This window comes from Mustela putorius, unplaced genomic scaffold (assembly GCF_011764305.1).
Source record: "Mustela putorius furo isolate JIRA1106 unplaced genomic scaffold, ASM1176430v1.1 tig00003853_pilon_pilon_pilon, whole genome shotgun sequence".
NCBI lineage: Eukaryota > Metazoa > Chordata > Mammalia > Carnivora > Mustelidae > Mustela > Mustela putorius.
In genome coordinates this window covers 52,716,823-52,966,207 of record NW_025422005.1, presented here as the reverse complement: position 1 = coordinate 52,966,207, position 249,385 = coordinate 52,716,823, and the positions used below count along the sequence as shown (strand labels likewise).

General features: G+C 40.7%; 2 protein-coding genes and 1 long non-coding RNA gene across 6 annotated transcripts; 1 reads left to right on the top strand and 2 right to left on the bottom strand.

Annotated features, from left to right (window-relative positions):
* Positions 1-9,087: 9,087 nt before the first annotated feature.
* On the bottom strand, positions 9,088-26,525 carry LOC101682924. The gene is made up of 3 exons (XR_006601779.1): positions 26,387-26,525; positions 11,763-12,126; positions 9,088-9,221 (listed from the first exon to the last, which is right to left on the bottom strand). It is a non-coding gene; the product is annotated as an uncharacterized LOC101682924 (long non-coding RNA).
* A 3-nt stretch (positions 26,526-26,528) lies between these two features.
* Positions 26,529-153,892, top strand: JAK1 (Janus kinase 1). 3 transcript variants are annotated; one of them, XR_006601778.1, is made up of 26 exons: positions 26,529-26,750; positions 104,615-104,697; positions 107,173-107,371; positions 110,830-110,953; positions 117,019-117,172; positions 120,963-121,126; positions 123,001-123,343; positions 124,861-125,046; positions 128,660-128,817; positions 131,040-131,163; positions 133,089-133,275; positions 138,301-138,407; positions 141,212-141,355; positions 142,134-142,221; positions 142,661-142,788; positions 143,381-143,516; positions 145,181-145,332; positions 146,237-146,387; positions 146,506-146,600; positions 147,613-147,805; positions 148,523-148,647; positions 149,007-149,179; positions 150,714-150,831; positions 151,744-151,854; positions 151,996-152,269; positions 152,657-152,773. XR_006601778.1 is itself a non-coding variant. In XM_004762939.3 (26 exons), the coding sequence occupies exons 3-26, from the start codon at positions 104,692-104,694 to the stop codon at positions 152,750-152,752; spliced, it is 3,462 nt and encodes a 1,153-aa protein (XP_004762996.1). In that variant the 5' UTR covers positions 26,530-26,750; positions 30,473-30,577; positions 104,615-104,691; the 3' UTR covers positions 152,753-153,892. The 3 variants fall into 3 exon arrangements, 2 of the variants coding, with proteins under 2 accessions (XP_004762996.1, XP_004762995.1); XM_004762939.3 differs by lacking the exon at positions 151,996-152,269 and adding an exon at positions 30,473-30,577 and having other exon boundaries at positions 26,530-26,750; positions 152,657-153,892; XM_004762938.3 differs by lacking the exon at positions 151,996-152,269 and having other exon boundaries at positions 26,530-26,750; positions 152,657-153,892.
* RAVER2 (ribonucleoprotein, PTB binding 2) lies at positions 153,889-245,533 on the bottom strand. 2 transcript variants are annotated; one of them, XM_004762941.3, is made up of 12 exons: positions 244,874-245,533; positions 224,270-224,336; positions 218,349-218,818; positions 214,869-215,060; positions 205,305-205,431; positions 196,506-196,588; positions 194,528-194,632; positions 194,264-194,375; positions 191,990-192,258; positions 182,747-182,858; positions 181,274-181,410; positions 153,889-155,916 (listed from the first exon to the last, which is right to left on the bottom strand). In XM_004762941.3, the coding sequence occupies exons 1-12, from the start codon at positions 245,111-245,113 to the stop codon at positions 155,770-155,772; spliced, it is 2,061 nt and encodes a 686-aa protein (XP_004762998.2). In that variant the 5' UTR covers positions 245,114-245,533; the 3' UTR covers positions 153,889-155,769. The 2 variants fall into 2 exon arrangements, with proteins under 2 accessions (XP_004762998.2, XP_044920605.1); XM_045064670.1 differs by having other exon boundaries at positions 196,506-196,591; positions 244,874-245,531.
* Positions 245,534-249,385: the final 3,852 nt, after the last annotated feature.

Here is a 249,385-nt window from a genome sequence, read left to right as displayed (position 1 = left end):
CTCTCTGTTTTTGTCTTATTTTATTTTTTCTTCCTTTTCCGTGCATTCATGTTTTGTTTCTTGAATTCCACGTGTATGTGAAGTCATATCTTTGTCTTTCTCTGACTTATTTTGCTTAGCATAATACTCTCTAGTTCCATTCACATTGTTGCAAATGGCAAGATTTCCTTCTTTCTGATGGCTGACTAATATCCCATTGTATATATAAACTACCTCTTTATCTATTCATCTGTCAATGGACATCTAGGTTCTTTCCATACTTTGGCTATTGTGAACATTGCTGCTATAAACATTGGGGTGCATGGGTTCCTCTGAATCACTGTTTTTATCCTTTGGATAAATACCTAGTAGTGCAATTGCTGGGTCATGGGGTAGCTCATTTTTAACTTCTTAAGGAACCTCCATACTGTTTTCTAGAGTGGCTGCAGATAGTTTGTATTCCTACCAACAGTAGGAGAGCGTTCTCTTTTCCTTGTATCCTCGCCAACATTTGTCATTTCCTGAGTTGTTAATTTTTGCCATTCTGACTGATGTGAGGTGGTATCTCACTGTGGTTTTGATTTGTATTTCCCTGATGTTGAGCATTTTTGCATGTCTGTTGGCCATTTGCATGTCTTCTTTGGAGAAATGTCTGTTCATGTCTTCTGCCCATTTCTTGAAAAACCAATTGAGTTTTTTAAAACCAGTGGATTTTTAGGTGGGAGGAAGTTACTGAGGAGTATTGAAAATGGAAGGGAGGAACAATGAAAGGATCAAAGGTGTTCTCTGAATAGAGACGTGGTGACCTAAGAGCCTGGTACATGTTCATATATTTGGGAAAATTATGAGTTGTCTTGTGTGCTTGTACTGAGAGTAGACTTGGGAAGGAGAATAGTGACAATGCAAAAAAAAAAAAAATTGCCTATTTTGTCATGCTAACAAGGTTCTGACCTTATCCATGTAGCAAATAGAGATCATTATTTATGGAGCCTCCTGATGAAATTGGATCTTACCACTTAACCTACTGAAGAGCACTGTCTTCAGTAGACCCTCAGAATCATTCCTTGGGGGAAGAAAAACAAACAATAGGAAAATTTGCAAAGGAAATATCCCACAAGAATGTTGAAGTGGAAACTGCAGAGAATCAACCAAATTCAGCAGTAGTAACTACCATGTCCATCACACTGAAGAGTGTGCTGTAGTAGTGGCCTTGATACTAGTGCATGGCAAGGGATTATTTCAGTTTCCTATCAGGAAAACAAATCCTAGACTGATAAATCTGAAGACATGTAGCATAGATTTTAGTACATGAAGGCCCCTTAGAAATTGTATAATGTTCAATGAAAGACATATTTCTGGTTTAATGAAAACCTTTTACTTATAGATAAGGAGTCCAAAACTTAAATGCCTGCTATGGCCAGGTAGATCATAACTTTCAATGATTGTGGAAAATTCTCAGCCATTATCTCTTTGAATGTTTCCTTTCCCTCATTTTTGCTAACTCCTCAGAGAATTTTGATTACAGGTATATTAGATCATCTAATTTTATCATCCAAGTCTTGTAATCTCTCATATTTTGTATCTGCATTTAGATAATTTTTTAGGATTTGACTTCTAGTTCACTAGTTCTTTTTTCAGTTGTGTCCAATCTCCTTTTACACTTTAGTTTTTAATTTCTATCGTTTTTTCCTTCTTACAAGTTCTGTGGGAAAATTCTGTATAGTCTCTTATTTCTTGCTCATATTTGCCGGCTCTCATTTCTTGAAACAAAGGTTCAAAGGTAAGCCAATCTGTCCCCTGGCCTATAGGCCTTCATCAGCAGGAAAAGAGAGGGATCTCTTGTGTAACCGGAGCTTCAGCTAAGATCATTCCTTCCCTACCTCTTATATAAGCTTTGGCAGGAGTGAAGAGGGAAGCCTGGGACTCTGTATGCTATTGAGAAGGGACTCTACCCCCTCTAAGGGTCTTACTGCCACTATCTGGCATTGCAGTCCCATTTTGCCTATGTCTCTGTTTATGTCAAGAGGTCCAGAATTCCCAGATCATCTTTCATACCTAAACCTAATCCTCATGTGGCTCTAAGGACAATGAGATACCCTCTACCATAGTATTTTGTATCTTTCTCCTAGCTTCCCAACCCCCACCTGCCATACTACATATTTTACTAGTCTCCCTCTTCTAAAATGTAACCGCTGGAAGAGCTGGGATATTTGTTTTGTTAGCTGCTTTGTCCCCAGAGCTTAGAATATTACCTGGCAAATAGAAGGTAATAAAAAAAAATTTGTTGGGTGAATTAATATTAAACCTTCTTTATTTTATATTCAGTATCTTGCCATTCCATATCTAAGGATTTTGCAAGTCTGATTTTCGTCAGCTGTTGCTGCTAGCTCTTATTTCCTTTGCCTTGTTTACTTGTGTGTTTTGTGGATTTTTACTCTAAGCTCATATTCCTTGGGTTTTATCTTTAGAAATTCTTTGAGGCATGGATTGAAGTTCATTTACTGAGTGATCATTTGTATTTACTTTGATTAGTTGTCTGGGGTAACTGTTTACTCAGGACCAAATGAATATCCCTGCTTGTTGTTTTTGTGTCTGCTTTTTTTTTTTTTTTTTTAACTACAAAGGTAGGGTGAATTGGGTTGTGAACCCATGTGTGTGGATATACATGATCAAAAGACAAATATTTTCTTCAAACAAAACAGGACAATGTTATGAAAGCAAAAGGTTCTTAGTTGTAAATAGGCTTACCTGCTGAAAACAGGTCCCCATGGTACAGATTTTGTGTAGACAATTTAGTTCTTGTAGCCCATCCAAAAAAATTAAATATTTTTTGAAGGCCAGGTATAGGCTATTTGGTGAAGACCTTGGTTTTTAAATTGCCGTAAGCACAAATATAGTAAGCTTGGAGTGTCTTCAGTTAGTCATTTGGACTGCCATAGAAGAAAAGGAAGTCAGATTGGTTTCCTCAGTCTTTCTTCATACTTGTAGTTCATGTTTGCTTGTCTCAGTCAAAGGCTTCTAATGTCCGACTGGTACTATTGTGCATGTACATGTTGTGCATGCTGTGTTGGTCTCCCTTCCTGAGGTGTGTTTGAGTAGATTTCAAGGGATACAAAGCTGCAGTTGGTCTCTGTTTGCAAGTCTTTGCACTTAGAAATAGTTTGGTGACTTTGCCTCAGATTTCCTAGGTAATACTGTCGTAGAGGAGAAAGTTGTTCTGTGTTATTTTATTTTATTTATTTATGTCTTTATTTTAAAGGTTTTATTCATTAGAGAGAGGACTCATGCAGGTGCACGCACGAGTGGGGGAGGAGCAAAGGAGAGGGAGTAGCAGACTCCCAGCTGAGCAGGGAGCCCACTCAGAGCTTGCTCTCAGGACCCCAAGATTGAGCTGGAGGCAGATGCTTAACCAACCGAGCCACCGAGGCGCCCCACTATGTTACTTTAAATTAGAGTAAAAGACAATTTTCTGCCCACCCAGAATTAGAAGGTAGCTTCTACAACCACTTTTCTGTTCACTTTGAGTTCAACTTCAGTTTTATTTGAATGAAACTTTCCCTGAAGATGCCCTCATATCACTGGGGATTAGTTATGAAAACCATGAAGATTAATGATTAAATTGCTCAGGCCTAGTGAGAGGAGCTCTCAGAGTCTAATCCCAGCAGCTTCAGTGTTTGACAGGAAGTGTCTGATGCAAATTCGAAAATTTCAGACTTGAAACTACTCCTTTTTTTCTTTCTGTGTTTTTGAACTGGGTGGCTCGTCATGTTCCTGGCTCCAGAGGGGTAAATAAAATTCAAAATGGCTCAGCAGCCAGGGGCCCCAGCTTTGCCTTGTGAATTGTGATGGTGCCTGAAGGTTTCACCGTTCCCCAAACTTCCCCATCCCACTTAGAGGCCAAGAGGCCAAAGTCCCTTCTGTGCTTTGACCTCTGTTCTACTGTGGCTTCACCCTGCTCTTCATTGAGGCTTATAAGCAAGACAGAAAAATATCTGGAGCGATCTTTACTCTGTTTCATTTCTTTAATCCCATAGTTTCTTATTTCTGTCCGATTCCTTTTATTATTTATAAATCTTCTCTTGAGAATATATTCTGTTTCTTGGTGGTTTAGAGATCAGATCAGTAAAGGTTGAAAGCTGCCAGCAAAGGCAGAGTGACTTTGAGGGTTACTTTTATCTCAAAGAGGTTGTGAGGGTCTGAGCCTCAGCTCTTCAGAACAAATTTTTAAAAGATTTTATTGATTTATTTGACAGAGAGGAAGAAAGAGAGAGAGAGCACGTGTGCGAGCGTACGTAGGGGGAGATGCGGAGGGTGAGGGAGAACTGGATTCCCCCACTGAGCAGGGAGCCCAATGTGGGGCTTCCTGGGGCTCACTCCCAGCACCCGGGATCATGACCTGAGCTGAAAGCAGGTGCTTAACTGCTTAACCGACTATGCCACCGAGGCACCCCCCCAACACTGTCTCAGATTTTTATCAGTAGTGGGTATGGGCCCATTTCAGAGATGAACTCACATTGTCGAAGCTTATTATATGCCTAAAGTGATATATAAATCTGAAAGGCTGATATATTATGGATGTGATCTTAGCAAATTCCATTAGAACGTAAGTTCCACAAAAGGCAGAGAGTCGATTTTCTGCTATATCCCCACTGATACAGTTTAGTGTGCCCTATGTTAGGTGCTCAGCAAATACTTGAATTAACGATTTAATCCCTAATTGTCAGTTTTCTCTCTGTACATTAAGTACCATATAGCTCATTGATTGTTTTAAGAATTTTGAGAACTAATTTAAAAGCACTTAGCATGGTGTGTGCCACAAAGTGAGCATTTCATAAATTTCTCATCAAAGATCGTTATCTATTAAGTTTTTCTTTTCTTGCTTACTTTACTTGAAATGAAACAACAATTAGAGTTGCTACAGTTATTTGTTTTACCCCTCACCCATGTCGGGGAAATTAGTTTGAGATATATAAATGTGTATTGAATGCTCAGTGTGTAGGTTACAATCACAATCTTTGTGCTACATAGAGGCTTTTCGTCCAATGATGGAGTAGACTTACAAAATGACTATATACGATATAAGGTTGCTTATGGAGCTGTAGAAAAAGCCACAGCATCGGTCCTGAGGGAGGGGCAGGCCAGCTGGTGGGAGGATGTAATGTCTGTTTGCTGACAAACCGATGCTTATGATGTGCAGGAAAGCAGTAGGAATGATATTCCTGACCCATGAAGGAAAAGTGACGGTTTAAAAGATGGTATGATTTTGAAAAGGTTATGGTTAATGTAAATTTTGTTTTCATCATCTCATATTCTAATTCTAATTCGGTATTATAATGTGTATAGAGTGTTGCATGATAACTCAGAATTAATCAGTGTTTAATCAGTTGGAATATTCTGTTTTTCAAACTATTTTAGACAAACACATCTTGAACTGTGTCCTACCAAGAATGATACAGTTCTACCAAGTGACATCCTTTCATTGTGTAAAAATAAAACTACACATAAATATTTGGGTTTTGGTAATTTATAATTTGATAGATGTAGGTGTCTCCTCCTCCAAGTGCCAAGGTCCAGACAGGCAAGTTTTTCCTTGTTGTCTCTGTGCAGCAGCTTTTTCTCCTGTTCCTCATTACACTGGAAGTATGGCCCCCTTCAGGTTTCCAGTTTCATTAGATTTCCCCATTTGGGTGGACTTTATAGCCTAAGCTGATTTCTAATGACCCAGTCTTCTTAGATCTTCAGATTTCTCAAGAGTAGCTTGATTTTTATGTGGAATCAGCAATCTTTAAATTTTGGCAAACAACTGAAACTTATTTGTTTTTCAAGTGTCACATACACACACACACACACACATACACACACACACACAATCACCAAGGGTGATATATGGGCTTCAGGCTATCAGTTTATAATCTCTGTTGTTCTAAACAGGCTAAGCAGTCAGCCCATCAATCAGCCAATGTGTGTTTATGTATACAATGTAGAATACATTTTGCTAGAATGCATCAGTTAGATCACAATATCCTCAGATTTGGAGAAAAAATGCCCAATTTCTGATTTCTTTTTATTTTTCTTTATAAATGTACATGTGTCTAGACTTTTTTGTTCAGGAAATATGGCCACTGGTACCTACAATATAAGGAAATGTAGGGCATAGTCCTTGCCCTCACAGAGTTTTTACATTCTGTGCTATAATAGAATGTGAGATGGACTGAAGTATCGAGAGATTTAAAGAAAGAGGAGCACACACGAATTTACTAGCTCAGTCTGGGTCTGCTTTAAAGGAGCTGTAGATTGAGGTGCCTGGGTAGCTCCATTGATTAAGGGTCCAACTCTTGATTTTGGCTTAGATCGTGATCCCAAGGTCATGATCTGAGGGTTGTGAGATTGAGCTTGTGTTAGGCTCTGCGCTCAGCAGGGACACTGGCTGAGATTTTCTCTCTCCTTCTCCTTCTGCCTCTCCCCTGGCTCAGTCTCACTCTTTTCTCTCTCTCTCTTTCTCTCTCTCTCTCAAAACAAATAAATGAGCTGCAGGCAGGGTGGGTGTGATGGCACTGGATGGAAACGGGCATATATCTGATATTTAGAGGAAGTTGTGACAGGAGTTGATAACTGAATGAATGTAGTATAAGACTAAGGGAGAAATAGTATTTGTGCTTCTGTACTTGGGAAAATTCCAACCAGGCATAGTTGCAAGACTATCCAAAGGGTGGCTTCAGTGATTATTTTGAAGGAAACAAAAGAGCTCAATGTCCCTTTCCTTTTGGTTTGTTCATTTCTTATAAACCAAAAGCAAGGCAGAAGGTTTTCTCATTTATAAAAGGCTCAAGAAATATAATCAGTTTTTACATAATAAAAAAAGGGGGGGGAATCCAAGTGTTAGGGGAAATATTTAAACTGATATATTTATATATATTAGCCTTTTTTATTACTTTCTCATCATTAAAGGATTGTCTTTCTCCTTTAAACTTTTTTTTTTTTTTAAGATTTTATTTATTTATTTGTGAGAGAGAGAGGGAGAGCACAAGCAGTCAGAGTGGCAGGCAGAGGTAGAGAAAGAAGCAGGCTCCCTGCTGAGCAAGGAGTCAGTCCAACAGAGGACTTGATCCCAGGACCCTGGGATCACAACTTGAGCCGAAGGCAGACGCTTAACCGACTAAGCCACCCAGGAGTCCCTGCCTTTCTCCTTTAATGAACAAAAAAAAAATGTGCACAGGTACATCAAGATTTTAAAGGATCTTAAACATGTATCTCACGTTGAAAAGCGTCATTGAAGTAGACCATCTGTATTCTCCTAAATCAATGCTATTAGTTCCACTTAGGGCATTTCACTGGCGTCTGATTGTTTGAAGGGGCTGTAGGAAAACTGATGACATTAAGTAAGATAGATTATGGATCACATTCAACTCTCATCTCTCCCAGGGCCTAACAGGCATAGCTTGCATTATTGCTAATGGGAGTTTAGAGCATAAGCCTTTATGTATTTAAAGAGCTTACCATTAAAAATCTATCAATCTCCCAATCCTTGCAGTAGAACGCAAATGGGCTTTAATTTTAGGTGTAACTTGTTAATTGGTTGAGAATAGCTTCATTATAAGTGATTGACACCCCACAAGTTCTTTTATCTCCTCTTCTACCCCTTTCTAACTCCAGAACCAAAGCGGATTTATCAGCAGTCTAGAATAGACAGCAGTAGGAGACCTGGGTTATTTATGTAGATTTAAAAGAACAGTGCAGGAATCCGGATAGGGTAACGTTTGCAGCACCGTGGGAATCAGCGAGCACATTCACATATATGGGGTCATGTTTGAATCTCATAGCAATTCTGTCCTGGGAGTAGGTTGGTCTCAGACTTTGTAGGTATTGCTTGGGTGGCTTGTCAACAGTAGAAATTTATCTCTCACAGTTCTAGAGGCTGAGAGGCTGAGATTGAGGTGCCAACCTGCTCGGGTTCTAATGGGAACCCTCTTCTGGGTAGCAAAAGGCCAGCCTCTTGTTGTGTGTTCACGTGGTAGAAACAGTGGTCCACCCTTGTGACCTGATCACCTTCCCAAAGTCTCCTCTTCTGATACCTTCCTGTTGGGGGTTTAGTTTTCAACATATGAATTTGGTGGGAGGGGGGTGCAGACTGTCCATTGAAGGCAGTTGGGCCTCCTGTTACACCCAGCAGAGGCCAATTATCAGAGTTGCCTTCAAGTTTCTCACCCAGTGTCAGAAAGCTTGCACATAGGAAAACCAGGACAAGCACCTAAATCTTACAGCAGCAAGTCCAGTGCTTTCTGTAGAGACCCCAACTGCTTCTCAGTCCTTCAATTTCACAAGTATTTCTTCAGAGCCCATCTCATCAGGTTCTAAGGGTGGTAAGAGTGCACAGCATTGCTACCTCCTCTCAGAGGACTAAAAGTTTATTATTTCAAAAGATTTATTTGAGAGAGTGAGTGAGAGGAGAGAGGATGAGAGAGAGATCAGAAGGAGGGGTAGAGGGAGAAGCAGACTCCTGGTTGAGCAGAAAGCCCAATCTGGGGCTCAATCCCAAGACCCTGGGCTCATGACCTGAGTCGGGGGCAGGCGCTTAACCAACCAAGCCACCCAGGTGCCTGATTTAGGCCAAAGTTTGAGGAAAAGGCTACAGCATCAATTTTATTTTCATTAAGTGTTTTCAGAATGTAGAGAAAGGAGAGATTGTGGGCTGTTCATTGGGGAAAATTGCATGAAGGACGCCTGTGGACTTTCATGGATGTTCTACAACAAATTATGTAACTAAGGAGTTCACTTTGAATACCAAGTCTGTGTTGACAACTGTATGAGGTACCTCTCGAGCGTACTTTCCCTCATTTAGACCTCACCATAATTGTCTGAGCTAGGTGTTATTACCCTCCACTGTACAGGGCAGACTTTTTCAAGGCGCACACAGTAGGGGCAGAGCCAGAGTTGAACATCTGAGGACACCAGTGCCTCAACTCTTAACCACCATTGTATACAATTTTACCCTAAGATTTAAAAACCAGACTTTTTACAAATGTACCTAAAAAATACATTTAGGCCTCTAAAGCAAAAAAAAGCAATTGGAGTTCCCTCTTCCTTGACTTGTTGGCAGACCTGGGAGATAGAACAGAGACCGGGGATCTATTACGTTGAAAGCTCTTACTTTATAAAGCAAAGTTCTGGCCCATGGAAAAACACCCTGGAGCTTCAAGATAACCGTGAAAAGACCAGGTAGTCAAGCAGACATTTTGCCAAACCTAGCAAAAACAAAATAACAGAGTGTAAATACAGAGGACATTAAAGGATTAGCACAATAAGGGCTGGTCTAAATCTTTTAAAGAGATCCAGTCGTTGTGGCCTAATATTTGGAGGGACAATCTACCCCAGGAGGTTGAGATGCCTTAGCTTTGTTCTCCAAATTACCCAGGGAGGTGATCCAGGAAAAAAGCTCATCTCTCTGCATAAGTTTCTAGAGCTATCCAGTGTGGTTTACTGTGCTTTCTAGAACTTTTATTCAGTGTACTTTTTATCCATACATATTTACACTACCAACATATTTTTGTACTCCTTTTAAAGTTCTTTCCCTGATACCCAGTGTTCTAGATCAGCACTTTCTGTCAGGGCGGTGGGGGTTGGCTGGCACGAAGGGCTGGTTGGTGCACACTTCTCCACAGGTGTTGCCAAATGTACAACATGGAGGAAAAAACAATTGGGAGAGAAGTAGGCAACATTAGGTCACTGGGCTCAAAAGAGGCAGAAAAGATGTTGGAAAATTCAGTGGACGGTTGACAAGAACAGTCTAATTAGTTTTTTTTTAATTGTAGTGAAATATATATAACATAAAAAGTGCCATTTTAGCCATTTTTAAAGTGTACAACTCAGTGGCATTAATTATTGAAAATGTGGTGTAACCACCACCATGATCTATTTCTAAATATTTTCCATCACCCCAAACAGAAACTCTGTACCCATCAAGCCAAAATTTCCTATTCCCTCTTCCTTCAGCCCCTGATAAACACTAAATGTACTTTTGTCTCTATGAATTTGTCTATTCTCGATATTTCCTATATTCTTATATTTCATACAATATCTGCCCCTTTGTGTCTGACTTTCCAGATTCATCCATGTGATAGCATGTATCAGACAGAACTTCATTCCTTTTTATGGCTGAGTACCTTAATTATATGTATCTACCACATTTTGTTTATCCATTTGTTTGTTGATGGACACTTGGATTGTTTCTACCTTCTGGCTATTGTGAATAAAGCTGCAATGAACACTGGCTTACAAGTGCCTATTTGAGTCCTTTTTTCAATTCTTTTGGGTGTATACCAGGAGTGGAATTGCTCAGTCATAGGGCAATTCTATGTTTAACTTCTTGAGGAACTGCCAAACTTTTTTCCACAGGGACAGCACCAATTTACATTCCCACCATCAGGAGATGAGGGTTCCAATCTCTCCATATCCTTTGCCAACACTTATTATTTCCATTTTCATTTTTATAACCATCCTTGTAGATACGACGTGGTATCTCACTGCGGTTTTAAGTTGTATTTCCAAATGACTAATGATACAGAGCATTTTTAATGCACTTACTGGCCATTTGTATATCTTCTTTGGATAAATGTCTATTCAAGTACTTTGTTTATTTTTTAATTGAGTTTTTTAGGTTAAGCTGTAGGAATTCTTACATATTTTGGATATTAAATCCTTATCAGATACATGACTTGCAAATATTCTGTCCCGTTTTGTGGGTTGTCTTTTCACTTTTTAAAAACATTAGCAAAATTTTACTTCAACTTTTTTTTCTGCTTATAAAAAAATCTTCTAAAAAGCTGATAGCTAACAGTTATTATCTAAAGGCAATGTGGAAACCACAAAGAATGTCTCTCAGACAAGAGGTAGTGTCCAAAATCTCCCCCACACTGGGGGCCAAGGCAAGAGGAGGGGGTAGAACTCTGCCATTAGGGTTGGTGGCCCCAAATGGGAGCCCAATTTCCCCCTCCCCTGTCTAAATTCCCTTTTTGTGGTAAATAAGACTCTGCCAAGCTGACAGCTTGGAACTCCCAAGCTGCCTGAATGTTTGGGTGTGTTAGAGGAAAATGCTGTGGTTTCAAGATGGCCTACATGCCAGCCCTCAGAGCCCTGAGCCAGCACCCTCTTCCCACTTCAGAGAGCCAAACTCCTGGCTCACTGGGGACTGCCGGGGCCCTAGAATAGGAGGCAGCCTTTCACCCCAGCATCCCTCCCTCTAATCACAACCCCACACCCTGGAATTTTTGTTGTTATGGGCCTCATGTAGTTTTGGGTGCTGCAGAAGCCTAGCTCTGAGAGACAGTGACAGTGGCAGGCAAAGGCCCAGGGCTGTGGCTGGGGTAGCTCTTGGCCCCTGGGATGCCTATACATTTATGCTTATTTCCAGACTGTGGTCCACTGCAGGGAGAGGTGGGTTGAGCAAGGTGCTGGCAGCCTTAGCCCTGTAGTGTGTGTATATGGCAGAGGAGAAGGAAAAGGACAGAAGGAGGGATAAGGAGTCATGAAGCAGGGACAGGGATGAATGAGAGCCAGGTAGGAACTTGCCCTGGCCAGCTGTGGCCCACCTGAAACAGAACTCTGCTCCCAAGAGGGACCCGTCAGTTCCACCCTGCTGGGCAACCAGGGCACGAGGAAGCCAGGTTCAACTTGGCCACAGTGTTAAACAATAATTGCAGGGGGTACTGAATACAGACAGGGTGCAATGATGTCTGGGCTCTGCATGTTGCCAGAGCCTGGCCAACAGAAGGTGAAGCAGTACTCACTGGAGTGGCCATGGGTTCCAGGTTGGACAGGCAGACATACTGGCTCATGGGCAAGAGCAGCACTTCCGGAGTGGTAGCTGGTCCCAGATCATCTCTTATTCATGAAGCACCAGCTGTAGTCTGAAGCTGCAGAGGTTCTTTCCTCCATGTACCAGAGCTTGAAGCAAGTGCAATATTCATTCCTTAGTTCCTCTAGCTTTGGCTGCAGCTTTGGTCCAGTCAGCAAAGAGCAGCTGGCACATGTGGTGCTCATCCAGGTCTTTCATTTAAGGCTCCAGTGTGAAATCATCTAATCTGGAGTTGAGGAGACATGCACACGGTCTGTTCTCATTTGCCAGTGGGAGTTGACTTGAGCGCATCACTTCTTTAAAAAAAAAAGTGTAAAGTACATAATTAGTGATTAATCAATAAGTATCATTTTCATTTGCCTTTAACGAGAAAAAAATAAAATGAAAATAGGATGATTCCTGAAAAGTCAAGATATATAACCTCCCTTTGTATTGCCTTATGTTCTGAAATGTTTTATATTCCAGGTACTTTGAAATGTTATCCTCAGATGGTCTATCCTCTGTGGGAATCGCATCTCATACCCACTTTCTATCTTTAGATCTTGCATCATTGTTTACAGTGAACATAATCACAGGGACAATGGGCCTTGCCAATGAGTCTGTTTGCCCCACTGGCAACTGACCACACCTGGAAGGGCCTGTTGCTCCTACCTGCTTAACATATTGACCTTGAAGACAGCAGGAGGACTTAGAGGCCTTGGCTCCGTGGTTGCTAACATGTTCTGCTTGATACTGGCCCTGCCAGGAGCTACCAGCCAGAAATGCTTCCCTGAAAGACACATACAGATTACCCAACCACCCCTATTAGGCAAATGATTCTGCAAATGGCATGTCCTCTACACTTGGGCTTAAGAAAATCTGTCAAGCAAACAAAGACTTACCTTCTATCCCAGGTACCTGGTCTTAATCCCTTGACCAAGTCACTGTGTTTTCCCATGTTGCTTATCCATCCATTCATCTATCCATCCACCCACCCATCATTCATCCACCCAAGATTTATGGAATGGCTGCAAATACAAAGATGATATATTGTCCTGGACTCCATAAATTCACAGCCTGGGATGTGGTTGATAGAATGGAGACAGGTAGGCAAATGAATAGTGGGAATAAGGTATGAGAAGGAAAAGTACAAAAGTATATGCGAAGTACTCTGTGAAACCAAAGAATGGATCCTGCTTCTCTCGGGTCACTGAGGAGGTTTTTTGCAGAGCAAAAAACATGCGGAGTATGTGCAGGTGACCAAAGGGTAATGAGTTTGGGGCCAGACTATGACAGACTTTGTATGCTTTACTGTGACACTGAACTTGATCCTCCAGCAACAGGGAGCCTTTCCTTTCCCCTTCTATTGCCTTGCATCTTAGGGCTCCAAGGCCCTGGTCCCTGCTAATAAAATAATAACCAACTCTTTTTAGGGCTTCCAATGTGCCACAGACTATAATTTAAATGCTTTAAATTCATTCTGTAACTTTATTTTCACAACAACCTTAGAAGACAGAAAATGTAACCATCCCCATTTTATGATGAGAAAACAGATTTTAAACCCAAAGTCTCACATCTAGGAATAGGCAGAGTTCTGATTCAAAGACCCAGTTCCAATTCACAGTCAAGACTGCTCCTAGAAACATGAGCCAGTAGGCTCTTGGTGTATGAGGGACTAGGAAGACTGGATCCATCTCCCCAAACAAGCCTCCAAAACTTCCCCACTTTTTTTTTTTTTTTTAAGATTTTATTTATTTATTTGACAGAGATCACAAGTAGGCAGAGAGGCGGGCGGGGGGCGGGGCAGCAGGCTCCCTGCCGAGCAGAGAGCCCCGATGCGGGGCTCAATCCCAGGACCCTGGGATCATGACCGAGCTGAAGGCAGAGGCTTTAACCCACTGAGCCACCCAGGTGCCCCTTCCCCACGTTTTATAATGCAAATACCTCAAACCCTCTTACCTCCTACTTGGGCTGATAGCAACAATCTGAAAGCACCTCCTGTAGGGGTCAGTCATAGTGGTTGTAGAGGAGGGCTTTCTATGATGCTGATGCCAGCTTACCTCCAAGTTCTGTGGCTGCTTCTGGGTGATGTTGAATTAATGATTAATCTGCTCATGTAGAACTCAGCTAATGCCCCTCCAAATAATGTAATATGTTAGCCCAATTAAAAACAGCTGCCCAACTAAATGAACTGTCAGAGCTGTCAACTCCCATTTTATGTTCTGCAAAAGGAAGCAGGAGTTCTACTTGCCAGACAGTGTTAGATTAAGATGTTAAATTAACTATATAATAAATAGATATATATGTAATTTAAGTTAGTGTTGATGTCATCTCTGTAAAACTGTGTGTACAAATGCGTAACCTGAAGCTCAGAAAGGTGAAACCACTGGTTCAAGGTCAAGGAGTCACTTTTCTTTCTACAACTCCAGGACTCTAACATTAGGGAGGTCTTTCGTTTGTATCCCATCAAATAACTGCTCTTCTTTTTAAAAATGAAAATTCAAATGATCCTAAAGGAGCATTATTATTTTAGCAATGTGATGTAGTGCAAAGAGCAGGAACTTGGAACCCAGATATTCTTGCGTTAAGCTTCTAGTGTCTGCTCTGAAGTGTGTGACCTTTGGCAAATAACCTCATCTCACCTGAAGAGATGATTGTGAGAAGGGCAGCAGGTCGCTGGCGCCTAGGGTACCTTAGTACACCTTGGTCCTTTTCGGTTCCTCCTCGGTGTAACACAAATGGACATCTCCAGCCATCTCAAGCTAATTGGTTACATATTAAATGCATCCTTAGAGATAATGTTAATTAATTAATTTATTTTTGAAGATTTTATTTATTTATTTGACAGAGAGAGATCACAAGTTGGCTGAGGGGCAGGCAGAGAGAGAGGGGGAAGCAGGCTCCCCGCTGAGAACAGAGAGCCCAACTCGGAGCTCGATCCTAGGACCCCGAAATCACGACCTGAGTCTAAGGCAGAGGCTCAACCCACTGAGCTACCCAGGTGCCTCTGTTAATTTATTTTAATTGAAACAAATTCCTGCTATATGATATTTTGGGAGAAAATCTGGGGAAGGTATTGTGAAACTAGGCAAATTATACAGCTCCCGCAAGCAGGACCTCCCAGACCCATCAGGGAGGCCCATGACTCATGAGAGTTTTGGGGTGAAAACAGAAATGCTGCTATCTTGGAGCCACAAAATTTCTGGTCAGAAACATGACACAGGGACAGATGGAAGGAGAGATAGCAATAGAAGGCAGCAGAAACAGGTTCCCCAAAAGTGATGCACATAGGACCTGCTGTATGAATGTGTGGGGGAGAGAGACCAGTTGGAAGAGGTCAAGGAACCCGCCATAACCCCCTCCTGCCCTCTCTCTTGCTTTTGTAATCCCATTGCAACTTTGGGAGTCAAACTCTCTAAGAGTCACCCATATCTTTCTCTTTGTAACAAGGTGGGGAGAATATCACCATCTCTTAATAGTTGGTGCCAAAATTCCTCCTGGGGCTAGACGCATCTATGTGTGGAAAATTGGGTATAATAGAATCTGTTGGAGAGCTTGAGGCAGAATGTTGGAACCTGAGGACCTGGATGCTAGGGGTGGGGATGGGGCACTTGCTGTGGGTACTACAGGGAGAATGTACAATTCTTGGGGGTGGTCTGGGATGGAGAGAGTGAGGCAAAGAGAGGAGGGAGGGCAGAGGGAAAAGGGAGAGAGCAGCTGTGATTTCTCCCTGCCATTCCCCGCGTCTCCAGCAATGACAATCGAAGCAAGGCACATTTGTGTGAGTGTCTTGATGGGAAAACCGGGAAGGGACGGAGTTTCATTTCCACATTGTGCAGAACAGATTAGGTGTGAGGAAGTGAAAGTGTCCTTTTGGATGTCATCCAGCTCTGGGAAGGGCTGTAGACTTCCACAGGCCAGATTAAGGGTTGGGGGTTCAAACCAAGTTTACCCAGATCTTTGAGAGGCAAAGGGGCCTCAGCTGATTTCCTAGTTATATCTCTGATTTCTTTCTCTTTCCTTCTTTACCTTTCCCTCCCCTCCAAAGCTTACCCAGTACTGTACTTGACATACAGTAGGCACAACGTAAACATCTGTCGTGCTGAAGTCTATAAATATTATGTGTGGTTTCTGCTGTCGTGATACCTAAAATTGAGTAAAGTCAACACACACATGTATTTCACCTCTAAAAATAAGCCTAATCCTAAAAATTCTGGGAAGGATATAAATACCATCTAAGTAGGCTTACCACTTTCCACCTCTTTGTTTTTTGGTATCCTTCAAGGTTCAAGTCACATCTCACCCTCCAAGAAGTCTACCTGGATTTTCAGGGACATTTCCTGTCTCTGAAATCTTATGCCATTTCCCTTCTGTGTCAACCATTTGAAACTTGATTGTTTATTTTTCAGAGGGATGTTTTGCCTTTTCTTCTCTATACCACAGTCTCAGGACAACCCTTGCTACAGGCTGAGTGTGTATCCTACACACATAGTTACTGAGTTGATTGTTACTGATCATGGGTATCTTGCATCATAGTCCCAGAAACTTAAGAGTTTCGTATGTACTTGGCATACACTGGTACTGAATAAATGTTGTTGAACTGAGTTGAATTGACCTCTGAGAATCTATGAGTCCTAGATATTACTCTGTTGCCAAAAAAACAGAAAATTAGAACTTGGGGAGAAATGAAATTTAATTCTCGTTAAACTAAAATTGATTTTTCTATTGCTCTTAAGCATGTAATTTAGGTTTTCCACTCCAAATGCAAATATGATTTATTGGCCAGTCACTTTTAAAAGGATACTGTGAGCTTAAAAAATGAAGATGCACAGAATTTTGATGTTGACAGATGTCATAAAATCATGTGCTCTAACTGAAGAGAAGTATGAGCTCAGAGAGGTTAAACAGACAGCCTTGTGCTTCCTTGGTTGGTCACAGAGCTCACTGGGCAGTTAGGTCCCATGCTTTATGATCCAGTGGCCTTTCCAGACTCTAAGGTTGGCTGTCAAAATGTGTTTTCATTATTAATGCAGTATACTAAGTCCCTGGGGTAGAATAAGCCCATTATTAGAGCTAGTAAGTCAGTCCAAAGCAATCTGATATTCCTAAAAAATGGGACAGATTTTGAAGTAAAAAAATCCTTGGGTTCACTGCCTTCCAGTGGGGCCTTCATCTCATTTATCCTATGTATATATAATATTTTATATATATATATATCCCATAAATGAACACTTCTGTATGAACATTCATTATAATAGTTTTATTGATTCCGTTATACAGTGCTATTAATTACATGACCACAAAAGCCTTCTGTTAGATTAAGCCATAATAAATAAGATTAGTAATACTCTGTATATTGAGTGCTTTTATGATAAATGGATGTTCATCTTTTCAGAAATTACTACATTGATGTCTTATAATTATATCAGATATTTGGACTTTTTTAATAAAAAAACTTGAGTGTCTTCTAATAACTAATGATATTAGTTATTAGATTATTCATCCTCATGATTATTCATCCTCATGATAACCCTATCATGTTAGGATTTTCCTCACAGGTGAAAAAATACAATCGTATAGAAATTTGGTATCTTGCCCAAGATCCCACAGTAAGGAAGGCCAAGACTGAACAAGATAATATATATGCACTTAGCACAGTACTGGGCAGATAGTGTGTTGAATAAATGCCATAGAAAGAGTCAGTAGGAAGTGAGCAGAAAGTTGAAGCTGTTCCAAAGATAGTACGTAAGATATATAATTCCTGTATATAAAACATGTATGACTGGGGGCACCTGGGTGGCTCAGTCATCTGACTCTTGGTTTCGGCTCAGGTCATGATCTCAGGGTCGTGAGATGAGCTTCCATCTAGCTCCATGCTGAGCTTAGAGTCTGCTTGAGATTCTCTGTCTCCCCCTCTGCCCCTCCCCCTGCTCCATGTGCTCTCTCTCAAATAAATAACTAAATCATTAAAAAAAAAAAAAAAGTACGACTAAAATTGGATTCTGAGCTTCCTAACAATCAACAGGGGAAATATAATCAGTTACACAAATGATAAGTAACCTTGCCGGAGAGCATTATAATTATCTGGAGCTCAGACCTAAGAGCTCTTTTTCAGGACACAGCATTTAACATCCTAACAAGGACCTGAGAGGATGAGGCAAACTCACCTCGGAATACACGGGATGGCTGCTTAGACGCCTGGAAAAAGGGATGGCCAAACCTGGGTGAAGTGGAGATGCCTGAGTTGCCCCAGCAGAAGGCAGAGGAAGGATTAAGAAGTTGAGGAAAGGGGCACTTAGAGTTAAAATATCATGTCAGACCAGAAGCCCCATGAGACAATTACGTTTCATGGGAGACCCAAAGGACATACCATTCACCAAGACTGTTAAGAATGTACTGCCAAGAGAAGTAGCAGAGTCACTAAGAAGTCACTTCTGAAGGTCTGGGATTAAAGGAGGAGAGTGGTCTCAGAGCTGGGCTCCTTAATAGCCACGGGCATGAGGGGGCTTTTTCTAAAGAACAGAGACCAGCTGGAAGTGCTTACCTATCAGAAGCCATGAGGCCATGGTACCATAATCACCAGTAGAGATAGAGGGGTGGCCACAGGGGCTCGGCCTGTAGGAATTATGGAATAACAGGATAAACAGGATTAACAGCTCATGGTGTCCCAAGGGTCAAGTGTGCAGACAACAAAGGTACTACATAAAATCTAAGAAAGAGGGGGCCTGGGATCACGTGATCCTCTGGCCATATATATCCCATATGACACCATCTAGAGCAGCAGACCTTGTAGAATGCTGGAGGCCTTGGAAAGGCACACTTGAAATGACAGATCAGAGGAAACTCTCTGAGAGACCGGGTTGTCTTCCTGTAGGATACGCTTTAAAGCTGAGACCTCTGTATGATTGTGTGTCCACACTTAGGAGGGTAACTGGATCCAGGAACCAAGGAATCAGAGCAGGCGTGGCACCATTTACCCTCACTCCTAATGGCTTACTGGGAAACTTTGCCCACATTCTGGTCTCTTCGAGTGTTAGAGGTCCTGGGCCCTTGCCAGGGGATGTAACAAGAGTCTTTTGGGCTTATGAATTATAGCTGTCACCAAGGCCCTTTGGATTCCTTGTCTCCAGGGACCAGCAAGGGAAAAAGAGTCAACCATTTATGGCAGGGAAAATCCCTCTTCAACAGCAGGAGGTAGAGTTCCTTTTATACATGCAGCTAGGGAGAAACATGGGTGGAACCCAGGAGAACCATTGGGGCCTCTTCAGGCACTCACTTGCCCCATCGGAACTATGACTGGAAGTGTTCAGCTCTCCTGGCCTGGGAAGGGTGTGACTGCAAAAGGCTCAGATCCCTCCAGAAGGAAGACTTGGGTCACTTCACCAGGAAAGCCAGCAGGACCTGCCAGACTAATAGCTAGGTATGAGAGGAATTTAGAACGGACAGAAGAGAAAACAAACGAACAAACAAAAAGAAGGGACAGAAAAAGGAGAGGACGTGAACCAGCTGTGGCTCTGAGACCAACACTAGTGACCTGGCCATTGTTTGCATCATTAACCACCTTTTCTATATTTGCCTGCAGAAAGACGGGTCCACAGACCTGTGGAGGTCCTACTCCCTGAAACTACTACAGATGCAGACCTGAGCAGTGTGATGGGTAGAATGTAGCCACCATGAAACTGTACGGCTCAGATGTCCTCCTGCAGGGAGCATGGCTGACGGAGAGTTCCAGCTCTTCTGTGTGATCCATTACCATGTTTGTGTGGGAACTGGGCTTCCCATGCCCACGACTGAGCATGGCAAGCATACTATGTGAGCGGCAACCACTTGGCCTGAGGACTCCCAAGGGGCTTCCCTGACATTTTTCTTGGAAATAGCCTCTATCTATCCCTTCTTCCCATTCCTCTACTTTCCTTCCACAGATATTGGAGCTGCAACATGGTTGGGTTGCTTCCCTCTCCTTCTCTTGCTTTCTCTCCTTTTACAGATATTTTCCCAATAAATCTCTTGCTTATCTAATCCTGTCGTAGTTGCTTCTTGAAGCACCTAAACTAATAATATATGCTCCCCAGTTAGTGACTAGAAAAGTGAGGGCAATCCATGCATCATATGTAGTTGAAACAGTGAGTGTGCATATCCCTTTTTACTTGATCTTCATAATCATTGAATGATACTACTTATTACCATTTTATATATGAGGAAACTGAGGATTAATTTAGGAGCTTGCCTGGGGTCTATAGCTGCTAAGTGGCAAAGCTGAGCTGAAACTCAAACTTAGATCTGGAGTACTCCTAAACCACCTTTACTGCTCAGCTATGGGACAGTTGGGCTAAGGGCAGAGTGGACATCTTAAGAGAGTTGAAGTCTTTAAGGAAGATGAACCTCGTGTCTTAACAGGAATGAGCCAAGGAAGTTCTCCAAATCAACATCAAGGTGTGTCTCAAGCAATAATTTTAGGGCAGTACTGATCCTCTCATAAAATGAATGATAGAAACATCAACCTTCTGGACAGTGTTCCTTCAATAATATTAGTCCAGAAGGTTTTCAACTGGACATTTACTGGACATCCTATGTGATTCCATTGTTTTCATCTTTTTTCTTTTTCTGAATTATACTTTAGCAAATATCTACTGAACTTTTACTCTACGTCATATATTATTCCTTCTAGGCAAAAATTTATATACATCCCTTTTGCTTCCCCATTACACTTAATCAGACTTCATTTTCTTACTTTCAGTCTATCATTATCAACATTGTTGAAGGCCTACTGTTTTCATGGTAGTAGGCAATGGGAAAGGATTTCTTTCCTGTAAGTGTGATAATTTCTCCACCTTAGAAGGAGACTAATACTTTTTTTAAAAATAAATTTTATTGGAACACTTGGTTATCCATGTACTAAAAAATCAGAGATTATACAAAAGTTTTTAGATATGAATTGAATCCGAGAACTTAAAGCAAGAACTGAAGTTATGAATTTTCTAGAAGAAAATGGATGAACATATTATCCTGGATTAAACAAAGATTTCCTAAATGTGACACAAAAAACATACATCAAAACCTTTTAGAAATTGACAAGGAGGATAATCAAAATGAAGACCTTTGTTGTTTGAAATGCACTCAATTTAATGCAATTAAAACAAAATGCAAAAATGCAATTAAAACGGCACTGCTATCTGTAGCAATTCGCATTGCTATCTATAAAACATGTCAACAATAAAAGACATATATCCGGAATAGAATTCATTCTTAAAGTGATATAAGAAGATAAAATACTGATTTAATAAAAAAGAGAATGACTTGACTAGACACTTCAAAAATAGAAGATACTCATTCATATGGCAAAGAAGCACATGAAAAATTCTCATCATTCTTTATTCTTTGGGACAACACAAGCGATCATTTCAAACCCACTGGAATTGCTAGAATTACAAAAAGACTGGTAATACAAGTATGGTGAAGCTATGGAGCCACGAAAATTTTATACATCACTGGTGGGCATACAGTAAGAGACTGCACTTTGGAAAGCCATTGACCTGTTTCTTATTAAGATAAGCGCACAATTATCATATAACCTAGAAGTGAAGGAGGCTAGTTCAATGGATTAGAGACCACATCTGTATCTGTTCAGTTACTGTCTAAATTCAGTTTAGAGGTGAAAGACCTAACATTTTATATTACTTTTCCTTTTTCTTTGGAGGGCGGGATAAGGGAAAGGTATTGTTAAATAAAGAACATTTATTGAATACTACATTTTCAATATAAATGACAATCTTAATTTAAAACAAATAGCATTTCAGACACCTTTTGGAGCAACAACTGAAAATTCAGATGGTTTAAATATCGGACATTTAAAGCACTGATCTGTATAAAACCCAGAGTAATGCAAAACAAACAATTGTGTCATCCTTCCTATCTCTTAAATCTCCCCCCCCAACCTCTTAACATATATCACTCTAGGACATTATTCTAATTATTGTCTCATTTTCTAGTTTTCAGCTATCCTCTCCAACTAGGAACTTTCCCTGTCTTGTTTCACTGCTGTATTTACAGTGCAGAATAGTGCCTAACACATAATTTGGTACTCAACAAATATTCGTTGTTTTCATTTGTCTAACCTAAGGAGAGAGGATGACTTCTTAAAGAGTTGCAGAGGAAACCACAATGCAAATAAACAAACAAAAACCCACAATAGCCAAAATACTTGAGTATAAGAAAATGGAAAACAATTTTTTAAAAAATATTTTATTTATGTATTTGATAGACGGAAATCTCAAGTAGGCAGAGAGGCAGGCAGAGAGGCAGGCAGAGAGAGAGGAGGAAGCAGGCTCCTCACGGAGCAGAGAACCAGATGCAGGGCTTGATCCCAGGACCCTGAGATCATGACCTGAGCTGAAGGCAGAGGCTTAACCCACTGAGCCACCCAGGTGCCCTGGAAAAATTTTTTTTAATTAAAGATTTTATTTTATTTATTTATTTGAGAGAGAGAGAGAGCACGAGCGAAGAGGAGAGGGAGAAGCAGGTTCCTTGCTGCCCAGTACCTGAGATCATGACCTGAGCTGAAGGCAGATGCTTTAATTCCAGGCACCCCTTTAAATTTTATTTTAAGTAGCCTCTACACCCAGTGTGGGGTTCTAACTCATAACCCCAAGATCAAGAGTTGCATGCTTTACCAACTGAGCCAGTCAGGTGCCCCAAATATGTGAATCATTTTAAAATGATATCATTTGGGGCACTTGGGTGGCTCAGTTGGTTAAGTGTCTGCCTTTGGCTCAGGTCATGATCCTGGGGTTCTGGGAGTGAATCCTGAAACAGGCTCCCTCTCCCTCTGCCCTGCTCTCGCGCGTGCTCTTTCTCTCACTCACTCTAAAAAAAAAAAAATAACGTTCATTGTTGCAGAACCCTACAATGTGTGCCAATATGTATCTATGAATCAGGACTCCAAAAATATGCAGTGCATTTTACTCAATAATTCCATTTCTGTAAGTCTCTCCTAAGAAATTGTCTAAATAGTATATATTTAATTATTATCTATTTGCATGAAGAAATTTATTAGTTATAAAGACTTTTGTAGTACCATGGAAAATGCTCATAAATTAAAATAAATTTAAGGAACAACTTATAAAATTACATGCACACCATGATTATACTTAATCAGGGCACCTGGGTGTCTTAGTGAGTTAAAGCCTCTGCCTTCAGCTCAGGTCATGATCTGGGGGGGTTGGGGATGGAGCCCCACATCTGGCTCTCTGCTCAGCAGGGAGCCTGCTTCCCCCTCTCTCTCTGCCTGCCTCTCAGCCTACTTGATCTGTCTGTCAAATAAATAAATAAAATTTAAAAAAATATACCTAGTAAAAAAAAACTGGAAGAAAATATATAATATGATCAACTATATATTAGGATTGTAAAATTACTATGATTTTTAAATCTCTCTTCTCTAGTTTCCAAGTCCTTGTAATTGAACTTCATGATCTGTACAAGGGTATTTTAGTTTTGTTCAGTTCAACTTTTTGAGGCAAACCTAACTGTTTGAATTTATTTCCCCGTTGTAATCTAACCTTTTCCAGAGAAGCAGACTGGTGAGCAAACACTTTTTTGATGAAGATTTACATGGGGAACCCATGTGTATGATTGCTGGTTGGATGGTGTTGTTTTTTTGAGAATTTCCCTGGTAAGAGCTTTCTGCTTCATTGCATTTGGTTTAGTTCAATTTATATGAATAGTTGTAGTAGGCTTGCAGGTTTTTTTTTTTTTTTTAAAGATTTTATTTATTTATTTGACAGGCAGAGATCACAAGTAGGCAGAGAGGCAGGCAGAGAGAGAAGGGGAAGCAGGTTCCCTGCAGAGCGGAGATCTGGATTTGGCTCCATTCCAGGATGCTGGGATCATGATCTGAACTGAAGGCAGAGGCTTTAACCCACTGAGCCACCCAGGCGCCCCAAGGCTTGCAGGTTTTATGCTATATGTTACATATCAGAAGGAAATATGGGTAGTTCTCTTTTTATACTCTCTCTCTCTCTCTCTCGTATGTTCCTTTTAGGGTGACTTTCCAATTTTTTTCTATTCTCAAACATAAAATTGAATTCCTTATCCAATTTAGTTGGTGTTGTTCTTAGTCGACTTGTCAACTAATTTGAACAATTTTGGTCACGTGAGGCTCTTCCTTCTGCCTCAGCTCCCACATCTAAATGAGTTACCATGCAGTTTATTCTACCTCTTCAGGCTTTGGACACTTTCATGTTTATCCCTCCCTAGTCCACTGCTTTAAATATTGATGTCATCACTTGTAGCCTGCAGCTCTACAATGCTATGGACATTAATTTTGTCTTTCAATCCGTCATCCACCTTATTTTTACATTAGTGGTTCTCAACAGGGGTGGTTTCTGTCCCCCAGGGAACATTTGGCAATGCCTGAGGACATTTTTGATTGTCATAACTGGGCCAGGAGGTGGGTGGGGGGCTGAGGGGCGTGAAGGAGAAGCGAGGGGGATTGCTACTGGCATCTAGTGGTTAGAGGAGAGAGATGCTGCTAGAATTCCTGCAATACACAGTAAGCATCCCACAGAAAGGATTTTCTGGGCTTAAATGTCAATAGTACTGAGGCTGAGAAACTCTGCCCTAAGACCACTCTTGTATAATAAAAACATGCTTAAATACCTCAAGAACACATGGTGTCTTTCAGATAAGGTTTGTGCATAACTCTCATCTTTTCCTCAGCCATACCACCTGTGTGTGTTACTATGTAAATAAATATGCCATGATCCCCGCCTGGGCTCCTGTGATTTATCTGCTGCTTGTAGTTTCTTCTTTTCTTCCTGATTTGCCAAGGGGAGGTTGGGTAATTCTCCTCTATGACCAGTTTTCGCAGAGCATGAATCACACTGAACACTCACCTGTTATTTCACCCCAATGTGAGCATCAGAGGTCAGGAACTGGGTCTCTTTTCCCAGAATCTTCAGCTCTTAGTGCAATGCCCAGTATAGGGAAATACACCCAACCAAGGCCCTCTGTCCTTATTCCATTTATATAGCAGTCAGATTCATTCTTGGGTACAATAGGGGTCATTGCTGCCGTCCTGGCTTTCCTTGATCTTTTTTCTTTGCCTTCCCTGAAATGTGGCCCTTTCATGTTTCCGTCTCCATTCATCCACTCCCAACTTATTCTTCAAGGCCCAGATCAATAAAGATGATTTATCAAGCCCACAACGTGTGCCAGGCCTGCATTATCTTTGTTTGTCTTCAGTATAGTCCCCATAAGGAAGATATCCCAATTTAACAGATGAAGAATATGATGGAAGAGCCCTGAGTGGCAGGTGAGGCAGCACATGCACGTAAACACCCACAAGTGGAGGCAACTGGGCCACGACCCTCCCTGCTTGATTCTCCTGTCTTCTCTGAATTCTTCTACATCCTTCCAGAAGGCTTTCTCTTTGGAGGTCTCTTAGACGGTCCTTCAACTTTTATGAGTAAGCTGTAAATTGTTTAGGGTATCTCAGATGGCTAATGGTGGTAGCCAGACCTAAATTCCAGAACTCTAGAATCAAATGCTCTCTTCTCACCAGGTACCACACCAGCACTTCTTGCTTAGTATTAGGTTAAGTAGTAGTAACCTACCCCAAGTTACCAGAAGTCCTCCAGGAGGATTAGTGAAATCAGGGCAGGTGGTGCAGCCTCAGTCCACAGTGACCTGAGCTGTAGAAGCCTGACCATGCCCAGAAGGATTTTCAAGGGGAAGGCGCTGGAGTGTTTCAAGCTCAAGAGCGGAACAGATTTGAACTTTTAAAAGCTCACTGTGGAAAATTAATTAGAGACTGGAGTGATGCAGAGCCTGGATTTGAGAGGTGCTTGTGGTCCTTCAGGTGAGAGATGAGGGGAGCTTGAATCACGTTGTTGAAATAGAGAAACAAAAGGACTGGAGATACCTTGGAAGCAAAATTGTCAGGATTTGGCTATAGACTATCTACAAGGATAGGAGTCCTGGCTGCAGTGTGACTTTAAGATAAGTAAGACTCAATTTGTTTTCTCATGGATAAAATGAGGATAATATCTACTATGAGAGATTATTAGTAAAAAAAAAAAAATGAAAAGCGCCTAATACATTAGGTATCAACAAATGTTAGCTAAGTTTTTTTTTTTTTTTTTTTTTTAATTTAAAGGAGCTCTTTACGGAATGCGTTGGATCTGCAGTTTTAGTATATGTGCTGCCGAAGCGAGCACTGCGTTGGATCTGCAGTAACTTGTCTTTCTCAGATAAGATTTATTTGCTTTGAAGTTGCTGGTAGTCAAGGCCACGCAGCTCACCTCTTACTCTAGCCTGACAACGGGCAGACGACTGTGGTAAGGGCATCGCGGTGCAGGAACATGTGGTGGAGGACACCCCAAACTTAGGAGGGATATACCTGTAGCCCAAACTTGACAGTTTTACTGTCTGCCTTGGCACAACTCTCGTTCCTAGACTGGTGTCTCCAGAAGGCGCGGTTAAGCAGCGAATGAAGGATGGGGGCATGAACGAAACCAGATGGGGACCGGACGGGAAGACAGGAGGCGCAGGGACCAGCTCCGCCGCAGAGCCTACGCCTACCTTGCGGCCTCCGCCCACTCTTTCCTAGGCTGTAGCTCGTGACATCACGAGGAGGCGGAGCCGGCTTCGGCCTGGGAGGAGGAGGCAGCGGCGGGGCGGAGCGGGGCGGGGCGGAGCGGAGGCAGCGGCGGGGCGGAGCGGGAACGTCGCGGAGCGCAGGCCGCGGCGGCCGCGGAGTAGCTAACAGCCGCAGAGAGCGCGGGCCTGCGCCGCAGCCCCGGTGGCGGCTCCCGCGCCCCCTCCTCAGCCCCCTGGCGCGCGCACGCCGGGGCCCTGCGGGGCTGGCTGCTGAGCGAGTCGGCAGTGGGACCTGCGCCGTGACCCGGAGCACTCCCCTACCCCAGCCTGGGCGCACACGGAAGTGGTGAGTATCGCGGAGGGGAGGTGGAGAACCCTGTGGCGGCTGCGGACGGCCGGGCGAGGGGCGCAGCGCCGGCGCTGGCGGGCGACGCGGCCGCCGCTCTTTGCCCTCGGCGAGCCGCGCACCCCCGGCCACTCAGCAAGCGCGGCGCTGGACCGGGGGCCTGGGCGGGCTGGGGGCGTGTGGGTGCGGGCGGGGAGCGGGGGATTTCCAGCCGAGCTGAGCCGGCCGGTGGCTGGGAGGTTGGGGGGGCGGGGGCCCCAGGCCGGGAAGCGGGAGGGGGGGGGGGTTAAGGCTCGCCGCCCCCTCCCCCAGAGCTCACACCAAGTTTTCATAAACAAGCCTGGAACGCGCTGACATCCTGTTTATACCACCCTGAGATACAGGCGCGGGCTTGAGGTCTGACGTCCCTCGCCCTTGCACCGAGAACTTGACCGCCAGCTCTCCGGCAGAACTGTCGTGGGGGGTGGGTGGGGCGAGAGGAGGTTTTCCGGCCTCCCTACGGAGGCCGAGGGTCGTCGTCGTCTTCCTCCTTTGCCATCCCAGCGAGGGAAAGTTTCTGGGCGTTGGGGCCATGTTTGGGGCTAGAAGAGGGTCCTCTGTGGAATCAGGAAATGCCCCCTCTCCTTTCACGTTCTTTTGGGACCCTGGCCCTAGGCAGCCAGCGAGACCGGCGAAAGACGACGCGTTCTGGGCGAAGAGGGCCAGGGAAGAGGAACAGTGAGAGCGAGCCCCGGGGAAGTGCGAATTCTACTGTAGTGGGACTGATTAATTGAAACTCGGGCTGGTCTCTGGCCTTCTGTCTTACTCCTCACCCATTCCACGCGTGGTCGCCAAGCTTTAAAGGGAGACGTCGCTTTAGCCGGGCTAGTAAACACCCCTCTCAAGTCACCCCCAAGGTTCCAGGGATGTGGGCGCCTTGGATGTCTCTTTACCAAGGAACTTTTTTAAGGAGACTAGATAAAAGGTGTGATTATTGCAGGTGTTCGCATTTTTCAAAAAACTGTGTATTTTCTGTGAATTCTTGTGTGTCCGTTGCGAAGAGGACCCTGCCACTTTTTCTAATATGTAGCTGTGAGCGGTCTGTCTTCTGCCCCTGTTGAATATATGCTATTAACTTTTTTTTTCCTTTTTTCTTTTTACGAGCCATAGGTTTTTCTCTCATGGCAGTAGTTCACAGCGGTGTATAATTGTCATTGCTTTCAGGAGAAACGCATTAAAAACCTTGTATAGTTAAGTGATGAGTAGAATGCAGACAATTAGATGTGATCATGGAGTCTTTGTTGGCAAATTTTTAAGAAAAGGATTCAAATCATGGGCATATACACAGTGCAATTTTTTTTTTTTTTAAGATTAGCATTTTACATTGATTAAATGTTTTTTTCCTCCCTTTCCAAAACCCCATTTTGTGCTGTTTCTTGCTTTTGTTTTTGGTGACTCTGGTATTTTTTTAAGACCAGGGAGTCCTTACTGAAGGATCAGTGTGTTCTTTTGTACTTTGTGGCGAAGGTTAATGGAGACCATAAGGGTACTAGACATTTGGGGTACAGCATACTGTGTATTATGGAGAAAAATGTCTATGTATATAGGTCCAGATCATGTTTAAAGACATAAGTAATCATACTGAGCGATTGTGGACACTTACGAATAGGAATAATCACAACCCCTTCTTAATTCTATATATCATATTAACTCAGCTCTTTCACTGTATCTTAATTTCTCTAAATAGCTGCAAAAATTATTTTTAAATCTGAGGATTGCCATGTGAGATGACACACTCCACACTGATTCCCAGTTCCACGATATACTAATTACAACCATTGGGAAATAATAGAGGGTAAATAAATTATACATGTATAGATAAAAATAATTCAAACATTTTCCAAAATATAATTTCTATAACTACATTTCAATTTGCTCTAATTTAAGCAGTCTTGTATCAGTTTGGTTAATGCTATACTTTGATTATCTTTCTAGTCTTTTGGTATCCACCCTTTACAGATTAAGGTATTAAGGTGAATTAGGCTGCAGAATTTTTGCAACTCAGGCATTTGTTTAAAAGCTGGAAAAATAAAGAATCTTGAGGGTGGAGTTGCTTTTGCAGGAACAGAGACTCGGATTAAATGGCATCAAGAAACTTAAACTGAGTGCTTTTAAGTCAAGATTGTTAGGTCTGCCAGTTTAGATTCTGGGTTCACAAACACTAGTGGTTTCAACTGCAGGCCACAAATTGTAGTGATGTTTCAAAGTTATCATTCAGTTTCTTCTGAATAGCTTTAGGTCATGCGTATATTAGGACAGAAACCCAGCTGAAGCAAGTATTGAGAACGTGTAGGTTTTTATTCACTTTTATAGGAGGAACCCTGATCTATAACTGAGTTAATAAGGTTTGTTTTCTAACTCCTCTGATAAGTGTTTTTTTCCCCTACATACACACATATTTTATATATTTTCCTTATGTATTTCCTTAATGTATTCTAATGAGATAATATGCCTTTAGAAGATATATCCTTTGAGATGTGAATATTTGTACAAGGAAATTTTTCTTGTTCATTTCCACATTTTAAAAATTGTTTCAAGTGAATGGGGAATTGGTTAATTGACTCAATGTCCCTGAACAAGCAACATCTGATGCTTTGTGATTTCTTGTGGCTCAGTGGTATATGGAGCCTTGTCATAGAATAGAGATGCCAAAAAGAACCTCTTGGATTCTTTTAGACCATTTCGCAACTGGGTATGATTTTGTGCTCAAAGAGATATTTGCAGTTTCTGGAGACATTTTTGGTTATTTTAACTTAGTGGGTGGGGTGAGGTGGGAGGAGGCAGTGTTACTGGCATCCAGTAGGTAGAGGCCAAGGATATTGCTAAACATCCTAGGATGCATGGGGCAGCCCCATACAACAAAGAATAACCTGGCTCAAAAGTCAGTAGCACTGGGGTTGAAAAATTCTGTTTTGGAATGCCAGGTGGGGAACAAGAAGATATGGGGATCTGTCATAGCAAATAGCTTCCCTTCAGTTCCCAGTTTTCCTCATCTGTAGAATGGAAATCAGAGTATTCACCATTTCAGAAAGTTGTTGGGGAAAATCAGGTAAATAACACATAATAAATGATGTGCCACACAAATTATAATTGTTATGGAAACCTATTTTAAATAAATTGTTAGATATACCAGTAGTTGAGGAGTAAAGAGGTTAAGGTTATTGAGTGAAAAAATTGGATGGTTTGGTATTATTGATTTCTTTGTTATAAATTTTTTTTGGGGTAAAGGATTTAATATAGTTTTCTTATTAGAACATGAACTTTTCAGCTCTGCAGGTTTTTTGAACGTAAGAATTGTTTTCTTAGCATAACAGGAGGGAACACTCCTAGAAAATCAGGAAATTGAGGAAAGGAGAAAAGTCATCGATGGTTTACTCCCTTTCCCATTTAAAGACCATCAGATCTTACCAATTTTCTTTTCTGTAAGAGTCCTTAAAATTGGAAGAAGAACTAATGATGGAAAAAGGGGGAACAGCTGGTGACCAGAGAAGTACTATCAGTTTCTATGCCCTTCGTTTTCTCTTTTTTTTTTTCATAATTACCATGGACAGGTAAATTACATTATGGGAGACATTAGAAAAATTTGTTCATTGTTTTTGTACTCTGTGGCTAACCTCCAAGCCGTGTTCTCATTTGGCATGTTGTTTCCTCTCTGCTTCTTGCTCTCCCCTATACTTGGCTAGGTGTGCCACTGTTGCTTCCTGTCTTGAAAACCCGATGGTAACATGGAGTTTTAAACAGCTGCCTTGTTGAAGTGACCGGGTTTCAGGGGCAGGAAACTACCTCCTGTGAGTATTCTTCCTTCTGAAGTGCACCAGTTTTTTTGGCAACAAGAAAGCATAAAACATTAAGTTCGTTTCCATGATATATTTACTTCTGAGGTTTTATGATCTGTGATTCTAAGCAGCTGGCAGTGGGCTCAAATTTTTCCTTGGTGCTCTGTGAATAAATTGCCCAGTCCCTAGGCAAGACCTGCTTTAGAAGAAAAATGAAAATTTCTTTAAGTCTACTCTAGCCAAAAGACAGAGCTGGTCTTTGTTAGGATATTTTTAATCTGTGGTAACCCAGTTTACTTTACAGTAATATTCACTCAACACTTTGTTCATTCTTCTATTCATTCCGTAAATACTTGTTGAGCCCCTGCTATGAATCTCAGGGTGTGAATAAACTGAACAAAACACGTAAAAATCCTTGTCTTTGTAGAGTTTACAGTCTAGTGGAAGAGCCTTGAAGCTGTTCATTCAGGGTTTCTCAGCTGTAGATTTTACACATACAAAAAAGTAAGTCCTACTTTGGGAATGCAGAATGTTTCCTAGGAACCTTCATGGCACTCCTTTAAAGTCTGAGGACTAAGAACTGGCTTCCTACCTTTGCTCCGTTTTTTTTTATGTTACAGATTAATTAGCTCTCTGTATAAGCAAGCATCTCTGCAGTACCTACTAATTTCTGGTAGATGAATAAGACAGTTTGTATGGAAATAAGCCTGTTGTATATAACTGTCACACAATGGGGGCAATGCTGTAATAGAGGTTGGAATTAAGAGAGTGCTTGGACCCCTGGGGAAAGCTAAACCTAGCTTGAAGCCCTGGCCACTGCTTTTTTGAAGAGGTTTCACTAGAGTTGGGCCTTGAGGAGTGAGTAGTAGTTCTCTCGTCTAGGGATGGGAAGGGAATCTAGGCAGAGATGGAACATGCAAAGGCGGCCAGGTATGTGGTGTGGGTGACAAATCTGGAGGTAGCCACTGTGATTAGAGCAGAATACGGGGAGGCAGCAGAAGGAGGTGAGGCTGGACATGTAGGATGGGGCCAGATTGTGAATGAAGACTGAGGCTGTCCTCAAGTCTTTGAGCAGTGTGATGTCAGGGGCAGTGGTCTGTATTGAGTGAATGGGGAGCCATTCCTAATTCTTGAGCTTAAGCATATAACATCATTAGCAAATGAAACAACTGTGAAACACTGAAAGGATCAGCTTCCATCCACCGATATCTTTTCCTCCCTGTCACAGAAAACATTTCTTACTTATCCACCCCTTATCAACTATCCAGAAGACTGCTAGGAGGCAGGAAATGTTTCGAGCCACAAGAGACGTCATGGAATCCATATGTGCTTTCCCGATAGTAGAGAAAAACCTACTTTGATTTGCTTGTAATTTATAAAGAGTTTCTTGACAGCCCATTTAACTGGTGTTCAAGTCAGTGGGAGATTAACTACTAACGTAAGAGACAGGAGTTACTAAGAGGATGACTCCAAGAAGGTACATTCTCTGAGACAGGCAGTGTTAATTTTTATCTTGGAAGTGAGTGAGAAGCAGAATGAAAAGCAGAACCATAACTCAAAAAGTGAAACAGTCTGGACGATGCCATTTAGTGGAGGGGCAAATGCCATTGTAAATACCCTAGTCGCCGTCACAACACAGGATGGTAATTGGTGTTGCTAATGATGACCAAGCCATTAAGAGGAGGCTGGGTTGTGGAGCATACACTGCAAAGGGCAGGTTAGATTGGTCTCTAGCAGAAAAGGGCAACTCTAGTGGTTGGGCTTTTGGGAGGTGCGCAAGTGGTGGGCTGGGATGGAGTAAGAAGCTGCTGTCACGATTGCAATAGGACAAGCTCAAAAAAGAGGTTTTCTTCAGAACGAGAAGCCAGTGAGGAATCTTTGCTCACAAGAGGTGCTTTAACTCTTCAGGGAAAGAGTTACTTAGGAATAACTTGAACCCAGCCGGGAAAGGCTAAATCAGTCTCAGCTTACTACATCTTGAGATGGAAAACGGAGTTACTGTGTTTTCGCCTTGTTTTTCGTAATCTGTGTTTTTGGTGGCTCGGGAGCCAGTCTGCTTGTTTTGATCCTAGCAGTGATAATGTGGGCAACTTAAGCTTGTTTCCTTATCAATAAAATGAAAGTAAAGAGGGTTTCTACCTGTAAGATTGTTTTGAGGATTGAATGACTACGCCTGAAGATTTTGGAATGGTGCCAGGTACATGGCGTAAGCTAAAGATGTGTTAGCTTTATTTTTTAATTTTTATTTGTTTTTTACTGGTGAATATACTTTGGACTGAAAGCAAAGAGCTCAGATTGTATTCAGGATGCTTTAAGATGGTAGGGAAAGAGGGCCTATTAAATACAAAACAGTAGCTGAAACATTCTGTATTAAGAAAGACTTCAATTAGAAATGGTTAAATCAAAAAAGTTTAGGCACTTAAAGTAGGCAGTTTCTCAAATCTAGAGTTTATTATGTAGACAGCACCAAAGGTGATACATTAGGTTCTGCTGTATTTTTAAGGAAAAATGAGAAACAAAGGTGCCTTTAGTTTAACTTAAAAGGTCACGCAAGGTATATAATTCAGTAGGAATGTATTAGACTTTCTGGGAAAGTCAATATAAAGGTTCTGTGTTGCTCTCACTGATTGAGTTTACTTAGGAAGTGGCAGAAACACAGGCATACCCATTTTAAAATGGTGTCTTCAGAGTTGTGTGACACTAAAAATCTTGTAAGTCAGATGATGTGTTGGGGAGTTTTGCTGTTTAAGCAATTAGAAGAGTTTGAAGGAACTCTGAAATATATATTCAGTTTCTCCTGAATGCTGTTTTATCAGTTTCTATTTCCATATATGTGCTTTCCAAAAGCAAATTTACCCAAAATATAAATGGTACAAGAAGTTGGCCCTTCCTCCTAATCATATTTTAAATAGGCATTTAGTTCCTTCTCAGTGTTGCATTTGTATTCTCAAGAACAGTTGCCACATAGTTGGAGTAGAGCTTGATCTTTTTATTCCATGTTCTTGGATGGCAAAGAAATTAGCTATATCTTCCCATTTGAGGATAAAGACAGTAAAACTCCCTACTTTGTATTTGTGAAAGAGAAGTCTAGCTCAAATGATGAATAGGTAGACCTGTAGGTACTTAAAAAATAAATTTAGGTTTATCATTTTCAGGTGTATTGGGTAATTCCGACAAGTTTGAATGTATATATGAAATAGAAATAGTTAAGAACAATTTGTAATTAATGCAACTCTTGTTTTTAATAGTGATTTAAAGGGCCTCCAGCTATTAGAACTGACAATAGTTCATTCAATTAAGCACAATTATGTCTGCAGACTTATTTGCACTGTTAATTTGCTCAAGCTGTAGCAAGGCTGTAATTCATAACATTTTTTTTTTCAATTACTAGAATTTAAAATCTTTTATTTATGGTGAGAGAAAAAGCAAAGTAAAAAAATAAGGAAAAAAAAAAAATAAGGAGAAAACAATCTGTCAAATGTATGTTTTCCCAGTAAAAAATTCTGTTATTAAACAAGATCTCACACAGGGAGGCAGACAGATGTGATTTATATAATAAAGAGATGCAATGGATCTTTTACTGTATACCTGCAAACTCATTTTAGGGCTGATTCACAAAACAGACTTAAAAGAAGTTAGATGCATCATGCCTAAATTTAATATTCTGGCTGTTTCTTTGTTTATTGTTTATTTATTTATTTATTTTCAGTTAAAGCCATTCTGTAAAACTAGGTAGGTCTCCTAATAACCACATATTAGTTTTCTAACTGGAAAAATCATTTGATATATGGTGGTATCCTCAAAGAATCCCATCAATTTACTTGGTTAGAATGACCATTCAGTCAAGTTGGTTAGAAGTGGGAGGGGGAGGTCAGAGAAAGCCAGTTGGCTGGAATATAAGTTACAAGCCCACTTGATGTATGTGGATTTAGGAAGTTGGCCACTTGAGATGCACAAACTAGCTGAGATTAAAAATGCTTTTAGGTTTTCATGTTTATTCTTTTATTTAATAATTACCTGTAAATCCTGTATTATGTGAGGGGAAGACCTGATTCCTGCCCTCAGGAAGCTTCCTTGCTAGTGGAAAACACAATAATTCAACAATTATACAGCTATTTGTTATAATTATGCTAAGTACCAGGAGAGATGTCTTAGTTTTCTATAGAGGTTGGAGCAGTACAAAGTGGGGGGGGGTGTCTCTGTGGTATATATTTTTTGGAAGAATGAAATCTGAAGGGTAAAAAAGTTAGCCAGGCTAAGAGGAAGGAGAGGGTTTTTTTTCCAAAGGAAACAGCATGTGCAAAGGACCTGGGGTGGAACCAACACTGCAGCTGGAACAGAGGACAAAGATTCAGGCTGCTGAGGCAGACAGGAACCTGATTAGGCAGGGCCTTGTGAGCCATATTATTTGGGGCCTTATAAAAGGGGAAATTGAAGGATTTAAAACAGGGCAGTGACATGATGGGACTTAAGTTATTGTATAAAAAAACGATCCCCTCCTCACTTGCTGCTCCTCTTGGAGCCCCTCTCTCCTCTCTCTGCCCACTCTCTGCCTAATGCTTTGAAAGCCTTCACTTTCTCCCACTCTCTCGTTCTTTAATTCTTTGCAACCTGCCACCTCCACACTCTTGAGCCTTCTTTGAGGTCACTGGTGACCTTCTTGCTGTCACACTTTGACCCTTTTTTTTTTTTTTTCTGCTCTTGTTATCTAAGATGTATGATGCTGTTAAACACCCTCTTCCTGAAAGATACCCCACAGCCGCACTGCTGTCTGGCTTCTGAAACAGAGTACCTCCTGTCTCCTTCCTGTGTCTTTGCTCTCTTCTCTGCCTCTCATCTCTCTCTTTCCCCTAGTGAAGACTTTTCCCCAAGCTGCTATGAATGGCAAGAGTCGTTTTGTTCCTAAAACTGTGCAGATGACTTGCTTTCTTTGAACTCCAGTTGTGGAGCAGCTTCAGGCATGATTCAAAGCACTGGGGATGCTTTAGAAAACAAAAGGCAAGGCCTTTCCTTAAAGAGCCAGCCTTCTAAGATGTCACAACTGTCCATAAATAAGATAATTTCTGGTGGTGATAAGTGCAATAAAGAAAATAAGGTAATGGGTAGAAATGTAGAAGTGGATGGGAGAGGGGCTTTCTCCCGAACAGTGACATGGGAATTCAGGCCTGAATAATGAGTAGGAGCCAGGCCATGTGGTGATCTAGAAGGAGAGTGTACAAGGCAGGGAGAGTGGCAGACGCCAAGCCCCATGGAGGGTGATCTTTGCATTTCGTGCTGGGCCCCCTTAACTGACTTTCTTATTGACACCTCCGATTTAACTGCTTCAAAATTGGTATCTCTCTTTCTGACCCCCCCCCCCCGTACCAATGGCAGATTTCTCTGTTCCTCTTAATACCATCTCTCTTCATCACCCTCAAAACCTCTTAGATCAGCAGTCAGAGAACTTTTTCCGCGAAGGGAAAGACAGTAAATATTTCAGCATTGAGGGCCAGGCCGCCTCTGTCACAACTATATAATTCTTTTGGAGAACTAAAGCAAATGTAGACAATATATAAACCAATGAGTGTGGCTGTGTTCTGATTTTATGTATGGACCCTGAAATTTGAATTTTCGCATGTCACAAAATATCATTTTTGCCTCAACTACTTAAAAATATAAAAATTTGTACAGCTAAGAAGCTGTACAAGTGATATAGGAGACAGGAGGACAAGTGAAAATAGGAGACAGAGTTTGCTGACCCTGCCCTAGACTCATCTTGACTCCTCCCCTTCCCTTCTCCCCACCCACAGACTGCAGTTTGCCCAGTGCTCTCAGTGCTCCCTCCCAGTATTTACACCTTTGCCTGCTCACCCACCAGTCCCTGCCTCTGACCCAGCTTTCTTTTACCAGCATGATCCCAGCCATCTCTAACATAGTCTCCCTGCCTCCAGCCCTTTCCCTCCAGTCTGTCCTCCACACAGACATTGAATAGTCTTGCAACTGGATTCAGGTCATAGAATTGTCCTGACCATAAGCCTTCGTCAGTCCCAATTGCATACAGAAAATTGTCTAAGCTCCACCTTAGCGTGGCATTCAGGGCTCCTCATGGTAAGACCTCAACTTTTCAGTTGCTTCTCCCTAAACATTTAGAGTTCAGTACTTTCTTATGAAATATTTTTGACAGTGTAAATCAAACTTGGTTTACTGTTGCTTTTTATTACGTGGTTATTAGATAACATGTCCTATGTTTACAGTGTTTGGATCTGAGTATACCAGATGTGTTGTGAAAAGCAGCCTGGACTTGGTACCAGGAAGAACTGGGTCTAAGGCTGTCCTCTGCCACTTGCTGGCTTTGCGACTTTGGGCTCATAATTGGTCAGTTTTTCTCAGCTGTAAGGTGGATTTAATGGTGCCTATCACAAAGGTGTTTTGTGAGGGTTAAATGAGGTAGAACATAGGGAATAGCTTCAGACAGTGCCTGGGCTTCAGCAGGATTCAGCAGCATTCAATAAATGTTACCCACTCTTACCTCAGATACTGAAAATTGAGAGGGAATCTGTAAATGATTACGTAATGTTTAGATGTTTATAAGTGGGAACTTTATTGATATTACTCAAGTTATGCACTTCTGATGCAGGAAACCCCCGTATGCAAATGGCTGGCTTCCTATTGCTACAAAAGCACCAGTATAACATAGTGGCTAAGACTTCCAAATCTGGAACCAGAGTCTGTGGGTTTGCATTCTGCTTTATTATACTAGCTGAGTGATCCTGGGCAAGTTATTCGATCTCTTTGTGTCGTGGTTTCCTCCTCTGTAAGATGAGGATAATAGTGGCACTACTTTTTAGGTTGTGAGGATTGCACAAGCACGCATGCGCGTGCATATATGTGTACGTGCGCCGGCACCCCGGCAGGACTTGTCACTACTGTTATTTATGATCCCTCCTGTCTTCGCCTCATTGTGTAGACAGCCCCTAAGTTCCTGGAAATTCCTTGGAATTCCCTGTCAAATTTCTTACCAGGAGGATCCCAATACATCTTATACATTACAAATCTGTCTTTTCCCTCTAACTTCCATCCCTTCTCAGTGACTTCATTTTAATTCAGGCTGTCCTTTTCTCATATACACTCAGCAGTCTTCTTGTACGTTTCTTATCTAGACACTTAAAAAATCTGGTTTTGTTTTATGTGGAAGCTAAACATTTTCTGACAATGAATGATTAAACCCAGCTATGCGTTAAGGGTACTTTTATGCCAAAGCAGATGAAAGCTATGTAGTTTCAAGCAAGTAAAAAAAATGTATAAACTACTTTATTGTGTATTGAATGCTTACTCTGTGCCCAACATTCAAAACGGTACAGGGAGGCTAAGAATGATTGAGTAACATGTTTAAAGGCATCCATTTTTTAAGTGGAGGCACCTGGATTTGATGAAAGTGAGGCCTACCTGGCTCTTGGTCTCAAAATTCCTGAGATTAGTTGTCTTAAAGCCCTCAGGCACTTCCTCACCACTCCATCTGCATCCCTCATTAACCTACACTCTGCTTACCCTTAAGTTCCAGCTTTCAAAATGACCAGATCACTCACAGTTCTCTTTGTTTTCTGCTCTCTTTGCAGGGCCCATGTTTCATATATGTTAGGTGTTAAATGGGTCTTTTGTGTGTTGGCTTGGAAACCTAACCACATTTATGCCAGTGTGTGTTGGGGGAGAACGGGCTTTAAATTTCAGATAACCAGCTGGGAATGAATTTTTAAAAAGGCAAAACCTTTCATAAACTAGAGAGTACCAGTGTGTTTGTTTGAATATATTACCTACAGTGATACACTTGAAAGGCTTATATGTCATGCCTGAATTATGCACATTCTGGAATTTATACACATTATTGCATTTATTCGCTTAGCTGTCTGTTCTCATCTGTGGCTGACCTTTGTATCCGCCACAACCATGGTGTTTGGCACATACTAGGAACCCTATGAAGAGACCTATTTAGTCCTCTTTAAAAAATCAATGGTTTTTTATACTTTTCTGTATGCTTGATATAGTTCAATTAAAAAAAAAAATCAATGCAGTAAGGTTCAGGCAACATTGAAAGAGGAATATTGCCACACAGTTACCAATCAGATGAAAATACTGCTTATGCTAGGCTGAATTGAGACATTTAAAGGTCTTTGGGAGCCAGACACTCAAGAGAATGTTGCTTTGATAATTGGGAGGCAAGGAAAGCAGTCAAACAAGTTCTTTCTCGACTTGGAGTCTTGTTTACTTTTCTCAGGTTAGAAGTGATAGCTCCAACGGTTTTAAGTAATTATGGAGACAGGTCTGTCATGAATCCCAGCATACTGGGTTCTAAGGTTATAAACATTTTCTAGTTGGTCTTGTTTAAAGGTTAATAGCACACAATGACCAGAAAATCTTATTGGAAGAAATAGGAGTCACCCAGGGATACTTCCCCAGTTTTATAACAGAGAAAACTAAGAATCAGAGCATTCATATGACTTGCCCAAGACTTCTGTGGGCCACCATTTTGTGTATTTTTAAAAAATACAGCCTCAGGCCACCTGGGTGGCACAGTCCGTTGAGCGTCGGACTGTTGGTCTCATCTCAGGTTTTGATCTGAGGGACATGAGGTCAAGCTCCGTGTTGGACTCTGTACAGAGCATAGAACCTACTTAAAACAACAACAACAAAACAACCTTGTGCTGGATTTGTGATTGAGTTATAAAATTATACAGAAGGTATTTACATGTAGAACTTAGGAAACTAAATGCCCATTTGTTGAAATAGTTGGGAGAAGTTTAGGATGTATTGGTAGGTAGAAGATTAAGTGATTAAGAAAAATTTGGATTATGTAGGATCCAGCCATTGGACACTGGACATTGTAAAGGGCAGTGTCTTGCAGGAGAAGAGAGGAAGGTGCTGTCTTTGGCTCTTGCCTCACTGGAAGTTCCAGAGGTTAGGGACCAAGTATTTCTTGATTATCCTTTAGTTCTAGTTCAGCCCTGTGCCTTCTATTGAGCAGATGGTCAGTAAGTATTATTGAACACATAAATGCTAATCATAAGATGCTGACTATGGGTTTGTGTTGTGAAAGGCCTATCTGATTTTTTGACTGGCATTTCTTTTTTTATGTTGTTCCTTTTATCAGGAGAGAAGACCCTTTACAAAGTAACCCCAGCATGTTAGACCTTAATGGGGGGGGGTAGCAATTAATACTAGAACAGCAAAAAGCAAAGTGTTGAGAGCTCATTACAGATAAAAAGGAGCTCTCCAGTATAACTTTCATTTGAGACTCAAGGCAGCCAAGATTCTGAGAGGGGAAGTGATTGTGAGCTAGACCCAAGCCCTGCACTCTCCCACTGGGCCCCAGGGCTGCACTTGACGGTTGTTGACTGGTTTGAGGGAACAGCATAGCCTGTAATGCCTGCTGCCACCCGACCCCCAGCGCCCCACCCCCACGTTGCATTCTGCTCAAGTCCAGCTGCTCCTCTGTTACCACCTGGCTCCACAGAGCCCCCTGGAGGCTTGGTCTTTATGTCTGCTGCCTTCTGGTCACAGTCAAGGCCTTGATCACATAACTGGGTCAGAGTGACCGCTCTCACCATATTTTTGCTGTGGGAGTGAAGCCTCAGGAAGTAATTGAGTCAAGGTATTTTTGGCTGAAACCTGGTGTGTCAAAGTAAGATAGTCTGCTCACCTTGACTTGGGCCTCTGAGGAGAGAAAAAATTTTAAACCTCTTCTGACCTTTTCCTTAAATCATTAAAAAGCTACAGCCTACAAATTCAAAAATAATTGTAGCCATTTGATTTTATACAAGAAGGATACATATTCTGTGGAGTCTTTTCTGATCTGTATCATGTTTAGTTTCTGTAGGTAGTAGGCACTTGCATTTTTAGTTGTTTTTCTAAAGAGTTATATTGGAATTTCAGATAAATTTTCCAGTCTGTGTTCAACAAGTATAGTTTCATACAGAATACATTTAGCCATTCTTTTGTTTACTTTCAAAGAAGTCAGGATTAAGCCTGATATTGGCGCTTCCTGGGCAGTCATTTGAAACTTGCTCTACCTCCTGGAGTCTTCTTTTAAAATTTTATTTAGAATTTTAAAGAAGTTAAATACTGTACTTGAATTTTAGAAAAACTAAATAAAAATTCCAAGACCTATCACTCAGATAAACATTTTTTTTTAATATTTTAGTGTTTATGATTTCAGACTTTGTTTCATGAATAATGACCTATAAATTAAAAAAAAATACAAGGAGATCGTAATGCTGTTTTGTAATCTGTTTTTTTCTTCTTTCCCACCAAATGATGGTAATAAATTTTGGCTAGATGACATAACTTTTTATGATACAGAGTTTTTCTTAGTGTGAATGAATGAAAGTTCATTTATCTGACCCTCTAAAGAAGAACATACATTGTTTTTCCTACTGTAAATAATCCTGTTGAAAACATCTTTGTGCCTCCATTTTTGTATCATTTTCTGATTATTTCCTTAGAAGACTGTAAATGATACTGTTTTCTGAATTTTTCTCATATTTTAAGATTTTGGATACTTATTTATGCCGTAATTTGAAAAACGTGTGCCTAGTCTAATGGCAGCATCTTACATCTGCCCAGTTGGGGGTTTTACAGCAGTAAGTTCTGTAGGTTCTTTGGTTGAATATACAGTTCTGGGGACTCTGGATGCCTAAGCAGTGTTTCTAACAGTTAGATTTTCCTCACAGTACCATAAGCATCCTGGGCTGCCAGATTCCAAGATTTACTTTGAAGGTGTGAGGTGGAAGTCAAAGAATAGGAAGAGAATATTCAGATAAGATCTCTTATCTGTGCTTCAAGAACTTGACCCGTTACCACTGTCTTCAACCCAGTGCTTCATTAACTACAGGTTCTCGTGGTTTGGTTTTCACTAATTACTGACACAGTTTAATTTTATCAAATACAAATCTAATTTAAAAAATGACAGGACTGCTTAGGTATAACGGTGCTTATATGAACCAGGAGGCATATCCTTCAGTAGCTGGAGGATAATCCTGTGGAAGAGAGAGGCTTTATTATTTTGTGTTTATCAGGTGTGTTGCAGTGAACTTTTGAAAACTCTTCCAAGTAAAATAGGGTCTTTTTTTTTTCCCTCCTTAATGATTAAACTACTGGCTGCTAGTCTGTCATGACAAAGATACCCAAAAGCAATTTCAGAGGATGGATCTTTTACTGATTGGTGGTTATAAAGATTTCACAATGGATAGTATTCTCAGTGTTCTGAAGTTATTTTATTGGTCAGATCTGTTTCTATGAAGTCAGCCAGTCTAGTTACCTCTGCAGAGACTTGTGACAACAAGCTTGTAGCTGCATTCCCTGGGGAGCATAGTATGCTTTCAAGATCTTTGCTTCAGGCACCTCCTCCATGTAGCCTACTGCTGTGGGCCTTTCAGATTCTCCATGTGAAACCGGTTTGATTTTAACTCATAGCATGACTGCTATTTAGATAGCCTCTCTGTATAAGTCAAAGTCTCCAGAGCTAGTGCTGCGCTCGCCATATTAATTTCTTTTCTTTTTATTTGCTCCTTTCTTGCAGGTTCTTCAGCTGGTCTAAAAATTAAATTGACATCAGATCAACAGGGGAAAGACAAATTTAATTTTATACATGTGGAAGCTCATAAAAATATGAGACTAAAGGAAGTGACCAAAGCAGGCAGCTTTTTATACCTTAAACAGTAAATTTGTGAAGAAGTGGCAAGACAAAAAGTCTGGGCTTGGGGTGTAAATTAATGTAGAAGTAACAAGTTACGTTTCTATAGCCTTCTCTACCCCGAATTTCCTATTTCTAGCAGTAAGGATGCTTTCTATCCTGTAGGTGCAAGGTGGATACCCTTTACATGGGGAATTTATTTCCTGTTGTCAGGGGGTACTGGCCAGTACTTGTACTGGCCATTTCTTAAGTAACTTTAATTTCGAAATAATCCATATGTCAGAGTGGCATTGTAGGGTGGCCTGCCTGAAACTCTTTCAATGTAGTATTTATCCTTTTGTGGTTGACTTACTTCACATAGCATAGTGTCCTCAGGAATCATCCATGTTGTAGCATGTGCCAGACTTTCCCTCCTTAAAACTGAATTCGTATGCCATTGAATATACCTACCACATTTTGTGTATCCATTCATCTGTCGACCGACACTTGTTTTGCCTTATGCCTTTTGGCTGTTATAAATAACCCTATGAATATGGACAGATACCTCTTTGAGACCCTGGTTTCAGCTGCTTTGTGACTTGACAGTTTTTAGACAACTCTGACTCAAACAGGACCAAAACTAAGTTAATCTTTCCCTTTAAAAATTGCCCTTCATTTTAACCTCTCTCTCTTATCACCTTCACTGGTCACCTAAGCCTGATCCTGGGGCTTTTTCGACTCCTTGCTCATGGACTGTTAGTCACTAAGCTTTACCAGTTTTTAACTTTTAAACATCCTTTTAGTCCAGTGCTTCGCTGAGTATGTTTGTTCTGAAGGTGTCCTGTGAATAAAGGATTTCGTGGTCAGGTTGAGTTTGGGAATTGTGTTGCTTAGTTTATCTCTTCTTGGAGAATCAGAATGTCTGTTAACAGACTGAAGTCTTGGGAAGTCTCACAGTAAAGAAACTATTAGACGTTGTTCAGTCAGCTATTTTCCGGCCATACTTGATCATGGAACCACTGTTTGACGTAACACACTGATAGGGACTGGAGTGAGAAGCGCAGCTATCCTCTCCTTGCTCTTCTCTCCCTTTTCTCTTTTGCTTGGACTGGAGCCCAAACCTTGGAAATCAGGGCTTATAAACCCCCCCCCCCCATCTCATCGATCCATTTGGCAGTCAATTGAAGCCTCCTTCTCTTGGAATGAGAGAACATACACAATTAAATAGATAGGGTTATAAATCATTTGCTGATCTGCTAGAGAAGGCTGTCCTCTGATTCATCTGCAGTTGCTGCAGACTGGGAATGCTGTGTGGACAGAGAGTTATGTGGTGGAGAATAGCGTGGGCAGTCGAGTTAGGATATTCTCTGAGGGCAAGTTATTTAACTTCTCTCAGTTTACTCATCTGGAAAACTAAGATAATAATAGTACCTACCTCATAGAGTAGCTCTGAAATAACTGAGTCCTATATTTAAAGCACTTAGAATGCTGACTGCGATATGTGAGTGCCCAATAGCTGTTAGTTGTTATTTCTCTCCTCTCTCCCCCTGTGGGGAGCATTGTTTCGATCATATTGCAAAAGACGATCCACAGTTCCTCTGAGATTCCTTATTTGGAGATTTGCACGCATTTCCGTAGTTCATCCCCCAATGAAGGAATAATGCATCTGATGACATCCGTAATTTGTTGGTGCTCAGTAACTGGAAAATATGGACCATCCTTTTGTTAGTGTAGAATGTTTGCTTTGTTTAACAAACACCTATTCTCAAAACCTAGAAAGCAGAATATTGGAGGAAACACTGTGGAAGGAAGTATGGTTATGGGTGAACGGCTGACTTGGAGGATTTTTATTTTTACTGAGAGTGAAATATTTTCCTTTGAGAGTTTCAGCAAGTAAGAGCATGAATTCCCATCATAGTCCTGTGACTGTGGGCAAGTCACCTAATGCCTTGCCACTAATTATGTACCACCATTTGCTTGTTTATAGAAATGGAGTTGGTTATACCTGCGAGGGTTAATTTGAGTATTAAATGAGATGACATATACAGAAAATATAGCCTCGGTAGGTAGTGTGTAAATCGTTTCCTTTCTCCTTCCAGGGAAGTAGAAGAGAATCACTGAGTGATGGATTGCTCAGCTCCATTGATCCTCACAGTGTGGGTGGCAAACCTCCCTCTTACCCGGGCTCACTTGGCAAGCCTTTTAAACATTATTATTGTTATTGTTGTTATTGGTGGTAGTGTTAATATTTTGTTTGGCATGGGCGCTGTGTTTACATGGTTCTCAAAGCCAACCGATATAACATGGTACAAATTGAGAAGGCTTACTCTTGTCCTTGTTCCTGTCAGCCTCCTTCTCTGCCTGCTTAAGTATCCTTTTACTAATTACAATTAATACACGTGTATTTTCTTCTCTAAAGGGTAGCATACTCTATATACTGTTCTGACTTTGCTTTTTTCATTTTGCGGTATATCCTTCTCACATTCCTTATTAGGGCATAGACTGTTTCCTTATTCATATGCATGCATGCAAGTGTGTGTGTATTAGAGCTCCAGAGTTTTCCATTATGAATGTACTGTTTTTACTTAACCAGTCCCCATACATGGACATTTGTTGTTTGTTTTTTTCCCTACATTTTTGCTGTTGCAAACAGTGCTTCTTCATATGTACTAGGTTGGACAAATTCCCAGTTGGTATTGTTGGATTAAGAGATAAATGTATTTATAATTTATATTAATATGGTCACTTGCTCTGCCTGGAGTTTGTACAATTTTGCATACATTGGCATGCATTTGTTTTTATTTTTATGTGTGTATTGGCAGATAGTTCTTACCCCTCCCTCTATACCTTTTTTGAGCTGCCATCTTGTTAATGTGGAGAGTATTGTACAAGTGAAGAGATCTCTTCCTGTTGTTCCTAAGTGTCCCTGGGCTGTTCAGATCCCGTGTTTTCCAAACCAGATACTCTGGCACAGGGCTGTAGTGGGGTGTGAAATGAGGCATTCTGCCTATCCTTATCTGTTCTTGTCCCTGTCTTGGGATGTGAGGATGGAATGGTTGGGTGTATTGTGTGCCTGAGGCACCAGGTGGGTCTGGGGAGACAGTCATTTGCTCTGATCATAAAATGTTATTGGCTATTGTCTCCCCTCCTTGAAAGTTACTTATTTTTTTAAGGAGTTATGTTCATAGCTTTATGCAAAAGTTGTTTCTGTTTATCGAAGATAGAATTAAGGGAAAAAATAAAAAACACTTAAAATCTCACAATCAGGGTGCCTGGGTGGCTCAATGGGTTAAAACCTCTGCCTTCGGCTCAGGTCATAATTTCAGGGTCCTGGGAAAAAGCCCCGCATCGGGCTCTCTGCTCAGCAGGAGCCTGTTTCCTCCTCTCTCTCTGCCTGTCTCTCTGCCTACTTGTGATCTCTGTCTGTCAAATAAATAAATAAAATCTTAAAAAAAAAACCCCTCACAATCATTGTTAATATTTTAATGAATATCTTCTCAATTTTATATGGTCATTGTAAGTGGTCATGATATATTGCATGATATTTTATAACCTTCCTTTCATTTATTAGTGTATTATGAATATCATTCTATCTTCCAATAATCATAAACACACATATGTACATGTTTTATATGTATGTGTGCATGTTTGTATGGAATTCTGTTGGATGGCTTCACCAAGATTCTGTGTTCCTTAGATGAACATTTGAGATTGTTTTGTCAGTCATTTTTATTTTATTTTTCATATTTCATTTATTTATTAGCATTAGCAGGGGGAGGGAAAGAGGAGGCGGCAAACTCTCTGCTGAGCCAGGAGCCTGACATGGGGCTTGATCTCAGATCATGATCTGAGCCGAAGGCAGATGCTTAACTGGCTGAGCCAACCAGGGCCCCGTTGTTAGTCATCTTAAACAGCCTTATAATGAAAATCTTGTAGCTAAATCTTGTATATCATTGTTATTTGCTTAGAAGAAATTCCTAGAAGTAGAACTGTTGGGTCAAAGTACACATGCAGTTTTTCTTCAAAGATGGCACACTATTTATATTTCTAAATGAGGATACTTGTTTCATCATATCTAATCAATTTGTGGACATTATAGTCTTTTAAAACTTGCTAATCTTTTAGTAAAAAATGGTTAACCTATATTTTACTCTCTAGATTTTTTTTCTTTTTTTTCATACTTGAGAATTAATATTTTCTTTGTGGATTGCCTTGTCATGCTCTTTGCCCATTTTATTATTGGTGTGTTTCTTTTTGATTTTTTAGAACACTGTAAATGTACAGGATAGTAACTTTTTCTCAGATATGGTACAAATATTTTTCTTCAGCTTGTTTGCCTATATATTTATGGTCTTTGGATAGAGAAGTTATATATTTTCATGTAAAATATATTTTACATTTTATATATGTATTTATTTATTAAATATTAAATGTTTAATTTAAAAATTAATTAGTTATTTAAATAATTAAAATAAATTAATTATTAATTTACTAAATATTAAGTATATATTATTATATTTATATTTAAAATATATCATATTTTATACTTATCTTTTATATTTTCATTTTGTATTTTCATTTCATTACTCACATCTATCAGACTTTTTTTTTTAAAAAAGATTTTAATTATTTGAGAGAGACAGTGATCGTGAATTGGGGAGGAACAGAGGGAGAGGGACAAGCAGACTCTGCGCTGAGTGTGGACCCTGACATGGGGCTCAGGCCCACGACCCTGAGATCATGACTTGAGCCAAAATCAAGGGTCGGATACTCAACTGACCCAGGGCACCCAGGTGCCCCTCTACCAAACATTTCTACTTTTGATGTCATGTTGGAGAGACCTTTTGACTTCCCTGATTGCATAAATATTTATCTCATTTAGACTAAGTAGTTGGTATACCTAAATGATGGGGCATTTATTTTATAGGATGAATGCTGACTTAATATTTTCTTCTGATTGGGCTATCTAGTTGTCCCACTGCACACATGCAAAATTATCATTCTTCCCTCTGATTTGAAATCCATGTGTTTAAAAATTGTTCTGTTTTTTAAAAACACACTTGAAAAGTTGTGTTAAAGCTCTATGGAAAGGGACATTAGAACTCTAGGCTGTTTTCAGGCAGTTGGTGTCAGGGTGATATTGAGCATGTAGCTTAACCTCTCTTTGACTAGATTTTTTTCGTGAAATCACATCTTACCATCCACCAGAGTTGTTTATGAAGATCTGACAAGATAATGGATATCAATAATAAAATTCTGTATAGAGAGTGTTTATAATGCTTCCAAGTAGGCAGGGCCAGGCATTCCTAAGAAACTATAACCGTAGTTAGAACTAATAAGACAACAAAAGAAAAGGTTACATTTTTTAGTTTTGGAGGAATTAGGAAAAAAAACCCCAACAAAATAGCTTCTCTGGCTTTAGAGTAATTTCCTATTAGCCAAATAGAAGACAATCACTAAACTAAAAATAAACATGTTATAACTATTTTTAAAAATTTTACAGGAATTAAATATAGTATTTAATTTCCTTAATGATTGAAAATAGAAAGCAAATATAATGCCACATTTAAATTTTCACATGATGATATTCTTTATTTGTTTTGGTCTTTTTCTTTCTTTTGAAAAAATTAAGACAGTTCCTTTATTTTGAAAAAGAAATTGTGTAAACAACCAAAAATAATGCCCCACAATATAGAGAGGTTCTTCCCCCATTGTATAGCATACCCCAAGATATGATTTTGGGAGGAAAAATATCATATTTTGTTAATTATTTTATTTATTATCAGGCATGGCATGGCATTTTTTGATATCTGGCTTAAAGTCTAAGAATCATGCCCAATTAGAACATGCTAAGTAGTTAACATTTTGGAAGATTAAACTTTAATTTAGATTAAATTTGAATGCATGTACTAACATAGAGCTACTGAACCACTATTCTTAATTTAACGAAAGAAAACAAATGTACTTGTCCATATTTTTGCAGTTTCTTTCATATAAAAATCAATTTTACTGTTTTTTTATTTAAAAATATTCTGATGAAATAGTCTTGCAAAGGAAAGATAACCTAGCTTTGTACAATAAAAAAGCAAAGAGTAATGTTTAATTTTCTGTTCAGTTATGTTTAGGACCTTTTCAAATAATGTATTAATCTCTAGAGAGCACAACTATGCTGCCGGGGCCAAAAATTTCGTATTCTCTCCTTGAGGGTCAAAATGGTCCATACTGGTTCTCCAGCAAACAGCCAGAAGATAAGATCATAATTCTTTTCATTCAGTGTGAAGCAGTAATGAAGTCCTACAAGAAGTGTTAGTGTGACTTCTTTTCCCATGAAAATCTGGATCCACTGTCCTCTTTACCTCTCATATCAAAATCTCCACTCCCATCGAAGAGATATCAGATTTCATCATCCAGTGTTCCTCAGAAAACATCTTAATTCTTTTTTCTCATGTGGTAGTTTGTCTTCGCCTGTGGTTATTATGTTTATCCGGGTGTGGTTTTCTCTTTTGGGGTTTTATCTAATTCTGGATTGTTCTCATGTTTATCACAGCCCATTTACTCGTAACAGATGCCAAGCTGATGCATTTGGGGCAGGCTGACTGGACTTTAGTCAGTAGGGGTTCCTCTGGCCCATGTACCACAGTTCCACCGTCTCCCCTGCCTCACCTGAAAATGAAATTCTGGGGGACACTGATGGGACACAGCTGACTTCACGCTCTTCAGTTGGTCTTTAGATTCAGACATCGTTACCTAGTCAGGAACCTGCACTTGTGTTGGGGTCTGCCAGTAACTGACTTTCAGACTACAGTTAAGTCATTTCATACTACTGAGCTTTGGTTTCTTCACCTGTAAAATGAAGCTCCTTTGTAGGTGTTTGAGCACAATGCCCCAGCTCTGAGGTCCCCTTTGCCGCCCCAGTTTCTCTGATAGGAGGAGCAGGGGACTCTAAGAGCAGGTCAGTTTCTTATATGCTAACCATGGGAAATTTGCAATAATTGCTAACTTCACTTATTTTTTTTTGTCCCTAAAATACAAATGATCTGTGTTTTACCTTTCATTCCTGATTATTATCAGGGTAATGAGCAGGTAAGCCTCAAAGCCCCACATTCAATAATATTGTTGCAATCTGTACTTAAAAATGTTTCCATAGAGTTAAGGAATGATTTTTTTTTTTTTTTTTTAATATGTGGATGCAGGTTACAGTACAAGTTACTTGCAATGTGGATGCGAGTTAAATTCTTGACTCTTTTCAAACCCGTAGGGATGAATCATTTTGGGATAGCCAAGTTTTCTAGATGGATGGGAGTTTATTCTTATAATCACCATATTTTAAAAACTTCAACTACTTTGATGAAAAAGTTAAACAGTTTTGCTGTGTCTTTGCACTGAGGTAATGGAGTCCAATTTATTTTTCTCTGTTAATCTGGTTCACTACGAACACACATTTTTAGGCTGAGCACTGCGCTTATAGGGGCCTAGCATGGGTTGGAGTAAAAATGCCTGGGTTTAAATTTATGTTTTACCACTTGTTGGCTCTGTTGTCTTGGAATGGCAAACCGCTTTTAACCGGACTTTCTTCAGCTTTTAAGAAATTGAGATTGAAAAACTTTGTATATAGTAGATCTTCCATAAATTACAGCTCTTAGTATTATGATAGAGATGCCCTCCATGTCCACCGAGTTGTGTATATACACAATACACACATACTCTCTCTTTCATTCACACACATACACACATGATGTATTTCTTTTTTAATTTTTTAAAAAAGATTTTTTTTATTTATTTAGAGAGGGAGAGGTTGGGAGGAAGAGAGTGAGCACAAACAGGGGAAACAGCAGAGGGAGAGGGAGAAGCAGATTCCCTGACCAACAGGGAACCCTGATGTGGGGCTCGATCACAGGACCCTGAGATCATGACCTGAGCCGAAGACAGATGCTTAACCGACAGCCACCCAGCCAATCTAGTGTATTTGTTTCATACTAATGAGTTTTGGACTAGAATTCTTGGGCTTACTGTAGTTTTTCTAACCACTTCTCTATTTTTACTTCTTAAAGTGATCAGTGTGCCTGTGTATAAAGCCTTATCCCAGAGGATTTACAGGCTTGTTAGCATCCAGGCACTCTTATTTTATGTACAACTCTAAGTGAAAGGGCTGGGAATATGTAATGTTCATGAATATTTTTCTGAAAATTCTGCAGCATTTCCTTTGGTGAACTCATATTTTATGTGTGCTCCAAAACAAGGTTAGCATCATTCAAATGTAAGAGTATATTTGCACAGTAGTATTGAGCCAGCCAGTGGGGAGACCCAGAGTCTAAGTGGTTCTATTATTTCCTCTCCCCTTTTCATTGGCTAGTGGTATAATACATCTGAGTTCCAAAGCACAGATTGAAACCATGTGGTTTTCTTTTTTTTTAAGTTTTGTATGGGTGTTATGTCTATGACCTTGACCTTATAAATTACATACCTTACTAAATGCCCAACCTTTGTGCACTGGATGATATCCCCATTTAAAGATGAGGAAACAAAGATTTGGAGAAATTAAGTACCTTATTCATTTTATAAATGAGTAACTCATGTCTGAAGAAGGTTCATGCTTTTTACCATAAAACCATCCTGTGTGTTGGTTCCACACTGAAGCTTATGTGAACTTGGGTGGATGTATTGAAGTTGGGGTGGGGCAGATATCCGTACTTTGTCCTATATAATGAGCAGTAGGCTGCCATCTGCTATTCTCAAGTGCACAGTTGCTTTTAGAGGTGTGTGTTCTCATATGTATACATTCATGCAAAGATCCATTGCTTACAGAACCATTTGGCATCTTCCTGCCTCTAAAAAAGAGGGCTGGTGACCTAGAGGGCTGATGGCAGCCAGAACAATGTGCCATGGCAAAGAGATCTTTAGGGGAAAATTTGTTATCAGCTTTCACATAGCAGTGCTCTAAACACATATGAGCCAACAGAGTCTCTGTGAAAAGACTGCTAGATGGATCTTTGGTTTTGTTCAGTTAATTTCTTTAATTATTAAACATTCAGTGAATTATAGCATTAAATGAGAATGCTGGAGGAGGGCAAATGACCAGTTCTGTTCTGGGGCCCTAGGAAGCATCTTCTGAGACTGTGTGATGCTGTCATCTGCCTCTGCCCCCATCATATTCTTGTGTAGACATAAAATATTAAGATGAGGGACTCCACAAGGAAACATTAGTTTTCCAGTTTCTTTTGCAGCAATCTGTTAGTTGTAGTGAGAAACATGGAATTATATGATCTGGTATTGATAAAAGAGTTTGCTTGCTAGTTTCATTTAGAGCTAATAACTGTTTTGGGCCTTGTAAATGGTTCTGGTGTTGAGGGGAGGGAAAAAGAGAAATAGTTCTGGTGTTGAGGGAAGGAGAGCAATAAAATCAAGCTGAGACATGGCCATTAAGCCCAAACTAATCAGATCATTTGTGTGTCTTCATGTAAGGCTGAATTAAGGACTCAGACAAGTACAAGTGCTTCTGGATTTTTTTTTCCCCCCTAACTGGGCCTAGTTTATAGGTCAGAGAAAGAGTCCATTATTACTGAGCTAGATAGTTGAAGAGTCTTCCTGTCATTAATGGAAAAAATGGCAAAATCATACAGTGCATCTAAAATTTTTGATTGAAGTTCTTTATTAAGGTTCATTTCTTGTGTCTTTGTATGATTGAACTTAAAAAATTTAAAAAATTTTTGTTTTGTAATAATTATAGGTTGGCAGGAAGTTGTAAACAATAGTACGGAGAGGGCCTGTGTTGTTCATTAAACTTTAGCACAAGTAATAGGCTTTTCTCTCTAGTTTTTGAAGATTTTAAACTTATGGAAAGACCTAAGATAAAAGATACTTGAAACTTCTTTTGAATTAGTTTTCTAAATGACTTCAGGTATAACTGGAATAATGGCTGAAATCCAGATGGCCCTGGTCAAGACTGTGACTGTGTCCTAAATGTGACAGGGTTTCCCTAGCGACCAGAAGCCCCATTTAGAAGGGGAAGAATGCTGTGGAGTTCTCTTGTCACTACAGGTTGGGCCTCTTGAGCCTTTTGAACTTCCTGTAGGTCCCTGGGGTTTTGCAAATGGTCCTAGTAACCCAGAAGCTACAGTTGTCAAAGTAACGGGTGGTAGCTGGAAGTCAGCTTGGCAGCCATTCAGTTCTGCAAATAGCTGGGGTTGCTCAACCTTCTCAAAGTCCTATAGACCAAACTGGGGGTAGGAGGATCAGCCCCACACAGATATTTGATCCCTTTTTTTTTTTTTTTAACAATTATTTGAAATCCCTTGCTTTGTGTTCTCTTTCATACCTATTTGATTGAACCATATGAAATCGCCATTTTTGTAGGTTAAAAAGAAAAAGCTAAATGTTGGAAGTTTGATATGGTTCAGTCTAATGTTTTCTCCTATCATGTTGAAAATTCTTATGAATGTGAAATAGCATATTTTCAAGGAGACATTGGCTCTTCCTCTGTCTTTGTGGAGGAAATATAGCACTTTTAATAATCCTGAGCTTAATCTTAATAATCTTATAGCTTAATCTTAATAATCCTGAGTTAGGTCCTTGTATTTTTCCCTCTCTTAAGATCACAGGTAGTGAGTGGTGGAGCTGGGTTCACACCCAGGCAGTTTTGTTATGGAGCTGCACTTCTTCCCAGCACATGTCGCTGGCCCCACCTCTCCAGTCATGCTTAACAAAAATCCTGGGTGTCTCGGCAGCTGATGGGCAGTGATGATGTAGGTGTTTATTTTTGACATCATGGGAAAAAGAACTTCATTGTCTCCTAAAAATGAATTAATTCTTCTACAATATAAGAGTTTTGGGGACTTAACAAGGATGCTCTTTCAGTCTTTGGAGTCTTGAATTGAGGATAAGAAAGACTTGCCATAGTAATGAGAATGAGATGGTTATTGCCGTAGAAGAGGAGGGTGGGTGTTTATTTATCCATTCCAACCTTGAAATCCTGTGGTTCTCTAATGAACCTCTGCCTTTTGTGTTGCTCAATCTCTGCAGTCTTGAGCTTGGAAGGAAAGGAAGTGCCGTAATGATGAGGATGTTTTATTTGGAAATTGCTCATTGGGCTCTTGCTTGCCAAGTCCCATATTGATATTGGTGGAGTGAGGCAGGGTGCTAGGAGACTAGGCTCCCTGGGAGCTTTGTGGATCAGGGAAAGGAGGGGTGTGTACTTGGGTCATCTGTTTCTGGGGCAGTGTTTTAGGTATTGAGACACACACAGATCTCTCCTACGACACTCCTACTGGATCCTGTCATGTCACACTCCAACCTTTCTTGATTTATTTGTACATCACTTATGGCTCTGACATCCATTGGATAGAATGTAGTGCCCTTCCAGGGACTTTCCCTCTTCCTCTCCTTTAGCATCAGAGATGAGCCATCATGGTTGTGGGCGATTCTGTCATCAGCATCTCAGATATTCTGTCACATCAGGAAAGGCTGGACAAACAGTGAGTGACTGCCAGAGACCCAGATGACTTCCCATTCAGGCTGAGTAGGAGAAAAGGATAGGTTGTTGGAGACTTGGTCTAGACTGAAATATGATCAGTCTTCTTGGTTGTATCCTTTTATGGGCAGAGGAGAGAAGAGGTCAGAAAACTATTTTATAAGTATTTTTCAATACCTTCCAAGTCTGGTGCTTTAGTCGTTCACAGTGAATATGAAACTAAAGACCAGTTTGATTTGTTCAGTGGGGTCATCCCCAAACATGTCAGCTGCACCTGCATTACCATTTCTAGAGGGCAGTCAAGGGAAAAGCTTCCTCATTCCTGTGTTAGAGAAAGTAAGGAGGGGAGTGGTGCATATCACCATGGCTAGGATAGGATTGGTCTGCAAGTAAGTTAGTTTCATAAGTTGAACATGAATCTTCCTGCAGAATGCTATGGCCTTGGGGACTCTGGATGGTCCTGCTGGTGGATATTCATTCACCCATTTAGTACCTATGTTATTATAAGCCCTGAATATGAGAAATAAGAAAAAATAAAGTGTAGCCTCAGACCTTGGTATGGTCTGGTGGGTGATATTTACAAGGCAAAGCAGGCTCAGCTTATAATTCCTATGTTTAATGAAGTGCTGTGGAGGCACAGAGAAGAGACTGACTGCATTTGTCTGGGGACGTCAGGAAGCCTTCACAGGGAGGGCGAGGCACTGAGCTGGACTTCTGGAAAATGAGATAGAATTCTTCAGGACCAATAGATGGGAGAACTTTCAGAAAAATCGTAGGAGGATGAAGCCTTGAGAACAGTCAGTTGAGGGAGCACCCATATAGGTCTATGACCTGAGGTCCCTGCCCATCTTGTTTTGTTACTGGAATGCCAGACTCTCCCTTTAATATGTTATTCTTAATTTTTCTATGGATTCATCATGATGAGTCACTGTAGCTTTTGTTTGCAGCGATGCCAGGTACTGCTGGTGAGAAGAGGGCCAAGCTCTTCACTGACTGAACCTTGGTTGTGTCCGCCCTCACCCTTCACCCTCCCTTTCTCAGAAAAAGCCTCGTGTGTTGTGTCTTTGTGTCACTTATTGGGCGTGTTTCTCAGGAGCAGACGGGACAACATTTGAGTGATGCCTTTTGGGATCTCACTGAAACCCTTCCTTACTGATCTCAGTTGGGAACCAGAACTCAGGCTGCTTTTGGTCCTTTCCCATTTCTCCATGTGTTTTCTGGCTTCTTGAGGTACGTCTGTCTTTCCTGGGTTTGGGCCAGCATTTATCTTTCCTCCTGTGTAGAACTCCTGGTAGTCTCTGCGTCACTTTGTGCCAGGACTCCAGTTCCAGAGGTGGACCTGAGTTAGGCCCTTGGCCATCTGTCCTGTTTAGTGTACTTGCATTGCTTGAGAGTCTTTCATAGTTATATAGTAATTTTACATTCTGTCATGCTTGAAAATCCTAAAGGCCAAGGCTGGCTTGAATGACTCAAAGTTAGTCACTTCATTCAATGAATGAAGCAGAGGGAGTCTAAAGCAAACCAAGAATTCTTTGAAAGCAAAAACTTTGTTTATAACTATGTGTTCATTGAAGTAAACAGATTGATTTTTGTGGTGCCAGTAATACACTATTCTCTTTTCATACTCTCCGTCTTGCTGTGTGGCCAGAGATAGGAGGATCCTTTGGAGTGAATTCTGGCCACACAGTTTTGTGGTGACCATCACTGCAACAGTGCAGCATGAGAACGGAGGCTGTCCAGTGCTCCTGGAATTCCTGTTGAAGAGTGAGAGTCACTCAGCGCGTTGCCTGCTCAGATAGTGAGGGGAGGAGGCAGGTGGGAGGTGGGTAACCTGCTGGGACACTGTGAAGACACACGTGAAGAGCCTTTTGGAATCTGCTTTTAGGCCGAGTTGTGCAAATCCCTCAGAAGTTTCCTCACTTCCCCGGGAACGTGTACAGAGAGTGATACGTCACTCTGTGAAGATTACTCAGGGGCCGAAAAATGCTGCACTTGCAAACAGTTTTGCTGAGCTGGAGATTGGTCAGTTCTGATGTTTGGATGATGGCCATGGTTATTAAAAATAGCTTCCCGAGTCTGGGAATCTAGGAATTTACAAGTTCAAAGCAGAGTGGTGGGAGCCCTATGTTCTCCCTCTTCCCAGGCAAGGAAGGTGTTTTACTAGCTGCGAAACTTTCAGTAAAACTTAGCTTTTTTTGCACTTGGGTTTCCTCAAAGTGGAAGTGATAGTGCTACCCACCTTCTGGTATGTTCAGGATTAAATGAGTAAGTATAGGTAAACGGCTTGGCATGATGCCTGGTACATAGAGCTAATGTGTTTACTTCTATTTATTTTCCTTATTCTTTCTTTCTTTTGTTTTTTAAAGATTTATTTATTTTAGAGAGTGTGAGTGCGGTGAGGGGCAGAGGGTGAGCAGTCAAGCAGACTCCCAGCTCAGCATGAAGCCCATTGTGGGGCTCAATCCCATGACCCTGAGATCATGACCTGAGCTGAAATCAAGAGTCAGCCACTTGGGCGCCTGGGTGGCTCAGTGGGTTAAGCCGCTGCCTTCGGCTCAGGTCATGATCTCGGGGTCCTGGGATCGAGTCCCACATCGGGCTCTCTGCTCAGCAGGGAGCCTGCTTCCCTCTCTCTCCCTCTCTGCCTGCCTCTCCGTCTGCTTGTGATCTCTCTCTGTCAAATAAATAAATAAAATCTTAAAAAAAAAAAAGTCAGCCACTTAAGACTGAGGCACCCCCTTATTCTTTCTTATTTGAGATTTCCCTGAGATTCTGTACTCATTAAAAAAAAAACCAAACAAACCATAACTTCTTCTATGGCTTTAGGATCCATCCCCACTTAAAACTTCTTCCTTCCCCTTGCCCTGGGGGTGGTACAGGGTAGAGGGTGGTGCAGAGTCAGAAGTCAGTGGGGAGCAGAGGTGTGTGGTTGCCCAGCTGAGGCCCTGACCAGAGCTACTTCCTGCCTCATGGTTAGGCTGTTGAGATTATTTAGTGATGGAATCAGTGATTTTCCCATTTGCCAACAACAAAAAAAAGCCATAGGATTAACGTTAGGAGAAGATGAACGGAGGCATAGAGGACTCTCTAGACTGTCTTTCCAGGTCTTAATTGGATTAATCTTAATTGGGTTAATCTAAAATTAATCCAAAATAAAAGTTTTTAAACATCGAGGGAAATGAGTTGCTCATGGTTATAGAGTTTCTGTCACGGAAGATGAAAACAGCAGCGTGCTTATAGTGAACAAAACCATAACATACCCTTAAAAATTGTTAAAAGGGTAAATTTATGGTAGGTATTTTTACCACAGTAAGAAAAAGAAAAAAGTTTTTTTTTTAAAGTTCAAAATAAAAGCTCCAGTGACAAAGCTGGCAAGCAGCGCCATTTTGGCACATTAGTAGATGCTTAATTGTTGGATATAAGAGTATGAGTGAGCTAGGTTTGAACTTGACCCTGACACTTGCTAGGTAGGTAGCCTTCAGCTCTGTTATTTTTCTTTTATTTTTCTGTTTATTTATAAAGTGAAATAATATCTACATCAGAGTTGGTGTGAGCATTAAATAGGATTAAAGAACCTTGTCAGAGGATCCAGAGTATAGTGGATATTGTGGATATTACTGATGATAGAACTGATATATTCTTGTTTGGATCCCATTTTTAAATCTACGCTTTTTTTTTTTTGTTACACTGAGGTTGCTTTCAAGTTTTTGCTATTGTAACTAATACTGTGATTAATAGCTTTCTAGCAAAATTTCTGTGTGCATACATTTTGTTTTCTTAGACTATAGTTCAGCGAATCACATGGTTCCTATTTTGCAGGCCTTCTTATTTCATTATCAGACTGCTTCCAGATAGTTTATAACTATTTGCCAGTCTCCAAAGCAGTTACAGAGAACAGATTTTTGATAGAGATGGGGGAGGGGAGGTGGGCCCTGTACAAAAGAGGTGCTCTCTTCACCGTAATGTTAAAAGTTGAGGGTTCCTCTGAATGTTGGCCTGAGCTCTTAGGGCGCAGGAAGCTAGTCTTGTGCCAAATACCTAGTGTCCACCACATGGTTCAGGTGAACTGAATGGCCCTCATCCTGGGGCTGCGGGAGGTGGGGACGTGGATGGTTGGCATGCAGGGTGGACAGCTGCCCCGGGTGTACAGAACCTTACTGTTGACAGATCAGGGAGCAGAAAGGGAGGATTTTGCTTAGGCCTGCACTCCCCGTGGGGGCTGTAGTGTGGGTAAGCAGGGTGGACAGGTAATATAGACCCAATTAGAACTTGCCTTCCCCTTTGAATATTGGAGTGTGAAGAGGACTTTGATGGTGGTTTTTGACTCTTTGGAAGCCAGGGAACTCTATTTCAAATTGAATCCCATATGGAACTTCAGTGTACTGAAGACACTAATTTCATACATTCAGACATACAGTATCATAACTTACCATATCATAGCAATGATGCTGAAGTTAAGAGAACAGCGAATCTGATTGTGGGCACTGAATTTTGAGTTGGGTTTAGAGTGGCAATCCCAGTCATCTTTCAGTTTTGTTACCTAATTTACTTAAGAATTTAGTTTTGGCTGCAGTATAGAAAAATCCGATTCACATGAATAAGTAATTGCGGAGTGTTTACTAATAACTAACCTTGCAGTTTCAGGATAGCCTTCAATTAAATTGACCCAGAAGGCTGAAAGAAGAATAGGGAGAACTTTTATCACAAAGTAGAATCATGACTGTTAAACAAATGTTTTCATTCTCTATAAAATAGTGCAAGACTGATAATAATGTGTGCTTCCTCTTTTTATTCCAATGAAACCTGTTATGAATTCATTTGTTACTACATAATTATTTCTCTGTGAGTGTGAGCCCAGCAGATGTGCCCGAGATTTGCCTGGCATTTGATTGAGCATGCTGCAAGTATGCTGTAGTAGTGTACTTGCTTGAGCAAGTTCAAGGGAGCCGACAAGTATAGGTCTGAATTTAAAGAATAGAGTTCCTGGGTGGTTCATTCGGTTAAGTAACTGACTGTTGGTTTCGGCTCCAGTCATGATCTTGGAGTCATGAGACCAGGTCCCAGGTTGGGCTCTGTGCCCAGTGTGGAGTCTGCTTGGGGTTCTCTCTCCCCCTTTCACCTCTGTCCCCCCCCACCCTCAAAGTCTCTCTCTCTCTAAAATAAATAAATAAATTCTTAAAAAAAGAATAGAGTTCCAGTTTCCTTGAGAACCAGAGACAAAAGATGTTCAGGATTGAATAAGGCTTTATTCTGAGGTCTGTAGAATATCACATTGGTGATCTTTAGTGGGTTAAAATTTGCTATCAAATTGAATTTGTGGGGCACCTGGGTGGCGCAGTGGGTTAAAGCCTCTGCCTTTGGCTCAGGTCATGATCCCAGGGTCCTGGGATCGAGCCCCGCATCGGGCTCTCTGCTCAGCAGGGAGCCTGCATCCTCCTCTCTCTCTCTGCCTGCCTCTCTGCCTACTTGTGATCTCTGTCAAATGAATAAATAAAATCTTAAAAAAAATTGAATTTGTGGGCGTTTATTATAATTTCAAAAATTGTTAAAATACAGTTGAAAAGCGAAATTTGAATATATCCCCCCCCGAATTTTATAGGACTCAGAAACATTTGGGTTGCTTAGAACATAGCTTGAAAGTTCTTGTCTGTAATATAGTATAGCCTCACTTGTTTGTCAGATGATGAAACTGAGGGGAAGTGACTTTCCAAAGGTCACTCTACAAGTTACTGGAAAAGCTGAGAGGAGGGATCCTTGGGTCTCTAGACTCTTCTCTATGTGGGGTCTCCAGACTGGGCTTGCCTTTCCTGGCAGAATTCCTTGTGAATCTGTCTCGCCCCCTTTTTTGCTGTATGAAAGCTTCATCTTCTCAGGACTTCACTTTCAGGCTTCTCTGCGTGGACAAGTAATAAAAGCTAATCCGATCAACTTGTCTGACTCGAAAGGTGGGAGTCACCTGACTGGCTCCCCCCTCCACCCCCGTTTTTTGAATTCTCATAAGCATCTCATGGAACACAATAACTTTCACCCTGACTGGCTGTTTCAGGGCCACTGGCAGGGTGAGAGGGTGTTCCTACTGGCGTCTTGTGTGCCCTTAAAAATCCCATGGCACAGAAACCCAGCCTTAAGAACAAAAGACTGGCCCTCCCCAGGGCTGCTGCTGATCTGTTGCTTTTGTGAGAAGCCGAAAAGAGCCCTGAACTGGCAGTGTGGCCTGGCCACTAGAAAGCAGGCAGTGGGATTTCAGCCATCACTCTTTCCCCTCCGTTGGGTATTCTTGGCAGGACTGCAGTCCTGATCTTCCCTGCTGTCTTCCAGCCAAATACAGTGACTTTATTGTTTTGCCTTATATAGAGAACACACAGATTTGCTCATTGTGGGTGCTTAATAGATGTTTTGAGTGACTGATAGTTCAAAGTTGATCAAACACAGAAAATGGCACCTTGCGGACTGACATCGTAGCAGCAGTAAGCATCCAGCATTGAAGGGTTCCATAGTTCATCATTTATTAGCTCAGCAGATGCTACTTGAGCACTTCAACTATGTAGAAGCAGGCAAAGTACCAACAAATATTTATTTAGCATGCATTATACACCAGGCTCTGGCTGGGTGAAGAAGATATAATACTGAGAAAGACAGACATGGTTCCTTCCCTAATCTGAAGTCAGGGAAGTGGACCCCAAACAAATACAGAGACCAACTTAGCATAAGTGGCAGAATTCTAGGTTGTGATAAGTGCTCTCAGGAAAAGAAACAAGGGTGTGGTAAGGGGTGGACGGGAGTAGGGGAAGGGCGAGGAGGGCACTCGAGGCAGGGCCTAGATGAATAAATAAAATCTTAAAAAAAAAATGAATTTGTTGAACTGGGTTGTCAGGAACATCCCTCTGAGATAAGCATATCATCAGACCCAAAGAATGGTAGCAGCTGGTGAAGGCAGCTTGGACAAAAGTATACAAAGGTATATTTGAGGCCCTCAAAGTATGGACTTGGAGCATAGAGATGAGGTTGGAGGCAGCACTGATAACAGTAGAAAATACTTTGTCCATATTCTCTGTGCCAGGCACGTGCTGAGTGCTTCCCATATGTTCTTTAAATGCCGAGAACAGTCCTATGAAGTACGTATTATCCTTGTTTTACAGAGGAGGAACTGAGGCACCGAAGCTAAATAACCTGCCCAAGACTCTACAGCTGGTAAACGGTAGAGCAGGGAGTCAAACATAGGCAGTCTGATTGCACACTGTGCTGGTATCCACTGTGGTGTAACACCAGTGGAAGCTGAATCCTGCCGGGTCTGTTTCCTCATCAGTGAAATTGGAACTAATATGTAGATTAAAGGAGCTGAGGTCTGAAGAGTTACTGGCACAGCGGTAGGCACTCATTAAGTGGACTTTCTATCTGGTGGTGGTAGTGTTAGTATTGGGCGCGGGGTGGGGTAGGAAACAAGGAACTACAGCTCTGGGGATGGGATGCATATATTGCCTGCTGTGAGGCAGGAGAGTGCCGTGAAGGCTGTAAGTGGGGTCATATATCTCCAGCTTGGGAACGTGGACAGACTTTGAGGCAAGGGAGGGTCACCTTACTGCAGACCTTGAAAGACGGGCAGGACTCACATACGCAGAGCAGGTAAGAGGGATATCTCCTCCAAGCTATTGGATAAGCAAAGATCTAGCATTTGCTCAGAGGCTTGTGAAGTCGGGCAGAGGGGCAACAGCCCTGGCCCTCCTGAGGAGAGAAGCAGAATCCAGCTACAGGCCGAGTGATGACGGGCTGGAGCCAACAGCAGGGCTTGATGCCATCCTGAAGCTTTGGGTCTTTATGTATCAGGGAACGTGGTGTCCTGGTATCCAAAGCTTGGTTGAAAGATCTAATGTGAGACTTCCCCCATGTCTCAGATTGGCCTCTGGCTGAGTCAGTGAGAGAGAAGGATCTTTTGTTTTGGCTTTTGACATGTTGTCTGGCTGTCCAGCTAGAGGTGCTGCCCACCTCCTGGGTCCATGCAGGGAAGTACCACTCTTGTAGGAAGCTTTATTACCCCACCTCCTTAGACAGGTCTTGTAGGTAGTTGCAGGCAGATAACTAGCTTAGGCTTTGGAGGTGGATAGCTGGGCTGGAATTTGGGCTTTGATTCTAGCTTTTGATCTTGGATTTTGTGTTTGGGCCTTATTTAGTTTCTTGTGAAGTAGAGATTTATACCACCTCCTACTGTCAAATGGGGGTCAAATAGGCAGTTAGTACTAGGTACCTGAAGCACATAGTAAGTACTCAGACGATAGTAGTGGAAGTTACTAGGTTGCGGTGTGGAAGGCTCTAAATACCCACGCGAGGTTCTTTCGGCTACGTATTGCCTTCTCCCATACTGCTGAGGCTGAGGAACCGAAACAGTTGGGAGGACTCATTGGAGCCATGTTGAGATGGATAATAAAGCCATTCCCAGGCTTGCTGGGACATCATGCCCCGATGTGTATTTGCTGTCCTAGTCTTAGGCTGTCATTTTGGGGCAGGAACAATAGCATCCTTTAAAGTGTTTCTGACTGTGAGTGCAATGTTGGCAGTTTTACATTTCCGGTTCAGTAGATGCTGTCTTTGTATTGACTGAAAATATTGACTCTGCTTTTCTGCTACCAAAGAATGAATTTTAGGAGAAATACCACCCAATTCCTCAGACTGAGAGCCTGCTTAGGAGCCAAGCATAGTTCTAAGGTCTGTACAGGAAAGACAAAGACAGTAAGACTGCACTTGGCTCAGAGCAGCACCCTTCATCACAGCTGGTCAGTGATTTCTGTGAGATTTTGTTGGTTGGTGGTGGGGTGGGTACCTTTGGCATTTAGAGGGAATAGCCAGAAATAATAACTGTCTTTTAATGTGCATAGGGACAGTCCTGTGCAAAGAAGAATTTTTCAGTAGCCTATGTGACTTTTGAATGTCTCTCCAGACATTCTTGTAAGTGGAAAATATGGTCATAATTTTATGGGCCTAGAACCTAAGTTTATTTTACATAAAGTGATTTTTGCATTATTTTGATATAACCTAAATTTTCTAGGAATGCAAGTGTTATATAAATTAATATATTATACCATAGAAAGATACTGTTTTATATTGTTTGGAACTTTACCAAACTCTGTTCACCATTTTTTTTTTAAGATTTTATTTATTTATTTTTGAGAGAGAGCACGCGCGTGTGCAAGAGAGCGAGAGAGAGCATGAGCGGGGAGGAGGGGTGAGGGAGAGGGAGAAGTAAACTTCATGCTGAGCACAGAGCTTGATCCCAGGACCTGAGATTATGATCTGAGGTGAAGGCAGACATTGAACCAACTGAACCAAATCATGTTATTTATGTCACCAAGAAGGACCTACCAGTGTCTGTATTTGTAGTTACTGCATTCATGGCTATTCTGGTGTTGCTGCAAGTATTAGACTACTTTATTATGTCTTCTAGTGGATCTATGACAGGAATTACACGTTGAAATACACATTCTTATAAATTTCTTTAAGTTCTCCTTTATTTATCATTTGGACATCATACTGATTCTTTTGAAATTTTGCATGTGAGTAGTTTATATTTGATTTTCACTTTAGGGTAGTAAGGGGAGCGATACAAAATATGTGCTTAGAAAAAGGTGAAGGAGACTGTCTGGTGCCCTGGTTTCTTGTTAATTCTTATCACTTATACCTGATAATATGCAGAGACGTCTCTGGGGAGAGTTCAACCTCCAGTCTGTTTTAAATCATAGTATGGGTAGCTCATTTGCATAAAGAATTGTTTTTAGCTGATGGTTTCGCAGCTTTAGAAAATGGGTATATCTGAGTGGATGTGAAGTGGTTACAGTGGTTTCGTCCCCAGCACCCTGTGCCTGAGAAGCTTAGCTGGAGGGATTCTAACTTGTGTTCTACTCATCACAACCAGCAAATGGGCGTGTCCCTGTGTGAGCTGAACCAAAGTGGTTTCAGAGAGCGGTCAGAACACTCATTTCAAATGTTAACATTATCTTTTAGTGTTCAAGAGTGATTTTGACATTTTGAAGCTTTTCTGATTCTCAGTAAATGGCACAGTGTCATTGCTGTGGTCTCCGTGTAGTTTGTAATCTGCGGGAATAATGAAAAGGTAACAAGACTGGAAGTTATAGAAACAGAGAACTCTTTCCCTGAAGGTCTTAAGTGGGTATTGGGACTGGCCTAGTAGTAAAATTGGAAAAATAATACAGTGTTTAATTAAGGACTGATCATGTTATGTGCCAATTATTTTAGGCCGGAGTTGATGGAGAGAGGTGGTGGAGAAGGAGGATGTTGGATTGGGTTAGACCCCAAAGGAGGAGAGTTGAGTATGAAAAAGATGTAATTGTTTTCTACCCTGAATTTCCATACTGTTATTACCCCAGTAGTTACACTGGCTTATATTCTGAATTTACATCCATAGGAATTAATGGGTATCTTTTATTTCGTACCTAATGTATGATTTCCTTTGTGCTTGGTTTTTGGTAACAATTAGATGAGATGGGAATCGGTATTATAGATGCAGAAACCTGAGCTCAGAAACTGAAGTGCCCACGGCCACATAACTCATAAGTGGCAGGGCCAGGATTGAAACTCAGGTTTGAGTGATGCCAGGAACCACGCCTTAAGGCTGTTCCATATCTTTGCTGTGGAGATGGTGATCATGATTAGCCTGTTTACTCACCATTTTCAACCCAGATTATAAGGCAGATCTCATTTGGCCCAAGTACGGAGATTTGTTTTAAGTTTTCGACTTGTAATCTGTGATTGTATTTAAATTAGATATGGTTAGAAACCTCCAGCCCAGTTAGTAATTTAGCAACTTAAAGCATTTGACTAGCATGGTTAACCAAAAACTTAAATCATACTAAATGTTTGAAGTGGCGAAGAGTAAGGGAGATTTTTCATATTGTTACTACTCTGCTTTTTAAAAAATGTGTTTGTGAACAGAGAAGCCTAGGTGATCAGTATTTATATAGTGATGTTAGATGGACTTTGGAAATTCCCTCAAGGTGACTTTTTTAAAATTTGGCTAGATAAACTGGCAGGGGATTCCAGTCCTTGTTGTATAATTAAAGGTGAGAATACAGAATGAATTTCTGTGTCTTCCACTCTCATGAAGTTAGTTGTAGCTGCCAATGAAACTGTCAGGTCAATGAAACAAATCTTGTTTTTAAATAGGGATGGTCTAGTTAGCTGTTCTCCACTGGTGATGACATGTAATAGTGGTTTTGTTTTGTTTCTTAAGAATGCTCTAATGAGGAACCTAACACCACCTTTGGCTGCTTAAGGAAATTTTGTCACTGAAAGTACTCCAGGAAGCCATGTTTCTTGGGAAGGATTACCACATGTCTAAATACCTTTGTGCGGAGAGAAGGTTGCAGGCCCTGTGCTGCTCTGTGATTTGAGGCCAGTTACTTAATTCCTCCTTGCTTCCATTGACTCAAGTCATGCTATAACTAGTAGTTTCTATTCTGAGAGTTGACCTCCCGGATTGTTGGGAATGGAAGAGGGGGACACATTGGGGTTCAGTCCAAACGGGTAGGCTGACTCAGTTCCTATCCTAACTGGCCCCTTTCCCCACCTCTGGGATTTCTACCCTAGCCTCCCCTTCCTCTTTTCTTCTGAACTTAATGGGCATGAACTGGGGTGGACTTAGCCATAGCTCTGTCACTAGGCCTGCTTCTCATTTGGGCTCTATCACTTTTTTGCCCTTTGGGGAAGTAGACGGAATTCACTCACTGGTGATGTTGAGGGTTGGGACAAGTTAGGGGTAGTAGCTTTTTTATATATGGGCTTTTCCTAGCTGCCCTTTCAAAGATTGAACTACTCTCATAAGTAAAGTTTACAAAAGTTTACAAAAGTTTATTTTCATTAAATAAAATCACAAGAGTTCCCAACAGGCTTTATTTCAATCCATTGTTTTCTTGTCCTCAATCACAAAGCAGTTTGGTTAGAAGAGCCCAGGTTTTGGTTTTGGATAACCAGCGTGCAAGTCCCAGCTTCATCACTTGCTAGCTGGATACTGTTGGGCAAGTGACTTAAATTCTCTGCGACACTTCTTTCTTCATCTGTTACAAAGGGTGTAGTAACGTCTGCTGTAGGCACTTTAGTGGGTCACTGGGAATCAGCTAATAGTTGAGGAAGTGCTTTGTAAACTTCTAAGGGCCTTATAAGCCTGAAGGATAATTGTCTTTACCGTTTCTAGTATCAGAAGTGGCCATGCTAGAGAGGTGAGAGAAGTCATATTTTGGGCATCTGACTGGGGGTCCTGTATTCTGAAGCCCAGAAATCCTCACTGGAGTTTTTTCCTAATGCAACAGTCCTGTGGTGGTTTTTGGAGTATGGCCAGAAGCACATGCTATACTTATTAAAGGGTTTTGGCACTCTAATGTGGGATTACTGGCACCAGAAGATAAAATGATAAAGGAACATCACAATATATTCAGCTGTGTGAGTCATACACATTTAGGAGTTACTTTAAAAAGTGGAATCATAATAGAGATGGGCATGGGTTCAACTTATATTATTTTCCCTGGCTTTAGCAGTTTTCAGGTTAAAAGTCACTGCATTTAACTGTCTGAAAGCATAGCATTTATTAAAAAAGCCAAAAAACCAAAAAAACAAACAACAAACAACTTTTAGAACTCAAACTCTGTGTGAAAGCACCTGAATTTGAAATTTTTTTGATCTTCCTACTAGTAGGGTATTAGAGACAGATTTTCATTGTACATGGCTTTCAGAGAGCTTTATGGACATGTGTTCTGCCTACTTGTTTTGTAGTGGGGAAAGCTGAGACCCAGAGGGGCTATTGCTCACTCAGTGCACCTGACACTGCTAACGCAGGGAGATAGACTCCAGGAAGATTTGGTCAGTGTGTTGGGTAAGAAGGCCCCCTTCACGACCACTGCCAGTTTATTCCATTTAAAACTCATGGTTTGATTAGTTTAACCTACTTGCCTCTGGTAGTTCTTTTCAGAACTAGAAATAATTTTCAAGGATTATCCTTTATATTATACGATTTCTTTATGCTTGAGATTTTTGCTTGATTCAATTATCCAGGAATGATTACAGTGACTTTTCCCTTTCCACAAGGGACTACTTTTCCATTAATCTGTTTACTCGTATTTGTCACTTTTCTTAGAACTTTTTTCTTCAGTAGAAGTTTGAGTTCTTACTCCATGCCAAGCCCTCTGCTAGGTAGTTGAAGTGAGTGGGGAGGCATTGAGTCATAGAAGGAAGGCCCTCATCTAAGAACTTGACTTTCTCTGGAGGATCGAGTGTGCCAGTCAGTCCCACCCTCATTTGACTCAAGGCCACCATGTGTTTTATAGTAGAGAATGGAAGGCTGAAAGAAGCACTCATTAGCACAAGTAATGATTAAAAAAAAAAACAATTCTGCCTAGCTAGGGAGATATACATTGCCAGTGAATAATGATACAAACTGGCAGTAAAAATCAAGGGGTTTATTGCATAGTCAGGGCTTCAGAAGGTTGCTGCCTTTCAAGATGGTCTTTAAAGTAGCTCAGGATTTGGATGACCGCAGAGGATAAGGTAGGTAATTGGTAATTAATGAGTGCCTAATAAAGATCTCTCATTGTAGTAGGAGCTTTAAATATCTATATAAGCCCATTTAATTCTTTGTGCAGGGAATTTTTTTAAGGAAGATTTTTATTTATTTATTTGTCAGAGAGCGCAAGCAGAAGGAGAGGGAGAAGCAGGCTCTCTGCTGAGCAGGGAACCCAGCTGGGATCATGACCCGAGCTGAAGGTGGATGCTTAACTAACTGAGCCACCCAGGTGTCCCAGGAAGGGGAAATTTAAAAAAAATTCTCAATTTTTAAATTGAAAAATGTATTAAATATATGGAAGAGTATACAAAACATATGTATAGTCAAAGAAGAATACCTATGTATTCACCATTCAGTTAAGAAGTAGAACATTGGGGCTCCTGGGTGGCTCAGTGGGTTAAAGCCTCTGCCTTTGGCTTGGGTCATGATCCTGGGGTCCTGGGATCGAGCGCTGTGTCGGGCTCTCTGCTCAGTGGGGAGCCTGCTTCCTCCTCTCTCTCTCTCTCTCTGTCTGCCTGCCTGTCTTCCTACCTGTGATCTCTATCTGTCAAATAAATAAATAAAATCTTTTAAAAAAGTAGAACATTATAATTATTTTTGAATTCGCCAAGTACCCCTCTTCATTGCACTCCTCTCAGAGGTATCAACCAGCCCAACCTCTGTTTTAATCAATCCCTTTTTCCCAGTGTAGGTGTCCCTAAAGCAAGCCAAACTCACATGTGTAAGGGAAGGATAGTGTTGCCATCATTCTCAAGAGGAGAGCTTAATGGCCTTAGTTTGAATTCTTAATCCTCTGGTTTAGAACAAAAGCTCTGGGTCAAGTCAAGTCTGGATTTGGAATTGAGAGGTTGAGGGACTTTTGGAAAAGTCAATGGGTCAGGTTGTTAGGGAGTTGTGGGACATGGGATGTTGGGAGGACTGCTGTGGGTTCAGCTCTTGGGAGCCTGAAAGTAATACTATAGTCACAGGGAGTGAGCTGCTCCATATTTCATTTTCACTTCTAAGTTCAGCCTGGTTTATGTCTAGTTCTCAGGGGCAGGCCACAGCAGGAGACTCCTCTGTGGTAATGTGGTCTACCGATTCAGACATCAAGATGCTGAGAAAAGAATAAGAACTTTATCAGTATCTAATTAAGAAGAGCCAAATTTCGCTAGGAATCTGATTCCTAGCTTGATGTCCCTTGATGCGGTCTTTGAGAATCTTGATGATGACAGAACTACACCCATCTATCTCTTGTGTCTTGCTGACCAAGTGTGGACAGATCATCCTCAGAGACTGGCTACAGCTCTCATCTTGAGATCTCTCTCCTGTCCTCCTAGGAATTCTCTTTGCCTCCTCTGTGTTTAATCTCTATTTCTTGTCTTGGAGCTTCTCCTCTATTTGCTTTTTGAGGGTGCATAGCAGGTAAGTTTTTTAAGATCTTGAATACCTAAATATGCCTTCATTTCTCCTTTAGACTTTATTGGTAATTTGGCAGGTTATAGATTTTTAGGTTGGTGTTGTTTCCCTTCAAGATTTTGAAGGCATTTGTCAGTTGTTTCCTTGCTTCATGCAGCTGTTAAAAAGCTACCCAATTATTAAAACAAATCAATTTTTGATCTTTTGAATTTGGCTTGGCTGCCTATAGACCCTTCTGTTTTCCCAGTGTTCCCAGTAATGCTCAGCAGGTCTTCTTATCCGTTGAGGCCTTTTCAGTATGACAAATGATAGCCTTCAGTCCTGGAAAATCTTCCTCAAATGATCTTGCGGATGGTTTTCTCCCTCCATTCTTTCTTTCTCTTAGGAACTCCTTTTACTCAGATGTGTGATTTTCTAGATTGGTCATCTTAATTAATTAATTTATTTCCTTCCTTCCTTCCTTCCATTGTATTTATTTGACAGAGAGCACAGCATGGGGACCAGCAGAGGGAGAGGGAGAAGAGGCTCTCTGCTGAGTAGGGAGCCTGATGAGGGGTTCAGTCCCAGGAACCAGGGATCATGACCTGAGCAGAAGGCAGCCGTTCAACCGACTGAGCCACCCAGGTTCCCTGGTCATTCTAATTTTCTTATGTTTTCTCTCTTATTTTCAAACTGTTATTTGCTAAGCAGTTTCCCAGATTTTATCCTCAAACCCTTCTATTGAGTTTTAAAAAATAAAGGTATGATTCATATAAAGTGCACCATTCTGAACGCTTATTTGACAATTGTCAAAACTAAGTAACCACCCATATGTAACCAGCGCCCAAAACAAAGTATAGAATGTTTTCATCAATATAGAAAGTTCTAGATCAACTTTTTTTTTGAAGTTCAGCATGGGGCTTGAACTCGTGACACTGAGATCAGGACCTGGGCTGAGATGAAGAGTCAGATTCTGCAGTCATCTGTAGTCATCTTTTTAATAATCAAGAACTCCTTTTTTCTTTGAAATGTTACTTTAAAAAGAATCTTATTCATGCTTCATAAGTAAAATATGTTTCTTTATCAGTCTGAGGACATTAATTACTTAAAAATTTTTTTTTCTCTCTGTAAATAATCTTTATTTATTTTGAGTTGTTTTTGTTCCTGTCTATGCTAGAGGCTTTCCTCAGACATGGGTTTATCTTGGCTGGCTGTTCATGATTAAACATGAGAAGAAAGCTGAGTGTGTATGTGGGACCTGTGAACTTTGAACTTCACTAAGGAGTGACTTGAATGGGCCATTTAATTGGGGAACCTCAGTGTTAGTATTTTAGGTGTGTTCTTGTGGGATAGTAACATTCCTCAGAAAACCATATTTCACTCTTGCCTGGAGGGTCAGAGAGTGGCTGCCAGTATTTCTGGAGCCATGTGGGGAAGAGGGTGAAGTTGCAGCATTCAGGCTGTCAGCATTCAGTGTGTCTGTAGACACCCCCCCCCCCCCCCCCCCCCCCCCCCCCCCCCCCCGCCCCCCCCCCCCCCCCCCCCCCCCCCCCCCCCCCCCCCCCCCCCCCCCCCCCCACCCCCCCCCCCCCCCCCCCCCCCCCCCCCCCCCCCCCCCCCCCCCCCCCCCCCCCCCCCCCCCCCCCCCCCCCCCCCCCCCCCCCCCCCCCCCCCCCCCCCCCCCCCCCCCCCCCCCCCCCCCCCCCCCCCCCCCCCCCCCCCCACCCCCCCCCCCCCCCCCCCCCCCCCCCCCCCCCCCCCCCCCCCCCCCCCCCCCCCCCCCGTGCGCTAAAGGCCCCTGGGCTTGGCCTGGCCTCTCTAGCCCCAGGATCCTCTGTCTTATCCTCTCCAGAAAATAAGCTTCTTGACCCATGCAACCCTAAAATGCAAAAGCCACTAGCCACATGTTGCCGTTTAAATTTACATTAGTAAACATTATATAAAATTGAAAAGTCAGTTCCTCATTTGCCATGGTCACATTTTAAGCTCTTGGTAGCCTCATGTGAATACCATACTGGGCAGAGCAAAGAGTGAGCATTTCCCTTTTTGCAGAGAATTTTATTGGACAGTGCTAGTCTAGACTTCTGCTGGGTGAAGGAGTAGGCAAGAGAATTGTTTCTCAGACATCGCTCCCAGGCTTCCTTTTACCTCAGGTGCTGGTGCTTCCAATTCCTGTGACTTTTGAGGCTTCTCTGGTATATATTTACTTGGTTCTTGGCTTTTGCCACTGTCAGTGTGGAATTTAGTCTTCATGGGTTATCTAAGTCATTTTGCTGCACATCTGTCTAGTTACCAGCTTCCAGAAGTCATTTGCAGAGTTCTCCTCTCCTCTTCCCCTTCCATATTTATGGTTTTGGTCTTAGAACAAAAAGGCTTCCTGTATATGCTGTTGTGTACACACACACACACTCTCTCTCTCTCTCTTTCTCTCTCTCTCTCTCACACACACACACACACACACACACACAGGTTAGCTGGGTTTCAAGAGGGGATGAAATTGTACACTTGGGTTCAGTCAGCCGTTTTCTAGTTCATTCACTCTTCATAAACCTGTAAGATATAGGCATAGTTATTCTCACTTTACACTGAAGAGAGGTGGGTAAAATAATTGGCTCAAGGTCTAATAGCCAGTTAGTGGGTTTTGAACTCAAGTCAGGTTTAGAATTCTGGTATCTCTTTCATGGAGTAGTAGTATGCCTCATCTTGTACTCAAGAAAGACTCCTCTCCCTTTCCAACGTACCCCAAGTTGCAATACTTTATAGTTGTGTTTTAATTATATTATTCCAGATATTTCTCCATTATCCTTAAACCTAAGAGTTTATTTAAGAAAAGAGGTCAATCTTGAGTAATTCCATCTCAGAAAGGTTTTCTTTCCCCAGCTGTTCATTTCAACTTTGTTCCAGGACTTCATGACTTCGAAACTTTGTGTTGGCATTCTCTTCAGCAGTTCTTGAAGTGTTTACAGTCAAAAAAGACTCTCTTGTTTAACTTAAGCCTTTTATTCAAACTATCTGTTGTCATTCTCATATACCGTTGTCCCTGTATTTATCTTTGGTTGGACCCCACTTTCCATAAGGCAGTGAGTGGTCCTGTTTATCTCTGAATCCCTTATATGAAGTAGAGGATTCATAAATGTTTGTCACTCTTGGGCTTGACATCATTTCTTATTTGGGCCATTGCATTGCCTCCCCATCTGCAGGTCTCTCTGCCCTCTACCTCCCGTTTGCCTGAGATAATCTATACAGATTGGTCTTTCTCAAATGCAGTAGTCATTGGCTTCCTCTAACCTTCACTGTAAACTCCTGTCTCCTCAATATGGCATTGAGGGTCAACCATTCCCACCACTTTAGGCCCACCTTGGCCCCACTGCCTTTCATAGAAGTACTATACCACCCTGCCTTTCATGGAAGGGTCTTTATATGCTCTTCAATCTGTGCCCTTTACACATGCTTTATTCTGCATGAGATGTGCTGTTGCTCTTTCCACCTGTTTCTTCTCCTGTTTAATATCTGTTTTCCTGCAAATCTCTACTCCAGGGTACTCGCCCCTGTGAAACCATGCCCGATCCACCCTTATATAGAGTTAGAGGATTCTGCTTTTTGCTCCCACAGTACCACATTTCAGTATACTTCATCCATCCACCCACCCACCCACCTATCCATCCATCCAGATGGGATCCTGTCATACATACAGGATCTACAGCTGGCTTTTTCATGTTGTAACTGTTAAATGACTGGTCAATTCTCCCTTCTGGTTTGGAGGGATTTGGTTTTCATATACCAATTTTTAGCATAGAGGTTGGCACATTGTAGGCACAAGGATTATTATTTATTGAACCAAATTGAGCCCTAGTGTTCAATGAGTTTATGGCAATTGATTTCTTCTTTGTTGTCTGAATTCTGCCATCATGGTGACCATAAATTCCATGTATGTCTGTTTTCCCAGGATAATTATGAATAGCCCCCCACTTTCACTCTTAAAATAGTCTTTCAGTTTGGACACTAAACTGTATGACCACCCAAACACATCCTGGTGGAAACCCATTTTTTCTTTATTTTTCTTTAGTGGAGCAACTAAAGAGAAAGAAATAGTTGGGATTTGAGATTACACTTGGAATATTGAATTTTGTTTCTCTCCACCCCGCTAGAGAGGAAAGCCCCAAATTACACAATGGAAGAGGCACCTTTGATGTACCTTCGAAGTCTAAATGTTTCATTTTCCAGAAGGACTGCTGATTCCTTCCAGAAGTACTTTTATAAAGAGCAGTTTATATTTCAGAAATGGACCTTTGCTTCCCTTTCCTGATGCTAATGTTTAGATTTTAATTGGTCTGTTAGAAAAGCCAAAAGCTTTTCAGATTCTTTTCCCATTGAGACCCCCGTGAAGTCCGGATTTGTGATGCACAGCCTGAATGGAAGCTAGCTTGAAGGCTAAGGGGACTCAGTAGCTTCAGCTTAGTTGGTGGTGTATTGAGAAGAGCTTGGGATTTAGGTTCAAGTCCTTGCTCTGCCACTTCCTAGCGGTATCACCTTGGGAAAGCTATTTTAACCTCTTCAATAATGTGATATGGGGATGGGAATAATCCCACTTTAAAGGGTTTATGTGGAGATTGAGATTATGCATGCAGAGCAGTTAGCACAAGTAGTGGCACATAGGTGCTTAGCAGATATCAGTTTTTATTATGACAATTATCTTTCCACAGGCTAATTCAGAAGATGTTTATGAGGGTGTTGGGGGAAGAGTGAAAAGGGTCAGCCCCACAGCTTCCCGCCTGCAGTGTGCATGTCCTCAGCTGCTGGTCAGTGCTGCATTGCAGAGTGGAAAAAAGAAAATTAAATAGAAAGAATTCATGTGGGTTGCAGAAGAGAGAACGATAGATGTGTGGTTGTAGTGGATGGAGTATTACCTGCATCTACCTTGAAGTGTTGGTTGGATTGGGATTAGAAGGGCTGGATCTCAGAATCACCTGAAGAGCTTAAAATTTTTTCTTCTCTGGATACCTGATCGAGCATGTACAGGGTACGATATGGAAGAATATATTTTTAAAAAGCTGCCAGGTGATTCTGATGTACAGCCGGATTTGAGAATAACTAGATTAGCTGACTATTTTACCCCCAGTAATTTCATAAAACATTTTCTAATCATTTGCTGCTTAATGTAGGGCAGGTGTTGGTACAGTAATAATAATTTTAGGGTCAGAAAACAGATTATTGTTAATGTAGTAAAATGGAGAGCCTGAGTTAACTGAGTTAAACTCAAATTTAAGCTTGTCATGCATCTGTGTTGTTTTCATCCAGGATTTTTGCCTATATCTAGATTATTTCAAATGAAGTAACAAGGAAATTTTGATATCAGAAACCATAAAAAAATGATCTTAGAAATATAAAATACGGGACGCCTGGGTGGCTCAGTGGGTTAAGCCGCTGCCTTCCGCTCAGGTCATGATCTCAGGGTTCTGGGATCGAGTCCCGCATGGGGCTCCTTGCTCAGCAGGGAGCCTGCTTCTCCCACTGCCTCTGCCTGCCATTCTGTCTGCCTGTGCTTGCTCTCTCACCCTCTCTCTCTGCTAAATAAATAAAATCTTAAAAAAAAAAAACGTAAATATAAAATACTCAAAAAATAAACCCAGTTATGTTTGCATTTCAAGCATAAAGGAAGGTTTTTTTCCTCTGTATTTGAAAACGTCTTCCGTTTTTTTATCCTTGATACTGGAAAAGAGAAAGACCTTAGGTCCACATCATTGATATCTGGCTGTTCCAGGTTGTTAGATTGTTTAGTGGAAAGGTGTTGAGTTAGGCGTCAGTAAACCCTGGTGGAGTCTCTGCTCTGATATTTCCCTTTATAAACTTGAATTAGTATCTAATCTCATGGGCATGTGCTTTCTTTATCTGTAAAAGGGGGTTTTATTGGCCTTCTCTATCCTATGTGATGTCATTGAGGGGTATAATGAGGAAATTTGTTCAGTAGTAATGTAAAACCCTGATGAGCTCACAGAGTGACCATATGTTCGGGTTTAGCTAGGATGGCCCTGGTTTATGCCTGTTGTCAGGTGTGATTATTAATAGCACCCTCTTTAACTCTCAGGTGTCCTAGTTTGGATGGTAAATTATTCGGTCACCCAGTATTCGTAACACCCAGCCATTGTTGACCATTACTTAATCTGCACAGTGGGAGGGTTTTTTTGGCCTTATTCTTATAGCCCCAAATCACTCAGGCAAATAATGTAGCATTTCTCCTGGTAATTTTCTTTACTTTTAGGTCCATCTCATCTCTCTGACTAGATTGATCAGTGGATAAAAATGTTTTCTCCACTCTTGAATTATTTTCTAGATTTGTCATAGTTTTAGCATTTTAGACACTTTAATTCCTCATTTCTGATGTGTCCTAAGGAAGTAGTATCTAAGTGCAAGTAGAAGATAGGAATCATAGAGGGGGAAGTGACTTTGTGGAAAAATACTAAAAAACAGAGATACAGTTTTTAGGTTGGTGTCCTTACTTGATTTTTTTGGAATATAAATGTCTTAGTTGATATTCCCAAGGGGCGCATAAATCTCTAAATAATTAGAAGAACTACAGAAGCTTCTAGAGATCAAATTTCAAATGCTCCCTCCCTCCTCAGGAAAATTTTGTTTTAGAACTAAGACCAGAAAAAATTTGTTTCTCAAGTAACTGGTGCATTTTCTTTATCCCTTTGACATTGAAAATAATGTATTTCATTGTTTCCTTTTTTTTTTTTTTTTGACCCCTCTGAATCTAGGAGCCAAATCCATGGCTCATCTGTTTAGAAAGCTGCAGCTTGCAAATAACTTTGTTTTCATCTTGACTTTTTATCCTGTTTTATTAATAATATTATAACATTATTTCAAATAACATAGTATTTCCTGGGACCTGGGTCTTATTTTTATTTATTTATTTATTTATTTTTAAGATTTTATTTATTTATTTGACAGAGAGAAATCACAAGTAGGCAGAAAGGCAGGCAGAGAGAGAGAGGGAAGCAGGCTCCCCGCCGAGCAGAGAGCCCGACACGGGACTCGATCCCAGGACCCTGAGATCATGACCTGAGCGGAAGGCAGCGGCTTAACCCACTGAGCCACCCAGGCGCCCCTATTTATTTATTTTTAAAGATTTTATTTTTTAGAATGAGAGGGCGCAAGCAGGGAGAGAGGCAAAGGGGGAGGAGGAGGGAGAGGGAGAGAATCTCAGGAGGACTCTTTGCTGAGTGCAGAGCCTAACGTGGGGCTTGATCCCACAACCGCAAGATCATGACTCTGAGCCAACCCGATAGTCAGACACTTAACTAACTGAGCCACCCAAGTGCTCCTGTTTTTATTTTTGATATATTTCTGTCTTACTAAATATATTCTTACCAATTGCCATGGAATCTTATGAGTTAAGTCAGAGGTTAAGTAAATAACAAATGTAAAGTCAGCATGTCGTTTCAGCGTTATTTTCATGTAACTGTTTGGAGTTGAGAAGGCTAAAGTTTTTGTGGCACAGAGACCTGTATTAACTCTGAATAATAACGAGTCTACGTGGATGCCCCATCCTACCAAAGAAGCCATCTCTCTCCCGTTAGAATAAGGGCTAAACAAAATACATCACCTTCTTATGTCAGCTCTTGGTCAAAGAAGCAAAACTAGTACAGGGCAGCATTAACTAAGAAGAGATAAAGACTGAGTCTTCAAAATACTGGATTCAAAACCTTCAAAAGTCTTCAAAAACCTGGATTAGGATATGCTTCACACACACACAAAACAACAACAACAAAAAAAGGATATGCTTCTCATGACCGTGTCTCTCCACATCTCTCCCTCTGTATCTTTGAGTTTCTCTTTCAGTTTTCTCACCTTCACTGTTCCTATCCACCGTTCCTTCCTGGTCTTGCCTTCTCCCTCCCTTTTGGTCCAAAAATCTTGAGGTTTTTTGGTATTTGGTCACCAGTCAGTTCCCTTTCCGCATAGTCTCCTCCCCTCTGTGAAACACACTGCACCCCCATCTGCCTTCCACCCTTTTGCCTCTAGGACCTTGTCTTCTTAATCACGTCAAACAGAGTGGTATGCGGGTGCCAGCTTGCTTGTCAGGCAGCTGCCATCGGAAGTAGCCCCCTGCTAACCAGCTACCCTCAAACCAGGAAAAGAAATACTCCGTCAAATACCAAGATGAGGAAAACAGATTGAAACATTAAATTTGATTGGAATACCTTACACTGCCCTTCAGTATTTTAATAGGAAGGAGAAAGAAAAACTTGGCAGTAGCTAGCATAATGCTAGACAGCAGTAAACCTCAGTTCTTGTGTTTTTTGTTCATTTATATATTGGTTCATTCATTTGTTCACTCAGCAGCCACTTACTCTGTGTCTGTTATGTTGGCAGTCACGGTTCAGTGATTTGGGCCTTTGATGCAGAGAGCTTGGGATGGGACCTCAATCAGGAAATTTAGTACTTGCTTGATTTTCGATCTGGAGAAAGGCCACCTCTAATTACGCAACTTTACCTGTACATAGAGGTTTGCCTTGGTCCACTGGACTGCTCTAACAAAATACCAGAGACTTACGAGATTTTTCAACAACAGAAATGTGTTTCTCATAGTTGTGTAGATTGGAAGTCCAAGATCAGAGTGCCAGCAGGGTCCGGTGAGGGGCTTCTGCCGGGTCATGCATTTCTCATTGTATCCTCATAGTTCAGAAAGGGCAAGGGAGCCTGGGATATCTCTTTCATGAGAGCGGTAATACTCATCATAAGGGCTCCACCCCCATGGCCTGATCACCCCCAAAGGCCCCACCTCCTGACACCATCACATTAGGTGTTAGAATTCCAAGGTGACTTTGGTGGGGGGGACACAGACATTCAGACTGAACAAGGTGATATTTACGCTGAATCTTCACTTTATTTAAACAAGGTGTGTATGTTTGCCATGAACATACAGTCTATTATATTGAAGTCTGTTGGCATATGCTTCCATTTTAGCAAGCTTGGAATGAAGTGCAGCAATTTGAATGTCTGATTGAGATTATTTAAAAGGAATTTTTCTAGTAAAAGGAGTAAAATTATTAATACTGGGAAAGATAGGAGCCTTAGCTACCTGCTTCTACTCTGAGGTCTTAGGGACCTTTTCCTTAATGCACTAATTTAAGCAAAACATAATATTTTATTTCTCCATCTGCGTAGTAAAACTTCTGCTAATTGGAACAAGTGGGAGGATTACTTGCCTGGCTATGTTAAAAGCTTGAACAGGGGAATATATATATACACAGGAATATAGAGGACCTGCAAATGGTAGCTCAGTAGAATGACCCCTAGCATGTTAAACTGAATAAGGATACAACCCAATATGTATGTCTTTTTGAGAGGCTCACCACCCCGACCGTAAGGACCAAAAAAACTAGCCTTAATAAGGCTGAACTAGGCTTAATAGAAATTTTATGTTAAGGATTTGATAAAAAAATTATTTGAGATTACAGTGAAGGATGTTTTAACCTGAGCCATGCTGACTTGACCTCATTTTACGTTACCAATACTATTTAAAGATAATTGAACATTTTTAGAGAAATATTCTATTAAAGAGGTCAGTAGTCTCCTTTACTTCATCATTACTCTTTTTCTTTAGCTTCATTTTGGACAGACGGTGCAGGCTAAATACTTTGGAATATGTCTCAAAACCCAAACTGGGAAAATCTGATTTAGAAGGATTGGGCTGATGGGAATAGCAGAGCAAAGATCATAATTACATGTCAGTCAGCGGACACACTTTGGTGTGAGCTGAGGTCTCCGAGCTTTTTTGTAGTCTTTACTGTCTGGTAGAAAAGGAATGTGTGCATTTCACTAACATGTTTTTTGCACTTGGAGGTAGCTCCTGTGTCTTCTTGGGGGCTCAGTTTAATAAGATTAGGGGAATCCTGGCATGTTCAGGCTGTGAGCACACTCCTAACACATCTTATTTGTATGGTTGTGTTGCACTTGAGGAACCCGAGTCTCAGAGAGGTACAACGATTTATTGTAGCAAAACCTGTGATGGGTCTGACCACTCTATAAATTCTACTTTGCTTTAGGTCTGATGAAGGCCAAGGGAGGTTTATTATGCTAGAAAAGTGTTATTCTTTCCTTCAGAGCCCAACCTTTTCATTTTCTAATAGCTATTCTTTACGGACATCCGGCGGAATCTGTAAGTGCCTTTAGAGAAGATGTATGTATTATATTGCTTAACTTTACAGAAGTACCCCCACACCCAAACTCTGTCCTGATACTTTCAGTTCAGAACTGGGGTTAGGCTACAGCAGCCTCTGTACTAGTTCCATTCCCCCATCATCACTGTCACTCTCTAAAACTGTTTACACTGCTTTACCATGCAGACTCGGCTTTAAAGTTGTTACTTGAGAGTTTACTGTACTTTGGGTCCCCACATGTGTCTCTCTTTTGTGTGCATTTCCCACTGAGTAGAGTAGAGGTTTTTTGGAAAAGAAGTTTTGAGTGTGTGCATTTGAGAAATAAAGGTGCAAGGGAAAAGAAAAGCACATGCAAGGATGAAAGATATCCCTTCATATATGGAGCCCTGACTTTTGTCATGAACTTACTCTGTGAGTCCTATCACCTCTCTGAGCCAATATTCATTTACTCATTAATTCTGAAGCATGTATTGTATGTCAAAACATGGCAGGTATAATCTAGAAAAACACTGACACAGCCTCTGCCTTCTTGATTGTTTATGTTAAGAAGGTGGTCACTGAGTACTGAAAGTGGTGAGAAGTTGTTGGATGTGTGAGATACTTCAAAGCTAACGCAGTTAGAATTGGTAATAGTTTGGATGTGGCGGGGTGAGAGAAAGATAGGTCAAGGCTGACCTCTGGGTTTTCTGCTCAAATGGGGTGTTGAGTAGTAGTGGCATTTACTGAGATGTTGAACACGGAGGAGGAAGGGAGTGGTTTGTGGTGTTGTAGGAATTAAGGGTCGCTTCGTATAGGGACTTTAAATGCTTATTAGATCCTAAGTAGAGAGGTTGAAGAAGTAGTTGAGTATTTGAGAAGGGAGTCTGAAAGTTTAAGTTTGAAGATGGTCAGCATGTAAATCATGCAGCTGGGGGGTGATTGCTATGTTTGTGAGTGTGATTAGAGAAAAGGTGTGAAGATCAAGGTCGGAGACCTGGGGCCCACCCACAGTTTGGAGACAGGGAAATGGAGGAGGTTCCAACTTCTGAAAATGAGGGTGCTAGAACCTGACCCCTCTTTCTCTCTCAAAATTGTTACAGAGATTGTGTAAAATACTTTACATGAGCACACACTGAAAATTCTTACCATCTAATTGCATGAATAAATATAAGAGTAGGGGAAGTTACGTAGGAAAATCATTTTCCTACTTGACTTTTCTTCTGAAAATCTATTTGTTATGGGATTGGGCGAGGTGTGCATGAATTTGAGAGATAGCAGAGGATCCCAGTGTGTAGATTACGTAACTGTGAGGGAAGAGGGGGTGGGCATGGGGAGGACCTTTGGAAAAGTTTACAAGAGGCCTATAACAATGACGTATGCTTTAAATATAGTTATTTCTGTTTTTATCCATTCAAGAAAATAAATTTGCAGCCAAGGGATCATGATAATACCCTTAACAGGGTTATAGTAGTAAAAAATATTTAACACTGATATCGACATATATAAAGGTATACCCATGCATAAATATCATGTGTGTGTACTCAGTAGGAATTGGATACAGCTAGAGTTGTCTGTTTTTCTGTCATCTTCCCTTCAGTGGGAATGAGGCAGGGTTTCCTGAAAAGTGGGCTCTCTTCTGGGAAGACTCAGTGGCAAGTTGCCAGTGTGTCATATAACTTATCCAGTCACATGGTGAAAGAGAAGACTTGCAAAAAGATAGGGGATAAAAACAGGAAAATCAAATGGGTCAGAGGAGAAAGAAGCAAGGCGGAGGCAAATGAAGGCAGAGGTTCATTTGGGACAGAGTTGGGGATAGGCACCTCCACAGTTCTATTTTTGCCATAGGTAAAATTAAGCAGCATTTCCCTGTTAACCAGTTGATAAAAGCTAAAGGACAGCATTTCAGCCCCTCACTCTTCAGTTACTTTGTCAACAATTATTGGAAAATCTCCTGTGCACTATGCCCTGTACAAGGATCTAGGGATAGAACATAAACACTGGGCATAAAAGTGCCTTTATTCACAGATTTGTTGTTCTTTTGTGTTACATCATATTAAGAGAGACTTGAGAATATTTAAATGATGATGAGAAGAATTAAAAGGATGAAGGTGAAGGTATGAAAGGGGGAAAGGATGATCTGTTGACCAATGGTCAAAAGATGGAGTAGATAGGCAAGAGATCTCCCAGTTAAGAGGGGTGACAGAGACTGCTGCTTCTAAGCCACTGTTCTTCCTCTTTTTCCTCAGTAATTTTTAGCTGTGCATGTGGACACTCACAATAAAGACTAAAACTGACAACCTCCTTTAGAGCAGTATGAAACCATGTGAGTAAGTTCTGGCCAGTGGGATATAAGCACATGTACTATGTAGCATCTTCTTCCCGAAAGGAGAGTATGAGATTTTTGCTCCTTTTTTTTAATCCCTTCTCGAAACATGCACATCCTCTGAACCTACATAAGGTTCAGAGCTTCTCATATGAGTGGGATAATGAAAGGTACCAAGATTGAATGGGAAAACAGGAAGCCAAGTGGTTAAGTACATGAAGTTTAAAATCACATACCTGGTCCTACTTCCGGCTTTTCACTCAGGACATACATCAACTTAGACATGTTCCTAAGTCTCTGAGCCCCAGTTCCTTTGTTTGTAAAATGGGCTTCAAGAAATGCCATTGGGAGAACTAGACAGCCACATGTAAAAGAATGATACAGGACCAAACTTATACCACACATAAAAAACAACTCAAAATGGGCTAAACACTTGAACATAACACCTGAAACTGTAAAACTCCTGGAAGAAAACAGGCGGTAAGCTCCATGACATTACTATTGGAGAGGAGTTTTTTGGATTTGATACCAAAAGTGAAGGCAGCAAAAGCAAAACCAAGGAACTGGGACTGCATCAAACTAAAAGGCTTCTGCACAGTGGTGGAAACCATCAGCAAAGTGAAAAGGGAACCTACTAAATGGAAGGAAATATTTGCAAATCATGTATCTGATAAGAGATTAATATCTAAAATATAAACAAAACTCATACAATTCAATGTCAACCCCTCCAAAATATGAATGTATACATGATTCCATTTATATGAAATGTTCAGAATAGACACAGACTAATGATCACCAGCGGATGTGGTAGGGAGAGTGGAGAGTGGCCATTAATGGCATGGGGTTACTTTTGAGGGTGATGAAAATGTTCTAGAATTAGGTAGTAGTGATGGTTGTACAACTTTATGAATACACTAAAAACCACTGAAGTATACACTTTAAAACATTAAAAAATATTTAAAGGTATTCCCAGAGCAATTGTAAGTTAACAGTATATTTTAAAGCTTTGTCTATGGTTTGGTGCACAATTTATCATCTTCTGTAATAGAAATCAACATATTTGGTCCATACCTACTGTGAACCTGAGTTTTTCCATTTACTGGCCCAGTTGGATTGATTTGATATACCATATTTGACTATCATTTCCATCCTAGGCAACTCCCAGCACACTGAGTAATCTGAATATGTTTTTCCTTATGAGAAAGAATAATTAGCTGTGGGCTCCTTGATGGGTACCGTGGTGAGGGGAAGATGAAAAATACAAAGTTGAATTGGTTTTCACAGTTCAGTTAGGCATATAACTACAGTGTTATAAAGGTTTTTGAAATGCAGAATGGTATATTGTGTTCACATAGACTAGGTGAGTACTTCTGGAGGGAAGTGGGATGGTCAGGGAAGGCATCCTAGAAAGGGAAATGTTTAAGCATTCCTTCCATGAGTAATTATTGACTGTTTGCTATACACTAGGCACTGCTGTTTGGTGCTACGTGTAACCTGTTTAAAGCTCACAGACAATGGAGAAGACACAATTCTATAGACAGTTACAGAGCAGGGTTATAAATGCTGCTGTAAAAGGAAGCATGGGATGTTTTACCTGGCAGATGTGTCAAGTCAGGGAAGCCTGCCTTCCTAACTCAGCACAGCTGGAGTCCAAGTACAAATGGTGGTAACCACAGAAGGTTAGATCACAAGTAGCCTCGAAGGCTGTCTTTCCTAAGAGAGGAGGAAAGAGGAAGCATAAGGTTTTTAGATTTGCAGTTTAGAAATATGACTGGCTACATTGTGGAGATGGGAATAGAGGAAATGAGAAGGATGGCAGGAACTTTTCAGGAGACTGTTGCCCTAATTTGAGAAAGAAATCACAGAATGATGCAGAGAAGTGGAGGAAGACAAAACAGTTAACAATGATTGGGGCTTACCAGTGGGACATGTAAGCAGCCTGCGAGTCCCAGGACCTCTGTCCACTGCACTGTTGTCCCATCCATCTCCGTCTGATCCCAGCATACCTCCCCAGTCTTATCTCTGCCTCTCTGCATGAATGTGGACGAGTCTTCTGCCAACTGCCCCCAGTGGAGGCTTGCTCATTTTCTGTGTCCTGCCTGGGATCACACCTTTATTTTCACCTGGAACGGAGCTCATTTCTCTTTACCTGTCCCGTTCTCTGACTTATGAGGCCTGTGGAATCATTCCATGCTCTTTCTCCTCTGAAATCATAGTACTTAGTATCTCTGTTACTCATTAGCCAATAGTTACATTTTGCCTTGTCACATCTCTTAATTGCTTTTGTTCGTTAGTAATTTCTGAACTGTTTTAAAATTACAGCAGGTAGACTGACATAGTGATATGATGGCCTAAATAGTAGACTATGAATCAGCTCTCCTGAATCCCAGTACCAACGCCCAACTCCCTGTGTAACCTGGCAGAATTACCCCCGCCCCCAGCCCCAATTTGAGTAGTAACATGTAGTTGTCATAGAATACTTGGAAAAATCTTAAAAAGCATGCAAAATGAATTAACCCTCAATCCACAGCACCTGAAATAATCACTGTTAACAGATAATTTTTTCCCATGCTCTTATCTGCTTTTATTTATTTATTATTTATTTTTATTATTATGTTCTTATTGTGTCCTTCCCATCCTCCATCTTTTTTTCTCACTCTAGGGTTATATGCATGTATCTCTGCAACATAGCTGGGACTATCCTCTATATGCTGTTAAGTAACCTGCTTTTTTCATTAATATATTGTGGGGTTGCTGAATCAAAGCACGAGGATTTTTTTAAAAAAACATTTTTAAAAAAAGATTTTTATTTATTTATTTGACAGAGATCACAAGTAGGCAGAGAGGCAGGCAAAGAGAGCGAGAGGAGGAAGGAGGCTCCCTGCTGAGCCTGATGCAGAGCCTGATGCGGGGGCCCTGGGATCATGACCTGAGCCAAAGGCAGAGGCTTTAACCCACAGCCACCCAGGTGCCCCAAACATGAGGATTTTTAAGTACAGATTGACATGTGGGGCCCAATTGTCTTCAAAGAAGTTTGCACCAAAAACTGAATAGTAGTTGTCTCTGGGAAATAGGGAGAGAAACTTCTGCTTTTCAGTGATAACTGTCTGTATTGTTGAATATATATGTTTATTAATATAAGTCTAAATAACTTTTATAGTTTGAACATGACAGTAATTTATACCTCTACTTAATCCAGGCTTGAATTTGCATTTAAAAACAACTACATGACCTTTACTCATCAGATGAATTAAAAAATGGCATCCTATTATTTTAATTTGATGATTGGTAAAATTTGACCTTTTCACCAGGATCATTTGTCATTTTTTCTTTAGACCTTTGATGAGTCACTTAGTATCAGTAGGCCTTAGTTTACTTATGAGTAATATAAGAGGAATGATATTTGAAATTATTGTGAGGATTAATGGAGATCATGTATGGAAGATGCTTTGTAAGCTGTAAAAAGTATATAATTGTATTTATTGCTTGTGTGTTTATTGATTTTATATTGATTTAGATTAGTTAATGGTTATGAACAGTTAGGCCAGCTTTGCTTTTTTGCATTCATTGGGAGAAAGGCTAAAAAGTCAGAGATTCCTTCATTAGTATTTATTTTCGTGCCATGTAGGATTCATGAGATTTGGCTTCTTAGGACTAGGTTTGTGCTGCATTTCTACTATTTAATAGCTATGTGTACAGGTGTAATAATGCATTGAACACAAACATTTCTTTGGTCAAGACCAGTAACGTTCAGGGAACATCTGGCCGGACGCACATCAGAGTTCTGTGCACTGAGAAAGCATTCATGCAAGCTCATGAAGACCATCTGTTTAAATGGATTGATAGTACAAGGAACCTTGTCTATGCAGATTCCACTAACTGGATTCCCCCCACCCTATTCCACTCCTCATAGTTTTGTGAAATGAAAATTGGTCAAAATCATGATTCTAAGGCCTTGGAAGGTTAGTCTGATATGTTCTTCTGAATTATCAAAGGCAGATTAATTTCCATCCAACATGGTTTTTGTGAATTCTATATTTAGCTCTCTGGTAACCTGGGTACCTTGTTTGTCATTATCCAAAACGCTGAATTCTGGATAATAGGGAAACAGGGCTGAGTAAACAACTCCACTGAGTAATAGATGACCTCCGGGCCTTTTATTTCTGACACTGTGTTCCCTTTTATCCAAGGACAAGATGTTACAAAAATAATTCAGAGTGACTCCCAAGGGTAGCCCTATGAACTCCTTGGACTGTATGGTGGAGGAGGGTGAATCACCACAGCAGAATGTTGATTCCCCCGGTGCTGTTAGTAATTGTCCCAGCCAGGCACTTCAGCGGTGAGGACACAAGCAATGGGAAAGTTTTTTCTGACTCATTCACAGTGTAATTCGCAGAAGAAAACGTCTAGCTTCTCTCTCTCTCTCTCTCTCTTTTTTTAAAGTTGCATGCGTGTGCCTGTAGTAAAATATGATGTTAAAGCATGGATCTCCCAAATGAATATTCAAACTAGCTCTTACCAGTAGCAGTATTTGGGGGTATTTTGTCAGTCAATTTTTATTGTTCTGGATGTTCACACTGAGGGAAGAGGGATCGGGAGTCTCAGTGTCCAGTCCTATATATCCATGATTCATTTCAAGTAGTTTAAAACAAGGGTATTACTTTTCCACAATGAATTTCAGGTGTCCCTGTGCCCTTTCTTATCACTCTTTGTGTCTGAGACCCCACCCCACCCCCACAGAACACACATTCACAAACCAGGGGACTTTCTTGCTTCAGAGGAATTCATCTGAGTCTGGGGATTTGAGTTCTTCTTGGGCATTGTCTCCTCAGAGGAAAGTCCACACTCTTTAGGTGGCATTTGTGGTCCACTGTAAATTGACCTCCGCTTTCTTCCTTTCCTCATTTCTTTCTGTTCTACACAGACAGTCTGTTTACTCTCACAAGCGGGACTCCCCCTTTCCCTCTTTTGATGTTTCTTCATGTTTCCTTAGTCAGCTCCCATTCTCATCCTGTTTGTATCTTCCCCATCCTGAAAGGCCCAGTTCAAATCCTACCTCCTCCATATCTATCATACTGTTATGTGGCTACTGTGAGGCAATTGTTCCACGAGACCTATGTACATTATTTCTCACAGAGTTGTTGTTGTTGTTGTTTTTTTTTTTTAAAGATTTTATTTATTTGAGAGAGAGATATCATAGAGGGAGAGGGAGAAGCAGACTCGCTGCTGAGCAGAGACCCCCGATGCAGGGTTTGGTCCAGGATCCTGAAACCATGACCTGAGCTGAAGGCAGACACTTAATCGCTTGAGCCACTGAGGTACCCTGATCACAGAGTTTAAAACAATCCTGAAAAATAATTACTTTTATTTTTATTTTCAGATGAGAAAACAATCACAGAAAATTAAAAAGTAACTTGAACCTAGGTACTAAATGGCAGAGCCACTGTTTGGGTTCGAGTCTTCTTGACTTAAATGTTCAACTCCACATGCTAGTTTTCCATGAAGCCTTCTGGATTGGACTAACTATACGAGCCCCCACCTCATACCTTCTCTGAACATGCTCTTTTGGCTTGGTTGGGTATGTCTTGTGTTTGGCAGTTAATCATGTGTTATTACCTGGTCACATTCTTGGGTTACTAATTCTTCTTTGATGATAAATCTTTTCTTGCCTTCTTTTCTTCCAGTATAGCTTTGTATCATAGGCTTTTCATGATGAGTTTTGTTTGTTTATAATGACTTCATGAATGAGGTCAGGGAGTGTTATTCCTCGTAGTTGTTATTATGTTTATATTTTTCTGTTAAGTCCAATCAGTTGTCAAATCCTACCGTAATATTTATCTCTATAATAGTTTTAGCAAAGTATCCTCCTCTCCTGTCTTTCTACATATTTATTCCCTTACCCTTTTATTTCCTTTCCGCTTTTCAACAGGAAAATAATTGTAATGAATGGGGGTGCTGGGTGCCTTGGTTAGGCTTCTGACTCTTCATTTCAGCTGGGGTCATGATCTCAGGGTCGTGGGGCCAAGACCCCTGTCAGGCTCTGGGCTCAATGGGGAGTCTGCTGGGCATTCTTTCCCTTTGCTCCTGCCCGTGCTCATGCTCTCTGTCTCTCAAATAAATAAACCTTTTAAATCACTATTTTTTAAAGATTTTATTTATTTATTTTTGAGAGAGAGCAAGCATCAGCACAAGCACAGGCAGGGGGAGTGGTAGGGGGAGAAGCAGACTCCCCGCTTAGCAGGAAGCCTGACATATGACTGGATCCCAGGATTCCCTGGGATAATAACTCTAGCCAAAGGCAGATGCCCAACCAACTGAGCCACCCAGGCGTCCCAAAAAATAAGTCTTTAAAAAAAAAAAAAAAGTAATGATTACCAGGCATTGCCACTGAAGAGTTTGCATTGAGATGGATGACAGTTTGCTTAAATTCAAGTGTTGTCTGCTAGACAAAGGCTATTTGATAAAAGAATTATGGATACAGTCAGGCTATGGATGTGTTTGGGACGAGGGGTACAAAAAAATGTTTCATCGAGGTTTACAGATTGTAAAGTGAGGATTTATCTTGAGAAAAGGTAGCTGTATTTATTTACCTTTTTCAGTTCACTGGTAGAGAAATATAATTAAAGTTGATACAAAGGACTCATAATCGAATCCATGGTATACGCCACCTATCATCTAAACTTTCAAGACCTGCATAACTCCCACTCCCCAAAAATTCCCATTGGTGGCCATACACTGAGTCCTTCTGTCCATTCATAATGGTTATCTACATGAAATATATGGAAAATTTTGCATAGATGAGAAGTAAACAGTGGATTTTGAATTCTTTAGGTTCCTACAAAGCATCAACTTTATTGTGATTATAAAATTTGAAACTGGGGACTATGGGAATAAATCGTGGGCTTATGAATAAATTGTGGGTTTTAAGAATAGTGGTTATTGGCAAAATTTAAAGCATAGATCTTCTGTGCTCTGTGGTTATAGTTTCTGTGTTTTCTAAATCTGTGGCATCATTATATAGATTTTTTTTTTTAAGATTTTATTTATTTATTTGACAGAGATCACAAGTAGGCAGAGAAGCAGACAGAGAGAGAGGAGGAAGCAGGCTCCCCATCGAGCAGAGAGCCCGATGTGGGGCTCGATCCCAGGACCCCGGGATAATGACCTGAGCTGAAGGCAGAGGCTTTAACCCACTGAGCCACCCAGGCGCCCCCATTATATAGATTTTGAAGGTAACCAACTAAAGAGCTTTCTGGGAGAAGAAACTATATCTGGAAACAAACATTATGAGTGTAGCTTTGTACAGTGGATCTCAGTGTGGCTGTTTGGGATATTCTGTATACTGTGGGAAAAGAGAAACGATCTTCTGGGAGTCAGGAATTTCAGATGAAATACATTTCAGTATTTTATGTTCAGCTGGGGAAGGCAGGCACATTGAATATAAACTCTTGATTTCAATTCAGTCATGATCTCGGGGTCCTGGGATTGACCCTCACATCAGCTCCACACTCAATGGGGAGTCTGCTGAGGGTTCTCTCTTTCTTTCCCCCTCGGGGCCCTCCCCTTGTGCACATTCGTTCTCTCTCTTGCTTGCTTACTCACTCTCAAATAAATCTTTTTTAAAAAAGAATATAAACAGTGACTGTAAAGTAAATATTGTTGGTAGTCTTGTAGAATCCTTTAAACTAGTGTTTTTTAAACTAGTTTGTTATTCATTAGTGGACTGTGAAAACTGTTTTGAGAGACTTGTTTAGCATTTTAAAAATGTATTAAATAGTATAGAATAGAAATAATATAGAATAGAAAATGGAATGAATTGTGTATAGTAAGTCTATCTTTCTGTCTTTCTGTGAAACTGATTATTTGTCACACACATATACACAAATATACTGGAAAATATATTTTTTACTGTGGCTTATAGTCAAAAAGGTTTGGAAAGATGTTGTAAAGCGTGGCTGTTCGCACAGGATCTCAGATAGTGATGTATAACTAACCCTTACTAGATTCTCAGCTGAGCTGGGACAGACCAGACAGGTGAATGAGCGGTGGCTCAGTGCTCTGAGTGTTGACCTAGTGGTCAAGTCTGCTGCATTGATGAGGACAGAGTGCATTGCTCGTTGTACAAGTATGGTCCACTGAAGAGCTTTGCCTGCAGTTTAAGATTGGAGACTTGGTCGGCAGACTGTTTCAATGCTAACCATAAGAACTGATCATAGTTTTTTGGTTGAGGAGAGGTATAGGGGACCATTTTTCCTGAGATTTCTTATTTTTCTCCCCTAACTTCACCTGTCTTTTGAGGTAATAGCTGAGTTTGTTGAGACTATAGACTGGACTGGACATTTGCCATTTGTCTAGCTCTGAACTCCCTTCATTTCTAGAGTGATCATGTGTTGTTGCTGTGGAAGCTGAAGGAAATTGCAGACACATGACTGGGTGAACTTGGTGCAGCCTCTTGGATCCCCATGCCACAGGGCTTTGAATCTGGAGGGAATGGTGTGAGCATGTAGTGGGGGCTTGAGATTGTTCAGGGAAGCAGCAGAGCCAGGAGTCCAGTTGTGGTAATGGCCAGGGACCTGTGGTAGCCAAGCTAGAATGGTGTCCTGATGAGACTGTTCCTGTGTTCTTATAGCTTTCTCTTAATTCATTTTTATCCTAAGGTGAGTGGAACTGGTTTCTGTTGTTTGCACCCAAGAACCCTAAGTGGTTAAAGAATTACAGGAAAAATGTTAGATTGGTTTTTGCCCTAAAACAGCTTAGTACATAATAGAGAAGGGGTAGGTTAATATGCAATAGACACACGAGTAAGTTAGTAAAAGTTAGCAAGGGGTGAGGGGATTCCGTGTTTCCTGTGTATTCTATTAAATTACAGTTACCCTCAAACTTTGTCAGATGCATCATCAGCAAGAAGTTGTTGAAGCATGTCGTCTTGGAAATACAAATGAATGAAAAATTAGCTGTATTAAGGTGTGGCATATTATGGTTTCAGACCTCCTATTCTTTAAGGAACCTTGGAGGTCATCTTGTATTTCTTTTTTTTTTTTTTTTTTTTTTATTACACAGTATTTCAGCTCAGGAGGCTTTGGAGGCTTGCTTAAGACCAGGCAGGTCCTGACAGAACCAGGCTGGAACCAGGGCTCCTATGGGTGGTTTCGTTTCTCTTGTTGCCCGCAGGAGAAAGCTGGCGTCCTCCTGTCCTCATTTGGACCCTCCCTCACCTTTCCCTGATTCCTGCCTCTTTCCTACATGGTCCCTCCTTCTTATAACCCATCCCTGTGATTTTCTTTTTGCCTGGCTCTTTTCCAGAACAGCCACACCCTTCCTTTCTGTCTTTTAAAATCTTCTGTCTTCCTCAAAGCTGGAAACCGATTCCACTCTTCCTGATCACTGCACAGCCCTCTCTTACTGACTCTTGCTCTTCCTGCTGCCTGTCTGCATCCCCCCACAACTGCTGTCTGGTGGTCCCCCATGGATCTGTTTATCTTTCCAGCTGTTAATGGATGGCAAGGTTTTGGTGGGCTCGGTTTTAATCGTGATGCTTCTTTAGATTCTGCCAAAGCCCCGTGCCTTGACCAAGGAAATGGGGCAAAGTGAGAAAAGGCAATGAAGTCAGAGGCCGAGAAATGTGTTTGAGCCCCATCTTGCCACTCACTTGACTGTGGGACTGTCTGAACCTGAATCTTCTCATCTGTGAAAGGGGCTGTGAGACTCAAATGTGGTTATAGATGTGAAAGCCCTTTTAAACCATAAAGAACCCTGCAAATGTAAGGTTTTATTGTGATGGCACAAGTGCTTAATATGTATTTTAGGGATGAATGATTGAAAAGCACATAAGGTGAAGACAGGTCATTCTTCCCACTGTGTTTGGAGTGTCTCCTGCCACCATATTCCTGACCCCTATATTCTGTGTTCTCTAGTGACATTATAGATGTATTAGTGGTAAAAGAAGAAAAGAAAAGTAGCAAAGCATCTTGATACAATGTGGCTTTTAGGAAAATACTTATTGACTTTAATTAGGCAGAGTACTATATTTGCTTTGATCAGAAATTGTCTGTCAGGGTAAGCAGGCTCATTGGGAGCTGTGCAGAGAGCCCTGACCCATCGAGTTGGCATTGATTGTTTGATCATCCCTAGCAGTTTATTGTAAATGAAGCAGCACTTACGGTTCTCGGTTATTCCTGGAATTGCTGCTATAGTTAGAAGTGAGTTATTCTGTGTGGCAGGAATGGCATATAGAAAAGCCATAATTCTGACTTGCTGACAGGAAAAAATAGCAGATTTTGTATTTAGATTATGTCGTCCTTTTGGCTGGAATCCATCCACTCTGCACAGTATCTTGTGATGCTTTCATCGGAGCACTTACTCTAGGTCTCAGCAAGGCGGGGGGTATTGGGAGCAACTGACAGAAGTCACTTCCAGAGTTCCGTGGGAGCAGAGTCTCTAGTGAGGAGACTGGAAGGGAAGCAGAGATGCTTTCTTTCCCTAGCCTGGTGCCTGTCTTAGGCCTCAAGGAGAGTCTGTGTGCATGCGGGCTGTGCCTGGGTGCTTCAATTTTTTTTTTTTTTTTAATGACAGCTGTTGGGGCGCCTGGGTGGCTCAGTTAAGTGTCTGCCTTCAGTTCAGGTCATGATCCCAGGGTCCTGGAACCGAATTCCGCATCAGGCTCCCTCCTCAGCAGGGAGTCTGATCCTTCCTTTCCCTCTGCCTGCCGCTTTGCCTACTTGTGCTCTTTATCTCTGTCAAATAAATAAATAAAATCTGTTTTTAAAAAAATCTGTTAAAAAAAATGACAGTTCTTTCAGTCTCTGGAGGGAAAAAGCCTTGGAATGAGTTCAGTCTCCTAGGTGGATGTTAGGCTGTGAGAAATACTAAAAAGTCAGAGAAGACAGTGATGTAGGTGATCGGAGGCATTTTAAAGTAACTTTTGCCCTTCAGAGGAAAGAGCGATTGAAAGACCCCCCCCCAGTCTTTAAATAATTAACTGCTCTTTTGTTGTGTAAGAGTACCCCTCCTCCCCTTGCAGTGAAAAGACCCTTCCCCCAGGGTTGAATTCAATGTAACTGCTCTTTTGCCTTTCTGTAACAGCTTGGCTTTTAGGGCATGACACTTGACTCCTGTTTGAACAAGATACCCTCTCCTAATAGCAGGGGCATGGTCATGTAGGCAGGGGGCCACATAGTCACGTAGACAGGATGTCTTTCTGCTGAGTAGTAAGGTCTAACTTCCCCTTTTTGTCTCCCCCTCCCCGCCGCTCTCTTTGCGCGCGCGGGTCCCTGGAGCCAACCCGCAAACTCCAAGTATGCCTTTTTCAAAAGTTCAAACTGTCCACCAATCGGTTGCGCCCCACCCGGAACTTGTTTGTACCTGTCTATAAAGACCCGGGCACCACCCCAGCCGGTGGTGCTCAGCTAGCAGGAGCTGCTGACCACCCGCAGGCGAGCGCTGACCACCCGCAGGCGCCTGCGTAACAATAAAGAACCTCTTGCTGATTGCATCCAGTGGCAGTGTTGGATTCTTGGGTAAGGGGATCCGCGGGTCTTTCATTTGGAGGTCCCACCGAGATCATCGGACTCCTGCCCACGGATCCAACTGACTCCCACCGGGAGGTAAGCTGGCCAGCATTCTTGTCTCCTGTCTCATGTTCTCGTTTGTATCCAGTCTCGTGTTCTTGTTTGTCTCTAGTCTTGAGAGGCCTCTGTTTGACCTATACTGCGGGTAGCGGTATAGTGTTTGTACAACAGCGTGCGTTGTTGGATTGTATTTGTAGGCAGCTTGAGAAGGAGCTGACGAGCTCGGACTTCTCCCCTGCCAACCCTGGGGGACGCTCCAGGGTGTCGAGGGGCCCAATTTTTTGGAGCCCCTCATTTGTCCGAGGGTTATATCCGTTTGTCCGTTCCAGAGGAACCCCTCGGCCCTGGACGGAATTTGTCCACCGCAGGGAGATCTCGAGGCTCCTCTGGGCCGGTGGAAACCTTGCTTTCGGTAGCATACCGAAACCGCGCAGCGACCTTTTTGTTAATTGTTTTGTGTGTTCTACTCGTTGTCCTTGGTGTTTTCTTTGAGTCTAAAATGGGGCTTCTCCCTCATTCACTTCCCGTGTTAATGGCTATAACTGGAGCCAACTGGGGTTAGTCTTACTCGAGACAGAGACTATAAGGAATATTCCCAAGCAGCTGCCGAAACTCTCTTTGTTTCGGGGAAGTTTCCTTGTGTTCTCTGGCCTGACTTAGACTGCTTAACTCCTTCCCCCTTGCTGGTGGGAAAGCATGATGTCTGCTCCTCTGTTGGGGCTTAGGAGCTCCAAAACTGGGAATCCTTTCTCTGCCTCCTGGCGGCACTTTGTTTCTTCTGTTTCCCCCTTACGTGTTTCTGTACCAACGTGTGTGCAGCCTGCATGACTGGCCTCTAGATCATGCACCACAGCTCCTTCTCTCTCCACTGTCAAGGAGCAAGAACAACACCCCCTGGACCTAACACCTCCCCACTCCAGATCTTCCCACGCATGTCTCAGGTAAACATTCAAAGTGGAGTGGGTCCAGGTTGAACGTAAATCAATGTTGAAACTAAGTTAAGTTTGTTGGTTTAATTAAGATAAGATGTGTCTTTGAAGTTACAGCAGTAATCTATCAAAGTTTACTGAAGATCAAATAAGCTTGTGTTACTTGTTAAAATTTGTTAGCAAAGGAATGACTAAACTGATGGTTAATTGTCTGTCTAAAAGTTCTAATGGGTAATTGCTGAAGTAACTTTCAAAGTCTTTGGTAACCTGAAAGTTTTTTAAAGTTTTGCTTGGATGACAAATGGAATTAAATTGTGGACATCTAGGTCCTAACCAAACAGGATAAAATGCTAAGTCTTTAATTAGTGGATGTAGGTTTGTGCTTTTGACTTCTTACTGCAAAGAAACTAAGAGTATTTAAATCTGTTGGTAAACTTGTTTGCCACTTAACTGATTCATAAATTGCCACCTGAAGAATTCTGTTGTAACAGTTCACAATTGGTTAATAACTAAAGGTGTTTCTAAGAATACAAAGTTCTACTTAGTGTAACTAAGACTGATGGAAATAAAAGGAAACTCTAGGAAAGTAGATGATATGTAAGAAAGAAAAACAGCCTCCAAGGTAATTTAGCACTCTCCTGACCTGCCTCCACACAGATTATACTTCCAAGTATAAGGGCCATTTGGCCTTGAGAGATTAAGGAAGCAGCCCGACCTTGAGGGACTGCGAAAACACCCTGTTACCATCCTCCATTGCCTGTAACCATAGAAACTCACTCTAATCTGTAAAGAGTGAAAGGGGAGACTGATCACCTCCCATTAGCCAGAGACGCCCAAAAGGGGAGGGTATCCAACCTGTTTGAATCTGAAGAGTGCCTGACTGTGTGAATGTGTCTGTATGGCTCCACCACTTTGGCTACGGAGTCTGAGGGGGCTGCACCTTGAGTCTCACGGGGTGTCATATGGCATAACGGTCATCTACTCCACGGAGTAGCCTGGTCCGGGGTTTATGCGGACAGGCCTTAGCTAAGACGCTCCTAAATTCCCGTGAGGGATGCAAACAGGACAGCAGGGGAAAGATCCCCCCCGCCTCCCTTGTCTGCGACATCATTCATGATAGGAGAGAAACCCAGAAAACTCCTATCTTAAGACTGCACACTTAGAAGTAAAATAAAAAAAGGGAAAGACACTGGTATAAAATGCTGGTTTTCTTTCTGTTTAAAAGGGGCAAAGTTTTCTTAGCTAATTGATCTGTTAAAAAGTGTAGATGGTTTCCTCTTTGCCCGCCTGAAAAATTCAGTTCCCATGTTTTGTTTTATCAGGTGTTTAACATCCCTAATTATATTTAGGCATGTGTTTTTAAACTTTCTAAGGTTTTAGCAATTGTTGACAAGATTTAAACCAGTGATAAACATTGGGTTACATTTGGGAAAATGCTATAACTATTCTAGAGATTCTATGCACTTCCTAAAGTTTTAATGTTTTGAGAGATCATCGCTTGATACTGTAATTATGGAAATGTTATGTATCACAGAAATAACCTGATTTCCTTGCAGCTAAATTGTAAACTCCCATGTCTCTTTAGCTCTAACCATATCCATTCTGAGTTTTTGTAATTTATAATTGTTTTAATTCTCTGGTAAAATGAGTTTTATCTTCAAGGGGATTCCTGTAAAGGACTTTCAGGACAAATATAGATATTTGATATACTTGAAAGTCCTAAAACTGAAATGGGTAAGAATTTCCAGAACTGACTAAAGCCACATTCACCAGATTTAGTAACATGGGACTAAATGAACTAAAAGATTATAGTGTTGTGTCTCTTAATGTTTTGTCTTATTTTAAACATTGCCGGTTCTCTCTAATGTTTGCTCTTCCAGACTAGGGATACTTTTTCTTAAGTTATCTGTAACTTATAGAGATGTATAAGTGCTCATTTGTAAAAGTGCTCAAAGCATTCAAGCTTTTCTCTCTATATGAACCCTCTGAAACCAAAAGGTCTTAGTAAGTATTCTTTCTTCCATGGCAATCAGTCATTTGCATAAGTTCAATAAGAATCTGTTCTCCTTGTAACAGGAAAGAATTGGAAACACCGGTTATTTTACCAAGGCTTTGACTGGGATGTCATATTTGAAAAGACTCAGATATGACCAGACAGTTTAAAGGAACTAAGGTTGACTTTATGAAACCTGGAGCCATAAAGCCCCTTGGGACTGTTGGCCTGATACCTTGCTTACAGAGTTCCCAGCAGCCCCACCAGGTGAGTAAAGAATGTCACTCCTTGGTAGGTGCAGTCTCGGGAAGAGGAATTCGCCCAAAGGTATTGCAGGCATGCCTGATGGCAAGTACAGGGCTTGGCTTCTGGCCCGGAGAGGCTACTAAAAGTTCAACCTAGAGATTCCTTATACAAAGTTCCAGCAAAGCAGATTCTAAAAGATCTATTGATCACAGTCACTGTTCTTGCTGAGCTTATGTAAATAATGGGCCAAGTTTGTTAAAACTGGATTTGTTTCACAAGTGAATTAGTCCTGATTTGGCTATCTCTGTAAATGAGGATTATTTTAGAGAGAAAAATTGTTTTAGTAACACACCTTTATGGATGTTAAATTCTAGATTTGATTGTCTTTAAATGTTTACCTAAGCTAAACAATTTGAGGTAAACTTCAGAGAAGTTGTACAATAGCTTCTTTAGTTGATCTTACTGTTTTGTGGGGATATTCGCAGACCCCACGGCACATGATTAAACAACTGGAAAATGGGATTGATTCCCCTACAATTGTATAACTTAACTAACCCCTTATGTGTGGCTGGGATAATGAAATTGCCTAAAAGCCAGCCTATTGCACTCCATAGGATCAACTATGGACTTGGAGGCACCGTGGATGACCCCACTTTCTTTATGAGTGGATTGAATGATCCATGGGGGACTCCCCTTATCTCTTGACAAGTTCTCTCACTTGCCAGTGATCCTCTGTAATCAGGATATTGTTAAGGCTGGACCACTCAAAGGTCGTCTTCTTGGTTTCATCCCTTTGTCATATTTATCCTAGAGGCCACCTCTGTTGAGGTGCAATTGCAAATAGATGCTTTAGCTAAGCATGGAACAGCCCTCCTATAAAAGTGCCTCAAACCTCACTATGGAACTGTCCCTGACTGTAATAACTTCACATCAGGTCCAGATTTGTCTTAGAAGCCAAAGACCACCAATGGATGATGGAGGCCGACTTATTAAATACTGGGCTACACTAACAGATAAGCCAGAAATAATACTTAAAACTTGTCAAACTTTAAACCTAGTTACCTGTATGCCTGAACCTGACTACTGTACTTCTTTCTCTATAGAGCAAAAATGTTCAAAGGTTATTGATCTTGCTTACTCTATCTGGCCAGATTTAAGATGCCCCTGTTAAAAATATGAATGACAGTTTTTTTTCTGATGACAGTAGTTTTCATAGAAAAAAATAAAGAAAAGCTAGGTGTGCCAAAGTGCTCACTAGCACTTTTCAATTGCCAAAGCCTAAAAACATTAACACTGACTCCAAATATGCCTTCCTGGTACTACATGCCCATGGAGCTATTTGGAAGGAAAGGGGATTGCTGTCAATCCATAACTCCCCAATCCAATATGGGCCTAAGTTCCAAAACCCTCCTTATCGCTATACTAAGGATGGCCTTAGATGTCCTGACAGCAGCCCAGGGTGGCACATGTGCAATTATCAAGACAGAATGTTGTGTGTACATTCCAGACTATCACAAAAATGTCACAGGACTAATAAAAGACATGAATGCCCAGATTAAGGCTCTACAAGGTCTATCTCTCTCTTTTAGTGATTGGTTAAGTTCCTGGTTTGAAGGAGGACTATGGCCAAATCTCCTTTTCGGGCTTCTCATTATCGCCTTATTAACCTTAATATGTTGCTTTGTTCAATGTTTCTCTACTTGGTGCCGAGACTCCATTGTTGCAATGACTTCACCATGACAGACGATCCTTGTCGCGTGAGAGGACGCCTCTTCGCTGTCAGCACTGGATTCGGCTGCCTCCGCCTTTCCTAACTCCCCTATACATTCCTCCACTGATCAATATTGACCCCAGTAGGTAGGGACAGCTCTACGCCCCTATTCAGCAGGAAGAAGTTACAGAAGATGAGACCTTCCACCTTCAACCACCTTAAAGATTTAAGAGTCAAAATTGTTCAGGGGGAAATGATGAAGGAGCAGGAGGCTGGCTGAGGATGGAAAAGGGGCTGATGCCTTGCACCCCCTCTCCACCCTTCTCCACCGCGAAAACTGGTTCAACAGATTGCCTTGGCTTACTACTTTGTTGTCATCTATAATGGGCCCTCTCATCATTCTGTTATTAATTCTAACTTTTGGTCCTTGTGTCTTAAACAGGTTAGTACAGTTCATTAAAAATCACCTGTCTGTTGTTCAGACTATGGTACTGACACAGCGATACCAACTCCTCAAGCAAACAGAGCCCCGGACTAGCTCAATGCAAGGGCAGGACATGCAAGAACAAGACGAATGGATATAAGATTCTATCCATGATCAAGAAAAAGGGGGGAATGAAAGACCCCCCCCCAGTCTTTAAATAATTAACTGCTCTTTTGTTGTGTAAGAGTACCCCTCCTCCCCTTGCAGTGAAAAGACCCTTCCCCCAGGGTTGAATTCAATGTAACTGCTCTTTTGCCTTTCTGTAACAGCTTGGCTTTTAGGGCATGACACTTGACTCCTGTTTGAACAAGATACCCTCTCCTAATAGCAGGGGCATGGTCATGTAGGCAGGGGGCCACATAGTCACGTAGACAGGATGTCTTTCTGCTGAGTAGTAAGGTCTAACTTCCCCTTTTTGTCTCCCCCTCCCCGCCGCTCTCTTTGCGCGCGCGGGTCCCTGGAGCCAACCCGCAAACTCCAAGTATGCCTTTTTCAAAAGTTCAAACTGTCCACCAATCGGTTGCGCCCCACCCGGAACTTGTTTGTACCTGTCTATAAAGACCCGGCACCACCCCAGCCGGTGGTGCTCAGCTAGCAGGAGCTGCTGACCACCCGCAGGCGAGCGCTGACCACCCGCAGGCGCCTGCGTAACAATAAAGAACCTCTTGCTGATTGCATCCAGTGGCAGTGTTGGATTCTTGGGTAAGGGGATCCGCGGGTCTTTCACGATCCTTGGAATCAGGAGTCCTGTGCTTGACTTCCCGTACTCCCACTGACTGGCCTCAAACCTCCCCCGCTTCTTATGAGAATTAAGTGGAAAGTGCCCAGCTCCTCTCATGAGATGTTGCTGGTGCTTTGTATAGACTGGAGTTTCCTCTCCTTGATTGGAACTGTGTTCCATCAAGATGTAATCTGTTTAACAGAAGTTAGGGCCAGAATGTGAATGCTTGCTGCCTGGTAAGCTCTGCATTAGGCTCTTTATTTGCATTAACTCACTTAACCCTTTATAACTGAGAACATGCTAAGTAGCTTGCTGAAGATGACAGGAGCTGGTAGGTGGGGAAGGCAGGATTCACACCCTGCTCAGGATGGCTCACTCTCTTCATGGCCCTGCTAGATTTATGAAGTGGAACTTCATTAATGGCCAGGCTTTTGCTCTGAATCCCTGTGTATTCTTTTGTTCTTCAGAGAGGCTCACAGCCCAAGGCCTTTGCCATGAAGCCTACAATATATTGCTTTAGCACTTAACACCTTTCTGGGTACTTCCACATCAACAGCCCTGTTTGAAAAAGGCATTGTAGGAGCTCAATGAAGACTTTTTGAAAGATCTTTCTGATCCTTTAGGCATGCTTCCTTTAGGATGTTTCCTCTCAGGTTGAGGAATCAGGAAACTGAGGCTGAGAGATTAAAATGTTTTGTCCAGGGGCACACTTGCTAGTTGTGTATCAGCTCAGTAATGTTGCTTACTTTGTTACTTTCATCTTTTCTTTAACAACTGCAGTTGATCTTTAAATAACAGAAAATTTTATTATTTGATAGACACAGCGAGAGAGGGAACACAAGCAGGGGGAGTGGGAGAGAGAGAAGCAGGCTTCCTGCTGAGCAGGGAGCTGGCTGTGGGGCTCCATCCCAGGACCCTAGGATCATGACCTGAGCCAAAGACAGATGCTTAACAACTGAGCCACCCGAGCACCCCCCCTTACGATTTTCTTGATAACGTTTTCTTTGCTAATTGACTTTATTATAGGAATACAGTATATAATATATAAAACATACAAATATGTGTTAATTGACTATTTGTGTTATTGGTAAGGCTTCCAGTTAGCAGTAGGCTATTGGTAGTTAAATTGGAGGGGGGAATAAAAAGTTATATGCTGATTTTTGATGTGGGAGCAAGTGTGCCTAACCTTTGTGTTGTTCAAGATTCAACTGTATTTGATTATTTATTGATTATCTAATATGTGCTGGTGACCAGCACTGACCAGGACAAAAGTCCCTACCCTCTTGGAGCTTGTATTGTTATGTTAGGTTTCCTCCCTGGCCTTAGGGCTGTGCCTGCTGAAATAGTTTTTTAAGGTCTAAGAAATTTAGTCTTAAAATTTTTTAGGCAGCTGATTTCAGGAAATATTTCTAAATTACATATTTTTCTTTTCAATTTTTCTAGGTTCATACTTTAACTTTCAACTTTTGTATTTTCTACTTCAGAAACCAAATTGTAAGGTTTTTACGGCGAGATAAACACAACACCAGGCAAAGTAGGTGCAAGGCAAGATTTATTAAAAACGCTCTCCCGCGAAGTTTCAGGGCTCAGGAGAAGGGGAGCCAGGAAAGTTGCACCGGGAGGAGGTGGGCACCCTCGGGCGAGGTTCTGCGACTCTGGAAAGCAGAGTGGGGGAAGTCGCACCCAAGGCATGGAGGAGGGGACTTTTAAGGGTCCTCGAGGGAAGTTCAGGGGTCTTTTGGCAAGGTTCCCTTATTTGGATATTTCACCTGCTCTTCGGGGTCCCATTGGTCCACTGGAGCCTGGGGCGGGGGTCTCAGATTCCCGCTTGTCAGGGTCCCATTGGGTTCCTGCTTGGGTCTTTGTTCTCCTGTCCAAGCTCAGGTTTTGTGGCGGGAACTTTCGCCATCTTAAGTAGCCCTTTCTGCCAGCCCAACACAGACCAAAAGCTTTGATTCCTTTAAGGTGTACATATAGTGACTCACTGTGTGTGTTTTAGTAAAAACAACCAGATACCCAAAGTGTTGTAGTCTGACTCTTGTCATTGATTTTTAACCATCATCCAGTCTGTTTTTATTGTGTAAATCTGACAGTGGCCTTTGGCCAAAAGCCATCCTATTCTGATCATACTTATGAATATTAACATGGTCTATTTCTATGTCTCTTCACTATTCAAAGTTTAATTGTATATTCTTCCCTTACACAGATACCTGTATTTCAAAAGATGTCCTTGACAATTTAAGAGGGTTTATCTTCAGACTAATAGATTTCTAGGAGTTTAACATCTTGGAAAATAGTTGTAAAATTCCTGTTGTAGCCAAGCCCTGTTCAGACCCACAGAGTTGTGTTTTGTTTCTGTTAGTTCTTCCTCATTCAGGAAGTATCAGACTTTGTCTCCTGTATGAGACTTTGTAAATCAAAGAATTGTGAGACCCCACAAAATTTCCCTGCTCCCCCTTTTTAATGAAAAGTAACATCTACAAGACCAGGAAAGCAGTCCTCTGATCATAGAAATAAAAGCAATTTTTTCAAAAACTTGAAATTTTGTAAGTAAATTAGTGTGGAAGAATTCACTGCTATTATCAAAGAGCTTTTGATTACTCACTCTTATTCTTCCCATTTTCTGAGCTTCTTTGCTTTGGGAATGGGACCCAGTGAATCTTATTATTTTTAAAGGGTATCATGCGATTCCTGCTGGTCAGTTTTTTTTAGCATTAAAGATTTTCTTTTTGTATCTGTAACAAGAAACTTAAATTGATTTCTTGGAATTATCCAGCGTATTTAGACACTGATCTTGCTCTTTCCTACCTGTTCTTAAAATAAATAGAGAGCATCTTGCTTGCTTTATGTGGAAAGAGATGTTATTTGAATGAAGCTTTTGCACAGTCTGTAGCAGCAAAAAACTCATCCTGAATGAGGACAGGTGTCATTTCATATAAAGTGGATCAGCAATTTTAGATTTAAGTACTGATAAGAGTGTCTAGCATGTCTTTTAAGTGCTTTATGGGTGTTTTTACATTTTTATCATTAGAGTGTCAGTTTTTTGGGAGCAGAGATTTTGTTGTTATTGAATCAGCATATAAAAACATCATAGTAGGGGCGCCTGGGTGGCTCAGTGGGTTAAAGCCTCTGCCTTCAGCTCCGGTCATGATCCCAGCGTCCTGGGATCGAGCCCCACATCGGGCTCTCTGCTCAGCAGGGAGCCTGCTTCCTCCTCTCTCTCTGCCTGCCTCTCTGCTTACTTGTGGTCTCTGTCTGTCAAATAAATAAATAAAATCTTTAAAAAAAAAATCATAGTAAATGTGTATTATCTAGAAATTCTGTTACTGATCCTGTTTTTCTTAAGAGTTTAATCTCTAGGGTAGTGCCACAAATCAATACCATTTTATTGTCCTGTCCAGTAATACTGGAGGTCAGTTTGAAAATTAAGTACTCTCTGATTTCAATATAGTGTGGCTTGCAGTAGAGAAGGCTAATGGAAAAAGCAAACTCTCCTTTACTATAGGTTTTCATATAATCCTAGTTCTAGAAAAACCTTGGTGATTTTTGGCTGACTCTCAAATCTTAGATGAGGCTCAGAACAGCCCTGTGACTTTTGAGTTCAAATTATAATATGCAATCTGATGGTGCATTTTAAAATCCTTTGTGAGTTATAAAAGGATTTATGCTGTAGTCTTTGTTAAAGAGCTGGGGGCTGGTGGAACCTATAGCTCTCTTCCCGATCTGAAAAGCTTTGAGTAAGTGTCCCTTTCCTGATTTGGGGCAGGCTTTTTTTTTTTTTTTTTAAGATTTTATTTATGTATTTGATAGAGAGATCTCAAGTAGGCAGAGAGGCAGGCAGAGAGAGAGAGAGAGAGAGGGGAAAGTAGGCTCCCTGCTGAGCAGAGAGCAATGCTGCTCAAAGGCAGAGGCTTAATCCACTGAGCCACCCTGGTGCCCCTGGAGCAGACTTCTTAATGCTTTAGAGCATGGAGTCCATCTGGTACATTTTCATTCCTCCGTGGCAGTAGCATATAATAGCATGCTTCCAGGAATACTCAGAGAGGCCCCAGACGTGTTGTTAGCAAATACTGCTGATGAACCAATAGTGCTGTGCTTTGCCCAGGTCAAAAAGAGTATTAGAGAGTTTTTCCCCATTTATGAAGCAGGAGGGATGAGACTAGCCCCTTCCTTCTACAGGACCTTTGCACATGCTAATCCTTTACTGTTTTCTCCCCACCTCCCTGGATATCCATTACATCTCAGCTCAGTATTACTTCGCTCTTGAGTCCGGCACCAGATGACACTCTTCTTATTATATCTCTCTCTTTTTCCATCATGGCCTTTTAAACTCTTTATCATTACCCCTTTATGTGCATCATTGTTTGATTCCACTGTAGACTGTCCGCTCCATGTAAGCAGGGACCATATTGTTCCTTTTCTTTATTGTGGCCTCCTAATATAGGTCAGTTTCTGGCAATGAAGAACTGCTCAAAATAATGAATTTCCTAAATGTGACATTTGAAACTCTGATTCTGAGCTGAAGCAAAGTGTTAATTAGCATGTAGCTAATTTCACATTGCTCTTTTGATGCAGGGCAGGGTATCTGTTCACATAATTAAAATAATTGATTATATTAATTTTTTAAAACCTGAGAGTATAAGGATTTATTCTTTGACTCTTGTTAACATTGTCCCTGTCAAAATAGCCAAGTCGAAATTGTCATATCAAAATTCATACTTGTATCCTCTTCCTGGCCTCCAGAAGATGACATTGTGACAGGATTGATTTTAAATTGCTTTTATGTTTTCATTTGTGCCATCTCCCACTTTGATCATAAGGTCCTGTGGGAATACTGGCCTGCAGCCTTGGAGGTTACCCATACTCATCTCCTTTTCCCCACCCCCTTTGTACTTCTGCCATGTACTGCTTGGGATTGTGCACTTCCCAGTGTAGAGTTCTGATGAAGTGTATTGAATGAATGACAGAAAACAGACCGTAATCTGTCTTAACTCGGAAATGACTAACGGTGGTTACTCCTTAGCTGCAAAAATTATTTGATTCTACTGTTAAAAAATTTGTGAGAGGCATCTGGAGAGTTGTTAATAGAGAGTTCTGTGGGGGCGCCTGGGTGGCTTAAGTGGGTTAAGCTTCTGCCTTCAGCTGGGGTCATGATCTCAGGTTCTTGGGATCGAGTCCAGCATTGGGCTCTCTGCTCAGCAGGGAGCCTGCTTCCTCCTCTTTCTCTCTCTCTGCCTGCCTCTCTGCCTACTTGTGATCTCCCCCTGTCAAATTAAAAAAAAAAAAAAATAGAGTTCTGTGTGCGTGTTTTGGGCAGGGGGTGGAGGGTGGTGGTTGGTGATGAAGATGGTGGGATCAAGTACTTTAATTCTACAGAATCAAGCTGGTATCTTTATGTTGCTACCTAAGTTTTCAAGGAAGAATGCCTCAAAAAATACTGGGAGAACAAAAAGCATTTTTCATTAGATTTTTTCCTAGGCCTTCCCCCTTTCACCGTATTGTAAGATATTTCACCATTAAAATGAGGCCAAGTTGGGGGAGGGTAATTCTAAAGGAAATGTATCTTTGGGTGTCCTATTGTTCACAGCCTCAGGAGGGAGGTTATTGATGGAAAAGCACAGGGTCCTCACTTAAACTATACAGGGCGCTCTATGCCAGGAAGCAAAGTCCCTGGCTTCCTTTCTTGAAGCATTGAAAATATCATCTTCTGAGATGCTTCTCTGTCCTCTCAGTGTCCTCACCAATTTTCTTTTCCTTCTTCCTCCCAAATGCTTTTTCCTGCCCACTTTTGGTTTGGGCTGCTTCCTTAATAAAAGTGTCCTCTTACTTTCTGATGCAATTACCTCTGCAGCTGATTTATTTATTTATCCTTGTTTTTTAGCTCAGCTCTAAACGGACTTTGGAAAGTAGAGAAGAAAATCCAGTCTGCTTTTTGGAGGACTTTGGACAGCCGAATAAATGCAGGTATATACATTTGCATATTTTTAAAGAAGGGCCAAAAGGAAAATAGCTTTTAGAAAGAATAATGAAACTGATGTTGGATTTACAGGGCTATGCGCCCTTATATCTTTTACTTTAAAAGTATTGGTATTTTAATTTTTGTTTGTTTCCAAATTTGAGTGTGCTGGTTTAAAAATCCCGAGTATGGAAATATAGGAATTCCAAAGTAAAAGGTAAACTTCCCTTATAATCCTTCCTAGATATTCAGCACTTTAACAGTTTATTGTATGTTTTTCCATATTATGCATATGCATGACCGAAAGGGTCATATTATACACATTATGCTTTTTTCACTTTGCTGTATGTCCTGTATGTCTGCCAGTGTAGGTTCATGTAGCTTTATCTCACCTTTTTTTAACAGCTGTATAGTAATCTTTTATGTTGATTGTTCTCGTTTTGTTTCATCTCCTGTTGGACATTGCCAGTTGTGGTTTTTCTTATTTTAAGTGGTGCCACACCTTGTACATATATAATTTGTATACTTACCTGATCATTTCCTTGGGGTGAAAGGGTATAACCCCATCTCTGAGTTCTTCCCTTGCCACACCTCTATAGGATCTCAATGACATTTACATTGTAAAGCCGACTGCAGCTGTTTTGTTTTCTGTGTCTATTTTTCATTGTGGGGTGGAGTTGGGAGCTTCAGTGTTGGGTTTAAAAACTTTCTTCCTTGACAGTTGATCTGAACCCTCAGGGTAAGTTATGAGCTACTCTTACAGCCTGTGTTCTGGAAGATTCTGGTTTTCAAGGTGAAACAAGTAAAATTGAGTGCCTCTCAGTTGTAGCATTGAGGCATATCCGATTCGTGTCTCTACTGTAAGTATCTTGCCTCACCAGGGCAGCTAATAAACAAGCACATGAGTTTGGTGAAAAGACCTGTGGCTGTTGTCCATACTCTTGATTTGTCTTGTTTGGAGGAGCTTCCTTGGGCCTTTCTGCAAGCGCCTATTAAATGTAAGGTTCTGTGCTAGGTACTGGGAATATCTATGATATCACTAGATGAGTGACATGGTCCTTGCCCTTAAGAAACTCCCAGCATACATGATTGAGAGAGACAGACATGTGCATAAGATGGTCATAACCCAGTGTGGTTAGTACAGCGAGGTGATCTTGGGAGAGGGCATCTAACTTAGGGGATGGGATGGAGGTTCCTAAGTCCTTCTTGGAGGAGGTAATGTCCAAGCTGAGCTCTAAAGAAAATTGCAGCTTGCCATGAAGAAGATGAAGTGGGGAGGTATTCCTGGTAGAGAAACCAGGATGACCAAAGGCAGGAAGGTGTGAAAAACAGGACGGGGAGGGAGCTGGAGTGACAAGAACGATGAATGGCAGCTTTGTTGGTTTTCAGGCATGAAGTCAGAGGCTAGGAGTAATGGAAGATGAGGTTGGGGGAGTGGGGTGGGGAGCTAGCTGGCAGGCAATGGAGGGGCTCTGTGAGGAGTTTGAGATGGCACTTGTAGATTAATGGGAAGCCTTTGGAGGATCTGATATGTGTTACAGAGACATTACTTTGAGGGCCAAATGAAGGTTGGGTTGGCAGGCAGAAGGAAAGTAGAAACCTGGGGTCAGGGAAGTTAGTTTGTGTCTAAGTGATTGGTGTCAGAGTGAGGGGAAGAAAAAATGTATAGGGTTTTCCTTTGTTCCCCCTACTTTCTGCCCCGTCTAAGGCTAAGTAGCTGGCTGACTCTTCGATCCTTGTTACCCTCCCTTTAGTGGGGAGCAGAGGTGAATGACTTATTTACGAGTTTCTCAGTAACAAGTTCTGACCTCTTCAAAGCAAGGCTTCCAGCCCTCATTCTCCTGTCACAAAGTGCTGCCCATCCTCCTACCTGCCCACGGAGTGACAGGGACCTGGCTCTGTTCATTAGTTTTCAAGACACTTCCATATGGCTCATGAACCCGAATTGGTAGTCCTTTTGTGTGTGCCATCTCAGAGCCAGCCCTGGGCTAGACTCGGGGAATGAGGATAGAAAAGACATAGTTCATGCCCTCACTGAGCTTCCTGGTTAGTGGGAGATAGACAAAGTTAAAAGACCATTTGATCTGTGCCATGGGTCAATTCAGAAGTAAAATGATTCTGGTAGAGCTAGCTGCAGCATTAACATCAGTGGTTCCAGAATGAGCCGCATTTTTCAACTACTACTTGTGTGCCAATAGAGAAAACAAATTTAGGCTGTGTCTAAAATTATTCTGAAATTTGAGAACATGATCTAATCATAATTAGAATGCATAATGGATTATGTGTGTAATTAGAGTGGATGGTTTCACCTCTTATACCTTCTGATGCGTTTGATTTTCAGAGAGGCAAGGTGCAGGGAGAGGTACTTAACTTGCTTGAGAGGTAGTTCTGACTGCTTCCATTACCTTCCTGACAGTCTCTTGCACCACTCGAACTTTTAGCACATAGAATGACCACACAGTCTTGTTTTCCTTCCACTACAGTATCTAAATATAAAAGAGGACTGCAATGCCATGGCTTTCTGTGCTAAAATGAGGAGCTCTAAGAAGACAGAGGTGAATCTGGAGGCCCCCGAGCCAGGAGTGGAAGTGCTCTTCTATCTTTCTGATAGGGAGCCCCTCCGGCTGGGCAGCGGAGAGTACACTGCGGAGGAGATCTGCATCAGGGCTGCGCAGGAATGCTGTGAGTACAGGTTGCCCGGGGCACATATCCGCTGTCCAGCAGGTGCATCCCAGTGTCTCTGCCCACCCCCCCGCACCCTGGAACTCTGCTGTGTGGGTTCTGCCCTGCCTCTGCCACTTACTTGCATTTGACTGTAGGCCAGTGATTTTAATTTTGGAAGTTTGACTTTTCACTTTCTTGATCGTAAAATGTCTTGTTCTTGCTCTGTCACTCATGACTTTGGGATACCAGGAAATGATGCTTGCTTGCTGTGGAGGCTCAGTTTTTATTTCCCCTACCTCTAGGAAACTGGAATCATATCAGCACTAAATGAATAAAAACAGGGAGTACAAAGTTACATGCTCAGTAATGGCATCTCTCAATATCTGAATGATTGTTCAAAACTTCTTCTGAAAAGTGTGATCCTTTCTTTCGCCACTTTAATCTGCTCCCTCCCCCATGATTCTGACTTGAAGTGAGAAGTTGAGTGTCACTTTGTGGCTTGGTCAGAATGCCAGCTTGTAAAAAGGGCAGTGAGGCTGTGAACAACATGGTCTTTTTTTTTTCCCCCCTCCATGTGAACCTTGTCTTACTTAAGTTAGCCTGTTGCCCTCGGAAGGTGAGAAACCAAACTGAATAACAAAATGAAGCCCTCTTTGTTATCCTTTGAACTTGGAATCAGTCATAGCTTTTTTCTACACCCTTGTATATGACTAGTAAAGTTAAATCATAGAAACATAAATATACGATCTGATCTCCTGGGATTGTGGTCATGGTTGTATAACTGTAAATATACTAAAATTCACTGAAATTTACAGTAAAATGGGTAGGCTTTATAATATATAAATTATATCTTAATAAAGCTCTTTCTAAAAAAAAAAAAAACTATTTTATGATGATGATATGACTAGTGATGATGGCCAGTCGTCTGATCCGTGTTTCATTTATATATCATCTTTAGCCCTCAGGACAATATATTGGGATAGTGGAGACATTTCAAGAAATACTTACCTAGTTTGTGATACAGCTTATCTAGGAACCCATATATATAGATATATCTCTATATATCTATATATCTCTCTCTATATATCTGCCTCAAATGCTTTAAATACCAAAGTTCCAATAAAAGGGGAGAGATTGGTGCTACAGGGAAGAGTGTAGTAGGCCCTTACTAACTAAACACGACATTGGATAAAATCAGCTGAGCTATGTAAATTATTAGGGGGGAAATGTATTAATATTCTAAAGTTGTTTTGACTATATAAAGAACCAGCTCTTGACAACACTTTTAAAAGGATTTGTAATTAGCAAAACAACTAGATGTAAATTATTGCTTCTAATGTATTTTTTTAAGGTGGTGTTTTTTTCTCCTTTCCCTTGGGGTTTGGTTTATAGTGTTTATTCTATTAGTCCAGCCATGGTGTTTGTACAGAATTGCTGGGCTGCAGTTAATGAGAGAGCAAGGGGCTGCTGCTATAGAAGAGGGGAGAGAGCCTGAGTCCGCAGGCAGATGTAGCCACTGAGTCTGCTGTAGGTCCGGGCTCAGGGCCAGTCGGTGTAGGGCACCGGCTTCCAAGCCCAGTCTGGAGAGAATGAGTGGGCTCTTTAATAACTGACTCAGGGGAGTGTTGCAAACATTTATTGATTTTAAAAAGTGTATGAGTACAGAATGCCACATGTTCTTATAGCTCTGCTTATTATTATAGTAAGTAGTATTTAGAGGCAGTATTGTTTTCTTCTCTGTTGTCCATTAAAGATATGGTCTCTTTTTGTTCTTTTATCTCTCATTATTTTACTTCCTCATTCCCTCTGTCTTGGTTTGAATCGTTAAGTCTGCATTTTATTAGCCGAATAGCCTTGAATTAGGCTAAATCTCGGGAGGCCACAGTTCCTTCACCTGTAAAATTGCAAAGATATTAATTACCTCATTAAGTGTCAAGAGGATTAAAAGATAATCAGTGTACAGTGTGTTAGCCTGATGCCTGACACTTAACTCTCAGTAAATGTTAGTGTTGTTGTTACCATTATTCAGCACTTTTGTATAAAAAGCTATCTTTGATCTTCCTATTATAAGTATGAATAGTATTAAAGTCAGACCTATGGTAGAATACATATTGTTGATTACAAATTACACTTCAGTATGTACGTGTCAGTGCACATTCAAATCTACGTACTTGTGAGTAGAGGCTGGGTTTCCAGGCTGGCTCAGAAGGGCCAATTCATGAATGAACAACTATAGTATACCTAAAACATAGTCTTAATAATATTGGATCTAGAACTCGTTTGCTTTTGTTCCCAAAGAAAAATGCTCTTTGAAGTTTACCCCCATCTTCTCTGTTGTAAGGGACTTCTGAGGGATGAGTCCAGATACCTTGAGCAGAAGGAATTGAGGGCTTCCAGTGAGGGGGCATCAGGATGCCAAGGCATTTGTTGCATCTTCATGCAGTGTGTGTGTGCTGGAGAGAGTTGGTGGCTAAATGGATGGGCAGGGGCGGTGAGGGTTCCCGGTGTGTGTCTCGCTTTAGAGGTCTGATTTGGGAAGTGCCGATTACCTTATATTTCCATATATTTTTCGGTTAAGTTGACTGTATCTTAGCTTGAGGCTTGGTCATGTATGAAAATATCAGTCATAACTGAGTATGTGCAATCACCACCTTCTTCCCTTCCCCCATGCTTTTAGATCACAAGTATGTGTAATTTTAATTATGGGCTCAGAAGTAAGTGGAAAGGTGCTTTCCTGGCCTGGGGATCTCCTTTGTCTTTTTAACCCTTCCTGTATCAAAGGAGGCAGTTGGTGGTGGGGGGAGGCAAGGGAGCACTATAGGACCACTTTTGTTAAGCATGTATCTTCTTATTAGTTGGCTACTAATAAAAAATATTTATGGTAACTATACAGAGTACTTAAGAAGTGTATTTATTATTAATGGTAATAGATTTTTATCACTGACAAAAATCAATTTGGTTATTTATTCTAACTCACGATTTCATGTACTACTGCCAGGAACTTCTTTGCATGTTTAATGCATAATCAGAGTGTGTTAGAATTGGTAAAACATTTCTGTACGAGACAGATTGGGGATTTCCCGAACTCCAATAATGTTTCTGGGATTAGCAAGGTGCCTGCCCATCAGGTGGGATCTGGGAATGTGGGCTGGCATATTTTTTCTTTTAGGCAGGATTTGTTAAGACTGTCATAGACACCGTGATGAGAAATACCATTAGACTTTTATTTTCAAATGGGTTTTATCTGGTTTGCCAGGAGCTATAGTACATATTCCTGGGGAGCCATGGTTCTAAATTATCATGATTAAAACTGCCTGATTAAACATGGTTGGAAGTCATATTTGCCATGAAAGGATAAAAATGTGACCTAGATTCTTCAGATAGAGTTCCTTGTCTTTTTTTACATCCTGCTTCAGGAACAAATGGCCTAATGTATCTGTCTTTAATTTTCTGATATGTTCCTTACCTATTCCCAGGTATCTCTCCCCTGTGTCACAACCTCTTTGCCCTGTATGACGAGAACAGCAAGCTCTGGTATGCCCCGAATCGCGCCATCACTGTTGACGACAAGACATCCCTCCGGCTCCACTACCGGATGAGGTATGGGGGCCCGCTTGGCTGCCTCTTGTTGGGGTGTGACAGTCAGCCCGGAGCCCTGAGTCAATTACTGGGAAGATTTATAGTCATTTTGTAATTGGTGAGTTTTGTATTTGCTTGGTCTGAGAAAGGACTTTTTCAGTATTTGAGATACAATTCAAGATGAATTCGATCACCACCGTCTGCCACATTTTAGAAAAGACATCGTTAGGATGCAGAGGGTATTTTGAATAGAATTAGTATCCTACAGCAGAGTTTTTCAAGCAGTGAATCATGGTTATTAATTTAATTTAGTGAGTTGTGACCAGAATTTGTCTTAAAAAAAAAACAACAAAAAAAAAACCCACAAAAAAACGAACAGGCGAGAATAGGTAATACTGGCGTACACACATATCCTAAGAGTATTATATTTTCACAACTTCTGTTTGAGATATGAAGATGTATGTACCAGGTCATGATACAATAAATGATTTCTTCTTAAAAGTTCCAGCTAAAATGTTTGAGAAACCACTTGAAGGGGTTCCCTAGAAATCCTAGGTTGGTCTTGCTCTCAAGGGGTAGATGTGATCCACTCCCTGAGGATTTTTATCTAGTGGGTGGGACCCAAGTTTTTCTTCTGATGAGTAAAGTACTTGCCTTGTTTCCTGTATCTTGGACTTTCTTAGATGTCATGTAGTCTCCCAGGGTGGCACATTCAGTACTTCACTGTAGAGTCTTGAGTTTATAAGCCCATTTGCGCTGTACCCAGAATTGAAAATAGGTCTGTTAGATACTAGTTAAGCACAAGTGAATGTGTACTTAATTTATAAAAAGGGTGAATTCTTTTTGAAAAGCATCTTAATTTACATAGAGGTGATAAAATCTGTGGATTCCCTCAGGGGCTAATGGAATGTAGGGACTAGCTTGAAAAGCCCTCAGGGATCTGGGAGGCTCTCCCCAATATCTTAGCTGCTGTTTCCTTTGGGAAGTTGTTAGAGTTGTTAACATTCCAGACTGGTCTGGGTGCTTTTCTCAGTGGCAGTTGAACCAGATCTTTCTTTGGTAATCATTCTAGGGCTGACATTTTTTTCATCTTCTTCTTTCTATACTCACCCAAGGTTTTACTTAAAGGGGAAAGGTGTGTAGCATGTGAGATTTCACGCCCCAGATTTAGGGAAACATTCACTCCACCCAGCTGAGCCTCCTGACTATATTTGGATTTGTTTTTCAAAGTGTAATCTTGCTTTCTGTGGCCTCAGGGGTTGGCTCTGTGATCCAGCATTAAAATGTATCTTTGTAGCTGGCAGTCCAGGAAGTGGGCATGTCACTGAGTTCTAGTCTTTTTCCTTGTAGATCTCTCCACTTGGCTCAGAATCTGGAATGGTAGAATTGGGGACTTGGATGAGACCTGAGTTTACCTAATTCAACTACTGCAGTTGTTTAGGGAGAACTGTGCCCCAGATGAAGAAGTGAGTTACCCAGAGTCACACACCTAGTGAATCCTCTTGTCAGCCCCAGTGCCCTCCTTGAGACACTGGTCTTTGTTGAGTGTGTGTGTCCCTCACTCACCATTAAAAGCTAGTTATCTTCGCCTCCTCCTTGTTTGGTTAGCTGCCAGGAAGTGCTGGGCTACTTCATTTTTTGGCACCTCGACTTTGTACCTGACATTGCGCTTTCAACAGGATATTGCTTTGTTACCACAGGCTCTTTGAACTTGGAAAAAAGATCCCACCCAAAGCTAAAACATTTGCATTACAACAAACTACAAAAACTTTGAAACCTCATAATCTCACCACTAAAGAAGGTGTAATACAAAACAAATGTTAGTGACTATTTTAGTGAAATCCCAGCTCTATTTTGGGAAATACTCTGTGCTTCAATTTTAATTTTGTTTTTAGATAATGCTTTTAATAGTTCTTTTAATAATATATCTTAATATAAGCCTATGTTTTATTCCTTTTCAAGAAAAAAAATATTTTCTTGATCTTTTACTATCCATTAGTAAAAAGAAATAGAAACCTAGGGAGAATTTGTTGTGTATAATATCTGTATGTAAACTTAGAATATGCAGTCATTTGTAATGTAGTTTTCTCAAAAACTTGCAAGGAAGGCGTATCTCCTTGATAGGTCTATCTTTTTATCTCTCTCTCCCTCCCTCTTCCTTCCTGTGTCGTTCCTCCACGCCATTTTGAAAAGGAATCTATGCAGCTGTTATACTATATTTATTTATGCCATTCTTTATTTTTTTTCCATTAGCATGTTCTAATTTGGGACATTTGTGTGTGGCCCAAGGTTGATGAACATCTTGATAATTAATTTCTTTTTAAGATTTTATTTATGTATTTGACAGAGATCACAAGTAGGCAGAGAGGGTGGCAGAGGCAGGGGATACAGGCTCCTTGCTGAGCAGAGAGCCCGATGTGGGACCACATCCCAGGACCTTGAGATCATGACCTGAGCTGAAGGAAGAGCCTTAACCCACTGAGCCACCTCGGCGCCCTGATAATTAATTTTGAAAAGGAGTGTAGAGCATCTTTTCATGTATCGGTTGGCTGTCTGTATGTTGTCTTTGAAAAATGTTGGCGTCTTCTGTCCAGTTTTTTTTTTTTAAGATTTTATTTATTTATTTGACAGAGAGAGAGAGAGGAGGAAGCAGGCTCCCCGCAGAGCAGAGAGCCCGATTCGGGACTCGATCCCAGGACCCCGAGATCACGACCTAGCCGAAGGCAGTGGCTCAACCCACTGAGCCACCCAGGCGCCCTTCTGTCCAGTTTTTAATTGGATTATTTATTATGTGGTTTGAGTTGTAGAAGTTCTTTATTTTGGATATTAGTCCCTTAAGCTATGTCATTTGCAATTATCTTCTCCCATTTGTTAGGTTGTGTTTTTGTTTTGTTGAGGGTTTTTCTTGCCTGTGCAAAAGCTTTTTGTTTTGGTGTCGTCTCAGTAATTCAGTTCGTTTTTGTTTCCCTTGCCTCAGGAGACCTACCTAGAAAAAAAACGTTCAGAGGCTGATGTCAGAGAGATGACTGCTTGTGTTTTCTTCTAGGAATGTTACAGAATTGTTGAATCATTATATTGTATACCTGAAACTAATATAACACTGTATGTTAATTACATTTGAATTTAAAACAAAGTATAGAGTTTCTCTTTTCAAGGTACCTTTTGGTTTTGTCCTACTAGGACAGAATTAGGAAGGTGTTGATTTTGGTAGTTACTGATTTAAAGGTTTTTGGTTTTTGTTTCGTCATTTTATTAAATAAAAGGCTTTGGCCATGGGCAATTTCTAGAGACCCAGCCTTGCTTTAGGCTCTGCTTAGCCATTACTGAGGTAGCAAAGCTGCCCATTAGTTTGATTCCCTCAGTCTCATCTTGTCTGAACATCTTGCCAAAAGATTTCCAAATCAAAGCTGGTCCCACAGGGCTCAGACAACAGCCTCAAAGAATTGATTGAAGATGATGTTCTGTTCAAAGAGGGTAGGTTGGTCTGTTGGCTTTACCAGGTCTGAGGACTCTTTCTCATAGAGACTGAGTGGGATATGGCACAAGAGGACCGTGCCTTGGACTGGTTCAAAGAGAAGCTGTCCTCCGTGCTTCTCTTTCGAACAACCTCCTCCATCCCGGAGATCCTTTTACCCCTTCTCCCAGGTGCCTTTCCATATTGCACAGAACTCTCGTTTTCTCATCACCACCGTCTTCTACTGCCACACAGAATTTACCTGTCTGCACGGCTTCTTTGCGAGCCATGCTTTGAGTGTTTGCATAAAGAGTGCCTAGCACGGGGTAAATGTTCAGAATTTCTTCACTACTATTCTCCATCGTCCTGTTTAGACCCGTTCACCTGTCTCCTTCCGTGCAGATTCCTAGAACTCCTAGCAGATGTCTGCTTATTATGTGAATGACAAAAACTTTCTGTTTCGGACTTGACTTGGTAGCCAGGGGAGCTGGCTGTGTTCTCATGGATTTTTTTTTTCTCCCCCAGTCTCAGCTCTTTCTTTATTTACTCAGTTGGTACCACCCATTGACCTCTTACTTTCTGCTTTCCTGAGATTGCTGATCCTCATTGAGTCCTCTCGTCCTGGGCTCTGTCCTGCCCTTGAAGAGTAGACTCCTCAGTCTAGTGAGAGCATAAATGCCAGCCTCTTCCTCAGCTGATAGCCTCACGCCTCTGCCGTTACCAGGGCCTGATCGCCTCGCATAAGAGCGTGAGAGGACAGTCCCACTGCCGTGGTTCATGCTACACATGGGCCCCATGGATATATGGTTCTTTGTGTGAGTGAGAGACACCAAAACCCACTGTCAGATTCTCAGTCACTTTCGTAAATTACAGGGATGATGGGCTATATAGAATCCAGGAAAGTTTTAAAATGTTAATTTTACTTTTATAGTAACTTCCTTATCCATCCTTCCCTTTCCATATTAATTGCGGCTTCTTGAACTAGTCCGTTCATTTGTCGTTTTTCTTCCAACAATCATGTATTAAGTGTCTGTTGTATGATGGGGGGTTCAATGCTGAACAAGACAGCTGAGGCCTCTGCCCCCACAGAGCTCACGGCATTGTCCAGACTATTGCCATAGGCATCTGCTTGTCTGTGGATATCCTGCCTCACATGAACTAGCCTCGCAGTCTTCTCTGCCAGCTGTGTACTGTGCTGGCTCTAAATCCTGGCATTTATTTATAGTGGTCCCAGCTTCTCTTCCCAGTCCTCGCCTCCCTTCCCTGCCACTTCCCCTGGCAGTGGAGGGCAGTTTTTCCCTCCTTTGGCACCTCATCAAAGCCTCTCTTCTGTCCAGGGACAACTTATCTATTAGGCACAGTGCCTAGGGCTCATAATATTGTTAAGGACTCACAAAAGTGCTTTAATATCTTTTAAAATCAGAGAAAAAAAATGAATGTAATGTAGCCTGGATTATATTAATCTTTATGTCAACACAAATATGAAATATAACTTGAATATTTTTTTATGAAGGAAAAACTCTGGGCTGCATGAAAGTCACAGTGTTGTTATCCTACTTATGAGACATACCCCTTTTATATTACTTCATTGCTATTGTTGGATTTGACCAATTGCCATATATATACACATAGACAAGGAACTCCAGAGCACTAGGGACTATGCCCTTTGAATCCTAGCCTGGCATAGGGCCTGGTGTGTGTAAGCTTTGCAAATATAGCTCAGTGACGGATGTCTGAGTTTAGTGGTAGCACTTTTTTGGGAAGAAATTTTATTTGTTGCTTCTTCTACCATAGTTGTTTTTGGTCAGCCCCTGGGCATGTCAAGGGAGAAAGACCTGGGTACCAGCTGAGTCTCTAGAGATGGGCCGCAGCAGCTTGGCTTAGTCAATTTCACACATCCCAGAGCTTGCTGTGTTTCTCTCATCGGTGGCAGAGGCAAGCGGTAGTTAAGAGAACAGGCTTGTTTTCAGGTCACCTAGCTTCTTGGAACCTCAGTTTTCCTCGTCTGTAAAATAGAAACAGCAGAATCTACCTTGTGCAGTTGCTGTAAGGATGAAATGGCATAAAGTGCTTATTAACTTCACACCACTGGAAACTGATGGTTGTAGTAGTGCTCATGTATTTCTTCTACTTTAACTTTATTGTAAGATAAACTATCAATTTAATAACAGCGGTCTGGGAAATAGGAGCCACTGCATATTCACTGTATATCTTGATTATACAAGGAAACTTAAAAAAATGTTTGAGCTGAAGTGTTGAAATGGGCATAAAATTGGTCTTGGATTCAAGGCAGGATGGCATTATTAAAGGTGAAGGGAGTGGCTGGGCCAACTTCTGGTTCTAGTCAGCTGTATTTTCCTATTTAGGAAGATGTAGTGGAAAGTCACTTTATCTTCCTGAGTCATAGACAGGTTCTGGCAGGATGCTCTTCACAGAGTGTTTGTAAGAGTGAAAAGAAAAAGGACTTTATAACCAGTGAAGTGTTCCACAGCTGGAAAGGTCGATCTGTCTGCTTGCTTTTCAGGCAAGTTTAGCCTCCAGCACCAAGCACTGTGGGTACAATCAGGACACCTCTCCCATGCGTTCCGAGGTCCCCTTTCCCAAAATTGACATTTATTTTCCTGCCTTCCAGGTTCTATTTCACCAACTGGCATGGGACCAATGATAATGAGCAGTCTGTATGGCGACATTCTCCAAAGAAGCAGAAAAATGGCTATGAGAAAAAAAAAGTCCCAGATGCAACCCCTCTTCTTGATGCCAGTTCTTTGGAATATCTGTTTGCTCAGGTAAGAAGTTTGGGCCCAGGAGAACCTGGAGTTCCCACGGTGGGTCGGGCATCACAGGGTTCACATTCCCTTGGGCAGCTGACCTGGTTGGGAGCTAGGATGTGGGGCTTGCTCTGTGGGCAGGCCTTGCTGTCCTTGGACTCAACCTGAGATGAGGTGGAGAAAGGCAGCAAATTCAGTGCCTGGGGGCTAGTTGTCCCACTTGTGGGTTTTTTTTTTTTAAAGATTTTTATTTATTTATTTGATAGACAGAGATCACAAGTAGGCAGAGAGAGCAGGGGAAGCAGGCTCCCCGCTGAGCAGAGAGCCCGATGCAATGCGGGGCTCGATCCCAGGACCCTGAGATCATGACCTGAGCTGAAGGCAGAGGCTTAAACCACTGAGCCACCCAGGCGCCCACCACTTGTGGGTTTTTGAGGCTTCACTCTTCCCTATTCCTCTCTTTTCCCCTCATTTCCTATCATTTTCCTTCTCACCTGTGGTGCCTCCCGTGGAGCTGCAGAGGGATGCTGCAAGCGAGGGAGGGTATAGTTCAGTGGGCGAAGGTGGGGACATCTCAGCAGGCAGTAATGTTCGGGGAGGAAGGAGGTGGCTGCCCTGAGTCACAGCAATAGTAGGGTAGGAAGATTCAAAGCTAGACAAAAAAAGAGAAGTTAGAGTCACCCTATCTGAGATAATGAATATTTTTGGTGATATGCTTCCTGATTTTGCCATACACGTCTTTATTACGTACTGTGTAGTTTTTGAAAATACCATTTTATTAACTGCTTTTTTTTTTATCCCTCCTCTTGATGATATTTCAGATGTCAATTAGAAATATAGATCTTTGTCTTAATGACTTCCTAATCACTCAGTCATTCAGCAGATACTTACTGCTGGGTGTCTGTGTACTCCTCACTGCAGTACTGTGCGTACTCTGTGGAACAAGGCAGACATGGTCTCTGCAAGCAGGAGACACGAAACCAAGTTGGACAAACAGAAAACAAATAAGCAAATGAAATGATACATAGGTAATACATAAGAATTGTGAGAAGTGCCACAAAGGAAAAAGCTTTTGTGATAGGGAATATGGGGAGGGGGTTGGAGTGGGAAGATCTAATTTAAAGATCAGAGGAGGTCTCTAAGAAGGTGGCACTTGTGCTGAATCTGGAAGAACAAGGAGTCTGCAGTTCACAGGAAGGAGAGGGGAAAGTATTTCTTGCCTGTAGTTTTTCAGCAGCAGCACTACTGACATTTTGGGCTGGATAATTTTTTTGCTGTGAGGGACTGCCCTATGCACTGTAGCATAATTACCCACACCCCTGGCCTCCAGTTATTAGATGTCATCCCCCACCAGGTGTGACAACCAATGACAACAATGTCTCCAGACACTAGCAGATATCCCCTGCAGGGCAAAATCTCCCTGGTTAGAAGAGTCTGATAGGGAAGGAACAGAATGTGCGAAGGCTCTGAGGCAGGCAGGAGTTGAGAGGAGAGGCAGCGTGGCTGCAGGAGAGGAGAGATAAATAAGGAGTGAGACTAGGAAGACTGACAACGAGCTGATCATGTGAGAGCAAGATGCTGGTTTGGCGTCGTGTGGTGGAAGGAGGGTTGGAGAAAAATGGGTGGAGCTGCAGTTCCGGAGATAAACGATGGACTTGCTGATGGGTTGGCTGTGGAAAGGGAGAGCATGTGAAGTAACAAAGATGATTTGGGGCAGTGTTTGATCAAGAATGGAGTCCTTCCCTACATTGGGAAGACGGAGAGCAGCAGGTTGGAGAAGGGGTGGGAATTAGGCATTCTCTTTTGGAGATGGCTCTGGAGATTGCAGGTAGGAAGTGAGTATGAGGCTGTAATCCAGAGGGAGAGGCCTCATTTATTTAACTCATCTCCTCTTTGTGGACGTTTTCTGAAGTTTTCCCTATTATGCTATCATCGTTATAATAACGTTTGTTGTGGACAGCCTCCACGTGTATTTGTACATGTGTCGTATTATTTCTTTAAGATACACTTTCACATGTGATTTTTGTGTCCGAGTTATATTCTGTTGTACAGCTTTAGTTTCTGGTTGCATTTGATTCCCATTCCATACATACCTTAGGATTGGCCTTAGAGACAACAGAAATGCACAGCCCCGGGCAGGTAGTGTGTGGAAAAAATAAAACAAACTGGCCATTTTCAGATGGATCATTTTTTGTTCAATCTCCCAGTTTTATATATTCAAGGGAAAGGCGTGCCATACTTCCAAGAATAAGTATTGCATTAGAATCTGACCTTCAAGAGGTTCAGGAATGAGTTAGTTAAGGTAGTTATATGGTGATGTTTACAGAAGATCACAGCCAAACAAAACAGTTTCAGATTTTGTTCTGCTCTTCACACATTGCTGGTAGAGACAATTGTTGTTGGCCCTTAGGAGTTTATGGAAGTGAACAGTGTCCTTTTCGTACGTGAGAGAAACAAGCAGTCCTATCTTGGAAAGAAGAGGAACTGCAGCAGTGAGAAGCCTCTGTCCAGAAACCACTAAACTGAAGTTCCTTCAGGGAAAGTGAGTGTCTTACTTCTGTACAAACACCACCCCTAGACTTCATGTCTGCCTCTGTTCCAGCTAGAGAAAGGCCAAAGAATTCTGTGCACTTGGGGTTAGTAAGGTTAGTGTGGCTGTAGCGCAGTGTTGAAGATCCAGAGCACTGGGGTCACATTGGGTTTGACTGTCCCCTACCGCTTTCTGGATCCCTGGCTCCCCTGGCACTCTGTCTTTCCACTTGACTTTGTCTCTTGTAGCTGCTTCGTGCTCTCTATTTCTGTTTATTCTTTCTTCTCAGCACAGATTCTCCCTGAGGTCAGGAATGCAGTCTGGCTTACTGCTCTGTATCTCCCCGGCACCAGAATGACATCTGGCCCATAATTGGTGCTCAGTAATCAGTAATTACCAAATGAGTGAGCGAAGGGACTTAACCCTTGGGTACCTTAGCTTCCTCTGCCGTTAGGTAGAGCTGATGATGGCAGCATCCACCTCATAGGGCTGTTGTGAAGATTAAGTGAAACAGTAAATAAGAAACCTAGCACAGTGTCAAGCACTGAGGTTAGGGTTCAAGAAAGGGGAGTTAGCACTGACATCATTGTCATTACTCTGTACAACAAGTGGCAGGTACTGATTTTTAGTTTTCTTTTTTGTTTTTGAAGCCCTCACTGGCTCTTGGAATGCTGGGCCCCTCCACCAGGGAGGGGGGCATATTTTGGTGAGACATTTCACTACTAGAACTTAAACAACACATGCTGATAAACTTCTCTGTGGTAATGATGCACTGTAAAATGTGGATTCCTTCCCCTTTCTCTAAGTCTACCTCAGAACGGGGTGTGGTACCATGCCTGTCATACACTCAGTTCCCAGGCTAGGATATCTCAGCATATGTTTGCAGGACCAGAGAGCCAACCCCAGCCAGCTGTCACTCTCCCTTACCCAGGTGCTATCTGAGCCCAGTCCGTGCTGCTGGCCGCCATCATTTCTAGATAAGTCCTGAGAAGGGGCCTCACGTGTTTATGCTGTTCAGCAGCAGCTAATACACTGCTTAGTAAATATTTGTTAAACAAATGAATTAACCTGGGGAGAACATTTCCTGAGCCCCTCCATACCCATCTGTTGAGAAGGAGCTTTGGTGCCAGAGAAGCTGTAGATCTTGTTAGTCTCATTGCTGTCCTGCTTTTCTGGGTGGCACCTCCCTGTGTGGGGAACCTTCCTCTCAAGAACAGAGATGGGGTGGACTATTGAAACTTCAGTGGTGGTTTATTTCTTCTCATTTCTGCTCCAAAGGGACAGTATGATTTGGTCAAATGTCTGGCTCCTATTCGAGACCCCAAGACCGAGCAGGATGGGCATGATATCGAGAACGAGTGTCTGGGAATGGCTGTCCTGGCCATCTCCCACTATGCCATGATGAAGAAGATGCAGTTGCCAGAACTGCCCAAGGACATCAGGTAAATCTTCCTGCTGGCTGAAGAATTGATTGTGGGGATGGTGCTATTTTTATATGTCCTCACCCGGCGCTGTGTAATTGCTGCCAGTTTTTGGCTGACCGCTTCTCTCTGCAGAGCCCAAATCTGGTTTAGAACATTTATAAAAGGCAGCACGGTTATAATGATAATAGTGACCTGATACTGAATGTTGGCTGACTTGGGTGAAAGCTCTGGGCTAGGGAAGCCAATCAGATCGGTGGGCTATGTGCCTACCTCATGTGCTTCTGCCCATGGTAGGCATTGCCTTTATCCCTACCCTCTTCCTTTTGTGCAGGACCCATGTTAACATCCTTCTCAGTATATTCTACAGGCACCCTGAACTAGAGTTCACCAGAGAGCCATGAGGCTGATGTGAACAATGTTACCACAAGAAAACTGTATTTACTTAAAAATATCATTCATGATCAAATCTTTATGAAGACATGTTCAATCTGGGTAATTTCAACCCATCTATAAAATGTGTGTGTATTTACTAAGGAGTTCTTACAAATGTCTCATTGTGAAGAGTGAGTTATTTAGAGCTATATTGTTTGTGACAGGCAGCATGCGCTTTCTCAGAAGCGTGTATCTCGTCCCGTGTATCTCATCCGTGTATCTCTCAGAAGTTTCCTCCGTGTATCTCTCGTCCTGGGGCAGAGTCTGGCAGGAAGTGAGCACAGAGTGGGGGCTGCTCCTCAGAGCTGGGGCTGGATTCGTACTCTGCTACTGCCTTCTCATTTTTTTCTGTGGCTTTTGCTCTGGGCACCTCCTCTGTCCTTTGTCATGAGACTAAGGTGAAAAATGACACCTCCCCTTTAATCTTCCTCTCTGTTGCCTTAATCTAAAATGTTCCAGTGTTGGGCGCCTGGGTGGCTCAGTTGGTTAAGCAGCTCCCGTGATCCTCAGGTCATGATCCCCGAGTACTGGGATCGAGTTCCGCATTGGGCTCCCTGCTCACAGAGAGTTTGCTTCTCCCTCTGATCTTGTCCTTTCTTGTGCTCTCTCTCACTGTCTTTCTCTCAAATAAATAAAATCTTCAAAAATAAATAAAATAAAATGTTACAGTGTTTGTGGGGTTAAATTCCAAACTTTGCAGTTTCCCACTGTTAGCATTTGTGTATCAGGGACTGCCCAGTGCCAGATGCCATCTCAGGCCTGGCAGTGATAGGCAGACCAGTCTCCCCACTTGTCTGCGCCCCTTCATGGGTGTTCATACTCTTCTTGTTGAGACTGTTAGTCATAGATACACTTCCATCAGCAGGAGCGTAAGTAACTGATCCTTCAGCTTCCTTGTCAATCCGCTTACCACATCTAGGACACTTTGATATGGCAGACACGAAGTCGTTTGTATTTAGATTTTGTGTGTTTTCCCCTTTCTTATAAAAGCAGCATGTGATCTTATAGAGAAAGTATAAAACAGACCTGAAAGTAGAATATACAGAATATCTATAATCACTCTTGACACCTTTCAAACCACTGTCTAACTGAGGCTGAGTCTTAGTGTATATGGGCACCAGCGAGCGCAGGAACAATGACAGCAGCCAGTGAACACACGAAGTCAGTTTTGCTGCCTGCCGTTGTGACCCAGAAAACTGGGTGATACTTGCAGGAATTCCCGTTTCAGTAAAACTTGTGGAACATGTGTTTTTCCCTCTCTTCCAGTCCCTATTCACTTTTTTCTCCTTGTGATTATCCTCTCCTCGTGCTTACCCCATCTAAGAACCCCCTTGGGGATAGGTTTTCCTTTCTCATGGGGCAACACGTGGAAGGAAGATTTGTAGACTTGGGTTTGTTTCTGGACTGTTCTCTGCTGACCAGGACATGAAAGAGAGCCCTATTTTTCTACTTTGTTCTAGCTACAAGCGTTATATTCCAGAAACATTAAATAAGTCCATCAGACAGAGGAACCTTCTCACCAGGATGCGGATAAATAATGTTTTCAAGGATTTCCTAAAGGAATTTAACAACAAGACTATTTGCGACAGCAGTGTATCTACTCATGACCTAAAGGTGAAGTACCTGGCCACCTTGGAAACACTGACAAAACATTACGGCGCAGAAATATTTGAGACTTCCATGTTACTGATTTCTTCAGAAAATGAGTTGAATTGGTTTCATCCAAACGACAGTGGAAACGTTCTCTACTATGAAGTGATGGTAACTGGAAATCTTGGAATCCAGTGGAGACAGAAACCAAATGTAAGTGGTGGTGGGTAGCTGATCAGCATGGACCGATGTGCATCAGAACAGACCTGTTCTGTTTATCTGATTGGGACTACCCTGTTTGCATGTCCATCACCCCCAGCAGCTGAGGGTGTTCGGGTTAGAGACCATGTGTCTTTTATTGTGTTCGTGCAGCAGTAGATCAGAGTAAGCATTTATTGAGTTCTGTAGGGACACAGAGAAACAGAACAATGGCCTATATAATATGTAGTCATATAATAATAATAGCAGGCATTTACTGAGCACCTTCCATGTACCAGGTACTTTTCTAAGCATTTTACATGTATTACTCATTTATGCAAAAAAAAAAAAAAGCGCCCTGAGGAATGCACTACCAATTATCCCTATTTTATAGATGAATGTAAAGTGGCACAGAGAAGTTAAGAAACTTGCTCAAGGTCATAACTAACCAATGAGCGACTGTGCCAAGAATTGAACTTAGGCTTCTGGCTCCATGAAATAGGGTAATTGATTTTGCGATTTAAAGCTGCTGTTTTTGAAGTATTTGCTGGATGAGGCAATGGAGAAGAGTGGTTTAAAAGCCTGGGTTTTAGACCTAAATGGACCTGGTTCAGATCCGGGTGCCACTATTTATAGTTCTCCAGCTTGGGGGATTACTTCCCCTGTATCATTTGCATATTATTCATCTGTACAATGGAGATACTTACTGGATCTGCCTTACGGAGCTGTTGAGAGAACTAAATGGCAGCACAGAGCCCAGCATGTAATAAATGTTCAAAAATTATTAGAGCTGCCATCATCATCATTATGGATAATACTAAAGTAATGGTGAGATTTATTTTCTCCTTCTTATTCATACTAAGAAAACAATGCTTAACACTTAATGGGTGCTTTTTTTCTGTAGAATAGGTATACTCTTAATGAGAACTTACCTAATCCTCAAAGAACCTTGTGAAGTGTAAGCTCTGTTTTACGGACAGGCAAATGGGGGCTCAAATTGGTGGCCCAACTAGTTAATAAGTAGCAGATTATTCAAGCATGGGATTCATATCTCCTTTTGAAAGTTTCAACTTAAATGTTGTTAGGAAGTCAAGCTAATCAGTGGTAGGCTCTAAAAGGAGAAAGCTCAGGTTCTGTCCAGCCACATTTGGGAAGACATGTTCTGTGCTTGTGTTGAAACATTTATCAGTCTGGAAGTGAGAGGACCTGATGGTAGATGCCTGTCTAGTGGGCGGTTATTTCCCTCTTTGAGTTCACTTGTACATTATAGATTATGTGAAGCATTTAGTCACTGTGCTCGTTAAGGTCCCTCCCAGGTATAAAATCCCAAGATTCCCTGATTGGCCCCAAAACTGCAATCCTAAACCCACCTGTTCCCTCTCCCCCAGTTCCTTTGTAAGTCCAGGCAGGCTGGCTTTCTTCTCTTTGAACGTAAGCAAGCCCTGCTTTAGTTTTCCAGAAGCATGAACCTTTTTCACCAGTAGAAAATGAGAAAGCCAACTTAACTCTGGCACCTGTATGCGTCTTATCAGGTTGTTCCTGTTGAAAAGGAAAAAAACAAACTGAAACGGAAAAAACTGGAAAATAAACACAAGAAGGATGAGGAGAAAAACAAAATCCGGGAAGAGTGGAACAATTTTTCTTATTTCCCTGAAATCACTCACATTGTAATAAAGGAGTCTGTGGTCAGCATCAATAAGCAGGACAACAAAAAAATGGTAAGTTTGCTAGGGAAGTAATTCTGTCTTGATCCGGTGACGAGAGGGAGACTTTGTGGAGGACAGTGATGCGCCACTTGCTTTATGGAGTTCCTGTCCCAAAGAGAATATCTGACGACCGTCTCTTTCTCCTCCTTAATGCCAGAAATTCCTCTTGTTTTCACTGACATTATCAATACTGGTTTTTGAGTGACACTGGGATTTTTGAGTGCCTCTCTTTGGTTTTGCCAATGTGTCTCTACCTTGGGTTTGCTGCCCTCCCAAAGATGTTATACAGCATAAATATTTAATTCATGAAGGGGAGTGGATTTGAAGGAAAAGGGGATGGGTGAACATTAGCTTTTTCCCCCAAGGGCTCCTTTGGCTTCTCTGTGGAATCCGAGTCCAGTGCTTCCTCTGGGATGAGGTTGGTGGGAAGCCCCGCTTTGCATGCCAGCAGACTGGTCAGGCTGGAGGCTGTGGCCACAGTGGCTGTTCTCGTTGTGGTGTCAGGCACACCCTAGTCACTCTCGGATGGAGGAAGGGGGGTGTTCAATCTCACTTCCTCTTTTTTGGTATCATTTAAGGACATAATTTAGACAGGCCAGTTTTGGCAGGGGAAGTAGGAACGCTGCCAAAATAAACATGTCTGTGTTGGGGAAGTCACGGCTGACTGCACGTGGAGAGGATGGGCAACAGAGGCGGGGCACTCGCAAAAGGAAGGTAGTCAGCACCAAGGAAAAACCATGTTTTTCCCCAGATTTGGCAAAAACTGTGTCAAAAGGATAACACTCAGTGGTGAGAACTAATCTGGTGCTCTGGTTTAGAACAGATGAACACCCTGTTCATCCAGAGTAACTTGCCTTTTGGAAAGCAGTTTGGCAACACATACTGAAAACCTTGAAAGTATTTATGCATCCCTCCATTTGGGAACTTAGGGCTGTTTTCCAGAAACAATGAGAGATGAAGCCAGTGGTCTGTGAATGAGTATGTTTGTCTCAGTGGAATTTATAGTGTAAAAGTACTGAAAATTACCCAAGTATACAATAATAGGAGAATGGTAGACTATTCTACCCAAGTAGTAGAATATTACATAAACAATTTGCTAAAATTTTATAATCTGGGAAGATGCTTTGTAAGTGGAAAAAAGCAGAATATAAAACTCTATAGAACAGTACCAATTTTGTTCAAAACGTTTTTTAAAGGTATGCATATATATAGACACACTGTTAGGAAAGTCAAATATTAGCAGCTGTTATTTGTAGTTTAAGTCTTCCCCCTTTAGCAATAAACAGTTAATTTCATCAGGAAACTGTTAGTGAAAACTAGAGTGAAGGGAGAAGTAGAAGAGTCCAGATAGATGTTAGTGTGAAGATGGAGACAGAGGGAGGGAGAAGGTCAAAATAAGTGCTCTTAACTCAGCACATTACAGACATGAGGCTGGGTCTTGTGCTGTGTCCTCAGGATCTTCTTTAGTCTTGACAGAAATCCTAGCTGTAGGCATGTGTTTCCAGTGGGGACATGGGAGACCATGGACAGGTGTAGACAGAGAAAGTGGCAACTTCAGCCCCAAGGCACCCTCTACCCCGGAGACTGCCCTGAGGAAGAACTTGGCGCATCCGTGCTCTGGCTTTTCAGCTGGGTCAAACCCTGAAGACGCGCACCAGAGCCGGAGAAGCAGCCAGCTGGGACAGTGTGGGTGAGCCTGCCCCTACCCTGTCCCGGCTGGTGGAGTCTGGCCTGGCGCCTGGGTAGCACACCTGTCCCCTTGGTTGGAGCCTCCTCGGACTGCATGGGCTGGCGAGTCTGCCAGCTGCGTGCTCTGTGGGGAGTAGGAAGAAGGTGGGGAGAAAGAACTGTGTGCAATCTCTCCAGGACTTCATTTTTCTTTACAAACACTAGCTCTTACTATATGCGGCACTTTGATTCTGAGTGCTTTACAAATGTAAACTCTTTCCATTTTCATTGACCTTGGAGGTGATGGGTGTGTTATTATCTTCATTTTACAGAGGAGGAAACTGAGGCACAAAAAGCTTAAGTAACTTCCCCAGGGTCACACAGCTTGTAGGTTAAACCATTTGAAATGGCCAAATATTTGACAGTTTGTGACCTGTAAAAATGATGATTACCTCTGCTTCACCATAATAGCCAGTAGAGATACTGTGACTTGAGCCCACATAAACTAGTTCCAGAACCTGCAGCTAACACCGTGATGCTTTCTCTTCTTTATCTCTTTCCCCTGTCCCTTCCTAGGCATGGAATTTCCAAGCCCTTTGATCAGGCAATACTTTGGCTGCTGGTCTTTCAGGAAAGCATGATGGTAGCATGTTATTAGGTTCAATATCTCTCCTCTCTGCCTCTTCTTGACATCTTCCATTTCCATTTAGACTTCTGTTCTAGGGAACTTAAGTGTTTGTGTGGTATTGATTTTTTATGTGATTGGTTGAAGGGCTGCTGGAGCCAGACTACCCTGCATTTGCTCTGTGGGGAGCTGCAGGTGGATGAAAGAAGGCACACTTAGCCCAGAGCCTCCTGACTGAATATCTGTCCCTGTGGTGGCCTTGACCTCCTTGGCTCACAAGTCCACAGCAGACCCTTCTTTTGGCAAGATAGCTGTCATTAGCCCCACTTACTTACATCCTTTATAGTTGCTTCTATCCACAGGGAAACTTTGATTTTCTCATCTCTGTTTTTCTCTGACAGCAGCCTGTCCTTTCTCCACTGCTGTGGACAGAGTCTTATTCTCATATGTCATTTTGCCCTCAGAAGGCTCCGGTGCTTTTTAATGTTCTTGTGAGACAAACCTCTAAATGGTTTTCCTTCTTCCTTCCCTAGAAGATGTTCCTGGTTGAGCCCATGGCTCCTCTCACATGGGTAATTTTTGTTCAGGGCTCTATGACCAAGGCCAAAAAAAATTTTAAAAACTAACCTGTTTTCACCTCCAGGTGTTTTTTTGTTTGTTGTTGTTGTTGTTTTTTAAACCTTCCTTCCTTGGAAGTTCCCTCTCTCATCTTCTCCATTTTTGCCTTTGCTCTCCCACTTTGAGTAAGACTCTCTGCCTCCTCCAAACCCTCAGAGGTCTCTGGGCTTAATCTAGCAACCTCATCATTGTCTGGGACCATTCCTGGATTAAAATCTGGGCGTTTCACTTTCTAGACCAACTCTGTATGAGAGGAAGCCTCAGTGCCTCTGTTTTCTTTTCTGTAAAATGGGACTGATGCTCCTGAGTCAGTCATTGCTCCTTGCTAAGACCACTTGCACACCCTCTGCTCCTACTTCCTCCACTTTTTTTTAACTCCACTTTTATACCACTGTACCCCTGATGCAGGCTTGCTCCTCCCTCTGGACCTGGGTGGCAGCCTCTCCATAGGTCTCCTGCCTGCCACAGCTGCCCATTCTGCCCTTCCTCCCACACAGACACGCCATACCTCTTCTGATAGTTTGGAGATAATAGACAAGAACGTATGCTAATCAGTCAAAATCCTGTATTAATGCAAGGGGTAACAGTTACTTTGAGGTCATGTGTTCTGCAGTGTGTTTTAAATATCTTGTCAGTGTGGACCTCCTCATAAAATCAGCTGCCTCAAGTGGTAGGCACGTGATGTAACCATGGCTGTGTCTTCTCTCTCACCAGGAACTGAAGCTCTCGTCCCATGAAGAGGCCTTGTCCTTTGTGTCCCTGATAGATGGCTACTTCCGGCTCACAGCAGATGCCCATCATTACCTCTGCACCGATGTGGCTCCCCCATTGATCGTCCACAACATACAGAATGGTTGTCACGGTCCAATTTGGTTGGTTCTCGCACCTTTTCAGTTGCCATTGGTGGAAAAGTACCACATTTTAGTAATGGGGCATGTGGCCTCCTCAGACACAGGGATCATCAGTTGTTTAGGTGGGGGCTGGTTGAACATGTTGAGGATTGACTTGGTGCCATCTTTTCCATCCCTGCTGTCCATTGCTCAGGGGTTCCTGTCATCTCTTACCTTGGTTCGCGCCATAGACCCTTTCTTCTTCCCCCTTGGGGTCTCCTCACAGTTTAACCCCCTCACTTCTCTACAGCTGACTAAAAGATGCTACACTTCCTAACCCCATGCTGTGCCAGACACACAGATAGGACACGGATCCCAGTTGCTCTGTAGTGAGCAATGGCATCCTGCGTGAGGTTGTCTTAAAGTGCCAGATAAATGGTGGGAACAGTGGGGTGACCAAGCCATAGAGCTGCAAGGGGCTTTGGTAGACTTCTTGTCTCACTTGCATCTCAGACCTAGTAGCCCTTATGCAGATCCCTCCGGTGATGGGGCATTGAGTACTGCACGAGGCAGCCAGAGACTATAGCTCTGATGGTTACACACGTACGTGTCTCTGCTAGGGAGTTGGAAATTTGCCTCCATCATTTTTTCCTTGCCACTTGACTTCTGCCATTTGAAGCAGCGGGGATTCAGTGTACTTCCTTCACAAAGGACTGTTCTTTAGAGGAGAGCAGCTTCTCTATTTCTTCTGAGTCTCTCTTCCCAAACCGAAATATGTCTGGGGAAGCATCTCTTCAGCTGCTTTCCTCATGATAGGTTCCCACCTCTTCCCTCTGCTGGTTACTTGCGGACAGCGAGTTCATTGGTGGGGGATCCCAGTTTCGAGAGGCTCACAGACTTGTGGGCAGATAGACACACAGAGAAAGGCAGAGCAGGCTGCCAAGCATTGTAATAAAACACCTCCCTCGACTATCCCAGCCACAGTTAGGCTTCAGGGCCCTGGCCCTCGCTCTTCCCTTGGCCTAGAATGCTCTTCCTCTGAAATGTGTACAGACACCACTTCCTTCAGATGTCACCCAGATAGCGCCTTATCAGTGGAGTTTTCCCCAGCTACCTTCGGTGAAGTGACAACACCTCTTCCTCCACCACACCACACTTCCTGGCGCCTTCACTGGGCTGTAGTTTTCTTCAGAGGCGTTTCTTACCTCCTGACTTGCTTTATTTCCGGCTCGTTTGTTTCTCGCCTGCCTAGCCTCGCTGCCCAGAGTACGAGCTGCATGGAGACAGAGGCACTATGTGCTTTTGCTCGCTGCTTTTCCTCAGTGTCCATAGCAGGCCCTGAAACATACTACAGGCCCTCCACAAGCATTTGCTGAAGCGGTGAACACTTTGTGTTCTGTGGGAGGCTGAAAATCAGCTACCTCCTCTGAGTAGGCAGCATTCAGATCAGATTAAACTAGAACAATCAATGGAACTTGGCAGGCCTTAAGCGGGAAAAGGCCTCCCAGGTGAGGGGTCACCATGTGCAAAGGCATGATGTTCCAGGTCACGGAGCGGTTGGTCTCTGCCTTTCGTACATGTGTTGACCATGTCAGTCCTCTTTCACTGACAGTGACCACCACTCACGGGCTATGTGGTGCCTTCACTTGTAGATTTATTTAGTGATTGTTCACTGCTTTCTGTGTGCCAGCACTGGTTGATCCTGGGGTTACAAAAGAGTATAGACAGGCATATTCCCTATTCATATCTTTCTCTTTGTTCTTTTATTCAGTGTTAATTATTCAATTACTTATTCACTGAGTAGCTACTGTGAGCCATGTGTGCTCTGGTTACTGTGGATACAGCAGTGAACAGAATAACTCCAAATTCATGCTCTCCTGAGGCTTGTGTTCTAGTTGGGCAGCCTAGGGATGGCGGGGAGGGACCCCATTTTGTGGCGGGCGCTGTATGATGGGCAGCCCTGCATCACCCCTGTGGGGACATCTCCTGCGCAAGCTGGAGACCACATGTGCGGGGATGTCAGGGACAAAGTCAGGCCCAGTGCCTTGGGTGGCAGGCCAGTGCTCTTCTAGACCTCGGAGACTTGATGGGCCTTGAGGCTTCTTGGCATCTTGGCCTGCCACATGTGTCTGCTCAACAGGACTTCGGGACCCAGGGCAGGTAACATGATGGGTCTGTAGTCCTCAAGTCAGGTGAGAGATGTGGAAATCCTGTGGGGTTATCTGCTATGAGCTCTTTCTCCCTTTCCCTTTCTCTCCCTCTAGCACGGAATATGCCATCAATAAGTTGCGGCAAGAAGGAAGCGAGGAGGGGATGTATGTGCTGAGGTGGAGCTGTACCGACTTTGATAATATCCTCATGACGGTCACCTGCTTTGAGAAATCTGAGGTCAGTCAGGAAAAGTCTTGGTCAGTCTTGCCAAGTCATATCGCCACGGGGTATTTGGTGCAGCAGGCCCAGGAGCTCCTCTGGAGAGGACCACACTGGGGCGGGGGGTTAGAAAAGCCTGGGTTTCTGAGAAAATCCTTGGCAGTTCTGACCAGAACAACCCCAGTCTTCAAAAGGAGACTTCCAAGCAGCCAGACCTCATGGCCCTTTCTTCTCTCAAGGGACTCATGGCAGGGATCCATGGTGGCTCTGGAAGGTAGAGCGTGGCCAGAAAACCAGTTCACACCAAACTCTTGTTAAGTTTAATGGACTTATTGCAAGTGGATGATTTTATACTTAATGACAAAATCAGAGACCTAGAGCCAGTGTCTACTGAGTCAGACATTTTAACAGACGACTTGCTGTCCTGTGTTTGACAAGTGGAAATGACTCTTTTAGTGACTCTAGTGTAGCTAGAATCCAGGAATGGTGTGAATGATATCCCCAAAACAAAGATAAAAGCCAAAATTATTGACCTTACCTCACTAGACTGTAGTATAGCCTTTGTCATTCATGCAGTTTTTTAAAATACAGGAAATGGAATATTTTAAAAGACCATGAGTTTTACAGAATTAGTCCAGATAAATACACTAGTGTTGACTGGTCAGTGTGAGCTGGGAGAACTGGGGCAGCAGGGGAACAGGGAGCGGGGAGCTGCAAGGTGGAAGTCAGCACACGAGCGTGCCATAGACTTCAGACGGTGGAAGGAAAAGTACAGGAGCCCCTGGGGGCTAGACTCTGTCAGGAGTGGGAAGAGGAAATGGCTGAAGGAACCAGTGCTGCCAAGTGTCCTGGGCAAAGTGTCTAGGTGCCACTGCCTGCCTGGGAGTGTTCCTGCACAGCAAGGTCTCCTGGTGGGTGTGGACGCAGCAGGTCAGAACTTGTCAGGTTTGCTCCTGGGCAGCATGCCATGTTTTGGACATGGATGGGCGCACGAGACAGCCCAGCCGCCTTCGGACGGGGAGTAGCTTACGCTGTACCAGGAATGTCGGTGACTCAGAGGCATGGTCTGCCTGGGGTCAGATTATCTGGGGAAACAGGATCATAGCTGTGGTTACTTTTGCTGTTCAAGGTAGCTCACCAGATGCTGTGCTGAGCACTTTTATCTGCCTTCCCTTATTTAAACCTTATGCTGACCCTGTGAAATAGGTGGTATTATGCGCATTGTATAGATGAATTGTACAGATGAATAAACATGCATAAACCAAGGCATTAGGATCTTAAATATCTTGTCCTGTTCTATACCATAAGTCGATTTTTCTGACCCTCATCCTTCATTACTGAAATATTTTTCTCTGTACAAAAAGCACCTGTGAAGGAAAACCTCTGCTTATACTTCAGTCTGTGGGGCCACAGAGTCCTGAAAATAGACCGGACCACCGACTGCCACCTCCCAGGGTGGTTCTCCTCAAATAGATGACTGGCAGGGCTCAGTTTGAGAGACTGCCTAGATAAATATTGTTATAGTAATTATTATTTCATACATAATAATATTTGCCAGTCTTTACAAAGTGCTTACTAAGTTTCTTGCTCTGTTGTGTAATCATAGCAGTCCCATGACGTTGGTTTTTCAGTGGACTTCCTCTTACAGATTTAAGATGAGGTGATGCTGTTAGAAGTCCCTACTCGGTTATGCTTTCTCCCTAATGTTAACTCCCTTCGGTCAGTGTCTTCTTCTGGGTCGATTTGTTTCTTTATTTGATTACTTGTTTAGAATACATTTTACTTTTGAATAATTACAGTTTTATAGAAAGGGTTCAGAGATCATACAGAGTTCTAGCTGTCTTTTATCCAGCTTCTCCTATTGTTAACAGATGACATGCCCATGGTACATTTGCTTGACCCGTTTAAAACACTCGGTTTCTGGTCATTTTCCTGATGGGCAGGTGCTGGGTGGCCAGAAGCAGTTCAAGAACTTTCAGATCGAAGTGCAGAAGGGCCGCTATAGCCTGCACGGCTCGGACCGCAGCTTCCCCAGCCTGGGGGACCTGATGAGCCACCTCAAGAAGCAGATCCTGCGCACGGACAACATCAGCTTCGTGCTGAAGCGCTGCTGCCAGCCCAAGCCCCGAGGTCAGTCTCCCTGGGCCAGAGACGGGTCCTGTCCCCCCAGGGTTCCCCCTGCCCTGTGGCAATGCTCCAAGACACTGGTAACCCAGAGAGGCTGGTTGGTTGGAAGAAAGTGGCCCCTCCCCCACAGTTTCTAGGTATTTTTCACTTCATCTTGTTGCAAGTCCATCCCCACTTCCAATCCCGGCCCTCAAGTGTCTGTGTTATGTGTAGAATAAAATTTACACACCTCTTTTAAGCAGCTCAGGCTTCAGGAAGAGTCACATTTGGATTAGTAAGCAGAAGCTTACCACTTTCCTCTTTAAGATAAAATGTCTTGAGAGTTCCCTTGTGAGTGGTTTATTATGTGGGAAACATTCCTGGCACATCTTCTGTGGGCCAAGAACTATGGTGAATGCAAAGCATCAGAAATGCCTGGCACCCAGTCCCTGCTCTCCGAGGGTTTCCAGTCACATGCAGAAAATGCCCCAGGGAACCGAGGCCACTGAGTCACCTTGGACAGGGATGGTCAAACATCCAAGCTGTGGCATGGAACACTGCCTGGAGGAGGTGGTTCTTGGACAGTGAGCGTGGGGCTTGCCTGTTAGTTGACATTTCCTGCTGAGCGTGTGCAGGGGCAACGTGGCAGGCCACAGCAGGGGCTGCAGAGAAGCAGGGGATGAAGGGCTAATGTGTCTGGTGAAGTTAGACAGAAGGGGCAGGTGAGGTTGGGGGAGGAAGATTTGGGTCAGAGGAGGTTTTGGGTGTCATGCCGGGGAGTTACAGTGCCAAGCCATGGGAGGGTCAGGTTGTGAAATGGAGAGGAGGGGTGAGGATCCTGGTTCTTGTTTTTGAAGCCCTGTGGATAGTGTCACCGTTGTCCTGGAAGCAGAGTCATCATCTCCTAGAATGTGAGAATTGGAAGGACAGTTAGAGAATACCTGGTCAAATGCTGCATCTTACAGATGAGAAAACTGAGTCCTGGAGAAATGGAGTGAGTCTCACTGAGGGTCAGGGTCAAAGGGGTTTGAGTACCAATCTACCGCAAGTGTTTTTTTGACGTCCCTTACTGCAGGGTGCTGCCTGCATGGGTCAGATCCTTCCCTGAGAGAAGGCCAGGCCTCAGAGAAAGGGTGGGCAGCACTGTCATTCTGATGTCCTAGGAAGTGTGGTGGGAGATGCTCTCAGGAGTCTCTTTGGCAGAGATGCCTCTGGTTCTCTTAAGGGAATTTGTGAACCTTGATGTCAGTGGTGGGCAGAGGAAGCAACACCAGGATCCAGAGGGGCCTGGGTTCTTGATGTTTGAATCACTTTTTGGTCTCCCAGCAAGGGGCTGCCACTGCATTTGGTGAAAGAGGAAGGACTTATGTTCTTGTTGATCAGATAGGGTTTCCTGCCAGCTCTGGGGGTAACTGCAGCCTTTGTTTCCATGCTTGAAGATGTTCTGTAAGGGTAAAAACACGTCTGCCCCTTGGTCCTGAGTCCTCAGGGTGAGGTAGAACCTTAAAGCCCAAGGACCCTATTTACTCACATGATCTCTCCTAACAGATATTCCTTGGGATGCATGATCTTTGGGTAAGGTTGAGGAGATGGAGAGCTGCAGCCACAGGTAGCGAGGGCTGGTGGCAGGTGGGAGACAGGGGCATGATTACTTCGCTGGAATTAGCTGGGGAGGTCACTGGTGTCGATGATGCCACCCTACTAGTCGGGATCTGGGATCTGGTAACAGTACTGGAGAAGCACAGGAACAGACTGAACACCTCTCATGGCTTCTCATGAGGCTCCTGGAACTCCACACCGAATGTGCTTAGTGTCTGTCTCTCCCACTTGAGTATGAACTCTTAAGACAGGATCAGTATGGACTCTTAAGATGGAGTCCATGTTCACTGATGCCTGTCATGTGAAGGATTACAGTAGTAACCACCATATTGTGGGTACCTGCTAATCTCAGGAGCTTTTCATGCATATCTGCATTTATTCCATCTGACAGTGGCTCTTTGTAGCTATTATAGAAATGCGGAAGTGGAGTCTCAGAGATGTTCAGTGATAATAGTAGCAACAAGTAGCGGTGATGATAACGAGGGCTCCTATGCTCCAGGCCCTGTTTGAGGGTCTTTCATGTTCAGAGTCATTTAATCTTCAGAACAAGCCAGAGTGTGTTATAATTCCCATTATATTTGTCTAGGTAGTTAGAGGATGACTGGGGAAGTGAACTCAAGTCTTCCGACTCCAGCTCTGGTGATCTTTCCCATACATCCCATCATGCTCCGCAAAGGTGCAGGGGCGGCTATCAGCCAAGGCTCTGGGGTGAGAGCCAGTTCTCTTGACTTGGCGAAGGGAAGGGCCTGGCAGTGGGGAGAGGAGGAATGAGGCCTGTGTATGAGGCCTGCTTCTGTGGGCTTTCAGAAACCCTCTGTCTTGCCTCTGCCACCCGCAAATTAGAGAAGTGGTAAAAACATGAAAATTAAGGAGAAGGTCATTTTTGGTTCCTCAGTGCTTCTGCCCTCTTAACTGCAAGGTTCTGATGGTCCAACTCCAACCCGCGTTTCTCACTTGAAAGTGCAACTGAGAAACTTCTCATGAAATAAAGGAAAAGCAGGTGGCCACTCAAGTGGATGTGACAGTAAAGCAAGCCCACATCCATCTCTGTGTATTGTCCAGTCCCACTGCCCCTCTCCACGTCTGAAGGTGACCGTGACAAGAAGGGGCTAGCCAGTCGCTTCTCAGCCTTTTGGCTAAGATCAAGTGAAGAAGGGGATAGCCAGCCAGCAGAATTCACTGGCCCAGTCATCACTGACCTTCACACTCCCTCATCCTGGAGTGGGGCCAGGGGCCTGATTTCTGCACCTTTGGCTCTGACACTGTAAACTTCTAACTTGCCAAAGCTGGTACAGGATGGTGGTGCTGGCCGAGATGTAATACTGTTCTTAACCACAATGGCTGCCAGTTTTGGAGCACTCCCTGTACACCAGGCACTGAAGTAAGCCCTCTGTGTGCATTGTCTTATTTATGCCTCACAGCAGCCTGCTGAGGGGCATGGCTATGTCTCCCATTTTTCTAGTGAGAAAATAGATTTAACATCTCCCCCAACTCACACAGTTGATTTTAGTGCTATGCTTCCTGAAGCTACCGTACAAATCATCGGCCCGTAAATGACGCCCGTTTTCATCCTCCTCTCTGATTTTCAAAACACCCCCACTGCTCCAACCCTTTGTTGGGGACACCATTTAGGTGGCCCTTTCTTGGTCTTTTCTCCATCAGGGCAGTCCTGAGTTGCCTGTTTGAATCTGATTTTATCCAGGTTCCAGAGTGGAGTCAGGATAACAGAATGGAGGAGATCACACTAGAGAAAGGGTACCCAGGATATAGTAATAAGGGGAGCTGGTGCCTGAACCCAGTGTGTGGCTCCCAGATTTGTACCCCGCAGTAGGGCCAGAGGAAGTACAAGCCTGGAGCCATCTGTGACTGAAGTGTGAGCGTTCCGGGCTTATTAACTGCCTGATCTCCAGCAGGCTGTTTAATCTCACTGAATCTCTGTTTTCTCACCTACAGAATAAAAAGAAGGGTAAAGGGGCACCTGGGTGGCTCAGTGGGTTAAGCCTCTGCCTTCAGCTCAGGTCGTGATCTCAGGGTCAAGCCCTGCATCTGGCTCCCTGCTCAGCAGGGAGCCTGCCTACCCCTCTCTTTCTGCCTGCCTCTCTGCCTACTTGTGATCTCTGTCTGTCAAATAAATAAATAAAATATTTTTTTTTAAATTTTTTAAAAATTAAAAAAAAGAAGGGTAAAAGTACCGTGTACCTCATAGAATTGTCATAAGGACAAAGGAATTACTGTGAGGAAAGCTCTTAGGGCAGTGGCTGGCCAACAGGAAGCAATCAGAAAATGTGAGCTGAGTTACTTGGCTGACTGCAGGCACCTGGACCTCAGCAGCTCAGGTTCTTCTGGGGTTCCAGAATCCTCTCACTGCAGTCTGAGTCTGGAAGGGGGCTCTCTCAACCCCCACAGTGATGTAGCTTGAAGTAGCTCCGTGGTGGGAAGGCACCTTCTGTGGATTGTAAATTCCACGAGCCCCCTGTGCTCCTAGTGGCCTGGCAGATTTTGTAAAGTGTTCGGTTTGCCATTTGAATCTGTAGAGTTGGGGCGCTGGTCTGCTCATAACCTATACATTGAGTTAGCGCCTCCCTGGAGTCAGGCACTGCTGGGAGCCCAGAGAGAGGTTCAGGTACTACCTTCTCTCTGGATTATCTGTCCTGTTCTTTTGCATAAGATCAATGTTGTTTATCCTCCTGCCTTGGTTGCCATTACCCCCTAGACCCAGCAGACTGCTGCTTCCTCCCTGCCCAGCTCTTGTCCTTCAGGTCATATCCTGATTATTCTTTACACAGTGAACAGAAACTTCCTGAGTACCTACCACGTACCAAGCTGTGGAGGTAGAGCAGGAAATAAGATAGACACAGTCCCTATCGGTGGGGAGTATCTCGTCTCCGATTTTTAAGTGTCACTTCCCGGGATGCCTGGTTGGCTCAGTAGATTAACGCCTCTGCCTTCAGCTCAGGTCATGGTCTCAGGGTCCTGGGGTCAAGCCCTACATGGGGCTCCCTGCTCAGCAGGGAGCTTGCTTCCTCCTCTCTCTCTCTGCCTGACACTCTGCCTACTTGTGATCTCTGTCAAATAAATAAAATGTTAAAAAAAAAAAGAATAATTTGTTAAAAAAATAAAATGTCACTTCTGTAGGCAGACCTTCCCTAAGGTCTTCTATCCGAGCAGATCCTGCTGTGTCAGCCCTCGAGCTCTTGGGTCTGGCTTGGAGAGGAGCTGCACTGATTGGAGCTTTCCTTTTGATGGGTGTATTATTTGATTAGTATAGGCTCTGTTATTAGCCTGCAAGCTCTTGGGGGCCTAAATCAAGTACTTAATAAACATTTACTGAATGACTGAATTAACACATGCACAGATATGTGTTTGATGAGCGCCATGGTTTGGCAGGCATTGCCTAACGGATCTTGAACCCTTGCTACCCTGCTCAGACTTCTTCATTCTCTTCCACAGAGATCTCCAATCTGCTGGTGGCTACAAAGAAAGCCCAGGAGTGGCAGCCTGTCTACCCCATGAGCCAGCTGAGTTTTGACCGGATCCTCAAGAAAGACATCGTGCAAGTGAGTCTTTGCTAAGGTTCCTGGGTCCACCTCGGGCCTGCCTCTTCACAGTGACTAGTCTGAGGATTTAGGGGAGTGAAGTCGGGGTTTCGGGAAATCCTATCAGAGAATAAATAAGGGCTTTCCTTTCATAGTTAGAGCTGTTCAGCCACCGCCCTGCCACTCCTCCAGCCTTGCCCGGTGTTCCCTAGGGATACTTTCTCTTTGAAGGGAAGTGGATGCGTCAGGCTTCGTGGGGTTTTCTAGGGTTATGGGACCTTCTGTTGTGCATAGGAGTTGGAGAACGGGGTGGGGATGCTGACAGGACGGCACGAATCGGGTGTCCGGGAGGGAGTCTGTGCCGATGACCTGCGCTAACCTACCATATGCTGTGTGACAGAGCACTACTCAAGTTCAATGTCTGGGTGTTCTGATGATGCTTCCAGAGGGAGCAAAGCTGGGGCATACAGAGCACAGTAAGGGAGCTGGTGAGGTGCAGTGGCAGCCTGCAGGAGAGCTGTCTTGAGAAATAGATCCTTTGGACCTGTGCTCCAGCTTGGGAGGCCTTTTGCCCAGAGTCTGTAGCCGTAGGCAGGCCCAGCTTCCCTGGTAGCTGCTCTTGGGCTTTGGCTAGGGGTGTGAGGCCCAGGGCAAAGCCCACTTTCTGTTCCATGTCCCCACCCCAGTCCCTGTACACGGAGCCACACACCAGGGAGGCTAAGGAGACAAAATGCCAGCAGCTGTGGAAGGAAGGAACCGTTGACTGCCTGGGAGAGATCACAACTTGGCAGGTGTTGGAGAGCCAATTGTGGGCTCACATCTGTTAGGGAGTAACTTAAAAAAGTAAGTTTTTTACTTTTTTAAGTTAATCCCTAAAATTGTTGAGTAGGGTTTTCAGGAAGTAGAAACCCACTGCTCCAACCGCCCCTCCCACTTCTCTTTGGATACATTCTTCACTGAAGGCCAGTTTTTATTGTTTTCTGTCCCCCTCATAGGGTCAGAGCTGTGGCCAGAAATTAAAATCACCAGGGCAGCAGTACCCTGGGCTTTTTTCTGTCTAAACTTGGCACTGGCCTTGGGCCCTTCCTTCTTTCCTTGCCCTAAAGCCCCTGGGCAGGTCCCAACCATCTGCTGTGCCCCCAGCGCTTGCCAAGCCCACAGTGACTTAGCCCTTGCACATGCCAGCTGTGGTTGCCACCCTTGGAGGGCCCATGGCCTGGAGGGGGAGCCGGCTCTTGCCTCTTGAGTAGATAATCCCATTACTGAGACCTAAGTCCTAAGTAGGGAAATAGAACAGGATGTGGGACTATCAGAGAGGACCACGCTGCCTTGCCTTGGGAGGACACAGATGGCTTCTTGGGGAAAAGGCATCAAAGCAGAGTTCTGGGGGAAGCACGGCAGGTGCCTGGTGAAGGCCGAGGGAGTGGCTCAGAAGGAGGCTGATGGAGAATGTGCCCGGGCCTCTGTGGGTTGCTGTGGAAGCCTGCTGCCATGACTTGGCCACTGGAATAAGCAGCCCTTCTGGGGAAGGGTAATTATTCTGAAAGCATACGGCTTTTACGGGATGTTCTGGGAACACAACTTCCCATAACCTTGATGAATCGCTTCGTGACAGCTGCGGCTTTAATGAATAGTCACAGGACTTTGCCAGGATGTGGGAGACAGGGCAGATGCATCGCCACTCGGCTATGACAGATGACAAATGGTGGCATTTGTGCAAATTAATATACCTGATTAGCAATTATATATGTTCCTGTATGTGGCAGGGCTGATTCCAAGAGAATCCATTTTTTGCATTTATGGAGAAGGTCCTAGGCTAATAGGATGATAGCACCTCAATTTACAGATTTCATGAGATTAACCTTAGTGGCTTGAGAATGCCTGAGTTTAATGAATTGTATTTGGATTTCCCAATATTAAGAATGTTTAAATCAGAATTATTAAAGCTTGAACTGGAAGGGTTCTTAGAGACAGATGATTATGTGAGATGATTTCATTTAGGACTCATACCACTTATTTGGTGGTGTTATCCGCTTTCGTATGTGAGGACACTGAGAGCCTGCCCTTCTGGTGTCTGCCTCAGTCTTCACACCGCTTCCCCACCGTGGGGTCGCTCTGGCAGACCCACATACAAACACGCCACAGATTTGAAAGCTCAGCATGCAGGCACGTGTATACACACGTGCTAGATGGATGGATGGAAGATGAACGAGTCCCTGGTCTGGAGGGCAAACAGACAGAACACATCAGCCCAGCAGATGGTTTCTACCCACGATGTGCCGGGCTCTGCACTGAGGAGCCTTTACTCCTACCTCTTCACTTGGTTCTAGAACAGTCCTGGGAAGTGAGTGCCATGGTTACCCCTCTTTACAGAAAGCACATCTCTGAGTTAGATGGCCAGCGAGCAGTCGAACCACCACTAACAGGCCCCTCTCTTTGTGCCCCAGCCTGTCGTAGAGCCCCGTGGGGTCCTCTCTGCATCGCTTCAGAGTCCCTGGGCTGCTGGAAGTTCTGCAATTGGTCAGGATTATGGTTTAGCCATAGCTTGTTTCAGAAGTTGAAAGGCAAGGAACTGTTTGGGAATTAACTGTCTCCTGGGGCCCAGGAAGGGTCCCATTTCCATTCAGCTAGGTAGCTTTGTGTGTCTTTTGGAGGCCTGACCAGACAAGGCCCCGAGAGGCTGTGGCTATGCAGGCTCTGTCGTCCTTGCCCCACCGTTTCTGCTCCTTCTCGTGTGGCGGGTTCCCATGAAGGCCTCAGTGCCAGACTCGGTTGTCACTGAGCCCTAGAGCGAAGTCACCCCAACCTGCTGCCTCCTCCTCCAGGGTGAGCATCTCGGGAGAGGCACACGGACACACATCTACTCCGGCACCCTGGTGGATTACAAGGATGACGAAGGAACTTCGGAAGAGAAGAGAATAAAAGTGATCCTCAAAGTCTTAGACCCCAGCCACAGGGACATTTCTCTGGCAAGTGTCTTCCTCAGAACCCTGTCCCCTCTCTACCCCCAGTTCTGGAGCCAGTGGAGCACAGTGAGCAAGGAAGAACCTTTGCCTTTGTTTTGGTCTCGTGGTTGTCAAACTTGATATTTAGTCTGAATTCCTTTCATCAAATACAGTCTTAGATGAAGCAGGCATGTAAAGTAAGTGAGGGAGGATTAAAGGTGAAGTGCATGAGCAGCCTATGCCCCTCTCACTCTCGCTCCGTAGAGGTCCTTGTGGTCATTCTCTGGAGCCCCAGGACTCTAGCTGAATCTTCTCGAAGTCCCTAATGTAGTCCAGGGCTATCACTATGCGGTCTAGAAAACTAAAGCCAAAGAGTGTAAAAGGACTTACCCAAGATCCTGCACACTATTAGAGAGTGATGAAGCCAAGTCTCAACAGAGATCTGGTTTTTCACTTACTCTGCTGCAGTTCCAAATGTTGTTATTTCCCAAAGTTTAAAGGAAGAGAAGGTGGTCGATATGAGTATCCAGTGGGAAAATTGTCACCCAGCTTCTGCCCCCAGCCTGGCTCTGTATCCTGTTAGGTTTTCTAAATAGATTCCATATCCCAGCCAGACTGGGCCCTTGGTAAAGTCTTGGCAATGCCCGTGGGCAGTCAAGGCCAGGGGAACAGTTTCAGGACCTGGGATGACGACAGTGGTGAGTGCTCCTGGGTCCCCCTGACTTTCTTTTCAGCAGCGCTCCTTTGGCACCAGAGCTGTGGAGCCTGACCTCTAACATTCTCTTTTGGTCTTCTCCCACAGGCCTTCTTCGAAGCAGCCAGCATGATGAGGCAGGTCTCCCACAAACACATCGTGTACCTCTATGGTGTCTGTGTTCGAGATGTAGAGAGTAAGTGTATTCACTTTGGGAGGGGAGCCTGGCCTGGCTGGGGCGAGTGGCTGTGGTGATGACGATTCAGGGACGATGCTGCCTTCACGTAGCTTGGGCTTCTTGCTTCTTCTTGCAGTCGAGGAACTTGAGGTACTGAGCAGGTCTCATGCTCAATAGTGGGCATAGAATGAAGTCTTATTTGTTTTTCACTTATTGCTTGGACGTTACTTGTCCCCAGCTCTGGCTACACGCTGTTCTGGACCCAGGAGAGTGGGGTGAGCAGAGAGAGCGGAAGGCACTCGGCTAGGGGAAACACTCTGGGCTTTGCACCTCACAAGGCGTTGCCATCCTCCCAAGCTGATTACCAGCCACTAAAGTGAGCTCTCCTCAGAGGATGAGGGAAATACTGTCCCAGATGTACAGAAGGTTCCAGATGTGGCTACTCTTGTGCTTGTAGATATCATGGTGGAGGAGTTTGTGGAAGGGGGGCCCCTGGATCTCTTCATGCACCGGAAAAGCGATGTCCTCACCACACCATGGAAGTTCAAAGTTGCCAAACAGCTAGCCAGCGCCCTGAGTTACTTGGTAAGTACGTTCTGAGGTGCATGGTGGGCTCCACCAGGAACCAGAATACCCTGTAGGGGACGGCAGGAAGGCAGTCTAGGAAGGCGGGCTCCAAGGGCCTGGGCTCTGTGGTTGAACACAGGTGTGCCTGGGGCTTGCTGAAAACGGTCATTTGGGGCTGTTTGTCTGCTTGTGTATGAATCCTGTTTCGAGGGAAGTTTTATCACATCAGGGAACTGACCTCGGGAATGCAACGTAAGTAAGTGGAAATAGCACAATACTTGTCGAATGAGTGAGTGAAACTACTTGGATCAGTAGCGCTTCCCACGGCTCAGCCATTCAGGTGTTATACAGGTTCATTCTCACAAGCCCTAGGAGGCCTGCTCCACCATTATCCCCGGTATGCTGGTGAGAGAACTGGGGCAGAAGGCCATGATATAATGTGCCCAAATGACACAGATAATTGGGGGCGAGTGATGCTGCCTGGGCCTGGCTGTCCCTGGGGAATATGGAGAGATGAAGCGAGGGGCCAGGCTTGGAAGCAGGGAGTGAGGGAAGGAGGAGAGGCTGCCCCATGGGCAGCCAGACTGATTTCACCCTTTTCCCTCTGTAGGAGGATAAAGACCTGGTCCATGGAAACGTGTGCACGAAAAACCTTCTCCTGGCCCGTGAGGGCATTGACAGCGAGTGTGGCCCATTCATCAAGCTCAGTGACCCTGGCATCCCCATCACCGTGCTGTCCAGGCAAGGTGTGTCTCCCTTCCCGCCCACCCTATTTCCCATCCCTGCCTTCCGCCTTGCCATTCGTCATACCCCTGCTCTAATTAGGGTCAGACCAGCAGAGAGAAGGCGGCTAGTGCTCAGGTGTGTTTCCTTTTGAGAAGGACACTTCGGTTGGACAGGCTTGGTACTGCTGCTGTGCCCTGGGGGCCGGGGAAGATGTGGAGCCGAGGGAGGGCCGGTCTCTGCCCTCTGGGAGCTAACCGAGCGGAGGGAGAAACACAGCTCAGCCAAGGCACATCTTTGCTCCAGGTGCTGGGGTAGCACAGAAGGAGGCTGCTGGGCCTGGGGGTGGTCAGAGGATGTCAGGAGGAGCTGGGTCTCCTTGGTGCTCAACTGGAGTTGGCAAGCCGTTTGGGGAGGCACCTGGGTGATTGCTGGGGTCCTATGTGCTTTGAGGTTATCGTGAGCTATGGTGCTCCACAGGAAGGTGCAGGCCTGGGAGCTGAGACCCTGAAAACAGCGCTGCACAGTTGTGCTAGGAGGTCATATCCGGGATGTCAGCGGATATGGGGCCCGGGGCCCTGACCTCTGCTGGCCAACAGTTTCTAGCACCGAGCACACTGCCTGGAGCTTAGAGTTTTGCTCAGTAATTCAAAGAACGGGCCGCATTTGGAACGGAACCAGGATGAAAACAAGCGTTACAAATAAGACCTAAAATACCCATTCCTTAGCAGGGAAATGGAAAGCCTCCTTTCATGCCTGTGTCATGCTTATCACCCACCCAACTTCCCACAGTCTGTGCAGATTCAGTCCTAAATCTTTCAAGGCTCCTGTCCTCAGCAAGCATCTGAGACACAGACACAGGAGACTCCAGAGCAAATGGAGAAGCCTGGGTACCCCACAAGAGATGCCATTTGAATGCTGTGTGCATTCAGAGAGAAAGGGATGTCATCTAGCTGGGGCTGGAGCGTGACTCAGGGAGGCACTGGGGTTTCCTGCGGGCCCTGTAAGTCCGTGAGGTGGGCTTGACCAGGAATGTCCCACTCAGGAATGGCCCGCCTGACTCTTTGCAGCAGGAGCCGGGGGCTGTAGCATTTATTAAGGGACATTTCTCTGGATGCAGCAGGGTTGTCTGTTCCCATTGCTAGTCTTGGCCAGAAGCCTGAACAGGGCTGCAAAGTAGCCAGGGGCAAGCGATGTAGGAGAACCTTACGTCCGTCTTTTTCCTTTGCCTTTCCCACAGAAAGCAAGCACAGCACAGCAGGTGGATTGTGCAGAGTGCGTGAGGTTAGCCGAGGCCTGGCCTGGGTGTGTGTGCCTCTCCCTGTCTTTCCTTTCTCAAGCGTTGGTTCTCCTTCCCCAGGGTGTTGCCATCTACCCTGGGTGCTTTGCTCTGTCTGAGGCCAGAGCTTCAGAAGACTGGCCCTGCATGACCCTCCCAGGGGCGTGTGATAAACAGACACACCTGCCAGCCCTGACAAAGACTGATGGATCTGAGGTGCTAAGGGCGAGGGGCCAGAAGACGGCACCTTTTCCAGCTCCCCAGGGAAGAGTGTAGCCGAGGACCGTGTTTGGAAACACTGCTTAGAATAGTTGCTTCCTTAGTTCACGGTTCCTGCTGCAATGACCATGATTTACTTCCCAGGCGATTCCGGAAACTGATCTGGAAACATCTCCCATCTTTTTCCAGAGTGCATAGAACGAATCCCGTGGATTGCTCCTGAGTGTGTTGAAGACTCCAAGAACCTGAGTGTGGCTGCTGACAAATGGAGCTTTGGAACCACACTCTGGGAAATCTGCTACAATGGCGAGATCCCTCTGAAAGATAAGACCCTGATTGAGGTGAGCAGTTGCTGTCCAGGGTACGAGCCAACCGAAGTCTCCTGAGCCGTCAGGAAGCCTCATGTTGTGGGAGGAGGTGGATGTCTGTTTGAAGCCCCTCCACAGGCTTACTGGGTATGTGACCTCAAAAGTGTCACTAAACTGCCCTGAGTCTCAGTTTCATCATCTGTAAAATGGGGTAAATAACACCTACTTCTTGGGCGGGGCTGTTGTGAAGATTAATGATGCATGTAGAGTGCCAGGCACACAATATGTGCTGGTAGAACATTATAATATTACTTGGCTCCATTTTAAATGCCCGCTAGTCATCAAAAATAACACAGATACTTGCTGAGTTTCTTTACTGTAGATACAGATATATAGGCTGTATTTCTTAATATCATGAGTTCTTTTCTAGGCAGTTAAACAGGTCTTAAAATTTTATAAATTTAATGTAAGAGTTGTCTCAGTAAGTTCAAATTTACTTAACTAATTTTGTATTTGGCATTTGGGTTGTTTTTAAATTTGTAATGTTCTGTCTCATTCTGCAGGGGTTATCTTTGAACATAAATCTTTGTTTGTATCTGACTTATTTCTGAGTCATTCGATAGTTGGAATTAATGAGTCAAAGGATTTGAAGAATCCAAAGGTTGTTACACATATGGCCAAGTTGTATTCCAGGAAGGTTGCATGACTCCCCGGGAATACAGCTTGTTCTGGGCTGGGGTATCCTGCCCATCTTCCTTGTGAGTTTCTATGGGGGGACTAAGATTTCCCCAGGCAGCAGTGAGGCAGCAGTAACACACATGTTTATGAAATCTACATTGAAGTATAGCAGTTGGGAACTAAATTAGGGGTGGTAACTGGGCTAAAAGGTTAGTGACTGGTTCCTTTGGTTTCTTCCATGTGGTTTTCTTCTTTACAGAAAGAGAGATTCTACGAAAGCCGGTGCCGGCCAGTGACACCATCTTGTAAGGAGCTGGCTGACCTCATGACACGCTGCATGAACTATGACCCCAACCAGAGACCCTTCTTCCGAGCCATTATGAGAGACATCAACAAACTAGAAGAGCAGAGTAAGACAGTCGTGCTCTGTACCTGAGAACAGCCAGTGCCCATGGGAGCGGGTGAATAACGAGGGGCCTGTGAATGCCAGTCATCCTTTGTAATGTGGTTTCTTTTCTCCTCTGTTAGATCCAGACATTGTTTCTGAAAGAAAGCCGGCAACCGAAGTAGATCCCACACATTTTGAAAAGCGGTTCTTGAAGAGGATCCGTGACTTGGGAGAGGCAAGTTAGACTGGAGTGCCCCACTGACCCTGTCACCTTTCTGTGTGTCCAAAGCCGCTCTCCATTGTCTCTCATTTGGGGCCAAGGTTTATGAGAGGTTTTTGCATTTCCTTGAGGCTGGTTGAATCCAAGCGATTCTCCATTTAACAGGCACACATATGCCTGCCTGTCCGGGGGGCTGGATGTGCACACAGGATGTTGGTCTGTTCCTTCCAGACTTGATTCTTCCCTGAGGGATGAAGAGAATGGGAAGGGAGAGAGCTAGGGGAACAGGTCGAGATGGGGTAGAAACAGAAAAATCCCTGTCTGGGACTTCCCTGGGTGGCTGTATTTGGCCAGGCTGCTTAAATGGCAGATTCATTACTACACAGGCCAGATAGAGTGTCATCTTTTCCCTGGACCTTGAATGGGAGTTTCTGAACAGCTAGTGGGGCCAGAAAAGCTACTGCAGTTTGCGTCTTTGTCCCTATTTTCTGTAGTTCGGTTAAGTGAACATGGGCTGCGGCCCACGCTGGGTGCCTCCTGTGTGCTGAGGCTGTGTGCTGACGCTTTATAGGCACAGTGTCCTTGTTCCTCACACCGTCCCCACGAGGCTGCTGCTGCTGTGTGTGGGGAGCCCCTCCGGAGCCAGCTCAGAGGCTGGAGTGACTGGGCCCACATCACTGTCTAGCGCTTGTCAGCATCTGAGCCCATGTCTTATAAACATGCTTCCTGCGGGGCCAGAAACCACTTTCATTTCCTTTTGGGTTACATTTCCATGGAAACTGGGATTGATGTGTCTGTTCCCCAGCCCCCTAATAGTCCCCTCCATGACTTGTCTTAGTCCAGTCATGGAGAGGATGGCCTGTGAGGCCACGGGAGGAAGGGGCCAGGTAGGAGCTTGCCACCCGTAAAGTTGGGCTGTGCTGCTCACCCTTGACCTTTCCGGGAGCAGCACAAGGAGCAGGCATCATGTACGTGTTCCTGCTGGCTCCTCATGGGGCTCATCAGGCACGTGGATCTTTCCTTCTAGGGCCACTTTGGGAAGGTTGAGCTCTGCAGGTATGACCCTGAGGGGGACAATACCGGGGAGCAAGTGGCGGTGAAGTCCCTGAAGCCCGAGAGTGGAGGCAACCACATAGCTGATCTGAAGAAGGAAATTGAAATCCTAAGGAACCTCTATCACGAGAACATTGTGAAGTACAAAGGCATCTGTACAGAAGATGGTATGTTAGGCACAGTGGGGCTGGTTTGAAGAGGAAGGGACTATCTGGGGTTGAAAAGCCAGCGTGAGCAGGCAGTGCCCTCAGCCTTATCTGGGCCACCTGAACATGCTCGCTGGTGGTTCACAGGAGATCTGGGGCTGTGCTGTCGTATGCACGGTCCTGTCCCTCCATGTGGAGCTGCCAGGGAAGCCCCCCAGCTGCCCCCGCTGCCAGGGATGCCCCCAGCATTCTCCCTTGGGTACTGGAGGTTGGACTTCACTCGTCCTGGTATTCACACTCAGGCCCTATGAAGCGGACACCGCTGTCTACTTTTCCTATTCTGATACAGCCCTAGTGGGATCTTTCATTGTCTAGGTGGAAAGCAGTATTGACTAAGTAGCATTTCTTTTTTTACAAGCCAATATAATACATATTGTGCCTAAAATGGGTAATGAAATGATGGGGCTCATAATTTTTTTAAAAATCAGTCATCTACAGTGGTTTGCAGAGCACTGTGAGCTCAGTGGATGCTGACAACTGGGCTGTGTGTGTATAGGAGCTGTGTGTCTCCCTTCGTTGCTGAGGATCCCGAGGTTCTGGAGCTTAAGGGTTTCAGTAGTGATTCAGGAGTGACACCAAAATAGTGTAGGGCCTGCCTCTCCAGCTCCTGCAACCCTCTGCTCCCACAGTTCCTTCATCTGGAGACCTTGTGTTGATGGGTGTTTTTTTTCTAAACAGGAGGAAATGGTATTAAACTCATCATGGAATTTCTGCCTTCAGGAAGCCTTAAGGAATATCTTCCAAAGAACAAGAACAAAATTAACCTCAAACAGCAATTAAAATACGCTGTTCAGATTTGTAAGGTAAAAAAACAAAATTAAAAATAAAGATTAAAAAATCGGGCACTCTGTCCTGGGTACTTGGGTTGCAATTAGTCTGCAAGTGGGAAGCTTTCCAGTAATTGTACCTGGGTTCGTTTTGTGCTGCATGATTTGGATGAAAATTAGCTGGTACTTAGAAAACTGATTTGTTAATATGGCTGACTTAATGTGTATTTCTTTGAATTGGGTTGGTCTTACTATTCTTACATTAAAAACAACAAAGAAGTGACAGGTAAATGAAATGACGTTGGTCCTTTTTCGGGAAGAAGCAGTGATGGATACAAAACAGAACCTGAACCGACCTTTAGCAAATGCACTCTCCCTTCACCTCTCTCCCTCAGGGGATGGACTATTTGGGTTCTCGGCAGTATGTTCACCGGGACTTGGCAGCAAGAAACGTCCTTGTTGAGAGTGAGCACCAAGTGAAAATTGGAGACTTTGGTTTGACCAAAGCAATCGAAACTGACAAAGAGTACTACACCGTCAAGGATGATCGGGACAGCCCTGTGTTTTGGTAACTGAATCTAATGTTATGTTAATGTCTCTCAGTCCTCCTGCCCCAGTCAAGGTTAGAAACAACTTCCCACATTTGGAATTGATTGATCTGTGCCTTTGAGAAACACCTGTTACGCTGTTTCACTGGAGGCATCCCACACAGAAATGCCTGAGTTCATCTGACACCATCTTCCAAGGAGTGGGGGATACCAGCCGTCCGGTGACTCAGCATTGCCAGCTTCCCAGGAGAGGGCATTCCTCTGACACGGTCCTTGAAACCGTTAGTAGTTGCAGGGGTCACATGCCTGCGCAGGAGGGTAGGAAGGAGGAAGTGGCGGGAACGAGTTGAGGAAGTAGGTGCTGACAGATTCAGGGAGATCCCAGACAGCGCAGAGCAGAGCACAGTCCACAGGGAACTTGGCTGGCTGCTCAGGGATCACCAGGGTGTCTTGGTCAGGAGCGTGCACCCTGTGACCCCTTGCAGCCTGGAATGCCATCCAAGGGAAAAGTTCTTTAGGCCTCTACTCCAAGGCTCCTGCAGAACAAAAGAGCACCTCCGAGGTGTATCCCGCATGGACACAAGCCTGGATCTCTCCACCCAAGGCGCCTAAGCCTTTGTTCCCTCATGAATGTGGATCAGGGCCAGACTTTGTGCCAGGTGCAAAAGATCCGTGCAGAAGATCTGCTTGCAGAAGAACAAGCAGACTGAGTTTAGAATTGAATGGATCAGGCAGCCAGTTTCTTGGTGGTAAAAGCATAGAAGGGTTCAGGCTTGGTTTTCTGGAAGTCCTGTTAAGGCTTTAAAAGATCTAGTGGGTTTGTAAGGGTGGCAGAAGAAAGCATGTGTGACTAGCAAGAGTGAGAAGAGAGCAGTGAATATCCTGGGGCCTGCATCTGAATCAGCTCGGTAGGGCTGGATCCCGAAGTGGGCACTCTCGAGGACCTGCTACGGCGGAGCACTGGAAGTGGAGCCGCAGAGCTGGCACTCCAGCTTTGAGCGTTGGGATATATCACTGGAGGTGTAAGAATGGCAGCTTTTGCTTTAAAAAGACCACTGGGGATGGGTGGGGAGCAAGACTGGAGCCAGGGAGTCTGATTCAGCCAGAGCCAGTGAGGGTGTGATCTAGGGCAGTGGTTAGGACATGACGGTGGGGCTTAAGAGAATGGAGTATGTTTGAGAAGCATCTGGGAAATTGGATACAGAGGTGCCTTCGTTTCTGGCTGGGGAAGTTGGGTGCCATCCACTGAGGCAGACCTTGGAAGAAGGCTACACGGTGAGGTCACTGCTAACTAATTTTGAACTTGCCAAGAACACTTGGGGCATGTCATCCTCTGCCTCCTCCACATGGGCAGCACCTGCTCTGTGGAGCGGAAAGCACGAACTGTCTACTACTTCAGAGTGGACGTGTGCCACAGCGAGCCTGTGATGGTGGTGGTGTTCGGGTCAGATGTGTGCTTCAGCAGATGTGTGATTAGTATGTTCAGCACTGAGAGAAGCCGAAGGAGTGATTTTTTGGAGTTGCTCTGTAGTTTCATGATCTGCTTTCTTTCAGGTATGCTCCCGAATGTTTAATTCAGTGTAAATTTTACATCGCCTCTGATGTCTGGTCATTTGGAGTGACTCTGCATGAGTTGCTTACTTACTGTGACTCAGATTACAGCCCCATGGCGGTAAGGCTTCTTTGTCCCTTCGTCCACACCTGGCACCCATTGAAAATGTGTAAATTTTGTTCTTAAACGGAATCCAGTTAGGGTGTTGCAGCGGAAAGTATCACTTTTCCATTTAACATGGTTTGTCACTTGATACTTGTGGCCCTCTCAAGTCCTCATTTCACAAGAAGCTCAAGTTCTAGAAAATGCTGCTTAACTTTCAAGGATCTCACCTGTGTGAGGAATCCAGGGACAGTTTCTGGGAGAATAAGGGGGCAGTGGGGAGGGCCTTATTTGAGCCTCAGGTATTCATTAATGAGATTATTTTCACTGAGACAGGCTCTTCAGCCAGGGGAAGGGGTGGTTTGGTAAAGTCTGAGAGCGTGATTACAGACTAATCACTGAGAGCTAATCAAGATTTTGGGCTTCCATTTCAATGATTTTTTTTTTTTTATTATTTTTTTCTATTTATTTGACAGAGATCACAAGTAGGCAGAGAGAGAAGGGGGAAGCAGACTCCCCGCTGAGCAGAGATCCCGATGTGGGGCTTGATCCCAGGACCCTGGGATCATGACCTGAGCTGAAGGCAGAGGCTTTAACCCACTGAACCACCCAGGTGCCCCTGGGCTTGCATTTCAAATTACTAAGGAGAGGGAGGGAGGCCTGGGTGGCTCAGTGGGTTAAGCATCTGTCTTCGGCTCAGGTCATGATCTCAGGGTCCAGGGATCTAACCCTGCATCAGGCTCCTTGCTCAACAGGGAGTCTTCCTCTCCCTCTGCTGTTTCCCACCTCTAATAAAATCTTTAGGAAAAATAATTACTAAGGAGAAAAGCCCTTTTATTATCTTAATTTCCAGGTAATTCTAGAAATCTTACTTTAATCTGTTGATATAAACATGTACTAAAATATTTGGTTTGGTTTGATTTTACACAGTTGTTCCTGAAAATGATAGGCCCAACTCATGGCCAGATGACAGTCACAAGACTTGTGAATACATTAAAAGAAGGAAAACGTTTGCCTTGTCCACTTCACTGCCCAGATGAGGTATTTGGGGGCCATTTTACAGTAACATTCAATTTATGTTATGTTTTCAGGGCTTGAGTTATCCAGCAAGGGTTTGGGTGGAGGGGTGGGAAGAAGTTAAAAAAGTTGTTTTTAAAGTAATTTTCTGAAGCTGAATTTCAGATCAGACATCTGAAAAACCATCTTTGATGACAGCCGCAAGTTCTGTTTAAAGTAAGGATTCCCTCCAAAAGTAGGCTTACCTCAGTGAGCACCCTAAAGGATCACAGGAACACAGTCTGGTGTAGCCCAAATGTGACACGTTCATATAGAGTTGACTCACATGGGATTAAGGGAGCTGACTTCCTACACAGTTGAAAATCTGCATGTGACTTTTGATTACCCAAAACTTAAGACTGCTGTTGACCAGGAGCCTTACTGATAAGAGAAAAAAATGGTAAGAGAAAATACATTTATAGCACTAGATCATATTTATTGAAAAAACAGTGTATAACTGGACGTGCACAGTTGAATCTGTGTTGTTCGCGGGTCAGCTATAATTGCATGTTCGTCAGTAGCATTTATGACATTTATTCAGTTTTTTGTATTCTAAAGTGATTTGAGCCTTTAAGGCCAATTCTTAGACTATTGGAGATGCACTGAAGAGTTTGTATGCATCAGAGAACAGCCAGTGAGGACATTTAGGGTCTACACTGAGATGTGATGACCTGGACTTTTTGGAAGGTTGATTCATGAGCTTCTCAAGATAGATTGTTTATCAGTAATACTTTGAGTAATAAGAAAAGTCCATTTCCAAAAAGTTTTTTTTCCCCTCCTCTTACAGGTTTATCAACTTATGAGAAAATGCTGGGAGTTCCAACCATCCAATCGGACAACTTTTCAGAACCTTATCGAAGGATTTGAAGCACTTTTAAAATAATTAGCATGAATAACATTTAAACTCCTGTGTATCAAGTCCTCCTTCCCCAACCAATATCCAAACCATTTAAAATTTTTAATGGAAAAAAATTTGTATTTGGGTATGTAAGGCACACTGTGGTGCTTATTATGTGTAAGTACTTCCCTCTTGAAATTTGGTCCCTGTAATAGAAACAATAGAAAGCACTTAAGCACTCCTCCTTTTGGAAAGAACAGAAAGCACCCTTCTGTTTGGCTAGTGTACTGCCCCAGTTGCTTACCAGAAAATGAGAGGAGCCAACAAAAGCCCTTGTTCCCAGCTGGTTGGAAATGCTTTCCCGGCAGATAGAGGTTGACGGATGTTGCCAGTACTCTGACATGCCCTCAGATTTCAGGGTCTCTACAGTGCTAGCCCAGGCGTTCTTGAAATATTAGATACCCGTTAGTAGACTATTGTTTCTATACAAAGCTGAGTGTATTCCTGTCACCAGTAGGGCTTAAACTTTGTTTCTTCAGTGGCTTTGCTCCTATCCCCATGGGTGACCAGCCGTACTGATGTCTGAGAACACTGGTCAGAGCCGGGGACAGTGGTGGAATAGAGACTCTGCTGCCTGTTGATTCTTGAGAACCAGGCCTGTGCCAGCGCTTTCCTACCCAGGAGCCCTTTAGGCAGAACGGACTCCCAAGACCCCGGATGCTAGCATACGTGCTTTTCAGAAATGCTCCTGTCAGTCCTTTGCTAACTCGACCACTGTGCGGCGAGCTGTTGCAGCGTTGGCTTTGGATGTTGTGTGCAACCAGTTCGTGTTTCCGTACCTAACCATCCATCTGCAAGAGTTCAGCAGCTACTAGACAGTTTTCAGTTTGCTTGGAGGTAGCTGGGTAATCAAAAGTGTCTAATCTCTGATTCAATGTGAACCCTAAGAACTTGACCAAGAGTCTGAAAAACTTTTTGTTAATGCTGTCTAGCATTTGTTTGATATCATTACTTTTCTCCTGTTGAGCCTGAAAGAGCGTTCTGGATTGATTCAATGGCAGCAATAAACTTGCCATTTAAATTTATTCAATAACCCGACATCACCAAGGTCTCTGTGTCAAACCTGTGGCCACTCTATATGCACTTTGTTTACTCTTTATACAAATAAATATACTAGACACTTCACATGCATATGCCTTTTAATATTAAGATTTCACTTTCAAAGCATTCAAACTGTTTACATAGAAAAATAACAGTATAGACATTGCAAGGGGGGTGGGGAGTTTGGTAGTGGCCCTTAATACAAACACCACTTGATTTATACTTATTTGTTCTATCCAGTGACAGGGCAGATCCCCATGGGCTATCATCCAAAGTACTTAGTTCTTTCACCCTCTTCCTGCTTTCATTTTGCAGCTCTGACTTAAAATTCACCATCTGCTGGTTGTATTTTCAGAGGTGTGACTAAGCACTGAAGATGCTTAATGCAATAGGAAATGGGAAGGAGAAGCGCAGAACATGGAGAAACCATTATGCATCTGCTGAATCATAACTGAGTGATGCCAATCCTTAGTGATTAACTTTCTAGCTGTCACTTTCAAGTAGAAGTTAATGTATGAAACAAATTAGACCAATTTCTTTAAAAGTCATATGTATCAATTTTAAACTTGATAATTAGAATAGGGTACCTTATTAGAAGATATGTAATGATCTGATTTCAAAAAGACTAGGATCACAAGGAACAAACCTGGAAACTTCTAGGTGGCAAAGGGTTTCTCGTGTTTAATACCAAAGTCTTCGGGAAATGGTGATGTCAAAAGTTATATGCAATAAACACAATTCTTGCCAAAGTAAATTGACTTAAATAGCTGATAATTTTTCAGCCTAACACTACAAAAGAATAAGAGACAAAGCAGAAAATGAAGTATAACTCACTAGCTCAAAACTGTTACATTTGTTACTCTATAGTGCTCCTCCAGAAAGAGCAGTATTGACTGTTGAACTATACTGTGGAAATAGGGCATTTGAGGATCAAAATAGGCCTTTTTCTAGCAATTAGATCATCATTGGTTTATGCCATGAAATCAGACATAGAAACCTACATTGCTTGCCACTTACAAGTCTGTTGCAGAAGTTAAAGGATTAGGGAATTAGTGCCATTAGACCAGGGGTCAGCACACAAGTAGCTCTAGATAGTATGTAAATGAATGAGCATGTTTGTGTTCCAATAAAATTTTATATATGGACACTGAAATGTGAATTTCATAGAACTTAATTCAAGTCTGTTCTACTTCATTTAAAAATGTAAACCTCAGTCTTAGCTTGCAGACAGTATAAAAAACAGATGGAGGACGGAACTTAACCCCAGAGTGTAGTCTGCCAACCCCTGAAATTATTTCACCAAAGCTACTTTTTTCTTTTTTCAAAAATAGCTCGTTTTTCACAAAAGGTATAAATGGTAGGTAGAGAACATTAAAAGTAAAGCATCTGCAGTTGTGTAGAACTTGGACATCACTCTGGCTTTTATACTGCAGGACTGATGTAGGGGTAATTAGTTTGCATGTAGAGCATCTTTATGACATTACCAGCACTGCATTTTGTACTTACACTCTTGTAGTTCTAGGAAAAGGTCTAAAAATCTATAAATGAGATTACTTCTAGGGAAAGTATATTGAAATGCACATTGGCATATAAGAAATTCATTCTTCTAAGGCTCAGGAAACAAGACTGTTTCCCATTTATTGCTTCATACTTTTATATATGGTGTCAAAATTATTCCCAGTCCTAAACAAGGAATATTGGAACATTGTTACTTTCTCCAATGGACTATAAGTTAATACCAATTAAGATACATCTAATTGTAATGGAAAGTGTCCTCCATTGTCTTATCTTATTGCTACTTATTTTTTATTTGGCAATTCTGCTTGCTGCACGATACAGTTCCTTCTGGGAAATTAGAAACCCGTATTTAAAGGATATGGCTAGTCTGAATGTAGTTAAGGCAGCGATGAACAGCAGAGATACTGCAAAAACCTTATGAGGTTATAAGAAGAGAACTTAACTCAGTATACACGCTTCTTTTTTAAGTAGGTTTCCATGTAATATGCTCCTGTGCCCTGAGAATGCTGGTCAACAAATTCCACAGAACCACCTTCTGGGGCAGAGATGAGATATGATGAGCCTCGCTTTTCATTTCTCAAAGAGGATACCTATGAGAAAAAGCACATATCTAAATTAAAAGTTGGTTTATTCACTAACGATGTTTATAGGAAAAGCAATTCTTCTGATTTGGCCTAAAAACCAAAATAGGATAAATAAAAATCTTAATCTGTTTTAACTTTTTGATAGATTTGCTATTTCAAAACCACTTGCGGAACTTAAAAAAAATATATATATCTATATATCTATATATCTATATATAAACCAGCCTCTGAGTGCCCTCTCCCCTCTACCCACAATATTTGGGCTTTAAAAAAAAAAAAAAAAGCAATTGTATTGCTTCTGCTGTCCCCACCTAGTTAAAACCCACTGACTCAGAATACCTGTGTGACATGACCATATTCCTCTGAGAAAGGTGAGTGGGGAAGAAGTTGAACTGCATATCAGATTAGTAACAGAAGTGGCATACACGAGTAGGTATAAAAACAAATAGTTCCAGACCCAGGTGAAACTCGGGTGTGTACAGGGAATTCAAGACACTTTCCAGAGCTCAAACATGGTAGCAATAGGAAGATCTTGAGCTTACTTCATCCCATAGAGGCAGCAACAACATCTATGCAACTAATTCTGAAGGATGACCTGAAGACTGACAGATCTTCCACAGCTAATAGCAGAGAGAAGGCTACACTGAAAAAGGAAAGAACAGAAATGCAATATGGAACCCAACCCCAGCACAACTACTCACACACAGGAGGGACATCATAAGCACAGAGGAGCAAGGGGATCACAGCCCATACCAAATACCACCAACACTGCATTGGGAAGGTGAGTATCCATATGTCTGGCTTTCAAAATCAGCAAGGCTTACCTCCAGGAGACCTGGAGAGCTGTAAGAAACTGAGTCTCCACCCTTAAAGAGCCGACAAGCCAAACAACGGCCCAACACACAGTGTGTAAGACCGGGTTCGAAAAATAACTGGGGGGGCGCCCGGGTGGCTCAGTGGGTTAAAGCCTCTGCCTTCGGCTCAGGTCATGATCTTAGGGTCCTGGGATCGAGCCCCGCATCGGGCGCTCTGCTCAGCAGGGAGCCTGCTTCCTCCTCCCTCTCTCTCTGCCTGCCTCTCTCCCTGTTTGTGATCTCTATCTGTCAAATAAAAATAAATTTAAAAAAAAAGAAAAGAAAAATACCTGGGCTATACATGGAGATTTATTGACTAATTTTAGGGCATGTGTCAGTGGGGCAGGGATCTGCAGCATATTTTTCTGGAAATAAAAGTGCTGGCCAGCACCATTTTTCAAACATACAAGAGGAGCCCCATAAGGCTATCATCTGATTTTTCTGCAGAAACTCTACAGTCTAGAGGAGTAGTTGATACATGCAAGGTGCTGACAGGATAAAATTGACTACCAAGAACACTATATTTGGCCTTACAAGAAATGTTAAAGGGAATTCTTTAAGTAGAAAGAAAAGACCATAACTAGAAGAAAACTATAAAAGGAAAGCCTTTTGCTGGGAAAAGTAAACATAGTAAAGGTAGTACTTTAATCACAAAGCCAGTAAGGATATTAAAACTCTAAAGTAGTAAATATATGCAAAAATTCGTCAACGGATACATAAGATATAGAATCATATACATAAAATATGGAGGGAATAAAAACTCCATGCTTTTAAAACGTGTTTGAGCTAAAGTGACCATCAACCCAATATAGACTGCTGTACACATAAAGGTTGCTACATACGCACCCAGTGGTAACCTAAAGCCTATAGTAGGTAAAGGGCAAGGAATCTAAGCATAACACTCAAGAAAGCCATCAAACATAAGAGAGGAGAGCAAAAGAAGAAAGGAACAGGAAAAAAGTTAAAATAACAGTGAACACACCAATAATTAAATGTAAATGGACTAAATGGTCCAATCAAAAGACACAGAATGGATAAAAAGAGCAAGACCCAAAGACCCATCTATATGCTACCTACAAAACACTCACTTTAGACCTAAAGACATATAAAGATTAAAATGAAGATATAGAAAAAAGTTACCTCATGTAAATGGAAGCAAAAAAAAAAAAAAAAAACCAAAGAACAACAAAACACACCCTACAGCTGGGGTATCAATATTCAGATAAAATAGACTTTAAAACAAAAACTGTCACAAGAGAAAAGGTCATTACATATTGATACAGGGATCAATCCAAGAAGATGTAACAATTGTAAATATTTATGCACCCAATTTAGGAACACCTAACTATATAAAGCAAGTATTAAGAAACAGAAGGGAGAAACTGACTGTAATACAATAATAGTAAGGGATGTTAGTTAACACACTACATACCCCAGCTGTGGTAGGGCCATCTATATCAATCCACAGCTAACATAATGATGAAAAACAGAGCATTTCCTTTAGGATCAGGAATAAGACAAGGATGTCCACTCTTGCCACTTTTATTCAAGGTGCTATTGGAAGTTCTAACAATTGCAATCAGACAAAAGAAAAGACATCCAAATTGATAAGAAGTTAAACTGTCAATATTTGCAGAGAACAGGATAATATATATACTAAAGACTCCACCAAAACCTGTTAGAATTAATAAATTAACTCAGGGGCACCTAGGTGGCTCAGTCAGTTAAGCATCTGACTCTCAATTTTGGCTCAGGTCATGACTTCAGGGTCATGAGATCGAGCCCCACGAGGCCTGTGATGGGTGTGAAGCCTGCTGAAGATTCTTTCTTGCCCTCTCCTTCTGCCCCTTCCCTCAGCACACTCTCTTTTTCTCTAAAAGGAATCTTTAAAAAATAATAAGTTAATCCAGGGAAGTTGTGTAATACAAAATCAAGATACAGAAATATGTTGCATTCCTATACAATAATAATGAAATAACAGAAAGGAAAATGAAGAAACAATTCCCATTTACAATTGCATCAAAATAATCAAATATTTAGGAATAAATTTAAACAAGAAGGTGAAGGACCTATCTTCTGAAAACCATAAGACACTGATGACAGAACTCAAAGATGACACAAATATACCATGTTCATGGATTGGAAGAATATATTCTTCTTTTTTTAAAAAAAGATATTTGTGTATTTATTTGACAGTGGGAGACAGAGAAGGAAAACAAGCAGGGAAAGTGGAAAAGGAGAAGCAGGCTTCCAGCGGAGCAGAAAGCATGATGTGGGGGTCTATCCCAGGACTCTGGGATTGTCTGACCTGAGCCAAAGGCAGATGCATGCTTAATGACTGAGACACCCAGGTGCCCCAGAAGAATATATTCTTAAAATGTCTATAATACCCAAAGCACCCTACTAATTTAATGCACTATCAAAATATCAACAATATTTTTTCAGAACTATAACAAAAAAAATCCCCCAAATTTGTCTGAAACAAAAAAGCCCCTAAATAGCCAAAACAATCTCGAAAAAGAACAAAGTTGAGGGTATCACAATCCCAGATTTCAAATTATATTACAAAACTGTAGTAATTAAAACAATGGTATTAGCACAAAAACTGATATGTAGATCAATGGAACAGAATTGAGAGCCCAGAAATAAGCCCATGTTTATATGGTCAATTAATCTATATCAAAGGAGGCAAAAATACACAATTAAGGACTGTCTCTTCAATTAATGGTACTGAGGAAACTGGACAACTATATGCAAAATATTGAAACTGAACCACCTTACACAATACACAAAATAAATTAAAAATAGATTAAAGACCTAAGTATGAGACCTAAAACCATAAAACTAATATAAGAAAACAGTAACCTCTTGGACATCAAACTTAGCAATATTTTTTGGGATCTGTCTCCTCCAAGGAAAACAAAAGCAAAAAACCCCCCCAAAACCAATGAGTAAAAAATAAAATTGGGCTTACATCAAACTAAAAAGTTTTTGCACAGTGAAGGAAAGCATCAATAAAACAAAAACCAAACCCATCTGCTCCTTCCAGCCCACTGCAAACCACCAGTGTCTCCCTAGAAGGAGTTTTAAAAACATGTCTGTGCCCAGATTTTTTGGCTGCCATCCAAGGGATGATCTCTAGATAGCCTGACTCTGAGAGCCAACAGAACTTATATTCATGAGTCCCGCAGTACTGTAGGAAACAAACAAACAAACAAAAACCACAAATTCTTTAAAAAAAAAAAAACCCACCTATTCTTAATGGATGCAGGAACATCCCTCTCTAGCTCCACCTATGACTATATACCTGGGCCCTGCACAGGGGGAACAGGCAGAACTTCCATTTCTAGCTCTCCCTGGAAGAGGTTTAACTACATACTTTTCCACCTGCCTGCCTGAGTGTCCAGGTTCCAACCAGCCTGCATCTAGGTGTTAACTGTGACCCATCCTTTTAGGACATGGACACGTTTTAGCACACTCTCAACTACTGGGAGTCACTAACAACAGAAGAGGAGGCTTGGACAACCACAAAAGTTTGAGGGACAACTAAGAGTTAGGTCAGGTTCATCCCTACACACCACCATTCTGTCCAGACTGGGATAGGTGGCTATTTTATCTAATGTCCAGAAACCAGTGGAGAGAGTCCAAGAAAATGAAGAAACAGGGAAATGTATTGCAAACAAAAGAACAAGATAAATATTCAGAAACAGGTTGCAATTAAACAGAGATAAGTGATTTGCCTGAGAGGAGTTTGGAATAACAGTCAAAAAGTTCAGGAAAACAATGCATGAACAAAGTGAGAATTTCAACATAGGAAATATCTTAAAAGTACAAAACAGAAAACTCAGAGCAGAAGAATACAACTGAAAAAATTTGACAGAAAGTTTCAGCAGGAGACCGAGCAACTAGAAGAAAGGATTCGTGAACTTGAAGACAGGTCAGTGAAATTCATCCAATCAGGGTTGAAAAAAAAAAAAGAACAAAGATAGTTTGAGGGACTTATGGATCACCATCATACAAATTAATATATATATTACAGAGGTCCCAGAAGGAAAGGAGGAAGCAAAAGAGGCAGAAAGCTTTTCAAAGAAATAATGGATGAAAATTTCCCTAGCCTGAGGAAAGAAACACATCCAGGTCCATAAAACTCAAGTACCAAACAAGATGAATTCAAAGAGACCTATACTGAGACACATTATAATTAAACTGTTAGATAGTAAAGACAGAGAGAGATTCTTAAAAGGAGCAAGAGAAAAGCAAGTTGTTATGTAAGGGAACCCCCTTAAGACTATAAGCAGATTTTTTTTTTAGCAAACCTAACACCATAAAACTCTTAGAAGAAAAAATAGGTGGTAAACTCCTTGGCACCGGTCTTGGTGATGATTTTTTGGGTTTAATACCAAAAGTTAAAGGAAACAAAAGCAAAAAACAAAGCAAGGGGGGAGTGCAAGAAACTGAAGAGCATCTGCACAGCACAGGTTACCATCAACAAAATGAAAAAACAACCTACTAATGGAGGAAATATTGGCAAATCATATATCTGATAAGGGGTTAATGTCCAAAATATATAAAATGCTCATGCAACTCAATAACTAATAACCCAACTATGATTATAAAATAGATGAAGGATCTGAATAGACAACTGTCTAAAGATGTAGAGATAGCCGATAGGTACACAAAAAGATGTCCAATAGCAATATCATCAGGGAAATGCAGATCAAAACCACAGAAAGTAGGAATGCATAAGCCTGTGATCGTACATGGAAGAGAGTAATGGCCAATGAAGTTGGAAAGACATTCTGGGCTCAGTCATGAAGGGAGTGAGAATGAAATATCACCTCATACCTAGTAGAATGGCTACTATCAAAAACTATACTGGAATTAACATTAAAAACTTAATTAAAAAAAAGACCAAATTAACAAATATTGGTGAGGATGTACAGAAAGGGGAACTTTTAGGCATTCCTGGTGGGAATGTAAATTGGTACAGCCACTATGAACAAACGTAGAGGGTTCCTCAAAAAATTAGAAATAGGACTACCATTCAATGTAGCAATTCCAGTTTTGGGTATTTACCTGAAGGAAACAGAAACACTAACTCGTAAGTGGTAACTGGTCCCCATGATAACTGTAGTATTATTTACAATAGCCAAAACATGAAAACAACCTAAGCGTCCATCAACAGATAAATGGATAGAGAGAATCTCTCTCACTCAGGCACACACAGTGAGAGAGAGAGAGAGAGAGAGAGCTTATCCAGCCATAAAAAGAAAAATCTTGCAATTTGTGACAACACAGATGGAGCTTAAAGTCGTTGTGGTCAATAAGTCAGATAGAGAAAAACAAATACCATATGATCTCATAGGTGAAATCTCAAAAACCAAGAAAAGAAAGCAAAGGAAACTACAGACACGGAACAGAGACTGGTTGTTGCCAGAAATGGTGGGAAGTGGGGTGGGTGAAATGGGTGAAGGTGGTTAGAAGGTACAAACTTCCATTAATAGTCAAGTCCTGGGGATACAATGCACAGCATGGTAACTATAATAATACTGTGTTGTATGTTTAGAAGTCGCTCCAAGAAGGGTGCCTGGGTGGCTCAGTTGGTTAAGTGTCTGCCTTTGGCTCAGGTCATGATCCCAGGGTCTTGCCATCGAGCCCCACATCATTCTCCCTGCTCAGTGGGGAGTCTGCTTCTCCCTCCTTCCTCTGCCCCCTCCCCTGCTCATGCTCTCTCTCATGCACTCTCTAATAAATAAAATCTTAAAAAAAAAAAAAAAAGGTGCTACAAGAGTAGATCTTAAAAGTTCTCAGCACAAGAATTTATAACCCTGTGTGTTGATGGATGTTAAACTAGACTTCCTATAATGATCATTTCACAATATATGCAAATATTATGTTGTAGAGCTGAAACTAAAAAATGTTATATATCAACTATAGTTCAATTAAAAAAAAAAAAAGAAATTCCACCCTAGATTTTGATTGCCTGCAACAAAATTGTATACAAAGAGCCTAATTCCTCCACTATGAAGCCTCTAATAATTTTCCTTGGCTGTATTTTTCATTTGAGCCCCTTGGTTGGTCTGGTGATCTTACCATGTGTTAGACTGTGACCACTAACACCTTCAGACCCTTGGCTTCAGGTATAAAGAACTCTTTTTCTTATTAGTGTTCTTCCTCTAACAAATGATCAGTCCATTAAACTAAATTTTAGAAAAGCTACTCGTTTGATAACCTGATCCATTTTTCAAAGATAACAGGGAAAGAAATAACACCTAACTCTGGGATCTGGAAATCGCACACTTTCAGTTCCCTTCCGGTGATTCTTCCTGCTATATAATAGTCCGTATTTCCTGTCTTAGTATAAAGCAAATCAATAACTTGAATTTTCCTCTCTTTCTATACTATCTCTATTCTCAGAAGCCAGGGAAGAAATGTATTAGGTGTCTTCACAGAGAGACTTCCCAGTAGTGCTACACCATTCACAGGAAGAATCAAGTGAGAGGCAGGAGATCAGCAAAACACTTTACCAAGTGGCACAGGGGAGATCAGTAAGAAGAGGAAAGGAAAATGGACATCATTATCACCCATAGGACATGGGGAAAAGAACATTTTTCTGATATGCACTAACATATTTCTGATATGCACTGATAAATATGCATTTATCAAATATATAAATTGTTAGTGCAAGGACTGCTGGGTGCATTGGGAAGTGATGATAGTTGATTAGGATTTTGAAACAAAGCTCAGTGTTCTCAGAGAAATAAATCTGGATCAAACATCAGAAAAAGGGAAAACCACAAAAGACGGGAAGAGTATAATGCAGGCAAACACTCTTCTTTCTAATTCATATTTGCAGGATACAGACATCCATTCCTTCCTAGACTAACTATTGAGGGCACGGGGCTGTGTGCTAAGGGGCTACCTAGATAACCGAAGCTTGAGGTGTGCCCTCCAAAAGCTCATATCCTAGGAGGGGGAGTATGAAAAGCCAACACTTATTTCTAAAAGGAGAACGCCACCATGCCAAATGAGACACAGAGGTGAAGAGCTCGAGCTTCTCATAGAAGGGAAAATGAGAGAGGAGAGTTTGAGAAACATGGACAAAATCTGCAAGGATGAGAAGGCACTTGGATGGATCTGGAGAGGATGTCAGGTGTGGACGTGAGGGGAGCGGGAATGGTCATTCTGGCCGAGAGGGGCTGCCTGAGCAAAGGCAGGTGGCAGGAAGGCGCAGGCCTGGGAGGGCACGCAGTGGCGGAGTCACGGAAGAGAGTGGAGCAGATAGGGTGGAAAGGTGATCTGGCCGCGTCGTGGAGGGGCTGGAATGCCAGGCTAAGGATTATAAGTGGGATAATAAATTTGATTTTGGAATCTGGGAGATGTAATCAGCAGCTCCATAAAAAATGGGGTAATGGAAGAGACAGACAATAGATACATACATGTGGGCAAACACAGAGATTAGATGTGATTTAAAACTTTGGGTTAAAATTTTACATGGAATAAACAAGTGAGAAAGTGGTGTACTTTGAAAATCTGAAAATAAAAAAATTTCAACAGGCATTTATGCTTTGGAGAGATTAGAGAAAGACACTGAGTAGAAGAGAATGTCTACTATTCAGATGTAAATCAAATCAGCAAAATATCCCAACTGTAATATATTTGGGAGAGAAACAGAAAATTTAATAATGATGATATTCTACACCATAACACTGACATCAGCCCTGTGTAGTAAACAGAAAAGGAATGATCTCCACTGAACAGACGTGAAAACAAACGCTCAGATACTTTAGGTGACCTGGCTGAAATCACAAGGTTATTAAATGTTAGAGCCACAAATCCAACCCATTTTTTCCTCACTCTGCTGTCCTTTTCATTAATCCTATCTGCCTTATTTCTAAAAACACATTTTTGTACACATTTAGTTGGTATGAAGCTCATTCTGTAACTATGCAGTTGCTCTTTTATTTTTTAATTTAAAGACTCTTATTTTCTTCCTTTAATTAAAGCAAATATTTTTATCGTCATGTAAATGTCGACTAATTTCCTTTTAGTCCCCTGTGGATTGCAGTTTCATTTTTGGACTGGCAAAGTTTAATAATTTCAATGTGTCTTAAACTCAATATTTAAGCTCACTTCCATAACAGAACTGAAGGCTGGTTTTAAAAGTCTGGTCATGGGGCGCGTGGGTGGCAGAGTGGGTTAAAGCCTTCAGATAAATGGATAGAGAGAATCATTACCTTCAGCTCAGGTAATGGTCTCAGGGTCCTGGGATCGAGCCCCACATCGGACTCTGTTCAGCAGGGAGCCTGCTTCCTTTCCTCTCTGCTTGCCTCTCTGCCTACTTGTGATCTCTCTCTGTCAAATAAATAAATAAAATCTTGAGGACAAAAAAAAAAGTCTGGGCAGAATTCACAGAACTGGGATTTTGGCTAGTCCCCAGGGAGATTCCTTTGGGAGATTCATGCTGATAGCAGACTGGGTTCATCTCCAGTACTGCTGGCCCAAGGTCATGCTAGTTATCGTTCCTGCTCTTCTGAAAGGACTGGAACACATGGTGTATAGTCCTTGAAATACAAAATCAAATTGATTTTTCAAAAATTCTGCCTCTCCTTAGGGCTCCTCAGCCTCACTTTTACCGTTAGCCCCATTTCAGCTTCTCCAAGTCTTACCTCATTCGTGGAGGTAGATTAGATGGAGAGCCTAAAGTGAGCAACTGCACTAGTTCTTCTAGAATCTGTAGCAACCCTTTAATACTCCTTTCTCATGGCTTCAAGTCCGGCTTTTAGACTTTATACCTAGAGAAACATGAATTAATTCATCTTTTCTGCATTAACCATAGTTCACTTCTAAAATTTTATTTAAATATAATTTTTCTCTTCTCCCCAGTTATAATTGTTTTTAAAACCAACTTTGCTTTTTTGTGATATTAAAGATACAGCTAACAATAAAATAGCTCTTCTTCATATATATGCATAGATGTTTTCAATTTTCACATTGACTTTTTCTTCTCAGCTACTTTTCCTCATGAATAATGCTAAATCTTAACTTTGAATTTAAGGACTGATCCTCTGAAAGTATTGCAGCACATTCCAAAAAATAAAAGTAAAATTTGACTGCCTTGCTAGTTTCAGTGTGCCAGGTTATACAAGTTCTCTATCTTAGGTTTAAGTATGTTTAATAAGTACTCTTAGACACTTGGGTGGCAAAGTTGGTTAAATGACCAACTCTTGGTTTCAGCTTGAGTCATGATCTCAGGGTCGTGAGATTGAGCCCCATGTAGGGCTCTGTGCTCAGCGTAGAGCCTGCTTAAGACTCTCTCCCTCTGCCCCTCCCCTACCACTCATAAATCTTTTTTTTAAAGTACTCTTAAAATATCAAAATACAACAATAAGATCCTTTGAAAAATTGGGATAACATGTGAGAGCAGTAATTCAAAGCTCTCTTTCAATTTAAGTATACCATACACTATTAATTTTTTGTAACACTTAAAAAAACTGAGTTGGTTTACAGACAAATATTTTAAAGTAATGAGGGTAACTAAATTCCAAATGCGGTTGTTTTAATTCCAGTTTTTAGCAAAAATCATTTTTATAGTATTTTCAAAATTACCGGCTAGGGTTAATATAACCTGTGGTTCCATAGTTATTGTTAAAGTAGTCTTGGGTTTTTATTTTTTTAAGATTTTATTTATTTATAGACTTAGGTATTTAAAAACTATTTTATATAGTTGACGTTTGTTTGTCACCAGATCCTGATCTACCAGCCCGCGCACAAATCTTTTTGGCCAGTCTCTGCACTTTTTGCCCACTAGGTGGCAGCATTAGGCTCTAGATGAAAGGAAGGAACCCGAAGCCTTTTTGTTCATTTTTCAATTTTGTTTCCTATTTCCTCATCACAGAGTCTTGTACACGTTCTGTGGTTGATTCTGAAACAGGCAACCGGCTTCCTTGCAGGAAAAGACCCCTGGAACCAAGGGCAACACAAGAGTACAACAGGCAGGTAGACAGTATTCCCCTAACGCATCACGTACCAGACAGCTAACCAGTTTGGCAAGTGTCAAATGAAAACCCTAAACCACAACTTAAACAACTGAAATAATCCCTATATCATTCTTTACATTATTACACTCATGACTATGTCAAACTGAAAAGCCACCTAAGAGAATTGTGACCAATTTTACCATATTTTACGCAAGGAGGGGAGGAGGGAAATTTCATTTTTTTTTTTTTTTAAGATTTTATTTATTTGACAGACACAGCGAGAGAGAGAACACTAGCAGGGGGAGTGGGAGTGGGAGCCCAATTCGGGGCTCAATCCCAGGACTCTGGGATCATGACCTGAGCTGAAGGCAGACACTTAACTACTGAGCCATGCAGGTGCCCCAGGAAATGTCTTATTTTTGATAGATTATAATAAAATATTAGGTGGAGGCATTTAATAAAAACTTAATTGGCTCAAAGTCTTTTCCCTTGGGTGGACTTCTCCCAACCATCTGACATAGATGTACCTACTTACTGTTACTTGAGAACTTGACATTTCAAATTCCATTTATACATTTGAACTAACAGGATTATGGGGTGTTTGGCTGGCTCAGTGGGTGGAGTGTACAACCCGATCTCAGGGATCTCACGGTTGTGAGTTTGAGCCCCACACTGGGTGTAGAGATTACTTGAAATAAAATAAAATAAAAACCCATACATGCAAGCTTAGAGGATTATAGAGCCTACTATAATGCTACCATCATTGCTAAAGTGTTACTATAAATTTTTAAGTTCATCTATTTTTTAAGTTTTCTCAATAAGAAAACATTTAAGAGATGCACTTGTTGAGAAAATTCGTAACTATAGCTCAATGGCCATACTCCGTTGTTATAATCAATAAGAGAAATAGGATAGGTAACCCACATTCAATTGTTTTCTAATTAGAACGAGATCTATAATTAATTTAACTTGTTTTCTTACCATTACATACTTTGAAGATCTCTAAAACACTGAGTGAAAATGCTACCCTCTATTTACTACAGTCAGACTTTTTTTTTTTATTATTCGAGTCCAACATTTGCGGATACTCACACGGATTGCACAATCTAAATTCTTTTTTTTTTTTTTTTTTTTAAAGATTTTATTTATTTATTTGACAGAGAGAAATCACATGTAGATGGAGAGGCAGGCAGAGAGAGAGAGAGGGAAGCAGGCTCTCCGCTGAGCAGAGAGCCCGATGCGGGACTCGATCCCAGGACCCTGAGATCATGACCTGAGCCGAAGGCAGCGGCTTAACCCACTGAGCCACCCAGGCGCCCCGGATTGCACAATCTAATTCCAGAGTATTTTCATCAATCCAAAAAGATGTCTTGTACCTGTTAACAGTTACTCCCCAACTCCTACCTCCCTGACCCCTAGTAACTGTTCACGTTCTCTATGAACTGGTCTATTCTGGACATTTCATACGAACGGGATCATATAATATGTGCCTTTCATGCCTGACTTATTTCACTTAGCATCATTTCAAGGTTCACCATGTAGTGACAACGATTAGTCCTCCATTCCTTCTACAGCAACAGAACTTTGCACTGTATGGCTGCGCCATAGTTTGTTTATTCACTCATCAGCTGATTGACCTTTGGGTCCTTTCCCTTCTGGCTGTGATGAAAAATGCTGCTATGATAATTAACGTCCAACTTTGTGTATAGACCTAGATTTTCAATTCTCTTGGATATATAGGTAGGAGTGAAATTCTCAGGTCTTATGGTAACCGTGTGTTTAAAATTTCGAGGAACTGCCAAAATTTTTCCAAAGCAGCTGCAGCACTTTAATTCCCTCCCAGCAGTGGATGAGGGTACCCATTTCTCTACACTGTTGCCAATGTTTGTTATGGCGCGTTTTTCTTCATTCTCGATTCTTTCTATTCTTCAGACTGGATGATCTCAACTGACCTATCTTCCAAACATGTTGATTCTTTCTCCTGCCTGTCCAAATCTGCTATGCTCTAGTAAATCATTTCAGCTACTGTACTTATTCAAATCCAGAACTTCCTCTTGGTCCTTCTCTAATAATTATTGCCAGTTTTACTGATGCTCTTCTTGAGGAGAGAATAGATGGAACTTCTTATTGTGTCCGTTGTTGCCGATGTCATCTATGGCTTGCATTTTTCCATTTAGGCCTATGATACACTGCAAATCAATTTTAGAGTATGGTCCAAGGCAAGAACCAGGCTTCATGTTTTCCAATATGGATAATCAGTGGCTCTAACAACATTTCTGTTCCTTGCTTATTTAATTCTTTTGGCATTTTGGTCAAAAATAAGTTTACCGGGGCACCTGGGTGGTTCAGTGGGTTAAGGCCTCTGCCTTCAGCTCAGTTCATGATCCCAGAGTCCTGGGATCGAGCCCCGCATCGGGCTCTCTGCTCAGCGGGGAGCCTGCTTCCCCCTGTCTCTCTGCCTGCCTCTCTGCCTATTTGTGATCTCTGTCTGTCAAATAAATAAATAAAATCTTTATAAAAAATCAGTTTACCATTTAAGTATGGGCCTATGCTGGGTCTCTATTTTGTTTTAGTGATCTATTGCCTGTCATTTTGTCCACACCACACTGTCTGATTGTCATGACTTTATAGTGTATCTTGAAGTTATACGGAGGAAGTCCTCAAGCTGTGCTCTTTCGTAAAATTTTAGCTCCCTTTCCATTTTAGTACAAACTTTAAAAATTTCTATTTGAGAAAAAGGCTACTGAGTAACTGGTTGGGATAACAATCTATAGATCAGTTTAGAGGGAACCGTGATATTACCAATATTAAGTCTTCCAATTCACTGACATGGGACAGCTCTCCATTCATAGGCATCTTTCATTTCTCACAGCAATATCTTTAGCTTTCATTGTTCTTACAAATTTTCTGTTAACTTATTGCTACGTATTTCATGCTTGATGCTGTTGTAAATATAAATTTAAAAAATTTTTAAAAATATTCTTTTCCAATTGTTTGCTGCTTGTCCACAAAAACAATTGATTTTTGCTTGTTACCCTCTATCTTGTGACTATGCAAAGTTTATTAGTTTAATGATTGCTTTTTAGGGGGATTTTTCATATAAACACTCAGACAAAGAGAGACATTTTTACTTTTCCTTCCCATTTTATGCCCTTTTTTAATTTAATTTTTGAGAGAGAGAGAAAGAGAGAGAGACAGAGAGACCTAACGAGGTTTGGAGAAGAGAGGCAGAGGGAGACGGAGAATCTTAAGCAGGCCCACATCCAGAGCAGAGCCCAACATAAGCCCTGTGCAGGGACTCGATCTCACAGCCCTGAGATCATGACCCCAGCCAAAATCAAGAGTCAGATGTTTAACTGACCAAGCCACTCACGTGCCCTCTTATACCCTTGTTAAAAAAAACCCTACCTGCACTAAACCTCCCATAAAATTTTTGAAGAGGCATAGTCAAGCCTTACTCTGACAATCTCTTTGTTTCAATTAGAGCATGTATTCCATTTTTATTTAACTATCACCGTCATTCAATTTAGATTTCTTACCTAGCTATATATGTTTTCTTTTCACCTCTTTTTTTTTTTCCCTTTCCTGACATTTTTTGGCTTAATCACAGATGACTCAGAGTTACTGTTCTACTTCATGTAAAATGTAATGTAAAATTTTACTTAAAATGTACGTTTGAATAGCCCCACAACTGTACTTTCATTCACTCCATACAGTCCTTTGTACTATTATCAAATACATTGTATCTATGAACATTATAAACCCCACACTAAAATGTCATAATTTAACTTTTAAATAATTTAAGAAAAAAAATACAGTATTTTATTTACCCCACAAATTTACCAGTTGTTTTAACACTGTAACTCTCAATGAGAAGCACTCTACTGGGTAGAGGACAAAGATACTGTTAAATATCTTACAAGCACAGACAGAGAATTACCCAGCCCAGACAGCCAACAGAGTCAAGGCTGAGGAACTCTACCTTAAGAATACTGCACATTATTTTTATCTGGTTACTTTCAAGAAACCCTCCTTAGAACTTAAGTTTTCATCATATTAACTGACGTGTCTAGGTAAAATATTATTATTTATCCTGCTTTGCAGGGGTTGTGTCTGTGCCTGTTAGATCTGGAGGTTTTTTAAACCAAATTTAGGAAATTTTTTACCATTATTTTTTTCAAGTATTTCGTGACACATTATTTTTTCCCTCTCCTCCTGAGACTGCAATTATCCATATTTTAAACTGCTTGGTATCATCCCTCAGGTCTTCAGAATCTGTTCATGGATTTTCATTGTCATTTCTGTTCTCCATATTGAGTTATTTTTGTCTTCATGTTAATTGAAACTTTTTTTCCTGTTTTCTCCAATCTCTGCTAAGCCCCTCCACCATTTTGTTTCTTTCCCTGATACTACACTTTTCAGATGGAGAGTTTCCATACTTCTTTTTTTTTTTTTTTAAAGATTTTATTTATTTATTTGACAGAGAGAGAAATCACAAGTAGATGGAGAGGCAGGCAGAGAGAGAGAGAGAGGGAAGCAGGCTCCCCGCTGAGCAGAGAGCCCGATGCGGGACTCGATCCCAGGACCCTGAGATCATGACCCGAGCCGAAGGCAGCGGCCCAACCCACTGAGCCACCCAGGTGCCCCTCCATACTTCTTTTTTAGTCTATATTGCTTGCTGAAAATCCCGGCCTGTTTTTATGACTTTATACTCCTTAGGTCCTTGAACAAATAATAGCTGCTTTAAATAAATCTTTGTCCACTAAGACCAACATCTGGATCATCTTAGGGTCAGTTTCTATTTATTGTTTTTCTTCTTAATTGTGCGTCCCATTTCTTGTTTCTTCAATTATCTAGGATTTTCATATACTGATTAGAGATGACATATCATAAAGACCACAGATGTATAGCCTTCCTCTAAATATTGCTGACTTTTTAAAAAAGATTTTATTTATTTACTCGACAGAGAGAGATCACAAGTAGGCAGAGAGGCAGGCAGAGAGCGAGAGAGGAGGAAGCAGGCTCCCTGCTGAGCAGAGAGCCCGATGTGGGGCTCGATCCCAGGACCCTGGGATCATGACCTGAGCCAAAGGCAGAGGCTTTAACCTACTGAGCCACCCAGGCACCCCAATATTGCTGACTTTTGTTGGAAGGAGGAGATAACTTTGCTGAATTCAAACTCAAACTTCTGTGCAGGGGAGGAACTGAGTCCCTTCTCAGTTCATTAGGGACTTGAAATCTCCCTCATAAACATGGTTCAGAGGTCAGACAAGTATGTCTTGGCTGAGTTGGGGCTCCTTCCTAAGCAACTCCCTTTTTCAGAGAGTTCATGCTTACTTTTCAGCCTTCCTAAGGGTTCTCAACTCTGCTCTGACTCCGGGAGCCAACAAGAACCTGGACTACAGGTGGTGTTAGGCAAAATGATAAATCTTGTCCTCTTTTAAGGACTAACTCCCCACTTCAGGTTCTGCCTGCTTTTGATCATACCCCAGGACCTTCAAACAATTGTTTCTTTTTTGTATTTAGTCCAGTTTTAATAATGGTTACCTACAGGGGGAATAATCTGATATAAGCAACTTTGCCAATATTGGAATACCAGGTAGGATTTTTAAATGTAACAGTTTTATTGGAAATAAAGATTATTATATCCCTCTACACCTTGATACATTCATCTCTTAATCCTTATGCACAGGGCTGACTCAAAAGAAACAAAGAAACAGTTTCTACTAGACAAGACACTTATTTCCATGCCTGAAGAAACTTCTCCATGGTATAATGAAAATAATGAAACCTTGGTTTTCACAGAAATTGTTTACCAACTTCATGAACTTACAAAGATGATTAAATTCTTTATGCTCTTCTACTTGTGTTATGGAGACAGTCTCATGGGCTTGTTAGAAAGGTTAAATGCTTACGTTGCAAAGTGTTCAGCACATGGTAAAACCAAAACAAAAAAATGTCAGGTTCTTTTCCTTAGACCTCTTCCTCCATTCCAGCAGGAATAGTAGGAATTTCTCAAACATGACTGCTCTTTTTCTAGTTACTTTATCCCATTAGTAACATCTAGTTAAGTTCACTTCCTGAGGAGGAAAGAACACCAGACTGAGAACAAATCTCGCTTGATGAACACAATGAGGTAGAAGCAGGGACTGTCCAGGGGGATGATAAATCCAGGGAAGACGTGCACCTCCACAGTGTCTCTGGGACAGCAAGGGTAACGGCAGGAGGAAGACTGGCAATGTAAAAGGGATCTTTATCACAGAATTTCTCCTTGTGTACATAGAAAAGGGCTTTTCTGTGGATATAAGTATACAATAAACCACAGTAATCTAGTTAGCAAAACTGCTGAAAAAAAAAAAACAACACAACACATTTCAAGAGTGAAATAAATGAAAAGGTAAGGAAAATATTAACTTAAAAAAATTAAATCATACAGGTTGGATGGGAAGATGGCAGAGTGAGAGGACCCTAAATTTGCCTTGTCACCTGGATACAAATAGATAACATCTGTATCAGTGTATATTTACACTGATACTAGGACATGACCTGAAGACTGGCAGAACTCCACAACTAAAGGCAGGAAGAGGTCACAGTGAAGAAGGAGGAAGGGCAAAGACATGGTCTGGAGTGAAAAGGACTGTATCCTGGTAGGGAGGAAGCCAATGGTACAGAGAAAGGCTGAAAACAGACTTTCACATTGGGGCACTCACAAATGAAGAGGATGAGTCTCCATAATATTTGTTTTTGAAATTCAGAAGGCCAAATTTTGTGGTTCTTAAAATCATCAGGACTTAAGATCTGGAATTGTAAAAATCAGCCAGCTTGGCTCTTGGAGAGCCTCGATGGTGTTAAGGAGCAGAGCCCCCACCCTGAAAAAGACAGGACGATAAAGAGCCCAAGCAGATATGGTGTAGAACCAGCAGTTTGAAAACGCTGGGGCAGACAGGAAGGACAGTGATTTCTCATCTCAGAGCATGGCCTGGAGTAGGGATCATGGGGAGACCCCTCTAGGAACAAAGGAGCTGGCAGGCATCATTCCCTCCCCTGCACCCAGCATAAATAACAGCTACCTGCGGGAACCAGAGCAGTATAGACACTTCTTACCTAACTTGTTTACATCAATCCATGCCACCCCCCACCCCCATCCCAACCTTCAGTGGATCCATCCTTCTCAGTCATACATCCCTCACTCCTGGCACTGTGGGCCTCTCCCCCAGAAGTCCAGGGAACAACTGGACTGAAGGAAAAAGAGGCCACAACTCAACAGCATAGCACATGCAACACACATAGGAGATACTCCCTAAAGCACCAGGTCATGGGCAACAGGGAACACTGCATTGTGGGCACTAAAGGATCTATTCTTCATAAGGCTTTTATTGTTAAGAGAAAAAGAAGTAGCTGACTTTCCTAACAGAGAGAAATAGGCAAAATAAAACAAAATTAGAAGATAGAGAAAAATGTCCCAAATGAAAGAACAGGACCAAACCAAGCAAGAGACCAAAGCAAAACATATATAATGTGCCTGATAGAGAATATAAAGTAATAATCACAAGGATACTCCTTGGACTGGAGAAAAGAGGACATCAGGGAGACCCTTAGCACAGAGATTAAAAAAAAAAGAGCCAATCAGGGACCAAGAACACAATAAATTAAAAATACATTTGATGGAATAAATAGGCTCGATGAAGCAGAGGAATGAATTAATGAAATGGAACACAAGTAATGGAAAGTAACCAAACTGAGCAAAGGAGAGGAAAGAAAATTATGCAAATTGAGAACTGTCATAGGGAACTCAGTGATTTTGTCAAGTGTAATAACATTTGTATTATAGGGATCTCAGAAGGAAAGAGAGATAACGGGACAGAAAACTTATTTGAAGAAATAATGGCTGAAAACTTCCCTAATCTGGGGGAGAAAAGAGATACCTGGATTCAGGAGGCACAAAGAGCTTCCCTCCAAAATTCAACCCAAGGAGGTCCACACCAAAAAATAAAGTAATTAAAATGGCAAAACGTAGCAATAAAGAAAAAGTTTTAAAAGCAACAAGAGAAAAGAAAACAGTTACATACAAGGGAAACTCCATAACATTATCAGGATTTTTCAATAGAAACTTTGCAGGACAGAAGAGAGTGATAGGATATATTTAAAGTGCTAAAAGAAAATAAAAGTGCAACCAAGAATACTCTCTCCAGTAAGGCTATCATTCTGAATAGAAGGAGAGTAAAGAGTTTCTCATACAAACAAAAACTAAAGGAGTTCATGACCATTAAACCAGTCCTATAAGAAATATTAAAGTTGAAAAACAAACTCTTTGAATGGAAAGGAAAACCATAGAGAGAGTAGGAAGAGTAAAAAACACAAAAGCAGTAAAAATAAATATATCTGTAAAAATTGGTCAAGGGATTCCTAAAATAAAAGGATGTAAAATACAACACCATATACCTAAAATGTGGGGGGTCAGGTGGGGGGAGAGGAGTAAAGAATGGGTTTAAACTTAAGTGACCATCAACTTAATAGAAATTGCTATATGCAAAAGGTACTACATGCAAACCTAATGGTAACCACAAATCAAAAACCAGTAATAGATATGCAAAAATAAAGAGAAAGAAATCCAAATATATCTCTAAATAAAGCCAATAAACCATGAGAGAGAGCAAGAGAAGAATTAGAGAAAACCCATTTTTTTAAAAAAAATCACAAAACTAGAAACAAAATAGCAATAATCACATATCTATCCATAGTACTTTGAAAGTAAATGGACTAAATGCTCCAAACAAAAGACACAGGGTGCCAGAATGGATTAAAAAACAAGACCCATCTATATGCTGCCTACAAGAGACTCATTTCAGACCAAAAGACATCTGCAGATTTAAAGTGATGGAGAAATATTTATCATGCAAAACAAAGTCAGGGTAGCAGCGCTTATATCAGAAAAATAGACTTTAAAACAAAGACTGTAACAAGAGACAAAGGACATTGTATAAGAATAAAGGGACGATCCAATAAGAGGATATAACAATGGTATTTATTTATGCACCCAATATGGGAACATCCAAATACATAAAACTGTTAATAACAAACATAAAGGGAACAATTGATAGTCATACAACACCCCATTTGCATTGATGGACAGACCATTCAAACAGAAAATCAGTAAGGAAACAATTTGTTCTGAATGTCTCACTGGACCAGATGGATTTAACAGACATTTTCAGAACATTCCATCCTAAAACACCAGGATATACATTCTTGCAAGCACATATGGAGCATTCTCCAGAACAGATCCATATTGGGCCACAAAACAAGTCTCAACAAATTCAAAAAACTGAAGGTATACCATGCATCTTTTCTGACCACAACACTATGAAATTAGAAATTAACCGCAAAAAATAATCTGGAAAGAGCACAAATACTTGGGAGGCTAAAACAACATGCTATTAAACAATGAATAGGTCAACCAAGAAATTAAAGAAAAATCAATAACTACATGAAAACAAATGAAAATGAAAATAGAATGGCTCAAAATCTTTGAGATACAGCAAAAGTGGTTCTAAGAAGAAAGTTTATGGCAACACAGCCGTACCTTAAGAAGCAAGAAAAATCACAACCTTACATTATACCTAAAGAAGCTAGAAAAAGAAGAACAAACCCAAATCCCAGTAAAAGGTAGGAGTAAAGACTAGAGCAGAAATAAATGATGCAGAAACAAAAACAACAACAACAAAAAAAATAGCACAGATCAATGAAGTCAGGGGCTTTCAGAAGATCAATAAAATTGATAAATCCTTTATATGTTTATAAAAAATTTTTTAAATTAAATTTAAAAAACCCATAAAAATTGATAAACCCTTAGCAAGGCCCATGAGAGAGCAAGAGAACCAAATAAACAGAATTACTAATGACAGAGGAGAAATAACAACCAACACCATAGAAATACAAACAATTCTAAAAGAATATTATGAAAGCCTATATGTCAACAAATTGGGCAACTTAGGACAAACGGATAAATTCCTAGAGACATATATTCTACCAAAAATAGGTTAGGGAAAAATAGAAAATCTGAACAGACCAGGTACTGGTAAGGAGATTGAATCAGTAACCAAAAAACTCCCCAAAAATAAAAGTCCAGGACCAGACGGCTTTACAGGCAAACTCTACTAAACATTTATTTTTATTTTTATTTTTTTCTACTAAACATTTGAAAGAGTTAATATTGATTCTTCCCAAACTAGTCCAAAAAATAGAAGAGGAAGGAAAACTTCTAGGTCCTTTTTATGAGGCCAATATCACCCTGATAACAAAATGACATAAAGATACCACAAAAAAAAAAAAAAAATTAAAAGAAAGAGAGAGAGAGAATTATAGGCCAGTATCTCTCATGAATATAGATGCAAAAATCCTCAACAAAATGTTAGAAAACTGAATCCAATAAAATATATTTTAAAAATCATGTACCACAATCAAGTGGAATTTATTCCCAGATGAAAGGGTGGTTCAATATTCATAATCACAGTGATATGTCACATCAGTAAAAGAAAGGATAAAAACCATATGATCATTTCAATAGATGCAGAAAAAGCATTTGACAAAGTACAACATCCATTCATAATAAAAACTTCTCTGCAAAGTAGGTCTAGAGGGAACATATGTCAAGATAATAAAGGCCTTATTTGAAAAACCCACAGCAAATACCACACCTAATGGGGGAAAACTGAGAGCTTTTCCCTTAAGATCAAGAACAAGACAAGTACGTCCACCCTCATCAGTTTTATTCAACATAGAACTGCAAGTCCTCGCCACAGCATTAAGACAACATAAAGAAGTAAAAGTCATCTAAATTGGTAAGGAAGAAGTAAAACCTTCACTATTTGCAGATGGCATGACACTATATATAGAAAACATTAAAGATTCCACCAAAAAGCTACCGGAAATGATAAATTTAGTAAAGTTGCAGGATATAAAATCGGTGTACAGAAACCTGTTGGATTCCTATACATTAATAATGAAGCAGCAGAAACTGAAAATAAGAAAGCAATCCTACTGGGGCGCCTGAGTGGCTCAGTGGGTTAAAGCCTCTGCCTTCGGCTCAGGTCATGATCCCAGGGTGCTGGCATAGAGCCCTGCATCGGGCTCACTGCTCGGCAGGGAGCCTGCTTCCCTTCCTCTCTCTCTGCCTGCCTCTCTGCCTACTTGTGATCTCTGTCTGTCAAATAAATAAATAAAATCTTTTAAAAATAAAAAAAAAAAAGAAAACAATCCTATTTACAATTACACCAAGTACATTAAACATCTAGGAAGAAACTTAACCAAAGAAAGACCTGAATTCTGAAAACTATAAAATATTGATGAAAGAAACTCAAGACAATACAAAGAAATGGAAAGACATTCCATGCTCATAGATAGGAAGAGCCAAGACTATTAAAATGTCCATACTACACAAACCCATCTACAGGTTTAATCAATCCCTCTTAAATACCAAGAGCACTTTTCACAAAACCAGAGCAGATAATCCTAAATTTTTTAGGAACCACAAAGGACCCCAAATAGTCAAAAGCAGTCTTGAAAAAGAAAAACAAAGCTGGAGGTATCACGATCTAGATTTCAAGTTATATTACGAAGTGGTAGTGATTAAAACAGTATGGCACTGGCATGAAAACAGACACACAGATCAGTAGAATAGAACAGAAAGCCTGGAAATAAACCCACAACCAATCTTCAACAGAGGGGGAATATATATACAATGGGAAAAGACAGTCTCTTCAACAAATGGTGATGGGGAGAACCACAGCAACAGGCAAAAGGATGAAACTGGACCACTTTATTTCATCATACACAAAAATAAACTCAAAATGCATTAAAGATCTAAATGTGAGGCCTGAAACCATAAAAATCCTTTAAGAGAGCACAGGCAGTAATCTCTCTGACACTGGCCACATCAACACAGTTCTAAATGTCTCCTGAGGCAAGAGAAATAAAAGCAAAAATAAATAACTGGGACTACACCAAAATAAAAAGCTTCTGCACAGCAAAGGAAGCAATCAACAAAACTAAAAGGCAACCTACTGAATGGGAGAAGATATTTACAAATGACATATCTGATAAAGGGTTAGTATCCAAAATACATAAAGAACTGACACAACTCAACACATAACAAAACCAAATAACCCATTTAGAAATGGGCAAAAGACATGAAAAGATATTTCTCCAAAGAAGACATACAAATGGATAACATACATGTGAAAAGATGTTCAACATCACTTATCATCAGGGAAATGCAAATTATAACTACATGAGATTATCACCTCCCACCTGTCACAATGGCTAAAACAGAAAAACACAAGAAACACCAAGTATGAGCAAGGATATGAAGAAAAAGGAAGCCCTGTGCACTCTTGTTGGGAATGCAAACTGGATCAGCCAATCTGGAAAACAGTATGGAGATGCCTCAAAATGTTAAAAATAGAACTACTGTATAATCCAGGAGTTATACCACTGGGTATTTACCCCCCAAATACAAAAGCACTAAGAAAAGGGATACATGCACCCTTATGTCTATTGCAGCATTATTTATAATAGCCAAACTACAAAAGCAGCCCAAACTATGGAAGTGTCCACCAATAGATAAATAAAGAACATGTGGTATATACATGCAATGGAATATTATTCAGCCATAAAAAAGAACAAAATCTTGCCATTTGCAACAACATGGATAGAGCTAGACTGTATTAAGCTAAGCAACAGAAGTCAAAGAAAAACAAATGCCATATGATCTCACTCATTCCATATGTGGAATTTAAGAAACAAAACAAATGAGCAAAGGGAAAAAGACAAATCAAGAAACAGACTCCTAACTATAAATAACAAACTGATGGTTACGGGTGGTGGGGGGCATGGGGGATGGAGAGTAAGGAGTATTCTTATCATAAAATAAAGTGATAAAAAATTAAAAAGCTATATAAAAAGTTAAATTATACATGTTTAAAAAAATTTTTTTAAAGTTTACTGTGCTTCCATTTATGAAAGTAAATTTTGCTCTTTATAAAGGAACAAAAAACTAGAATTTTACAGGACTATAATTTATAAATTCTTAAAATGAACAATAGATTATGAAATATTTACCATGTATTTACATAGTGTTTTACTTGATCTTCACTATTTGCATTGTATTTCTGGAATTAATATGACAATTTATGTACTTAGTATTAAAAATTATTGGAAATTTAGGCTGTTTCTAATTTACAGAACTATCAATTTACAAATTTTACAGATCTCTGATAATTTCCTTGGGTTTTGTCATCTGTAAATATAACTAGCATACAATTAATGTCAATTAATGTCCTCACCTTGATTTCTTAAAATGTGAATTAATAAAGGAAGAAAAATGGAGTCTTATGAAACATATGAGGGAATGCTTTCCAGGTTGTATTAATTCATGATTACTCTTCCTTGGATATAGGTCTGTTGGTACCTAATCACATCATCTTCCAACCTATATTTCTCCACCTTTCCACAGGTATATAAGAGACTTTATTACATATTATTCTAATATCCAGCTGCACCATTCCTACAGAATCTATTTCACCTGTGTTTCTAGTACCTTATCATAAAAGCATAAGGAGGCATCGATTGTTCCAAGTGAATTCACACAGGTTTTCTATTCTAAAGGTTATTAGAGAGAGATGAGGCAAACACAGGTGCTCCAAGGAAATCAAAGTGGAAGCACTGCTGCCGCAGATAGGGCAGAGCTGAGAAGCAGCTGATGTGCTGAGAAATAAGAAAGAATCAGAACAAGGATAGTTCATTACAAGACCCCCAGGATTATATCATCATATACTGCTAACATGATATATACTCTCAGCTTAAGCCATGGAGAATGTCCTGAAGGAGAAAAGGCCAAAGTAAAATTGACATATTTAAGTAATGGTACAATATACCTTTGGAATATAATTTTTTTTTATGTTAGTGATTGATTGGCTTAAATGTTAGCCTAATAGCGCCCGTCATTATGGTTGTGTGCCTGTAATCTGTAAGCAGTGGAGAAGAACAGGGACATCTCCTTGAGTTCTTTAGTCAGGTGTACATTGGTATAAACCACAAGTCAGCAGTTTTTCTGTAAAGAGCCAGTAAATATTTAATAAATGTTTAATCTTATGGGTCATATGGTCTCTCTTGCAGCTATTCAACTCTACCGTTGTGGCATAACTGCAACATAGACAATATGTAAATGAATGGACACGGCTGTATCCAGTAGAACTTTACTTACAAAACAGGCGGTGGGCTGGATTTGGTCTATAGTTTGTTGACCACTAGTGTAAACACCAAGAGGTAAATATCTAGCATAAATATCTAGGTAAATATCAGTGTTGCTTGAATATGTCCTAAAATCCCAAATGAGCAAGGAATATTGTGTAGATTAATGCAATTTTACTTTCCTATGATATCACAGGAATCACATTTTCATATTCAATGAACTCAATATCCAGTTGAACCAATTTTTCTAGATATCATCAAAACTTGAGAATCACTTACCTGTGCATAATCACCAAAGGGCTGGGAATAAGAAATGCACTTCTCCAATGTGTGTTGTGATTCATTTCCCTGAGAGATTGCATCCAGAATATTGCTTGCAATTCCAGTCTTCTGCAGAGTGGTTTTACTTGCAGGGGCTAAAGTTAAATTTCAATATTTTTAGCCAAAAGTTGTTTTGTTATAAATTATAAACAAAGTACAAAACTCATTAATTCAACATTAATTCAATAGATTTTCATTTGCCTCCATATAGCTATAGTTCTTATCCCCCGGGGGAGGATATACAGTATATGATGCTGTCTTGTTCATTTAAAGCAACTGAACGTGGAAGTTTGTCCAATGGATAGATAATTTCGATGGAAACATTTTTAAGATACATGTCTAATCTCTAAAAGAAGGCAAACAAAATGTAAACTAATCCTTCTTATTAATGCAATAGTTGTAACCATCAATTTTAGACCAGGTAAAAAATGCAGTGGGTATAGAGGAAGCACATTAAATTTTTTTTCTGGCTCTTTTAAAAAATTACAAATTAATGTCGAGGTACAAGAGGATACTTTATAAAATACAGAGCATATATATTATTTCATTTCTCTTAACTCTATTCTTTTTCCCCAGAGGTAACAGTTTAGAATTTATTTTCCCAGATTTACTGTATGCATTTACACATTAAATATGTACACATAAGAATATATAGTTAAAAAAAGAATACACAGTTTTAAACAAACATAAATGGAATCATTTGAGGCACGTTGGCTTTTTCTACTTAATTTGCTTTAGAGATAATTTCATATTAGTACATGTAGCTCTCCCTCAACTATAACAAAGAGTTGTGTTGTATTCCATTTTCTGATGAACTATTTTTTTATTTAACCATTCCCCTGTTGAGGAATATTAAGGCACTTTTCAGTTACACTATTGACAGCCAACATTGTAGTGAATATCCTAGTGCTTCAAACACACATTTGTGATTTTCTCTTAAAACTATATTTAATAATTTACCTTAATTGAAGGTCTGAGAAAGTCTTCCAAAAAAGTAAATAAGAGTTCAACTTCTGCTTATTATCATTAGCTCACAGTTTTGGGGGGATAGTTTGCAAATATTCTGGATATATGAGATATGTAGAGGTTTAAATCTCTATTTTAGAAATAGATTTAGAATACAAATGATTCTATATGTATTATACAGCATTATAGTATTGCCAAGAATTCTCTTGCCAGATTTTCTATTATGATTCACTAATTCAATAAACTTATTATATTCTTAATAAAATATTACAAAAGATGTTTCCTTAAATAGTTAAAATACATTTTAAGTGTCTTAATTTTGGTTATTGTTTAATTTAAAGATGAGGTCATAATTTAGGCTTTCATGGCCAATAAGCATTATTTGCTTCCATTTAATTAGAGTAAGACTGATTATGGAAAGTATTTAATAAAACTCCAAAACATTAATACTGAGCTCTTACTTACATGATAAGCACACACTGGGCAACACACTTGCCAAGTTCAGGTATGGATTTTTACTGAGCCGTATTTCTTTTGGTGGTTCTCCCAATAGTGAAGTCTGATTCTTAGAGGCCACCTATTTATCAAAAATGAAACAGTAGGTGTTTAATCAGAGGTACAGGAAAATATAAATGCAGAAAAAGTAGAGAAATACTTACTCTTCAGTAAATCTAGTTTAGTGTAGTAAAAATTTGTAGAACCCAATGTCTGAACATATGAAGTTATGGAGTATTTCTGGATAGTGATTAAAATGATCACACTCCACTTATTTTTTCAATTAGTTTTTTTTTTTTAAAGATTTTATTTATTTATTCGACAGAGAGAGATCACAAGTAGGCAGAGAGGCAGGCAGAGAGAGAGAGGAGGAAGCAGGCTCCCTGCTGAGCAGAGAGCCTGATGCGGGACTCAATCCCAGGACCCTGAGATCATGACCTGAGCCGAAGGCAGCGGCTTAACCCACTGAGCCACCCAGGCGCCCCATCAATTAGTTTTTTTTTAAACTACCCTAGAACTTTAGAACTGAAAGAGAATTAAAGGCATTCTTGTAAATTCTTTTCATTGGAACTAGGAGAGAATTAGTTCACAAGAAAAAGCAAATCCCATACCTTATTTCCAGAAATACTGTTATCTACATTTTCCTACTTGGATTTTTATAGTGTATGGCTACAGCCAAATGATAAAGGAAAGCTTACGCATTTCTGGTTCTAAAAGTAATACCAAACAAAATAAGTGGATTTAATAAAATCCAAATCCACATTTAGAAGATAACCCTAGAAATTCACATTTCTTGAAAATATATCAGTAAATTTTATATAATTAAGTGTAAGCGTTCTAGCATTTAACAGAAGAAAAGGGCTGATTCTTCAGATCATTTTGTTTTGTACTGATGGAATTTTTTACTTTTCAACTGTTAGTAAAAAAAAATTTTTTTAATAAAACAATTTAGGTTACTATAACTAAAGCTAGAAGCTAAGTTTTCATTTCTAGTTAATTTTTGTTTTGTTCCCTGAACAGAATGAAATATAATAACAAGTGTTTATTTCTATATTTGAGAAAAAACTCAATAAACAACTCCTTTTATTTCTTCCTTATCTGGTCAATATTATTGTATTTGGATTGAGAAATCTGTCCTGTACATCTTCATAAGACTCAAAGAAGTCCAGATTTGCTTGTGATAGATAAATCACAGATACAGATGTATTTATTCAAAGATGCTTACTGAATGTTTACCATTCAGTGCTGTGGTAAGCATTGATAATACTAAAATGAGTAGGACAAGAAGACTTCCGTTAAGAAATTCACAATTAAGGGGCGCCTGGGTGGCTCTGTGGGTTAAAGCCTCTGCCTTCAGCTGAGGTCATGATCCCAGGATCCTGGGATCAAGTTCTGCGTCGGGCTCTCTGCTCAGCAGGGAGTCTGCTTCCCCCTCTTGCTGCCTGCCTCTCTGTCTACTTGTGATCTCTGTCTGTCAAATAAATAAATACAATCTTAAAAAAAAAGAAAAAATTCCCAGTTAAGTAGATATGATAGCTCAAAAGAAGTCTAAGATGGAAACATAAAATTCTAGGTAGGAGCTAACACCATTACATATTTGCCAAAGGAAAATATATAGCATGATGAAAGATGGTGCCCTAGAGAGAATTCAAAGACTGAGAAAATGTAGCCAGGAAGGTACTCTAAGATTTTGTCTTTAACGTACTTAAATTGCCAAGATAATCAGATTCTATCTTATCAGGGTTCTCAACTCTAGCTATGAAAGAAAATCACTTATTTTAAAAAAAAAAAAGTGTATCAATAACAACAAAAAAAGCCCTGGGCCAAATGGCTTCACTGGGTAATTCAATGAAATATTTATTTCTAATTTAAAATCAATTAATTAATATAGTGTATTAGTTTTAAAGGTAGAGTTTAATGATTCATCAGTTGCATACAACACCCAATGCTCATTCCATCAAGTGGCCTCCTTAATGACCATCACACATTTACCCCATCACTACCCCCACCCCACCACCACTTTCCCTTTAGCAACACTGTTTCCTGGAGTGAAGAGTCTTTTATGGCTTGTCTTCCTCTCTGATTTTGTCTTATTTTATTTTTTCTTCACTTCCTCTATATTCATCTGCTTTGTCTCTTAAATTCCACATATGAGTGAAATCATATCTTTGTCTTTCTCTGATTATTTCACTTAGCATAACACCCTCTAGTTCCATCCATGTCATTGCAAATGTTGAGGTTTCATTTTTTTGGTGGCTCAGTAGCATTCTACTGCCTATGCACATGTGTACAAACACACACACACACACACACACACACACACACACAAACACACCACTGCTTCTTTATCCATTCATCTGTTGATGGACATCTGGGCTCTTTCCATATTTTGGCTATTATGGACATTGCTGCTATAAACATTGGGGTGCATGTGCTCCTTCGAATCACTATTCAATAAAACATTTAAAGAGGAATTAATGCCAATTCTTTTCAAAATCTTCCACAAAACTGAAGGAGAATACTTTCAGCATTGTTCTAGTACCAAAGCCAGAGAGACACCACAAAAAAGAAAGAGAACCACAGATAAATTTCCCTTATAAATATTGGTGCCAAAACCATTGACAAAACACTAGCAAACCAAACTGAGTAGATTATTAAAGGGATTATACATCATAACCAACTGGGATTCACTCCTAAAATGCAAGGACGATTCAAGGTACAAAAGTCATTCAGCATAATACACTATATTAACAGAATGGAGAAAAAAACCACAGTCACCTCAACTGATGCAGAAAAAGCATTTGACAAAATTTAACATGCTTTCATGATTAAAATTCAATGCACTCAGGAGACCTGGGTGGCTCAGTCAGTTAAACATCTGCCTTCAGCTCAGCTCATGATCTCAGGCTCCTGGGATTGAGCCCCGCATTGCACTCCATGCTCAGCAAGGAGCGTGCTTCTCCCTCACTCTCTGCTGCTCCCCCTGCTTGTGTGCTCTCTCTCATTCAAATAAACAAATAAAGTCTTTAAAAAACAAAATAAAATATAACACACTCAGCAAAGTTAATAAAACAGAAGTTATATACGAAGTCAACATCATACTCAATAGTGAAAGACTGAAATCTTCCCCTCTAACATAAAGAGCAAGACAAAGCTGTCTGCTTTCACCACTTCTGTTCAACATAATATTGGATGTTTTAGTCAGAGCAAATAAGTAGGAAAAAGAAATAAAAGACATCCAAACCAGAGAGGAAGAAGTAATTTCCGCTTGTGAATGCATGAAAACGGTAAGTACTACACATACACAAACTGTTAGACTAAATGAATTCAGCAAAGTTGCAGGATATAAAATCAACATACAAAAATTAGTTGCATTTCTATACACTAACAATGAATAATCCAAAAAGAAAATTAAGAAAATAATTCCATTTACCACAGAATCAAAAAGGATAAAATATTTAAGAATTAACTGAACAAAAAAAAGGAGTGACTGAACCAAAGAAGAAAAATACTCACTAAAAACTACACAACATGGCTGAAAGTGATATTTAAGCAGAATCTCAATAAAGTGAGGGATTAGCCATGAAAATCCACCATGGTAGCTACTAACTACACATGACTACTGAGCCTAAGAAATAGTAGACAATTTAAACTGAGATGTATGTGGAATGTAAAATATACACTAAATTTCAAAGAGTTAGTACCAAAGAATGTAAAATATCTTAATAGTTCAGTGTATATATCCATTTTGAACTAATATTTTGAATATGCTATATTAAATATACCATATAAATATTAAATATAAATATTTAATATTAAAAATGTTTTTTTTTTTTTAAAGATTTTATTTATTTATTTGACAGAGAGAGATTACAAGTAGGCAGAGAGGCAGGCAGAGAGAGAGAGAGGAGGAAGCAGGCTCCCTGCTGAGCGGAGAGCCCGATGCGGGACTCGATCCCAGGACCCTGAGATCATGACCTGAGCCGAAGGCAGCGGCTTAACCCACTGAGCCACCCAGGCGCCCTTAAAAATGTTTTTTAAAAACGGGGGAACCTGGGTGTTTCAGTTGCTTGAGTGTCCAATTCTTGGTTTCAGCTCAGGTCATGATCTTGGGGTCCTGAGATCAAGCCCTGTGTGGAGCTCTGTACTCCGTGTAGACTCTGCTTGAGATTCTCTCTCTGCCTCTGCCCTTTTCCCAGCTCTCTAAAATAAATCTTTAAAAACATTTTTTAAAACATTGCTGGATTAAAAAGACATAAATAAAAGGAAAGTTATCCCATGTTCATGGATTAGAAGACATATTGTTAAAATGTCAGTATTAACCAGAGTGACGTAGAGATTCAGTTTAGTCCCTATCAAACTTCCAACTTCTTCTGCAGAAAAAGAAAAATCTACCCTAAAATAATGTGGAATTTCAAGGGACCCCAAATAGTCAAAACAATGTTGAAAAAGGTGAAAAATAGGAACAAGAATGGAAGGCTCATACTTTGTGATTTCAAACTTACTATAAAGCCACAGTAATCTCAACAGTGTAATACTGGCATAAAGACAGACATACAGACAAATGGAATAGAATAGAAAACCCAGAAGTCAGTCCCTGCATATGTGCTTAAATGACTTTTGTCAAAAGTGTCAAGATTATTCAATGGGGAAAGGACAGTATTTTCAACAAAAATGCTGACAAATCTGGATATTGCATGTGAAAGGATAAACTGGATTCTCACCTTACACCACATACAAAAATTAACTCAAAGGTCAAAGACCTAAAATGTAAGAGCTAAAATTATAAAACTCTTAAAAGCGTAGGTAGAATGCTTCATGATACTGAATTTGTCAATAGGTTTTTAGGTCTGACACCAAAAGCAGAAGCAGAAAGAGAAAAAGAGAGACAGAGAGAAAGAAAGAAAAAAAAAATGTAGATCATATGTAGATCTAAATATAGATCACAAAACAAGTCTGAACAAATATAAGAATATTGAAATCCTATCAAGTATTCCTGTGACCACAATGGTATGAAACTAGAAGTGAATCACAGGAGGGAAACTGAAGACTTCAGAGTTGCATAGACATACTTCTGAACAACTGACAGGTTGAATAAATCAAAAGAGAAGTCAAAATTATCTTGAGACTAATGAAAATGGAAATATAGCACATCAAAACTTATGGAATATAGCAAAAAGCAGTCCTAAGAGGGAAGCTTATAGCAATGCCTACAAAAAGAAAAAAAAGATCTCAGACAATTTAACATTACACATCAAAGAACTAGAAAAACAAACTAAGCCCACAATTAGCAGAAAGGGGATAATAATAAAGATTAGAACAGAAATAAAAGAGACTAGAAAAATCCATGAAACTAAGTGTTAGGGTTTTGAAGAGATAAATAAAACAGAAGAACCTTTAACTAGACTAACCAAGAGAAAAAGAGAGGATACAAATAGTTACAAATGAAAGAGGAGACATTAAAACAGACACCACAGAAATATGAAGGATCATAAGAGACTAGTACCAAGAAACACATGCCAACAAATTGGATAACCCAGAAAAAAAATGGATAAATTCCCAGAAACTTACAACATACCAAGAACAATCATAAAGAAATAGAAAATCTTATCAGACCAAGAGTGATAAAAGAAGTAATCAAAAACCTCCCAAGAGTGAAAATATCAGGACCAGATGGTTACACTGGGGAATTCTACCAGACATTTATTTAAAGAAAAATTAATGCCCAACAAAGCCGGATAAGAACTCTACAAGAAAATAAAACTACAGACCAATATCCCTGATACTGGGATATCAGGCAAAAGTCCTCAACAAAATATTACCAATCCAGATTACAACAATACATTTACTGTATACAACTGTATACAATGATACACAGACTATACATCATGATCAAATGAGATCGCTCAGAAATAAACACACACATATATAGCCAACGAATCTTTGACGAATCTTTGTCAAGAATTCACTATGGAAAAGGACAGTTTCTCTTATAAGCGGTGTTGGGAAAACTGGATGTCCACACACTAAAGAATGAAATTGGACCAGGATCTTAAACCATACATAAGAATTCACTCAAACTGGATTAGACTTAAAGAGAAGACCTGAAGCCATAAAACCCCTAGAAGAAAATAAAAGGGAAAATTTCCTTGACATTAGTCTTGGCAATGATTTTTTGGACATGACACCAAAAGTACGGGCAACAAAAGCAAAAATAAGCACGTGGGACTACATCAAACTAAAAAGCTTCTGCACAGCAAAGGAAACCATCAACAAAATAAAAAGACAATCTATTGAATGGGAGAAAACTGATACAGCCATTGAGGGAAACAGTACAGAAGTTCCTCAAATGATAAAAAATAGAACTACCAAATATGATTCAGTAATCCCATTTCTGGGTATATATTCACAGGAAATGAAATCACTTTCTCAAAGGGATAGTTCACTCCCATGTTCACTGCAGCACTATTCCCAATAGCTAAGACATGAAAACATCAGTGCTCTTTGATGGATGAATAAAGAAAATGTGTGTATATATCCAGCCTTTAATAAGAAGGAAATCTTGTTATTTGTGATAACATGGATGGACCTTGAGGGCATTATGTTAAGTGAAAAAAGTCAAATAGAGGGGCACCTGGGTGGCTCAGTGGGTTAAAGCCTCTGCCTTCCACTCAGGTCATGATCCCAGGGTCCTGGGATGGAGCCCCGCATCTGGCTTTCTGCTCAGCAGGGAGCCTGCTTCCCTCACCCTCTCTCTGCCTACCTCTCTGCCTACTTGTGATCTCTGTCAAATAAATAAAATAAAAAATCTTTTTAAAAAAGTCAAATAGAGAAAAACAAACACCATATGATCTCCCTTATATGTAGAATATAAAAAAGAAAGCAGCAGCAGCTCAGATACAAAAAGCAGATTGTTGGTGTCAGAGGCAGTGTGGGCGAAATGGGTGAAAAAAGTCAAAAGGTACAAACTGCCAGTTATGAAATAAATAGATCATGGGGATGTAATGTACAGCATGGCAATGATGGTTAATATTACCATGTCTTATATTTGAAAGTTGCTAAGAGAGTAGATCTTAAAAGTTCTCACAAGAAAAAAAATTATAACAATGTATGGTAATGGATGTTAACTAGACTTTTGGTGAGGACCATTTTGTAATACATGCAAATGTCAAATCATTGTTTTATACCTGAAACTAATATGCTGTATGTCAATTATACCTTAATAAAAAAAAAATTCTTAAAAATGCAGGTCTAAAAACCTAAAGCCATGTTAAACCAATTATGTCTAGCAAAGTCAAAAATCTTGTTACAATTCTTGGAAAACCTACTTGAACCGGTTCAAACCCCTACTGTCAGAAAGACACTTCTACAACAGTCTGTACCAGTGCTCACCTGGGGTCTGCTTAACTATGTTCAAACCAGAGTTTAATTCTTTCTTTGTTTGAAAGCTTTAGCCGCTCTTTGTTATATTAAGCCTAAATTCGCTTTATTGTATGTCAGACTTATTGGACTAGGTCTGCCTACTGACGAAACACAAAATGCCATGTGACTAGTCTGAGGGTATGTTTCTTTAATGTATATAGAGCTGGTCCTCCCTTTCTGAGTTACATGTAATCATTTCCCTCAATCCTCTCCCCCTGTTTTCCAGGCCTTGCGCCACTTTGGTTGTTTTCTTCCTGATAGACTCTGCCCATTATGTGAATCACCTCAAATCAAGCTTTTCTGAAGATCTGGTGCTCTCTGTCCAAAAAGATACAGCATATTCATATATGAGTTCTATTTGTTTAGTTTTCAATAATCCAGGAAATTAATACTGCAGGTCAATTTTTAAAATTTATTCTAGAAGGATTCCCTTAGCTTTCTCAATGAACAGTTGCAGAACCTTCTATCCATACTTGCTGCGACGACTCATTGACAGCAAAAACTCCTCCAATTTCAGTATTATTCACATTTGAAAATGGCCAACTAAATGAATTTTTTGTCCTCACATGCTGCTTATAACCTGAGTTTTATACTACTTACATGCTAAAGGGTATTTCAGGGTGTGAGTAAAAATTAAATGTACTTTATTCTACCTATCAGTTATAACATTTACTGATGTCACTGGCCTAAGAATCAATAAAATAACTGGGTAGAAACTTATAGAATTAAAAGAGAGGTTAGATTCTTTTGTGCAGACTGGAGTTTAATAAATAACTTTGACATTTTTCAGATAAAAGAAAATTGGTCTTGCCTTCAAATATTCCAATATTACTTTAATTAGCTATAGAGTATACATTTAAAGTAGAAAACATATTTTGAAGAGTATTAACTTAGAAAGCCTCATAAATAATATAAAATTGGATAAGTATTAATGATACTCTTAAGCTTTATCCAAACTATAAAATTTTGAACTCAGTTTATATTTCATTTCTAAAATATCAAGCATTTTTGAGTATCTTGAACTTTTTGGAAAAGCAAATATCTATGATAAAGATTCCGTATTTAAATTATTTTAAATAACAGATTTAAACTCAAATTATCTTATTTACAGATGAACTGGTAAGTACTGAAGCAAAGGCCAAACATGAGCTAGCATCACTTATCAAAAGATGGATTTTTGGGGACGCCTGGGTGGCTCAGTTGGTTAAGCAGCTGCCTTCGGCTCAGGTCATGATCCCAGAGTCCCACATCGGGCTCCTTGCTCGGCAGGGAGCCTGCTTCTCCCTCTGCCTCTGTCTGCCATTCTGTCTGCCTGTGCTCGCTTGCTCTCCCTCTCTCTCTCTGACAAATAAATAAAATCTTTAAAAAAAAAATGTGTTAAAAAAAAAAAAGATGGATTTTTGTTTGCTTATAATAACAGCACTTTGGTTTTTTTTTTTTTTTTTTTTTTTTAGAGTGCAGTATTTTCTGTTTTGAGAAGTAAATGCACACTATGAAAAAGTCATGTCCTTGACATATCAATTACCTAGTTTATAATCCATATTTATATACTCAAAGTCTATTATTAACTTTCTTTGAAATTTAAAAATTAAGAGGCTTCAGGATACTTCGTAAATTATACCACATGTAAAATAACCCCCAATTTAAAATCTTCTAAAATTAGAATTTAAGATATAATTTTAAAGAATATACATACATACATATATTCCTAAATAGTATCTACACACAGGCAGTGTGTGTGTGTGTGTGTGTGCATGTGTCCATGCACGGGCGTGCACATAGTTTTCTTACCCCTGAACTTATCTCCGTGCCTCTTGGCTGACTTTGCTGTGGCTTATGGTGTCCCGTCAGCAAGCCTCCAGCAGTAAGGTTTGGAAAGCTCTGAAGATAAGCCTGTGACCCTGAGAAATTTCCTTCTGCCTTCCCCGCTGAGGCTGGCTGTTTCTCCTGAGTATTCCCATGGCCTGGCCCAGCTTGTCCAGCAATGTGCTGATTTGGAAAGAATGGTAATATGCCCATGCCAGCTGTTATCGTTGTTGGAGTTGGAATCAGATTAGATGCTGTAGGGAATCACAAATACAAGAAGCTTTTGGTTAGACAAGAGTCATTCCCAACAGTCTGATTTTGTTAACTTATGGGGGAAATGTGGAGAAGTCTATTCTGTATCTGTTAGAGAACAGTTACATTCAGAAAGCTAAGTTAGTGGTTGTAAAGCAGCAGGTTCCTATACAGAAAAACAAAAACCTCTATCAGCAATCGTGCTTTTCTTATTTTTCAACAACTTCTGGGATAATGTCAAGGATATTTTTTTAATATAATTTTTTATTTTTTATAAACATATATTTTTATCCCCAGGGGTACAGGTCTGTGAATCACCAGGTTATTTTTTAATTCCAAATTTTAATTGTATATTTTAGACCTTGAGAGAAAATGTATGTATTTTTTGGCACTTGAAGTTGTATCAGGTGCCTTCTTTTTTATGCTCGATCACTGAAAATTGCCTGCTTCCATATTTGAAGGGAATAATTAAATAAATTTTCAGTTAAAAAAATTCTGACACTTAAAAATCTAATAATACATTTAATCAGCTTACTCGCACCAGTTCATAATAGCTGACTGTGCGTATCTTTTCCCAGCTCCTGAATTCAGTGGTCAACTGGCTATGAGTTGTAGTGTTCACACAAAGAACTCCAAAGATGCTGTAAAAATCAAGACTCTTCTTTTTAAACCTAGAGAGCTGGTTTTTAAACATCAGCACACCACTGTTTAAAAAACATCAATGTTTGTGAATAGATACGCACCAAATTTAACACATGAAAGTTTTACATTTTTATTTACAGGAAATAACAAAAAATTCTGGAGGAAATTAAAGTTTTAATAGGAAAAGTATGACACATTCTACTTGTAAAAAATCTCTAGTTCAATATCAAGAGAAAAGAGCTAATTTTGATAACTACTTTAAGTCAAATTTATATTTTATAATTTCACTATGCAAATTTAATTATTTCTAGTACTTAATATTTAGAGGCAGTTACTTAAGTTCTTTTAGCAATGTATTTATTTGGACACTGATTTTTTTCAATGTTCTTAAAGCAGTGCACACTAAGGCAACTGGCCTATTCTTTAATCCAACACAAATAATAAACATGGGCATAAGCTTTTGATGATACAAAATTTAACTTTTAGAACAGGCCTCATCATACCAAAAAATTTCTACGCCTGTCTGTATCCTAGTTCAGCTTTCACATAGTCAATTCCAACAGTCAGAACTGATGGACTCATTTAATCGTTTGAGTCATTGTTTTTATGTCAAGGTTAAATATGCTATCCATATTCAACTGACTTATTATTATTATTACTGGTGGTAATAATAATAATAATAATATTAAATATTGTTAATATTATAAATATTAATATTAAATAATAATATGCTTTTCACAGCATAATAACCAAATTTCAATTACACTTCAAATGAAAGTGCCTTTCAAAGTCACATTCAAATAAGAAATCTTGCTAAAATATACCACATGCTCTTGTTTTTCTAAAAAATAATTGTTTTGTTTAAATTCGTCATCTTTTCAGAAGCCCAAAGTACACATGTCATCATTTCCTTTTTCTAAGTTTGGAGATCACATTCAAAAAATTATTATAATCAAGTAAACCATCAACGCTTACATCAGAATACCACATATTTCCTTGAAAGCTTAGGGTTTCTTATTCAGGCAAAAATTAAATGGGTATCTCTGTAATATGTTGTCAGCCCAGCGGGCAGCATGTCAGTCTCACAGGGATCTAGGTCTTTGCCTCATGCTGCTGTGAACCTTCATCAAATATTAAAGCATATCCAACAGGGAAAATGTGATCTTGGCATGGAAGCGAGTCCATCAATAACTTATCAATAGTTCTCTAATATTAAAAATAGAAAAGGCACGAGGGCTCTTAAAATTTTAAATGACTGACTAAAACTCAACTTTGACCTTTCTGCAAATAAAAACAGGATATATGTAAACCACCCTTAAGTCTCAAATCTGTTTACGGACTTCTCAGTAAATGCATATCATTTACTTTTATGTGCTTCTCCATGATGACCCAACTCTGTTTTCAAAGGAAGTGCTGACCCTATCCCTACTGCGGTTTGAAGCACCACGGCTGGGGGATCTCCAAGTAAGCCGGGTTTCTGCAAGACAAGAAAAGAGAGTGAGACTTCTGCCCGTGGCCACAGGGTATTCTCTCATGAAAAGGCTACATACGTGAAAAGTCATCAACAATAGGGCCTGAATCTAGAAAGGGAATGAATTAGAAAATTAAAAAAATTAACTCCAGACTTACGTTATTAGTAGGAATATTCTCAAACTTCAGTAACTGTTGCTGTGCCAGGGGTACATGAGAAAGATTCTGAAGGAGTAAACTGGAAGTATTACCCAGAACTGTGCTCTGTGAAAATGAGAAAGCATTCTGTTAGTTCGACTTGGGAGAGCTGCTTGTCCTAGAACCCAGTCCACTTTAAAGTGCCGCTCTCCAGCTGATCTGAGCAAAAGCAAGAGCATCTTAATATTCCATTTTCCCACTTGAGGCAATGCTACTTAACTCTTTTAATAATACACAAGATGTGACCGTGGAGTCACGAAACGAACTCCACATCCTCTCCATTTTTTGCCTTCATCCTTCCTCCTCCCCTCACCCCTTTTTGGGCTTTCAGGTCAAGGTCACTTCATCACTTCTTTCTTCACTTAATCACCCAACAAATATTTGTTGAGCACCTTCTCCGTGCCCGGCACTGTGCCACAAAGTGAGACATGCACAATGCGACCTGCCCTCACGGATCTTAGAGGCTCCTGGGGAAGGGAGACATTCATTAATTATAAACACATGGAATTATACATGGTGACAAGCAGAGCAAGGAAACACAGGGGAGCTAGGAGAAGACTTGGAGACTTAGTTAGATGTGGTAAGTTCAAGGAAGGTGTCCCTGAGGAACTAACTCTCCCATGGAGATCTGAAGGCTGTGGGGAAGTAACCAGGGAAGTCTGGGGGACTCAGATGGTGTTGGAGTGGGGAGCATTCCTGGCTGAAGGAACAGCAGTGGAGCAAAGAGCTGAGGAGGAGGAGAGCAAGGTCCTCTGAAGAGGACCTTGTTTAAAGCTACCCGCCCCCCCACCCCCGCACTGGGACAGTGACACCCGATGAGCAGGAGAGGCTGCGACCCAGCTGGCTTAGGCCTTCCGGGCAAAATTAAACATTCTAGTCTTAATTCTAAAATAAAGAGAATTATTTATTCTCTGACAATATTAATACTCTGAATTCCCCTCCCATGTCACACTTCACATCTTATTGTAATTCACATTTCTTTTCTCTATGTGTTGAATTTCCCTAAGAACAAGGACTCTGAATGGTTTTGTTCTGTGCTATGGCATCAGTGACCGGCAGAGTGTCCAGTAGAGGTCAGAGTCCCAATAAAATACGGGGAGTAATGGGATGAAAAAAGACCCTACAATGTACAAGGTCCTATGTTAGATTCTTTTTTTTTTTTTTTTTGAGGTATACGGATACAATGCATTTTAATGTATTCTTTTCCAAGTTACTATTATTTAAGAAAATAAGCAAATTCGTATATAAACTTTCACGTATATAAAGTTCATATTTTATCTATTTTTTCCCCATCCTCAAATCTATGTTAGATTCTAATGAAAACTAAATAAAAGATAAACCTGTGCTTTAAAAAGTTGCGTTTAGGACTTAGATGCTCATTTACTCCACCGCCACCAAACCTCCATTAGGGATTCGGCTGGACTTGTAAGCAGGCTCCTACACAGACACAGCCTTCAGCAGTACCTGACTGTCATGAGTACATTTGTATATACAAATGCGTCCTAAAATACGAATCTGAAAAAGGTTAGAGAGTTATTTTTTATTCTTACATGAATTATTTGTATATAGATTAAATTTTAAGAATTAAGAGTTTACGTTCACTTATTTTTTTCTTTCTTTCTGTAATACTTGGAGTTAAGCAGAAGTCTTGTTTTTAACCACTTATTTCTACAAAAATATACCACAAAACACACCTCCTTCCCTTAATCCCCTTTAATCAATGCCCAGAAATCAATGCCTAGAAATCAATAGGTAGAACTACACTGCTTTGACCAGCTTAATTTGATCTCAGGTACTCAGTATGTTTTCAGGTAGCTATAGTTATTACTAAGGATTTTTTTAAAAAACAAAATACCTGTTTAACTTCAGGAGAATTTTAAACTTTGGGAACAAACAAATGAGTCACTCCGAGTTGCAGTACTCAATGTTATTTATATACCTGATGTGCTTTATTCAAATGCAAAAGCGCGGAGGAGATGGATGGGTTCATCAGATGGGGCAAGCTGTGAGGTGTTCCGAGAACTGCTTTAAGAAAAGAAAAGTAAAAATTTAACTTTATGATAAGACAGAAACAAACTCCAAAAGGGGCCAATAGTATTTTTTTTTTTAACTTAACAAATTCATCCAAAGTTCAGTAATAAACTGACCTTGTCATTGCACAAAAACTGGTGAGGTCCCTTCCTTGTGACTCAAACCTAGAGTTTTATTTAAAATTCCAACACCTTCTATCATCATAATAAAACACCAAACCTAGCCTTTCTTTTCTCTAGCTCTTAGACCAATAAAACGAATTCCATCTTTTAGTGAGTATAATTCTTACTGAACTCAGTATTTTTATTAGGTGTTTGGGTATTACTCTGGCAGGGTGGGGGAAGGAAGGGCAAGATACAGACTTTTCCTTTAAAAAGCCTACAATCGGGGCGCCTGGGTGGCTCAGTGGGTTAAGCCGCTGCCTTCGGCTCAGGTCATGATCTCAGGGTCCTGGGATCGAGTCCCGCATCGGGCTCTCTGCTCAGCGGGGAGCCTGCTTCCCTCTCTCTCTCTCTGCCTGCTTCTCCATCTACTTGTGATTTCTCTCTGTCAAATAAATAAATAAAATCTTTAAAAAAAATAAAATAAAAAGCCTACAATCCATTCAAGAAGAGAATATATGCACAGAAAAAATATTTACATAATAAAAAGAAATATGAGCATCATAGTGGATAGAAAGAATAAATGGTGACCACAATTTTCTTTTTTTTCATCAGGTTTGCCTGAGCACAAATACCAGAGTATGTATCAAAAGAGATGTCTCCAGAGCATGGCTCCGTCATTTAAGCATCTAACTCTTGGCTTCAGCTCAGATTGTGAGCTGAAACCACATCCAGCCCTGCTCTGGTCCTCCCCACGTATGCACACTCTCTCCCTCTCTCAAATAAATAAATAAATCTTTTTTTTTTTTTTAAAGGCAAGGGGATGTTTTCAGAATAAATAGTATATAGACAAAAAGGGCCATGAGATAGAAAATTTATGAAGTAATTCCATCTAATTACTATAAATCAACTGGAAATGGTCAGGCATAGAAAGCACTTCAAAAAGCATTTAATTTCAGGTCCCCTGGCTGGCCCAGTTGGTGGAACATGTGACTCATGCAACTCTTTATCTCTGCATTGTGAATTCATGCCCCATGGTGGGTGTAGAGCTTACTTTTTGTTGTTGTTGTTGCTAAAGATTTTATTTATTTATTTGAGAGAGAGGGCAAGCAGGGGGAGCAGCAGAGAGACAGGGAAAAGCAGGATCCCTGCTGAGCAGGGAGTCTGAGTCTGAGGCACGTCTTGATGCCAGGACCCTGGGATCATGACCTGAGCTGCAGGCAGCCACCCAATCCACTAAGCTACCCAGGCACCCATAGAGCTTACTTAAAAAAAAAAAAAAAAAAAAAAAAGAATTGCGTTGTCCGATTTTGAGGAAAAAAGGAGGGAGGGTTAAAATATTAGTGCCTTTAAAAAAAAGTATTTAATCCAATGATAAAAAATATTTAGATATTATATATGTAATATATATCATCTCTACAAGTTTATCCCATGTTTTCAAAAGTACTTTTTTCAAGTTTTACTACTTGCTAAACCAGCCTATTTCATCTTTGGAAAAATGACCATTAGAAATTGCTTTCTTTAGAATGAGTCCATTTCATGATTGGTGGTAGGAAGATTAGGTCATTAGCACTAGTTGTTTATAAAGACAGACCATTTATTAACAAAGAGGATTAAAGATGGCATTTCATAATGATAAAGGGGTCAATTCATCAAGAGGATACAACAGTCTTAAATGTGCTTCAAATAACAAAGCTTTAAAATATGTAAGGCAAAAATTTCTAGAACTGACAAAGTAGACAAATCCACAGTTATGGTTAGAGATATCAACACCACCTCCTCTCTTTTTTCAGTTAGTCACTGTATTTTGTTACAAAACATTAATATTTTTTCACAGTTATTAATGAATACAGTATTTCCCAGTTTAAAACCACCACCACTGAAATCAAAACACTTGAAAATGTCTACAGTCTCACATCCTCTGCCCTTATCCTTAGCTCTTCGCTAATCTCCCATGGCGCCCCAACCTCCCCTTCTCAAGAAGGCTTGAACAGTACTATCAATCAACAATATATACAAAGGACTATAATATATAATAATATATCCTACGAATAAAAGGTTGGTTTAACATTGAAAAATCAATGTAATTCATCATGCTAACAGACCAAACAAAAACAAAAAATACATATGATCATCTCAGTTAATGGAGAAAATCACTGTATACATTCCAGCAATTATCACAACAAAATTTCTCTGCAATATAGAAACAGAAGGCAAAGTTCCCAGCTAGAAAAAGAAAATCTGTGAAAAAAACTATAGCTGACCTAATAAAAGAATGAATGCTCTCTAAGGTCAGAAACAAAGCAGAGATGTCCACTCTTACCAGTTCAATGCACAAATTATGCTGAATTTCTGTCTATTGCAGTAAGACAAAAAAAAGAAATTAAAGGCAGGGCACCTGGGTGGCTCAGTTGGTTAAGTGACTGCCTTTGGCTCAGGTCATGATCTTGGAGTCCTGGGATTGAGTTCCACCTAGGGCTTTCCTGCTCAGCAGGGAGTCTGCTTCTCTCTCTGACTCTCCCCCCTCTCATGCTCCTTCTCTCTCTCTCTCTAATAAATAAATAAAATCTTTAAAAATAACAATAATAAAAAGAAGTAAAAGGCATAGATATTGGAAAGGAAGAAATAAAATTGTGTTTATTTGTGGATTATATGACTGTCTATACAGAAAATCCTAAGAACAAAAGCCTACAAGAAATAATAAGCTAGGTTTGCAAGATAGGATATACACAAAATCAATTGTACTTGTATATGCTAGCAACATGAAATTCAAAATTGAGATTTAAAAAGCAAAACTACTGGGGCACCTGGGTGGCTCAGTGGGTTAAAGCCTCTGCCTTTGGCTCAGGCCATGATCCCAGGGTCCTGGGACTGAGCCCCGCATCAGGTTCACTGCTCAACAGGGAGCCTGCTTTCTCCTCTCTCTCTGCTTGCCTCTCTGCCTACTTGTGATCTCTGTCAAATAAATAAATAATCTTTGAAAAAATAAAAATAAAGAGCAAAACTATTTAAAATCACATCATGAAATGTAGAATACGATGGATAAATCTGACAAAATATGTGTAATATTTGTACCCTGAAAACTACAAGCTATTGGTGGAACAAATTACAGGAAGCCTAAACAAATAGAGAAATACACCATATGCATGGCTCAACCTCAAAACTGTCAATTCTCCCCAAATTAGTATATAGATTCAACACAATCCCAACCAAATTACTGACATTTTTCATAGAATTTGACAGGCTGGTTCTAAAATTTATGTACAAAAACAAAGGACATAGAATAACAAAACAAACTGAAAAACAATTTGAAACAAACTGAAAAAAGAAGAAAGTTGGAGGACTTACACTAACAGATTCTAGGGCTTCTTATAAAGCTACATTTATCAAGACAATGCAGTATTGGGATAAAGACAGACATTTGGATCAGTGGATTAGAATAGAGAGTCCATAGATAGAGCCATGAATATATAATGAACCTAAGTGGAAGTTCAGTAGGAAAAGAGTAATCTTTTTTAACAAATGATGCTGGAACATCTGTAAAAAAACTAATCTAGAACTTTACTTCACATCATTAACAAAAATTAACTCAAATTGAACCGAAGTTCTAAATACAAAAGGTAAAATTAATTTTTAAAAGGTAAAATTATGAAATTCTCAAATATGAGAGAGTATCTTAATGACCTTAAATTTGTCAAAGATTCCTTAAATCTGACAAAAGATGTACCAATTGTAACAGATATAATAAACTGGGCTTCGCCAAAACAATAAGTTTTGTTCTTCCAAAGATATTGTTAATAAAGGACATCTTAGGGAGTGAAAAAATATTTGCAAACCCATATATACAACAGCAGATTTGCATCCAGAATAAAGGGCATTTACAACTGAATAAGAAAAAGTTAACTCAATTTTAAAATGTGTAGTATATTTAAAAAGATATAACAGAAAGATAGAAAGATGGCTAATTAGCATATTAAAAGATGTTCAAAATCATCCGCCAAAAGGAATACTCAAAATCACAGTAAGATAGCAGTATATACCCAACAGAAAGGCTAACATTAAAGCACTAGCATGTCAAGTGTTGGTGAGAAGACTGAGCACACTGGAGCCCTAGACAGTGATGGGTGAGAACGCCAAGCGGTTTAACTACGCTGGAAAACAGTTGGCAAAGTTTCCTATAACTTAAACATTCACCAACCATATGCCCCAACCATTCCACAACTAATTTACTGGCAAGAAACAAAAACATAAGCTTACATAAAGTCTAGTACACAATGTTCACAGAAATTTTATTTGTAATAATCCCAAACTAGAAATAACCTAAATGTTCATCAGCAAGTCAATGAATATGCGAACTGTGGAATGGACTACTACTCCTCATTCAAAAAGAATAAAAATTATTGATACATGCAGCAATGTAAATGAATCTCAGTGAGCTGAGTGAAAAGAAGCCAAACGGTACATACTGTGTGATTTATAGAAATTTCTAGAAAATACGAGCTATAGTGACAAGAATCAAATCAGTAGTTTCCTGGGAATGGGGGAGAGGTAGATTACAAAAGGCCAGATAGAAATTTTTAAGAGTAACAAATATGTTCATTATTTTGATTTCGGTGGATATACATATGGGTATACACATATGTCAAAATTTATGTATACTTATAATTTTATACATGTCAAAAGCATACCATTTTTTAATATTCTAAATATGTGCCAATTAATATGTAATTATGCCTCAATAAAGCTGTTAAAAATATAATTTAGACTACAACAAATTGCACACTACTTAAAACTTAAAATGGATACACACACATACATACAAAGAAAGAAGTCTAGAATATTTACACTGTATTGTATTTTTGAAGATGGTTAAAAGGTCTGGACTGAAGAGAAAAGATAAGTATGGTCAGAATAACCTAACCAAACCGGGCCTGGGGGGAAAAGTCAACCTGATGGAAGGGTACAGATTAGACTGAAAAGGCAGACAAGTGTCCTTAGGAATTAACAAACCAGACCACATGTGAGTAACCAGGTATGTGTGATTTGTGGGACAGAGATGTAGAGGAAGGGGATTAATCTGTAAACAAATACTATATCTCTTTCATTATAAAAAACAGTGCTGCTTTAGGTGCATGAGATGAACAAGACATAAATCCTTGCAATTATGGAACTCACATTCTAGTAGGAGAGACAAATTATAAATAAGTAAATATATGTGTTACGTGTATTATGTGAAAAATAAAACAAGGGTATAAATATAAACATATTATATGTACTACATTTAATATAAGCAGAAGGAATTACAATTCTTAGGTTGCTCAGAGCCCTCTGTGAGGAAGTCAAAGTAGTGTAAGTGTTAGTGGATAGCGCTAACATAGAAAGGACATAGGGGCTCAGTGGGTTAAGCCTGTGCCTTGGGCTCAGTTCATGATCTCAGGGTCCTGGGATCGAGTCCCACATCGGGCTCTCTGCTCAGCAGGGAGCCTGCTTCCCTCTCTTTCTCTGCCTGCTGCTCTGCCTACTTGTGATCTCTGTCAAATAAATTTTAAAAAAGAGAGAGAAATCTTTAAAAGAGAGAAAGGACATATCGAAGGAAATAAAGATGGAGCTTACTGATGAACAAGAAACTCCGTCTTTCCGGAATGCCAAGAAACTCTCCAAACATCCTCCAGAAGCTCTACGTGTGTTCCAGAGGTAGATTTCGCCCTCCTCCCTTGCCACACCACACAAACAAAAAGCCATACATGGTGAAATAACTTCTCCATTAGTGTATGAGTGGAAAGCCTTCTTTAAAATTGTGAAACTAGGGGCGTGTGGGGGGACTCAGTCGGTTAAGCATCTGCCTTTGGTTCCAGTCATGATCCCAGAGTCCAGGATCAAGCCCTACAACAGGCTCCCTGCTCAGTGGGGTGTCTGCTTCTCCCTTTGCCCCTCACCCCACTCATCCTCTCTTTTTCCCTCTCTCTAATAGTAAAATCTTTACAAAAAACAACTGTGAAACTTGCACTAAAATAGGCATGATCTCTATGGCCGCATATCAATCTGAGTAGAAAGGCAGAGTAGAGAATATATATTCTTACCCAATAAGAAAAGACAAAAATACAATACGGGAGAGGAATTACTGAAGAGAGCCGAGAGTCCAAAGGTGTGGCCAATACTTGCCAAAAGACCCAAGAGCATGCTGTATTTCCTTCAAACACTAATACAATCTTGGACTGCATTAACATAAATATAATGATCATAAGAAGGAAATCTCACCCCATTCTGTGCTGATCAAAACCCATTCCCAGGATATGTTTGTGTCTGTGTACACCATATTGCTGGACAACCCAGAAAACTGAGGCTAATATCTCCAAGATGACAACTAGTTGGGGAAACTAGAGAGCATTTCTTAGCATATGTTATGGAAAGTCAGATATAGAACTGTAATCTCCAAAGAAGTCTATGAGATGTAGGAAAAAAATGCTAAAACTCTTGTTCATATTTACTTTCATCTTTAAATAAAGACTTTAGCTTTATCATTTCTTAATGTAAGGGTTAACAAGGTACATTTATGTAAATGACATATAACTGATAAATATAGTGTATACACTGGAGCTTTGCTCAAAATTTACTGATAGTGGGGCACCTGGGTGGCTCAGTGGGTTAATGCCTCTTCCTTTGGCTCAGGTCATGATCCCAGGGTCCTGGGATTGAGCCCCACATCGGACTCTGCTCAGGAGGGAGCCTGCTTCCCCTTCTTTTTCTGCCTGCCTCTCTGCCTACTTGTGATTTCTGTCTGTCAAATAAATAAATAGAATCTATAAAAAAAAATTTACTGATAGTGCTGCATAGTCAAAAAATAGATTTCAAACAGACCACTGACCTGGAGAATAGAAGACTGGGAAACCAAAAAAATGACTAAGTTTTCATGATAGTGGTCTTCAGATATTATTAGAAGTCTTTTCTTATAGAAGAAGCAATGGACTTATGCTGTGCATCTTCAGAGGAAGAAGCACAGAATAAGTCACTAAAATTATAGGGTTTACCATCTAATATAAAAAATAAACCTAGTTATTAAATTCGTCCAACTAGGGAATAGGCTGCCTTGGGAAATAATGAGCTTCTTGTGCTTTGAGAGGTCAAGACGTAAAAACATCTCTCTCTACCATTAAAACTGTAGAAAAGATATCTGAGTATGTAATAGGCTGAGCCAGAAAACCTTTAATGCTCTTCTTAGACACAAATAATTGATGATTATAGGATATACATACTATGAATATTGTTGTATAATAAAAAAAATTTAACTGGTCTTTGTCTTTGGTGTCTGGAAGGAAAATTCTAAATCTTTTGAATTTTCTGAGTGATGGGTATGTCTTTGTTATGCTAATGAGGTCACTGGAGGTGGACCCTTACAGGGGCTGGTCAATGCCAGAAATACCAACCCTGTGATTAGGGGGCTGGGGCATTGGGTCACGTGGTATCAGCTGGCCCTCCTGACCTCCAGGAAGAGGAAGGAAACTGGAGGTTCAGTTCCGTAACAGCCAACCAAGGCTACATAATGCAACTCCAACAATGCCAAATTTAATTCCATGGAGATCCCTGGTTGGTGAATACACAGACGGGCAGGGAGGGTAATGTGCTCTGATTCCATGGGAAAAGAGTGTAAAATCTCTGCATTCAGGGCCCTCCTAGACCTAGCTGTAAGAGTATCTTCACTTGGCCATTTCTGAGTTGTGTTCTTTACAATAAAACTGTAATCATCAGTCTGGTGTTCTCCTAGGTTCTACGAGTTGTTCTAGCAAATCATCAAAGCTGAGCGCCCAAATCTGTGGCAAGCTGGTCAGAAATACAGGTGGTCTGGGGACCCCTTGAGCTTGTAGCTGGTGTGTGAATCAGGAGCAGACCTGTGGGGGGCTAAGTCCTTAACTTGTGGGGTCTCTGCTAACCCTGGGTAGTTAGTGCTAGAACCAAATTGCAGTCCACCAGTCCGTGTTAGACCAGCTGGGGTTGAAACAATAAGTATACTGAAACATTTTTTATTCTAAACTTTAGTACTGAATATAAAAATCCACTTCTTCCTAATGCTAAAATATACATTTTCTGTATATAGAGTTGTGCATTTCAAAAGCTGCGCTCTTACCAGAATACTAAATAGGTAGGTATTTAGCATATACCAATATGATAAGACTTCCATAATATTTGTCATTTTCTACAGAGTACAACAATTTTCCAACAGAAGAGTTACAAGGGAAGAGGAAACATACCTTTAAGACATTTGAACAAAGTGATTCTGCTAAAAATATTACATGCAAAAGTATCATATCCTTTGTTGGTAGAATCCATAACAACAAAAATGTGTGAATTATCTGGTCTCTAAATTCCTGTCAACTAGGAGCTAAGCTGGTTTTAATATTTAACATTTACTAAAAGGAAATTAGGAAACGCATAAGCAGATTGTATCTACCAAAAATAGGGAAAACATATCAGCTCAGATCATTAATTAAAATTCACTGACAAGTCCTAGAAAAATATTTTTGGACTCATTTAAATGTGTTTTTCACGCAAAACAGCACAAGCTGACTTCATGCCAACATTCTATATTTAATCTGTACCCGTGTGCTTACCTGGTTTAACAGCTCGCCCACAGAGCTGGGGCTGTAGAAGAACTTGTAACATGGCAGGATTGTTTAAACTTTTCATAATTTGTACAGGATTTGGCTCTGGAAGTAAGCCTTTTTGATTACTGTGCATCTTCAATAAATACAGAAATAGAAAACATCAGAACAAGGATAAGGACAAAAGATGAGATTGTAAAGGCTTTCTTCCAGAAGTTCTCACTCATCTTTATGATAAATGCAAATTGCTTTACATGATACATTTCTGTATATATTCTACAATTCCTAATTATAATGTTAAGATATTCTATTATACAGCATATACTGAAATCTTCACAAAATGTCTCTGTGAAATACAATTTGGCTTTAACAGGACTGATAATTTAGTAAGATAAATCTCATCACACAATACAAGTAGAAAAATGCCAAGGGAATCTGAATTTATTAATGGGGAGAGAATTTGTTGACACAGTATGAATACTTTATACTACAGAATAGCCTTACTATAATGTTTATCTAAAGCATAATAATGTGGGTTGCCTTACAAACAAAATTTTTCTTGTACTGAAAGTCTTCATTAGGGGCGCCTGGGTGGCTCAGATGGTTAAGCGTCTGCCTTTGGCCCAGGTCATAATCCCAGGGTCCTTGGATCGAGCCCCACATCAGGCTCCTTGCTCAGCGGGGAGTCTGCTTCTTCCTCTCCCTCTGCCCCTGCTCATGCTCTCTCACTATATCTGTCTCAAATAAAAAAGTCCTTAAAAAAAAAAAGTCTTCGTTAACTTAATCTTCTGAGACAAAGCTGAACTGGACTCACAAACACATGCGAGGTATAGGTAGCAACCTAAAAATATGAAATTGCTTTCAGTTTCAAAAACCAACCTGATAGATGAGAACATTAATATACAGTTATAATATACCATAAACTTCTAGTCATGAAAAATTGGAAAACCGACAATACGAGTGGGATCCCTCTCTAAACCGAGATACTGTGAACCTGAGAGGGAGAGGGTGACATATCTAAGACTCGGACACAAAATCTGTGAGAACTCTCTGAAGAGAGAAGGAGGGGGGGTCTAGACATGGAGGTAGAGACTTCCACAGGGAGCATGAGGGAGTCTGGGTCTACGCCAGTTTGGGGAAGGGCTTTTGTCTTGTGCAACTGTAATGAGGGCTTTTCTGGCCAGCACAAGGAAAGAAACCCCCAGCATCAATCCAGGGAATGTCACAGGACCACTGAATTAAGTTTCTCCAAGGTGCAACCATTGCCTGGTTGGGTGGGAAAAGGGCTGTGGTCAGGGACAGATAGTAAAGGAGAGGTTCCTGGCCCTGGGTTCTCCTCTGATCTGAATTTGCTAAACCCTAGCTAAAATGAACATGCTTCTGCTCTCCCCTGCCCAACCTCTAAACACTAACATTCGAGGAAGCCGAAACCTTCCCAGGGAAATACCTCTTCACAGAACACAGCTAGACATCTGGAGAATGTAGCCATTAAATGTAACAAACCAAATCACCTCAAAGAGATGAGCCAGAATTAATGGTTAGGAAATAATAAGAACACCACATAGCAATAGGCATAATAGATCACCCTTAAAAATTTTTTATTAGTAATGGGAATCAAGGACAAGCAGCTACAAAGAATAACTAATTAGAAATACTGGGTATGAAAAACATAAACGTTAAAAAAAGAAAAAAAGCTGCCCTCACCACGTACTTGGCATCGTTCTACACACTTTATGTGGATTGTATCACGTAGTCCTCCAAAACAACTCTACAGGACTGGTACTATTATCACCATTCTATAGACAAGGAAACTGAAGAAACTCATGCAGAGCATCAGTCTTAACCTCTATCCTGTGCTTGAACAGATCAATAGTAGATTATGTGTGGCTGAAAAACAGAGACTTGAAAGATCAAAGAAAGCTCTCTGAAGACAAGGCAAAGGATAAAGGAAGTGGAAAATGCAAATAAACCAAACAAAACATGGAAATAAGAAACACGAAAGAGAAAAAGCAAGGCAATGGAGAGGCTGGACCTGTCAACCTGTATAAAATAGGAGCCCCTGAAAGAGAAGAAAAAAGAAGGGGGGCTTTGAAGAAATAATGGCTGAGAATTTCTCATTGTTCAAGAAAAATTAAAGAACATGGAATGAAAGTGGTTACGGTGTTCCAAAGATGATGTATAAGGAAAAACACACATAGTCACATTTTGGGTTTGAAAACTTAAGAACATCAAAGCCAAAGAGAAATCGCTAGAAGCTTCCAGTGAGAAAGAATGTATTTCCAAGGAAACAGAAATGAACTAATACAATCTTCTCCCTCAAAGCATCAACATTAGATTTGAGAAGGCAACAAATTAGTATTTTCAAAATGCCAAAGGAAGAACTTTGAATCTCTATTTTTAATATTTTTATATCCAGCTATTATTTAAATATGTGAAAAATAAAAATACTTCCAACTACACAAATTCTCAAAAATTTTTACATTAATACCTTCTCTGAAAATGAGACAGTGAGATACAGTAAATGCAATATTACATGATATGTGCAAATAAAGATATGCAATAGCATAGCTCATTTCATTCTTGCACACAAAACCCAGTACCATGGGGAAAAAAATACTTCAGGCAATCCTAAAGTTAAAATGTGGACACCAGTATGGTGGTAGGTGAGGTAAGGAAGGAGGAAGTAGGATGGAGATAAGACTGAGTAAGTGGGAAGAAAGGGATACTGATAAATCTAGGTATATAAATAAAGTAGGGGCGATCACCACCAATAGGATAAAGTCAAAACATATTATTGTCAAATGTGTAGAAGAAATTTTTTTTTAAGTAATTATCTTTCTATGGATTTTTTTTCCCCCTCATCCACAAAATCTCAACCCTTCACTTCCTGATCGTAGGGGCCTCAGATAATTTAAAAACCTCATTTAACAAACATTTATTTGGTATCTAGTGTAAATGAGTATGACTGATGCCGGGGAGGAATACCAAGATGTGCAAGACACAGCTCCCTGCCTTTCTAGAGAAGAATTCGAATAAAATGGACCAGGGGAGAACCCAACCATCAGTCGTTACAACCTCTCCTTTGTTGGCCTTTAGCTATCAAGCACATTGCTGCTGCAATGGGGGTAGGCACTCAACCAGTTTAGTTCTCAAACTGTTGTTCTCACACGGAAAATGCAGAATTCCATTTAATTTTCACTTTTATGGGGGTGACATTAAGGAAGGCACATTTGGGTTTGCTGTCTGAGGGGTTTCCTTTTTCCTGTCCCAGAGATGCTTACCTACTTCCACCTGCTCCCCAGGACAACCCACACTCAAAGAAAATTCTTATTTATCCAATGTTTGATGGGAAATGAAAATATTTTTTAAAAGTATAGTTAAAAGAAAACATGATATAAGAAAATAATAACTACATATTTAAACAGTTTAAGTACCAATTAAAGACAGATTTTTAAAAATGTTTTAGAGTGACATGTTAGCTATAAGACACATACCTACAATGACAGAAAGATTGGCAATGAAGGGATGGCAAATATAAATGAAAATAAAGTTCAAGTAGCAACTGTAACATCAGAAAAACACAGAGGGGTAATCAATAGGACTACAAACAAATACCTAATAATAATACCTATACCTATCTATCTGTCTATGGAGAAACAACTAATAGAATGAGAAAAAGAAAATCCAACAATTATACATATAACTTCTAATACATTCCTCTCAGACACTGAAAGATCAAATTAAAAAATAAGCAAAGATATGGAAGATCTGAGTCACAATTAATAGTCTCAAACTAATATTTATACATACATATATGCACATTTAACCTTGTAACCCACAAACAGAGTTTGGATTGTTTTTGAGCCTACATAGCACTTTCACAGAAAGTAACCATTTGATAACAAAATGCAGCCAAATCAACATTAGGGATTAGATTCTCTGACCACAATGCAATAAATTACAAATCTATGTCAGAAGAACAGTTTCTTGAAATTCCTCAGTGGAATAAACTGAAAAATGGAAACAAAAGTAATTAAGCTTTAAGTTTAAAAGGAAATCATAAAACAATTTGAAACATTTATAATTTAAAATTTATGACATGTTGTATAGTTGTTGAATCACTCTATTGTACACCCGAAATTAATATAACACTATATGTTAACTAGGATTAAAAGAAAAACTTAAAAAGCCAAAATAAAATAAAATTCAGGATACGTAAGTATAACAGTTAAAAAGAAACTTAATTTAAATAAATTAATCAGAAAATACAAATAATATAGATTGAAAACAAAGGTGCTAAGAATTAATATCAATAAAGACAAAGGAGAAAGAGTAACCCCAAAGAAGAAAACAAGGATATTATAAAGATAAAGACAGACACTGTGGGAAACAGTAGGGAGGCTCCTCAAGAAATTAAAAATAGTATTGCCATACGATCCAGTAATTCCTCTACTGGGTTATTTACTCAAAGAATACAAAAGCAGTAATTTGAAAAAATACATACGTCCCTATGTTTAGTAAAGCATTATTTACAATAGCCAGGATAGGGCTGCAGCCCCAATGTCCACCGATAGATAAATGGATAAAGAAAAGGTGAGATACATACATACACATACATAGGAATATTACTCAGCCAAAAAAAAAGACTTACATCCTGCCATTTGCAACAACATGAATGGATCTAAAGGGTGTAATTGGTAAGTGAAATAGATCAGAGAAAGACAAATACCCTATGATTTCATTCTCATGTGGAATTTATGAAACTAACAACAACAACAAAAAGGGACAAACTAAGAAACAGACTCTTCACCATAGAGAACAAACAGATGGTTTCCAGAGGGGAGGTTGGTGGGGGATGGGTGAAATAGATGAAGGGGATTAAGAGTACACTTAAGATAAGGAGCCCTGAGTAAGGTATAGAACTGCTGAATCACTATATTGTACACCTGAAACGTACACCATATGTAATCCATACTGGAATTAAAATTTAAAAAGAAAGGCAGAAATAAGGAAAAGATAGAAATAACAGAACAAAACCTGTTTCTTTGAAAAGACAAAACAGGGAAATCTTTTCTAAGACTGATCAAAGAAGGGGTACGTAGGTAGCTCAGACAGTTAAGTGTCAACTCCTGATTTTGGCTTAGGTCATGATCTCGGGGTCATGAGATCAATGAAGCCCTGCTTCAGGATCTGTGCTCAGTGTGGAAACTGCTGGAGATTCTCTCTCTTCCTCTCCTTCTGCAACACCCCCATTCATGTGCGTTCTCATTCTCTCTCTAAAACAAAAAAAAACTTATGAAAGAGAAAAAAGAAAATGCAAATAAATATACAATACAAATGAGAACAGTAAACAGAACAATTTGATTTTTTTTTTAAGATTTTATTTATTTATTTGAGAGAGTGTGAGAGTAGAGGGAAGAGTAGAGGGAGAGAAAGAGGCAGGCTCCCACCTGAGCAGGGAGCCTAAGGCAGGGTTCGATCCCAGGACTTCAGGAGCATGGATCAGAACAAATTTTTAAGATAATATTATAAATGACTATGTGCCAATAAATTTGAAAATGTAGACAAAGTGGATGAATCTATAGAATATAATGAAATGCCAGTATGCTATAGAAAGAAAAATAAATTTAAAAAATGAAACTAGGGGCGCCTGGGTGGCTCAGTGGGTTAAGCTGCTGCCTTCGGCTCAGGTCATCTCAGGGTCCTGGGATCAAGTCCCGAGTTGGGCTCTCTGCTCAGCAGGGAGCCTGCTTCCCTCTCTCTCTGCCTGCCTCTCTACCTACTTGTGATCTCTCTCTGTCAAATAAGTAAATAAAATCTTTTTTTAAAAAAATGAAACTAAAATATCTAAATATCTGTAGAAAGAATGTAATCCGTAACCAATGATTTTCCCCTATATTGGGCTCCAGGACTAGGTCTACATGATTTCATGGATGAGACTTTTCAAACTTTCAAAGAACAGGAAAGCCCTATTTTATGTGAGTTGATTCATGAAATAGAAAGAAAAGGGGGAGAAGGAGAAAAAAAAATAGTTAAATCATTTAATGAAGTCACTGATTCCAAAATAAGTCACCCTTGATTCCAAAATAAATGATGATTTCAGCACTTTTCACTTATGACCACATGAGCATATAACGAAATATTATCCAGTCAAATCAAACAATGCATTGGAAAAATGTTATCAATTAGAGCTTATAACAGAAGGATGGTTTAATGTTAGGAAATCAGAGTGATTCAGCACATGAATGAATTTAGGAAGAAATCACATGATTATCTCAATAGTTAAAGAAATATTTTGATAAGTTTCATTACCTATTTATGATTGTTTTTATATCCCAGAAAACTTGATAAAAAACTACATATGAGAATCCAAGTAATGCAAATGCCTTACTTTTTATCAAGAAGCATTTAAGATTTCTCATTGTCACTGACATTCAATCACGAAGGGCCCAGCACGCCGTGCAAAGAAACCTGAACTTATGCAGGCATTAAAGAATATTAAGCAAGTGAATGACATGATCTAACTTGAGGATGGAAAAGATCACTCTGAAGGCCCTACAGAAGATGAGTTATAGTGGTGACTACACAGGTGATTATTTTTATCATCTAGATGAGAAAAGAGGAGATCCTGAGTAAACAAAGATGTTGACAAGCCTCAAGGATTGAAGAGATATTAGGATGTGCAATTGAATGGATTTGCTAATATTTTCAACACCTAGATTTGGGGAGCGGGTGGGAAGACCCATCATGATTAACGGAGTTGTTGGTTCAGATAATTTTAGTTTGGGTGAATGGGTGCCATATGCACAACACAGAATTATACATGTGTGTCACACAGGTGTAGTGGCATCAAGCCACCCAGGTGTGTGTTCTTCTCCAAGGGAACATAGCGCCCTGGTGCAAAGTAGGCAATTGGATGGATTCAGACCTGTACACCCAGCAAGTCCAGGTCAGAACACAGAAAAGCAAGATCCAGAGAAAAGACAGTTTTCTTTTGGAAATGTTGAAACTGAACTACTTTCATAACCTAACTACTTATATAACACGGAGATGGAATGCTTAATAATCACGTGGAAGCACAGATTTTGTGCTGAGGGTGAATGGGTTAAAAAAGAGGCGCTTGCAAGTCATTCTTGATCGGTGGTAACCGGGGCTGCTAGAGCACACAAGGAGAAGAAAGTGAGAAAAACCAAATGCACACATGTACTGATACCAGCCATTAAGGAAAAGGAAGGGGAAGGAGTAGTTAGGCAGAAAAAGAATGGTGGGGTAGAAATCTAGAGTGGAGACTTTTCAAGAGACCAAGCGATAAAAGATTGAATAGCGCCTATTGAACCTCAATACTGAGAAATGTCTATGAATCTTAACGAGAACAGTTTCAAGTAAATAGCAGAGGCAGAAACTATGGTGGATCTGGTGGAGACAGAAATGAAGAAATGAGGACAGCACATGGAGTCTAAAAATTCCAGAAGCTCCAGAGGTGAAGGAAGAGTAATAGAAAGACCACTGTGTAGAGATCATTTTTAAAGGGAAGGATCTGAGCGTGTCTACAAGCAGGAGGGATGGAGCTAGTGGAGCACCCAATGACAGGATGTAGGAAGGTGAGGATCAAAGTCCTTGGAGATGGCAGACGTGGTCATGAGCCCCAGCACTGGCAGGATGAGGCACAGCTCTTCCTCCAAGAAAGCAGGGATCTTTGTCCATTTTGTTCACTGATGAATCATAAATGTCTCTCGCAGTGCCGAGCATGTAGTAGGTGCCCAGTACATATTTGTGGAATGAATGCTACTAAAGAGAAAAGGAAGTAAAGAACAGGGACATGGGGCATCTGGGTGGCACAGTAGATTAAGGATCCGACTCTTGGTTTCAGCTCGGGTCACAATCTCAGGGTTCTGAGATGGAGCCCCACATGGGCTCCGTGCTCGGCTCAGAGTCTGCTTGAGCTCCTCTCTCTCCTCCTCTGCTCCTCCCCCCACCCACCTCCATGCACACTCACACTCTCCCTCTAATAATCTTTTTTTTTTCTTTAAATGGGACGCATTTGCTGGGGCAGCACGAGAAGAGGTGAATGAATGATCCAGCATATGGCCTTTGTATTTCTAAACATGAGGAGCCATGATCAGCTGAAAGAAAGGACAAAGGGAGAAACACAGTGAAGGTTTGAGATAGTGGCTGTAGAAAGTGGAAACGAGCAGCGGATGAGAGGCGAGGAGCTCGAGTTTTGCTGGGGAGCAGCCATTAACATTTATTACACACGGGAAGGAGCACCAAGCCACATAGGTGTTTCTCTTCAAGAGGACACAGTGCCCTGGTGCAGAAATACGTCACTGGATGGATTCAGAATTCTAAACGCAGTCAGTCTGGTCCAGCAGAGGCCATTTAAGCAGAGACAAAACGCTGACAGTCAAAGAAGAGCTGAAGTTGTGACGTACACAAGCTAGGACAGGAGAATGACAGAACCAAAGAGGGAAGGACAAACTACAAAAGAAAAGCGGCGGGATCCAGGACCAGAGGTGAGACCAAGAGCAATCTCCTCTGTTTTCCTCCCTCCTCAGTTCACCTATGAACCACTTTCAGACTAATGTCTTGATGGCTTATCTCTGATCCATCACTGTCTTGTTTATATACTTCAAGAGCTCCCCCCCACCCCCGGCTTACCAAATTCAATCTCTATTCCTCTAGTGCTCTGTGGTCCTCCCTGATTCGGCATCAGTCTACCGTCTCACCAGGCACCCCTTCCTACACTGCTCCACCTCCACCTCACCACTATGGAAGCATGCAAATTCGCCTCATTCTCCAGCTTCAAAGCTTTTGTTCAACTCACTCTACCGCCTTACAGTTGTGAGATTTAGCAAGTGAAAATACGGTATGGCCACTTAAACTGGGGTTTCAGATAAAGCATGAATTTTTTCCATATAATGTCTCATGCAAAATCTCTATTTATCTGGCTGTCCTATCCTCCACTCCCAACAGTACAATGCAAAACCAGACTTTAATGTCACACTCAAATGTCCCCTCCACCATGAAGCCTTCCTTCTTCCCTCATCCCTCAAAAGTGTATTCCTTTCTTAGTTCAGTCAACAAGTATTTACTATGCTATGCTAAGTGCCATGCTAAGTGCTAAGTGCAGAGTCAACACTGAAGGAGGATTAGTCACTATCCACTATCCGCACGAACTTTCACAGAGAGAGAGGCCCAGAGAAGAAGCCCACAGTTAACAATAGAGAGGTAGTAACAATGGGCCCTGTGAGCAAAAGCAAAGCACACGCCTTCCTGTATTTGCACGACAGATACTTATGAATGCTTTGAAAAAACAGACTTGACACTCAAAATGTAGAACAGAATGTTCCTTCCAAAAATATTTATTTGGATAAACGTTACCAAAAGCAATTTCTTCTTTTGCAATGACTTCCACCTTGATGTGACAGATACTGTTTAGACAGTTTTTTTCAAAGGAAGAATATCTTTGTGTAATGGAAATATGATGAGGGTCCAATGAAAGGTCAACTGGTTTGGAGAGACTAAAACAGTACACGAATGTTTCTAGATCCTAATAAAGAACGCTAGACTTACCACACGTTGAGCTGCTATCAATGCTGCTAACGTACTTCTCCCTGGCGCTCCCGGAGCACAGAAGGAAACTTGGACTTTGCTTCCCTTGATGGTCATGCCATCCGCTACTTGTTGAACCTCTTCGGCGTGCTCCGCAGTGTTATATTCAACCACTGCAAAGCCACCAACATAACTACCTTCATCCTGTGCAAGCTGATTTAATACATTTTGTTAAGAGGAGAACTCTAATATTCATTTAGAAATATTTATTTTCAGTATATAATTTTCAAATTCAAAAACAAGTGTATCAGAGCATGATGCTGGTGAAAGTAATATATTCTTTCTCTCAAAATGAAGTTTCTTAGTTGTGGGAGGCCTGACTGGCTCAGTTGGGAGAGCATGAGACTCTTGATCTTGGGGTCATGAGTTTGAGCCCCAAGTTGGGCATAGAGATTACTTTTTAAATGAGTAAATAAACAAATAAATAAAAATAAAAGTTCATTAGTTGCTTAGATATGGTCCTTACTGAAGATAGGATGATAAACAAGATTCTGTCAAGTTTCTTTTTAATCTTTGATTTTCTAATTTATTTTAAAAGTCAATGCTCAACGGGTGCCTGGGTGGCTCAGTGGGTTAAGCCTCTGCCTTTGGCTCAGGTCATGATCTCAGGGTCCTGGGATCGAGTCCTGCATCGGGCTCTCTGCTCGGCAGGGAGCCTGCTTCCTCCTCTCTCTCTACTTGCTTCTCTGCCTACTTGTGATCTCTCTGTGCCAAATAAATAAATAAATTCTTAAAAAAAAAATAAAAGTCAATGCTTTTTAAGAAAGATGTAGAACTGATAATTTAGACATAGAAATATGGAGACTCAGTAACTGAAACCTTCTTTGAATTTACCAGATATGTGGACAATGGAAGATACTAAACAATTATTTGACCACATAGCTATGTAAATTAAAGTTTGTATTATCAAGAGAAGAAAAGTAGGAGTGACCATATTCAACTTTTAATTCAATAATTTTTAAGCAGATCTCAGGAATTTGGTCAAGTATTCCAAATCAAAGTTTATTTGGGAAAACTGCCCCAGGGTTTGTTAAAATGCCATATGCAACACACAAGTTTTATTTCTGAATGTGCCCTAAATGAACTCCTGCAATGCTGAGCTTGATTTGTTTCCAGTCACCCACCTGCAAGAGTGTAAAGATACTAAAGTCCTGGATCTGTAAAGACTGGTACAAAGAGCAAAAATAAGAACAAATAAGACACTAAAAAGTTTTGAAGTTCTGAATATGTCTGATTTATCTTAAACACATTCATGTGATAAAGTGGTAAATGTGATAAAATTCAGCATGGTAGGTCTCAACACGTGTTTGGATTTCATGTCTCCTAAGTTAATATTACAATTAAATAATTTCAGTCTTTTTTAGTTTCTATCTTATTTCAGAAACTTCACTTTCTTGTATTGTTAGAACAAATTTCTATTTTTCCCTTCACATTCTTCTTCCTTTTAAAACTGTCCTCAAATGTCTTTTCTTCCACAAAACTTTTCCAACTACATGATAGAAAGGCAAAACATCTGCCTCTTCCAAACATTTTTCCTACAACCCCATTCCTCTTGTAATCCAAACCAGATATTACAATCAGATTTGTAAAAGCCATCAGTCTTTGGTGTCTCATGATCACAAGATAAAAGACTGTCTTCAGTACAATCCATGTCAACCTACCAGGCAAAAGAGCCTGAATTTCATAGATCCACTGATAAAGGCATCATAAATTTGTTTTATTAATCTTTTAAGAACTTTTGAAACACTTACTATTATTCCTGGTTCATTATGATAGCATTCATGCCATATAAATTATAATACCATTTTAATTCTTTCAAAAGACAAACTCATCTAAGTTCACAGCATCAGTAGTTTTAGAGAAGAATATTTCAGTTCAGTAGGAAAGCCATTCAAATACGGAATGGTCTGACTTCTGATCTAGTTAATTTCCCATTATCTTGGAACATTCAATAGAAGCTAAATGGTCACTCATAAATAATATAACAAACATTTTTCTACCACTGGCAACCTAGATTAGAGAACCTGTCATGTACCTTCCAACTCTGGGATACATAATTGAAATACAAGTTGTGATAAATGGGTTTTCTCCTCACGTTTGTTTCAAAGGCCTCCACTACAAAGAATTTTCTTTGACCACAGAATACCACTGAATAATTTTAGTATCCAAGAAAAGGATATGGCTTAGATATCAACATCTATCACCTTTCAATAACTGGGAAAAGATTGGATATTAGATCCGTCACAAAATTTTCTAACTTTATGATGCTCTTAGATGGTTTCTTTGATGTATATATTGGGATTGGAGGGGTAGAAATGTAAGAAAAAGATGGTAGCATTAATCTATTGCTTATATAATTAGAGTTATACAGTTTATATAGTTATTTAGTTATATATAATCTGTATTAGTTATACATTATACAATAAATGTATATATTTATATAAACATGATATATAATACATTATAATAATATATAGGTGTATATAGATGTGGTTGTGTGTGTGTATATATGTGTGTGTGTGTGTATATATACACACATAAATTTTACATGTATATATATAAAACTATAATATTTGTAGTTTATATATTTATACTATATATATATATATATATAAATAAAACTATAACAACTCCAAACTTTCTAGTATAATAGTAGAGACTCAACAAATGTATGATTAAAGAAAAATGGTGGGTGGTGGGGGCAGGGAATACGGGATAAGAAGAAAAGGAACATGGGAGGAGAGAAGAGAGGGAAGGAAGAAATTAAGGGAAGCAAGAGAGGAAAGAGTTCATCAGTTGCTATTGAACACTTACAAGAGAAGGAGCTTTATATAGTACATATTTTTATCTATTTAGTAGAATATATATATAATTTTACTGATCAAGTGCATGAAAAGTCTTACCAGTGTTGTTAGTTGTCAGGATCGTCTCTAAATGTCTCACCATGATCCCATTAAGACAGAATTACACATTCTTTTTAAACTTCATAGTACTTTCCTATCTTCCATTACATTACTCTTTATACAGTATTTATAATTATTTGCTTGTCAGTACCTTCTACAAAATTGTGAAGTATTGAGAGAGTATGTTTCTCTTCTCTGTATTTCTAACTTTAAGCCATATAGTGTCTGGTGCAGAGAAGGTAAGTAAAACGTGGACAGATGAATGGATCAAAGAATGAAGGGCTCAAAAAATTGATAGAATGAGGTGAATAAGTGATGGGTTTACTAAGACATATCTACTATATAATAATATAAATTGACTCATTCACAAAAGGACTTGACTTAAAATTTAGAGTGACCATAAAGACTTCACTGCGGACTAAAGAAGAATTAGATTATCCATTGTGATATTCACATAGGTATAATAAATTTAGAGTGCATGTAGAATACATAAGCAGAAATTTTCAAACATTTCAAATGATACTTTAAGAATACATACCTGGCAAAACATGGGTTTATGTGTATTGGAAAAAAATTGCAATAGCTCTTCTGAATCCCTGTAGTCACTAGGGAGTTTATCTATACAAAGGCACTTAGAATGAATGAGCTCTGGGGCCAATAGATTAACATCCATCCATTGTGCAAACAGAGCTGAAGTTCCCAACTGTTTACCCAATAACTCCAATCTAGCCTTTGCAGCGAAGTCCTTTTTCATGTATTCCACAAATCCATAGCCTTTGGAATGGCCAGTAACTTCACTGTATACTAGAAAACATCTCTCGATATTTCCATAAGCACGAACAAGTTCTTCAAATTCTTCTAATGTAAAAGAAGTGGGCAAGTTGGTAATACACAGCAAAGCATCTGTTGGCTGGAGCTGAACAATTAAGTCCTTTCCTCGAAAAGAATATCGATGAAACATCCGAATTGCATTCTGGGCTTGCTCCCCATTCAGTAAGGTAACAAAAGCTAGAAGATAACAAAATGAATTAAAGAATTTTCTAAGCCAGTGTTTTCAAACTTTTTATGACTATGACCCACAGTAAGGAAATCAGGGAAGAATAGTATCCAAACCATCAGTCCTCTCTCTCGGCACAGGTCCGAGGAGGCTGCATTGTCCAGTTCATGTAATTACAGTTTTCTGAGATGTGTCAGCCTGGATCCTAAGCCATGCAACCTCCTCTACCTTGCACTCATATAGTAAGATCTATCCTGATGTAAATACAGTTCACAATAAAAAGTGCTGGTAAGTGTTAACTAGTAAAGACACATATATTCCTAATTACTTTGCAAGCTGATATTACCAGTCCATAGGGAAACGTTTAGGGAAAAGGATGGAGTCGTGAAGAGCCATGTTCTAGGGGAATTGCTCCTTGTCGAGACTGGCCACAACATACACACTGTGAGTTTATTTGGTCTATGACTCAGTACACAAATACACATTTCTGAAACAAAAGTATAAGAACAAAAATTCCTATTACATGCAATGCACTCTGAAATATCTATTCTATTTCATGGTATTTTTTAATGCTGACACTACTCAATTAATTTCACAACCAAAGACTCAAATAAAAGTATAGGAATTATATTAGGAGTTCTACTATAAGATACTATAATGTTGTTTTGTTTTTTATTTTTATAATGTTTTCAAGCTACATAAAGATTTTATTTTTCCCAAACATGTAATGCAAAGTATTGGGAAGTCTTAAAAATTTTCTTTTATATTGAAGCACCGAAATATATAAAGCAAATATTAACAGACACAAAGCAGGAAACTGACAGTAATACAATAATAGTAAGGGACTTTAACACCTCACTTACATCAATGGGTAGATTATTCAGGCAGAAAATCAATAAGAAAACAGTGTCTTTGAATGACACATTAGAACAGACGGACTTAATAGATACATACAGAACATTCCATCCAAAACCAACAGAGTATACATTCTTTTCAAGTTCACAGGGAACATTCTCCAGAATAAGTCAAGTTTCAATAAATTTAAGAAAACTAAAATCCTTTCACATATACTTTGATTATAATGGTATAAAATAAGAAATCAATCAAAGGAAAAAAAATGCAAAAAAAAAAAAATCCCCCCAAAACATGGAAGCTAAATAACATGCTACTAAACAGCCAATGGGTGAATAAAGAAATCGAAGAGGAAATTAAGAAAATATATAAAGACAAATGAAAATAAAAACACAGTGATCCAAAATCTTTGGGACACAGCAAAAGCAGTTTGAAGAGGAAAACGTATAGGGAAATTTACAGGAAAAATTCACAGGCCTACCTCAAGAAACAAGAAAAATCTCAAACCATCTAACCTAACACATACAGGAACTAGAAAAGGAAGAACAAACCAAGCCCAGAGCCATCAGAAGGAAGGAAGGAAGATCAGAGCAGAAATACATTAGGAGCTTAAAGAACAATAGAAAAGATCAATGAAACCAAGAGCTGGTTCTTTGAAAAGATAAATAAAATCGTTAAATTTTTAACCAGGCTTATCAAGAAAAAAAGAGAGGATACAAATAAGTAAAATCAGAAATGAAAGGCCAACACAACAGAAATATGGAAGATTATAAGGGAATACTACAAAAAAATTGTATGTCAATGAATTGGACAACCTAGAAGAAATGGATAGATTCCTAGAAACATATCATCTTCTTAAAATTCAATCAGGAAGACACAGAAAAACTGAACAGACCAATTACTAATAACAAAGCTGATTTGGTAATCAAAACTTCCAATAAACAGAAGTCCAGGACTAGATTGCTTTATAGGTTTATTCTACATTTCATTTAACCAAGAATTAATACTGATTGTCCTCAAACTATTTCAAAAAACAGAAGAGGAAGGAAAGCTTTCAAATACATTCTACGAGGCCAGTATTACCCTGATACAAAAACCAGACAGAGACACTATGAAAAAAAGAAAAGTACAGACTATTATTCCTGATGAACATAGATGCGAAATTCCTGAACAAAATATTAGCAAGTGTATTCAGCAATACATTGAAAGGATCATTCAACTAGAACAAGTGAGATTTATTCCAGGGATGCAGGAAGGTTCAATATTCACAAACCAATCAATGTGATAAACCACATTAACAAAATAAGAATAAAACCCGTAAAATCATCTCAATACATGAGGCGAAGGCATTTGACAAAATTCAACATCTGTTCATGTTAAAAAACTCTTAACAGGGGCACCTGGGTGGCTCAGTGGGTTAAAGCCTCTGCCTTCAGCTCAGGTCATGATCTCAGGGTCTTGGGATCGAGCCCCACATCGGGCTCTCTGCTCAGCAGGGAATCTGCTTCCTCCTCTCTCTCTGCCTGCCTCTCTGCCTACTTGTCATCTCTGTCTGTCAAATAAATAAATAAAATCTTAAAAAAAAAAAAAAAAGAAAACTCTTAACAAAGTGTGTTCAGGGGATACCTTAAGCTAAATAAAGGTCATTCATGAAAAATCCACAGCTAACATCATATTCAATGGTAAAAAACTGGAAGTTTTTTTTCCTCTAAGATTAGAAACAAGACAATGATGTCCATTCTTTTTATTCAGTATAGTCTGCAAGTCCTAACCATAGCAATTAGGTCAGAAAATTCATCCAAATTGGTAAGGAAGAAGTTAAATTGTCACTATTTGCAAATGACATGACATTATTCATAGAAAACCGTAAAGATTCCACCAAAAACTATTAGAATTAATGAATTCGTAAAGCTGCAAGATTCAAAATTAATGCACAAAAACAGTTGCTTTTCTGTACACTCATAATGAAATAGCAGGAAAGAGAAAGAAAACAATTCATTTTTAATAGCACCAAAAAGAATAAAATTCCTAGGAATAAATTTAACCAAGCATGTAAAAGACCTGTACTCTGAAAACTAGGACAATGATGAAACTGAAGATGGCACAAATGGAAAGATAGCTCATGCTCCTGGACTGGAAGAACAAATACTCTCAAAATGTCCATACTACTCAAAGCCATCTACAGATTTAATGCAATCTCTAATGAAATACCAACATTTTTCACAGAACTAGAACAAATAATCCTAAAATTTATATGGAACCTCAAAGGACCTCAAAACGCCAAAGGAATCTCGAGAAAGAACAAAGCTTGAGGTATCACAATCCCAGATTTCAAGGTTTACTACAAACCACGGTAATCAAAACAGTTTGGTACTGGCACAAAAACAGACACATAGATCAATGAAACAGAGAGTCCCCAAATAAGCCCATACTTATATGGTCAATTAATCTATAACAAAGGAGGCAAGAATACACAATAGGGAAGACAGTCTATTCAATACATGGTGCTGGGAAAACTAGATAGCGACATGCGAAAGAATGAAACTGGATCACTTTTTTACACCATACACAAAACACACTCAAAATGAACTAAAGACCTATATGTGAGACCTGAACCCATAAAACCCCTAATGGTTGAAAAAATAGAGGCAATGATCTCTTGGACATCACCCTTAGCAAAATATTTATGGATATGTCTCCTTAGGCAAGGGAAACAAAAGCAAAAATAAACCACTGTGCCTACACAAAAATAATTTGCCCAGCAAAGGAGATCATCAACAAAACAAAAAGACAACATAATGAATGGGAGTAGAAATTTACAAATGATATATATGATAAAGGATATCCAAAACCTATAAACTCATACAACTCAACATACATGCACACACGCACACATACACACACACAAAACCACTAAAAAACAATCTGACTTAAAAAATAGGCAGAGGACCTGAATAAACATTTCTCCAAAGACACACAGATGGCCAACACATACATGAAAAGATGCTCAACATCTCTCATCATCAGAGAAATGCACATCAAAATTACAATGAGATATTACCTTGCACCATTCAGAATAGCTAGAAGAATAGTATCAAAATGACAAGAAATAACAAGTGTTGGTGAGGATGAAGAGAAAAAGGAACCTTGTGCATTGTTGATAGGAATGCAAATTAGTGCAGCCATTGTAGAAGACAATATGGAAGTGCCTCAAAAATTTAAAAATAGAATTGCTATATGATCCAGTAATTCAACTACTGGGTATCGACTCAAAGAAAATAAAAACGTTAATTTGAAAAGACATATGCACCCCTGTTTACTGCAGCATTATTAACAACAACTAAAGATATGGAAGCAACCCAACTGTCCATTAATGGATTAATGGATAAAGATACGATGGCCAAATTACTTGGCCATAATTTACTTGGCCATAATAAAGAATGAGATCTTGCCATTCGCAACCACATGGACAGACCTAGAGGGTGTAACACTAAGTAAAATAAATCAGACAGAAGAAGACAAATACCATGTGATTTCACTAATATGCGGAATCTATAAAACAAATGAATAAACAAAACCAAACAGGTACCTGACTGGCTCAGTCTATAGAGTGTGTGACTCTTGATCTCGGAGTCATGAATTTGAGCCCCATGCTGGGCATAGGCCTTACTTAAAAGAACAAAAACACTGTGGGGGGTTAGGGAGCCTGATGGTGGGTGTTCCGAGGGCATATGCTGCATGGAGCACTGGGTGTGGTGCATAACAATGAAATCTGTATCACTGAAAATAAATAAAAATTAAATAAATAAAATTTAAAAATTAAAAAAAATACAGAGAACAAACTGGTTGCCTGAGGGGAAGAGGGGAGGATGGAAAAACATATAAAGGGAATTAAGAGGTACAAACTTCCAGTTTGTACTTATGAAGTAAATGATGGAGATGAAAAGTACAGCATAGGGAAATACAGTCCATAATGTTGTATGGTGACATACGGTAACTACACTTAATGTGGTGAGCACTGGGTAATACATAGAATTATGGAATCAATATTTTGTATACCTACAAAAAAGTTATACACCTGAAATGTAACACCGTATATTAATTACACTTCAATTAAAAAAATGGAAGGCTACCAAGCCTATAAATATTTATTATAGCATAACACATTAGAAAATCTTTATAAAATAATGTCTTTAGTGACATACATATAAATTATGTGATTATAATTTAGGATACTAATGTTATCCTCAGAAAATACATCGTGTGAGTAGCATCTGTATGACTTAGCGCTTCAGAATTTCAGAGATTGGGGTGCCTCGTGGCTCAGTGGGTTGAGCCTCTGCCTTCGATTCAGGTCATGATCTCAGGGTCCTGGAATTGAGCCCCGCATCGGGCTTTCTGCTCGATGGGGAGCCTGCTTCCCTTCCTCTCTCTCTGCCTGCCTCTCGGCCTACTTGTGATCTCTGTCTGTCAAATAAATAAATAAAATCTTAAAAAAAAAAAAAAAGAATTTCAGAGATTATCTTAAGAATGAAAAGACAGTAATCTTGTTTAATAATGCACACACTTAGAATCAAAATGAAACTAGGTGATTAAAATTGAAATCTTACCTGTTCGCTTATTTCTGTCCACATAACAATACTTTAACTCATAGTCTTGTAATAAATCATGAACTTCCTGAAAGAGACAAAACATGAATTCAAATAAATACACAAGTGCAATTAGTTGGGGGAACTGGGTGGCTCAGTCATTAAGTATCTGCCTTCGGCTCGGGTCATGATCCGGGGGTCCTGGGATCCAGCCCAGCATCGGGCTCCCTGCTCAGCGGGAAGCCTGTTTTCCCTCTACCACTCCTGCTTGTGTTCCCTTTCTCACTCTGTCAAATAAATTAATAAAATCTTTAAAACAAAACAAAACAAAAACAAATGCAGTTAGTGGATAATCCAACTGTACAAGCCAACCACTAACCACTACCATCTGCCATGTGAAGAACCTTTCATGGATCTCCATTATTTAACTTAAACGCATTCCATGCCAAGTATGACATCAACCTACCTCCCCAAGCATATCTCCCAGTACATAACCTGCACATAGATCATGTTTCTGCTCAATGGGCATTCACTATTCCACCAGGATGTCATGCCCAGTCCTCACTCTGAATTGCTACTCATGCCGATACCATGACCTTGCATGGTGCAAAGATACCACTAAAGCTCCTGAACATCACCTGAAATCGCATGCATCCTTTGAAATCCCGCTCAAATATTCTTTCATGAAGTTTTCTTCCAATTTTATTTATTTACTTACTTGCTTATTTATTATGATTGAGAGAGAGAGTGTGCAAGCTGTTGTGGTGGTGGGGGGGGAGGTTTGGCAGAGAGAAAGGGAAAGAGGGACTCCCAAGCAGTCTCCACACTCAGCATGGAGCCCAATGTGGGGCTCAATCTCATGACACTGAGATCACGACTGGAGCTGAAATCAAGAGTTGGACGCTTAACCAACTGAGCGACCCAGGTGCCCCAGGTTTATTCCAATTCTTTTCTGTGGGATACGACCTCTATCACCTCCATGCTAACAATGGTCATATTTTATTTATGCCTGTCTGACAGAAATATTAAAAATTTCTCTTTGTATATGACACATAACTGAGTTTTTAAGAAGTAATACACTTGTAGATGCTGTAATATCAGCAAAGAGAATAGATACAGGTAGACGCAAACCTAGAGATCCCTGGGTATAAAAACAACAACCGCCACCAAGGTATATATGTAATTCAATTTAGTCCCGCTTGGCTTTCCTATTCATTCTGTTTCCATTATTAATCCAGTCTGAACTTGTTTATGCTGGTATCAATTTCACCCACCTGGGGTCTCAAAAAAGCAGATTTCTATTCCTAATCCTTCCTGTTAAACTGACAACACTTAAGTACAGGAACTATATTCCATATATGTGTGTATACCTTGTATTGCTTAGCAAATACTAGGCACTCAAATATACACTAAAGTGAATACAATTATTTTGTCACTGAATTGATATGTGGCCTTAGAAAATTTACTCATAATACACACAGATGGAATTACTATTTTCTAAAGGAACTGGACTATCACATAGGTGGACATTCTGATCCTAGATTGGAAAGTTATAGCTGATCTGTTTTATCTTGCATATGAATAAATTAAACATATACAAGTGCCAATACGCTAAGTTCACAACAGAAACTAACTCAATAATAATTCTTAATCTTGCCATTAATATAGTCAACTTTCATTTCACTTTTACTAAGTCACCCTTTTCCATTAAAAATCAGGAAACCAGGCCTGACAATGACAGGGCTATCCTACAGAAAGGTGCATGCTCTTGACTCTTGATCTTGGGGTCATGAGTTCAAGCCCCTTGTTGGGTAGAGAGATTACTTAAATAAATAATTTTAAAAAGGGTGGGAGCACCTGGGTGGCTCAGTTAAGAGCATGTGATTCTTGCTCTCAGCATTGTAAGTTCAAGCTTCATGTTGGATGTAGAAATTAATTAAAAATAAAATCTGGGTAGCAGAAAGTTTTTATTATGTGTCAGAAAGAGAGAGAGAGCACAAGCAGGGGGAGCTGCAGGCAGAGGGAGAAGCAGCCTCCCTGCTCAGCAAGGAGCCCAATGCAGGACTTGATCCCAGGACTCTGGGATCATGACCTTAGCCGAAGGCAGATGTTTAACCAACTGAGCCACCCACGTATTCCTTAAAAATAAAATCTTAATAACAAAACAAAACAAAAAAAACCTTTACAGAAAAATAAATAAATAAAAATCAAGAAACCTCAGCAGAGCAAAATCAAATAACTCGCTGAGGGGAGATTCACCAGTCTGGCACCTTTAACCCCTATATCATCCTACTGGATTCCTTCCAGAGCTAACTAAAAAGAGTATACTACCACCAATAGTTACAAAAACAGTATTATTACTGCCCTAATAAGTGATCACATGGAAATGGAAAAAAAAATGTGGACAGTTCCAAGTTGAGACAATATTTTCCCTTTTAACACAATGCAAGGGGGAAAAGAATGATATAATAGACAAAGTATAAAAACATAACACTGGGTGGAAAAAAGATAATCGCCTATGATAAGAAATTAGAGAAAGGTGAAGTTGGTAGTTTAGTATTCTCTATTAGTAAATCAATATTAGGTATGTTTTAAAATATATATATACTACAGATTTCATATAATACGGTTTGATGAATTATACAGTAGCATGACCAATATACAGATTAGTTTACATCTTGCTATGGTAGTTTTTGTAAGCTTCAGTGTTTCCTTGGACTCAACGCATACAGTGTATTCATTAAGAAGATCGAATTCTCTCAATAGCATAGCGTATACGTCTTGCCAATCGACTAATTTAATCCTTAATATAGAAGGTGGCTCAGTTTTGTTTGAAGGGATCCAGTGTATGCTTTTAGTTGCACAGACTCTAATCTCTCATTTCACTGTTTAACAGCTGTCGAATGCCAGATAAAGAAAACATGACACTGCTGCTCACATTATCAAGTATCTTTAAACAAATGACGTTATGTTACTCGTTCAGCTGACAGAATTACCTGAGAGAGATCTTACGTATTCAAAGATGTATTTTGCAACTTAAAAATTTTATTTTTAAAATACCTCTCTTTCAAATTATAGCTTTTCTATGCACCAGATATGGGATACAGAGACTGCCAACTGGCAAACCTTACAAAGCTTTTTGCAAAGAAAAAACAACAACAATTATTTTCCCCCCATGTCCTGGTTGATTTGACCCAGGCAAAAGTGGGTCACCCCTCAATTTGAGCCTCAGTAAGTTGGCCAAATTAAAAACTTAAAACCTGAAAGAGAGTCCTAACAACAATTTGCCAGAATTCTACTACGCTCCACCACACAGAACCCAAACAAATAAAATTCTCTCTATTCTACTCTAACTTTATGACATTTCTATTAAATTACAAGTTAATTTTAAAGAATAAAGTAGCACCTTCTGGCCAGGAATATCAGTTACAAATTTCTCACAGTAAGATGAATTCATCAAAACTAATAGTATTAGAGAGCTTTGGCAACCTATTTCCAGACCACATTCCTTATTACTTCCTGGAATTAAACAAAAAGTTTTACACATACAAAATATCTCCTTGGGAAAGAACTGACAACCACAATGAAACCCAGCCTTAGTTTTAAGCTTTAATCACACTGTCTTCTAAGTCCTTTTCCAACTTACTTTGATTTATTTCTTTTTCCTAAGAAAGTCTTTCACAGATTAAAGCACTCTAATTTCAAAGTCCACTCTTTTGCGGGAAAAAAATACACTTTTGCTACTTGTCCTTGAAAATGTTTAATGATTTTATAATACAAAGATATTACCTGTAACATATTAAGTTATGAGGCATAATAATGAAATCAGCACCTGGGAACCCATCACCAAACCTGAAGACTGGAACATTAGCAACACTATTGCGTCGACTTCTGCATTCCTTTGCTAGCCCATCCGACCACCTTCCCCCATGGCTGGAGTTCCTAACATAGGCATGTATTCCTAAACAATTTGTTGATTCATTTCACTTGTTTCTGAGCTTTAGAGAAATGCTATTATGCTATTTTTAATCTTTTTTTATTTATTTATTTATTTAGGTGCCTTGCTTTTTTAATACTATGCTCCAAAAATTCACTTGTGTTCTAGCTGGCCATTTATTCACTATGGTTTGATATTCTGTTCTATGCCTACAGTATGATTTATGGATCCATTTTTCTTTTCTACCAGTGAATATTTGGTTTGTTTCTAGGTTGCTTTGCTACTTCCGTATTTTAAAACTACTAACACAGTCTTAAAAAGTTTATGTATTTTCTGGCATTCATGTGCAAGTTTCTGAAGGAATGAAATTTTGGGGCTGCATACATACAAATGATCATCCTTGTAAGAAAGTGCCAACTTATGTGCTGGAATGGTTGTAGCATCTTATGTCCCCATGAAGAGTATACGAGAGTCCCGCTGACACATAACCGTAAAATGCTTGGTGTTACCAGTTATTTAAGTTTTGTCAATTTAATTGATATAAAACTGTACCGCACTGTGATCTTAATTTGCATTCCCTTGATTAGTAAAGGTAGAGGATTGTGATGGTTAGTTTTAAACTGAGGTTTCCCGAAGAAGAAATCCTGCCTCAAGATGGTAGCACCAACATATGCTGGACTCTCTAGCCTACTGGTATACCTGACAGATTCTGGCCTTACCAGTTCCCACAATTAGTCAACAGCTCTATGTATATCTGTATATAATATAAACAGATGTTAATATAAATGTTACATATAAGCTCTTTCTTTGAAGAACTCTGATACAGGCATCTTTTCATGTTTATTTGCCATTTATTTCCCTTTCTGGAAAACACTCATCTTGATGGCCATTTTCCTATTGTATTTATCTTTTCTTTTATTGATTTATAGGAGTTTTTCAAAATATATTCTGCATACTAATTCTTTCTTGGAAACTATTATAAATGTATTCCCCTACATTTTATTTGTGAGTTTTTTCTGATGAAGAGAAATTTGTCATAGAAGCCAAATTTGTAATTCTTCCCTTTACCATTTGCATTTTGTGTGCCTTAAGAAATCTTTTCTGGGGCGCCTGGGTGGCTCAGTGGGTTAAGCCTCTGCCTTCAGCTTGGGTCATGATCTCAGGGTTCTGGGATCGAGCCCCGCATTGGGCTCTCTGCTGAGTGGGGAGTCTGCTTCCCCCCCACCCCCATGTGCCTCTCTGCTTACTTGTGATCTCTCTCACTCTCTGTCAAATAAATAAATAAAACCTTAAAAAAAAAAAAAAAAAAAAACTTTTCCTACCCCAGCCATGAAGGCATTTTGTGCTCCAACAGTTTTTAAATTTTCCTTCTACTCATCAAGTTTGAGTCAATTAGCCATGTTATGCTAGCTACAGTTTCCAGTACAATCTTGAATGGAAGTGATGCCAGCATTGTTCCTAATCTCAGGGGTAAAGTTTTCACTATTTCACCGCAGAATACCATTACTTTGGGTTTTCTAGATAATTTTCAAATTTGAGGAAGTTCTTTTCTATTCATGCTCGGTATGAGTTTTTATTAGGAATGGGTGTTAAACTTGATCAAATGCTTTTTCTGCATGAGTTGAGATGCCTTCAGTCCTATCTTCATGCAGAGATCTCCAAATTCTTACTTCTACCTTCAAACCTCTCTTCTAGGCTCCAAACCTATATATGCTATTGCTTGCTTGGAACTGCATTTCCATGTTCCACACCAGGTAATATGCTTTTTCTTTCTTTTCTATTTTTCCTTTGTGCCCAATGCAGGATTTATCATATAATATCTTTTTGTGATATTAGCTGAGTAAATGTGACATCAATTTTAACTTGGGTAAATTTTTAACAATTTTCAATGAAACTGCTTTGTTGGTAAGTTCATTTGAATACAAACTTCTTGCCAGGGGAACATTCTGATTTTGCCTTAAAAAAATAAATAAACTACCAGCTTCTTTTTATTAGCAGAATAATAGTAAGCATTATTTACTGAGTGCTCATTTTATCCCAGGTATTCTATGGACATTATCTCCAAACCTATTCAGTCCAAATGAGCTGGAATATATATGTTTTTATTTACACACACACACACACACACACACACTCATGTGTGCGTGTGTCTGTGTGTGAAAAATTGGGACGAGTGTGAAGGAGAGAGAGAGAGAATCTTAAGTAGGCTCCATACCCAGCACGGTGCTCAACTCATGGCTCAATCTCACAACCCTGAGATCATGATCTGAGCAGAAATCAAGAATCAGATGCTTAACAAACTGAGCCACCCAGGTGCCCCTATAATGCATATTTTAAAGATGAGGATACTGAGGCCTAGGAAAGTATAGTGCCTTGCTGTACACACAGTATGTGATGGATCTGGTATTCAAACCCAAGTTAACAGACTCCAGAGCAAACACAGTGACCCACTATGTGTATTGCATCTTAAGTGTCAGCACTGCAAAATAAAGTCTATGAAATAATCAATTCCCATCACATTCCTAAAGCTCACTGCATCATTGACCTCCTAATCTTGCCATGAAGATCAGGCCAAGAACAAGGTTTGAAAGATAGAAACCAAACCAACACAGTTTTACTTTCTGACAGCTAGAAATCAAATTGCATAGCTCCCTTGTTTAAATATTTCAATGGATCCTCATTTTCCTTAAAATAAAATCCAAACTCCCTAACATGGCTTAAAAATATTTCATCATCCTCACACGGCCTTGCTTTAGTGCTTGCACATATTCAGGGCAGGGAAAGAGAAGCACATAACAGACAGCAAGCTCTCTGGTGTCTTCTTGTGATATGGTAAGAGATGAGGGTACTTTTTTTAAAATTTAAATTCAATCAACCAATTTACAGTACATCCTTAGTTTCAGATGTAGTGTTCAATAATTAATCAGTTGAGTATAACACCCAGTGCTCCTCACATGATGCCCATCACCCAATCACCCCATCTCCCCACCCACCTCCACTCCAGCAACCCTCAGTTTGTTCCCTATAGTTAAGAGTTTCTCATGGTTTTCCTCCCTCTGATGACTTCCCATTCTGTTTTCCTTCCCTTCCCTTACAGTCCTCAGCCCTGTTTATGTTCTAAATATGAGTAAAACCATATGATAATTGTCTTTCTCTGACTGACTTTTTTTTGTTCGGCATAATACCCTCCAGTTCCATCCATGTTGATGTAAATTGTAAGTATTCATCCTTTCTGATGGCTGAGTAGTATTCCACTGTATATATACATTACCTCTTCTTTATCCATTCATCTGTCCATGGACATTTTGGCTCTTTCCATGGTTTGGCTATCGTGGACATGGCTGCTGGGAACACTGGGGTGCAGGTACCCCTTCAGATCACTACGTTTGTACCTTTCGGTACATTAAAATAATTATTCACCATGACCAAGTGGGATTTATTCCAAGGCTGCAAGGATGATTCAACATTAGCAAGTCAATCAACATGATACATCACATTAACTAAAAAAGGACAAGGACTAATGATCCTCTCAACTGATGGAGAAAAAGCACTGGTCAAATACAGGATCCTTTCTTGATGAAAACTCTTCACAGTAAAAAACAAACAAACAAACAACCCTCTTCACAGCGTAGGGATAGAGGAATCATACCTCAATATCATAAAAGCCATCTATGAATATCATTCTCAATGGGGAAAAACTGAGAGCTTTTCCCTTAGTTCAGGAACACGGCAGGGATGCCCACTCTCACCACTGCTGTTCAACACAGTACTAGAAGTCCTAGCCTCAGCAATCAGACAACAAAAAGAAAGAAATGGCATTCCAATTGGCAAAGATAAAGTCAAACTCCTACTTTTCACAGATGACGTGATACTTTATGTGGAAAACCCAAAAGACTCCACCCTAAAATTTCTAGAACTCATGTAGGAATTATGGCAGGATATAAAATCAATGAACATCAGTTGCATTGCTATGCACTAACAATGAGACAGAAGAAAGAGAAATTAAGGAATTGATCCTATGCACAATTGCACCCAAACCGTAAGATACCTAGGAATAAATCTAACCAGAGACGTAAAGGATCTGTGCTCCCAAACCCACAGAATACTTAGGAAGTATTATATACTTGAAGATGACACAAAGAAATGGAAAAACATTCTATGATCATGAATTGGAAGAATAAATATTGTTAAAATGTCTATGCTACCAAGAGCAATCTACACATTCAGTGCAATTCCTATCAAAATACCATCAGGATTTTTCACAGAGCTGGAATAAATGATCCTAAAATTTGTATGGAACCAGATAAGATCCTAAATAGCCAGAGGAATGTTGAAAAAGAAAAGCAAAGTTGGTGGCATCACAATGCAAGACTTTAAGCTCTATTACAAAGCTGTCATCATCAAGACAGTATGACTGGCACAAAAACAGACACATAAATCAGTGAAACAGAATAGAGAACTCAGAAATGGATCCTCAACTCTATGGCCAACTAATCTTTAGGGGCTATTTCTACTGGATCAAGTCCCCACCCTTAGGACTTTTTAAACTTTAATTACTTCCACAGGTGCCCATCTCCAAATATGGCCACACTGGGTGTTAGGTCTTCAACATGTGAATTTGGAGGAACACAAACATTTAGTCCATAACAGATGCCTTCATGAAAAGGCTGATTCTAGGGCTGGAGCACAGGAAGTGCAAAATAAGTCACAACATCTTTATGTTAAAAACAAAGGCAAGGGGACGCCTGGGTGGCTCAGTTGGTTAAGCAGCTGCCTTCGGCTCGGGTCAGGATCCTGGCGTCCTGGGATCGAGTCCCACATCGGGCTCCTTGCTCCGCGGGGAGCCTGCTTCTCCCTCTGACTCTTCCTTCCACTCTGTCTGCCTGTGCTCGCTCTCACTCACTCTCTCTCTGACAAATAAATAAATAAAATCTTAAAAAAAAAAAAAAAGGCAGGACTCAGCAAATGACAGTGACATGTCACAAGGACATCAGACCCTTCCATAAGTTTGTGCTAGAATTAATGACTAGTCTCCAAGGAATTATGAATGGGAAAAGTGGTATCTTTAAATGAGTGATGGAGCAGATGTCGCTTTAAGCAGATGATCAAGGTTAACATCATTGGTAGTAAGTCACGTTTCCCCTAAAATGATGTGATCAGAAGTGTACTTCACCTCTGTGGAATTCTTACCAAAATTCCATAACACTTATCTCTCATGAGAAAATCATACAAACAAAAATTGAGGGGCATTCTAAAAGATACTTCACCCAAACTGTCAAGATCATATAAAACAAGGAAAGATGGAGGCACCTGTGTGGCTCAGTCAGGTAAGTGACTGCCTCTTGGATTTCAGCTCAGGTCATAATCTCAAGGTCACGTGATCGAGCCTCCTGTTGGGCCCCATGCTCCGCACAGAGCCTGCTTGTCCCTCTCCCTTTGCTCCTTCCCCCACGCACTCACTCTCTCTCTCAAACAGATAAATAAATAAATAAAATCTTACAAAAAAAAAACCAAGAAGGAAAGACTGAGGAACTGGTGCAGATGAGAGACTAATGTGAGATAACAACTGAGTGCCACGTGGCACCCTAAATTGGAACTTGGAACAGAAAAAGGACATGGGAAACCTAATGAAATCCAAAGTCTTAAGTTCAATTAATGATAATGTACCATGTGTTAATGCCTTAGTCCTGACTAATGTACCTTGGGTATTTAAGACATATTATGAATGGAAACCGGGTAAAGAATATATGAGAACTCTATGTGCTACATTTGTAGTTTTTTCTTTAAATTTTAAAATTATTGAAAAATGAAAGATTTAATAAGAGGATTTGAAAGATTTCAAAGAAATCTTCATTTGAAGAGGAAAATGAAAGATTTAAAAAGCCAGCACAACCGTACAATGCAAAAGGAGCCAGCTTGAAGAAGCTCCCACTGCCCAAATCTAAAATAATTTAAGCATGAAAGTAGGTAATCGTGTTAATGAAATATAACTCATTAAGTAACAGAGGAACCCATAAGCCCATTTTTAAATAAATTAGTAAATAAATTAAACACTTGAAAGGGAATAGAATATTCACACAGTCTTAATTAATGTGCCCCCCTTTAAAATCCTTATTAGTTGCAAAGGGAAAAAACTTTGCATGGAGAAGTCTGGCAGATCCCACTTCAATAAAAATCAACCAAAACAATCAGCAACAATGGGCCAAAATCTAAAACATGCACCACCCTGTGATATTCCTGCCAAGGATAACTAACTTGAATCTAATCATGGAGAAACATCAGACAACCCCGAATTGAAGGACATTCTTTTTTTTTTTTTTTTATATTTTATTTATTTATTTGACAGGCAGAGATCACAAGTAGGCAGAGAGGCAGGCAGAGAGAGAGGAAGAAGCAGGCTCCCTGCTGAGCAGAGAGCCCGATGTGGGGCTCGATCCCAGGACCCTGAGATCATGACCTGAGCTGAAGGCAGCGGCTTTAACCCACTGAGCCACCCAGGTGCCCCTTGAAGGACATTCTACAAAATAACTGGCCTACCAAACTTCAAAGGGGTCAAGGTCATAAAAGTCAAGCAAAGATGGAGGACTTATTCCAGACCAAAGAAGATTAAAAAGACAACTAAATGCAATACATAATTCCAAACTGGATTCTTTCACTATGAAAGACCTTCATGGGACAACTAGCAAAACTTAAATGTGATCCAAGGATTAGGTGCAATTATTCTGACTTCAATGGTAGTGATGTGGCTGCCTAGACAATGTCCAGTTTTGTAAAGTACATGGGGTGGTAAAGCATGGTGTCAGTGTTCACTCTTGAATGATCCCGGTGGAGGGAGGGGAGTTCTTCATATTATTCTTTTCTGTAAGTTTGAGAGTATCTCAAAATTTAAAACCTCACAGATTCACATGTTCTTGTTTATTGCTGTTACCTTTACACTATATCAGGCTATAAAAAGCCCACAGGGTTGAAAGTCAGAATTATGGAGACTAATCTGGAATCAAAAGCAAGCAGTTAAATGTGTGGGTAATAGAAAATACAAAGTCCAAGAAATAAAAGTAAGCTGGGAGCTAGGAGCAGATAATCACAGTAGTGAGTGGAGGCGGAAAGATAAAAAGCCCAGTTGACTGGGGGCAAAAAGGGTCCGATGGGGTAGGGTAAGGGAGAAGGAGGAGAGGCAGAATTTATGCCTGCAAATACAGGCAAATTCAATGCATTCTAATGTTATTTTGGCGTTCAAATGGTAACAAACATTAAACAGAAACTTCAAACACAAAGAAAACGTACAAGCAAGCACAGGGAAGTGAGAACTAAGCTCACACACCTAAAGATAATGACAGCAAATAAGCACAAAATGCATAAAAAACCGGTTTAGGGGCTCACAATGAGTTAGGGACTCAGAAGCTTAACAAAAGAGAGAAACTTGTTTCTTATCAATAAATACTTATTGTGAAGAACACTGAACAACACATGAGTCTTCCCATGTTTCAAAGAGAAACATTCTTTAAAGAGAAACAGTCTTTGACATTGAATAAGTGTTCGAGGGGGAAATAACACACTGCCATTCCTTGTAAACTTCTGTGCCAGGCATAGTGCCTAAAAATATCCGTTGGTACTGCTGGGTGGCCAGAGAGCAAAGAGTTTTTACATCAAACATGAAGCGACACAGTTGACTTTAGGAAAGAAAATTAAGGAGCCTGATTTCTATTCTTGCCTAGATGGAGGACCACCCCCACCTTGGCCTAAAGGTGGCCCACAACAGTGTCTGTTGACAACTCTTCAAGCAGCAGCTCTGGATCTGCTCAAGTGATCTCTACTCAGGTGAAGTCCCACAAACATGATCAAACGATATCTGCCTGGAAAGGCACTTCTCAACCTGGGTCTGAATTCCCCAGCGAGATCAGGCATAAGTTATAAGAGATTCACAATCCCTTGAACTTGCGTGTAAATCATTGTGTGTCTATGAATATTAGCACTTCCAGGAGAGAGGGTTTATGGCTTTCAACCTACTCCTAAGCCATAAACAGTTGACTGAATTATTGTAAGTAACTGGGGTAACATCATTGCCAAAAAAGCCAGCACAACCGTACAATGCAAAATTTGCTCATTTCACAGATCAATCCTGAGGGCTTTGGCGTGTCAGACATATGTCTAGAAGTCTAACATTTGAGAGCAAAGTAGGTGGGTGGTACTCTTCTGTTTCAAATTTCCCTTGGAACAATGTGTCAGGTTCTAGGTGAAAAATTTGTGATACAAAGGTAAATATTACGCAGTCCCAGTCCTTTGAAACACATTATAATGTGTGCAAAGGGGAATTACAATGATAATACAGTGCAGGATAAGAATATGAGCTTTGAAAAAAAAAAAGAAAAAAAGAGAATATGAGCTTTGGAATCAAACAGACATTAGTCTTTTCTACTCTACTGCGAATTAGTTGAATGACCTTGGGCAAACTTCTTGGCATTAATCTTGCATCTGTTTCCCTACCAATAAAATGGGAATGAGTAATTCTAATCTTATAGTCTTGAAATGAGGATTAAGTACAGTATAAACAAAAGTAAGCAAAATGCAACATATAGTATCTGGCAATAATAGGTACCCAATAAAACAAATGGGTTATGGTTGCTCTAGATATCCAGAGGAAAGAGAAATTTGTTCTGGCAGAGGGATTACAGGAAGACCTCAATTAGACAACCATGCTCCTGTTTTAAGAGATACAATGACAAAGTGGTAGTGGTGTGTGTCCAGGGGAAAATAAATAAGACTGCAAGGAAATCTGGACTCCTAAAAACTAGTGGTTTGGAGGAATTGAAGTTATAAGTTAAAAATCAATGCCATAAATTCTCTCTGTATTATGGGAGGAGAGAACTTGTATCAAGAAATCAAAATTTCAGGGAAATTAACTTACATATTCAGTATAAATAAGATATTTATAACAAAGCTAACTGAAGATGGACTAGGATAACTTACCAAGAGTGATGTCTTTGAAAGTAAAGGTTAACACCTTTTAACAAAGTGTACAAGAATTCATGTGTCAAGAGCTCTAAATTAGCTGTACATAGTAAGCAGAAGTGTCAGATAAAATGTCTTCTACCATCCCTTCCAATACGGAGATTTTCTGCTTTTGTTCAAAAATCAAAATTCTGTAGTAGGATACTAATGGTTGGTTGTAACATAAGACCCAACTTGAAATTCATGAAAGAACTTAGTGACTTGTATAACTATGAAATCCAGAGGTAGGTTTCAGACATAGTTTGATCAGGGCTCCCGTCCAGTTTCTCTACTCTGTTTCCCTTTGGATCAGTCCTTCTTTGGATTTCTGTTTCTGTCCCCAGATTGCCAGCTGCAGTCAGGGCAGTATGTCTCTGCACTTGTATCCAGTGAGAAGAAAGAGAATCCCCTACCTTAACAAGCCAACAAAGGTTCTAAGCTTCTTATTATATTGGGTTGAAACAATCACTGTGGCCAAGGCACTGTGACATACTGGCTGGCTTAGGGCCAGGTTATTGCCCATACTGTAACCAACTCTAATGCCAAAAGGGAAGAACACTGTGTGTTGGTTTATGTCACCCAAACAGGTGGGGGTAATCTCTATCAAACTGACCCAAGCCATATAAGCTGGTAAATAATGAGGGAAGAGTAGAGCCTCAAAGAAAAATCTGGGTGTTATTAGGAAAAACAAAGAGAAAGTAAGGAGACTGGGTAGGCAACAGCATCAGGTTCTCAGCACAAAACATATGGCATACTTAAACACTCAGTAATTGGAGAGAATTTTTAAGAGAGACTACTTACAAAGGCTTAAAAAAAAAAAAAAAAAAAGCCTATGGATAGCAAGAGTCCCAAAGAGGCAAAGGCGATGATTACAACAACCACGAAAGCTTAATTGCATGAAGGACACCATTGGAAAGAACCATGACCTTTGAAAGAGGAAACAGCCAGCCCAGGGTATCCCAGCAGAAAGGGAGCTGGGTGAATAAATGCTCCAATCTATCTCTCCTCCACTCTTTGATCTCCCACTGGTGGGTCTGGCCAAATGCAACCTAGAAACCAGAGGACAGAGCCTTGTCATTGCAATCCACAGTAAGATAAGCCTCCCAGGACACAGCGCAGGTAAGAAGGATGGAGACAGATCTGGAGGAACAAACGAAAGATATTCAGCACAGCAACCAAGGACAAGCCTCTGCAGATAAGGATAAGCCCAAATATACAGACTAGTGTTCTGAATTTCCCACTTCTCACTTCTTACCCCTCACAGTGCACATCATCCCCTTAGAGTAAGGCAATTACCTCCCTAAGCCAACAATAAACAAATAGAGCCAAGGTTTCAGATAAGCAATTTTAAAATATTTAACCTATAGATAATTTTGTTTTATCTACATTTTAACATTCCGGGGGCGCCTGGATGGCTTGGTTAAGCATCTGCCCTCAGCTCCGGTCAGGACCCTGGAGTCCCAGGATCAAACCCTGGATCTGCTTCTCCCTCTGCCGCTACTTCTGCTAGAGCTCGTTCTCGCTTCCTTTCTCTCTCGCTCTCAAATAAATAAAATCTTAAAAAAAAAAAATTCCTGGAGCACCTGGGTGGCTCAGTCGTTACACATCTGTCTTAGGCTCAGATCATGATCCCAGGGTCCTGGAATCGAGGGCTGCATCAGGCTCCCTGCTCCACAGGAAGCCCACTTCTCCCACTCCCGAGCTTCTGTTCCCTCTCTCACCGGGTCGCTCTGTCAGATAAATACATAAAAATCTTAAAATAAAAAACATCCCTTTACTTGCCTGTTTCAGCTGGTCTAAGCAGAAGTAAGCATAATAAGAAATGGGCTCTGGTAGCTCCTAAGGACAGCCAACTCTAAGGTAGGGAAGGTAAGTGCCAATAGAAGTAGTAAGAGACAAAACTCAGGGGGTCAGAGGGATCCCTTTCAGCAACAGAGAAAATCATCCATCAGAGATGATTTATTGTTTTCCTGATGTTCAGAATCTTGTTTACTCAAAGAGCAATTGCCTTAAACACTGCTCTTTCTTGAGCACTGACATAAGGCACAAGTGCTCCCGTCCATGATTTGAAGCTGGGAGTGTTTCTCTTCCTGCACAAATCTCTTTACAGGTTATTGTAATAGTTAGAGTCCTCGTAAACTTCCAAAGCACCATAGCTTAAGTCGTTGTTAAAATGCTAACCAACAGCACTAAATATCCTCTACCATATTCTATGAGAAAACGTGGTTCAACTCCAAAAAAATAATTCATGAGCATAAACTATTCATGAATTAGAACATGGTCTATAAATCACCTGACAGTCTTTGGGCTGCTTGTTAACACGCAGCATTGTGATGCTGGCCACCAAGTACTGCTCTCCGTGACTATGTTTCCAGATCAGAGAATAAGCATTGCTCAAAGACTTTTCAAGAATTCCTGCCAAGACAAGAAACTTATTGAGCCAGTGGCGACCCAGAAATCTAGAAGATGTTCCTCTAGCAGCTTTCAGGGTCCTTGTTACATTGGGAATAGTATAATAAAACATGCAGAAAAGAGGTACAACTCATCATGAAATTCTGATTAACTATATTAGAAAATGATAACTTTTCAGGCATGTCAACTACACCATGAAAAGTAGCTTTTGAAAGTAAGCAAAATGGCATTCTGGATAAGAAAAATAGTAATTTCAAAATACAAAGATATCCCAGTATTATCAGGAAAAAGTGAACAATAGCCCAATACAAAAAGAGGCTGGAATTACTGAATAAAGTATTAGATGAAACAAATAATGTATATTTTAAAATCTTACAGTTAAAAAACAAAATGTATGTGAGAAAATTTGATTGGTTTTCAACCAGTAAGAAAGAAAAACAGGAATAAGTAGCTCTTAAAAAAAAAAAAATCAACTGGAGTTTTCTACATTAGGTGGTTTGTTATTCTAAAAAGTACTTGGTTGATAATACCATGCTTTCAAATGGGCCTCTGTGAATTAACCATCAAGCTTCTCAATTAACTATTATAATAAAGTACTTTGAAATGAAAGCTAATAATGCCCAGAGTGAGACAATAGAATGTTTCTTCTATTACGGATCCTGGCTGTTAGCCCTAAGCACTTCACATTTTCTCTTAATTAAGCAAGAAAATCTTTTTCAGATTCTAAAATAAACACAACAAGAACATAACACATTTACACATACCTAACATGTTAGGAAAAAAAAGTAAATTCAAACAACATAGGGAGTCAATGCCACTGTCTTCTCTGTTTTGAAACCCCAGAATTAATAATTCTATTGAAACAGGACCAGGTTAACCAACAAATATATACAATGTGTAGGAAGGCAATTAAAATCACATATTAGGACATTACCTTAAATCAAAATTCTAAGTTCAGAGCTGTAAAAGACTATTCACACACACACACACACTCACAATGGCTATTCTGATTAAGAAGCAGTGTTATCAACATTGTTTATTGTTTAATTATTCATGTAATTATAATTATTACAAATGTTTTTCATGATACGTTAATACAATTACATTCCAAAAACATAAACAATCAAAGACGTTACTATAAATATCCAAATCACAGTGGCCCAGAGTACCTGGGGCTCTAAGTAGCTTGAAAAAACTAGAGTAGAATCCAATGTAGGACTAAGAAGAAATGAGACTGCAAATGTAGGCGGAGCCAAGTCACAAAAAGCCTAGAGTCTTAGATTTCTATCCTGTTATGTCACACTTTTCAAACTAAGGTCGGAGTACTCCGTGGTAATAAAGGAGGGCAGAAATTCACAGTGAGTCTTCCGTAAGTGTTAAGTTTATGAAAAACATTTGGAGGACAGTGAAATAAGTGTAAGTCACTTTTTTACATTAAATCCAAATTTATTCGTAGGACATAAAATTAATAAGAATTTTTCAGTCAGAACATGAAGCTTCAAAGCAATTTCATTCTTGGGGTAGGCTCGTGGTGCTCCACTATTCCTTACAATTTGAGGAAAAGAGATATGTTGAGGGACATTTGAGGAAGTGTTTGAGAAGCAGTGCTGGGAATATGGAGCCAAACCAACCTTCCTTCCTTTCTTTCTTTCTTTTTTCTTTTTCTTTTTTTTTCAGGAGAGTGATATGATCGGATTTGTGCTTTCGGGGAGTTCTCTCAGGGGAAGCAAAGCAGGATGGGCTAAAACACAAGACACAGGACAATAATGAGGGTAATTGACAAACAGAAGAAAAGTTGTAATAGTCTGGGCAAGAGATGAAAACAGACATGAACCAGAGAGGAGACTCTGAAGACACAGAGGGCTAGGAGGATTCAAGAAAGCGTAGGAGGCGAACAGACAGCACCTGACTACACAGTGACTTTTATATGAGCCAGCTTTTAAGAACTGCTTTTACCCAAAATTATAATTTGAGTAAGATTTATAAAAATCCTGCTTAATAAAGGAAAAACTCATGATTTAAAAATGTTAAAGGATATTATTGGGCTCCTAACTAATCAATTACCAATGGAATTTTTCTAGAGACATCGCTATACAGCTTGAGAACTGAAGTTAGTAATAGCCTTTGTCCTTAATGTAATTAATATTCCAAAATAAATGAATGAATGAACCTATAGTCTTCTAGAAAAGAACAGGAATTTGATATTTAAATTATCTGATTACTCAACAACTGAACATAAATAACTTTTTCTTAAACCATGTTTAGTTATTTCACAAGGAATAAATAGGTAGTTTAGCCAAGCAATAAATGCTAAAAGGCACAAGATAAATCTCAAGTTAAATCCTCATTTCTAATTGACAGTAAAATGCACCCACTAAGGCAATTAGAATTGTGAAGGGAAATAAAAGAGAAAATATAACAAATTCTTGCAAAACCTACTTATGAAAGTATTAGAACTTTAGAGTAGATTAAGTATATGTTAATTTTATTCAACCAACAATAGCAATGCTCAGTCTAATTAATCTGAAGACTGCCTTTTAATTGCTTTTAAAAATTAGTATACTATTCTATTCTACTTATTTAACTGGACCACATAGTTACAATTGTGGGCAGAAAACTAGCAAAGATACAAATACAGAAGATGACAGAAAAAAAAAATTACTCAAACAAATGTTATTTGTGTGCTGATATGCTTAGATTTTAAAACTACACATCAGAAATATTAAAAACAATGTTTTATAATATAAATTGTCATTGGAAAAAATGCTAGAACAAGTCTGGAAACGAATCTCTAGATCCTAATAACTTTTTTTTTTCTGCTTTTAGATGAAATTCTTCAATTCTCAAAATAAACATGGCATAAGAATTTAACTTAACATAAAAATTTAAGATACTTCCCTTGGCAGTGGAAGACTCATCTAGATATGTAGATCTTATACCAATTTTATTCAATAGCTTATGCTTGCTACCTTACAGAAAATCCTAAGATTTAGGCCAAACATAAATTCATAACAGAGAAAGGATATCTCAAAAATAGAAATCAGTCTAAATCACATAAAACCTCCATCCATCACTCATGCCAAGTAATTAAAACTGTTCCCTTTTTTAGAACCTTTGGTATATTTTTTCATGTCTCTTAATGAGGGAAATGAGAAAGACACCAACAGCAAAAGAAGGATAGAGCCAACTGTCTAGAATGTTGTCTAAACATTTTTAGAATGCAAGGAAATACAACAAAAATAGATGACACTCCACAAAAATAATAAGACATTTCTCTCTCTTTTCCTAAATTATCTATAAACAGAGCTGCTATCCATTCAGGTTTTTTTTTTCCTTTTAACACCACCTGCCTCTACCAGGCATCCCTCCTCCTGAGCCCCTTTCCTGTCTTCTATTTGCATGGGTAGGAGAAATTGGCCTGTGTGAAATCAGTCCATTGCAGGTGTTCTTATAGGTAGCATCACAAAATACTACCTGACTGATGGGAAGTGGGCAATAATAGAAAGAGCTGAAAGAGGAATGAGATACATTGCTTTTTGAAACAAAATGGCCCCTCGTTTATATAGATTATAAGGTTATACGCTCTCATTTACTAAGGTGTAATTACATAATAATAATGAGGCATTGCCCTTATTATTTTACGGGTCTTATGGAAGAACTGCTGTGCAGTTATCAATAGCCAGCCCACTTGCAATTTCCTGTATCCTGTTACACGAGGAACTACATAAATCGGCTCAAATCTCCCACTGCCAGGACAGACCACCCTCCCCCATCCACACAAAATACGTAATTTCAAGCTGTATATGAAATATACACAAACATCTAGACAATTAAGAAACATGGAAGTACATAGAAATGGTCTCTCTCTTTTCCTTGTGTGTGTGTGGGGGGGGGGGGTGAAACAAAAATGTATATGTATCCATAGGCACCAGAAAAGGGGGAAGGATACTACCTCACATTAACAATGGCTGTCTTTAAGTATCAGAAACACAGAAATATTTCCTTGCCATTGGTGACAAAATGGATGGACCTGCGGGGTATTAGGCTAAGTGAAATAAGCCAGACTGAGAAAGACAAATACCATATGATTTCACTTACACGTGGTATCTAAAAAACAAAAGAACATACAAACAGACTCACAGACACAGAGAACTGGTAGTTGCCAGAAGGGAGAAGGACTGGGGGAGGGAAGGGATGGGTGAAACAGGTGAAGGAGATTAAGAGGCACAAACTTCCAGTTATAAAATAAATAAATAATGCGCATGAGAAGTACACCATCGGGAAACTAGTCAGTAACATTGTAATAACTTTGTATGGTGACAGATGGTAACATCGTGGTGAGCAAAGCCTAACGTATGGAATTGTCCACTATGCAGTACACCTGAAACTAATCAAACATTGCGCGTCAACTACAAGTAAAAAAAGAGAAAAGAAAGACAGGTGACTTCTCTTCTTCCCCTTTGTGCTTCTCTGTATTTTCTTGCTTTTCTACAATGAGCATGTAGACTTTGGCAATCAAGGGCGTGGCGGGGGGGTGTTAAAGTTAAATAGATGCAGTTTCTAATCTTGAAGCAACAGTTACCAGTTAATCTGGATCAAAGACACAAAGTAGCCTGTCTTTAAGCCTCTTTGAGTCACTGAGTAACAAATCCTCCAGTACTTGGCATGGCAGAGGTGGTCGCAAGGTTCCCCAAAGCTCAGGGATAATCTCTCCACTTCGAGGCCTTGGTAAACGGAGGAGACAAGAGTTCTTCCATACAAACTTGGGCAAGTGCTTCTGCAGCAGCAAAACTCACTCCCAGCTCTCCCATGACCCCGCCCCCCATGGCACACCCAAGTCCGGAGGACTCCGGAGGGACCCTCTCAAGGTACTCCGGAAAACTTGGTCCCCCAAAACTGTGCTCCACGGGTCCCCTCCACTCTCGTTCACCCACCTTTCTCCTACTACTCCCGCGACTTCTTCTCCTCCCACACACGTAAGGGCCACAGGGGAAGAAAAGAGCCGGGCGGACTAAGGACAGCCTCCCCGGATTCCCGTGACCTTGGACCAGCCGCTTTGCCTCTCAGAGCCTCGGTTTCCCAATCTGCCACTCTCCCCGGGGGACCGCAGGCAGAGAAACCTGGGGGCTTTGCAAAAGCGATAGACGGTTCTAACTCCGCACCGACCCCCTCCTCCCCTCGAGCGTTCCAGGGCGCCGGGCACCCGCCTGGACGCCGCGGGGCAGCTTCCCCCCAGAGCCTTGCCCCGATGCCCCCGGACGGGTCGCCTCCCAGCGCTAACCTCGTACCTGGCAGTTGCTGTCCTGGGGCAGGTTTTTCACCAGGATTTTTCTGCGGTTGCTCAGCTCCCGGTGCATCCGCTGCAGTCGCGCGGCGACCTCCTCGGGGTGCAGCGCGCTGGGCGCGGGGCCCCGGGCGTCCTCGCTCGCGCCGGCGGAGGGGCTCGGCCCGCGCGCCCGCGACCCTGGCCCCGCCGCGCCGCCCAGGCCCGCGCCCCCCTCGCCGCTACCGCCTCCCGCTGCCGCCATCTTCCCGCGCGCCCCGCGGCTGCGGGCTCCTCCGGAGGTTCGAGGGGAAGCGGAGAGAGAAAGCTGGAGGAGGCCCGGGCGGGGGCGAGGCGGGCAGAGGCCGCAGAGTGGGCCCGGCCGTGGCGGGGAGGGAGGCGGCGCCGCAGCCAGAAGCCGGCGGGCGGGAGAGGAAACCTGAGCGCCGAGGAGGAGCCCGAGAACCACCTCGCGGGAACCTCCCCCTCGGGCCCCGGCCCCCGCGCACGGGCGGCGCCCATCCCTCCCGCCCGCCCCGCCGGTGGGGGCTCGGGCGCCGCCACCCGGACACCTGTGCGGCCGCGGACCGCCGACTCCCCTGCCCCCAGGGCCTCAGACGAGCGCCCAGGCCTGGGCTCCGGGGATGCGGCCCCTTGGCGGCAGCTTCCCCGGGGGGACTCGAACCCCAGGCTCCTGTCCCCGCGCGGCCTCCCCACGTGACACCCAGCTGTCCCCAGGCTCTCCTCGAAATTCCCGCTCTGGGCCAGCTCGGGGGCTGCAGATGCCAAGTCGGGCTCCGGACTTGAACCTTCTGTGCTCAAGATGTGCATATTTGGCAAAGAACTCTTGAGTTTACACTGAAAAATAAAATTTGAGATTTTCTAGGGAATACAAAGATATTCTGGAGGAAATTGTATATATTTGGAAAAACCTGATGAAAAAGTATTTTCCTTGCTTTGTACCAGAGAGCCTGGGCTTTTCACCCGCCCCTGGGTAAATTTACTAAAATATGAAAAACTTGGATGGTTGCATGTGCAACGTAGAAAGCGATGCTGAAGCAAAAACTAACATGGAAGAGGAGCTACGGCGGGGCACTCGAGACTTGAGAATACCCTACTTGAAGAATTTTCACTGAAACCTAGAGGGAGAGTTACATTGTAGAACTGTTTTCAAAATGATGTTAACAGATCAAAGCATCAGCAACCTTTCGCAACAGCCCAAATGACTATTTGGACTAAGCATCTTAACTGTGTACTGTGCAAACACACGCAAAAACAAAAACCCTGTTTAACACCAGTATTATTCCGTTAGGGGAAAATATTTCAAATTAAGGTAGCCAAAAAATAAAAACAATTAAAAAATACTACCATTCAGTACTTACACTGTACCCCTACATATTTCTAAGTGCTTTATATATATTTTATCTACTCTTCACAATAATCCAGTTTTATTTTTTTAAAGATTTTATTTACTTGACAGTGAGAAAGGGAACACAAGCAGGGGGAGTGGAAGGGGGAGAAGCAGGTTTCCCGCTGAGCGAGGAGCCTGATGCGGGGCTCCGGGATCATGACCTGAGCTGAAGGCAGACGCTTAACGTCTGAGCCACCCAGGCGCCCCAATAATCCAGTTTTATTTTAGGCTCTATTTCCTCACAATACACATGAAGAAATGGAGTCTGGTCTTCTTATTTCTAAAGCCCAATGATCTTAATAATATAAAGAGATTCCTTTGTAATCCCCAAATAATGACACCTAATACTTCTGAATTTATTCTCTACCAGTACATACTTAGATCATCAAAATGATTCTGCAGTACATGTTCATAGCAAAACTATTCCCAATAGCCAAAGGGTGGAAACAGCCCAAATGTCTATCTACCTGGGAGCAGATAAACCAGTTGTAGTATGTACATACAATAGAATAGTATTCAGGCATAAAAAGGAATAAAGTACTGCTACAAGGCAAATGGGCCTCTGAAACATTAAGTGAAGGAACAAAGGGTAACATATGTATGATTCCATTCATATAGAATATCCAGAATAAGTACATCCATAGAGACAATGCAGATGGTTGATTACCAGGGGTTGGGGAAAGGGGATTAGAAAGTAACTGCTTAACAGGTGCAATTTTCCTTTTGGGGTGATGAAAATGTTTTGGAACTAATAGGTGGTGGTTGGTCAATAAAGTGAATGACTGAATAGCCACTGAATTCTTCACTGTAAAATGTTTAATTATATCGTGTGAATTTCACCTGGAAAATTTAAAAATGATATTCTACAATTTATCACTTTGTTAACTTGTTTTTTGAGCCTCCTGCTATGCCAATATAATTGAATGTCATTTTTCATGGTTGCATATTGTTCTATTGTGACAAGCACTGTAATTTATGTCATTAATTTCCTAGTATTAGACATATTTCTCCATTGTTAAAAATCCTGAGATTAATATCCTGTGTCTATATTTGTAGATGCTTAATATGCCATAGAATAAAGAACTGGAAGCAAAATTTCTACATCATAGAAAAAATATAATTAAAGGTTTTTGGTATGTATTTCCAAACTACCTTCTTCAGTTTTTCCCTATCACAGACATTATCTGAGAGCGCTCATTTCCCTGCTTACATCCATGATAATTTGACATCAAAATAGTATCTCATTTTGTTTTCAATGTTATTCCTTTGATTTAAAAAGTTGTGTATTTTGGGGCACCTGGGTGGCTCTGTGGGTTAAGCCTCTGCCTTCAGCTCAGGTCATGATCTCAGGGTCCTGGGATCAAGTCCCGCATCAGGCTCTCTGACTACTCTCTGCCTACTTATTATCTCTCCCTCTCTGTCCAAAAAAAAAAAAAAAAAAGTTGTGAATTTTAAATTCCAATAAAGTCCCATTTTGTAGCTGAGAGACTATGAGAAATACATTCTTTGAAGTGGGCAGGAAGCATGAATAGCCTTAGCATGTGCTCTGACCCTGATTCACTCATTAAGTTTCAGAACATGTATTTATCCAAATGAGTCCTGTGTTTCTAACATTATTAAGTATCTCTTATGTGCATGCATACACACACACACACACACACAAGCACTAGAATACAGAAGCAGTAAAATAAGGTTTCTGTGTAATAGGGACTCAGTTTCATGGGGAGAAAATTATACAATAATTATAATTAAATGTGATAAACATGGAAACAGAAACTTCAGGAGTAGCCCTGAAAAACAGTGCTCTGAGTCTAAGTTTAGTGATGTTGCTTTTGCTGAAAATATCTTTCAGACTGCTTTTTTGGTATTGACTTCAGAATCTATGGCGAATTTTTTGGCCTAGTTTCTGCGGGAGTGAATATGCATGTCTCAGAGATGGGTTTGACTTTGGAAATAATTAAATGTTATTGGAAGCCAAGTCTGGTGAATGAATCAGGTGTTGACTATGCTTTTGGAATTATGATTATGTAATTAGGGTTTGGGGCCCCAAGAGGGGCATGATTACAATGTTATCAAGTTATTAAAGCAATTTTATTAAGTGGGTACTTGGATGTGATCCCACTTCTGGAACAATATTGCTGTGTCCTGTAGGGTGGTGGCTTTTAAACGACTTCTCAGTCCAGTGAGAGCTGTATACCATAGTAGGAAATACATTTTACATCCCAACCCAGTAAACACACACACATGCAGCTGTAACAAAGATTTTATGAAACAACATACTCACCTGATGCAGCACATTATAGTATTTTTTATTCCTTTTTTTTTTAATTGCTGGGGGGGGTGATACACTAAATTGATTTCATGTGCTGTTAATGAGTCATTACTCACATTTTGATAAACACTGCTCTAGTTTGCAAACCAGTGATTTTCCTCATTACTCTGGTTGAGCTGTTTCCAAGGAATTCAGGGAAATAATAGAACTCACTGATTTTAAATTATTTAACTGAATTGATTATGTTGCCACATGAGAGAAATGGATGAAAACTGCAAAGACTTAGACATGCTACTATAATTCCAGACAGTTCTCTCATTCCAGGTTTTAGCCCAACATTTTAAATAGCAGCTCCCAACAAATCACTAAATTCTCCCCCTGAAACTAATAATACATTTATATATATGGTAACTACATTGAATTTTAAAAAAATTAAAAGCAGCCTTCATGGCCAATTAGATGAACATTCTAATCTGACCCTGAAGTGGAGTACCATTACCAAGTTGCAAAGTATTTACCGATAACCACAGGTAATTATCATGATCTGTATAATTACCTTGTTCTTAAAACATACTCTTATTTTTCAAAAGTTTGGGTGGCTGTTTTTATGTATTTTTGAAGCTCTGCAAATGGGGAAAATGTTGGAGAAATTTAGTAAGTCCCAGCTAATAATAATAGAGCCACTTATAGCCAGACAGTCTTAAGCTTATATATTATTGCTAATGTGATGAAAACAGGTTAAGCATGTGAAAAGACCTGTCAACTCTAAGAATCTTTTAGCTATCATTTATTCATTCAGTGACCTATAGTGATTGCCTACAGTATACCAGATACTGTGCAACACACACCAAATT

Bases quoted from the DNA above. Each gene is read 5' to 3' on its own strand.
- JAK1 (XM_004762938.3), top strand. The intron at 125,047-128,659 runs GTAAGTTTGCTA...CTCTCTCACCAG, and splicing joins AGCAGGACAACAAAAAAATG to GAACTGAAGCTCTCGTCCCA. The intron at 150,832-151,743 runs GTAAGGCTTCTT...GATTTTACACAG, and splicing joins CAGATTACAGCCCCATGGCG to TTGTTCCTGAAAATGATAGG.
- RAVER2 (XM_045064670.1), bottom strand. From the start codon at position 245,113: ATGGCGGCAGCGGGAGGCGGTAGCGGCGAGGGGGGCGCGGGCCTGGGC. The intron at 205,432-214,868 runs GTAAGTCTAGCG...TATTTATTGAAG, and splicing joins TGATAGCAGCTCAACGTGTG to ATGCACAGTAATCAAAAAGG. The intron at 196,592-205,304 runs GTAAGCACACGG...CTTTTCTTAAAG, and splicing joins TGGGCGAGCTGTTAAACCAG to CAGTTCTCGGAACACCTCAC.